The 256,823-nt window shown below is 44.9% G+C and overlaps 1 protein-coding gene and 1 pseudogene across 4 annotated transcripts; both read left to right on the top strand.

The window, feature by feature from the left end:
* Window positions 1-2,068: 2,068 nt before the first annotated feature.
* PCBP3 (poly(rC) binding protein 3) lies at window positions 2,069-225,148 on the top strand. Of its 3 annotated transcripts, none has more exons than XM_081087535.1 (16): window positions 2,069-2,296; window positions 56,764-56,801; window positions 154,643-154,769; window positions 188,998-189,152; window positions 191,551-191,574; window positions 192,515-192,547; window positions 195,313-195,429; window positions 196,078-196,209; window positions 196,963-197,091; window positions 200,698-200,772; window positions 204,549-204,590; window positions 215,477-215,555; window positions 216,222-216,281; window positions 219,405-219,457; window positions 223,248-223,417; window positions 224,390-225,148. In XM_081087535.1, exons 3-16 carry the CDS (start codon window positions 154,760-154,762, stop codon window positions 224,424-224,426), a joined length of 1,116 nt encoding a protein of 371 aa, XP_080943661.1. In that variant the 5' UTR covers window positions 2,069-2,296; window positions 56,764-56,801; window positions 154,643-154,759; the 3' UTR covers window positions 224,427-225,148. The 3 variants fall into 3 exon arrangements, with proteins under 3 accessions (XP_080943661.1, XP_080943660.1, XP_080943659.1); XM_081087533.1 differs by having other exon boundaries at window positions 2,071-2,296; window positions 200,698-200,841; XM_081087534.1 differs by lacking the exon at window positions 216,222-216,281 and having other exon boundaries at window positions 200,698-200,841.
* On the top strand, window positions 174,696-175,237 carry LOC308517311 (putative transmembrane reductase CYB561D1; annotated as a pseudogene). Its single transcript has one exon. The product of its transcript is annotated as a putative transmembrane reductase CYB561D1 (transcript).
* Window positions 225,149-256,823: the final 31,675 nt, after the last annotated feature.

Consider the following 256,823-nt stretch of genomic DNA (forward strand, 5'->3'; position numbering starts at 1 on the left):
GGAAATAATTGAAAGTTGTTAGGGTCCAACATGCTGTCCTGAAAACACTATCATTACTCTCCTAATGACTAACTGTGTCTTTCAGGAGGCGAGGAAGGCAGCTGAGAGGCCTCGGGCTCCCGGAGAGGATGGGGAAGTGGGCGGCTGGCAGCCTGTAATCTGGGCGGGGGCGGGGGGCGGCTGAGGGTGCTCTGCCCGTGCCCCCCCAACCCCCCGCCGTGCACTCTGGCCTTGGGAACAGGGTCTCCGGGTCCCTCTGGCCCCTTTGCCGGCAGAGTCCACTGAAACTGACAGCCACGAAACTGACAGCCACGAGGTCGGGACGCTGCAAATCCTTGCAACCTTGACCTCATGGTCCAAGTCCTGGGTGTGCTGCCATAATCCCTCCTTGTTTAATCCCAGTGTTTCTACTGTGGGCCAGCTAAGCAAGGCCTCTGCCTCCCTCTGCTGCGCCCCGCTCCTGCCCCCAGAGCACAGTTACTAGTAAACCCGCTCCCTGCTCTGAACATAACAGGTGCCACCCACACTGCGGGGGACACCCCTGCCCCCTGACCCTTCCGAGGAGGTCCTCATGGACTCTGCTGCTGCCGCCTTCCCAGGTGACCCCGTGCAGCCCCTTCTCGCCCTCCGGCCGGCGCCCTTCCTTTACTAAAGGTTGTCTTTGAACGACACAAGTGACACATGACGACGTGAGCACGCAGCTCTTCCCGACCTTCCTCATACCCACCGCCCTCTGGTGCGGACCCTCCGCCTCTCTGGGTGTCGCCCAGCCTTGCCTGCTTCTGGGTGCCAGGGGGGTCCCTTGTGTCCGGTAGTGAGGCTCTAGTGCCGGCTATTTCCAATGCTTCCACCAAAAACAGAGGTCATAATGGTGACCCCTGAGTGGGGTTGGCCTTCACCCCCCCGCAGAGCAGTAGGGTTCAGAGAGGAGAGGCCCGGGGAATGCCTGGTCTAGGGGACAAATGGTGCCAACGGGGTCCCGAGCTGGGACGCAGCCGTTCCCAGGCTCTTCCCCAGCTGTGCTCCGGTGGCCCGCTGACCCCTCTCCTTGCTCCGAGGAGGACTGAGCACCGTCCAGGACTCCGGGGTCCCCGCCCGGGTGGTCCCAGGGGTCCGAGGCCACCGCGATGCAGGGGATCGGGCTCGTGCAGTGGATGCTGCGCCGAGAGAAATAATCCTCGCGGAGAACAGGCCGCAATCCACAGACGGGGCACGAGGGTTCAGAGCCAACAGAACCGAGACACAACAGCAGAACCCAGCCCCGGAGTGTGGTGAACGGGTAACGGCACGAAGCCCCCGGACATGCTCTGTCCCGGACAGTCCAGCTTGGCAGCCGGCTTCGGTCTTCGTCCTTGGGCCACGTGCGAGCAGGCGTGCCGACCAGGCACCTGCGAACTTTCACGCGCAAGCCCACCTGCTCTGGCCCCGCGGGCAGACAGGCAGGCACACTGCGGGGCAAACGGAGTCCGCGGCGTGGGAGGAAGAGCGGGGCCCCTGCGCGGCGCCGGGGGAGGAGGAGGGTCCCTGCGGGGTCTCGGGGACCGGCCAGGAGGCCGGGAGGACTCTGCTTTCCGGACCGCCAAAGGCTCCCGGCCCACGGGAGAGGAGGGTCCAGGCCGCTGGCGGTGGGGATGCCCCGGCCACCTAGGCCACGCCCTAGCCAGGGCCCCGCCCCGGCCCCACCCCACCGAGGGGTTCCGCCCTTGCCCCGCCCCAGGCGCGGTCCGGGCTAGTAACTGGTCAGCGCAAGTTCCAGCTCCGCTCCCATGATAGCCCCGCCCCGGATCTGGACCCGCCCCCTTCCCGTGGGCCGCCCCCTGGACCAGTTTCGGCCAGTGACCGCCTCCTGTCCGCCCCAACTTTCTGTACCGCCCCCACCGCTATTGGTCCGGTTCAGCCCCCGCCCCCGCGACGCTGTAGGTTTCTTTCGGGGGAGCTTCACAAGCTCCAATTGGTCGCCCACTCGATGCTCCGTCGTTCGATTGGCCCGCGGCGCCCGCTTTCGCGGGACTCTGCTCTTGGGCTGGGGCGGGGCCAGCGGCGGCGCGCGGCGCGGGATTGGTTAGTCGCACAGAGGGGGCGGGCCCACGCCGCGCGCAGCACCGCGGCTGGAGCGCGAGGAACCGCTACCGCCGCCTCAGTCGCCTCAGTCGCCTCAGTGCCTCAATCTCTTCAGTCTCCTCAGACTTCTCAGACTCGGTCGCCTCAGGCTCCGCCGCACCGCCTGGATCACCCAGTCCCCAACCCCCGACCCGGGCCCGGCCCCCCGCCAGCCCGTCCGCGGGCACGCCCTCTGGTGAGTAAGTGGTCGCGGGCGGGGCCGGGGGCGGGGTCCACAGGTGGAGCTGGGGACCCGGCCGGGTGTTGGGGTCAGGGACAAGGGGTCAAACCCGGGTCGGGGTCTGGTCGGGGTCCGGGCCAGGCGGTGATTGGGAGGCCGTGGCCGGGGCGGCGACCTCCCGCGGCCGCCAACTTTGGGTGGGGGCGCACGTCTCGGGCCGACCAAGTCCCCGAGAGAGCGGAGGCCCCGCCCGGCCCGGCCAACTTGGGCGGCAGCTGCGGCGCCGGCGGGTGGGCCGGCGGGTGGATCGCGCCCCAGTAGTCCCTCTTCCCCGCGGCCCTCGGGGTTAGCGCCGCGCGGCCCACCTCTCTGAGGGGCCGGGGCTGCCCGGGGGCCGGGCGGGCGGTGGGTATTGGGACTTCGGGTGACGAGGTTCCGCCGGTCCCCTTGCCCCCTCGCCCCCAGAAGTTGTCGGCGAGACACCGCCCTCAGTAACGGCCGGATGGGCTCGCTTGTGGGTCAACAGCTGCCACGATTTTGTTCGTGAGGCTTAAGTTTCAAACGACCTAAACTTGCTCACATGTGACTGGAAAAGATTGGGGGGCAGCATCCCCCGCGCCCTGGGGGGCGGGACGAGGGAGCTGCCGCGGACGCGCGGGGACGGAGCGCCACGCGGGAGAGCCGGACCCGCGCGGTGCCCTCTGCGTCCCTCCCTCAGGCGCCGGCCGCCGCCCGCCCGGCAGCTGAGGTGTCTGCGTTGCTCCGGGGACCCCGGGTCAGAGCGAGGAGCAAGCAGGTTACCCGGAGGCAGTGCACGTTCCTCTTTTTTTCGGTCACTGTATTGTCTTCTCTTATTTGCGGGTACGTCAAAACGTGTTTCTTATTGTTCCCACAAGTGTTTTTTCCCTGGAAGTATTGTTCAGTGAAAGTTCATTTTTTTTTTTTTCTTTTTGCCTGGTGGCTTTTCTCAATGCTCTCTCCTGACTCTGAAGTATATTCCTCACAAAACACGTTTGAAAGTTAACAGAAAGTCCGATCTTAAATCTTGTGTGTAGGGTTTGGTTCTCTTCCTCCCGTCTCCCCTTCCAGGCAGCACGGGCTCCAGGGCCTGTTCGCCCTGCATGTCAGCGGACAGGACTCTCCGGGTTGATGAGGATTTATGGTGTGCGATTCACCAAGAGGAATACCAGGGCAAGTAGGCCTTGACCAGGTCTCTAGCTCGAGCCATTCTTTCTGGCACAGGCCCTCACACATCCTTCTGAAATTTAATTTGTTTTTAGGGGTGAGCTTTGCCCCTTTGCTGTTCTTTGAACTTGGCTTAGATGTGGGAACAAAAGGAGTGTGCAAGGCAGCTTTCCTATTGAAGATAGCTGATGGCCAGTCTCATGCACAGGAACAACTCATCTTTAAAATGTTTCAGAGAGGCCCATTTCGGTCCAAAGAGACGGAAGAACAGTGGCACTCTGCAGGGATTGTTGGCAAAATCCCTGCAGACCACATTGATCCTCACATTAGAGGAGCTGGAGAAGTTTTGGATGGTGTTTTCAGACGTGGACATCCGGGAAACCAAGGGGTCTTCAAATATAAATACAGTCACTGACCAACTGGTGTTGGGTTACTATTGTTTCCTCTTTGTATGTAGATGCTGCTGTTTATACACATGCAAGTTCGTTACTCGTATTTTAAAATTTGTATAACTTCATGTATTTTCTTAGTTAATACTCAATATTACAAAGTTGTGGAAAAGGTTTGATAGTAAAAGGAGTCTTTATAACTAAAAAGATTGGGTATCCTGTTTAGAATTCAGGGCTTTGTGACTAGTGTTGCCACAGGTGGTGCGATTACTGGTGATATTGGACCTCAGAATGTCACTTTTTCAGATGTCATTAATACTCAGGTTTAGAGAAAATATACAGCTTTATTGTTACTGTTTTTAAGTACTTATGAGAAAGTTTCAACACCTGTTCATTTTCTTAAATGTTTAAAAAGAAGCTATCTCTTTCTCTGCTGTTAGAGGGAGGAAGCTCTGAGCATGCTGCATTTATATTTGCAAAAGTCCCATGAGGTCCTTGTAACAATCTAGCCATTCAAGACTGGATGCAGTGTATCAGTTTCAGTAATTTCAGTTCCTTGACCTGTAGCCAATTTCTGGACTCATAGCCATGTGTCACAAAAATCTCAGGGCTCAACTGTAAAAATGATTACTGAATCAGATTTTGGTAGATAGAAGTTGTTCCCTTTGATGAAGAAGGTTGGTCCTTTGGGACATAACAAAGACTAATACCTGCTCATGTGTTAGAATCACCCCCAAACTTAAACATTAGAATTAATACTGTGTATTTGGGGTAAGGGGGAGGATGGGGGGCGGGGATTTGATATCTCTTAGCCCTGGTGACAAGGACTCTTACAGGCATAGTCGGATGTCACTGTCCATGGTGCTGAATATGTGCCATCTGTTTTTTTCATCTTCAACGTTTCCAGTGTGAGAGTGGTTTTTGGAGTATGTTTTAAAATGAATTTCAGAATTCACACTATTAAAGAAAAGTAGAACAGGGGAGTTTTATTGAACCTGAAAGGAAGCATGCATTTTAAAAACTCAAGCCATGTTATTGTCTCTTTTTTAAGTGGATAATTTCGCCAACTCAACAGTTACATTCCCTTGCTTAATCTCCTCCCCAGGTGGAAATTTTCTTGTTTACTATGGACATCAAGTAGCAAATCATTGAAATTAAATGAGACCCTGTTTGATTAACAACCACCCTCCTTAAAATGTACCTTTATTATAATATATACAGATATTTGTACATAGAGGAAATTTGTTCTTACCTAAACTGGATTGATTATTGCATACCTCACACTCACTGACATGGTGCTTCTCACCCTTCCTTGAGAGCGAAAGAGCCTTCTGAGTATGTGGTGGGGCCAGGCATCTCTGCTGTGTTGGAGCAACATCTACACTCTCTTCTATAATTTTGAGAAATCTTTGTAAATTATTTAGATAAATCCTTTGTTTCTCTTGAAATTGCTCCACGGGTTAGCAATAGAAAATAATGGATGTTATTTGTGGTACAGAGATTCTTCTACACAATAGTAATTAAATATCTCACTGTTTTAATGTACATTTCCTTGATTATTAGTGCATCTGAGAACTTCTTATCCATTTGGGTTTCCTCTTCTATATATTGTATTATATACTATTTGTCCATTTGTTGCCTGGGTTTTTTTTTTTTTTATAGCTTTTTAGAATTTCTTTATATCTTCTGGATTCTATTTGTGTCCTATTTTTATTTTTATCCTTTTAAAATGCTGCTTTGATGAACAGGTGCTTAATTTTAATGTCAAATTTATCAATTTTTCCTTATGGTTTGTGGTTATTAAGTCTTATTTAAAAATTATTTGTTACCACAAGGTCATAAGATGTCCTGTTCTTTTAAAATCTTTTTTGAATATTTGCTTTTAATATTCTACTCTGAACTTATTTTTTTGTGTGAGGTGTGACATAGAGGCATAATTTTAGAATTTTCCAGTACTTTTTATTTATTTATTTTTGTATATATTTTTTATTGTTGATAATATTACAGATGCCTCTCATTTACCCCCCCTCCTTTACTCCACTGCTCCCAGCCTCTATCCCTCCCTCCAGGTCTTCACCACCCCACAGTATTATTTATTGAGTACCATCCTTTCCCCAGTGACCTGCAATGCTATCTTTGAAAAATACCAGCTTTCATAAATGTGTGTATCTGTTTCTAATTTCTCCATGTAAATAATGATAATTTCATTTCTTCCTTCCTAGTCTTTAAATATTATTTTTTATTTTTTTAATCTTATTCCCTTTGTTTGGACCACTAGACAAAAGTTGTGATAAGGCTATCCTAATGTTGTTTTCAACTTTAAAGGGAGTGCTTTTAAAGCTTTAAATGTGGTTTGCTTTTTAAAATTTTTATAGATTCCTTATATTAGGTTAAGAATGGTCTCATCTACTAACAATTTGATTTAATGTTTTTTAAAAATCATTACTAGATTTTGAATTTTATCAAATAGTTTTCTGTACCTATTTAGATGATTTTATGTTATACTTTTCTTCTTTAAACTGTGACTGAGATGAAATCTTTTAATCTTTTAATTTCAAACCATCATTGATTTCTTGGGATGTATATTATCATGATGTACTGCAATTAATAATTATTATGCGATCCAATATGGTAATATTTCATATAGGATTTTGGTATATATATTCATTAGAAGCATTAACCAATAATAATTGTTTATTGCATTGCTCTTTTTTAGTTTGGTATCAAGGAGATACTTCATTATCTCTGTAATTGCTTCTGAGAAGGAGGGATTTTTGTTCCCTAGAAGTTTGGCAAATTGCTTCTTAAATGTCCTAGATCTGGGCCCCTTTAGAACATGGAGGTTCTTGTACCAGCAATTAATCACTTTATAAAGGCTGCTGGTTCATTCTGCTCACATTTTATTGGCCAGAAGGAGTCATTCTGGCCACACCTAGTTTCAAATGGGGCAGGGACTTGGAGTCTTCCATATCCTGGAAGTTTAGTGCAACTGGATACTGGTAAATATTAGTAATATTTACCACACTGTGGAGGCTAACTAATGTCAGTGTTGTAAAGTTAGCCAAAACTCACACAGTGTTCCTCACTAGGTCTTGTTTGTAGGTATTGCAAGTGTGTTGGTCATCCAGGGACCAATTAGAATGTGAAGTTAGATAGTGCATTGGTTTGTGTTCCTACTTATTCTCTTCAGAACCCATCTTGGGAATTCCTGCCTTTCTTCCTCTCCTCACAGAGGAGGAAAAATTTCCCTTTCTCATTCCTTCCCACTTATCTAAATCTTAACCATCCTTCAAGACTAGCACAGACCTGCTGAAATTCTCTGTTAACTGTGACCCATAGTGAATTCTCCCTTCAATTCTTAAAGTACTCTACTGCCTCAGCAATGTAGAGCGCAGGGTTCAGTGTGTTTAGGGGTGGTTGGTTGATCAGAAGAGTCTTCACATTCAAGTGCAAGCTTCCTCCCTTTGCTTGGGCTCTGTAGTGGGAGGTTACATATGGTGGAGAGGCTCTATGAAGATGGCCCCACCATGATCCTCACCTCTTAGTTTTCATGCCCTTGTGTAATCAGCTCCCATTGAAGTGGCACTTGTGACTTGCTTCCAACAGGATATAGCAAGAGTGATGACATGTCACTTTCATGATTATGTTACAGTAGGGGCCCAGTGCACGAATTTGTGCACCTTGAACTGTGGGCTGTGAGGCTGCTGTAGGTACAGGGGCGGGTCTTGGCCCATCCTCCATGCCTCCCCCCCAGCCCCTCCCGCTGTGGCCCCCGGTCCCCTGTCTACCAGCAGCCCTGCTCCCCACCACTGCCGCTCCCACGCACTGAGGGAGCTGACCCTGCTTGCACCTGCTGACGGCACAGAGCTATTAGGGCTGGCCCAAGCAGCAGGTGAGAGTGGCAGATGCTGCCCCAATCGCCCCTCTGGAGCAGGGGGAGGTGGAGAAGCCCTCAGGGGTGATCAGGGCTGGCAGCTGCCATTTGCACCCACTGATGGTGCTGAGTAATCAGGACCAGCTCTGGGCACTGGCAGCAGGTGTGAGCAGCGGCTCTGACACCAGCTGCAGGTGCGAGCGGGGCCAGCGCTGGCAGTGGGTGCAAGTGGTGACTCTGGCAGCGGGTGTGAGTGGGGCTGGCACTGGCAGCAGGTGTGTGAGTGTGAGTGCCAGGCAGGACCATGGCACGCAGGAGCAAAGAATTTTCAGTAACCACCAGAGGCTGGCCCCAATGACAGCAACTGGCGCCCTGCGTTGGTCTTGTGCCCTTGCTCACCTGCTCCACCATCCTGCCACGGCCAATGCACGCCATGTTCTACACACACCTCCTGGTGGTCAGTGTATGTCATAGTGACCGGTTGTTCAGTTGTTCTGGTTGTTCCGCCCTTCGGTCTATTTGCATGTTAGCCTTTTATTATATAGGATTATATACAATTCTTTCTTTTTTTTTTTTAAATATGTTTTATTGATTTTTTACAGAGAGGAAAGGAAGGGAGAGAGCTAGAGAGTTAGAAACATCGATGGGAGAGAAACATCGATCAGCCGCCTCCTGCACATCTCCCACTGGGGATGTGCCCGCAACCCAGGTACATGCCCTTGACCGGAATCGAACCTGGGACCCCTCAGTCCACAGGCCGACGCTCTATCCACTGAGCCAAACCGGTTTCAGCACAATTCTTTCTTGCTAGAAACTTATTTAGAGACTCTCTTTGCTGGCTTGAGTAAGTGGCCATGTTGGGGAAGCCCAAATGGCAAGAAACGCAGGTAGCCTCCAGGAGCGGAGGGCAGCCTGCAGGGACAGCCAGTAGGAAGCAGGGGTCCTCAGTCCTACAGCAAGGAAACATCTACCAGTGGATTGAGTGAGCTTAGAAGTGGATTCTCCTGCAGTTGAGCCTTCAGATGAGAACATGGCCCGGCCAACAGCTTGATTCAATCTTGTGAAACCCTAAACAAATGAATAGGTTAAGCCTGCTCAGGCTCCTGACCCACAGAAACTGGGATAATAAATGTGTATTGTCTTAAGTTACTAAGTTTGTGATAGTTTGTTATGCAGCTATAGAAAACCAATGTGTCAGATCTATACTGACCTCTCAGTTATCCTCAGTAGAAGTGGGTTTGGGTTAATAAAGGGTGTTTGACTGTATTTGAGGGAGTCTGTTTTTTATTATTTTTAAAAATACTTTTTATATTTATAAAATTAATACAAATGTTTTTGTAGAAAAATTGGAGCAAGTAGAAAGTATAAAGGACAAAATGGACATTGTCCATAATCTCCACAAAGATAGCCAATATTTTTTTCGACTTTTATGTATATATGGTATGCATTTCTCTAAAAGTGAAAAGTAATTCCATAATGTGTTTTATGAACAACTTTTTTACTTTGTATTATTAGTCACATTTCCTGTGTCATATTCTTTTAAAGTATGTTTTTGAATGAATGCATACTATTTCAATGGGTGTCCCAATTTATTGAACCACTTTCCTATAGCTGGACATTCATGATGCTTTAAAATATTTACCATCATAAATAATGCTTTGATAAATATTCTATACAAAAATCATTGTGTGTATCACCAATTATTTATGAAGGATAAAATTTTAAAGATAGAATTATTAGGTCAGAGCTTGTAAATGGTTTTAAACCTTTTGATACTTAACCATCCATCTTCCATTGTTTCTAAAAAAAATAATATAAAACTCAAATGTCTGTTTCTGTAACTCACCAGGTTGGGATAGGACAGACTATTGATTTTTGAGCATTTAGGTTTCTGTTTTCTTAACCCTGTTTGCAAAGTGCTTTTAAATTATTCATTAAAGTGCAGTATGGATTCTATTTATAGACATGTTTGTGTATGAGATTGCTCCCTTAATGTCTGGGCAAAAAGCCTATGAATTGCTATTATCACATCCCTATCTTTGTAAATCCTTTTCTACTCCTACTCACCCTTTCTTTGTTCTCAACCAGATAGACACACTGAGACACATAAAGTCCTGTAGCCTATGATTACTCAGATGAAATGGATATTTAGTGGCTAGCCCTTGTTCTTTTCTTCTTGCCATTCATTAAGTAGTTGACTTAGTAAATATTAGAGATCAACAGAATATTATTAATTCAAAAATATTTTTTTGATTCATAAAATGAGTGCTCATTTAGAAAATTTCTAAAGAGTATTATAAAAAAACAGAATAAAAATCTTTAATTCTACCACCCCTAGATGATTACTGTATAACATAACTTGTTCATTAGCTTATTCCTGTAATATATTGATTAGGTTCCAATGACTAATATTTTGTTTGGGATTTTTGCATCCAGACTGTGAGTGAAATTGGCCCATAATATTCTTTTCCTGTAGCTGTTCTCTCTCTAATTGGAGATGAATACTTAATTTGTTAATTTGCAGTTTTTCTCTTTGACTAATACGTATCTGCATTTAAGGTGATACATTTCCTTATAAATAATGCTTTAAGTGCATTATACAGAGTTTGATTGAGGTTGTTTCATTAGTTTACCAGATACTATACAGTACACTGAATTGTGTCCCCCTCAAAGTCTTATGTTGAAGTCCCAACCCCCAATGTGATTGTCCTTGGAGATGGGGCCATTAAGAGGTAATTAGGTTCAGATGAGATCATGAGTGTGAGGTCCTTATGATGGGGTTAGTGCAGGGGTGGGCAAACTTTTTGACTTGAGGGCCACAATGGGTTCTTAAACTGGACCAGAGGGCTGCAACAAAAGCATGGATGGAGTGTTTGTTTGAACTAATATAAATTCAAAGTAAACATCATTACATAAAAGGGTACGATCTTTTTTTTTTTTTTTTTAGTTTTATTCATTTCAAACAGGCCGGATCCGGCCCGTGAGCCATAGTTTGCCCACGGCTGCTGGGTTAGTGCCTTGTAAGAAGAGCCTGGATATTTCTCTCTCTCTCTCTCTCTCTCTCTCTCTCTCTCTCTCTCTCTCTCTCTCTTTCTCTTTCTCTTTCCCTTTCCCTCTCCCTCGCCCCCTTGCTCCCTCTCTCTCTCCTTCCCTCCCTCCCTTCCTCCTATGTGAGGATACAGCAAGAAGGCAGCCAGGAGGAGGCCCCTTACCAGAGTTTGACCATGCTGGCACCCTGATCTTGCACTGCCTAGCCTCCGAAACAGCAAGAAATAAATGTCTGTTGTTTAAGCGCCAGTGCTGTGGTTGTTACAATAGCCCATGTAGACTGCGACAATGTAATTTTTAATTTCCATTATGATTTTTTCTTTGATTTGTAGGTCATTTAGAAGAATATTTTTAAATTTCTAAACGTGTATTTTCTTATTTTATTCTTCAGCATGATTGCATTGCCCAGATTTCTTGCTCTTTATGATTTTAATCCTTTGAAACTTGCTGATGTGCCATATGCCCAGAATATGGATTGTAAGTTTTCTCAAATGTTCCTGTGTACTTGAAAAGAATTAGGTTCAATGTTCTATATCATCAGCTAACTTGATAAGCATATTACTCACATCTTCTTACTTCTATATTTTTGTCTGGTTATTATATATTACTAAGATAATTACACAGTTTCATTATGATTATGGATTTGTTTTATTACTCTCTGTAGTTTTGTCAATTTTTATTTATATAATTTGAGACCATGTTTTTAGGGGCATGCAAATTTAAAATTGTTTTATCTTCTTAATGAATTGAGACTTTAATTATTATTAGTGGTTTTCTTTATTTCTAGTAATAAATCTTTGCCTTTGTGGTATAATATGTCTGATGCTAATATAGCCATTCCAGAGTCCTTTAGGCTCATATTTGCATGATATCTTTGTTATTTTTTTATCATTTTACTTTTAACCTTATTATATTCTTATACTTTAGATATGTCTCTTGCAAAGATTATGCAATTTTATTTTTTTCGTCTAGTCTGATACCTTTTGTCTTCTAATTGGAACATTCAACTCATTTACATTGAATGTAAATACTCATCTATTTGAGTTTAAATCCACAATCTTATTAGATACAGGAGTGGGCAAAAGTAGGTTTACAGTTGTGAGTACATGGAAGTTTATTCTTGTATTACAACTGCAAATATATTTTTGCCCACCCCTGTATTTCTCTTGTCTTATATCTTGTATGTTTTTTTCCTTGTATTATTTTAAACTAGTATGATTTTTAAAAATAATTCTGCTTTTCCACTCTCTCCAGTAAATTGGAGATTATATCCTATTTTTCTTTTGTGTGTGTATATGGTTACCATGTAAATTAGAGAATGTGTTATTAACTTCTCTAGGTAACGCAGTTATACCTTCCTCTGAGCTATGCAGAAATCATAGTTTCTTAAAATACTTGAACTCCATTCACCCTCTTCAGATTTATATATGCTTGTTGTTGTGTACTTTAATTCTGTGTACCCTTTTTGTTTTTTAGTTTAAAACATCAGATGAAGGCTCAATGGGGTATACATTTGGGAAGATTCTCCAAATGTGGCTTGGAAAGTTCCTCTTGAGGAAAGTCAGTCCTCAGCTCCCTCCTACTTCTGGGGTAAAAGGTCCAGTAATCGATGCAGGCTGGGTTACTAGGATACCCAAGCAAAAACAGAACAGATCCTTGCAGCCTAGACTGGGGCCTGGCCTGGTTCCTGGGCTCACTCTCTGCTGTACCCTTTTTAAACTCAAGTAGCTGATATTAATATTAACAGTGTTATTATTTCACACTGGTGGCCCAGTGCACGAAATTAATGCACATTAAAAGGGGATTAATTAGAGGAAATATTTTAATATTGCTGTTTTCCCTTTCTCTATAATAGAAGTGTCAGAGATGAAAGAAAATAAGTAAAATGTATATGAAAATATTCCTCCTGTCAGAGTCTGGGGTGCACCACAGGACCCAGAGTCAAGTCCCTGCCCACCCGTGGTGCCTCAAAATTGTGCGAGACCCAGACCCAGCTGGCCTCACCTCCACTGGGCGAGATCCAGACCCGACCGGCTTCACCCTTGTCAAGCCCCGCTGGGCGGGGGGGCACAGCCTCAGGTCCCCTGGCCTGGCTCTAGGCAGGGGTTGCAGCCTCAGGTCTCCCGTCAAGCCCTGCCAGGGGTGGGGGAGGGCGTGCAGCCTCAGGTCCCCCAGCACACCCTCAGGTCCCTCGGCCCAGCGCCAGGGTGGGCGGAGTGGCCTGAGGTCCCCTGTCAAGACCCGCTGGGTGAGGGGCACGGTCTGAGATCCTCCGTCAAGCCCCGCTGGGTGGGGGTGTAGCCTCAGGTCCCCTGGTCCAGCGCCAGGTTGGGGGCACAGTCTCAGGTTCCCCATCAAGCCCTGCCAGGTGGGGGACGCAGCCTCAGGGCCCCCGCCAAGCCCCACTGGGCGAGGAGGTGCAGCCTTAGGTCCCCCAGCACACCCTCAGGTCCCTCGGCCTGGCGCCAGGGTGGGTGGCGTGGCCTGAGGTCCTCTGTCAAGCCCTGCTGGGTGGGGGGGCGCAGCCTGAGGTTCCCCCGTCAAGCCCCACTGGGCGGGGGGGTGCAGCCTCAGCTCCCCCGGCCCAGCACCAGGAGGGGGGGCGCAGCCTTAGGTCCCCCGTCAAGCCCCGCCGGGTGGGGGGGCGCGGCCTGAGGTCCCCTGTCAAGCCCCACTGGGTAGGGGGCACAGCCTCAGGTCCCTGCTGTTTGCTCGTTAAGGCTCATTACGGGAACTCAGCCTCTGCTGTGGGTGCAGCCATCTTGTGTTATGGAAACCCTGCCTCCGCTGTGGATGTCGCCATCTTTGTGATGATGTGATGGTCAATTTGCATATTCCCTCTTTATTTGATAAGATGCTGTCAGTGGTCATTTAGATTTATTCATATTTTTATTTGTTTTTTTTTATTTTCATTGTTCTCTCTGACATTTCTGACCTTCATTCTGGGGTCCTTTCCCTTCTGCCTGAATAACTTTCTTTAGGCATTCCTTTATTGCAAGTCAGCTGCTGATAGACATTTCCTATTTTCTTTTCTAAAAATATTTTGATTTTATTTTCATTCTTTTAAAATTTCTTTTAGTTCACTTAATTTACATGCCATATATTCACCCTTTAAAGTTTATGTTTCAGTGTTTTTTGGTATATTTACAAGGTTTTGAAACCATCACTACCTAAGTCTAGAATATTTTCATCACCTTAAAAATAACCTCATATCTGTGAACAGTAACTCCCTATTCTTTCCTTTCTCCAGTGCCTGGCAAGCATTAATCTTTGTATCTCTAGGAATCTGCCTAAAATGGACATTTCGTATGAATGGAATCATAAATATGTGGCCTTTTGTGTCCGGCTTCTTTCCTTAGTAGTATAATATTTTCAAGATTCATTGATGTTGTAGCATGTGTCAGCACTTCATTCCTTTTTATAGCTGAATGATATTCCAGTGTATGGGTACATCACATTTTCTTTATCCATTTATCAGTAGGAAGATATTTGGGCTGTTTCCACTTGTTTTTGGCTATCTATATAATAAAAGCCTAAGTGACCATTATGGCAGAACAACCAGAACGACCAGTCGCTATGATGTGCACTGACCACCAGGGGGCAGACACTCAATGCAGGAGCTTCCCCCTGGTGGTCAGTGCGCTCCCACAGGGGGAGAGCCGCTCAGCCAGAAGCCAGGCTCATGGCTGGTGAGCGCAGCTGCCACAGCGAAAGCCTCTCCCGACTCCGCATCAGCACTACTGAGTGGCAGCAGCAGGCTCAGCAAGCCAGGATGAGCGCAAGCAGCGTGGCACCAGGCCCCAATTCAGGCTCCTCCCTGGCCACCTGCCACTTCGCGCACTGCTACATCCTCAGGGAATGTGCAATTGCCCACTTAGGCCCAATCCTGGTGCCGTTCTCTGTAGAAGGCAGTCAATCTGAACAACTCGGTGACTCAGGGAAGCACAGGGAACTCAGGGTGAACCTCCCTCCATGCTTCACTCACCTACCCGATGGTGTTCACAGAACAGACCATGGTGGCCCAGCTCATGCATGTACAGTAGCTGCTGAAGCTCAAGCAGCAGGCTATGCAGCAGCAGAAAGCCATCCAGCCACAAGCCACCAGTCAGACATTCCCTGAGGAGTCCCAGACTGCGAGAGGGCGCAGGCCGGTATGAGGGACCTCCCTCCCCCCACCCCCCCAAACACATGAATTTCATGCACCAGGCCTCTAGTTATGAATAAAGTGCCATGAAAAGTCATGTACAAGTTTTTTTAAGCTTATGTGTTTTCAGTTCTTTGGGCATGTACTTAAGAATGGAATTGCTGGGCCATATAGTAATTCTATGCTTAACCTTTTGAATAACTGGCAAAATGTTGACCACAGAGGTTGCACCATTTCACATTCCCACCAGCAATATATGAGGGTTCCAATTTCTTTACATCTTCAGTTGGCATTTTTTTTTTTTTTTTAACTCTAGGCATGTTATGGGTGTGAAGGAGTATCTCATTTTGGTATTGATTAGCATTTCCGTAATGACTGATGCCCTTGAGCACATTTTTGTGTGTTTATTGGCCATTTGTATATTACTTTGGAGAAGTACCTATTTAGATCATTTGGCCATTTTTAAATTGTGCATTGTTTGTCTTTTTATTGTTGATTTGTAAGAATTCTTAATATTTTTTACTAATCCCTTGATAATTTGCTATTATTTGCAAATATTTTCTCTCCAACTGTGAGTTGTCTTTCCACTTTCTTGATAGTGTCTTATGAAGCACAAAGGTTTTAATCTTGATGATTCCAGTTTATTTATTTGTTCTTTTGTTGTTATGCTTAGGTGTCACATTTAAGATAACATTGCCTAATCTAGTGATGGTGAACCTATGACATGCGTGTCAGAGGTGACACGTGAACTCATTTTTTTGGTTGATTTTTCTTTGTTAAATGGCATTTAAATATATAAAATAAATATCAAAAATATAAGTCTTTGTTTTACTATGGTTTCAGATATCAAAAAATTTCTAGATGTGACACAGCACCAGAGTTAAGTTAGGGTTTTTCAAAATGCTGACACGCTGAGCTCAAAAGGTTCGCCATCACTGGCCTAATTTTAGGTCACAAAGATTCACATAAAATAAAACTGTGTTTTATTTTAAGGGTTTTATAGTTTTAGCTCTTACATTTAGTTATTTGATACATTGAGTTAAAAATTTTTTTGGTTAATACTTACCTGAGGATATTTTCCTATTGGTTTTTAGAGAGAGTAGAAGGGAGGGGAAGAGACAAAGAGAGAGAAACAATGATGTCAGAGAGATACATCAAGTGGTTGCCTCCCGCACTAGGGCTGGGGATCGAGCCTTGCAACCGAGGTACGTGCCCTTGACCAGAATTGAACCAGGGACCCTTCAGTGCGAGGGCCGATGCTCTATCCACCAAGTTAAACCGGCTAGGGTGAGTTAATTTTTATATATGGTGTAAAGGAGGAGTTTTACTTTATTATTCATGTGGCTATCCAGTTGTCTTAGCACTTTTGTTGAAAAGGCCATTTGTTCATTGAACGGTCTTAGCACCTGTGCTGAAAATCAGTTGACCATAAATATGGGATTATTTCTGGACTCTCAACTTTATTCTGTTGATCTCTATATCTGTCTTTATGACAGAACCATGCAGTCTTGATTAATGGAGCTTTGTGTTAAGTTTTAAAATTGGGAAGCCTGAGTCCTCTAATTTTGTTTTTATTTAAGGTTGTTTTGGCTGTTCCTGGTTACATGAATTTTCATATGATTTTTAGGATTAGCTTTGCCAATTTATGTAAGGGATTTTTTATAGGGATTGCACTGAATGTGTAGACCAATTTGGGAGTATTGCATTTTAACAGTATTAAGTCTTCAAATCCATGAGCATGGGATTCATTAGCTGTTCCTGAGAATTTTCTATGAACTGTATAAGATTATGTCATCTGCATATATTGGTAATTATACTTCTTCCTTTTTAATGTGGATACCTGTTATTTCTATCCCCCCCACCCGCCTTTTTAAATGCTCACCTGAGGATGTTTCTCATTGATTTTTTAGAGAGAGGAAGGGGGAGGGAAGGAGGGGGGGGGAGAAAGAGAGAGAGAGAGAGAGAGAGAGAGAGAGAGAGAGAGAGAGAGAGAGAGAAGCATCAATGTGAGAGAACCATCGATTGGCTACCCCCTGCGTGGCCCCAACCAGGGATCGAACCCACAACCTAGGTATGTGCTCTGACTGGGAATCAATCCACAACCCTTTGGTGTACAGGACAATGCTTCAATCAACTGAGACACCCAGCCAGGGCTGTTATTTCTGTTTCTTGTGTAATTGCTATTCTCATGACCTCTAGTATAATGTTCAATTGTCTGGCAAGGGTGGACATCCTTGTCTTGTTCCTGATCTTAGATGGATAAGTTTTCAGTCTTTCATCATTAAGTATGTTGTTAGCTATGGGTTTTTGTTAGGTTCAGGAAGTTCCCTTCAATTTTTTTTATTGAGCGTTTTTCTCTTATTAAAGGGTCTTTTTGTGGTCAGAATCTTTTTCTGCGTCTATTGAGATGGCAATATGGTTTTATCTTTTATTTTATTAACTAGAGTCCCTATGCACAAAATTCGTGCAAAGGGGTCTGCCTCATGGCCCCGCGGCCCCACCCCCCACCCACTGATCATTCCAGAAGGTCGTTCCAGAAGGACCAGTCTAATTAGCATATTAGCTCTTTATTATATAGGATGTCCTGCATTACTTTGACTGGTTTTTGTATGTTGAACTAACCTTGCATTTCTTGAATAAATCCCAGATGGTCATGTTGGATAATCCTTTTTATATATTGTTGGATTCAGTTTGTTAGTGTTTTGTTGAGGATTTTTACATCTGTATGCTTAAGACATATTAATTGGTCTATAGTTTTTTTTGTGTGTGATATCTTTGTCTGGTTTTGATATCAGGATAATACTGGCCTTAGAATGAATAGGGAAGTATACTTTTTTTTTCTTTTCAATTTTTTGGTAGAGTCTGTGAAGGATGGTGTTAATTCTTTAAATGTTTGGTAAAATTCACTAGTGAAGCCATCTAGTCTTGGACTTTTTCTTGTGGGAAGATTTTCACTTATTAACACAATATCTTTGTTTATTTTAGGTATATGCAATATTTTTACTTCTTGTTGGCTAAATTTTGAGTTAGTATTTTCCTAGGAATTAATCCTTTTCACCTAGTTATCTAATTTTTTGGCAAACAATTGTTCATAGTATTTATTTATAATCCTTTTTATTTTTGTAAGGGTGGTAGTTTTATTTCTGATTTTAGTAATTTAATTTAAGTCTCCTCTCTCTTTTTCTTGTTCAATCTAATAAAGATTTGTTACAAGAACCATCTTTTGGTTTCATTGTTTTTTATCTATTGTTTTCTATTCTGTTTCATTTACTTTTGCTCTAATATTTATTTCTTCCTTCTGCTTGCTTTGGGTTTAGTTTGCTCTTCTCTGATTTCTTAAGGTGGAAGGTTAGGTTATTAATTTGAGATATTTCTTCCTGTTTAATACTGGTGTTCACTGGTATAAGTTTTTCTAATTACTGCTTTTGCTGCCTCTCATAAGTTTTGGTATGTTATGTTTTCATTTTCAGTTGTCTAAAAGTATTTCCTAATTTTCCTTGTGATTTCTTGGCTGTTTAGAATTGTTTGATTTTCACAAACTTGTGAATTTCTTATGTTTCTGTATTGTCTTCAGTTTCTAACCCTTGCTGTCATAGAACATACCTTGTATGATTTCAGTTCTTTTAAATTTTGAGACTTGTTCTTCTGGCTTTACAGTCAGTCTCTCCTGGAGAATGTTCTATGTGTGATTTAAAATAATGCATTTTCTATTTTATAAATTGTTTTATAAGGTTGTTAAAGTCTTCTATTTTCTTTGCAATCTTTTGTCGTGTTATTTAATCCTGTACAGAAAATTGTATATTGAAATCTCCAGCTGTTATTGTTTAATTTGTCTAATTCCCCCTTCATTTTTGTTAATTTTTTGTTTCATGCATTTTGGGGTCCAGCTGTTAGATACATATGTATATAATTGTTACATATTGTCTTTAATAAAAAATTTTGTTTTTAAGGCCATTTTGTCCGATCTATGTACTAGTATAGCCAGTAGAGCTCTCTTTTGATTACTCTTTACATGGTATATATTTTTTCATCCTTTCACTTTCAGTCTATCTATGTCTTTGAATTTAAAAGTGTCTCTTGCATATTGCATATAATTGGATCATGTTTTTAAAAAAATCTAACACAATATCTGCCTTTAAATTGGGATGCTTAATCCATTTACATTTACTGCAATTCTAATAAGGTGGGATTTATTCCTGCCATTTTGCTATTTGGTTTCTTTGTCAATTTTAAAAAAATTTTTTCTATTCTTCATTACTGCCTTATTTTGTGTTAAATAGTTTCTAGTGTGCATTTTAAATTCCCTAGTCATTTATTTTATTATTTTTTTCTTATTTTCTCAGGTTTGCATGGGGCTTCTTACTATTAACAACTTATAACAATTTAGTTTGGATTCCTACCAATTTAATTTCAATAATATATAAAAACTTTGCTTCTGTACATCTTGATTTTCTCCCTGTCCCTTGTGCTCTTATTGTCTTACAAAGCACATCTTTATATGTTCTGTGCACATCAACTCAGATTTATAAATATTATCTCTTGCAGTTATCTTATTTTAGGTAGGATAAAATAGTTACAAACAAACATTACACTTATATTATCTTTCTAATTACTTCTATACTTACCTTTACTGGTGCTGTATTTATTCACCTGGATTCGAGGTACTAGCTATCATTCTTTCATTTTAGCCTATAGGCATCATTTTAGTATTTCCTGTGGGGCAAGTTTTCTTGTAACATAGTCTGTCAGTTTTTGTTATCTGAAAATGTCTTAATTTCTCCTTTGCTTTTTCCTCCTCTCCTTTGCTCTTGAAGGATAATTTTGCTGGATGTAGAAATCTTGATAGTCTTTTTCTTTTATAATTTTTATCTCTTCAAATATTTGTTGTATCCCTTTCTCTCCTTCTTCTGAGAGTTTCTTTATGCATGGTATGCATAATGGTATGCTTGATGGTGTCTCACGGGTCTATGAGGCTCTGTTCTTTTATTCTTTTATAAGGAAGACTTTATTCAAGGGGAGTATTATAATGGAGTTTTGTAGATGGGGGAGAGAGAGTAGGCTCAACTGATGCTCTGTTCATTTTTCTTCCTACTTTTTAATTTCTGTTCCTTAGACTGGAAAATTTCAGTTGACCTATCTTCAAGTTCACGAATTCTTTCTTGTCTGCTCAAATATGCTTTTTAATTCCCTTAATGGATCTGTCATTTCAGTTACTGAACTTTTTAGCTCCAGGATTTTTATTTGGGTTCTTTTTATAATTTCTATCTCTATGAATAGTCTCTATTTGGTGAGAAATAAAAGTCATATTTTCCTTTAATCCTTTTGACATGGTTTCCTTTAGTCCTTTGAACATATTTAATATAGATTATATATAGTCTTTGTCTTATAAGTCCACTAGAGGTCCATTGCAGGAGGATTCCTACAAGAATAGGGCTTCACTCCCATCTCCACAGCTCCTACCCCACCCTTCTCTGCTGATCCTACCCCGCCCATCTCTGCTACCTTGGCTCTGTTGCTTGGCTTCCTTCTACAGTGTCTTCAGTCTTCGCTCCCAGCCTGTATATGCAAATTAGCCGCCATATTTGTTGGCAGTTAATTTGCATATTACACTGATTAGCCAATGGAAGGCGTAGCGAAGGTACGGTCAATTACTACGTTTGTCTATTATTAGATAGGCCTAGAGGCCCAGTGCACAAAATTGGTGCACTGGGGGAAGGGCATTCTGGGAGCCCTCATAAGATGTCCCACTGCTGGCTTAGGGGAGCAGGCCTAAGCCAGCAATTGGACATCCCTCTTGCAGTCCAGGACCCTTTGCTCCTTACTGTCCACCTGATCACTGCTCCTTGCCGCTCGGCTCACTGCTCCTTAGTGCTTCCATAGAGGCGGGAAAGGCTCCTGCCACTGCGCTGCACTCGCCAGCCATGAGCCTGGATTCTGGCTGAGTGGCGCTACTGCTGTGGTGCCGGGAGCTGGTCCATCCTTGCTGTTTCAAGGGACCTGACATATATGGCATACTGTTCTTAATATGTTTGCTCACCTTCTTGGCACTATGTGTTTTAACCAAGGTCACCTCTCTGAGAAAGGTTGTTTCCCCAGGTAGGGATTTTCCCCTGAAGTTAGGGAGGGAATAAAACCCCTTAACTAAGTGCCAGGCCGGTAATTAATCACTTTAACTACAAACAATCATGCTTAAGCTACATAATCTTTACTCCCTGGAATGGAGATAAGAAACGCCCTAACCTTTGGAATAGAGATTGATAGGATTGGAATCAACTGGTATAAATACAGATGTAACAAGACAACAGGACACAGAACCTAGACACAGAACCTACACAGAACCTAGAGACAGAAGAACTTCGCTGGAGAGAACATGGCAAAAGATCCTGGACAGAAACTGGCCACAGAACCTAGAGACAGAACCTAGCGAGAGAACATGGCAAAAGATCCTGGACAGAAACTGGCCACAGAACCTAGACACAGAACCTAGCAAGAGAACCTGGCTGAAGAACCTAGAGACAGAACCTGGCTATAGAACCTGGATAGAACATGGCAAGAGAACCTGACTAGAACCTGGTGACTGAACCTGGCTGGAGAACCTGGACAGAACCTAGCGAGGAAACATGGCTACAGAACCTGGCTGGAGAACCTGGAGAACCTGGCTGGAGAACCTAGCAAGAGAACATGGACATAGAACCTGGCTGGAGATCCTAACCAGAACTTCGCTGGAGATCCTGGCTAGGCTGCTGATCAACTGAATGCTGTCTCTGTGACATTCCTTCTTCGCCGACTCCGTCTACACCTTTGGGAACCTCTGGACCTGCTGGGGTTGGACCCCAGCACTGTGGGAGCTCACTGACCACCAAGGGGGAGCTCCTGTGTTGAGCATCTGCCCCTCGGTGTCAGTGTGTATCATAGCGACTGGTCGTTCTGTTGTAAAGGTCGCTTAGGCTTTTATTATATAGATTATTAGAGCTTCCTCAGGGAAACTTTTTATTGCTTGCTTTTTTTCTGTGTATGGGTCATACTCTTATTTTTTGTGTCTCATAATAATTTGTTGAAAAAAATTTAAATAATATAGTGGTAACTCTGAAAATCCAATTCTTCTCTCCCCTTGAATTTTGTGTGCTGCTGCTTGTTGTAGTAGTTTTTGTTTGTTTAGTTACTTTCCTGAACTAACTCTTTAAAGTTTGCATTCTTTGTCATGTATTTCCACTGAAGTCTCTGATTGACTAGCTTAGTGGTCAGTTAATGATTGGACAGAGATTTCCTTAAATACCAGGAATCAATAAATCTAGTGTTTCCCAAGGGGGCTTTGTGTGTATATTGGGGCATACCTCAACATTTAATCAGGTAGTTTATAACTCTGCCTTTGTCTTCACTTCCTGCCTGTGCAGAGTCTCAAAGTCAGGCTAGTGTGGATGATTATAGCCATCTCGGGTCTTCCCTCGGCATTCATACATCCTTGGATATGTATACATCTCTGCATATACATACAGTCTTCTGGATTTCCAGGAATATATTGGAGCTTTTCAAATCCCCTGTAGACATCTCATTCCCCATCTTTTCCTTTTAAGCTTTTGGGTTAATGTATTACATTGTTGTCCACCCTCTCAGGTAGTTTAAAAATTAAACAATTGCTTCTGATTGTTTTGACATATACCTCTGAGGAAAATGCTTTTTGGCACTGGGCAAGCTCTGACTCAGGTCAAATAAAAACAGTCTTGAAAGTGGAACCCATTATCCATGTCAAAAAATGACAGTTTTCTGGGCATAGGCTTTGCAGGGGTTCCAATTCTATTCTGCCCCCTACTGTGGCTGCCATACTACTAGTTTTCACTATGATTGCAGGATTTGGTTTTTAAGACTACTATAGAGTTGAGGTGGCACTGGGGAGGAATATCAGTAGAGCAAGTTAAAACACCACAGGTTTGTTCTTCTTACGGAGCTGCAACCATTTTTATTTAACAAATGCTCCCTAGATTGCTGCAAGCCTTTGGTTAAATTCCCATATTTCTGAAAAAGTTGAGTCTGACAATTTTTGCTATATTTTTCATTGCTTTTATGGAAGGGGGAATTTTTGGAAGTTGTTTATTTGCTATTTTCACTGACATTACCCTCTTACCTTTATTTTTAAAGTATTTTTCCCACATATTGAATTTTATGTCGGCATTATTTTCTTTCAGCACACAGCAGATACCTTTCCACAGTGTCTGGCTTTTATTTTTCATGTTCAGAAGTCAGTAGTCAATGTATCTGCTGTTCCTTTGGAGATAATCTGTGTGTTTCCTATTGCTTTTAAAAGATGTTCTCATTGTCCTCAGGTTTCTGTAGTTTCACTAAGTTTCATTCATCTTTCCCTAAGGCAGTGGTTCTCAATCTTGGCTGCACATTAGAATCACCTGGGAATCTTTTTAAAATCCTGATCTCTGGGCCTCATCCTCCGGAAATTCTGTTTCTTTGTTACTAATGTTGTGGCCCCACACCATAACAAAGAAACAGAATTTCTGGTGGATGAGGCCCAGAAATCAGGATTTTAAAAAGATTCCCAGGTGATTCTAATGTGCAGCCAAGGTTGAGAACCACTGCTGTAAGGTATGTTGACTGATATCTAAGGTATGTTGTAAGGTACCTGTGAACTGATATCTTTCATAACCCTAGAAAATTTGCTGCCATTATCTTCATATATTGCTTCTACCTCATCTTCTCTCTTCTTTCAGGATGCTAATTAAATGTGTTAGATCTCTAACCATATATTCTCATACCCTCTTTTATATTTCCCAGATTTTGGTCTCTTCATAATTTAGTTTGAATATTTTCTTCTGACCTAGTTTCCAGTTTACCACTTCTCCCTTCAGTCCCATCTAATCTGCTTTGAAACCCGTCATGACATTTCTACTTTACAGTTCTAGATTTTTAAAAATTTAAAACTATGTTACTTTATTATATTTTTGTTAATCCTCACTTAAGGATAGTTTTTCACTGATTTTAGGTAGAGAGGAAGGGAGGGAGGGGAGGAGGGAGGGGAGAAACATTGATTTGAGAGAGTCACATCGATTGGTTGTCTCTTGCAAGTGCCCCAGAAATCGAACCAGCAACCCTTTGGTGCGCAGGGCGACACTAACCATTGAGCGAGCACCACTGGGCAGGGCAAAATTATGTTACTTTTTATAGCTTCTAATCTCTACTGGGGTGACACTGTCATTTATGTTTGACCATAGCAAGTATATTGTATTTTGTTTTTTTTAACTGCAATAAAATACATTTAATATCTTAACCATTTAAAAATGTACAGTGTAGTGGTATTATATACATTTATAATGTGCAACCATTACCACCATCATCTCCATAGCGCTCTCATCTTATAAAACTAAAACTCTGTGCTTATTAAACAGTAATTCCCCACCCCACCCCTTTTCTCTGGCCCCTGGAAACTTATTTTACTTTCTTTCTCAATGATTTTGACTACTCTAAGTACCTCACATAAATGAGTTGTACAGTATTTGTTCTTTTGTGGGCTAACCTATTTCACTTAGCATAGTGTTGCTAAGTTTCATCCATCTTGTAGCATATGTCAGAATTTCCTTCCATTTTATTTCTGAATAATATTCCACTGTATGGATATACCACAGTTTGTTTAGCCATTCACCCATCAGTGGACACTGGGTTGCTTCCATGTTTTAGTCATTGTGAATAATGCTGCTGTGAATATGGATGTACAAGTATAAATTCAAGACTGTTTTCAATTATTTTGGTATATCCAGAAGTGGAATTGCAGGATCATATGGTCATTTTATATGTAGATTTTTGAGGAACTGCCATACTCTTTTCCACAGATCATAGTTTTTTTGTTTTTTTTTTTTATTGTGGTAAAACATATATAACATAAAATTTACTATTTTAAGTGTACACTTTAAATGTACAGTTATTTGGTATAAAGTATATTCACATCATTGTGCAAAACGATCACCACCATTTATCTTCAGAGCTTTATCTTACAAAATTAAAACTATTTCCATTAAACAATTTCCTCTCCCACCCCCCAGGCACCCACCATTTTACTTTCTGTCTCTATGAATATGACTACTCTAGGAGCCTCTCATAAGTGGAATCATACAGTATTTGTTCTTTTGTGACTGGTTTGTGTCATTTAGCATAATGTTCTCAAGGTTCTTCCATGTTGTAGTGTGTGTCAGAATTTCTTTTTTATTTTAAAGGTTGAATAATATTCCATTGTAGTTTAGAACACATTTTGTCTATCCAATCATCTGTTCATGGACACCTGGGTTGCTTACACCTGTTGGCTATTGTGAATAATGCTGCTGTGAACATGAATGTATAAATACCTGTTTGAGTCTCTGCTTTCACTTTTTTGTATATATAATCAGAGGTGGAATTGCTGGATCATATGGTAATTATGTGTTTAACTTTTTTGAGGAACCACCATACCATTTTTCATTGCAGTGGCACCATTTTACATTTCCACCAATAATGTATACAGATTCTAATTTCTCCACAATCTTGCCAACATTTTTATTTCCTAATGGATATGAAGTGATCTTTTATATGGTTTTGATTAGCATTTCCTTTATTATTAGTAATGTTGAGCATTTTTTATGTGTTTATTGGCCATTGGTGTATCTTTAGAGAAATGTCTATTCAAGTCTTTTGCCCATTCTTAAAAAATGGAGATGTTTGTTTTTGTGTTATTACAAGTGGGTTTTTTTTTAATAGTCTATATTGCATAATTTTAACTTCTTATGTCTTTGTGGATCTGTTTTTGTTTTCTGTGACTTCTACTATTTCTTGCTCATGGAGTGTTATTTCTTTGTGTGTGCTAGACTTGATTTGCAGAATTATTTTGAGGAACAATTTGAGATTTAGGATGATTATCTCTGCCTTTCTATTCAGGATATCTGAAGGCATGGCTGTGGTTGGGAGAGAAACCCAGTAATCTAATCTGTGTGGACAGCTGCACCCTTCCTATAATCAAGGAGTCTTTGTGGGCTTTTGCTTCTCAGAATACTTTCAGTCATATATTATATTCCTGTGGTGTAGAAGGGGTGGCTTTTCCCAATAGGCGAACCCCTTGTTTCTGGACTGTCTCTAGATACTGTCCTGTCTCTCTGAATTTGGCCAGTTTTTGCCTATGCTCACCTCTTTTTGTGATGCCTAGTTAAGTAAAGTGGATAACAGTCACCCAGACTGCTAGCACCCCCTTTTCTCTCTCCCTGAGCTGAGCACGGGTATGAGAGTGGTCTGCCTTCAAGTGATCACTGGAAACACTTAGCAATGCATAAAATAGGGCTTCCGTATTATCAGCTGCCTGACAATGGTTTTATTATGGAATCACTTCTCTTCAAAGGATCCATTCTAACTTAATTCATATCTGTTGAAATGTGTATTTAATGATAGAGAATTTAAAAGAGGACAGTTTCTGATCTAAACTCTTTCTTTGGGAATTATTTGACCGCATTTCCTATTTCTCTACCACTTGGAAATGAAGCTGTAAATTTGTGGCAGTTTCCCAGGCAGATATTACAAGGGCATGTCATAGTATTTCATCTTTCTTGTTTGTAATTATATTCACATTAGAAAAGCAAGGTGTTTCTGATTTCTTATAAGAATAAAGACACCCATATTTTTTTGGAATAAGTTGGTATATAAACATGATAAATAAAATTGATGAAGAAAACCATTTTGAGGCCCTGGCCTTGTAGCTCAGTTGGTTTGAGCATTGTCCCGATACTCCAAGATTGGCAGTTACATTCCCAGTCAGGGCACATACAAGAATTAGCCAATGAATGTATAAGTAAGTGGAACAATAAATTGATGGTTTTCTCTCCCTCGCCTTCTCCCCCCCTTCCCTTCCTCTCTCTCCTTCTTTCTTAAAAAAAATAAAAATAAAAAAAGGTGAGGAAAAACTGTTTTGAATCCAAGTTGCTGTGATATAAAAGACTCACAGGGTACCCCGCTTTGCCCAGAGGTAGCCTGGGCCAGGGGATCATCCCTTGCTCTACGTTTCTGTTTCTGCTTTGAAGATAGGGGGTTATGAATACCTGGTATGTATTTCTCTTGGGGCCATTGTGGAAACGAAATGAGATGATAGACATGCAAACACATTCAATAGTAAAGTTCTCTGGTGAATAAGGCATTATTCTTTCATCCTAAAGTACTTTTGGGGATTAATAATTTATGAAGCACACTAAGTTCATCCTTTATACCAACTCTGAAAACTTAAGCTTCAGAGAGAGAAAAACACCAGTGAACATGCCCCTTGATTCTTACGGAGTTGGGTGCTTTTTCAGAGAGTTCTTAACTCTAGTCATAATTATCCTTAAGCAAATAAGAAACAGTCCAAGGTGGTGACACTTGATAGAGAGTGCAGTTTATAGTTACCTATATTTTGACACAGTTACTAATCATCTACAATACTTAGTTTCCCAGACTGGCAGTTTGAGTTTTGATGGAATTTTAAACATAGATTTTATAATAGAACCATGTTTCTTAACTAATGTCTTCCACAATCCCTTTTGAGTAAACTGTTGCTGAATTTTCTAGACCTGATTAGTTGCATCCTTAATTAAACAGCTAATAATGAAGTAGATTGTTCTACTTTCTGAGAAATTGCTCATCTTGAGATAGTCATACTTCTCTAGGTCCACTTAGGAAGTTGAAAGATTTGGTTTAATGGTCTTTTCAAATTCATGTATTATCCATGTGATTGGCATGGAGGCTGATATTGAGAAAAGATGTAATAACTGTGTTTATCTCAGGGCACTGGAATGACATTTGGACCACTGACCCTCACAGGGGTCTATGACCCTCACTTTGGCCACTTCTCTTTCCTACCTTCTGAAGCTGGGCTCCAGCCCCCACATGGCACCCCCACTTCTGGCACATTTGGATTCCTAGGGGCTCTTGCTTTTGGACAGACCGCACACGGAACTTGTCATTTCTGTTTCTCTTGCTCTAGGCACCACTGCATCTTCTGGGAATAGCTTCTGGGCCATGGGGAATATCCCCACTTCCTGGCATTCTGTGGCAAGGTCCCAAGAGAGAACGGTTGAGGCAGAGCCCTGTGCTTTACTGGACTTGCTGAGGATGTCCTGGCTTCAGGCTTCCCTTTCTTCAGGCCCAGTAGGAAGTGCCTAGGAACAGCGGGTGCGGGATCAGTTCAGTGAGTCTGCAATGTGGTGTGTTAGTCCCTCTGTCTCCTGTTGGGTGCTGAGGCTGAGGTTCTTAGCTGGGCCTGTCTGCCTGCTGTCAGATCTTGTTCAGGTGAGCATGCTCCTACATACAGGTCCAGGCCTTGCTGGTCCACCAGGGGAACCTACAGATAAGGCCCTAGCACTATCACTTACAGCACCAGTAGGCAAAGAACCAGATTGAAATGTTGAGCTGAAAGGGAATTACAAGTCTTTCCTGAAAAGAGAATTAAATTCCAACCTGAGAGAGGAATATCTGATGAATAGTCAAAGATCACTTGGTTATGAACCAATTATGGTCAGGGCTGAGACATGTTAGACAGGTTGCTTTGCCTGTGGAGGCAGACCTATGTCTCCCAACCCTCTTCTTGGCTCTCCCAAGCATACCCATGAAATCTGTGACCTGTAGGCCTTTAGGGTGCTCTGAAACCCTTTCAGGGGGTTGGTGAGGTCACAACTGTTTTCATAATGGTACTGAGACATTATTTTCCTTCTTACTGTGTTGATATTTGATCTGATGAAAAAATCGATGGAGGACAAAACCATGGGTGCCTGAGCACCGTCAAGGCTGGGCCCCAAACTCTACTTACAGTGATGGTGTCCTTCACTGCCAGCCCTTCGCATACAAAAAGCCAACATCATTTTAAGAATAACCTTGATGAGGCAATAAACATTATTAATTTTATTAAATCTTGACACTTGAGCGCCTGTCTTTTTTATATTCTAAAAGACAGAATAGGAAGTTTGCATAATGCATGTCTGCAGATGGAATTACAATTATTGTTTTGAGAAAAAGCACTTGTGTTTTTTGTGGGTTGGGATCTGAACTAGCTTCTCATGAAGTACTGTTCTTACTTTAAAGAATAACAGAGAAACCATAGTTAATGAGACTTGTGTTTTTGGCTGACACTTAACCTGTCATTTCAAAAGTGAAATAACTGCTTGTATTTTTTGTAACTGATAAAATTTGAGTTTTCAGTAAAAAATTAGAATTTTGGAAAAGTTGTATCTGCCATGGTGAGCTTGACAGCTTTTCAAACTTAAAGATGTTTCTTTTTTTTTTTTTTTTTTTTTTTTTTTTTAATATATTTTACCGATCTTTTACAGAGAGGAAGGGAGAGAGACAGAGAGTCAGAAACATCGATGAGAGAGAAACATCGACCAGCTGCCTCCTGCACATCCCCCACTGGGGATATGCCCGCAACCCAGGCACATGCCCCCGACCGGAATCGAACCCGGGACCTTTCAGTCCGCAGGCCGACGCTCTATCCACTGAGCCAAACCGGTCTCGGCATAAAGATGTTTCTGATAAACCCAGGTGATGATATTAACAAATGTGATTTTTTGACATTGTATATTGAAATGTGTTAGTACTAGTATTTGGGGAGATCTGCATAATTCAGTGAACAGTTATTTTCCACCAACTAATGCATGATGTTGAAACAGTTAAGCATGAGCAAAATATCTGTTTAGGGTGCAAGACTGATAGATAATGGGTTTAATGTGATACAGTCCTAGAAGTTTATTGATAGGGTTTCAGATCCCGTGTTGCAACTAACCTTTAAGAAATGACCACTTGTCAAGTATTGATGTATTAATCTTTCAAAGAGCAACATCCACAGTGATCTGATAAGCCTATTAAAATATTAAAATATGGGAGACAACCAAGATGGCGGCATAGGTAAACATCTGAATTTGCTGCCGCACACAACTACATTAAAACTACAACTAAAAGACAAAATGAATACCATCTAGAACCACAGGAAGGCTAGCTGAGTGGAAATTCTACAACTAAAAGGAAAGAGAAAAGCTCATTGAGTCTGACAGGAGGTGCAGAGGTGTGGAAGTGCGGAGGTACGGAGGCGCGTGCCAAAGGGGCTGGCAGCTGGGTATGCTGTTGTCTTTTTCAATCGGGAGGGAGAAACAAGCTCCTGACAGCTCTGAACTCCAGTTCCGGGTGAGAATTTGGGGACCCAGACTCATATGGAGAGAAACTGGACTGTCAGGCATCGGGCCGGAATGTGAGGGCAGCTTTTTCGCAGAGGTGCTTGCAGCGGTCATTGTTCCTGCATGGGGCCGCGGAACACAGACCCTGGTACCTCTCCGAGGCAGAGCAGACTGGCAGCCATTGTGGTTTGCTCTGCCCTGGTGATTCCCTGAGACCCTGCCCCACCCAATTTACAACCCCACCCAAGCTGTGCGTAGAGGCTTTTGCATATGAATGGCCTGGCCTTTCTCTACCTAAAAACCTGGGCAGGCTTAGTGAGCGCCAAAGCCCCACTGAAGCAAGTCCTGGCCCATAAGGGTGTCTCCAGCACAGAAGTTCTCCCATTGTAGACACAAATGGTCCTTATAGCCAATTGGCCTGGAGGTCAGTTCCACCCAGTGAAACCAACAGCAATCAAGGCTTAACTACAACAAGACTATGCACACAGCCCACAAAGGGATGCACCAAGAGTGTCCACCTCAGGTAATTAGGGAGACTGAGCCACTGGGCCCTATAGAACACCTAGCACACAAATCACTATCAACACAGGGAAGCTGCCAAAATGTAGAGACAAAGAAACAGGTCACAAATGAAAGAAATGGAGGAAAGCAAACTACTGGATATAGAGTTCAAAACCACGGTTATATGGTTACTCAAGAATCTTCTAGAAACCTATGAGAAATATGGTGAGACCCTCAAAGATGAAAAAAGACCAATTAGAAATAAAGCATACACTGACTGAAATAAAGAATAATATACAGAGATCCAACAGCAGACTAGAGGATCCCAAGAATCAAGTCAAAGATTTGAAATATGAAGAAGCAAAAAACATGCAACTGGAAAAGCAAAAGGAAAAAAAGAATACAAATATATGAAGATAGTGTAAGGAGCCTCTGGGACAACTTCAAGCGTACCAACATCCGAATTATAGGGGTTCCAGAAGAAGAGAGCAAGATATTGAAAACCTATTTGAAGAAATAATGACAGAAAACTTCCCCTACCTGGTGAAAGAAATAGACTTACAAGTCCAGGAAGCGCAGAGAACCCCAAACAAAAGGAATCCAAAGAGGACCACGGCAAGACACATTATAATTAAAATGCCAAGGGCAAAAAACAAAGAGAGAATATTAAAAGCAGCAAGAGAAAAACAGTCAGTTACCTACAAGGGAGTACCCATACAACTGTCAGCTGATTTCTCAACAGAAACTATGCAGGCCAGAAGAGAGTGGCAAGAAATATTCAAAGTGATGAATGCCAAGAACCTACAACCAAGATTACTCTACCCAGCAAAGCTATCATGTAGAATTGAAGGTCAGATTAAGAGCTTCACAGACAAGAAAAAGCTAAAGGAATTTATCACCACCAAACCAGGATTATATGAAATGCTGAAGGGTATTCTTTAAGAAGGGGAAGAAGAAAAGGTAAAGATAAAAATTATGAACAACAAAGTGACAACAAATACATATCTGTCAACAAGTGAATCTAAAAATCAAGTCAATAAAAAATTGACAAACAGAATAAACTGGTGAATAGAATAGAATTGGGCATAGAAAGGGAGTGGACTGAGAATTCTCAGGGAAGGGGGTGTGGGGGGTACAGGAAGATACTGGACAAAAATTGTGCACCTATGGATGAGGATGGGGGGGGTAAGGGCAGGGGGTGGGGTAGGAATCGGGTGGAGGGGAGCTATTGGGGGAAAAAGAAGAACAACTGTAATAATCTGAACAATAAAGATTTATTAAAAAAATATATATATATATATTAAAATATGCCTCCTGTTTCCAACCACACATCCATGTGAGGATGGATTTTCTTTACACACTTTAACCAGAACAACAGATCACAACAGATTGAATACAGAAGTATATATGAGAATCCAGCTGTCTTTTATTAACCCTGACATTAAAGAGTTCCAGAAATTCTCACTAACTTATTTTTGTTTTGGAAAATAGTTTTTATTAAACATTTTGTTTTTGATATTATGTCATGAATTTATTCATTGTGAATGATTTACTGAATAAATTTGAAATCTGTATTAATTTCAAGTACTGTAAATATCAATAGATAGAACCCATTTAAAAATAATTTGAGGAAATGAAAGGAGTCCTGAATTCAAAAAGTTTGAGAATTTCAGGTTTAATGTCATAGTATACTGGCAGGGTGAGGAGGGCTTAAGTGGAAACACAGATGGCTTTGGGGAAGAGCCTCAGAGAACTGCCGATATGATGAGCTATCACCAAACACTGAGTCAGAGAGAAGACTGAGTTATTTGTTTGTTTGTTTTTAGGTAAATGCTAATAGGAAAGTGGGTGGCACTGGTTCAACTGAAAGACTGACATTAGAAGGAAATTGAGTGATTTATTTCAACTTTAATATTGTAAATAATTTTAGAAATTGGTGTCATAATTTGATTTTTAATGCAAAAGCCCTACAGGCGATTCTGCTCTGTGATTAAGCCTGACTCCAGACTGTTATCTCACATTTATCAATACCAACATTATTAGTGTGATATAGACCTCTGTGCTAAGCATTAAAATGAAGATCAAAGGTACTGTAAATGGTTTTACTGATCCTAAGATGGTTTTTCTTTTTCCCCCCATTTTTTAAATGAGGGAGAGAAGGTTGGTAGGACAAGCTCTCAACTGAAAAGCTGCCTAAAAAGATACAGTGGACCCTTCATATCCACGGATTCTGCATCCATGGGTTCAACCAACCTTGGATTGAAAATGTTTTTAAAAATGTTACTTTATTGCTGATATGTACTGTGTAGATAGGTCTACGATGGTTGTGTCTATACTGAACATGTACAGATTTTTTCATGTCATTTCCTGAACAAAACAACTATTTACATGGCATTTACATTGTTTTAGATATTATAAATAATCAAGAGATGATTTCAAGTATATGGGAAGATATGAATAGATTATATGACAATACTCTACCATCCTATCTAATAAAAGAGTAATATGCAAATTAACCATCACTCCATCACAAAGATGGCGACGGCCATGGAGCTGGAGAGAGCAGGAGGCTTGGGTTGCTCCCAGCAATGGAGGAAGCCAAGCTTCCCGCCTGCCCTGGCTGGCGCTGGTCTCCGCTCAAGGCTACAAAGTTTTGATTATAGAAGATAAATAAATCCCAGATACCTGCTTCCAGCCGGCCCTGGCCTCCGCTCAAGGAGGCGCTGAAAAAAAAAGAGAAAAAGGAGAGGCTGGGAGCTTGGGTCACCATGGGGCATGGCCAGCCTGAAAACAGCCTTCAGCCCCTCACCCAGGCTGGCCACACCCCCATGGGGTGAGGGTCCCCACTGGGAGGGCTTGACCAGCCTGCAAACAGCCATCAGCCCCTCACCCAGGCTGGCCAGGCATCCCAGTGGGGACCCCCACCCTGAAAGGGGTGTGGCCAGCCTGAAAATGGCTCTCAGCCCCTCTCCCAGGCTGGCCAGGCACTGCAGTGGGAGCCCCCCCACCCCCACTCTGAAGGGGCCGTGGCCAGCCTGCAAACAGCCATCAGCCCCTTACCCAGGCTGGCCAGGCACCCCAGCAGGGACCCCCACCCTGAAGGGCCTGTGGCCAGCCTGCAAACAGCCATCAGCCGCTCACCCAGGCTGGCCAGGCACCCCAGCAGGACCCTCCTCCCTGAAGGGGGTGTGGCCAGTCTGAAAACAGCCCTCAGCCCCTTACCCAGGCTGGCCAGGCACCCCAGCGAGACCCCCGCACCCTGATCTGGGATACCCTTCAGGGCAAACCAGCCAGCCCCCACCCATGCACCAGGATTATAATAAAAGAGTAATATGGAAATTGACCCTAACAGCAGAACGACTGGGAATGACTGGTCACCATGACACACACTGACCACCAGGGGGCAGACGCTCAATGCAGGAGCTGCCCCCTGGTGGTCAGTGCGCTCCCACCGGGGGAGCTCTGCTTAGCCACAAGCTAGGCTGACGGCTGCCAGCACAGCAGTGATGGCGCGAGCCTCTCCCGCCTCCTCAGCAGTGCTAAGGATGTCCAACTGCAGCTTAGGCCTGCTCCCTGCTGGCAAGTGGACATCCCTCGAGAGCTCCTGGGCTGCCAGAGGGATGTCTGACTTGCCAGCTTAGGCCCAATCCCCCAGGGCCTCTAGTTTTATCTAAGGGACTAGAGCAGGGGTGGGCAAACTTTTTGACTCGAGGGCCACAATGGGTTCTTAAACTGGACCAGAGGGCCGGAACAAAAGCATGGATGGAGTGTTTGTGTGAACTAATATAAATTCAAAGTAAACATCATTACATAGAAGGGTACGGTCTTTTTTTTTTTTTTAGATTTATTCATTTCAAACGGGCCGGATCCGGCCCGTGGGCTGTAGTTTGCCTACGGCTGGACTAGATCATCTGTGGTATTTTGGTATTTTTGGTGGGTTTTGGAACCAATACCTCTTGCAGATACATAGGGATAATTGTATAAGACAGAGGAAACAGTAAAGTTGTCCCTCTGCACAGCAGCTGCAGAAGGGCTCTGTGCTGGAGTGAGGTGGTGACTGAGGAGGAGTGAGTGACCCTCAAGATCTGGGCCTGTTGGCTGCTGGCTCACTTGAGTTTACTGGGTGCCAGTGGGGAAACAAAGGTAGAGAAGCATACCTCTTAGATCAGGGATGCCATTGTCACTAGATGAGCTGCATTGCCCATTGGGGCACAGGCCCATATGTCTGCAGAGTGATGGTGCTGTGTGCTCATCCCAACTCTGCCTCGGTACCTCTCCCTGGGTGGGAATTCAGCTGATTCCTGTGCTCTTAATGGAAAGAACAGCAAAGCTGCTTCTACCAGGAATCTGGGAATTCTAATGAACTCTATTTCCTTTTCAGTTTCTAGATCATCATGAGAAGAAATTTTAAACTATAAGATTCAGTTTCTAATTTATTACCTAAAATGTGTTAAACATAATTGAATCTTTCTAAAAAGAAGGGAATTGACAGGGCCATAGAGCATCAGAGATCATGGAATATTACTAAGCCAAGGCTCCTGAGAAATCCTGAGGTTTAGATCTCTTGTCACAGAGTACAAGCACATGTAGGGTAAACACTATCACTGTCATGAGTGGGTCTTGCCCCCAGTTCCTTGGGGCTGGAAATGAAGGTCAGAAACCTGGCTTCTTGTCCCCAATATGATAAGCTGTGTGTGCTTTTGGACTTTTAATGCTTGTGTCTCTTTCTGGAAACTGGTGTTAGTGACCAACAGGAAGAAGGGTGTGTGGGTGAGATCTGTGCCAGAGTGGAGTGAAGGGAGGGCAGACTGAACTCGGGCTTACCTTCTAAGTGCCACCATCAACTCTTGCTGATTAAGTCACTCACAGGAGTTTTACCTCCCCTTCTCCCCCAAGTCCCTCACCCCCAGGTCTCCAGAATGAAAGAATAAGGAAAATGTGTGAAATAATGTGGGATTGTTAGCCTTTTCATCTGGGAGCCACTCCTGCCTGGGGATTTACTTTCTGATGCCCTCAGAGGTGTGGATTAGGTGATATATGCCCTCTAACATCTTTCATTTCCTTGGTGTATGAAGATTTTTCTCCATTTGTGGCCCATATTTGAGTTGCTACATCAAGCACAGGGCTGTGGCAGGTGACATTAATGAGTTAGCTGGTCTTTAAATAGCACAGTTCCTATAAACAGAATCACCTGTTTTATAGCCTGGTATTGAAGACGATTGCTCACAGAGGATTCTGAATGGCTGGTAGAACATTAGAAGGCAGTGAAATGCTCCTTACCTGCCCCCGCCCCCCCCCCCCGCCCCCCCGCCCCTCCTGTGTGACAAAACACACACACACCACATCAGAGCTGTTCCTTTGGGTTGGACTGGAATTATCCCTCACCGTGAGTTAAACTCAGGTTGCATCAGAATGAAGAATGTCCAAGCCAGAATCTTTTCCTTGATTTATCAGAAACTTAATCATTTGTTCTCTGAGTCAGCTTAATGGCGGGTAATGCTCACATCACATTCTTTTGGGGCTGGGCCAAGAAACAGCATGCTTGCCAGCATTTCAGCGATGAGCTCATCGGCCTTTTGGCTCCCACATTCCTGGCCAAGAGCTCTACTGGAATTAATACTATCACTGCAGCAGAGTAGAGCCATCACAAAGATTGCTCTTTATTTTCCTGTGTCATGTGCTGGCCCTTGCTTTCATCAAGTGAGCCCTAAACCCTTTCTTCAGAAAGCCTTCCCAGGATGAGGCTGTGAGATGTGATGCTAGGTATTCAACCCAACACATTGTTTATGGAAAAGCTCTGTCACGATGGATGCTGAGGATACACACAGGTGAGCAATGGCCCAACTCCAAGGAGCATGTAATCCAGTGGGGTAGGGGATAATGCAAGAACACAAGTCTCAATGCCATCAAGTATTAGCTATGTATGAGTCATCAGAGAAGAGCAAAGGAAGGACATGGAGCTTTGGAGAAGTAGGCACTTTGGGTGGTTGGAAGAAGGCCTTGGAGAAAATGGGCATTTCAGCGTGATCTTGGAAACTGTACAATGGAGCTGGCACATAGTAAGTGTTGTTTACTGAAAAATAATATCGACTACGTGTTTAGTTATGAAAAAGGATTTACTTGAGAAAACAGAAGTAGTGACCAGTGCATGTAGACATGACAAGTCAATTGCACACTTTGGCCTGTGTGCCAAGGTAGAGGAGTGTTTATAAAAGGGATAGGGAAATAAAGGGAGGAGGGGATATTAGAACCATCAGACTTTATTATAAACAAAGTTCTTCTTATAGGGTTCTTGCAGTTATGCAGAGTTCAAGAACTTCATAAACCCTAGCTCCTCCCATAGACCCTCTCAACTGATTGCTTAAAATTCTTGCCCAGCTGGTGGTTCAGTGGTTAATCGTTGACCCATGAACCAGGAGGTCATGGTTAGGTTCCTGGTCAGGGTACATACCCAGGTTTTGGGCTTGATCCCCATTCTGGCAGAGAGCACAGGGAGCACTGAGTGGATGGGGTGACTGGTATCAAACATGGAGGACCCTTCAAGGGAGACACTGGCAAATGTGGAGTGGCTCGTGGCTGAGTAAAGGGCAGGTAAAGCCCAACCAGAGTGGGAGGAGAAGACAGTAACAATTGTTCACTTGTTTTTCTGCAAAAAGAATTTGGGGCTAGGGTGGTGGTTGTTGGGGTAAGTGAGACCAACAGCAGGAATTTTAAAAATGCAAGACATACTAGCTTACATTCGCTGTGGTCAGCCAGGTTGCTGCAAACCAGAGGCTTCAGTCCCCCCTGCCCCCCTTGTCCCCATCTACCCACACCCCCTCTGACACAGGCGCCCAGAGGGGCTCCGGGGAGAGCTGTCTGCAGCACACGAGGTAATCGAATATGGGAAGAAGGTAGACATGGAGACATAAAACACTGTCTAAATGAAGGGCAATCGTATTTGAAGTAATTTGAAGATTGACAGGAAATTCATAAAGGGAATATGGAGTTCCATTTACAACAGCAGGAGATTGTCTTGTCCATAGCTCTCTGACCTCTGGAAGAACAGAAGTTGCTGCTGGCAGAGTTCCAAAACATGAAAATGCAAAATGGAGTTGAATAATCTCTCCTAAATCAATTTTGTGAGCAGATGCCCTACAGAGGGATGCGATATAATGCAAGGTATACGACACAGAGTGTTTCTGTCTGTTGAATACATCGTGACAGTTGATTTGGGAGATAACCAAGTACTGCTTTTCTTTGGTTTCTGAGAGCCTGGTTAGTGCTCTTTAGTCAGCTTCCCTGAAGACTTTCATCGGGAAGCATCCCTTTTGTTCTGACTTTGGGGAGCTGATTGCAGAGTTGGTTAGAGGGGTTGCTAGGGCCTGGTTGGAGGAGCACTGACCCAGCAGGAAAGCCTCTGCTGGCCCTCTTCATCAGCACCAGGGGGTTGCTGTCTGTGCAGCATGGTTCTAGATTTTTGCTTCCTGATTGTGAATCATCCTTGTATGTCCTGTGTTCTGACGTCCTTCCTAGGATCAGCCAAGTGCTGAGGTTAACTGTGGGGCTGAATGGGGACATAGCAGTTTGTACTTAGTCCTAGGAATGTCTTCAACTCGAGGCTCACCTCATCAATAGCCTCTGTGGGCATCTTGAACTTTCCATTGGCAGTACAGTTTGGCCCACACTACACGGCAAGACTCAGCCTGGGGGCACAACAGTAAGTGACTGCCAGGGTCTTTCACCAGCCAAGGTGTCTGTGGAGACTCATCCTCTGTCACTCGACTGGACTGTCCCCTTGTGTTCACAGAGACAGGAGCTTCTCCCTGCTCCTTAGGGAGCTTTGCACTTAGTGGTTGTGTTTTTTCTTGAGATTCTTAGGATGACTGAGCACATGTTGGTTTCACTTTTTCTGGGCATTTCAGGCTTTTTCTGGCTGTGAGGTAGGCAGAGAAAGTGCCTGTTAGAGTGGACCCATGATAGGAACACCTGCGCACCTATAGCTGTCACAAGCAAGGAGTCTGAACATTTTCTGTAAAGGTGCACATAGTAAATATTTTTGGTATGTGGGTCACATGTGATCTAAGTCTCATTTTTTCCCAACCTTTTAAAATCACAAAAACCATTCTTAGCTCATTGGCCATATGAAAATGGGCAGTGTGCCATTGTTCACTGTTTCCTGCCATATGCCCAGCAAGCAGAGATGAATGTTGGCCTGGCCAGAGGTTCCCCAATTCAGTCCACTTAGAGGTAGGAGAGGCACAGAGGATGCCCAGTGTTGGGACAGACCATTGCATTTTGTACATGTGCATTTATGTTGTGGGAGCACCAGTCTTGGAAAGAATCTTCCATTCAGCTTAGAGACTTCCACCATTCAGGACACCCAGTAGCCATGCAGTCATGTCATTACATTAGCAGTGCTGTGTTTTAGAAAACCCACCTCATTGCTACACATTGCCAGTGGTAATGAGTCCAGTAGACCCTTTCTCCTGGAGCCGTACTTCTCCACCCTGAATGCACAGGAGAGTCACCTGCAGGCTTTGTCAGAATAGCAGTGCTCAGATCCCCATACCAGTCAGGACTTGCAGCGTGAAGGCTTATTCTTTCTGTCATGTGCTGCCTAGATGCCTAGTAGTCAGAACCTAGCTCTCTGGCATGTGGTAGAGTTCATTATTGCTGCCTTTCCTTCCACCACTGCCCCCCCTCTCCTTCAACCCCCAGCCCACCCACCATGCAGTAAATGTTCTATAATGAGGACAGGTTTTAACTTAATCAGCGTGCTGGTTCAGTTAGCACAAATCCCAAATGGTATGGGAGGCCTTTTAGCAGCTCAGATTAAGAACCTCCAGCCAGTGGAGGGAGTGTGGACAGTAAGGATGAGCTCACTGGCTTTCAGAAGATGTCAGAAAATGCCAGTAAATTCTTCTTCTCTTTCTTCTTCAATTTGAGACTGTTCCAGTTCCCAGTGGCACTTACATCTAGGAATTGAGTGTTTATTTTAAAAATCACTATTTTTCTCTGCAAACTTTGATCAAATAGAGGAGAAAGTGCTTAGAGGGAGGTTGGTAAAAAGATGACAGGAAATCTCATGGTGATGAGGCTTGTCAGCACACTTATATTTTCTTTTTACAAGTTTTATTTCTAGGCACTTGAGCCAGTCTCTGTTTACTCTTCATGCTGGCTGAGTGTGTATACATGTTATTAATAGTAGCAGTGGGAAGAAAAGAATGCTTTCTAGTCTGAAATAGTCCCTAACAGAAACCTTGGAATTGAAAGACATTTGGTCTCTAGGGATGTAGGCCAGTGCCTCTCAAACTTTAATGTGCACAAGAATCCCTGGGATTTTTAAAACAGCAGGTGCGAGGCCTGGGAATCTGTATTCCTGATGAGCTTCCCATGGCCCCGTTTTGAGAGGCTCTTGGTCATTGCACATGATCCTACTTTCAGGAGGCATAATCAGATTGATTCCAGAGGCAGTTGGTAAATATAGGTTGCATTATTAGGAACATGAAATACAAATGTTGGAGGTGATAGTCCTGCTTCAGTGTGCTTCCTGACTGTGTTAGGTTCCTGGACAGGGAGTCAGAGAGTGGGGATGTTACTGGCATGTGGGGCAGGTTTCCAGTGTCAATAGACCGGTGCACTAACTCATCTGCTAGGCTGCAGTGCTGAGCACTCCCTTGTGCTGCTCTGTGACTGCTCATGTAGCTCTGGGAAGGTAGGAGGACACTGAGATTTAAAAGAATCTACAAGTTTGCCCAAATGACTTGTGTCAGGATTCATCTCAGGCTTCTCAGACTGCCAGGACTAGTCCTGCTTCCCTAGTGAATAACAGCCACAGGACTGAGAAAGGTTAGTCTGACTCATAAAAAGCTGTTTCCAGCAGGAGGATCTGGCAGTGCCCTCCCTCCTAGGTGTTGGGTGCTGTTTGAAAGGCTTAGATTTGGAAGGATTGGAGTGGTTCTGTTTGAAAGGAGCATACTCAGGATTAAGTCTTGCTATGGGGGAGTGGCATCATGGGTTTCCATGAGGGTGAGGGTGGGGTGAGCAAGTAGGGGCTCTGGCTATGGTAGGTGCTCTGGCAGAGAGGATGGGGCCACCTTGTGGAAGGAGGTGGAAGCAGGAGGCTGGGCACTGGGAGTCCCCATGCATGGACAGTTAGGTTAGATGACTTCGAAAACCCCAGTCTAATTCTTTTGGGAGAATTTTGAGATGCTGTGTATGCCGACTCCCAAAACCAATGAGGTATCCAGTTGTTGATCAAGAAGCTGGGGAGGAGTACACCACTGTTTTTGCCATTTGATGTTTTGGGAACCATAGAACTTTTGTAAACTGAATGGAGATCATCCTAATATTCAGGAAATAAAAGTGAAAGGAATCACTAGCAAAACATTCCTTTATCTAAGTAACCTTCAAGAAGGTAGACAAAAAACAAAACACCAGTGTCTCATTAAAGTTGGAAAAAAAAAAAGCCAGCAAGTGTAGCTTCTGGGAGGAGGACAATTTAATACGATAAAGGGTTAATCCTTTCAAAGGTTCGGAAATACTTTTAGGGAATTAATGTCCAGGATCTAATGGCATATTGATGACTATGATGCATGTGGTTCCGTAAAAGCTTTTAGACCCTGGCTCTGTTTCAAAGGCACAGATTCAAGATGACTCCTGATCTTTTTCCATGTAGGAAGAATCCTTTGTTCCCCTGGGAACATTTGCACTGTTCACAAAAATATCCACCTGACCAGTGAGCTCTGCTCATAACCCGGCAAGGCCCTGGCTGGCAGGCCACCTTGCTGTATCCGGGCTGTGTTTGCAGAGGCAAAGGGGCCTCTGGCATGACCCAACCTTGAGGGAGAAGCTGGTCGGCCTGGCACTCCAGAGTTCAAAGACTGGTTCCTTTGCTTGTTCTCTGAAATTTTTGGACAAAGCATTTAGCCTTTCTGGGCCCCAGTATCCACATCTGGAAAATTGAAATACTAGTCTCTGTCTTGCTGAGTTGGTGTGAGGAGAGTGGCATGCATACGAAGTGTTTTGTTTGTTGGAAGTGCTCAGCAAAGGGAGCTATTGTTAAGGAGTAACCAGGAAGTGTGAAGATATTTCATGGTGTCCAGAATTGATAGCCTGCCTTCTAGAATATTCAATGTCCCATGCTTAAGAATTAGAAATATCATTGAGGCAAAGCTGATACTTTGTTCTGCTTCTGTTACCAGTAAGCAGATCTTTTGATGGGAAATTCATGAGAATTTTTTCATGATTGATACTGAATTTTATCAAATGCCTTTTCTGCATTTATTGAGATGATCATATTTGTTTTTCTTTTTTTGGTCAGTTTATTATTGCATTTCAGGTACATTACAAGTTACACGGTGCCCAAATGATAAAATCTTGAGCAGTTCCTGTAATCTTGGATCTTCTTGCAAAAACCCTTTGCCTTAGACTTCTGCGATATAAATGCCCAAAGGTACATGCAGTCTTTCTGAATTTGTCAGTACTGTGAAAAAGTTGCTGTTTTCCCGCCATGAGCAGATTACTGAAAAGTTGGTGACTTTGGTCTTTTTCATTCCTTTTAATTGCCAGTTTTCTTAAAAAAAATAAGCTTTTTATTTTAGAACAGGTTTATATTTACAGGGTTATTATAAAGATAGCACAGAGGAAAAAAAAAAAAGATAGCACAGAGAATCTCTATACACCCCACACCAGTTTAACATTTTACATAGTATGGGGCATTTGTCATAATTGGTGCATAAATGTTGATACATTATTATTAACTAAAGTTCAACCTTTAGATTTCTTTAATATTTTCCTACTGTCCTTTTGGTGTCCCAGAATCCCATTCAGGACACCACATGACATTTAGTTGTCATGTCTTTTTAGGCTCTTTTTGGCTTTGATAGTTTGAGACAATGTTTTTGATGACGGTGACAGTTTTGAGGACAACTTACCAGGTATTTTGTAGAGTGTCCCTCCATTGAAATTTATCTGATGTTTTTCTCATGGTTAGACTGAATTGTAGGTTTTGGGAGGAAGACCACAGAGGTAAAGTGCCATTTTCATCACATAATCAAGAGTATATTTTATCAATATGACTGGTCATGGTGGGTGTTGGCTATGCTCCTAACAGGTGTGTTTGTCAGGTTTCTCCACTCCACATTATGCTTCCCTCACACACTGCCTCTGTGGAAGGAGGTCAGGTGCGTAGTGCACATTTAAGGAGTGTGGTAAGCTCCTCCCCCATACCCTGGGCTGAAGCTGCCACAGGGAGTGCTGGAACTATCTGCAGAGGATTTGTCTCTCTCTCCCATTTATTTTTTTCAGTCATTTGTTCATATAAGTATGGAACCATGGATATTATTTTGTACTTTGGTTCATAGTTCTATGCTAATTTATTTTGTTGCTTCAGTTATTCCAGATTGGGCCAATGGGAATTCTTTCAGTTGGCTCTTATGTCCCTTTGATATGCTTCTGTCATTGTATATGTGTGTATGCTTTACATTGTTTTTTAAGCATCTCTTTCCTTTTTGGTACTACAGGAGGCTCCAGGTTTATTCTCTGTAGATCCTTCCCTGTCCTAGAATCAGGAGCATGGTTCCTTTTATTGGAAAATGATATAAAAAACCAAGACCTGCGTGATGGTGTGAATATTACTCCTGGGATGTTGTTATTTCTAGGTGCTCTTAGCTGACAGAGCAGGGGATATACGTGTGTATATGTTAACTTGTGCATACACATCTATAAATGCTTCTATAGGTAGACATATACAAGCTAAACAGTTCATGCTGACATTTCCAGCTCTAATCCAACACCACATGGATTATCCCAGCCTCCTCCTTTTGCTTATGTGTAACTCCAACAGTGAGACACCTGGCTCCCACCATCTTCCATCCACTTACTTGTTCAATTCCAGTATCAATGCACAGCAGTGTCAGAGTTGTTAACACACACCTCTGGAAAACAACTTTGTCAATAGAGCACAGCGCTTAAGTTCAGTTCCTTTTGCTATTATTCTTACAGACTTCACTCATTTCCAAAGTGGCTCAGGTCAGCACCTTATCTTCTACCTCTCAGGGAGGTTGTTTTGTATATTTATAACAGTGTTGAATTCCACATTCCATCCTGGAATTCCCCTAACATCCTAAATAACCTTTTAAGAAGTTGGATACACTAAGGTTTACTTTTGTGCTATACAGTATATTGCTTTTGAGAAATGCTTACTATCTTGTAGTTTCCATTACAGTATGATACAGAGTAGTTTCACTGCCCTAAAAATCCCCTGGGCTCCACCCTTCAGCCCCTTCCCTGAACCCCAAGTATCCACTGACTTATTTGCTACCTACAGTTTTGTCTTTTCCAGAATGTCATACAGCTGGAGTCAGTCATACAATATGTAGCTTTTACAGATTGGCTTCTTTTACTTAGCAATATATATTTAAGATCCATCTATATTTTTCTTTTTTGGTATGTGTGGCTTGATAGCTGATTTCTTTTTATTGCTGAGTAATATTTCATTTTGCAAATGTACCACAGTTGTTTATCCATTCACATGTTGAATGATGTCTTGGTTGCTTCCAGTTTTTGGCAGCTATGAATAAAGTTGCTCTAAACATTTGTGTGTGGGGTTTTGTTTGGATATTAAGTTTTCAACTCATTTTGGCAAATACCATGGAGTACAATTGCTGGATTATGTGGTAAGACTGTGTTTAGTTTTGTAAGAAACTTCCAAAGTGGCTACGCCATTTTTTATTCTCACTAGAAATGAATGAGAGTGAGTTCCTCCTGCTCTGAGTCCTTGCCAGCATTGAGTATTGTCATTTAAAAAATTTCTAACAATTCTAATAGGTGTGTAATTGTATCTCATTTTAATTTTCAATTCCCTAACTTCTCAATTTTTTTTCATTTGCTGAGTTAGCTTTGAAAACTGACTCTCTTGTATCTCTTTCAAGTAAACTTTCCTTTTCAAATGATTTGCTCTGAGTCTTCCCTTGACAGTATAAGCACTGGTTTGTGGTCAGCATCTTATTAACTTGTGCTGTTTTCCAGATCTACATTTTAATACTAATTGTTATGACACTTTTTTTTTTTTTACGCACAAGGACATGGAGAGAGAGAGAGAGAGAGAGAGAGAGAGAGAGAGACATTGATGGAGAGAGGGAGAGAAAAATATTAATCGGTTGCCTTCTGTAGACTCCCTGACTGGGGATCGATCAAACCCTCAACCTTTTGGTGCATGGGAAGGTCAAGGGAAGGCAGGGATGCTCAGCCAAATGAGCCACTCTGGCCTAGTAATGACCCATTTTTAGTGCAAGTTGCTTTGATATAATTTACATGGAAATCTCCCAGCACCACATGGGTGTTTTGGGATAAATACATTAATTATCTAGACCAGGGGTGGGCAAACTTTTTGACTCGAGGGCCACAATGGGTTCTTAAACTGGACTGGAGGGCTGGAACAAAAGCATGGATGGAGTGTTTGTGTGAACTAATATAAATTCAAAGTAAACATCATTACATAAAAGGGTACGGTCTTTTTTTTTTTAGTTTTATTCATTTCAAACGGGCCAGATCTGGCCCACGGGCCGTAGTTTGTCCACGGCTGATCTAGACTTTAGGAGTTATTACAATCCTATCTAATAAAAGAGAAACATGGTAATTGGCATACAACTGCTACCCTTCCCATTGGCTAATCAGGGTGATATGCAAATTAACTGCCAGCCAAGATGGCGGCCGGCAGCCAGGCAGCTTAAATTGAACATGAGGCTTGCTTGCTTCAGTGATGGAGGACTGCAACGTTCCCCACCTGCCTTGCCGGCCTCTGAGCTTGCAGTTTAAAAAACATTGTAACAAATATAGGAGCTAAACAAAACCCCAGAAACCAGCTTTCAGCGAGCTGGGATCTCAGAGCTGGAGTTGATACAGAGTTTCGGTTATAGAACCTAAACAAACCAGATACCTGTTTTCAGCAGCTGAGGCCTCAGAGCTGGAACCAAGCCTCAGAGCTAAAGCTGGCCCAGAATAAAAAAAAAAGAAAAGAAAAAAAGCAGCAGTTGGAAGCTTCAGTCCCAGCCTGAAAACAGCCCTCAGCCCCTCACCCAGGCTGGCCAGGCACCCCAGTGGGGACCCCCACCCTGATGGGTGTGTGACCAGCTGCAAACAGCCATCATCCCCTCATCCAGGCTGGCCAGGCACCCCAGTGGGGACCCCCACCCTGATCCGGGACACCCTTCAGGGCAAACCAGCCAGCCCCCACCCATGCACCAGGCCTCTGTTCTATATAGTAAAAGGGTAATATGCCTCCCAGCACCAGGATCAGCGGAGCCGAGAGGCCTCCTGGCACCGGGATCAGCGTGACAGGGGGCAGCGCCCAAACCCCCTGATCACCCTGAGGCTCTGTGTGTGACAGGGGGCAGGGCCACAACCTCCCTATCCGCCCTGCTCTGTTCGTGACAGGGGAAGGCGCCCCAACCCCCTGATCGGCCCTGCTCTGTGCCTGATAGGGGGGAGCTCCCCAACTTCCTGATCACCCTGTGGCTGTGTGTGACAGGGTGCGGCGCCCCAACCCCCCCCCCCCCCACACACACACACACAGGCCCTGCTCTGTGTGTGACGGGGTAGAGCCATAACCTCCCCATTGGCCCTGCCCTGAGTGTGAGAGTGGCGGCGCCCCAACCCCCTGATTGGCCCTGCTCTGTGGGTGATAGAGGGTGGCGCCCCAACCCCTTGATCCGCCCTGCTCTGTGTGTGACAGGGGGCGGTGTGCCAACTCCCCTATCGGCCCTACTCTGTGAGTGACAGGGGGGAGCTCCCCAACCCCCTGATGGGCCCTGCTCTGTGCGTGACAGGGGGCAGCGCCCAACCCCCTGATTGGCCCTGCTCTGTGCGTGACAGGGGGTGGCACCACAACCTCCCCATCGACCCTGCCTTGAGTGTGACAGGGAGCGGTGCCCCAACCCCCCAATCGGCCCTACCCTGAGCATGACTGAGGGTGGCATCGCAACCTCCCGATCCGCCCTGCTCTGTGCATGACAGGGGGCGGCGCCCCAACTCCCCAATGGGCCCTGCTCTGAGCCTGACCAGGGGCTGCACCTAGGGATTGGGCCTGCCCTCTGCCACCCGGGAGCAGGCCTAAGCCAGCAGGTCGTTATCTCCCAAGGGGTCCCAGACTGCGAGAGACACAGGCCGGGCTGAGGTACCCCCCTTCCCCCCGAGTGCACAAATTTTTGTGCACCGGGCCTCTAGTAGTAATATAATTCCAGATTTCAACATGCCCTCACTGCTCTGAGATTGTCCTTGGCAACTTATTATCTTTCAGGTAAAGCCTGAGTAAGCAAGGCCCTCTCCTACATGTTCTAGGTCTTCTGGTGTTGACCTGCAAACACCAGCTCAATCTGCCACCTCTCCCACTTATGTAGTAACTAGCGGCCCGGTGCACAAAAATTTGTGCACTCGGGGGGAAAGGAGGGCCCCTCAGCCTGGCCTGTGCCCTCTCGCAGTCTGGGACCCCTGGGAAGATAATGCCCTGCTGGCTTAGGTCTGCTCCTGGGTGGCAGAGGGCAGGCCCAATCCCTAGGTGCAGCCCCTGGTCAGGCTCAGAGCAGGGCCCATTGGGGAGTTGGGGCACCGCCCCCTGTCATGCACAGAGCAGGGCGGATCGGGAGGTTGTGATGCCACCCCCAGTCACGCTCAGGGTAGGGCCGATTGGGGGGTTGGGGCACCGCCCCCTGTCACACTCAAGGCAGGGTTGATGGGGAGGTTGCGGTGCCACCCCCTGTCACGCACAGAGCAGGGCCAATCGGGGTTGGGGCGCTGCCCCCTGTCATGCACAGAGCAGGGGGGTCTGGGGATTTGGGCGCCGCCCTCTATCACCCACAGAGCAGGGCCGATCAGGGGGTTGGGATGTCACCACTCTCACACTCAGGGCAGGGCCAGTGGGGAGGTTATGGCTCTACCCTGTCACATACAGAGCAGGGCCCGTGGGGGCCGGGGGGGTTGGGGCACCGCACCCTGTCACACACAGAGCCGCAGGGCGATCAGGAAGTTGGGGAGCTCCCCCCTATCAGGCACAGAGCAGGGTTGATCAAGAGGTTGGGGTGCCTTCCCCTGTCACGCTGATCCCGGCGCCGGGAGGCCTCTCGGCTCCGCTGATCCCGGTGCTGGGAGGCATATTACCCTTTTACTATATAGAATAGAGGCCTGGTGCATGGGTGGGGGCTGGCTGGTTTGCCTTGAAGGGTGTCCTGGATCAGGGTGGGGGTCCCCACTGGGGTGCCTGGCCAGCCTGGATGAGGGGATGATGGCTGTTTGTAGCTGGTCACACACCCTTCAGGGTGGGGGTCCCCACTGGGGTGCCTGGCCAGCCTGGGTGAGGGGCTGAGGGCTGTTTGCAGCTGGTCACACACCCTTCAGGGTGGGGGTCCCCACTGGGGTGCCTGGCCAGTCTGGGTGAGGGGCTGAGGGCTGTTTTCAGGCTGGCGGGTGATGGAAGCTCCCAACCGCTCCTTTTTTTCTTTTTTTAATTCTGGGTCAGCTTTAGCTCTGAGGCTCCAGCTCTTAGGCCTCCGCTGCTGAAAGTAGGTAATCGAAACAATGTATAACTCCAGCTCTGACTCCAGCTCTGAGATCCCAGCTCGCTGAAAGCTGGTTTCTGGGGTTTTGTTTATCTTCTATATTTCTTACAATGTTTCTTAAACTGCAGGCTCAGAGGCCGGCAAGGTAGGCAGGGAATGTTGGAATCCTCCATCACTGAAGCAAGCAAGCCTCATGTTAGTTTCAAGCCGCCTGGCTGCCGGCCGCCATCTTGGCTGACAGTTAATTTGCATATCTCGCTGATTAGCCAATGGGAAGGGTAGCGGTCGTACACCAATTACCATGTTTCTCTTTTATTAGATTAGATTAGATGTGTTCCACCAGACTGGGCTGAGCCCCTGACCTGGTTCTTGCTTTCCATCCATTAGTACTGTCTCTCTGCATACTCTGCGTACCAATTTTGCCACAGGGTCTGGCACAAACTCACCTGGTCTGGCAATGCAGCTTTCCCTATCTACCCAGGAGGAAGCAGTGTCCCCTTTTGAATACTGCAGCTCACTATTTATTACCATATTGAGGCAGAGGAGTCTTTTGCTCTCTCCATGACATTACAGCTACTCAGCTGTCTCAGTGTGGGCTCCTTGAAGCTGTGTCCCACCCTGTTGACTCCCTGTTCCTAACCTGCTCTGGAGGGCTCAGCCTGCCTGACCAATGTAGGGAGCACAGTGCAGGCAAGACCCCTTAGATCGCTGTCATTCGAACCATCACATGAGGAGCCCCTTGCCCTCCAGGGTGAGTGTCTACATTATCTCAGTGTGTGGGCTTTTCCGGGAGATGCCAGTGAAAGTGACAATAAAGTGTATACCCGTGTGACTTCTGACCCACACTGATTTGATCTGAGTCAGCTGAACCCAGCAGTTCTCCTGTGGGCGCAGGTGAAAATGTACCCTTTTAGTCATATGCAGACTGCTTTCTTCAAGGTCTGGTTCTTTGTCTGCTTCAGTGACTCCTCCCAAAACCTCTCCCAAGGAGGAGCCAAACTGACGGCAATGGCTCTGTCTCTGATTTCTGTTTTCTTCCTTTGCATGTGGTGTCTCCTTGTTGGCTTGGGGCAGGGGGCCTATTGCCAGGACAGCTGGGGTGGGATATACACAGAACACTTGATCAAACTTGAATTGTGTTCCTACTTTGTCTCAGTTTTGGGGTTTTATGTTTTTGCCCTTAGCACTGTCTTTTCCACTAGAAGGTTGGTGGTCTCCATACACTATCTGAGTGTACCGTTGGCTCCTTATGTGATGGTGGGAATGACAGCAATCTCTTCAGTGTGGCTGATTGTGCCTCCCCTCTCTTATTTCTTCTGGGGTCTCACCCACTCTTTGTTTTGGTGACTTCAATCTTGGACCTTTCCCATCAATCTTAGACTAATTTGTCTTGTTGCCTATTTGACATCTCCATTTGCCATACTAACAAGCATACTCAGATATAACAGGTCCAAAACTGAACTTGTGAGCTTCCCACCACTGTTTCATTGGAACATTTGCTGCTATTTGGACTTTATTTTAGGGCTCAATATGTTAAATATATATAATAATCATTTAAAAATAATTTAAGCAGAGTTAGAAATTATTCTTTTAAATACATTAGCAGTAAAAGTATGCGGAAATACAATGATTACAAAATTTATTACTGCATGTAAATCTTAAAAAGATATATGCACTTAGTTTTGTGTTTTGTGTTTGTTTTTTATCCTCACCTGAGGATATTTTTTCCATTGATTTTTTTTTAGAGAGAGTGGAGGGGAGTAGGAGGTGGGGGTGGGGAGAGAGAGAGATAAAGAGAGAGAGAGAGAGAGAGAGAGAGAGAGAGAGAGACAGAGAGAGAGACAGAGAGACAGACATCAACTGGCTGCCTCCCACACGTACCTGGACCAGGGCCAGGGATGGTGCCTGAAACCGCGGTATGTGCCTTTGACTGGGAATCAAACCTGTGACCCTTTGGTCTGAGAGCTGACGCTCTAACCACTGAGAAAAACTGGCCAAGGCCATATGCCAGTTTTAATGAATTTCTCTAGTACCATTCTACTTGTAGGGTACAGTGATTTTACAGAAGTTTATCTCTGCACCTCCTGGGCACAACAGACCAGCCAGCAGGTGAGGCTTTGCACTTCCGAGCCATTAGTTGTTAGGCTGAGTGACTTGATTGCAGGTTCTAAGAAGATTTGGACCTTAAGTTCAGCTTGAGCTTCTGTTTTAGATTAAACTATAATAATGATTCTGTCTTATGCTGAGCTTCCCACAGCCTGGCTTGGGACCCAGTCAGCTGCCGCCCCAGTGCTGCCCCAGACATTTAAAGGCACCTGCTTTCCGGTCAGAACTCTGTATTGCAGGTCCTCTGCTTTCTCTTGCTTCAAGTCATAGAACAACTACTTGGCAAATAACTTTTTTCTTCTTGTGGAAAGCAGTGTTAGAGGCTAAAATCTTGACTTCAGGCTATTTGTGAGTGTGGTGGCCACTTTTAGTGAGAACTGGAGACAGACCTTTTATGGCCCTGAGTTCACAGGGAATTTCTTTTAATTCAATTAGATTGTTATTAGGTTCATTAAAAATTCTTATTCTAATATAAAAAAAACCACCTGAATTTGTTCTTTTCTACGATATATTTACTTATAGTTATTGAACCTTTTGCCAGAAATTAATTCTGTGCCCTCCCTTTTTATAATCCTCATATGTTTCATTAACTGTCATTTAGTTACTTTGCTGGTAAATGTTGAGTAGGCAGTTTACAAAAGGAACATAAGTACAGACAAATGTGAGAAGATGCCAAACTGAGTGTTAATGAATAATGTATTCCTGTCGTTCTTGAACCCATCTTGTTGGCATATTTTGAGAAGGTTTATAATAAGGGGTTTGGCAAGGAATCACAGAAATCTAACTCTCACATCGTCATTTTGTTACTGGAGAGAGATGAGTTTCTGGAGGGCTCTTAGTCCTGGTGTACCAGAAACTTTAGAAATATTCAGGCATTTTGGTTAAAAATTCTGTTCTTTAGAATTTATCTTCAGGAAATAATTAGATAACCACTAATTTTATGTACAGAAAATGTTCATTACATCATGAGTTCAAATCATTAATAATCGGAGGCAGCCCAAACGCCCAGTAGTAAAGGATTCAGTAAATTAGTTATTGTATTTTCACAGCACAATTGATTATTAGCTGGCTATTAGTGTTTACAGGGATGATTCATGAGGTGAAGAAATCTGCCAGGATATGAGGCCAAAGTACACATAAAAACAATCTATATGAAATAAAATATAGCTGTGTGTGTGTGTGTGTGTGTGTGTGTGTACATGGGTGTATGTAGTTGAGTATGTTTTTGTGTATTTTAAAGGTCTCAAGGAGGTACAACCAAAGGTCTATGGCATCTGCTTCTGCAAGCTGGTATCTGCTAGTATTTTTTTTATACATACTGTTGAGTTTCCTAAACTTTCTTAAATGAACATACATCACTTTTATATTCATAAGAGAAATAACATTTTCTTTTAATTAGAGAAGAATTATGTGAAAAGTAATCTGATCTTTGATATATAGAAGCATTTTTCTAACCATAAAAACAATGCAAGCAATTTTAAACAATGCAAGGTTAAGTTTGATTTCCAGAGAAAATTTCTTTGAATATCAATAAACATTAGTAAAAAGCTAAAGACAAGCTGTTATGGACATTTTCTACAAATATACAGATTTGTATATAGTATATTGTTTTGAAAGCACATGTGATCTATCTCATTTTGTTTTAAAAATATCTAAATTTTATAATGAGGAACTACTAGAAGAAAATATACTCTACTGCTGTCAGTGCTTCTGTCTGGACATTGGAGGTGCTTTTAAATATATTTCTTGCTCTTTCTGCACTTTCCAAACTTTAGACACCAAGAATTGCAGGACACACACTCACCATAAAGAACAGGGACTGAGCACTTCGCCTGCTGCCCCTGCCAGGGCCTGGCACTGGTTGACAACCTGCTCTTGGGGAGGTCCCAGGAAGGCATGTGCAGAGCTAATTCTGTATCACTGATTGAAAAAACTCTTATTCAGGGGGTTGTCTAAAAAGTCTAGTAGATATATTTTAGGCAGCTTCAATCCCCTGGTGAGAGGCCAAACAGATTTTCCTTGTCTGATTCTGCCAACGAGAGTGACCCACTCAGAAAACTAAGAATGTAAAAATAATAAGGTTTAACATTTTAATTTAATAAGTCCATGTGTGTGATTGATACAAAAATTATTTTATAAGCTATTGGAAGTTGATAGTGTATTAAGTTCAATATTATTCAAAAGGATTGAAACATGGGTGTGCATATCTGTATTCACACACGTGGAGTATGATATATTTTCAATAGTAAATGAAACAAACAATGCTCCGTCCTGGGTTGTGGCAGCTACTGTAAGCATAACCCCGAGCTTCTGCGCAAAGGAAAGTTGCACTAGGGAGTGTGGAAAGATGAAAAGCCTGCTGTCCCAGGGCAGAGAGCACAGGCACGCCACATAGGACAAAGCCAGGCCCAGGTCAGGCGAGGGGCTCTCAGCGACTGCATTCACTGGCCTTGTTGATCACATTACCACTACACATATTGGCCTTATCTAAGACAGTATTTTTTGAGGTGGAGGAGTAAAGAAGTTCAACTGCCTGGCTACCTCGTTTCTTTTCTGCTGAGACCATCACCAAGAGTATAATTACTTCAAAACAGTAATTGCATTGGTGGGGTCTGTGGTAGGAATGAAGTTGAATCAGCTTTGCCTATTCTCCCCCTGCAGAGGCTCTTTTAAACTCTAATTACCCCAGACTTCTGTTGGCACTGCAGAACTTTGAATCCACTCTGCTGCAGGAGGTGAGTTAATGAGACACTTGGTCTCCCAAATCTGGAGAAATTTGGAGTCAAGGCTGTCTTCCTCGTGAAGTCAGATCTTTGCTATGGCCTGTTTAGTTTTAGGTAAAAACAGTGATATTTGCTTTCCCTTATTGAGATCTGTCAAGAATCAGTTGGGCCATATTTGTATGTAAGTTTTTAATGGTACATGGGACTCGTTTGAATCAGGAATGGTAAGACCAGCAAACAAGGAAAGGACTGTCATGAAGAAAGAAGTTGAGCCTCACGGGTCCCTAAAAATAGAAGGCACGCGATGCCATGCACAACTGCACAGGGAAGCACCAGGGTTGGTTAGGAGGCAGATGAGGCTAGGTATGAGATTGATTGTGGTTTCCATGGGAAGGAAAGGGTGAGACAAGGTCAGCAGGCTAAGGATGGACTGATTTGGATCATCTAGCAGGTTCTGGAATAGAGGGGCTGTCCCTGATCATCTGGTACGTGGCCCTGAGTGAGTAGGGGGTGTGGTTGGCATAGTATGAGGACCCATAGCAGAGGCGTTGGGTGTGAGCTCTGATTGGTGGTTTGCATGTGAAAGGTACTCTGATGCATTGTTTATCCTATCTCTAGGAATAGGCTAACACTAGGAGGGCAGACTTCCAGGATCAGCAAGGCCCAAATGTCAAAGCATAACCATAACACAGAAAATGTAAAACATGGTTAACCAAGTGTGGACTATTTTTGGACTCTCCATTCTGTTCCTTTGACCAGTTTATTTATTTTTATGACTAGCTTTATCTTGAAATAAGACAGTATAAGTTCTTTTACTTTGTTCTCTATTTGAAAGTTGTTTTGGCTGTTTTATTCTCTTTATAATTCCATGTAGATTTTAGAATCAGCTTAGCCTGCTCTGATTTTGATGGATATTGCGTTGAATTGATAGATGAATTTGGTGTGGTTGGCATCTTGTGTAATGGAAGTGCTGAGAGGGGACATCCTGGCTTTGTTCCTGATCTTGGGGGGTAAGCACTCAGTCTCTCACCCTTATGTGAAAGTGCTCTTATATTCCAAGTTTGCTGAGAATTTTTTCATGATATTGAATTTTTCAAATGCCTTTTCTGAATCTATTGAGATGATCATATAGTTTTTCTTTTCTTTTTTTGTTTTTCTTTTTTAGTCAGTTTATATGGTCCATCTGCATAAAAATCAATTACATTGATTTGAAAACACACACACCATGAAACCAATTGCATCTCTAGTTGAAATCCACTTTGTCAGGCTTTTTTATATTGTAGAATTTCATATACTAAGATTTAATAATTTTAACATCTATATGAGGAATATTGATGTGTTAACTTGTGTCTTTTTGTGGTTTTGGTATCAGGTTAATGCTGCATCATAGAATGAGTTGGGAAGTGTTCTTTTATATTCAGTTTTCAGAATGAGTTAGTAAGGAATCAGTATTATTTTTTCCTTGAATATTTGGTAAAATTCACCATTGAAACCATGTGGTTGGCTCTTTTTTTGTGGGAAGGTTTTTTAGCTTGAATTCAATTTCTTGAATACATATAGATTTATCTAATTCTTCTTGAGTGAGTTTTTATAGCTTGATTCTTTTCATCTAAGTTATTAAATTTATTGGCATGCAATAGTTTCTAGTATTCCCTTGTTATATTATATTTTAACTAGAGGCCCAGTGGACGAAATTCGTGCACAGGGTGGGGGGGTCCTCAGCCCGACCTGCACCCTCTTCAATCTGGGAGCCCTGAGGGGATGTCCTACTGATGGCTTGGGCCCTCTCCCCATGGTTCTCTGCTCTCTGCGGGGCCTGCCTGCTCCACACCACGGCAGTGGGTAAGCAGGCCCTGCTGGGTGCTGCCTGTGGGCCGTGCTTGCCTGCTCGCGGTCGCTACGGTGACGGCCAAGCAGACCCTGCTGAGTGCTGCCTGTGGGCTGTGCTTGGCTGCTCCTGGGCCGCGCTTGGCTGATCCCGGGTCACCGCAGCGATGGCCAAGCAGGCCCTGCTGGCCCCAGACACTCCAGAGGCGGCAGAGCAGCGAGGCTTGATCTGCTAACACAGTGGGCGGATCCCGCCTCTCCACTTGGTCCCTGTGACCCCTGCCCGGGCCGACAGGCCCAAACATTCCAGCGGCGGGGCTGAAGGGACTAGGTGCTGCCGTGTTGTGGCTATGGGCGCCACCATCTTTGTGATGGAGTGGTGGTTAATTTGCATATTACTCATTTATTAGATAGGATACTTATTTGTTATTGAAGTAAAATTTACATAAGATGCAATTAATCATTTTAACATGTACAATTCAGTGTCATTCAGTGCATTCAATATTGTGTAACCACCACCCAGTTTCAGAATTTTTTAACTTGTCCATCACATCAAAGAATCCAGTATGTAGTCGCTTCCTATTTCTCCCTTTCCCCATCCCCTGGACACCACTAATCTACTTTTTATCTGTGTGGATTTATGTATTTTGAATGTTTCATATAAATGGAATCATATAGTATGGTGACCTTTTGTGTTTGGCTTCTTTCACTTATATCATGTTTTTAAGGTTTATCTGAGTTGTAGTGTGTATCAGTACTTTATTCATTTTTATGGCTGCAGAATGTTCCATTTTATGGATATATCACAATTTATTTATTCATTTATCCGTTGATGGACATTTGGGTTGTTTCCACATTTTGGCTATTGTGAATAGTGTTGCTGTGAACAAGTATCTGTTTGATTCACTGCCTTCATTTATTTTGGATATATACCTGGACATTGTTAGGCAGTTTCTAGTTTAGTACACCAGTTTTGTCTGGTGCTAATGTGGCCCTTCTGCTGAGGCGACATTCTTCCAAGAGCTCAGCCCTGTGGTCCCTGTGCCATAAGGTTCCCTGTTCTGGTTGTTGGGAGTGAACATATTTCTAGAACTGTGGAAGCTACAATGCCTGTTGCCCTGCTTTTTTTCTGTTGGCTCTTTCTGGTTGCAGGTAGCTTGCTCACTCACATGTGCTAATTGGTGTCCTGGTGAAGACTGAAGTGAACCACCTCCCCCCACCTCCCTCCAGGTCTCCCCACACTTCTCTGTGTGGCCCTCTCCTTTCTGGTACTCTGCCCTGCTCATTTTAGCCTCCATTGCCTCCCTGAATCACAACTTTGTTTCTTCCTCTCAGGACTTCCTTTGCTTTACCTGCCCCACCACCCCACCCCCTTTCCGCACTGTGGCCTGGAAACTCTCACCACACTTCAGACTGGGCAATCAGGATGCATCACTTTGTTCTTTCCCTCAGGGATCATTTTCCTATGATGCCTGTTGACCTGTGTCTGAACACCTGTCTCAGGTCTTTTATCTGTTTTTGTTGTTGTGGTTCTTTTTTCTCAAAATTTTGAAGTGGGATAGTCGATTCCTCTTCTTCTGTCATGGATAGAAGTGGATATCCTCCTTTGACAGTTTCTGACACCCCCATCCTCTTCAGTCCTCACTGGACTGAGGTCTTTGGGCTGCCTAAAGAAGGCTCTGGTGTTGTTGTTTACCTGCCATTGAAGTTTGCACAGGTAGGCCTCCTTCGTCTGGTTAGGGTTTAGGGAAATCTGGGTCTCAGAGCATTCATTTATCGGTATCTTTTAAGTTCCAGACTCAGCTTAGACTCTGCTTTTTATAGAATTCTTTCTCTGGAAAACTACCTTGACTTTCCAAATAACTGGTTTATGATTATGTTTTAAAAATAAATTACTTTGGTTTGATGAAGTTTTATGTCTAAGGTGACAGAGCATTCTTTGTATTATTTTCTACATGTGATTTACAATTATAATAATTTTTTAACCTGTTTACAGGGTTATCTACAAGAGAGACGGTCTTCACATGGTTCCATGTAAGTAGTGCTTCTTACAATGCCTTTATAGAGATTATGTCTTTAAATTGAGTGATTCTTTCTACGTCAGTTGATTTTTAAAATCTTGCTTGCATATAAAGCCATGTGACTTGCTGCCCTTCATTGTGGCCTGTTTTATGTCACATGAGGGACCTGTTACAGGTCAGGGTGCAACAGCAGAGCCAGTGATATGCACAATTTCCCTTCTAGCTTTTGCAGAACCAATGTTGAAAAGAAGCAGTTTTTTCTTTTTCTATTAACCTTTCTTCTCCAAAGTTAACCTGCTCAAACTGTCCAGCACTGGACCTCAGGGCGAGTTGTTAGTGTGCCCTGCCCAGACACATGCCTTTGCCCCATGTTCCAGCAGTGCCCATCAGCCAGGCAGTGATGAGTTTGTGCTGTGGCCATGATGGCATGTCTAGGTCTTGTGGATACCCTCTTTGTGGCTGTGACTCCAGTTTGCAAAACTACCTTGAAATTATTCCTTTTCAATTTATCCTTAAGAGGTCTGTTTTTCTAAAATTTATAATATTTTCTAAAAATTTTCAGCAGTCTTTTATGGAATACAAATGTAGTCATAAGAGCAGCTAATGTTTATGAAGTGCCTGATTTGTGTTAGCTATGCTGGTCTGAATACTTTGCTCAGTCTCCATAGGACCCCATAGAGGTAGGTACTGTTCCACCCACTTCCAAGGCTCGGGAAGGTGATGTCACTGTGGTAGTCGGTGGTGAGATTGGGATTTGAGCCGAGGGCTCTGACTTCACAAGCACGAGTCTTCTTCATGGGGGTAGGATGACTGGAAGCTGCTTGGATGATGTGAGGTGGGCTCTGAACTCAGTGTTTGCCCTTCCCATCAAGTGGCTTCGGTGGCAGCCCCAAGTGGCCACCATGGAGTGCTGAACTCAGCCATTCTGGTGGGAGGGTGATATAGACACAGCCCACTGACCTTCCAAGGACTGTTGCCTACAGCAGAGCAGTGACTTCATCAGCAGCCCCTTGGGAGATGGTGGCAAGGAGTTGGGGGCACGTGCACATAGGTATTTAGGGCTGGTGGGTAACTGAATACAGACCAACATTTGAAAAAGAGAGCTTTTACTTAACAAATTATTTGAACAAAGACCTTGTTTGTTCTTTCCTTTATTCAGCAAGTATTTATGGAATGCTTGTGATGTGCCAGGTACTCTTCTGGAATGCCTTAAGCTTATATCCTTGTGAGGGTCATGAAACATAAATCTTATAAGTAACAGTGTATCAGGTGGTAATGCTGCTGTGGAGTAAACGAAGAAGGGGAAGGGCCTTAGGAGTGCTGGATGCAGTTTTGAATGGTCAGTTAGTGCAAGACCTGAGAAGGGAGCGTCTGAGCAGAACCATGAAGGAGGTGCAGGAGTGAGTCCTTTGGGTGTTGGAGAGTGAAGGGCTCCAGGCCAAGGGGAGCTGGAGCAGAGGCTCTGGACGATGTGTCTGGCCAGTGTGGCTGGAGCCAAATGGAGTTGAGGAGCAGAGGCAAGAGATGAGGTCAGTGGGCAGTAAGGACACACACATCAAGGGCCTAGAGGTTCATCCTGAGGCTACTCTTGCTCTAAAAGGAATGGGGGCTGAGTGTGGGGGTAGGGAACCAGGGAGTCTTTTTTCAGACTAAAGCTGTTACATAGAGGACATCCAAATTCCTTCTGGCTTGGGACCAATGTTGTAATTGTGCAAATCTGAATCTAATTTTCACAGAAACCCCAAGGGAATTTGAGAGTGTGCTGTATTTGAGAGTGTGCTGGGCACAAAAACTGCATGGTATTTTGCGGAGACCATGTAGCCCTGCAGACTGGCCGAGGGCCTTGGCACAGCATCCATCCCCGCCCTGACCCTGGCCACACCTCTCCAGTGGATTTGCTTTTTTTATGAGTTCAGCACCTGAACTCAGGCATATAAACAACGTCCTATATGGGCTGGGCCTCTTTCTCCTTAGACTTTGGTGTTGTCCAAATTCCTTCACCTGAGTTCGGACTGGATGTAGCTCTGGAGGTGAATCAGCATGCCAGGGTGGACTAGGCTGGCTAAGTTACCCACCCTGTCTGTGGTGTACAGCATGGTAGCTTCCACATCAGAAGAGAGGCAGAGACAAACAATGTGTTTGAACCATCAAGACTGTGGTTCCGGAGGGTTGCAATGGGGACTCTGGGAATTCCCTGAGGCTTGGTTAAGTGAAGGCAGCCAGCTTTTTATAGGGCACCTGTGGCCTTTTCTGCAGGTTTGGAGGGGGCTATTAGGAGCACTTAGCTGGCTGGAACAGAAACGGCTCTGCTTCCCTTGGCAATCTTGGTTGAGCCCTGCAGTGTCTTCCGGTGGGATTTCTGGGAGTGGGATGAGCCAGTAAAGAGCTCATCTGCAGTGGGTGATGCCCAAGGGAACTGGTGGCTTTGGAAGAACTTGAGTTTCCATTTGCACATCTCTGAGAACTTTCCACACTTTCTTTGAGGTGAAGGGCATCTGAACATAGTGAAGCTGCAGACAGACTTCTGGCCTGTGCTTAGACAAAGCAAGGCCCCCCCAGCTGGCTGGTGGCAGAGCCCCTTCTGCGCCAACTCAGGACTGGGCCTTAGACTACATTTAGAGCAGGAAATTAAGAGATAATGATAATGAGAATTTGTTGAAAAATTTATTTACTTTGAAGTCTTTTAGTCTTTGTAGTACTGAATTGGTTTTTTGCTTTTCAGTTTTTTTCCTGCATTGTATTATGATAACAGCTTCTCTGTAGGATTGGAAATTTTTTGGAACATTTGAAAAAAAGAACTTAAAAAATCACCAAAATGAGTACAGACAGGAGATCTGTGCCGATGAGCTTGCTGACCGGGACTCCTCCCTCAGAGGACCCTTCCTGCTGTGTCCTTCTTGGTGACCCTGCTGCCCATAGCCTGCAGTTCACAGGGCCGCTCTGCGATCACTTTCTCACATGAACCCCTGACTCCTTCCTGTATTTGAGAGTGTGCTGGGCACAAAAACTGCATGGTATTTTGCGGAGACCGTGTAGCCCTGCAGACTGGCCGAGGGCCTTGGCACAGCATCCATCCCCGCCCTGACCCTGGCCACACCTCTCCAGTGGATTTGCTTTTATGAGACCATGGTTGTACATCTGATCTTCCTTTCTCAGATTTCAGTCTCAACTGGTACTGTGCCTCTTTCTTATCCGGAATGCTGCCAACCCACCTCTCTGCCCAGTGCTCCCTGTGCCCTAGTGCAGGCCGCCTCTCCTTTACTTAGGGACTTGCTGCTACCTAAGTTGTGCTACCTCTCTCCTGGGCTTCAGGTTCTTCTCACTGACAGATCACCTCTGTTAGCATCCAAAATGACTTGATTGCTCCCAACTTAAAATAAAAAATTTCCTTCCTTGCTTTTCAGCCAAAATAGGAGATTAATTTCGCAGTGACCTCTGTTTCTTTTAAAAACTCACTAAAAGGGCACAAGTTACCAAGAGATTAAGAGAGAAGGTGACAGAATTTGGCAATTTGGAAGGCAGATGGACAAGCAAAGGAACCTAGCAGATCTGAAAAATAGAAAGCTAAGAGGCATGTGTGTGTGTGTGTGTGTGTGTGTGTGTGTGTGTGTGTGTTTGGGACGGGGGGCGGCTGGGAGTTGAATGTACTGCATTGGAACAGTTGTTCCCCCCCATCCCCAAGTCTCAGGAATGACATTACCATATAACTCTGAAAATGGGGCCAGCAATAAAAATAGGGCTGAAATAGAAAATTGGTGTAAAGCCTGTTTAAGAAGCGGTCAGACTCTCAGCCCCACCTAGCCTGATGATCCCTTCCCTACCCTGGCTGAAGACTGCAGTTTCTTCCCCTGGGGGGTGGGCCAAAGTCTTTAGGCATAGTAGAGGGGACCGTTCTAAGCAGAAAGTGGAGCCAACCTCTGCTCTGTTGGCCCAAGAACATTGGAAACCTGAGATGGACTATTGGATGTGAGTGAGTGGAGCAGGCAGGGTGAGGACTGGGAGTAGGAAGATGGTGGCTGCAGGAGATCACAGGCTGTTCCCTGCTGTGTTTGAGTAATCCCTGGCTGAGAGTTTGAAGATAAATTGGCATGAGTACCAGGACACTCAGCAAGCCCTTATTAACTCCAGGACGCCCCTACATAGTACAAGAAGGGGGATGCAGCAGCAGGAGGAATAAGGTTCCAGAGCTCCCACGTGCATGTCTTGACAGTGTCCTGAGAGTGGGTACTGAAGACTGATGGTCAGACCTGAGCAGGTAGAGGTGCGTGGGTGACTCTAAGGGTTAATTCTCATGTTCATAGTAGGAGGTTAGTGGATGACACAGACTGTAAAGCCAAGACAAGTGAACTGAACCTGGGAATTAGAAATGTGAAGAGAAATACCAAAAGAAGAGAAAAGAACCAAGAGAGATGCCTGTCGGAAGGCACACTGTTTTCACCATAAGCTTTATGGAATTCTTTGACTTTAATTATGTACATTTATAATTTTGTTAAAAATAAAATTGAAAGGTTATATAGCAAATAACTATTTTACAAAATAATAGTTATGAAAGCAGGGTCTCTCTGTACCCTCCTCTCTGTGCTCCTGCCAGGGCCAAGCTGGACTGTGTGGCCATCTGGTCCTTCCCAGCAGGGCTTTGTCTGTACCACTGGGTTGGTTCACATGGCCTCTGCCTCCTGAATTTGATGAAAAAGTCTTTCTTCCAGGGCTTGAGCTCTGCAGCTTTAGACCCATAGAGCAACCCCTTCCCATAATGCCACACTCTCCTGGTCCCATGTTTGTTTGTGCCCCCGTACCCCCATGCTTGTGTGAGCTCTTTCCTGATGCTCAGTGAGGACCCTGCTGGTGGTTGGTGCTTGGGGGCCTACTGGACCCATGGCACAGCTGCAGATGTTTTGGTCTGTTTCACCGAAGACTTCACATTAGGGATTAAGGTTCATACATATCTGTGCCCTGCTTTTAACCAGAATGGAATACTGTAAAATGTTTCATGTCACCCAGTTCGAAAAATCTCATTTTTTATTTATTTATTTTTTTAAAATATATTTTATTGATTTTTTACAGAGGGGAAGGGAGAGAGATAGAGAGTTAGAAACATCGATGAGAGAGAAACATTGATCAGCTGCCTCCCGCACATCTCCTACTGGGGATATGCCTGCAACCCAGGTACATGCCCTTGACCGGAATCGAACCTGGGACCTTTCAGTCCGCAGGCTGATGCTCTATCCACTGAGCCAAACCGGTTTCGGCAAAATCTCATTTTTTAAAGGTTGCATAGTTTCCATTCTATGTATGGTAGGCACTTATTAAATAATTTCCTTTTTGTTTAATAAATTTGGGTTTTTCTCAGCTCTGTTACTAACAACAGTTAGTGGAGAGGCAAGCATCCTTGTGCGTAAATTGGCTTCCCTTCTTTGTGAGGTAGTGTACAGTATTTATCCATGTAGAATTTCTGGGTTAAAGGACATAGATAATTTAAGAGGTATAATGTGTAACTGCCAAATTGACCTCAAGGTGGCTAAATGAGAGCAACACACAGTAACTGTTACTGTGTGTCCAAGAACACAGGTGTACAACAGATCCAGCTATTCCACTATAGTTATTTAGTCTTTTCTTTATTTGTTTTTTTTAAAAATCTTTATTATTAAAAGTATTACAGATGTCCCCCATTCTTCCCGCCATTGCCCTCCTCTACCCAGTTCCAGTCCTGCCCCAGGCCTTTACCACCCTATTGTCTGTGTCCATAGGTAATGTATATATATGCATATAAGATCTTTGATTAATCTCTTCCCACCCTCCTCCCCCTTCCCTCTGAAATTTATTAATCTGTTCCATGTTTTCAGTTTATTTTGTTCATTAGAATTCTTGTTCGTTTATTTTGACTTTTAGATTCAATTGTTGATAGATATGTATATATTGCCATTTTATTGTTCATATTTTTTAATCTTTCTTTTTCTTCTTCTTCCTCTTTTTAAAGAATACCCTTGAACATTTCATGTAATACTGGTTTGGTGGTGATGAACTCCTTTGTCTTTTTCTTGTCTGTGAAGCTCTGTATCTGACCTTCAATTCTAAATGATAGCCTTTCTGGGTAGAGTGGTCTTGGTTGTAGGTCACTTCTATTCATTACTTTGAATATTCTTTGCCATTTCCTTCTGGCCTGCCAAGTTTCTGTTAAGAAATCAGCTGACAGTCATATGGGTGCTCCCTTGTAGGTAACTAACTGTTTTTCTCTTGCTGCTTTTAAGATTCTCTCTTTGTCTTTAATCCTTGGCATTTTAATTATTATGTATCTTGGTGTGGGCCTCTTTGGGTTCTTCTTGTTTGGGACTCTGCAATTTCTGGACTTGTAAGTCTATTTCTTTCACCAGGTAGGATAAATTTTCTGTCATTTATTTCTTCAAATAGGTTTTCAATATCTTCCTTTCTCTCTTCTCCTTCTGGCACCCCCAAATGTGAATGTTGGTATGCTTGAATTTGTCCCAGAGGCTCCTTACACTATCTTCATATTTTTGGATTCTTTTTTCTTTTTGCTCTTCTGATTGGGTGTTTTTTGCTTCCTCATATTCCAAATCATTGATTTGATTCTCAGAATCCTCTACTCTACTGTTCCCTATAAAATATTCTTTATTTCAGTTAGTGTGTGCTTAATTTCTGACTGGTCCTTTTTCATATCTTTGAAATTCTTACTAAGATCCTTGAAAGTCTCACTAGATTCCTTGAAGCTCTCATTAAGATCCTTGAGTAACCTTATAATCATTATTGTGAACTCTACGTCCAATGCTTGCTTTCATTTCTTTCATTTGTGACCTGTTTCTTTGTCACCACATTTTGGCTTCTTCCCTGTGTTGTTTATATGTATTAGTTAGAGTTGCTATGTCTCCTGGAATTGGTGGAGTGGCCTTATGTCTTAGGTGACCTGTGGGGCCCAGTGGCTTAGCCTCCCCAGTCACCTGAGCTAGGAACTCTAGGTGCTGTGTAGGCTGTGTGCACAGTCTTGTTATAGTTGAGCATTGATTGCTGCTGGTGTCACTGGGAGGAATTGACCTCCAGGCCAATTGGCTATGAGGACCAGCTTCAACTACAGTGGAAGAGCTGCTGTTCAGGAGCTACCCCCTATGGAGCATGACTTGTTTTAGTGGGGCTTTGGTACTCACTGAGTCTGCCCCTTGAGTGTGTTGTTTGTGGATGTGTAGAGTTGTAATCTGCCATAGTCTGAAGGTGTCCACCACATGCACTGGCTCTGGGGCCTCTCAGGAAGTGCAAAGTCAGCCACTGTCTGGGGCTACCTGGCAGGAGCTACAGAGAGATCTGCAGATGGCTTCTATTTGTATTGGGTTTGGAAGTGCCCAGCGAGGCCCAGCTGTGAAGCAAGGCAGGGTGGTGTTAGTGCCAGGTCTTGGGTCTTTTAATGATAAGTGTGGGGAACACTGATGCCAGCTGCTGCTTGTTTGAGCAGAGTCTGTAGCATGAGCCAGGACAGGCCATTCCTATGAAAAGCTACTGCGAACAGCTTGGGTGGGGCTGCAAATTGGATGGGGCAGAGTTTCAGAGAATCACCAGGGCTGAGCAAACAGTGTGGGCCATGCTGTTGGAAAGTCAGATATGGCTGCCAGTCAGCTCTGAGAAGGGGGAGGTCCTAGCACAGGAACAATGACCCCTGCGAGCACTCCTGTATGGGAGAAAGCCACCCCCGAGTTCCTGCCCTAATGCCAGACAGTCCAGTTCTTCTCCATATATCCCTGGTTCCCCCAATGCCACCACCTGGCACTGGAGCTCAGAAGAAGCAGGACTGTGTAAGTCCATGTGCTGGCCCTTTAAGAGGAGCTGTCTGGGTCTCCAGCAGTCTCCATGTCACTCAGCCACAATCCGTGCTAGTTTTTATAGCTCAAAGTTATAGAGATTTCTCTTCCCAACTCTGGAACCCTAGGCTGAGGGTCTTGTGGGGGCTGAGCAAACTGGTCAGGGCTTTAACCTGTTTTCTAACCAATGTATCTGGCTCTCAGTTTTCTTTCAAGACACTTTAAATACCATCTCATTGTGTGTTTGTTTTTTTACACATATATTTTTATTGATTTCAGAGAGGAAGGCGGGGGCGGAGGGAGAGAGATAAAAACATCTATGATGAAAGAGAATTATTGATCAGCTGCCTTCTGCACACCCCCTGTCAGGGATCATGCCCACAATCCGGGCATATACCCTGACGGGGAATCAGACCGTGACCTCCTGGTTCATAGGTCGATACTCAAACACTGAGCCACACTGGCCAGGCCCATTGGTTTTTACTAGGTGTATCAGTTAGTAATGCGGATTTTGTAATCAAAGAAAACACAATAATTTCAAGAGAAATATCGAACGTGCTATATTCAAAGTAATGTCCATTGCTAGTTACACATTTCCCCCATCTTTCAGGTAATTTGTGGCTACCATCCCAATAGAACTTTTCTTATTTTGGGGCAGACCATTCAGAGACCCAATTTCCCACTTCTTCATATGTTTTGAAGTACTGCTCAAAAAGTGTGTGTGCCATTGATTGGAACAAATGGTAATCTGAAGGAGCAAGGTCTGGTAAATACAGCGGGTGGGTTAATACTTCCCAGGCAAGATCTTTTAATGTGTCTTTAACTGGTTTTGGAGTGTGTGATGGTGCGTCATCATGAAGCAAAATTACTTTGCTGTGTCTTCTGGCACATTCTGGTCGTTTCATGATCAAAGCGTGGTTCAAATTGATTATTTGTTGTCAGCAGTGATCAGTATTAACGGTTTCACCTGGCTTTAGAAGCTCATAATACACCACTCTTTCCTGATCCCACCAAACGGAGAGCATTGTCTTCTTTCTGAAGCGATTGGCCTTGCAGTTGATGTTGATGGTTGACCTGGATCAACCCATGATTTTGTGCACTTGGGATTCTCAAAATAAATCCACTTTTCATCACCAGTCACAATTGGATGCAAAAAAGACTTTCTTTCATGCCATTGAAGCAACATTTTACTGATGCCTTTTTGGTTTTCCATTTGTCTTTTGTTCAGTTGATGTGGCACCCATTTTCCTTCCTTTAAAATCTTTCCCATTGCTTGTAAACGATCGGAAGTTGTTTGCTGAGCAACGTTTAATCTTTCTGCAAGTTGTTTTTGAGTTTGACATGCATCTTCATCCAATAATGCTTGTAATTTTTCGTCTTCAAACTTTTTCGGTTGACCTGGACGTTGACTTTCACACTGAAATCATCACTTTTAAAGCGTTTAAACTAGCGGTCACAAGTATCTTGAGATGGAGCATGTTCACCATAAGCTTCCCGAAGTATTCAGCAGCACTTTTCTTCAAAATAAAGTAATGAATTAAAACTTCCTGCAAATGCTCTTTTTTTGGCACACAAAATTTGACATTTTTAACTGGAAAAATATCTATGATGTTAACACCTTCACAAATTTGACATATGAAGTTTTGAAGCTTGTTGTCATATAACAAAATAGCATACATATCAAATCGCATATATATCAACATATGCGTAACTCCATCTATTGAAAAATATCCGCATTATTAACCGGTACACCTAGTATATGACCTGTTCTCATCAAATGTTTGTCATTTCCAGTCTTTGTTCTAAAATGTTCTAGTTGATTTTCCCATGTTGAAGAAGACTATATTTTTTTTGTTTACAATTTTAAAGCTTGACATTCAGAGAACGTGGCCTGTCTAGCTCAGTGAAGATGGGCACATTGAGCCTTTGGGGATGTGGTTGTCAAGTAGGAGTGGTGACCCGAACTTGGCCAGGGCTGATGATTGCTGGCTGGGGTCCTGCAGAGGCGGACACAGTGAGTCACTGGGGTAAGGAGGGAGCACACAGAAAGTGTGGTACACCCAAGAGCAATACGTAGAGAATGTTGCTGGAGAGATGGGAAGAGCACGTGCAATGAGAAGAGAGTCTGGAGTTTGGGAGCTGATTCACTTCTGTGTGGGATCCAAGGGAGATTTGTCTCAGGGCCTTTTGGATCCCCGCTATGAGCTGAGATGAGAGTGCGGGCTGAGAAACCTGGGAGATATATGTGCCGAGGTCATAGCTGAACCCATGGGGGCTACATTACGGAGAGATCATTGGCTGAAACAGAGCTCCCCAAACACAGCACCTTTAATAAGGAAAAGTTTGTTTCTTGGACATAACAGTCCTGGGGACTCCAGGAGGCCTCTGGCCCAGAGGCCATGACCACCCAAGATTCTGGGTGGCCTGCTCTTCTGTATGTGGTTCTACCACACTTAGTTGGCATGACCTCTGATATAACTGAATGTACATGCATCTCCTGTGTTCTCATCCTGTAGAAGCAGAAAGGGTGCATGGAGGGTAAACAGCAGCACTTCAAGGATGTGAAGTGCAAATTATGCCAACTTGAATCATGGTAAAAAGTGGACAATGCAAAACAAATGCAAAACTGACCACCCATGATATAATTAATTCAGGACCACTGCAAACCAACAGTATCATACAGGACCACAACAAACAAATGGTATCATCAGGATCACTGCAAACCAACAGGATTATACAGGACAACTGTATATAGTGGTATAACCTAGGACCACTGCAAACCAAAGTTGTTATACAAGCCAACTATATACCAGTGGTGTTATACAGGACCACTGCAAACCAATGGTGTTATACAGGACAATGCACACCAATGGAGTTATATAGGACAACTGCATACCAATGGTGTTATTCAGGACAGCTGTATACTAGTGATATACAGGACCACTGCAAACCAGTGGAGTTATACAGGACAGCTGCATGCTGAAGGTGTTGTACCAGACCACTGCATACCAATGCTGTTATACAGGACCATGTACACCAACGATTTAATACAGGACCATTGCTTACCAACGGTGTCACACAGGACCACTGTATACCAATGGTGTGATACAGGACCACTGCAAACCAACAGTATCATACAGGAGACTACTGCACATCAAAGGTGTCATACAGGACCATGCACACCAAGAATCCATACAGTACCACTGCTTATCATACAGGACCACTGAGTACCAACAGGACAACTGTATATCAGTGATGTGGCAGAGTGGTCCCTGGGTCTGTTGTCATGGAGGTGGGAGAATGTATTTGGGAGAATAGCTAGCTCTCTGCCACAAGGACTGATGAGGTAGCTTCATGTCATTGTATTTCAGAGTGAGGGAAGGGACTAGCAGGAGGAGTTGTTGTTTGACAGGTAGGTATATAGCCAACATGCTGTTAGGCCAGGATGTTGGCTTGATGTAGGAGTCTATAATCTTGGGGACAGTGTTGCTGGCCTCCTCTTGGATATCTGGCAGGAGTTCCAACATCCATGGTCACTGCCCACCTGCTTAACCCCCACACCAAGATACTATCTCATTGTCGAATTATGCGGCTCGGAATCAGGATGATGAGTGAAGGCATGGAGGTCCTAGTTCAGTGATGGCGAACCTTTTGAGCTCGGCGTGTCAGCATTTTGAAAATCCCTAACTTAACTCTGGTGCCGTGCCACATATAGACATTTTTTGATATTTGCAACCATAGTAAAACAAAGACTTATATTTTTGATATTTATCTACACTAATAAAAGAGAAACATGGTAATTGGCGTACAACCGCTACCCTTCCCATTGGCTAATCAGCGAGATATGCAAATTAACTGTCAGCCAAGATGGCGGCCGGCAGCCAGGCAGCTTGAAACTAACATGAGGCTTGCTTGCTTCAGTGACGGAGGACTCCAACGTTCCCCACCTGCCGCTGCAGGCCTCTGAGCCTGCAGTTTCAAACATTGTAACAAATACAGACACTAAACAAAACTCCAGAAACCAGCTTTTAGCTGGCTGGGATCTCAGAGCTGTAGTTGATACAGAGTTTCGAGAACCAAAACAAACCAGATACCTGCTTTCAGCAGCGGAGGCCTAAGAGCTGGAGCCTCAGAGCTAAAGCTGGCCCAGAATAAAAAAAAGAAAAAAGAAAAAAAGGAGCAGTTGGGAGCTTCAGTCCCAGCCTGAAAACAGCCCTCAGCCCCTCACCCAGACTGGCCAGGCACCCCAGTGGGGACCCCCACCCTGATCCAGGACACCCTTCAGGGCAAACCTGCCGGCCCCGCCCCGTGCACCAGGCCTCTATTCTATATAGTAAAAGGGTAATATGCCTCCCAGCACTGGGATCAGTGGAGCCACGAGGCCTCCCGGCACCAGGATCAGCATGACAGGGGGCAGTGCCCAAACCTCCTGATCGCCCTGTGACTCTGTGTGTGACAGGGGGTGGGGCCACAACCTCCCTATCCGCCCTGCTCTGTTCGTGACAGGGGAAGATGCCCCAACCCCCTGATTGGCCCTGCTCTGTGCGTGACAGGGGGCAGCGCCCCAACCCCCTGATTGGCCCTGCTCTGTGCGTGACAGGGGTGGCGCCACAACCTCCCCATCGACTCTGCCTTGAGTGTGACAAAGGGCGGTGCCCCAACCCCCCAATCGGCCCTACCCTGAGCGTGACTGAGGGTGGCATCGCAACCTCCCAATCCACCCCGCTCTGTGCATGACAGGCGCGGTGCCCCAACTCCCCAATGGGCCCTGCTCTGAGCCCAACCAGGGGCTGTACCTAGGGGTTGGGCCTGCCCTCTGCCACCCGGGAGCAGGCCTAAGCCAGCAGGTCGTCATCTCCCGAGGGGTCCCTGAACTGCGAGAGGGCATAGGCCAGGCTGAGGGACCCCCCCCCCCAGTACACAAATTTTTGTGCACCGGGCCTCTAGTTTTATATATTTAAATGCCATTTAACAAAGAAAAATCAACCAAAAAAATGAGTTCGTGTGTCACAGGTTCGCCATCACTGTCTAGTTCCAGGAGTGAGGGGACATTTTTACATTCTCTCCAGGAGTGATGGTGAAGTGCATATGACTGCAGAGGCCTCTAGCCTAGCTGACATCAGACCCCTCTGCGGTTTCACAGTCTCACTTTTTATTTTATACCCTATTTACAATGGGCATGGGTACTCCTCATGGGGCTGAGAGGGAATGGAGAGCCATGGCCAGGGTCTTTACCTTCTCCCTCTTCTTAGCTTTCCTTTCTTTTGAGGTTGGGTGGCATTTATCTGAGGCACTTGTCTTTTTTTTTTCTTTTTCCTTTCACAGGGTTGTGGGAGCATGCTGTTCTCCCAGAGGTTTAGGTCGTATTGCAGCCTGGCATGAAGGAGCTGGTTACTTTTCACGAGATGACTCATTCATTCCGCCCTATGCGGCTGTACTGCCAGGCTGTCTGGCAGCTCCGCGTGCAGAGACAGTGATGGATCTGAGAACTGTTGTCATAGGTCTGTGGTGGCCATGAATGGTGTACGGGGGTGGAGGACGAGTCCCCTCTAGGAGACATTCAGACAAGCAGGAGACAGCCTGTCTGTGCACGGCCTGTTCAACTCACATGTGGACTCTAACACAAGTGAGTCAGGTGTTTCCAAGTGTGGATGGCTGCGAATAGCCTGATATGTTCTACCTGGGGAATGTCATGCCCAGTCAAAAGGGCCAAGGATGCTCTATTTTTATGTTTAAGCAAACTCATTCTGCTTACTTTAGGCTTCCGTGTTTTTTTTTCTTCAGAATTCCAGTGGCACTTACAGATTACACCATTCGATTTAGTGCGCATTCCCCTGCTGCCATGGATCTTGTTACTTTATCAGAGAGGCCACATTATCTTTGGATATGAAGGGGAGCAGTGACACTGCAGTTACACTGAAGCAGAAGGAGGCTTTCAGCATGGGCCTTGACCTTTTCCAAGTACTCTGGCTACTTTGCTCTTTCAGGGCACAAGACTAACCCACAGCTTTGTTCCCCCTGTAATTGAGAAAATGTCCTGGATTTTACCCACCACCTCCTGCCTGCTTCACACGCTGGTTATTAGGCTGCCTCTCAGCTCCACTGAATGCATGGGCACTGTCTTTGCAGGGCCTGGGTCTCGGGCCAGAGCCAGCAGGACTGGTGGCAGCTGGAGTGCAGCTGTTACAGGGAGCACAACAGTGAGCTGTTCTCATTATACACTTGTATGAATTTGGCAGAGCATGAGCAGAAATCATGGGAAAAACTTTTTGGTTGGAGTTTACCTGGGCTGGTGGAGCCAGCCCGGAGAGCCAAAGAAGGCGTTCTGCTTCCAGCTCTGTCCTCATCACCCTGTAACCTTGGCTAGGTCGATGTTCTCATCTGCACTGCTTCCCCATCTGTGAGACTGTATCACCTTACCTGTCTTGCCTAGTCCCAGAGGGGGAACAATAACCTAGCCAAGAGGATGGCAGGTTCTTCAGGCATTTAAGTTTTTGCCAGAGGGTGAGGGGTTGGTATCTTCCAGGAATAGGTATGTGACCATGTGAAAAAATGGTTTCCACAGTCATTGGTGTGTTCCAAGCCCCAGTTCCTCACTCAGTCCCCACAATTCTCCAAGGTCTTTGATTATCCTGCTTCATCAATAAGGATACTGAAGTTAGCACCAGAGCAGAGACAAGCCCAGAGCTCCCATTCCAGAACTTTCCTTAACCCCCTTCATTTCATTAGTATTAAATTATAAGAAGTTCAGTCTTTAAGTTCTTGTGGCCAAATTACTTTCCAGGATATTGGAGCATTTTCCATTTTCATGAGCAGTTTGGGAGAGTACCTGTTTAAGTGTGCCCAGGGTAACACCATCCATTGTCACAAAGTTTTTTTTTTCTTTTTTTTTAGGTTGAAGGAGAAAAGTACAGTAAGATGAGGACTAAAGGTGTCATTGGCTTTGGTGTGACTGAAAAGAAAGCTCAGTTTAGTAGTATGGAAGGGACGATGTGGACTGACCAGGCTGGCATTGATGGTGGAGGTGCTGTTCATGTGTCTGATTCTGAAATTACAGGTCTAGAAGAGAGCTGTTTGTCTGGTTTTTCTTTTTTCTTTCTTTTTTAAAAAAAATATATTTTATTGATCTTTTTTACAGAGAGGAAGGGAGAGGGATAGAGAGCCAGAAACATCGATGAGAGAGAAACATCAACCAGCCGCCTCCCGCACACCTCCCACTGGGGATGTGCCCGCAACCAAGGCACATGCCCCCGACCGGAATCGAACCCGGGACCCCCCAGTCCGCAGGCCGACGCTCCATCCACTGAGCCAAACCGTTTTGGCTGTCTGGTTTTTAATAGGAGCTATTTGAATTAAGTTTGAAACCTGAAGAGGAGTTAGCAAAGAGACAAAGGTTGGAGATTAAGAGACAGAGTGTGGGAAGCTTCTTGGAAGTCACTCCCCAAGGAGTCAGTACAGATTTGGATGGGGAAACAACAGAGCTATTGTTTTTTTCTTTCTTTTTTTCCCTCAACAATTACTTTATTTTATTTATTTTATTTTTCCATCACCATTTATTCCCCCTACTCTCTTCCACCACCACAGAAACCACACTGTTGCCCATGTTCATGAGTTTTTTCTCTCCTTTTTCTTTTTTGCTCAATCTCTCAACCCCCTCCAACAAACCCTCCCCAAGAGCTGTCTACCTGCTCTCTATTTATGAGCCTATTTTTATTTTGCTTGTTAGTTCAGTTTGTTCAATTAATTCCACTTATGAGTGAAATCATATGGTATTGTCTTTCTCTGACTGGCTTATTTCACTCAGCATAATATTCTCCATGTCCATTCATGCTGTCCTATTGCAAAAGGTAAAACGTTTTTCTTTTTTACAGCCAAGTAGTATTCCATTGTGTAAATGTACCATAGCTGTTTTATCCACTCATCAACTGATGGACACTTGGGCTGCTTCCAAATCTTGGCTATTATAAATAACACTCCAGTGAACATAGGGGTGCATATATTCTTTTGAGTTAGTGTTTTGTATTTCTTCAAATAAATTCTCAGAATTGGAATTTCTGGGTCATAAGGCAGTTCCATTTTTAAAATTTTGAGGTAACTCCATACTGCTTTCCATAGTGACTTCACCAATCTGTATTACCACCAATAGTGCACAAAGGTTCCCTTTTCTCCACATCCTTGCCAACAATTGCTATTTGTTGATTTATTAATGATAACCATTCTGACAGGTGTGAGGTGATATTTAATTGTGGTTTTAATTTGTATTCCTAGTAGAGCTGCTGTTTGCTAAGAATAGGATCTCTTGTTTGTGATCGCTAAATTGACAGTGTTCTCTGCACAGCATTCCAGTGTTCTTGATGGGCTCAGCCATATCTTCCACAGCAATGGTTCCTCTCCAGGACTGAAGCCAGTCTAGACTCAGGTGTTACACTTAGCTGCCTTGGGCCTTTAGCCTCCTTCAACCTGGAACATATTCATAGCCTTTCTATCACTCTTATGACATTGAGATTGTGAAGAAGATGGTCCTTCTCTTTTCTTGGTTCCTCATGATTCCAGTTGTGTGTTCTTGGCTGGACTCTCCATGTGTGAGATGGGCCTTCTCAGAGCTTCACATCTGGACACAAAATGCCTGGCTGCCCTTTTGAGTACATTAAGCTGTTCACTTGGTCAACGACTTGCCCAGTCTCTCCCCAGGATACTGACTACTTTCCTTCTTGCACTAATAAGAAATCAGTAGGAAGGCTTTTAAGAACATGCAGATATCCTGATCTTCAGGAAAACTGGGAATCCACTATTTTTGGATAGACCAGTCTTTACTGTGATGGTTGCAAAGTGATATTTGTGTAACTCGAACACTCTCTATGCATACCTGTTAGTGCTTGACCATCTGCTGTGAACAGAAGCCCTCCCCTCTTCCCTTTCTGTTTATCTGTGTATTATCATTTTAGTTTCATAGCTTCCTGTTTTTAAATTCATCACTGTTCTACTTTATAATTCTCCACTGTCCTCAATGACTTTGGAGCACAAATTGTCCCAGATCAGCAAGAGCCCTCCAGGCTGATTCCTGGTCCTGGGTATGTTCCTGTGATTTCATTCCTCCTCCTTCCCTTCTTGCAGTAGCCTTGTCAGTCTGTTTAGGGTGCTATGACAAAGTATCACAAACGGGTGGCTTATCCACAACAGACATTTATTTCTCATAATTTTGGAGGCTGAGTCCAAGATCAGGGTGCTAGCATGGTTGGGTTCTGGTGAAGCTATCTTCAATTGCAACTAGACACTTTCTCACTGCACTCACGTGGTAGAAAGAGCCAGAGAGCTTTCTGGGGTCCCCTTTATAAAGGCACTAGTTCCATCATGGGGCCCCACCCTCATTACCTAATTACCTCCCAAAGGCCCTGCATCCTGATACCATCAAATTGGGGGTTAGGATTCAACATATAAATTTGGGGACATGCACATTTAGACCGTAACACCCTACATTCTTTCCTCCCTTCTGCCTTCCTTCCCTTTCTTCCTTTTCTTCCCTCTCCCTATTTATTTTTTAATTTTTATTTTTAACATGTCCTGTATCATGTTTCAGGCTCATCCAGTGCCTAACCTGCTTAGCCATGGAACCAGCATTTCTTTGAAGGGCTCTGCTTTCTCGTAGTATGGGAAATGTTATTAAGCAAATTTGGGTACTAGGTGTACTTATTGCTCCTAACCCCTGTCCGTGGACAGAGATGGAAAATACATGCATACACATGTATACACATGTACACAAACATATGTGTGCACATATATGCATTCAAATGTACAAATGCACATACATATATATGTATATGGGCATATGTAATAAATACAATATTTATTGTATTGACAATATTTACAATCCTTTCTCTTATCATTAGCCCACCCCTTGCAGGTGATGGTGGTGTTGTAAAGTAGTCTTTCACCAGCTTCTAAGAACCACTTCTGCACATCCCTGTTCTACTCCACATTCAGTGATATCAGGTTGGTAGTTTGAGTCACCCATGGTGGTTGGATTGGGCCTCTCCTTCCATCTCTAAGGGCCATTGGTTAAACTGTCACCAACAAGTCTCTCTCTCTCTTTGCTATTTTTTTTTGTGGTTTAGTCTTCTTGTATTACTTTTTTAGGGAAAAAAAAAAATATATATATATATATATATATATATATATATATATATGCATATACACACATATATATACATTCTATGTTTTTCTTCTTTCTTACACAAAATTTATATATGTTGTTATATATGTTTTATATGTTTTTTATATTTTTATTGTGGTAAAATATGTAACATAAAATTTGCTATTTTTACCATTTGTGAGTATCTTATTCAGTGGCATTAATTGCATTTCGGTGTCATGCAACCATCTGTATATACTCTTTGCACTTGGTGTTTTTTTGTCTGAAAGTCCCTTCACACCAATTCACAGAGAGCTTCTGGATCCTTTTTTTCCTGCTGTCTGGTGCTGCTCCATTGTGTGGATCTCCCATAGTTTATCTCATCACTCTCCCTGATGCTAGTATAGCTAAGTTTATGTTATTCTGCAATTATAAACTGTGATGAATAGTCATGTCACTGCTATTTTTTATTATCATATCTTCTAGAAGTGGGACAGCTGACTTTATTGGAAAGTGCATGTGTGTTGTTTTGCTAGTTGTTTCCAGATTCCCTTCCTTAGGGGTTATCCCCACTTGCCATCCCACTCCACCAGTATATTAGCCTGCTTTCCCACTACAGCCTGCCCTGAAGAGTGTGTTCTTAAGCCTATCAGTTTTTGCCAAAGTGACAGGAGAGCCATGGTAGCTCAGTATAGTTTTAATTTGCATTTCTATTCCTATGAGTGAAATGAAACACATTTTCAAAAGTTTAAAGACAGATTTGTTTAATTTTTTATGTCTTTTGCTTATTTTTCTATAGGATTTTTGGTCTGTTTTTGCCTCTCAATTTAAAAAAGTTTTTTTTTGTATATTAGGAATATTATTTCTTTTTGCTGCTGTTAGAAATAAGGCGAGCCCCTAAAATCAGGGGTCCTGGTAGCACACAAAGCATACTTGGGAGCAAGGCAGCAAAGCAAATATCTTTACTTCTGCAGAAGGGTACACACCAACACAGAGTCTAGCAGTACGTAAACTGAGAGAGAGGTCCACTCAGGTTTTTATTCCTGACACACACGATCTGTTCCTCACTCTTGATTGGAAGAGCTTAGGCTCACAATCTTGGGCTGTTGGCTAATTTAAAGGAAGAGGTCGACCTTTGCTGTTTCAAAATGGTGGCCTACAGGGGAACTGCAAGTCATGCAAGCAAAAATGGCAGTTGCCTAAACTCCCTTCTTTGACAGAAAAGATTACTTGTTTATTCTCATACTGCGATATATGTTGCAAATATTTTTTCATTTATTATTTTTCATAAATATTTTCTCAGGGTGTTTTGCCATGCCAAATATTTTTATTTGTTAGAAAGTCAAATTTATCTTTTCTTTTATCGAATCTAATTTTTTTAGACATGGTTAAATAGCCTTTTTTACATTCAGATTAAACTGCCCATGTTTTATTCTAGTACTTATATAGTTTAATTTTTATTAATTTATTTTGAAATAAAATTTTCAGTACATTGATATTTTATAGAACATTTATGTTCCTCTTTCATTAATTTCTGTTTTTATTTCCTTTCTTGCTTCTCACGGTTCATTTTGCTGTTGTTTTTCCAATTTATGTTGAATGTTTGCTCATTCATATTCAGCTTTCTTTTCATATAAGTAAGCATTTAAAATTAAACATTTCCTCCTAATGTAGTTTGTTGCAATGCACAAATTTAGATATCTAATACTTTATTACACTTTACTCATAAATGTTGTCTGTTTCCACTATGATTTTTTTGACTTATGAGTTTTTTAGCCACTTCAGTGCCAAATACATTGAGTTTAAAAAATATATACTATGTTAAAAATATACATATATATTTATATATACAATATTTTGAATCATTTTAATATTTTGGATCATTACGCTATGGGCAAAGTAGTCTCTGTGCATGGTGTTTTTTAAATAAATCTTTATTGTTCAGATTATTACAATTGTTTCTTTTTTTTCCCCCATAGCTCCCCTCCACCCAGTTCCCACCCCACCCACCTACCCCCCGCCCTTACCCCCCACCACTGTCCTCATCCATAGGTGTAAGATTTTTGTCCAATCTCTTCCCGCACCCACCCACACTTCCTTCCCCCGAGGATTGTCAGTCCACTCCCTTTCTATGTCCCTGATTCTATTCTATTCACCAGTTTATTCTGTTGATCAGATTTTTTATTGACTTGATTTTTAGGTTCACTTGTTGATAGATATGTATTTGTTGTCACTTTGTTCATAATTTTAATCTTTACCTTTTTCTTCTTCTTCCTCTTCTTAAAGAATACCCTTCAGCATTTCATATAATACTGGTTTGGTGGTGATGGATTCCTTTAGCTTTTTCTTGTCTGTAAAGCTCTTTATCTGACCTTCAATTCTACATGATAGCTTTGCTGGGTAGAGTAATCTTGGTTGTAGGTTCTTGCTATTCATCACTTTGAATATTTTTTGCCACTCCCTTCTGGCCTGTATAGTTTCTGTTGAGAAATCAGCTGACAGTCGTATGGGTACTCTCTTGTAGGTAACTGACTGTTTTTCTCTTGCTGCTTTTAATATTCTTTGTCTTTTGCCCTTGGCATTTTAATTATGATGTGTCTTGCTGTGGTCCTCTTTGGATTCCTTTTGTTTGGGGTTCTCTGCGCTTCCTGGACTTGTAAGTCTATTCCCATGTAGGGGAAGTTTTCTGTCATTATTTCTTCAAATAGGTTTTCAATATCTTGCTCTCTTTCTTCTTCTGGCACCCCCATAATTTGGATGTTGGTACATTTGAAGTTGTCTCAGAGGCTCCTTACACTATCTTCATATTTTTGGATTCTTTTTTCTTTTTGCTCTTCCAGTGGGTGTTTTTTTGCTTCCTCATATTTCAAATCTTTGACTTGATTCTTGGAATCCTCTAATCTACTGTTGAATTTCTGTATATTATTCTTTATTTCAGAAAGTGTATGCTTAATTTCTGACTGGTCCTTTTCCATATTTCTGGCATTCTCACTAAGATCCTTGAAGGTCTCACTAAGTTCCTCGTAGGTCTCACTAAGTTCCTCGGAGGTTTCTAGGAGATTCTTGAGTAACCTTATAATTGTGGTTTTGAACTCTATATCCAGTAGTTTGCTTTCCTCCATTTCTTTCATTTGTGACATGTTTCTTTGTCTCCGCATTTTGGCTGCTTCCCTGTGTTGATAGAGTGGCTTTGTGTGGTAGGTATCCTATAGGGCCCAGTGGCTCAGCCTCCCCAATCACATGAGGTGGACACTCTTGGTGCACCCCTTTGTGGACTGGGTGTACAGTCTTGTTGTAGTTAAGCCTTAATTACTGTTGGTATCACTGGGAAGAATTGACCTCCAGGCCAATTGACTGTGAGGACCCACTGTGTCTACAATGGAAGAACTGCTATGCTGCAGACACCCTTATGGGACAGGATTTGCTTCAGTGGGGCTTGGTGCTCACTGAGTCTGCTCCTTGAGTGTGTCACTTATGGATGTGAGGAGTTGAAACCTGGTATCATCTCACACTGACCACTGGGTACACTGGCTCTTGGATCTCCAAGGAGGTGCAAAGTCAGCCACTGCCTGAGGCCACCCAGCAAGAGCTACAGCGAGATCTGCAGATTTCTCCTCTTTGTTTGGGGTTTGGACGTTTTGGAGCTCTCTGACCCAGCTGTAGTTTGTTAGGTTAGGCTGCAAAAGAACAGGCCATTCATATGTGAAAGCCACTGCACACAGCTTGGGTGGGGTTGTAAACTGGGTGGGGCAGGGTCTCAGGGAATCACTAGGGCGGAGCAAACAGCAATGGCTGTCAGTCAGCCATCTCCATGTCTCTGTGTCCAGCGTCCTGAGCCCTGACGCAGTAACAATGATCACTGCGAGCACCTCTGCGAGAAAGCCACCCTTGCTTTCCAACCCAACGCCAGACAGTCCAGTTTCTCCCTGTAGGAGTCTGGGTCCCCAGAATCTCACTGGGAACTGGAGTTCAGAGCAGTTGGGAGCTTGTATCTCCCTTCTGATTGAAAAAAACAGTGCACCCAGTTGCCAGTCCATTACACATGTCTCTGTACCTCCGCTCTTCTGCACCTCCACACCTCCTATCCAGTCTCAGTGCGCTTTTTTCTTTCCTTCTAGTTGTAGAACTTCCACTCAGCCAGCTTTCCCGTGGTTCTAGATGATAGCCGTTTTGTCTTATAGTTATAGTTTTGATGTGGTTGCGAGAGGCAGCATGTACAGGTTTTTACCTTATGCTGCCATTTTGGTTCCTCCTCTGTGCGTGGTCTTTATGTGTGCCGAGGGTGGCTTGTGTGCGGTTAAGCACAGTAAATGTTCTGGTTTCAAAGCAGAGCATGTTCTGTTGGTGTGGAGTATAAACTCTGTTCAGTAGATAAAAACTGGTAATCCTATTTAAATCATGTCTGTCCTTAGAGATATTTTTCTCTAGCTGATGTATTGAACCTTGTGATAGTTGTGTCCAAATCTGCCTGAATAATTGGGGATTTATCTATTTTTTGTTCATATTTGTTGTATAAAAAATGTTGGGACTTTGTTTTAGGTGCATGCAAGGCTGGAATCTTTGTATATTGCTAATAAATTGAGCCCTTTTATCTGTATGTAATGTGGTCTATCTCTGATGCTTTTTTGACTTAAATTTTTCTGATGTATTTGCCCACTATCTATTTTTCTCCCTCTTTCTTTCAGTCTCTCTGTATCTATATGTTGTAGATGCATCTTTCAAGATGGTGTCTAAGAGCATTTTGTTGTATCCTCTCTTACAATCTTTGTCTTTTAAAGACTAGAGCAGTTAGTTTACTTTTTTATTTTATTTTATTGCTTAAAGTATTACAAAGGGTATTACATATGTGTCCATTTCCCGCCCCCCCCCCCCCGCCCTAGACAGTCCCCTAGCCTCCCTTATCCCCCAGTGTCTTATGTCCATTGGTTATGCTTATATGCATGCATACAAGTCCTTTGGTTGATCTCTTACCCCCCTACCTCTTGCCCCCCAACCCTCCCCGGCCTTCCCGCTGCAGTTTGACAATCTGTTTGAGGCAGCTCTGCCTCTGTATCTATTATTGTTCAAAAGTTTATAATGGTCTCTATTATCCATGAATGAGTGAAATCATGTGGTATTTTTCCTTCATTGACTGGCTTATTTCACTTAGCATAGTTTACTTTTATGTACTAGATTTGGACTTCTTCCTATAATCTTATTTTAGTCTTCTGTTTAGCTCAACTTCTTATGTTTAGGTTTTCTCTTCTCACTTTTTGATTGACAAATGATTTTTTCCTCACTCAGTTTTCTCCTTCACTATATAAATGTGGTTTCTCTTGGGTTCGTTTTTGTCTTATGTGTATACTTGGTTTATGTCTAAAGTGAATCAGTTTCTTTACCCACATCCCAAATGTTACTAGAATCCTACATTACTTTATCTCTGCTGTCTTTGTCTTCCATTGCTGTGGAGAAGCCATCTTTTGATCCAAATGGTGCTCACCTAAAAGACTTTGTACAACTCTGGTTACTTTTAAAATCTTCTCTGTCTTTTGCATTTTCCAGTTTCACCATCATATATCTAGATACAGATTTACTTACGTTTATCCTCTTGTGATTCTTATTTTTCCCAACATTTATTGAGGTATGATTATATAGTATAAAATGCACTGTTTTTAGAGATATAGTTTTATGAGTTTTGACGAACATATGCAGATATTAGCTAGCAACACAACCATGATATAGAACATTTTCACCACACCAAATTCCCTCTCTTCCTTCCCCTCAAGCCCCTGACAAACATGGTTCTGTAACTGGATTCTGCTCCTCAACCTATCATGGAAGTGGAGTCATAGCATGCAGCTCTGAGTCTGGTTTTCCACTTCCCTGTCATGCTTTGAGATGTGTCTTTATTGTTGTGATATTTAATGAATGAATCACATTTGTTTATTCACTTACCAATTAGTGGAAATTTAGAGATTTGCAATTTTAGAGGATTATGAATAAACCTGCTATAAGCTTTTCTCATTTTTCATAAATACCTAGAATTGAGCTTTTCTAGATCCTATGATATGTGTGTGTTTAACTTTGTAAGAAACTACCAAATGGTTTTCCAAAGTGATTCACCATCTGCACGCCCACAACTGATGTGTGAAAAATCTCTGTTGCTCTTGGAATTGTTAGTACGCAATGTCAATTTAAAATTGTATTCTTTCTAGTAGAGGTGCAGTGGTATCTCATAGTTTTCATTTGCATTTTCCTGATGACTAATGATACCGAATATTTTTTCTATGTCTATTTGCATCTGCATGCCTTCTTTGGTGAAGTGTCTGCGCATTAAACATTTTATATTGTTTGTTGGTTTTCTTGTTGTGAGGGTTATATATTATAGATACCAGTCATTTATCAGACATATGTTTTTCAAATGTTTTATCCCGGAGTGTGGTTTATTTCCTTAACACTGTCTTTCAAAAAAGCAGAAGTGTTTACTCTTGATAAAGTAAAATTTGTCAATTTTTTCTTTTATGGTTAGTGCTCTGTGTCCTGGCCAAGGATTCTACACTTTCCCCCAAGTCACAAAATTATTTTCTATGTTTTCTTCTAGAAATTGTACAGGTTTTACATTTTAGTCTCTGATTCATCCTCCCCCGACCCCCAATCCACTTTGAGCTAATTTTAAAAAATATGGAACAAGATATGGGGAAAGTTTATTTTGTTCCCTGTGGGTATAATTTATTTCAACATTGTTAAAAGACTGTTATTTTCTCCATTGATTATCTTTGCTCCTTCATCAGTTGACTATCTATAGGTGGATCTATTTCTGGACTCTATATTTTGTTTAATTATACTCAATATGCCTATCCTTTCACCAATATCTCAATATTTTGGTTACTATAGCTTTAGAGCCAGCCTCGAAATTAGGAGGATGAATCCTCAATATTGGTCTTCTTTTTCAAAATTGTTTTCCTATTCTGAGTCCTTTTCTTTTCCATGTAATTGATAGAATCAGTTTGCCAGTTTTTACAAAAGAGACAGCTGGGATTTTTATTGAAATTGATTGGATCTGGATAGACTAATTTGGGAATAATTGGCATCTCTTATTTTTATTGAGATAAAAATCACATATCATAACATTCACTATTTTAAAGTATAAAGTTGATGGGGTTTTTTTTAAGCATGGGCACTAGCCTGTGCAACCATCACCACTGTCTATTTCTAGAACATTCTCATCACCCTTAAAGGAAACACCAGACCCATTAGCAGTCACTCCCCACTCCCCCAGCCCCTGGCAACCGCTAATGTACTTTCTGTCTCTTTGCCTATTCTGGACATTTCATATAAATGGATTCATGTAATATTTCACCTTTTGTACCAGGCTTCTTTCACTTAGCATAATATTTTTTTCTTTTTCTTTTCTTTTGTTTTTAGCATAATATTTTCAAGGTCTATCTATATTGTAGCATTTATCAGTAGTACTTTATTCCATTTTGTGGCTAAATAATATTCCATTATATGGATATACCACATTTTCTTTATCTAGTCATCAATTGATGGACATTGGATTGTTTCCACTTTTGGGATATTATGAATATTCATGTATAAGTTTTTTACATGAATATATTTTAATCTATGTTGAGTTTATACCTAGATGGAGTTATGGGATCATATGGTAATTCTATTTCACTCTTTGAGGAAATGTCAAACTAATTTTCAAAGTGACTATAACATTTTATATTCCCACCAGCAATGGTTGAGTGTTTCAATTTCTTTGTATCACTTGCTATTTTCTGGGTTTGTTTGTTTGTTTTGGATATACCCATCCTAGTGGTAGGTGGAAAGTGGTATCTCATTGTGATATTGATTAGCATTTCTCTAATGAGTAATGGTGTTGAGCATCTTTCCATACGCTTATTGGCCATTTGTATATCTTCTTTAGAAAAATGTCTATTCAAATTATTTGCTCACTTTTAAAATGGGGTGTCTTTGGCTCAGTGGGTAGAGCGTCAGCCTGCAGACTGAAGGGTCCTGGGTTTGATTCTGGTCAAGGGCATATGCCCAGATTATGTGCTCGATCCCCAGTGTGGGGTGTGCGGGAGGCAGCCGATCAATGATTCTCATCATTGATGTTTCTATCTCTACCTCTTCCTCTCTGAAATCAATAAAAATATATAAAATTAAAATAAAATAAATAAAAATAAAATGGGATGTCTTTTTATTGTTGAATTATAAGGAATCTTTATAAATTCTGGACACTAGAACCTTAGATATATAATTGATGTAAACTTCCTTCCATTTTTTGGATTGTCTTTTCTCTTTCTTGGTAGCATGCCTTTGACACAGAAAAGTTTTTAATTTTATGAAGTGCAGTCTATTTTTTCGGTGGTTACTTGGGCTTAAGTTACTTGCCAAATCCAGCATTATGAAACTTTTGCCCTATGTTGACTTATAAGATATTTATAGTTTTAACTCTTACATTTAGGTCTTTTATTCATTTTGAGTCAATTTTTGTATATGGTGTGAATCAATGGTTTTTGCATGTGGATATCAAGTTGTTCCAGCACCACTTGTTGAAAGAACTATTTTTCCATCATTGAATGGTCTTAGCATCTGAATTGAAATTCATTTAGACCACAGATGAATAGATGTATTTCTGGACTCTCAATTCTAATCCAGTATTTATATGCATATCCTTATGCTGATAGCACATAGTCTTGAATCCTGTAGGTTTGTAGTAGGTTTTGAAATTTGCAAGTGTGAGTCCTTCAACTTGGTTCTTGCTTTTTAAGATTTTTTTGGCTATTCAGTTATTCTGTGGGTTTGGCTATTTGGTTATTTTGTGGGTTTTTCAAATTCCATATGAATTTTAGGATCAGTTTGCCCATTTATATTAAAAAAATGGCAGGTAGACATTTGACAGTGGATTGCCTTGAGTCTGTAGATAAATTTGGGGAATATTGCCCTGTTAAAAATATGAAGTCTTTCAATCCAGGAACATAGGATATCTTTATATTTAGTTAGATCTTCAATCATTTCTTTTATGATATTTTATTTTCAAAGTACAAGTCTTGCATTTTTGTTAAACTCATTTTTAAGTATTTTATTTTTCATGCTATTATAAATGTAATTGCTTTCTTAATGTCATTTTTAATTTTTGCTATTGTATATAAACATAACTGATTTTTGTATATTGATCTTGTATCTTTCAACCTTCCTGTTGTTTATTTTTTACAGATTTCAACCCATATGCTCTTTATTTCTTTTATTTTCTTTATTGCATTTATTTAGGATCTCCAGTATGATGCTGATTAGAGATGGTAGAATGGGCATGCTTCCCTAGTTTCTGGTTCTGGAGGGAAAGCATTCAGTTTCTCACCATTAAATACAATGATAGCTATGGGTTTTTCATTGATGCCTTTTATCAGGTTAAGCATTTCGCTGAGAATTTTTATTATGAAATCTTTCTGAATTTTGTCTAATTCTAAATTTATTGAAATAATGGTTTTTCGTTTTTAGTTTATAAAAATGGTAAATTACATTGGTTGATTTTCCACTGTTAAACTAACATTACTGGGTTAAATCCTTCTTAGTTATGATGTATTATATAAAAGGGATTTTGTTATGGATATTCATGAGGGATTTGGGTCTGTAGTTTTCTTCCCTTGAAATGGCTTATGTGGTTTTGCTGATAAGGTAATTTTGACCTCATAAAATGAATGGGGAAGTATTCCCTCCTTGTTCAGTTTCAGGAGGAGTTTGTATAGAATTGGTATTTGTCTCTCTTAATTGTTTATTAGAAATTTACATTAAAGCCAGTTAGTATGGAGTTTTCTTTGTTGAACAGTTTTAAACTGTGAACTCAATTTCTTTAATTGCTATAATACTCCTTACTTATTTGTGTAGATTCAAGTTTCTGCTTGATACCATAACCCTACTACTGGAGTAGCTTCCTTTAATATTTTATATAATTTATCTTGTCAGATATTACTTCTACATTTTCTTCTTCAAAACTCAATTGCATTGCCGAAACCGGTTTGGCTCAGTGGATAGAGCATCGGCCTGCGGACTGAAGGGTCCCAGGTTTGATTCCAGTCAAGGGCATGTACCTGGGTTGCGGGCACATCCCCAGTGGGAGGTGTGCAGGAGGCAGCTGATCGATGTTTCTCTCTCATCGATGTTTCTAGCTCTCTATCTCTCTCCCTTCCTCTCTGTAAAAAATCAATAAAATATATTTAAAAAAAAAAAAAACTCAATTGCATTATGTCGGACTTTCTTACTTTACACTTCTTGTCACTTAACTTCTTTCCCATATTCACCATCCTTCTAAGGTAGGGTTTTTTTGTTTGTTTGTTTTGTTTTTGGTAAATTACAGCAATTATTCACAGTGCAGCACAGAGAGACAAAGCAACATTAACAATGAAAGAGAGAATAAGAAACTTGGAGAGAGATTGAAAAGGCATAACGGAATTCACTGGTGTTTTGGAAGAAGAAGTGAAAGGACTCGGGTAGCAGTAATATTTGAAGAGATAATGGCTAACGGTTTTCCAGAATTGATAAAGGCACTATTGTAGTTTCAAAACCCGAACAAATACCAAGCAAGTGAAATGAAGAGAAATTTGTCTATGTTCAGACATATTATGATGAACCTTTGGAATACTAAAGACAAATAAAAGATCTTCACAGAAAGAAAAAACAATGTTCAATGTAGGAACATTAAGGCCATCAGATGTCTTTTAACTGCACCAATGGAAACAAGAAGATGGGTAGATCTTCCATGTGGTGGGACAAGAGAGATCACCCAGCATTCTATACTTCAGGAATAGGTCTTTCAGGAACATGGAAAAAATAAACACATTTCACACAAATAAAAATTTAGATAATTTGATAACTATAGGTCTTTATTAAAAGCATTTCTAAGGGATCTATTTCAGGAGAAAAGAAAGTTGTCGCATATGGAAGTACAGAGATTTAAGAAGAAATTAAAAGCAGAGAAAGTTTTATGCATGTGAGTTAGTCCAAACATACAATTAATGTTTAAAGCAATAAGGCAATGTCTTCCAGGATTTACAATAAACAGAACTAAAATAGGGGAGGGAGTAAAGTCACAGGGTTTTAAGGTCCTTGTGTTGCTTGGATGGGTAAAGATATCAGACTTTGATAAGTTAGGTTTTCATGTGATCATGTTTAGGGTAGAAATAAAAGAACATATAAAACAGTGGAGGGAAAAAATCTAAGAGTGCAAGAAAGGAGACTTACAAGAAACATAGAAATATAAGAAAATAGAAAATGCAATATAAAATGGTACATAAATCCAGATATATCAGAAAATTGTATAAATATTAATGGGTTTACATACATTAAAAAGTTCCATGGAAAGAATTTTCACTCAGAACTCCACTGCCTTGATGTTCAGTGTTGTCATGCTGAAGTTTTGGAGTTCTCTTTTTATCCTTGGATTTCATAAGTTTAATCAATATTGTTTATTGGGTTCTCTGTGTTTATTCCTTCTGGAACTTAAAGACCGCTTCTTGGTATCTTTCATACTTTCTCTCTCTCTCTTTTTTCCCCCACTCTGCATTCTAAGGAGTTCCTTGGCTTCATCTTCTGACTTTCCACTTTGCTCTTAAGCTGTGTCATTTACCTGTATATTCACATACTAGGTTTTTATTTTGATGGTATTTCCTCTTGAGGTGTCTACTTATTTCTCTCTCAAGTGTGGAATACCACACTCATTACCTTGAACATACACATTATCATTATTGTTGGATTTACAATTTCTCAGATAACCATTCATATTTTGAGTTTATTGTGTCTCTTTGATCACATCAGTTTTCTTCAAATATTGTTTCTTTTTTTCCCCTTTTTTTTATTGCTTAAAGTATTACAAAGAGTATTACATATGTCTCCTTTTTTCCCCCCCGCCCTTGACAATCCCCTGGCCTCCCCTACCCCCCAGTGTCTTATGTCCATTGGTTATGCTTATATGAATGCATATAAGTCCTTTGGTTGATCTCTTACCCACCCCCCTCCTGCCCTCCCACCCTCCCCGGCCTTCCTGCTGTAGTTTGACAGTCTGTTCGAGACAGCTCTGCCTCTGTATCTATTTTTGTTCATAAGTTTATAATGGTCTTTATTATCCAGAAATGAGTGAGATCATGTGGTATTTTTCCTTCATTGACTGGCTTATTTCACTTAACATAATGCTCTCCAGTTCCATCCATGCTGTTGCAAATGGTAAGAGTTCCTTCTTTTTTGCAGCAGCATAGTATTCCATCATGTAGATGTACCACAGCTTTCTAATCCATTCATCTACAGATGGGCACTTAGGCTGTTTCCAGATCTTAGCTATGGTGAATTGTGCTGCTATGAACATAGGGGTGCATATATCCTTTCTGATTGGTGTTTCTGGTTTCCTGGGATATATTCCTAGAAGTGGGATCACAGGGTCAAATGAGAGTTCCATTTGTAGTTTTTTGAGGAAACTCCATACTGTCTTCCATAGTGGCTGCACCAGTCTGCATTCCCACCAGCAGTGCACAAGTGTTCCTTTTTCTCCACATCCTCTCCAGCACTTGTCGTATGTTGATTTGTTGATGATAGCCATTCTGACAGGTGTGAGATGGTACCTCATTGTAGTTTTGATTTGCATCTCTCAGATGATTAGTGACTTTGAGCATGTTTTCATATGTCTCTTGGCTTTCTGAATGCCCTCTTTTGAAAGGTGTCTATCTAGGTCCTTTGCCCATTTTTTGATTGGATTGTTTAACTTCCTTTTGTTAAGTTGTATGAGTTCCCTATAAATTTTGGAGATTGGGCCCTTATCAGATATGTCATTGGCAAATATGTTTTCCCACACAGTGGGTTTTCTTGTTGTTTTGTTGATGGTTTCTTTTGCTGTGCAGAAGCTTTTTATTTTGATGTAGTCCCATTTGTTCATTTTCTCTTTAGTTTCAAGTGCCCTAGGAGCTGTATCAGTGAAGAAATTGCTTCGGCATATGTCTGAGATTTTGTTGCCTTTGGATTCTTCTAGAATTTTTATGGTTTCCTGTCATACATTTAAGTCCTTTATCCATTTTGAGTTTATTTTTGTGTATGGTGTAAGTTGGTGGTCTAGTTTCATTTTCTTGCATGTATCTGTCCAATTTTCCCAACACCATTTATTGAAGAGACTATCTTGACTCCATTGTATGTCTTGCCTCCTTTGTCAAATATTAATTGAGCGTATTGGTTGGGGCTGATTTCTGGGCTCTCTATTCTATTCCATTGATCTATAAGTCTGTTCTTGTGCCAGTACCAGGCAGTTTTGAGAACAGTGGCTTTGTAATATAGCTTGATATCTGGTATTGAGATCCCACCTACTTTGTTCTTTCTCAGGATCGCTGCAGCTATTCGGGGTCGTTTTTTATTCCAGATGAATTTCTGGAGAGTACGTTCTAGGTCTGTGAAATATGCCATTGGTATTTTAATGGGAAGTGCGTTGAATTTATAGATTGCTTTGGGCAGTATGGACATTTTAATGATGTTGATTCTACCAATCCAAGAACATGGTATGTTCTTCCATCTCTTTATGTCTTCCTCTATCTCTTTTTTCAGCATCCTGTAGTTTTCTGAGAAGAGGTCTTTTACCTCTTTAGTTAAGTTTATTCCTAGGTAGCTTAATTTTTTTGGTGCGATGGTAAATAGTATTGCTTTTTTAGTCTCCCTTTCTGCACATTCACTATTGGTGTATAGAAATGCCATAGATTTCTTGGCGTTAATTTTGTATCCTGCTACATTGCCGAATTCTTTTATTAAGTCTAATAGTTTATTGATGGAGTCTTTAGGGTTTTTTAAGTATAATATCATGTCATCTGCAAATAAGGACAGTTTTACTTCTTCTTTTCCAATTTGGATGCCTTTTATTTCTTCTTCTTATCTAATTGCAATGGCTAATACTTCCAGTACTATGTCGAACAGGAGTGGTGAGAGTGGGCATCCCTGTCTTGTTCCTGTTCTTAGGGCAAATGGTGTTAGTTTTTGTCCATTGAGTATGATGTTGGCTGTGGGTTTGTCATATATGGCTTTTATTATGTTGAGGTATGATCCTTCAATTCCCACCTTGCTGAGAGTTTTTATCAAAAATGGGTGTTGAATTTTGTCAAATGCTTTTTCTGCATCAATTAATATGACTATGTGGTTTTTTTCTTTCAATTTGTTTATGTGATGTATCACGTTTATTGATTTGCGGATATTGTACCATCCTTGCATCCCTGGGATAAATCCTACTTGGTCGTGGTGTATGATCTTTCTGATGTACTGCCGGATCCGATTTGCTAAGATTTCGTTGAGGATTTTGGCATCTATGTTCATGAGGGATATTGGCCTGTAATTCTCTTTCATTGTGTTGTCTTTACCTGGTTTTGGTATTAGGGTGATGCTGGCTTCATAGAATGAGCTTGGAAGTGTTCCTTCCTCTTGGATATTTTGTAGTAGTCTGAGGAGGATAGGTTTTAGTTCTTCCTTGAATGTTTGGTAAAAGTCCCCTGTGAAGCCATCTGGTCCTGGGCTTTTGTTTGCTGGAAGCTTTTTGATGACTGCTTCAATTTCTTCCATAGTTATTGGCCTATTGAGATTTTTAGATTCTTCCTGATTAAGTTTTGGAATGTTGTATTTTTCTAGGAATATGTCCATTTCCTCCAGGTTGTCTAGTTTGTTGGAGTAGAGTTGTCCATAGTATTTTTTAACAATCATTTCTATTTCTGTGGGATCTATTGTTATTTCGCCTCTATCATTTCTGATTTTGTTGATTTGGGTCCTTTCTCTTTGCTTCTTGGTGAGTCCGGCTAGAGGTTTGTCAATCTTGTTTATCCTTTCAAAGAACCAGCTCTTTGTTTCATTGATTTTCTGTATTGTTTTTTTGGTCTCTATGTCGTTTATTTCTGCTCTAATCTTTATTATCTCCTTCCTTCTGCTCACTCTGGGCTTTTCCTGTTGCTCTCTTTCTAATTCTTTGAGTTGTAGAGTTAGCTGATTTACTACCATTTTTTCTTGTTTGTTGAGATAGGCCTGTAGAGCTATAAACTTCCCTCTCAGGACTGCTTTCATTGCGTCCCAAAGGTTTTGGATTGTTGTGTTTTCATTGTCATAATTTTCCAGGATGTTTTTAATTTCTTCTTTGATCTCATTGGTAACCCAATCAATATTTAATACCATGCTTTCAGCTTCCAAGTGTTTGAGTATTTTGAGTTGTTTTTATTGTAGTTTATTTCTAATATTATGCCATCGTGGTCTGAGAAGATGCTTGGTATGATTTCAATCTTCTTGAATTTGGGGAGACTTTGTTTGTGACCCAATATGTGGTCTATTTTTGAAGATGTCCCATGAGCACTTGAGAAGAACGTATATCTTGTGGCTTTGGGGTGAAGTGTTCTGAAGATGTCAATTAAGTCCATCTGATCTAGTGAGTCATTTGGATTGCTGTTTCTTTGCTGAGTTTTTGTCTAGTGGATTTATCCAGTGATGTCAGTGGTGTATTAAAGTCCCCTACTATGATTGTATTGTTGTCGATCTCTCCCCTGATATCTTCCAGGAGTTTTCTTATGTAAGTGAGTGCTCCTGCATTGGATGCATATATGTTTATCAGGGTTATAGCCTCTTGTTGTATTGATCCCTTTAGTATTATGAAGTGGCCTTCCTTATCTCTTGTTATGGCCTTCACTTTGAGGTCTATTTTGTCTGATATAAGTATTGCTACCCCAGCTTTTTTTGGTTGCCTCCTGTAGGTGCCCCAACTGGGGACCAAACCCACAACCTGGGTATGTGCCCTGACCAGGATTCAAACCCACAACCTTTTGGTGTAGAGGGATGCGCCAACCAACTGAGCCACCCGGGCAGGGCATCCCAGCTTTTTTTCATTTCCATTTGCCTGAAAGATATTTTTCCATCTCTTCACTTTCAGTCTGTGTGAGTCCCTTCTAATGAGGTGGGTCTCTTGTAGACAGCAAATATATGGGTCATGTTTTTTTATCCATTCAGCCACTCGATATCTTTTGATTGGACCATTTAGTCCATTTATGTTTAAAGTTATTATTGAAAGGTACTTGTTTGTAGCCATTTCTATTTTTTTGTGTGGCTGTTTTCTTTCTGGGCTTTTTAGTTCTTCTTTTTACACCAGTCCCTTTAGCATTTCTTGCATTGCTGGCTTGGTGGTGATAAACTCCCTTAGCCTTTTTTTGTCTGTGAAGCTTCTTATTTTACCTTCAATTTTGAATGATAGCCTTGCTGGATAGAGTATTCTCGGATTCAGTCCTTTGCTTTGCATCACTTTGTAAATTTCTGTCCATTCTTTTCTGGCCTGATGTGTTTCTGCTGAGAAATCATTTGATAATCTGATGGGGGATTCTTTGTAGGTAACTCTCCGTTTCTCTCTTGCAGCCTTTAAGATTCTGTCTTTGTCTTGTACATTTGCCATCGTTATTATGACGTGTCTTGGTGTGGGTCTTTTGGGGTTCATCTTGCCTGGGACTCTCTGTACTTGTGTAACTTTTTTCTTCCCCATATCTGGGAAGTTTTCTGACATTATTTCTTTTTTTTTAATATATTTTTTATTGATTAAGATATTACATATGTGTACCCTCTACCCCTCTCCGCCCCCGCTCATGCCCTCACCCCCCCCCCCCCCGTTGTCCGCGTCCATTGGTTAGGCCTATATGCCTGCATATAAGTCCTTTGGTTGATCTTTCCCCCTTGCCCCCACCCTCCCCTACCTTCCCTCCAAGGCCCGACATTCCAATCAATGCCTCTCCGTCTCTAGATCAGTCCTTGTTCATCAGTTTATGTTGTTCATTATAGTCCACAAATGAGTGAGATTCTGTGGTATTTATCTGCTCTCCAGTTCCATCCATGCTGTGGCAAATGGTAAGAGTTCCTTTTTCTTCTTCCTCTTCTTAAAGAATACCTTTCAGCATTTCATATAATGCTTGTTTGGTGGTGATGAACTCCTTTAGCTTTTTCTTATCCGTGAAGCTCTTTATCTGACCTTCTATTCTGAATGATAGCTTTGCTGGATAAAGTAATCTTGGTTGCAGGTTCTTGTTATTCATCTCTTTGAATATTTCTTGCCACTCTCTTCTGGCCTGCATGGTTTCTGTTGAGAAATCAGCTGACAGTCGAATGGGTACTCCCTTGTAGGTAACTGACTGTCTTTCTCTTGCTGCTTTTAAGATTCTCTATCTTTTGCTCTTGGCATTTTAATGATGATGTGTCTTGGTGTGGTCTTTGGATTCCTTTTGTTTGGGGTTCTCTGCGCTTCCTGGACTTGTAAGTCCATTTCTTTCACCAGGTAGGGGAAGTTTTCTGTCATTATTTCTTCAAAAAGGTTTTCAATATCTTGCCCTCTCTCTCCTTCTGGTACCCCTATAATTCTGATGTTGGTACGCTTGAAGTTGTCCCAGAGGTTCCTTACACTATCTTCATATTTTTGGAATTTCTTTTCTTTTTTCTTTTTCGGTTGGGTATTTTTTGTTTCTTTGTATTTCAAATCTTTGACTTGATTCTTGGGATCCTCTTGTCTGCTGTTGAATCTCTGTAAATTATTCTTTATTTCAGTCAGTGTATGCTTAATTTCTAGTTGGTCCTTTTTCATGTCCTCCATGGTCTCACTATACTCATTGAGGGATTCATTAAATTTATCAGCGGTTTCCATAAAATTCTTGAAAAACCTTATAAACGTGGCCTTGAACTCTATATCCAGTCGTTTGCTTTCCTCCATTTCTGCCATTTGTGACCTGTTTCTTTGTCTCCGCATTTTGGCTGCTTCCCTGTGTTGATAGAGTGGCCCTGCGCGCCAGGTGTCCTGTAGGGCCCAGTGGCTCAGCCTCCCCAGTTACCTGGGGTGGACACTCTTGGTGCACTCTTGGTGCCTTGGTTGTTGTAGGATCACTGGGAGGAATTGACCTCCAGGCCAATTGGCTGTGAGAATCAGCTGTGTCTGAAGTGGGAGAACTTCTGTGCTGAAGACACCCTTCTGGGGCAAGACTTGCTTCAGTGGGGCTTTGGTGCTCACTGAGTCTGCTCCCTGAGTGTGTCCCTTATGGATCTGAGCAGTTGCAATCTGGATGGTCCCCCTCTGACCACTGGGTACAGTGGCTTCTGGATCTAAGGAGGTGCTAATTCAGCCTCTGCCTGAGGCCACACAGCAGGAGCCACGAAGAGGCTCAGCTGTGAAGCAATGCAAGCCGCTGCGAGGCCTTGGGCCTTCTCTTGGAAGTTCCGGGTCTGCCTGGCTCGGCTGCAGTTAGGTACATTCACATGCAAAAGCGCCTGCCGCAGCCTGGGTGGGGCGGGGTCTCAGGGAGTCAAAGGGCGGAGAAAGCAGCTATGGCTGATTCTCCTAAGGAGTCGCGCGTCTCAGTGACCCGATAATTGCTGCAAGCACCTCTGAGGGAAAGCCGCCCTCAAGTTCGCCCGCTGCCCGACAGACCAGCTTCTCCCCGTATGAGTCCTGGGTCCCCAGAGACTTCCCAGAACCAGAGTTCAGAGCAGTCGGGAGCTTGTGATTCAAAAAGACAGCCGCGTCCTCAGGTGCCACCCCCTTCCGCGCGCGCGCTAGCCGCCGCCGTACCTCTGCACTTCACCTCCGCAGCTCCTCTGGCTCTCAGCGTGCTTTTCTTTCCTTCTAGTTGTAGAATTTACACTCAGCCAGCCTTCCTGTTGTTCTGGATGATGTTTGCTCTGTCCTTTGCGGTATTTTTCAATTGTTGTGGGAGGCGACAATTTCCCGGTGTTTATCTATGCCGCCATCTTAGTTTCTCCCCTCCTGGCTACTGCTCCTGACATTATTTCTTCAAATAGATTTTCTAATCCTTGCTGCTCTTCTTGTCCTTCTTGCAGCCCTATTATGTGTATGTTACTTCGTTTCATGTTGTCCCGAAGCTCCCTTAGGCTCTCCTCCTGCTTTTTAATTTTTTTCTCCAGTTGCTATTCAGATTGAGGTTGTTTCTCTGCCTTATCTTCTAATTCACTAATTCGGTCCTCTGCTTCTTCTAGTCTGCTGTTGAAACTTTCCATGGTGTTTTTGATTGTAGCTATATCACTTTTCATTTCTTCCTGATTCTTGCATAGGTTGTTGATTTTCTCATCCATCCGGTGAATGAATTGTACAACCATTATTCTGAATTCTTTTTCTGTCATGTTGCATGCTTCAACTTCATTAATGTCCTTTCTTGGTGACTCCTCATTGTCTTTCCTCTGGGTGTTGTTTTGTCTCTTCATTCTGATTATCTCCCGATGGTTCAAACGTCGAGTTGCGTGGGCCTGGGCCATGTGCAGTGGGAGCCTCCCACCACCCTAGTGTCACTGAAGAGCTCTGACACTAAGATGTGTGGTTGTTATGGGTTGGTGGGAACCAGGCTCGCTCAGAGTCAGTGTTGTCAGCGCTCAATGTGGCCTCATACGCGCCCTTAGAATCAGGGACCCTGCCTGCACCGTGCTGAAACAGAGACCCTCCTGAAGCGTGTTGAAAACCAGAGCCCCCTTGCGTGCGCCAGGAGTCAGAGTTCCCCAGAATCCAGTATCAGAGTCTCTGTTGCTTCATGCGACCTTGCCTTGAGAATCAGGGTCCCTGTGTGCCCTTGCACCAGGAATTGGAGTCACTGGCTCTTAGTATGAATGCACAGGAAATCAGGATCTCAGGCGCAGGTGAAAAGAAAACACAGTCAAGTCACTGGTGCTTGGTGCTGCCTCCTGCCCAGAAAATCGGGGTCCCTGGGCCTGTGATACAGGGGACAAATTCCCGGTGTTCGTGCGATTGCTCCCAGCCCAGGGCTCCGAAGCTGGCAGTGTGCGTAGGCTCAGTTCCTGGAGTTCGCGCGTTTGCTCCCAGCCCAGGGCTCAGAAGCCTGCAGTGCTCGTAGGCTCAGTTCCTAGGGTTCGCGCGTTTGTTCCCTGCCCAGGGCTCAGAAGCCGGCCCTACGCGGGATCAGTTCCAAGGTGCTTGCGCACTTCCAGGCTAAAGTTCCTGGAGCGCTGAGGCCCCCGCAAGGGGTGGGTCTATCAGTTAGTTACTCTGGCGCTGCCCGCAAGCCTGCGGGAAGGGGGGATGGGCTCTGTTACTCACGGATCTGCCGTGGGGATTTCTGAACTTTTGGTGTCCGCAGATCTGTAGCTGTGGTCACAGGTCTCTGTCCCCAGTGGCTGCAGGGTCCTGGTATGCGTCTGAGATCAGACTGGGTGGTGCTGAGGCCAGGATCCTAGTCTCAAGCAGCTCTGTTTCCCAAGATGGCGTGGTTGCCGTGCCTGTGCTGGCCGCCTAGGAGTGTCCGTGCAGGGAGCGGGACTCCGCAGCCTAAGACTGCCTGGTTTAGCAGCCCCTTAGAAGACCTGCAGAATCTAACTGTCCCTAGCTCATACACACACACCACACGCATCCACACACTCCTCTATCACTTCCTTGAGCTCTCACACTCTCTCCCTCCCTACCTTCCTGCTGGTCGCCATTTTTTCTTAGTCCCAAATATTGTTTCTTTATTGGCAGAGGAGGTTTGCATTTTGAGAATGCCTGTGTCTGGTAACTGGTAGAAAGTGGAGGGGCATGTGGCCAGGCAAGAGTGTGCTGGATAGCTCCTCTTGTGGGGATGTGTGCCAGCTGTGCCTCCAGAGGTGCAGTGGCTGCCAAGGAGCTGTCCTGCCTCTCTCCCCTGTTAGCTTTCACTGGAGCAGACATGCAGCCCAGTAAGGAAGTTACTGCACATGGAGCACCCCCTGCTGTTGGTTTGGGCAGCAGCTCCCTGCTCAGCTCACAGGATCTGATTTCTCTCTAGTTGTTTCCCCACGAAACTCCCTGACTTCCTGACACAGGCTTGTACTGTAGTATTCTTTACAATTCTTTCTCCATGGATCCCACCCCATCGGCTCTTTCTATATTGTGTTTCATTGCTGGTTACCAAATCAACCCACAACGAGTGCCTTAAAACAACACCTATGTATTATCTCACAGTTTTTGTGGATCAGGAATTTAGCAGTGACTTATCTGGGTGGGGGTCCCTCATGAGGTAGCAGATGTTGGCCAGAGCTGTATCACCTGAAGGTTGACTGGGGCTGGAGGATCTGCTTCCAAGTTGGCTTCCTGTGTAGTTTTGGGCAGGAGACCTAGTTCCCTATCTTTAGACCTGCCCCCGGGGCTACTTTAGTGTCCTTATGGCATGGCAGCTCATTTCTCTTGAAGCTGGTGGTATAAGAGAGGGAGTAAGGAGGAATCGCATGTTTGTTATGTTCTAAGCCTGGATGTCGGCACACTGTATTCTTTTTTGTTATTAATCCTCACCTGAGGATATTTTTTCCATTGATTTTTAGAAAGAGTGGAAGGGAGGGGGAGAGATAGAGAAAGAGAAACATCGATGTAAGAGAGACAAATCAATTAGTTGCCTCCTGCACATGCCTGAACCAGCGCTGGGGATTGAGCCTGCAACTGAGGTATGTGCCCTTGACCGGAATTGAACCCAAGACCCTTCAGTCTGAGGGCTGATGTTCTATCCACTAAGCCACGCTGGTGAGGACAGCACACTATATTCTTTGCAAGTGTGTTACCAAGTACAGTCCATTCTTAGGGGCAGGGAGATGTATTCTCATCATAGAATTATAGGAAATAAGGAATACCATAGAATCTGTGGACATAATGAAAACTCACTCTCACTGAGGAATTCCTCCAGTGGTCTCCTGGTCTGATGTGAAAAAGTGGCCCTGGAGATCTGTCTCCATATCATCTTTGTAAATCAGACCAGTTGTAGACCTTCCAAGTGGTAGCATGAGACTGAGCTTTTCCATGTCTTAAAACTTTTGTGATTATTCTCATCATTTTTTCTTTTGTTAAGGGCTTTTGTCAAGGTAATTTAATTTAGAAAGCATTATGTATCTAACTTCTTTAATGCTTGCTTTCTTGCTTATTATTGTGTTTGACACACCTTGCTTAGAAGCTTAGCAAGTTTAGAATCACCAAATTAGGTCACTCTTGGGCAGACAGTGCTACAGCAGGTTCTAAATCTGCCCTTCCTCTAACCTGCTGCTTCACTGGCAAAACAATACAGGTAACAAGGGCATTTCTAGTATTGGGGGCATATTTTGCAGAGCTGAGGTTTTGGAGTTTGAGTCATTGAGTGAAATCACATTCCCCATTTCTGACTTAGATGACAGTTGGATGATAATTTATTTCACATTCATTGAGCTCTCGCTGTACCCTGGTCATGTACCAGGCCTTGTGTGGGCTCTGGACACAAGGTTTCCTGATACAGGCTCAGGGTTGATGGCACTTTATTATTAGCACTATAACAACTGTGATGCATGTGGGAAAGCCATGAGAGAGTGCTGTCTGGTCGTGGATTTGTTCCTGTTTTCCTTTCATTTTTGGTCTTCTCTCCTTCTTCCCCTAAACTCTCTCTGCTTAGAATATTTGAAAAACGAATGGGTAGCAGGTGGCAGAATTAACTGCAGGGAATCTGTTTGGTTGAATGCCTGTCAGAGAAGAGGAATAGAAGGAAGGAAGGGCATTCCCAGATGTGAAGGAGGTGACAGTGGTTGGGCTTCAGCCATCTTCAGCTTAGGTGCATTCATGGCACAGAAGCAGAGGGTTGTGGGAGGGGCAGGCCCGCTGCCCACTGCACAGGTTCTTGCATGGCAACCCCAGCAGTCCTGTCAGTCCCAGGCGGAATGTGATTTGTTTTACACATACTGCTGTGCAAGCATGGGACACATCTTTCAAACACAACTATCTTTTCTTATCCCCCCGTGGCTTCTTATAGGACACTCACTCTTTCCTCCCCTGTTTATCATGCTCTGGAAGCCTTAGTCACTGGCTCATTTTGATCTGGCTCCACCTTGCTCAGATTTGCTCACTGATAGTTAGGCTTGATTTTATTTGTATCAAACAACCAATTAGTTTAGCTTCTAACCATATAATGTGTGTAATACTATACATGGCTTTCATTATTGAAATAATGGCAAAAAATAGCTTTATTATTAGGAAAGTGAAAATCTAGCTTATAAGTCTCCTCAACCATTTTTTCTTATTGAAATAATTGTTTCTGAAATACAGAGTTTCACAAGTGCATTGGGCTATAGCAAAACCAGCTGGCTGTCTACTGGCTTCCTCTGGTGTGGAGTACTGTGGTGGTTCTGACCCTATTTCTGCTTGTTTCAATTCACCTCACTGCTTTATGAAGCCCCTGTAGAAACACAGCTGTGGGGGAGGTAGGTTGGCCACCAGGCAGCTTCTACTGGACACGGATGTAGACCTGGATGTGACCCAGCAGACAGGAGCCCTGAGAGAGTTTTCTGGGAGGGGGCAGCCAGATGTGATTAGTGCAGGTGGGGGACACATGGAGTCAGCCAACTCAAGGTGTTTTCATGCTTTTAATTTAAATAGTCACAGAACCTAAAAGTGAGGTTTAAAATGTTCCTTTCTGTGTGCTGCATTCTGGTGAGGGAAAGAATGGTGTCATCCTTCTCTTTGCTAAATGGTAATTACAAGTGTGGAAACAGATGTGAGCTTTCTGGGAGCCGAGAGGGCCATGCCTGAAATGCAACCATCTAGGAAGGGAGAAGTTGTGGCGAATTTGGCCCCTTTGACTGGAACAGGGTGTGGGGGTGCGGCAAGGGCTTGGAGCTGAAGGGGAAGGGTCGGTGGTAGAGGCCCAGAGTGGGCCAGTCAGAGCATCTGCTCACTGCTCTTGGTACAGCCTGGTTTGCCCAGAGTACCTCCTTCTCAAATATGGCATGTACCCGATAGAGGAGGAGCCAGTAGCAAAGCCCAGTCCAGGGAATTGCAGGGACATGCTCCCTGAAGAGGCCAATGACTGGGGCTAGTTTAGGGCCTTTCTCCTACTTTTACACCTGCCTTGCTACTTGAGAAGCCTTGGGGTCCCTTTTAGGGGAGACCTGCTCTGGAGGGCAGCAGCCTCTCTAGCTTGGGTTTGGGGAGAAGCCAGAGGTGCCCATACCCTCTCTAGGCATTTTCCCTGCTCCGGCTCACACTGAGTTCACTGTGGTCTGGGTAAGGCCTGCCTTGCTGTGAATGGGAACTGGTTTGAATGGGGTCCTGCACTGACCACATGTGACTGGAAGCAACTTGTGTAGTCTTTCCAAGCCAAGGGTCTCATCTGCCAGGGGACCGTGAGAAATAATTAGGCAGCACAGGTGTCTGGCTCAGAACCTGGCCCACAAGGTGCCTTCAGTGCAGCTCCTTCCACCGTGCCCAGGGCTACTGTCATCATAGGAACAGCTACCAAAAAGAATATGTGGGTCTCTCTTGAGCCTTGTCTGGCCAGACTTGGTTCAAGGAGAGCGACCCTGTATGTAGGGTGTTGGGGGGCAGGCGGGGCAGCTCTCCTGGTGCTCTTTTTACCCCAGCTCCATGCATGCCTTCTTGAAACATTTGGTGCTGTATGGGCCTGCCTATATGCCCTGGGGCTGTGAGACTGGCCCAGGTTTTGGCACTCTGTTCAGGTTGCTGGTTGAGATGAATGGTGAGAATATCCAAGACACTGCTGAGTGGGTGAGTGCAGTTGCTGTTAGTTCCTTTCTAGTTAGTGGTTAACCTTGGGCCAATCCCCTCAGTTTGAATCCTAGCTTACTCATGTGTTTCCTGGTGACCTTGACCCATGGGCATCCTGCCAGTGTCCAGAGTTATGTTACAGAAAGGGAGACATGATCACATCTCCTTTAGGAGTTAGTATGAGGGTCTTGAGAACAGCTACTTACACAGCCAGAACACCTCTTGCCATCTTGTAGGGTTCCTTTAAAAAAAAAAGGTAACAAAAACATTTTGTGTTAATATTTTATGTGCATTTAGTGAGCTGATGAGCATTGGAGATTTTAAAAAGTTTCCAAATGCCACTAGAAAGAACTGTGTGTACTTGACACAAATGTGTGTGGAGATCCTTGTGTGTTCCTTGCCTGCACATGCGAGCACACACATATGCTCTTCTAATAGGTGCCCCCAACCCTGATCCAGAATGGCCCTGGCCTTAGAGAGAATCTCTGGAAGCAGCCTGTACCTAATTGGCCTGGGGGAACCATCTTAATTATCTTTAAGGCAAAGTCTGATGCCAACTTATTTTGCTTGGGTCTGGGTTAGTGCACAACTGGCTCTACCCCTGGAGCAGACCTTACTATTCCATACAATGTCATGCAGTGATGGGTCTACCCTCATTTCTTTTTTTTCTTTTTTTAAAATATATTTTATTGATTTTTTACAGAAACGAAGGGAGAGGGATAGAGAGTTAGAAACATCGATGCGAGAGAAACATTGATCAGCTACCTCCTGCACACACCCTACTGGGGATGTGCCCGCAACCAAGGTACATGCCCTTGACCGGAGTTGAACCTGGACCCTTCAGTCTGCAGGCCGATGCTCCATCCACTCAGCCAAACTGGTTAGGGCGGTCTACCATCATTTCTAAGTTGTGGAACTAGAGGCAATGGTCCTTTGGGGATGGTGAGAGGTGGGCTTCATACTCTAAGTCAGTGATGGCGAACCTTTTGAGCTCGGCGTGTCAGCATTTTGAAAAACCCTAACTTAACTCTGGTGCCTTGTCACATATAGAAATTTTTTGATACTTGCAACCATAGTAAAACAAAGACTTATATTTTTGATATTTATTTTATATATTTAAATGCCATTTAACAAAGAAAAATCAACCAAAAAAATGAGTTCACGTGTCACTTCTGACACGCGGGTCATAGGTTTGCCATCACTGCTCTAAGTAGACAGAGCAGTGTAAGCCAATGCCCATGTGGGCTGGGTGACTTCACACTGTGGTGACTGCTCCAGAGTTACTGGGATGCTGTTGTGGGTAAAGGTGGTAGGGAAGCCAGGCTGGGGCTCATGAAACCCTTCTAGCATCAGTCCACATTCTCAGGCCAGGGTGGGCTTTGATTGGTATAAAGCAAGAATTGATATGACCAGATTTTTTGTTTTAGAAAAATTATGTCCCTAAAACGAAGAAGTTGGTAGACACAACAGCATAAAATATAAAGCTAGCACAAATAAATAGGGAGAAATACTCAGGTTAAACCTGAGTCAGCAACTGCACTAAAGAGTTGTGACTGCTGTCCTGCTAGCAGCTGGCGCTACGTAGCCTGTCAGACCCTGGAGACGTCAATGAGGTGCTGGGCTTCTGGACAGTTTCCTGATGTGGTTCTTTGATTGTTTGCTGTCCCAGGAGCTTCCACTTTTAGACTGGTCACCTAGGACTCCCTCCCTTCTGGCCCAGGCACAACTTCAGCCCTGCATTGTGGGGACTTCCATGGGGACCACTGACCTTCTCCAAAGTTACTGGGGATGATGTTTGTTCCTGTGGCTCATCATGGAACCAGTTTTCTCCTCCTCCTCAGAAACCATTTGCTGTGGAACGAATTATGTCCATAAATTCACACATGGAAGTCCTCCCTACATCCCCCCAATATGACTGAGTTTGGAGATAGGATCTTTAAAGAGATAAATAAGGTTAAATGAGATCCTAAGAGGGGGGCTGTAATCCAAAAGGACTGCAGCCTTATAAGAAGAGCAAGAGACACCACAGTGCTCTCTCCCCTCCATGTGAGGACTCTGTGAGAAGGCGGCCATTTGCAAGTCAGGAAGAGACCCCCTCACCAGGAACTGACCATGCCCACACTCTGATCTTGGTCTTCCAGTCTCCAGAATAGTGAGAAATAAATATCTGCCATTCAAGCCTCCCTGTCTGTGGCATTATGTATGGTGCCTGAGCTGCCCAAGACACCATGTTTTATGTACTCAGTGGCTACATTTTTAGGAGAGCAATCTGTGGTTGACCTGTCTGAGGGCAGGCCCCAGCAGATATAAACAGATGTCATGGTCACTTGTTGGTCATTGAAAAGGCAGGACAATTATGTGGTTGCCCGGGCTCTCTTCAACCTGAGAGTCTGCTCGCTCCTTTGGGCCTCATGGCTATTAACTTGTGGGTTATTGACGGCTGGCTCTTTGGTATTCTTTTCAGCAAATGAGAATACCAACACACAATTAACAAGAACAAGAAGACTATTACTACTATGTGTCAATGGAAAAAATGATATGTATATGTACATCAAAATGTGTACAAACATACACACACATTCATTATCATCTGTCATCTAGATACACACACACATACACACACACACATAATGCTCACTTTTGTTCCTAACAGCAACTCTGAGGTAGCCACTTTTTTATAGTTTTTTTAATTGAACTGTAATTCACATTACATAAAATTAACCATTTAAAAATGTACAGTTCAGTGGCATTGAGTACTATCACAATGTTGTACCATCACCACATCTATCTAGTTCTGAAACATCATCATAATTCCAAAATAAAACCTCATACCTATTAAACCTCATACCACCCTTGCTCCCCCAGCCCTGGCCACACCAATCTACATTCTGCCTCTGAATTTGCCTGTTTTCCATGTGGCACACAAACAGAATTATACAGTATGTGGCCTTGGGTGTCTGGCTTATTTCACTTAACATGTTTTTGGGGCTTTTCCATATTGTAGCATGTAAAAATTTCATTTTTATGGTTGAATAATATTCCATTGTATGGAGACACCACAATTTGTTTATTCATTCATTAATAGACATAAGGATTTCCCCCCACTTTCTGGCATTGTGGATAATGCTTCCGTGAATATTCTTGTACAAGTCTTATTTGAACATCTGTTTTCACTTATTTTGGGCATATCTCTAGTAGTGGAACAGTTGGGTTACATGGTAATTATATGTTTAACTTATTGATAATCCACCAGACTCTTTGTATAGCAGCTGCACCATTTTACCTTCCCAAGATGGCACTCTTCTATTCCCAGTTTTAATAAATGAAGGTTCTGATATGTGGGGAGGTAGAGGGACATGCACAAGATACGTGAGACAGCCCTCTGGTAACAGAAGCAGGTCTGTGTTGGCCCCATCCTTGGGTGTCTGCCACCAGGCTCTTTGCTCCCTGGCATGCATGCTGGTCCCTGGCTGGGTACCCCCTAACTGGAGCAATGAGATGGGCAATGATGGGCTCAGAGAGGAAGGGTGTTCATGCTGGGCCTTTTCCAGAATAGGAGAGGGAAGAGTCCTCTGAGAGATGAACAATTTGAAGGAGGACTCAGAGTCTTAGGGAGTTTAATGAGTTCTGGGGATTTTGTTAGATTGTTTGATAAGGTGCTTGTAGTTTTCAGTCCCTGCTCCTACCCAGGTTGGCCAAAGCCACTGCCAGTGCCCTTGCTTGGCAGGATGTGTCAACTTCTGTCTTCAAACTGCTCTCTGACACTCACCCTGGTTGAATTGTCTTCTAACTTCTTTAAGGGGAGACCCCTGGGATATGGGGCCACCCTCTGTGTGTTGACCCTGGTAGAGGCCGAGCCCTTTTAAGAGCTGTTGCTGTCTTTCCCCTCAGAGCCATCCTCATGCTCCCCAGCAACAACCCTTCAACAAGATGAAGATTTCTGCCATTGGAGATGCTCACTTTTAGATATGGTGTTACTTGGCTTTGCTTTTACTGACAGTAAATTGCTGAAGGCATTTCAATTACACAGTGAAAATCATTAGCAGAATTCTTGTTACTTAGCATCAGACTGTGGGACTTAATCATGGTTTCTTCTGTGTGGTAAAGCGAATATATCTGAAGGGAGACTTATTCAGATTTCCCAGTATATCATTATCACATTCTTGTGTTATAGTTTCCTGGTAATTCTACTGGATTTAGTATATCAGCATGACTTTTCTTTACAAATTGTGGAGATTTAAATTTATTTAGCAAAGGAAACATTGAAGACCACTCAAAACACTCTTGTTTAATGTGTTCATTGCATGAGAAACGGATAGTTCTACCTCCTGGAAACTTTCATTCCATTGCCCAGAGGACAGAAGCAGGTGGAAGTCACTGATGTGAACCCAGCCACCCATCACTCCCTGCTCCATCGTTTCCTCCTCTCCACCACTGCTGCCCTCTGACCCAGGTGTGAGAAACATGTACCACTACACCAGTGGTTCTCAACCTTCCTAATGCCGCGACCCTTTAATACAGTGCCTCATGTTGTAGTGACACCCAACCATAAAATTATTTTCGTTGCTACTTCATAACTATAATTTTGCTACTGTTATGAATCGTAATGTAAATATCTGATATTCAGGATGTATTTTCATTGTTAAAAATTGAACATAATTAAAGCATAGTGATTAATCACAAAAACAACATGTAATTATATATGTGTTTTCCGATGGTCTTAGGCGACCCCTGTGAAAGGGTCGTTCGACTCCAAAAGGGATCGTGACCCACAGGTTGAGAACCGCTGCACTACACTGTCCTGTTTGAGTACAAATTTGCAAAAGGCAGCAGCAGCAGTAGGCTGTTCTAGAAAACAGGCCTCTGCTTGCCTCTCAAGTTCAGGGGACTTGTCACCAGTAGCAGCATTCCAGGTTTTGGATGACATCACCACAGGCCCAAGGGTGCCTGGACTGACTTGTGCAGTCTCCCGCCTTCCTTCTTTCATCCTCACTAGTTCCTTGAGTTCACTCACTGGCTGTGGCCCGGCTGAGTTTCAGGGAACATGAGGTGCTGGGACTACCAGTGCCTCTGGGGCCTTTTACCAGTGTTCTCCTGCATCTCTTCTGTGGTTTGAATCCAGTGAAAGTGTTTCCACCATTGAGAGAGTACTGTAAGAAAGACCTGCTCCTCAGGAGATGGGAGGGAGATGGCCCTCCCAACCTTGTGCTGGAGTCCAGGTGACAGTATGCTCTCTGTTAGAAGATGTGGGTGTGCCTGCAGGCTCAAACTGCCCTCAAAGGGCCTGTTGAGAGCACAACTCCCTGTGTGAACTGAGGGCTGGCATGGATCTCCAGGGAGTACCTCACTCCCATCCTTGCAGCTGCCTCCCAAGGCATCTATGCATTCCCATCAATAGAGAGGGAAATGGCATTGGGCTAATTTCAGTAACTTCTCTAAAATGCTAGAAAATACTAGTGCCCAATTGGAATGCAGGTTGGCCTGGCTCTGCGTCACCCCTGATCACAAGTTCTTTAGGTCCCAAAGTCCTACATTTCTTTTATAGTTTGTCTAGACTTTACTTTGTCTAAAGCTGTTTTAAATTCTAACATAACTTTGTTTTGTGATATTATTTCCCTTTCTTTAAGATGGCCAGTTTAGTTTTTTAATCTCTTGTTTTCTTTCTCCTCTGAAAGGACATGGCAGGCTGCTGACTGAAACCACTCATGTTTCTTTTTGTATATATTTCTGAACATATGTTCTTCTATCTCCTGCTGTGTTTTTGTGTCTTCTTTATGTGGCAGGATGTTTTCATGACTTCTGTGTTTCTTTGTTTGCTCCTCCCTGAAAGAGAAGCCGATTGGTCCTACCTGGGCCCTGAAGTGTGTAGACATACACTGCAAGGCCTCATTTCTCTTAGGGCCTTAGACTTTGAGCTGGGTGACAGACAACTCACTTGGTCCAGGCCTCATGCCACTTTAGAAACCAGCAGCCCAGGCAGGGTATTGAGAAGAGGCTGCATAACCTCTGGTTCTTACATGGCACCCCATTTGGCTGGGACCAGTGTCCCCCACCTCTCCCTCCAGGGCCTTTTTGGAAGGTCTTCGAAGGGACTTCAAGGCTCCCAGTCATCCATGCTGTCACATTGGAGCTTGCAGTAAGGCTTCCACATTTGTGGCCATAACTGGTTTGTTTTTCTGATTTCTTTGCAGGACTCATTGGCAGTTTGGGAGATGGAGAGGGAAATGCATGTGCTTGGGCCATCAGCCTTTTTTCTACCAGCCCTCCCGTCCTACCTCACAGTGCTTGCTCTTTCCCCCTCCCTCAGCCAGGAGTCTACATCACTGTCCTCAACAGAATTGCACCTTCCTTACTACACTGCTGTTCTTGTTGTCTTGAATCAGGCTTTGGATTTTGTAACATTAAGCTTTTCCTGTGGTCATGTCCAATAGTATGTCTTGAGGTCAGGACGATGGGCTACCTAAAATTCCACACAGGGTCCCATAGGTGTGACATGTTGAGTGAATTCATTGAAATTTGGTGAGTATTCAATAAACACTTAGAGGTTTTGGTTGATTGCAAACTTAATTAACAGTGTAGTGTGATGGTTGGCTAAAAAGTAAATTTCAGTTTTGAGCACATTCTGAGCAGCATATTGTCCTGAATAAGGGGTGGGGGGCAATGACACTGGAAGAGTGTGCCCATAATAACAGCAATTATTAGTGTATCATCTACCCACCTTAGCCGGGCTAAGAGCAGAGCAATAAGAATTGGGAAGGCCCAGCACACCAGGTCCTGTGAAACGTTATTGTCCAGTTTACAAGCTCTTAGGTGGCTCTGCAGAGTGTGTGGATGGGTAGGTGGGTGGGGAAGGGGAGGCAGGACCAAGAGCAGGGAAGACAGCAGGGCTGTATGCAGTATAACTGGAACCCATGGTAGAATTAAGGGATCTAGAGTGAATTATAATCTATAAAATGAAACATATATACATATTATTGAAAAATATAGGATCTAAAATGAATAATTCACTGGACAGAAGACTGAACACAACAGAAAGCAGGCTGAGTGAGTGGGCAGCAGTTCGATGCAGTGTATCTGTACTGAAGCACAAGAGAAAAGAATAGAGAATACAAAATAGAAAGTGAGCGGCTTGTGGACAGTCAAAAGGTCTACTGTAATGGAATGAGTTTCTGGGAGTGGGGAGGCACATTCAAAAATATTTGAATAGATAAAGGCCATAGATCTTTCCAAAGCATTGAAAGATACCCATGCTGTCTTTCCATGCTAGATTTTATCCATGCTAGATTAATGAAACAGACTACACTTACATGCATAAGTCAAAAAGCAAGGAAACAAACAAGAAATACACTTCTCACATCTAGGCACATCATTATTGACACTAGAGACAAAGGCATTCTGAAAAGCAACCAGATTTCAAGGTGGCTGAGCCACAGTCTGCATCTGGCACGTGTCTCATGGCCATGCCTTTTTGAGTGGAGTCCCTGCTCCCCTGCTCATTTGTTTTGCTAGCTCATCTGTTCTGGTTTTTTGGTGTGTTTTTTTCATAGTTTGTACTTAGACCAGCAAAATACAGACATAGTGATTACTCAGGCAACCACTTTTCTCCACAATTGCTTTTCAAAACTATGCCAAATTTTAGAGCACCATCTTCCCCCTCTTCCATACAATAACCTTTTTACTCCCCAAAAATTAAATAAATTATATGGAGTGATATTATAGCCTTATGGTTATAAAAAGAGATATATACCAATTTCTTGATATAACCTTTCCCACCAAAAGAATATAGAACGAATGTCATTTATACAGTGTTTGGATTAACACCAAACAGGTTCATGTGTGCATCTTGTGAAAGATACCACAAGGGTTGCAGCTCCCACCACACTTTGTTCTGTTGTGAATATGTTTCCGTGTGCCATCATCTTGTCATAATGATGTCATGCTGTGCTGCAACTCAGTAAATGCACTTAGTACAAAATAACCAGGAACCTTAAAAAGGCATATAAATTGGTGAAGAAAATAGTGCAGAAATAAAAATAAGAATGTGCCTTTCAAATAATGACTCTCTTGCACCATTCTCCCTTAGCCAGACCTCTGATAAGTCCCATCTTCCTCTTCTGAGGTGTACTGTCCCACTTTCCTTATATCGCATTTTGTGCAAATGCAAATTGTGCTTATTTGCTTTTAAATTATTTATTACTTTACAAGTTTGCCTTTACTGTGTTTTTTTAAAATAAAGTAGTTTAATTTCATATTCACCAGACAAGTTACCAGATATAATGGGGGGGGGCTGCTGCTGCTGCTTTTCATATTCTTTTTTTAAAATATATTTTTATTGATTTCAGAGAGGAAGGGAGAGGGACACAGAGATAGAAACATCATTGATGAGAGAGAATCATTGATTTGCTGTCTCCTGCACGCCCCACACTGGGGATCGAGCCCACAACCCAGGCATGTGCTCTGACCGGTAATCGAACTGTGACCTCCTGGTTCATAGGTCAATGCTCAACCACTGAATCACGCTGGCTGCTTTCACTGTGTAATTGGTATATATTCTACCTGTGAAAATTGTTTGATTATCTTTGGTTGGGATTGAACACATCATAATTTTCCATTACAATCAGTGGATACATTGTTCTCCTGTAGAGTAGAAGGTTTTCCAGAACAAAATAACAGCCAAAGTGATGGGAAGGTATTTAAGAGTTCCCATTACTCTTTGTCCTTGCCAGCACTTGGCAAGGAATTGCCAGACTGTTATATTTTAGGCAGTCTAGTGGGTGTGTGTTTACATCTATTTTTGTTTTAAATTTGCATATCTTTGATTACTAATGAGACTTGAGTACCTTTTCATGTGCTTATTGGCCATTTGGATCTCTTTTATGAAGTGCCTTTTTTCAGTTTTACCCATTTTTCTATTTATGTCTACCGGCCCCAGATGTTTTCACAGTGATTTTCATGCTAGATAAAAGTGTAGCAAAGTATACAAAATCTTTAGGGAAGAAAAAATTTTCTCAATAATATATTTTCAGACATGTGAGGACTTAGGGAAAAGTGTTGCTCACACGCCCTTGCTGAAAGACCTCCTTGAAGATGGGACCACATTCTATTCAAGGCCATGGAGTAAGGGGGTAAAAGGTGACAGAAAGCCTGGTGGAGACCCCATGTGCATGATGTACAGGGAGTATGGATGTCCATGTCAAAGACCTCACAAGAAACAGCAGTGGCATACATGGCAGTGATGGAAGAGGATGGCGAGGGGTGAGAGACAGAGGGGACCAAGGGCACAATCCATTTGCTTCATGCTGCTTCAGACCAATTGACCAATGCAGAAGGCATTTAAGAACATCACATAGAGATTATCAGTGAAAGAACCAAAAATAGCTAATAAGGACTCACACTGGGCAGTCAGAAGGGAGTAATGTGGTAATTCATGCGCCATTCGTGGTGAGTCATCAGTTATTCTGCTTTGTGGACAAAGGCCATGAGCAGGCTTTTCACACATACAAGGTCCAGATGTTCAGCGAACATAAACAAGAGCTTAAATTCTTGAACAGGTAAACTGATGAGGTAACATTTCACCTCTCAATTTGTTAGAGATCAGAATGTGAACAGTCATGTAGGCAGTGAGTGGCTAGAGAAATAGCACTCTTGAATTTGACAGGGTATAATTTGCAGAGACCTACATGGAGAAGATTTTGGTTAACTTCTCTGAAATTAAAAATGTGCAGTATTTTACTTCTTATGCTGAGGTACCTCTAAATGTGCTTATTCAAGAAAATACCAAGATTTATGAAGGTACTGTGCCAGGTGTAGAGTAGGCATGTGTGCGTTTTTACCCCCACCCCCACACAGAAAGAACATCCTGGGTGGACCCACAGAGATGATAACAGTATCTGTGAGCTCAGCAAAGTAGGAGTCTGACTTTGCTTTGTTTATTTATAGTTTTACTCTATATTTAAATACCTATCGTTTTGAAGAGTTATGAAAACCACCTAACATTAGGAAGAATTTTTATTGTTAATATTGTTAAAAGAATTTATGTGTATTGCCAAGCTTATCCAGACTCATGGCTTGCTACTGTTATTTAATCACTGAGAAATTCACCCACCACTTTGGGAGCATGCAGAGCAGAGAATGTTCTGGCATATTACTGCTCCTACATAGAAGGGACACAGAATAACAGTCATTAAAATGCTGTAAATAGCAACGTGTCCTGAATTTACCCTCACCCTCGGAAGGAATTATCTGTCCTGCTCCTTGCACAGGAGCACGCCCCAGAGGCCAGAGTGCACCAATGGAGCGATGGAGCAGGATCTTCCTTCCTTACAACCCTGACAACTATGTTCCCTCTCTGAGCATTATGCCTCCTCTGTAAAAGTGGTGATAATTATACCTGCTTCCTAATCTGGCAAATATTAGGTGTAAGAGAATAATAATGAAAGTGCTTATAAATAATAAAGTGCCAAGAATTGTTAGTTTCTCCCTCTTTTAGGGATTTGGCATGTCTTTTATAATCCAGTGCCTACCTCTGGAATATAATTCTTTAGGTATGAGTAAGATATTGACTATATCGTGAGATTTCATCTGAGTTTTTTTGGAAGTGTGTTCTTGCCACCCAAATTCATCAGGAAGCCTTCTGAGACACAGGCCACTCCCCAGGAGGGTTGGGGTTGGTGGCACTGGGTTACTGCACATGGAATCTCAGGGAAGACCTCCCAAGTGGGTGACAGGCAGGGCCTCCTCCTTAGTCACTTTGCTGCATTGAAGTAGACAGTGGTACTTGGCTGGGGTCCACAGCACTCTGGCACCTCTGAATTCTTCCAAATGTGTTGCCAGATTTTTAAAAATGCATTTCTGCTATAACCGAGGATGCATCCTGTTCCAAGTGTGTTGTAAGTCAGAAGCCACACTGAGCAGTTGAAACTCTGAGGTGCAGCTCAGATATACTGGCTACAAGGAAAGGATAAAGGTCTTTTGAGTAGATCAGAGCAGAGGCAGAGGGGGTACCTTGGGATACAATGGGAGCACCCACATAGGTGTGGACAGGAGCACACAATCGGGCACACACCAGGGAGCAGCACCGTGACCTATGGAACTGTGTCTGACAACTGCTGATGGCCACAAATCAAATTTCAAGTATACCAGGTGTTCTGTGAACTCCCAAAATGTGAGAATGATAAGTAATTGGGGCCGAGTGGGATTTTGAGGTGTACCATAACATTGGCCTTGCTGAGTTCATCAGGTAACATGACACTTTTCCCTTGCTTTTTGGTAGATGGACAGTGTCCTCACCCTCGGGGGAAGCAGGTGGGCTGGCAGGACAGGCGTCCACAGGCCGGGAGAAGGAGACACTCCCAGGTACTCTCATCTACCCCGCTGGTGACCTGCCTGCCTGGCCCCATCCTATTGCAGACAATGACTCACCTGTGACCCTTGCTTCTCCTGGTCTGCTTTGTCCACCTGTGCCCTGCCTGCACCCAACCTCAGTGCCTGTTGGTTGACCCACCTCAGCCCAGATCTTGACCCTCCCTTCTCCCACCCTTACTGAGGGCCTGGTCCTTACTTCTGGTTGCTCCTTTAGCTTGACCACTTCTTTTGAAGTTCTTAACCCTGAATTGCACCCTGGCTCCCATTAACCTCCTGACAGGGTGAATGTCACCTGCTGGTATTCATGCCTTTTGGATGCAGACCTGCTTCTCAGCTGTTCATTTCCTTTAACAGGGTCATTGGTAGTGAAATCAGAAAGAACGTCCTGTTCCTTCAGTGATGCAACCTGGAGTGTGTGGTGATGTTACTCTTCATTTGTACAGAATGTTAATTCTTTCACTGGCCACAGGTCATTCTCTTCAGGTTAGAAACATAGTGAAGGTAATGAGACACTTCAGAATCAGAATTGATTTTAGGAGTAATTCTAATGAAGCTGGGAAAATTGAATTGTGACCTCACATTCAACAGGTTCCCTCAGCAGACAAATCAAGAATGCTTTGTTCCAGGTCCTGGTTCTAGGCTGGGTCAGGTTCATCAGCAAACACACCGACAGGCCCTGCCCCCAGAGACTGTCTTCAAAGGTAGACTAAACACCTGAGAAAGAAGGTGATAAGGTCCATTGATAAAGGAAAAGCGTGAGCAGGAGTAAGGGAGTGTGTGTGGGTATGTGTATGTGTCTGCATGTATGTGTGCACATGCATGCTTGCGATTGGGGGTTGTTGTTGATCAACAGGACTTTCAGGGTTGGCCTCGCTGAGAAGGTGACATTTAAGTAAAGGTGAGGGCATAACTAATGGAGGGAGAATAGCATTCCAGGCAGAGGAATAGCCAATGTGAGGCCTCAGTGTGAGGATGGTTAGAAAACAGCCAGGGGCCAGTGTAGTGGGTTGGTGAGCAAGGGGGAGAGGTGCGCATGGGTCGTTGTGGCCTGTGAGAGCTCAAATTCTACCACACCTGTAGAGCCAGCCCATAATTCCCAAGATGAAAAAGGCCTTTCCCACCTCTGAATTACCATAGCAAACTAGCCAAGTTGCTTCTCTGATACCTCTACTTGTGAAAGGGGTAATCCAGCAAAATGTGCTAGAGCTCAACAGGGTCCAGCTTAATGGCAATGCATGACAGCAGACAGCCCTACAGCAGGCCAGATACTGTGTCAAGCACTTTATACATGCTAACTCTTCAAATGACCAGTTGCTGTTATTACCTAAAATGATATCCAGATAGGTGAAGCAACTTGCTTTGAGTAATGGCTACCTACAAGGCTAGTGGTGCAGAGTCAGGAAGCACAGACAGTCAGGCCACAGGGTCAGGGGCAGTGGTCACACAGCCTCTACACAAAGCCTTGTGGGGCTCAGCCCGTCACTCTCCCATCTGCCTCTTATCTCTCTGCTCAGAGCAGGGGCTGTTTTCCAATCTCTTCCCTATGTTTTAAAGGAGCACAAGATGGCCCCTAATTCCCATCCCCAGATACCCTTGGCTGACTGACTACTCATTAAGTCTTATGTTCATCTTCAGTCAATCCAGGCATCTGGCAATAAGCAACCTACAAGCACTTGCTCTTGTAGTGGTTGTTCGGAAACAAATCTAAACACTCTCTCTGAAAGTTGAGGACAGGATGTAGATTAACAATTGAAAAAAAGAGAGGGGATGGGGAGAGAAATAAAAACCAGGTTGCCTTGGTTCAATCTACTTTAACAGAAACCCCACAGAGGAGAGCATGCATGAATCAGCAGCAATGATAGTCAAACAAGGATGGCTATTTTCTATTGATATAAAGATCATGCTTCCACAGACAAGCAAGCATTAAAATATTCATGGACAGATGGATTAGAAATAAACAGGAAAATGAACATAGCATTGCTAGCATAACATCCCATTGTGTTTCTAACAATGTAACATGATTGTCAAAGTGTGCAAGTGTGCTGTCCCGAGTTCAACTAGTGTCACCTCATATGTCCTTTTTTCTTCTGTGATGTATGACAGTTTGAATGATTGTTCCCCACCTCACTCCCCCTCTGCCAATGAAACTACACGCAGCACAACCATGGCTCCAGGTGGTGGAGTGACCCTCCAGCACCTCCGACCCTAAGAGGTCATGTGACTTGTTTGGAATGGTGGGACCTTAATAAACAGAAGAGGCAGGACACAGGCCCTAAGAGTTCCTTCCCAGGCAGCTTGCCCTTTGTGCTCCTGTGACCCTCCAGGAGAGAAGTATGCTGCTGCCCCTTCAGCCCAGAATGAATGCAGAGCAGACCTGAATTGAGGGACAAGTCTGGGTGCTGTGTGGCTAGCAGAGCAGGCAAGTTCAAATAGCATGCCATTTCACCAAGAAATTCTCCAGTCTGCATTTAATCTAGGAATATTTCTCATAGCCACTATGCAGAAATCAAGAAAATTTCTTTAATGTCACCTAACAGTCTATATTCAAATTTCCAATAGTCTCTAAGATGTCTTTTTATAATTGCTCTATTCAATAATAATCTAAATCAGGTTGACAGAATGACTTATGATATATTTTATTCTGTAGCTGTCTCTTCTCTTTTTATAAGCTTTTTATTTACTGAACATACAAGCAATTTTAGAATCTTCTAAATTCTACATCTGGCTGAGAGCCTGTTCATGATATCTTAACGTGTCCTCTGACCTTGAATTTCTGTAAACTAGCAGTTAGGTTCAGTTCCTCCTTCGTGCTGGGCTGTGACCTTCCCATGGGGTCAAAGCACAAGGCAGAACAGAACCTGGGTCGGCCCCTCTCTTGATGTTGTGGTTGGCAGCAGGTCTAGTGGTCTCTCTGAAACAATAATCTTCTATAAGTAGAAACTTTACCTTGTCCATGGTCTGAAATATAGTCTCCATAGCAAAAGACAAATGCGTGCTGGATTCTTTCATTTTCGCTTACTGATGATTAAAACACTGAGTCGGTTTCACCTAACAACCTCCAGAGAAGAATGATGTTTCTGTTCTTGTGATTCAGATTCATTATGACTCATGGATTATTATGTATTTGCTGTAATTCAGTCCACTGCAGCCCCTATTTTTTTTGATGTTCACAATGTTATATATCTCTGGCACCCAGAGCCCTTCAAGGTGGCCCATGTGTAATTTTGAAATTACCTCATTAGTCTTGTGAGTTTCCTCCCTTTTAGTGCAAACCAGATGCTTCAGGCCCAACTTGTATATTTACTTGTTTGTATAACAAACCACTCCTCCAAGAAACCTACCCTTTTAGGGTCTAGAGACCAGTGGTTCTCAACCTTCCTAATGCCACGACCCTTTAATACAGTTCCTCATGTTGTGGTGACCCCCAATTTCATTGTTACAAATTGAACATAATTAAAGCATAGTGATTAATCACAAAAACAATATGTAATTATATATGTGTTTTCCGATGGTCTTAGGCGACCCCTGTGAAAGGGTCGTTCGACCCCCAAAGGAGTCGCGACCCACAGGTTGAGAACCGCTGGTCTTGACTCTGAATGATAGAGGTGTTCATAGCTCCTAGAACTATTCCCACAAAAAATGTACTAGAATACATTTTTTTAAAAAGTAAAAGTAAAACCTGTAGTTCATCCAGACAATGGAACACTGTTCAGTGATAAAAACAAATGAGCCATTGCCCAGCTGGTGTGGTTCAGTGGTTGTGTTAACCCATGAACCAAGAGGTCACGGGTTTGATTCCCAGTCAGGGCACATGCCCAGGTTGCAGGCTGATCCCCAGTAGGGATCATGCAGGAGGCATCAGATTGATGTTTCTCTCTATCCATCTCCTTTCCTCTCTCTCTAAAAAAAATTTAATAAAAACATTTAAAAAAAGAAATGAGCCATCAAGCTATGAAAAGTCACCAAGGAAAATGATGTTCATAATGTTAAATGACAGAAACCAATCTGAAAAGGCTGCATACTGTAGTATTCTACTATCAGAAAATTACATAATTTAGAACAGCGGTTCTCAACCTGTGGGTCTCGACTCCTCTGGCGGTCGAATGACCCTTTCACAGGGGTCACCTAAGACCATCCTGCATATCAGATATTTACATTACGATTCATAACAGTAGCAACATTACAGTTATGAAGTAGCAATGAAAATAATTTTATGGTTGGGTCACAACCATAAACATGAGGAACTGTATTTAAATGGCCAGAAGGTTGAGAACCACTGATTTAGAAAGACTGAAATCACACAAGGTATATCTGTGGCCACCATAGAATTAAATAAAAAACAACTAATAAAAAGATATTATGAACTTAGCAAATATCTGAAAATTAAGCAACACATTCTAAATAACTTACACAAAGGTCAAGGAAATAAATTGTAAGAGAAATTGGAACTTTTGATAATAAAATGATTTTTAAACAACAGATCAGCATCTGTGGGATACAGCTAAAGCTGAGTTGAGAAAAATGTAGAGTTGTATTAGAAAAGTCTAAAATTAATGATATAAGCTCCTATCTTAAGAAACTAGAGGAAGTAGAGCAAATTTAGTCCCAAGTAAAGAAGGCAGATGTGGCAGGCACAGTGATGCCCGTGTCCTAGTCCCTGGGACCTCTGAATATGTGTCCTCACCTGGGAAAGGGACTTCACAGTTGTGATTAAGGTCACAGACCTCAGGACAGGAGATTATCCCAGATTATTCAGTAGACCCAGTACAATCACAGGCATACCTTAGAGTGGAGAACCTCTCTGAGCTGGGTTAGAGAAAAAAGGGATGATGAATGGAGAGTCAGAGAGACATGCGGCCTTGCTAAGGTGGGAGGCAGAGGAAGGGGTCACGAGCCAGGGAATATGGGAAACCTCTAGACACTGGAAAAGACAAGGAAGCGATTATCCTGCTGTATTCCACTTGGTACAACGGCAACCTTCTGAGACATCTTCTAGAAACCCCGGATCCAGACTGAACCTTGAGGAAGGGAAGAGCTCAGGGAGTAGGGTCCAGCCAGCTTAGTGACTCGCACTCTATCAGGCCAGGGAAAGGGGACTCGGGAGAGGGGCAGCTCAATCCTGGCTGAGCAGGGCCCACAGGGAGTTCCTGGTCACTTCTCAACCCACAACCACAGTGATGGTGCACATCTCAGTTCTTTATCCCCCGTGAGATCCAATGAGCAGTCTAAACTCTGACCCTCAAGCCCAAGGCCACACAGGGCCACGATGTGCTCCAGGTAAGGGGGGAGGTTTGAAGATAAAGCTCCTTCCATGAGATGGGTCATCAGATTTACAATTTGAAAAATAGTTTTATTTCTCACTCTGCACTATTTCAAACCTTAGAGACACTAAAAGCAATGAGAAACCAGTGTACCTGATATTAAGGATTAATAAATGATAACACTGTTTTATTTGCTTCAGCTTATTTTTAAATGAATAAAACACAAAACACTAAAGACCAAGGGCCCGGCAGCCTCTTCTCTGCTCCTGTGCCCCCCAGGCCCTGCCACCAGAAGTGGGCATTGCCTCCTGTACAATCATGGTGGGTGAGCTCTCAACAACATGCCCTGTCATACCATGTGTTCAGAAAGCCAGCAGCAGTGGTATAATACTGCACATGTCCCACTGCTGTTTACATTCAAGACTTATCAGCACAGATGCATGTGGCTCTAACTCTTCATTCCACAGGAGGTATATTTATACACACTAGCCCTCACCAAAGACCCCCAGGGGGTTGAAACCATGGGTAGCACCAAACCCTGCATATGCAAAGTTTTCTCCTATACACACACCTATGATAAAGGTTAATTTATAAATTAGGCACAATAAGAGATTAACAATAGTAACTAATAATAAAATAGAATAATAACAATATACTGTAATAAAAGTTATACGAATGTGTTCTCTCTCTCTCAATTTTTATATTTCTCAGTCTGTACCTATTTATTTATTTATTTATTTTTTTCATTAAATCTTTATTGTTCAGATTATTACATTTGTTCCTCTTTTTTCCCCTCCATAACTCTCCTCCTTCCAGTTCTCACCCCACCCTCCGCCCTCACTCCCCACCCACTGTCCTCATCCATAGGTGCATGATTTTTGTCCAGTCCCTTCCCGCATCTCCCACACCCCTTTCCCCACCAAGAATAGTCAGTCCATTCCCTTTCTATGTCCCTGATTCTATTATAATCAACAGTTCATTCTGTTCATCAGATTATTTATTCACTTGATTCTTAGATTCACTTGTTGATAGATGCATATTTGTTGTTCATAATTTGTATCTTTACCTTTTTCTTCTTCTTCCTCTTCTTAAAGGATACCTTTCAGCATTTCATATAATACTGGTTTGGTGGTGATGAACTCCTTTAGCTTTTCCTTATCTGTGAAGCTCTTTATCTGACCTTCAATTCTGAATGATAGCCTTGCTGGATAAAGTAATCTTGGTTGTAGGTTCTTGGCATTCATCACTTTGAATATTTCTTGCCACTCCCTTCTGGCCTGCAAAGTTTCTGTTGAGAAATCAGCTGACAGTCGTATGGGTACTCCCTTGTAGGTAACTGACTGTCTTTCTCTTGCTGCTTTTAAGATTCTCTCTTTGTCTTTTGCTCTTGGCATTTTAATTATGATGTGTCTTGCTGTGGTCCTCTTTGGATTCCTTTTGTTTGGGGTTCTCTGCGCTTCCTGGACTTGGAATTCTATTTCTTTCATCAGGTAGGGGAAGTTTTCTGTCATTATTTCTTCAAATAGGTTTTCAATATCTTGCTCTCTCTCATCTTCTGGCACCCCTATAATTCTGATGTTGGTACGCTTGAAGGTGTCCCAGAGGCTCCTTACACTATCTTTGTATTTTTGGATTCTTTTTTCATTTTGCTTTTCCGGTCGGGTGTTTTTTGCTTCTTCGCATTTCAAATCTTTGACTTGATTCTTGCGCTCCTCTGGTCTGCTGTTGGGAGTCTGTATAGTATTCTTTATTTCAGTAAGTGTATGCTTAATTTCTAGTTGGTTCTTTATCATAACATCGAGGGTCTCATTAGATTTCTTGTAGATCTCATTAAGTTTATCGGCGGCTTCTAGACAGTTCTTGAGAGACCTTCAAAGTGTGGTTCTGAACTCTATATCTTCCATTGACAATTTTGTCCTGTTTCTTTGTCTCCGCATTTTTTATGCTTTCTTGGTGCACCCCCTAGTGGTCTTTGTGCGCAGTCTTGTTGTAGTTAAGCCTTGATTGTTGTAGTTAATACTGGGGGGATTTGACCTCCAGGCCAACTGGCTGTGAGAGTCAGCTGTGTCTGCAGTGGGAAAACTTCTGTCCTCTGGAGAGGTGCTAATCTAGCCTTTGCCTGAGGCTATCCAGCAAATGGCTCTGTGCAGGGCTTGGGCGGGGTGGGTCGCACAGGATCAACAGGGCAGGTGGAGGGAGCAGTTATGGCTGCTCTCAGTCCCGTCCCCAGAGGCTCTGCCTCTCAGAGTCCCAGCAACCACTGCAAACCTCGGAGAGAAAGCTGCCCTCGCGTTCTGACCGATGCCAGACAGTCCCGCTTCTCCCGTTTGAGTCTGGGTCCCTAGAGACTTGCCCAGAACTGGAGCTCAGGGCTTGAGCCTCCCTCCCAATTGAAAACGACAACCGCGCCCTCAGCCACCAGCCCGCTCCGGGTGCACCTCCGCACTTTTGTATTTTCCGCACTGCACCTTCTCTGAGTCTCGGTATGCTGTTCTCTTTCCTTCTAGTTGAAGAATTTCCCCTCAGCCAGCTTTCCTGTGGTTTTGGGTGATGTCCATTCCGTCTTTTAGTTGTATTTTTGAAGTGGTTGTGTGAGGCAGCATTCTCCAGTGTTTACCTATGCCGCCATCTTGGTTCTCCTGTACCTATTTCTGAGTCTGTGTGACCATCCCTTACTTTCAGTATATGGCTTGGTGTCACCTGTTTCAAGGGATCCTTTGCTGAAGTCCTCGTAGAGACTTAATGCTTTTTGGAACAACACATTGCCATCAACTGGAATACATTCTTGGTTCATGTCTTCTATCCACAAATTAATGCCTTCTTTATCTTAACTAAGCATTTATCACACACTGTGGCCGTAATTTCTGTAGTTTGAGGTGCGACAGTAAAACTATCACAGATATCTTTCTCCTTCCTCACAATTTCATGGGTAGAAGAGTCATATCATAAATCTCAGCAACCTCAGCATACAATCGTTTTTCTTTCCTTATGAAATTGAGAGCATTTACCTTTTCACTTAAGGGAAGCACTTTATAGTGTCTCTTCGGCATCTCGGAGTTGCCAGCATCACTGCTCTTATGCTTTGGGGCCGTTATTAAGTAAAATAAGGATGACTTGAACACAAACACTGTTATACAGTTGTGATATAGTCAGTTTGATAACCCAGACTGCTAATGGACAGAGAGTATATACAGCGTGGAGATGCAGGACAAAGGGGTGATTCACATCCAAGATAGGATGGAGTGGATGATGTAAGATTTCAACATGCTGCTCAGAACGGCATGAGATTTAAAACATGAATTATTTATTTCTAGGATTTTCCATTGAATATGTTTGGACTATAGTTGACTGTGGTAACCACAGGTAACTGAAACAGTGGAAAGTGAAACCATGGATTGGTGGGGAGTGGGGGGGGGGGCTGCTGTATCTAGTCTCATATAAACTTGGCATTTCTGAATATTTGCACAGGAACTTATTCAGATGTGTCTCCTTGTACACATGTGCCTGGTATTTCTCGTGTATATTATGAGGAGTGGGAATGCTGGGTCCTGGGGATATGGTAGTCCTCCATTTCCCTGGACACTGCCAGTCTGCTCTCCCAGGTGGAATCCACTGTCTGGCTACCCCCACCCCCACCCCCCCACCCCCGTCCACCCCAACCCAGCAGCATCTGAGGGCCCTCCAGCATGCTAGTCAGCCTTCCGTAACCCCAACCTATGTTTGCCAGTGAAATTATGAAGTGGCCCCTGCATGTCCTATTTCTCATTCTTGGAGCTGAGGGAGGCTGGGCCCCTCAGTGGACACTGCCCAGGCATTTCCTCCTCCATGGCTCTGGTGCATTCTCTGCCTCATTTTCTTTCTAAGAACCATTTTTCCTTTGTCTTCCTGATCTGTAGCTTTCTTTGCATAGTCTGCATGCAGGCTGAGCCCCCAAGTGCATCAGTAGGTGCTCGGAGGACACTGAGGACCCTGGGCTATGCTGGGACATGGTGAGGGGAGGGGAGGCAAGGAAACAGGGCCGGAGGGCTGGTGGAGCAGGAGGACAGGAGCAGGTTCCAGGGTCAGGCTCCTGCTGGTACTCGAGAAGACACTGTGGGAGGACTGGTGGGAGAGAGGTTACCACATCCACATCCCTGCCAGCAGAAGGTCCAGGAGAACAAGCGGAATAACTGAGCTTTCAGACACTGCACCATTTAATGGTGGACAAGAAAAAAAATGTGCATGGAGTCAGAAAAGGAGCATTCCCAAGGGCAGAGAGAGCTGGGCTGATGTGGCAATAGCCACAGAAAGAGTTTTTTCAGAAAGGAACACAAGAATAGTCAATAATTCATTGACTTTAAAAATTGGCAGGACATGCATAAGTTGTGTCCATAGCCTCAAGGCAGGGAGGAGATGAAAGGCTGGCCAAATGTGGACAAGACAGGCTGCAGCTCAAAGTTTTTTCCAAAAATGCAGGCCGGGCAGTTAGTTAAAGATAACTATGACTATAGATCAGCGGTTCTCAACCTGTGGGTTGTGACCCCTTTGGGGGTCAAACAACCCTTTCACGGGGGTCGCCTAAGACCATCGGAAAACACATATATAGTTACATATTGTTTTTGTGATTAATCACTATGCTTTAATTATGTTCAATTTGTAACAATGAAATTGGGGGTCACCACAACATGAGGAACTGTATTAAAGGGTCGCGGCATTAGGAAGGTTGAGAACCACTGCTATAGATACTTAAAAAGGGTGGCATTGAAGTTATTTGTGATAATGTGATTCTCTACATAATACATCCTGACTTATGAGACTCAACAGGATATAGTTTACTTATGGCAGATTATAAACTAAAGATGAAAAATAAACATATTTACTATCCTATCTAATAAAAGACAAAAAGGGTAATTAACCGTACCTCCACTACACTTCTCATTGGCTAATCAGGGTAATATGCAAATTAACTGCCAACAAAGATGACAGCCGGCAGCCACCCAGCTGAAGCGAGCAGGAGGTTTGCTTGCTCCAGTGATGGAGGAAGCCAAGGTTTCCCGCCTGCTGCGGCCCGGCTCTGAGCTCCGGAAGCAACAATGTTTCAATTATAAAAGCTAAACAAACCCCAGATACCTGCTTTCAGCCAGCCGGGGCCTCAGAGCTGGGAGCGCCAGTGACTGAACAGCAGGCTGTGTAGGGAGACCAGGCTGGCAGAGGAGGGCAGTGAGGGGTGATCAGGCCAGCGGGGGGTGGGGGGAGGTGGTGGTTAGTGAGATATGACCATATAAAATGATCAGGAATAACTTGAAGACCTTCTGTTATAAGGTCTATAACAGAAAACTACAAAACTTCACTAGATGGAACATGGGCAGACAGCCCTGGAATGTCTCTGAATTGGAAGACCCTTCCTGCCAACATCTATCTATATATGTACAATACATATACAATGCAATAAATATACAATGTTTCAATTATAGAAGGTAAATAAATCCCAGAATCAAAAAAAAAAAGAAAAAAAGGAGAGGTTGGGAGCTTCAGTCACCTGCCAGCCAGAAAACGGCCCTCAGCCCCTCACCCAGACTGGCCAGGCACCCCAGTGGGGACCCCCACCCTGAAGGGGGTGTGACCAGCTGCAAACAGCCATCAGCCCCTCACCCAGGCTGGCCAGGCACCCAAGCGGGACCCCCACCCTGATCTGGGACACCCTTCAAGGCAACCAGCCAGCCCCCACCCGTGCACCAGGCCTCTATCCTATATAATAAAAGGGTAATATGCAAACTGACCCTAACAGCAGAAAGACTGGGAATGACTGGTCACTATGACACACACTGACCACCAGGAGGCAGACGCTCAATGCAGGAGCTGCCCTCTGGTGGTCAGTGCGCTCTCACATGGGGGAGCTCTGCTCAGCCACAAGCCAGGCTGATGGTGGTGGTGGGAGCCTCTCCTGCCTCCTCAGCAGTGCTAAGGATGTCTGACTCCCCGCTAGCAAGTGGACATCCCCCGAGGGCTGCCGGGCTGCCAGAGGGATGTCTGATTGCCATCTTAGGCCCAATCCCCCGGGGAGCAGGTCTAAGCCAGCAAGTTGTCATCCCCCGAGGGGTCCCATACTGAGAGAGGGCACAGGCTGGGCTGAGGGGACACCCCCCCCCGAGTGCACAAATTTTTGTGCACTGGGCCTCTAGTATATATTAATTAAGATAGAAATAAAAAATATAAAATGATCAGGAATAACTTGAATAAAGATTGGTAACGTCTATACCAGAAAACTACAAAACTTCACTAGATGGAACATGGGCAGACAGCCCTGGAATGTCTCTGAATTGGAAGACCCTTCCTCCCAACATCTATATATATAAAGAGCCACGGGCCATCTCAGCCGAACATACAACTGAACAGGCTTCATGGGGCGACCAGGCCTGTAGGGGGGGCAGTGAGGGACAACCAAATGACTGAATAGCAGGCTGTGTGGGGCAACCAGGCTGGCAGGGCGGTTAGTGAGGGACAACCAAACAACTGAACAAGCAGGCTGCGTGGGGCAAGCAAGCTGGCAGAGGGGTTAGTGAGGGTTGACCAAACGATTGAATAACAAGCTGCGTGGGGCAACCAGGCCGGCAGGGGGGTTAGTGAGGGATGACCAAACGACTGAACAGCAGGCTGCATGGGGTGACCAGACAGCAGGGGGGTTAATGAGGGACGACCAAGCGACTGAACAGCAGGCTGTGTAGGGCAACCAGGCCGGCAGAGGAGGGCAGTGAGGGGTGACCAGGCCAGCGGGGGTGGGTGTCCAGTTGGAGGCAACCAGGCTGGCAGGGGGGCCATGAGGAGCGACCAAGCTGGCAGTGGGGGCAGAGGGGCAACCAGGCCAGCAGAGGGGGGCAGTGAGGGGCAACCAGGCCAGCAGGGGGTGGGCAGTTGGAGGCAACCAGGTCGGCAGGGGGGTGCAGTTAAGGGCGACCAGGCCGGCAGAGGGGGGCAGTGAGGGGTGGCCAGGCTGGCAGGGGGGCAGTTGGGGGCACCCAGGCCAGTGGGGGGGGGCAGTTGGAGGCAACCAGGCCTGTAGGGGGGGCAGTAAGGGGTGACCAGGCTGACGGGGGGCAGTTAGGTACGACCAGGCCAGCAGAGGGGGGATATTAGGGGTGACCAGGCTGGCAGGGGAGGCAGTAAGGGGCAACCATGCTGGGGGGGGGGGGCAGTTAAGGGCGACCAGGCTGACGGGGGACGGGCAGTTGAGGGCAGCAAGGTTGTCAGGGGGCAGTTGGGGTCGAACAGGCTGGCAGGCAGAGGCAGTTAGGGGTGATCAGGCTGGCAGGGGGGCCAGTAGGGGTGGTCAGGCAGGCAGGCAGGTGAGCAGTTAGGAGCCAGCAGTCCTGGATTGTGAGAGGGATGTCCGACTGCTGGTTTAGGCCCAATCCTCAGGATCCTGGATTGGAGAGGGTGCAGGCTGGGCTGAGGGGAACTTCCCCTCCCCACCACCCCTGCACGAATTTTGTGCACCGGACCTCTAGTAAATGGATAATTTTAATGGGAGGCCAACCAAAATCCAACTAGGTTTTTAGAGGGACTCTGATGCTCATTTGAAAGTACAGAGGAGTGAAAGAGTTTGGGGAGGGGGGATAATATGGGTCATAACATGACATTTTTATAGAAACAGAAAAATAGCCTTGAGATGGAATGTATCCAAACACTCTAAAAGGGCAAGCACAAACAGTTATTGTGATAAAGGTGGCACTTCTCATCAGTAGGGAAATTTTGATTAATTATAAAATATCTCTGAGACGACCGGCTAGTTCAGTGGTTCTCAACCTTGGCTGCACATTAGAATCACCTGGGAATCTTTTTAAAATCCTGACTTCTGGGCCTCATCCTCCGGAAATTCTGTTTCTTTGTTATGGGCTGAGGCCACAACATTAGTAACAAACAAACAGAATTTCCGGAGGATGAGGCCCAGAAATCAGGATTTTAAAAAGATTCCCAGGTGATTCTTATATGCAGCCAAGGTTGAGAACCATTGCTCTAGAGGAAAGGCTCACATGTGCAGGAGTCAGCGGGCTGGTTCCCACCTGGAGCTGGGGCCTCTTCCTGGTTGCTCAGGTTGAAGTGAGGCTGGGTGCAGCTCCCCACGGCTGTAGAACTGATGTCAATTTCCTCAAAGTTGGTCAGCTCCCAGAGGCTGCCTGCATTCCCTGCAGCGTAACCCTCATCTGGAATGTTGTGCTTCCAATCTCAGGCTTCCTCTATCACTGACTTCTCACCCAGACTTAAAGAGCTCATGTGACTGGATCCGGCACCATATCACCTGTCTTCTGATTCAATCAGCTGACTAGTAGTCTTAACTACATCTACAAAATCCCTTTGCCAGGCCACACAACATAATTGGGGGACCATGTTCCATGTCCCACTCTCTCTCATGGGGAAATCAAGCAAAGGTTGCACACCAGGTGAAAATCTTAGGGACCATCCTACATTTATACCCACCATACCTCAAAGGCTGGCTTTCTGTCAGGTGGTCCAGGAGGGAGGACTGGAGGTAGGAGGGCAGACAGGTTCCTTCTGGGAGGGAGCCTTTAGCAGAGGCAGCTCCTTTTCCAAAACTCAGCCCCTTCAGCATCTCCACCAGCACTAGAGCTGGAACAGCTTCCCAAGGTGAGAGGACACTCCCTGAGGCATGGTGACTCCCAGTGAGGCATTGTGACTCCCAGCTGGTGGCTCTAGCCCTGGGGGGCTGCTCTGCAGAGACCACTGGGCTAATCTCCATGACTCAGCAGCTCTCAGCCTCAGCTCCTCATTCTAAATAGGGACGAGAATACACCTACCTTTCAGCTTTTCTAAAAGTACTCTGTAATTTGCAAAGTGCTATACAGATGGAGAATTTTAAGCCTTATTTTTCCAGGATGATTCTAAGAATAAGAACAGGAGATAAAAGAAAGGAGCAAAGTAAGGAATGCATTTTCTGTATTATTTCTGAAGATGTCCAGGTCCACACAATGCCAAGATATGACTATTTGCTGGTGGGCTGGGAAGAAAGGAAGACCTATGCCACATGCTCTGAGGAGGACACATCTCCTGACCCCTCCCATATGCAGGGCCAAGAGCCTACATCTGGCTCAGGTCATCCCCACAGAAATGCCCTCACTCACTGGAGTGGGAGATAAGGGGGGAGGTAGGCAGCATTATCTTCAAGTTCTCCAGCTCAGCTTTAGCCCCTTTTGTATGTCCTTCTCCAAGTGCTGCCCCAAGAGGCTCCAAGCACCCAATCCCGAAGGCTCTGCATGGCTGGGAAGCAGCAAGATGAGTGAGGGCATCAGGGCTCTCCACTCACAATGGAAATTGGCTGGAGAGTCTGACCTTGGCTTCCTCTCAAGGTCCAGCTCTGGGCAGGAAGGTGAGGTAGGGTGGAGAGGGGCTTCTGGGACCCCAGCAGCAGACCCAGTTATACACAAAGAGCTCCCAGGGGTCCTTAGGGCGCCCCCCTGCCACAGGCACAGGCCCATGATGAAATAGCCCTGGGTACATCCAGCCTGCCACAACCAGAGATGGAGGACAACTCACTTCATCCTTTCCTCTGCAGATACCTGGATACCAGGTGCGTCAGCCCAAGAGATTTGGGAGTGAAACTCTAAGTCAGGCACACTGAGCTCCTGGTTGTATGGCCACCAGAATCTTGGCCTCATCTGGGTCATCAAACCTCTTGGAAAAGGGCTATGGTAACCGGCACCTTGCTCCCTGCACTCCTAGGATGAAACCAACCAGGCTTTTCAGGCAGAACCCACAGGAGTCCTGGGAGCAGTGTCACTCTACTTCCACCCCAGTAAAGGAGCAACAAAAATGACTATTGTTCTTGGCCAAACTGTTCTAAGGGGTAAATGATATAATAAAACCATTAACAATGAATACATTTTAAAAATCATAAGCAAAATTAAAAGTAAGATTATGGCTAGCACATAAGCAAAAAATACTGAACCCACTTGCAAGGTCACCACACCCAGAAGAAAGGGAGGCTCTATTGGCTCAGAGACTGCTAGCTTTCCTTTAGCTGCAAGAAGTGACCAGAGGAACTATTTGCACAGAAACACAGGCTCATAGGCAGGACCAGCTTACAAAGGAAAGAAAAATACAATTCAGAGTCAGCCTCCATTTTGAAGGGGCTTTGCAACGGATTTTCAATTACTATCTCCTTGAAACTAAAACATCAGAACGGAAGTTCTCACAACAAAATAAAGATTTTTTTATTTCAAGTTATAACTCTGTCCAATAGAAATTAAAGGTTTTAATCTTTTTTGAAAACAAGAAAAATAGTTACAAAGAATTCATAGGAATTCAAACGAAATATATGAGTATCAATTAAAAATGGGGAAAAACTTAGCCTATCCTGGATATGTGAAGAGGGCACACCCATTGTCCCTGTGGTTGGCAGCCCTGGCACCTCCAGACCTTCCCCCACAATATTCTCATGCCTCCACCTGCCCCCCAGAAGCCCTAGCCTGGGTTCCTCGGAGTTCTATGCTCCCACCTTCCTGCAGGCCTCTACTTCCTCTGAAGCCAGAGGGACATTCCAAGAGCACAAACTGGTCTGCCTGCTTCCAGTATCCAGGAGAAAGTATAAGTCCCCCAGCCAGGTGGCCCTGCCCCTTAAACCTCCCCACATCATTCATACTCCATGTCCCCTTCCCTCACCCTACTGACCCTACCCTCAAAGGTCTGGGCCATAATAGCCCTGAGCTCTCACAGCCCAGGAGGCACTACAGGCTCATAAATGTGATTATTTTTCATGACTGTTAAGCCAGGAAGAGACAAGGAAGGGAGGTTAAGCCATCAGAGCTGTTTTATGTTTTGAAAGATTATCCTGACTATAGATGACAGGACCTTGGCTCTGATGAGGCTTTGCCACCAGCTGGAATGCCTCAGGCCCTAGTCCATCTGCAGGACTGGACAGAAAGGGCCCCTTGGTGGAGTCCTGTAAGGAGGAACGGAGCAGTGAGAGCTAAGCAGCATGTGTACCCCTACCAGGAGGCACCCCAAGACAAGGAGCTTCCTCCAGCCACCCAGCTGAGAGGTCACGGCTGGCTTATGAAGAGGCCCTTGAGGAATAGGAGGGAAGCTTACAGAGGGATGGTCAGCACCACAGGGCAACTAACTAGTCAGCTCAGTAATGTCATTAAGAGACATTGGAGGGACATATACTATGAGAATTACAAAGTTGATTTGTTTTTATATTATAATTTATTTAAATTTTGGTAGATCACAGACAATAATCATATGGATTTGAATCTTTACATGCTGTTTTGCTGTTTCCCTGCTATATTATCTGACTGGCATAAGTCAAACATTTGCTAATGTGATGATCAGCAGATGCAGTGAGGGGCCCTGATTAGCAAACACTGTTTAGAATTCCTTCCAAAGAAAAAGGTAGTCCAAAGCAGAAGCTGTGCAAGAAGCACACAGCCGTGAGATAAAAGGTATGATTTTCAAGTCGGACAAGTAAATAAAATGGAGTGAGCAGCGCAGTGCCAAATGTGAGTCATTCCCTGTGAAATCTCCTGGAGAAGAGCAGATACATTGAGGAGGTATTGTGTTGTTTGTGTGTGTTCCTGACTGGGCTGATTCCCTTTCCCATGGTCATCTCTTTTCACATTGAGAGGTCACTGCAGTCAGCAGGTGGGCTGGCCTGGGACACCAGCTGTCCTCAGAGATGGCAGCCTGCTTTGGGGGGGGCGGGGGAGGGGGAGAGGAGCTGGTAAGGTCAGGCCAGGAGCTGGGGCAGCACAAGGACTCACACACACTGGACGTCACAAATATATCAGTCCATACAACTCTCCTCCACAGTTAAGTGCAGGATGAGACTTCTGAAGGCAGGTATCACAAAAAGACAGAGGATGACGACCATGCCATGGCAGAGCCGGAGAGCATTCCAGGGCATGGCAACAAGAATGGACCAAGTCTGGGGTTTTGAGTTCAGATGTCCTATTTCCCGGAAGGACACCAGGGTAGGGAGTAGAGGGGTACCAGAGCCTGGATAGGTGAGGACATGGGGGGAATAAAGGCTCTGTGTTCCCTCTCCTCACCCTGCTGACCCTACCCTCAGGCAGAAGACAAGATTCCCTCCTGAGCACTGACCTCGGAGCAAGGCTGTATGGGAGGACACAGCTATGTGAATGGCAGTGCAGGTGCTGAGCCTAAAGACACAGTGCAGATGACCAGTTGATGATCATGATGGGCAGCAGAGAGCCAGGGTGAGAGGCAGCCCAGGCTGGCTATGTGGCTGGAGTAGAGGCCTGGTGATGAGGGGGGCTTCAAGGTCAAGTTCAAGTCCACATCTTGATGTGCCTATGCCAGTGAGGTCAGACCTGAGGCCTGTCTTGGGAACACCAGTGCCACCAATATTCCTGGTGCATCACCCACTTCATGCTTGGCCAGCTGAAGTCACAGCTTGCTTGGTTTTGTTGGGTTTCTCCCTTTGCCACAGCCTCTATCTATAAAAAGAGACATTGTCTCAACTTCACAGAGACTTGGTCTGAGGTCACTGCCGGGACATGGTCCATCAGGCTTGAAGCCCACAGACCAGCTCCTGTGCCCTGTTTTTCATGGCCGTGAGGCACAGCTCCCAGGGATGTCTGGCTTTGCTTGGGGTGTAGGCAGAAAGCTCTATGTGAGAAGCAACTATGTGTCCTGCACCAAGCCAACTTCAAGGCTTTGCTGAGCCCATCTCTCTTTGCCATTGGCCCTCCAACCTCCCCACTGCTTCTGACTGCATGTGAACCATGAGTCCACAGAGAACCGTGACACCAGGGCCAGTTTAGACTTCACTCTGAAGAAAAGTAGCCACAGAGACAGTATGAGGTGCTGCAACAGGAAAGACTGCCCCGAGATGCCAACCTGGGCAGTGAGCTCCGTGCCAACTGCCCTTCTGGGCCTTCTGCACTCAAAACCCAATGTCACTTCAAAATCTTCTCATCAGATTTTTAAAATTATATTCCAATGTATTTATTTGTTTTAATTAAAATTCCAGTTTGAGGAAAATAATGAGGAACAAAAACAAAAAGCCTGGTTCTAGCAACCCTGGCTCACCTTCAAGTCCCCACTCAGAACATCCAAGTGTCACCATGTCCTCCCAAAGTCTCCCAGGATGTCTGTCCAGAGGAGATGGGCCATCACACTTTCCACTGAGGAATTCATTGTACTTATTTATTTGGACAACTTTTTATTGTGACATATCTTGAAAAAAATTGTATGAGTATTACAAAGAATGTCTATGTATATATACTTAATTGTTCCTCCAGCTGTTCACATTTAGGCTCACTTATTTGTCATGTATTCATTCATTCATTCATTCACTCACTCACTCATTCATTCATTCATTGGTTCTCCCTGTTGATCTGCAGCTTCTAAGAGTGATTAGCAGACAGCATGCTCCTTGACTCCAGATACTTTAGTGTGTATTTCCTAAAAACAAAGACATCCAGATTTATTTTTAAAGTATAATTATCAAAACCAGAACATAGCACATTGATGCAATACTATTACCTAATTCCCTGGCCATCCAGTCACAGTGCCCCATCACCAGACACACTCTAACTTCATTTGAGCCCATCATAAACATAACAGAAGAGGGCATTCTAGACTAGAACCATGATATTAGAAATGCTATTATCAACTATGCCTTCCAAGAAGTTCAGGAAAATGAATTTTCATGTGAGGTCAAACTTCATGCAAGGTTTTTTTTTAAAGACAAAAGAAAATTAGAAACAAAATAACACCCCTACTGACAATAAACATACACCATAAAAACATGAGTACAAAAAGAGAAAAACCATCATCTAATGCCTTTAAATTGATTAAAAGACATTAAGATAATAAAGAGATAAAAAAGGACATAAATGAGAATTAGAAAACCTCAAGAATGAGTTCATAGAACTCAGGAAAGAATCTGGAGCAAAAGAAAAATATTTCAAACATCAAGATGAAATTAAAAGACACAAGCTGAAATAGGCACAGCAGAGGAAAATATAAAACTTTTAAAAATAAAGAAAACAAAGCAATGAGAATTCATGAGACATGGAGAAGACAGAAAGAACAGACACAGAGAGAGGACTAAGTAGGAGGCCGGGCGACCTCCAAACCACAGCTCAACCAATTCTTAAATTAAAAACGTATTTAAGACTAAATGTTTGCCCAGCAGGTGTTGCTCAGTTGTTGAGCATCAACTTATGAACCAGGAAGTTATGGTTCAATTCCCGGTCAGGGCACATGCCCAGGTTTCGGACTTGATCCCCAGTGTGGGGTGTGCAGGAGGAAGCCGATTACTGATTCTCTCTTCATCATTGATGTTTCTGTATCTCTCCCTTTCTCTGTGAAATAAATTAAACACGATTAAAAAAAAAAGACTAAATACTTTGTTGTATTCCATCTGCTAACACTGTATTTATAGCTTACATATATGTCTTTGGAAGGTAGAGTTACCTATAGATCATTTTAGGATTACTTGCACTATTTTTGTATCCAAATACTGCTGATCTCATAAACTGATTGGGGAGCTTTGGGTCTTCTCTGTACTCTGAAACAATTTACACACCTTAAAAAGTTTCATTTCCTTTAGGATTGAGTCTGGTGAGTGCAGATCTCTGAACACAGGTTCAGTCACTCCCACAGTGATGGATTATTCAGACTTTCTACATCAGGGGTCCTCAAACTACGGCCCGTGGGCCACATGCAAATACAAATATTGTATTTGTTCCCGTTTTGTTTTTTTACTTCAAAATAAGGTATGTGCAGTGTGCATAGGAATTTGTTCATAGTTTTTTTTTTTTAAACTATAGTCCAGCCCTCCAACGGTCTGAGGGACAGTGAACTGGCCCCTTGTTTAAAAAGTTTGAGGACCAGAAGCCCCAGTTGCCTAATGGATAAGGCATTGGCCTCCTAAAAAGGTTGAGGACCCCTGCAGACTTTCTACATCATATTGAAATAATTTGGTTTGCATTTTTCTAGAAAATTAATTCATTTCATCTAGATGTTACAGTTCATTTGTATAGAGTTGTAAATAGCAATTGCTGAAAGTTTTTTAAAAATTATTTATTGTTTAAAGTATTACATATAGTATTACATATGTCTCCTTTTTCCCCCATTGCCCTCTCCCCGGCCACCCCCACCCTCCAGCACATGCACTCACCCCCCTACTGTCTGTATTCCTTGGTTATGCGTATATGCATGCATACAAGTCCTTTGGTTGATATTTTACCCACTCCCACTCCCGCCTTCCCTCTGAAGTTTGATGGTCTGTTTGATGCTTCTCTGTCTCTGTATCCATTTTTGTTCATCAGTTTATGTTGTTCATTATATTCCATAAATGAGTGAGATCATGTGATATTTATCTTTCTTTGACTGGCTTATTTTGCTTAGCATAATGCTCTCCAGGTCCATCCATGTTATTGTAACTGGTTAGAGTTCTTTCTTTTTTACAGCACTGTAGTATTCCATTGTGTAGATGTACCACAGTTTTTTAATCTCCTCATCTGCTGATGGGCATTTAGGCTGTTTCCAAATCTTAGCTATTGTAAATTATGCTGCTATGAACATAGGGGTACATATGTCCTTTCTGATTGGTATTTCTGATTTCTTGGAATATAGTCCTAGAAGTGGGATCATGGGGTCAAATGGGAGTTCCATTTTTAGTTTTTTGAGGAAACTCCATATTGTTTTCCTCAGTGGCTGCACCAGTCTGCATTCTCACCAGCAGTGCATGAGGGTTCCTATTTCTCCTCATCCTCGCATTTGTCGTTTGTCAATTTGTTGATGATAGCCATTCTGACAGGTGTGAAATGGTATCTCTTTGTCATTTTAATTTGCATCTCTTGGATGATTAGTGACTTTGAGCATGTTTTCATATGTCTCTTGGCCTTCTGTATATCCACCTTTGAAAAGTATTTAAGTCCTTTGCCCATTTTGTAATTGGATTGTTTATCTTCTTTTTGTTAAGATGTATGAGTTCCCTACACTTTTTGGAGATTAGACCCTTCTCGGATATAACATTGGCAAATATGTTCTCCCATATAAGAAGCTCCCATAAGCTCCCATAGTGGGCTTTCTTGTTGTTTTGTTGATGGTTTCTTTTGCTTTGCAGAAACTTTTTATTTTGATGTAGTCCCATTTGTTTATTTTCTCCTTAATTTCCATTGCCCTAAGAATTGTATTGGGCAATTGCTACAACATATGTCTGATATTTTGCTGCCTGTGGATTCTTCTAAGATTTTTATGGTTACCAATATTACATTTAACTCCTTTATCCATTTTGAGTTTATTTTTGTGTATGGTGTAAGTTGGTGGTCTAGTTTCATTTTTTTGCACGTATCTGTCCAATTTTCCCAACACCATTTATTGAAGAGACTGTCTTGACTTCATTGTATGCTCCTGCCTTCCTTTGTCAAATATTAATTGAGCCGAAACCAGTTTGGCTCAGTGGATAGAGCGTCGGCCTGCAGACTGAAAGGTCTCAGGTTCGATTCTGGTCAAGGGCATGTACCTTGGTTGCGGGCACATCCCCAGTGGGGGCTGTGCAGGAGGCAGCTGATCGATGTTTCTCTCTCATCGATGTTTTTAACTCTCTATCTCTCTCCCTTCCTCTCTGTAAAAAATCAATAAAATATATTTAAAAAAGAAAAAAATATTAATTGAGCATAATGGCTTGGGTCGATTTCTGGGTTCTCTGTTCTGTTCCATTGGTCTATATGTCTATTCTTGTGCCAATATCAGGCATTTTGAGAACAGTGGCTTTGTAATATAGCTTGATATCTGGTATTGTGATCCCTCCAACTTTGTTCTTCTTTCTCAGGATTGCTGCGGCTATTTGGGTGCCGGGGTCCAGCCCCGGTGGTCCATGGGTTCCCAAAGGTGTGGACGGAGTTGGCGAAGAATGTTTTACATGGCGACAGCGTTCAGAACTCTCTAGCTCTCTTTAGTCTCCGTGGATCTTCCTGTGCCAGGCTGAGGCCTCAGAGAAAGATCCCAAGGCAAACTGAGCCTTTATTTTATAGTCAGAGGTAAACAAGGCAGTAGTTACCATAGTTACACTGTTCTTGTGAGTTTCACTTGTTTTTGTTCTTGTTGTACTTCCCTCAGCCCGTTAGCTTCCCAGGTAAGATCTAGGGAGTGTCATAAGGTCAAGCCTAAATATGCTAAGAGGACTGTGCCCTCTAAGCTGGGACTTGTTTGTGACTTTGCCAACAGGTCAGTCTGAGGTTTAACCCTATAGCAACTCCCCACATTTGAGGTCTTTTTTTTTATTCCATATGAATTTTTGGAGAGTTTGTTCTAGGTCTGTGAAATATGCCATTGGTATTTTAATGGGGATTGCATTAAATCTATAGATTGCTTTAGGTAGTATGGACATTTTAATGATATTGATTCTACCAATCCATGAACATGGTATATTCTTCCAGTTGTTTATGTCTTCCTCTATCTCTTTTTTCAACGTCCTGTAGTTTTCCGAGTACAGGTCTTTTACTCCTAGTTAAGTTTATTCTTAGGTATCTTAATTTTTTTGGTGTAATGGTAAATGGGATTGGTTTTTCTTTTGTTTGTTTCTCTTTCTGTGAGTTCATTATTGGTGTATAAAAAGCCATAGATTTCTGGGTGTTAATTTTGTATCCTGCTACATTGCCAAATTCATTTATTAAATCTAACAGTATTTTGATGGAGACTTTAGGGTTTTCTATGTACAATGTCATGTCATCTGCAAATAATGACAGGTTTACTTCTTCTTTTCTAATTTGGATGCCTTTTATTTCTTCTTATCTGGTCACTATGGCTAGCACTTCCAGTACTGTGTCGAACAGGAGTGGTGAGAGTGGGCATCCCTGTCTTGTTCCTGTTCTTAGGGGAAATGGTTTTGGTTTTTGCCCATTGAGTATGATGTTGGCTCTAGGTTTGTCAAATAAGGCTTTTATTATGTTGAGGTATGATCCTTCTATTCCCACTTTGCTGAGAGTTTTTATGAAGAAAGGGTGTTGGATTTTGTCAAATGCTTTTTTCTGCATCAATTGATATGATTATGTGATTTTTATCTCTCAGTTTGTTTATCTGATGTATCACGTTTCTTGATTTGCGGATATTGTGCCATCCTTGAATCCCCAGAATAAATCCCACTTGGTCATGGTGTATGATCTTTCTAATGTAATGCTGGATCCGATTTGCTAGGATTTTGTTGAGGATTTTAGTATCTAAGTTCATCAGAGATATTGGCCTATAATTCTTTTTCTTTTTAGTGTCTTTATCTGGTTTTGGGATTAAGGTAATGCTGGCTTCATAGAAAGAGCTTGGAAGTGTTCCTTCCACTTGAATTTTTTGGAATAGTCTGAGGAAGATAGATTTTTGTTTTTCTTTGAATGTTTGGTAAAACTCCCCCTGTATAGCCATCTGGTCCAGGATGTTTGTTTGCCGGAAGTTTTTGATTACTGCTTCAATTTCTTCCATAGTTATTGGCCTATTCAGATTTTTTTTTATTCTTCCTGATTGAGTTTTTGAAGGTCCTATTTTTCTAGGAATATATCCATTTCTTCTAGGTTGACCAGTTTTTTCGAATAGAGTTGCTCATAGTATTATTTTTACAATCCTTTGTATTTCTGTGGGGTCTGTTATTTCGCCTCTTTCATTTCTGATTTTGTTTATTTGGGTCCTCTCTCTTTGCTTCTTGGTGAGCCTAGCTAGAGGTTCATCCATCATGTTTATCCTTTCTTTTTTTAAAAAATAAATCTTTATTGTTCAGATTATTATAGCTGTTCCTCTTTCTGCCCCCCCCCCCATAGCTCCCCTCCACCTGGTTCCCACCCCAACCCATGCCCTTACCCCCCGCCACTGTCCTCATCCATAGGTTTAAGATTTTTGTCCAATCTCTTCCCACACCCCTCACACCCCCTTCCCCTTGAGAATTGTCAGTCCACTCCCTTTCTATGTCCCTGCTTCTATTATATTCACCAGTTTATTCTGACTTAATTTTTAGATTCACTTGTTGATAGATATTTGTTGTCATTTTGTTGTTCATAGTTTTTATCTTTACCTTTTTCTTTTTCTTCCTCTTCTTAAAGAATATCCTTCAGCATTTCATATAATCCTGGTTTGGTGGTGATGAACTCCTTTAGCTTTTTCTTGTCTGTGAAGCTCTTTATCTGACCTTCAATTCTACCTGATAGCTTTGCTGGGTAGAGTAATCTTGGTTGTAGGTTCTTGCTATTCATCACTTTGAATATTTCTTGCCACTCCCTTCTGGCCTGCATAGTTTCTGTTGAGAAATCAGCTGACAGTCGTATGGGTACTCCCTTGTAGGTAACTAACTGTTTTTCTCTTGCTGCTTTTAAGATTCTCTCTTTGTCTTTAGCTCTTGGCATTTTAATTATGATGTGTCTTGGTGTGGTCCTCTTTGGATTCCTCTTATTTGGGGTTCTCTTTGCTTCCGGGACTTGTAAGTCTATTTCTTTCATCAGGTAGGGGAAGTTTTCTGTTATTATTTCTTCTAATAGGCTTTCAGTATCTTGCTCTCTCTCTTCTTCTGCCACCCCCATAATTCGGATGTTGGTATGCTTGAAGTTGTCCCAGAGCCTCCTTACACTATCTTCATATTTTTGGATTTTTTTTTTTTTCTTTTCAGGATGAGTGATTTTTGCTTTCTCGTCTTTCAAATCTTTGACTTGATTCTTGGGATCCTCTAGTCTGCTGTTGGATCTCTGTATATTATTCTTTATTTCAGTCAGTGTATACTTAATTTCTGACTGGTCCTTTTCCATTTTTTTTGGCATTCTCATTAAGATCTTCGAAGGTCTCACTAAGTTCCTCGGAGGTTTGTAGAATATTCTTGAGTAACCTTATAACTGTGGTTTTGAACTCTATGTCCAGTAGTTTGCTTTCTTCCATTTCTTTCATTTGTGACATGTTTCTTTGTCTCCGCATTTTGGCTGACTGTGAGGACCCGCTGTGTCTATAGTGGAAGAACTGCTGTGCTGGAGATACCCTTATGGGGTAGGACTTGCTTCAGTGGGGCTTTGGTGCTCACTGAGTCTGCCTCTTGAGTGTGTCCCTTATGGATGTGAGGAGTTGAAATCTGGTATCTGACCACTGGGTACCCTGGCTCCTGGATCTCCAAGTCAACCACTGTGTGAGTCCACCCAGCAGGAGCTACAGCGATATCCGCAGATTTCTTCTCTTTGTTTGGGGTTTGGAAGTTTTGGAGCTCTCTGACCCAGCTGCAGTTTGTTAGGTTAGGCTGCAAAAGGGCAGGCGGTTCCTTTGCCCTGCTGCACACAGCTTGGGTGGGGACGTAACTTGAGTGGGGCGGGGTCTCAGAGAATCACCAAGGCGGAGCAAACAGTGATGGCTGTCGTCAGCCTCTCCACGACTCCATGAGTCTCCGCAACTCCGCGTGTCTCCGTGTCTCAGTGTCTCAGTGTCTCCACGTCCCCGAGTCCCCGAGTCCCGCGCCCCCCACAGTAACAATGACCCCTGAGAGCAGCTCTGCAAGAAAGCCACCCTCGCTTTCCAACCCGCTGCAAGACAGTCCAGTTTCTCCCCACAGGAGTCTGGGTCCCCAGAGTCTCACCCTAAATGAGTTCAGTGCTTTCGGAAGCTTGTATCCCCTTCCAATTAAAAAAAAACTGCACACCCAGTTGCAGCCCGTCTCGCGCGCACCTCTGTACCTCTGCTCCTGGCGCCTCTGCACCTCCTACTCAGTCTCAATGCACTTTTTTCTTTCCTTCTAGTTGTAGAACTCCCACTCGGCCAGCTTTCCCGTGGTTCTGGATGATAGCTGTTTTGTCTTTTAGTTGTAGTTTTAATGTGGTTGTGGGGGGCAGCACGTACAGGTTTATACCTTATGCTGCCATCTTGGTTCTCTGTCATGTTTATCCTTTCAAAGAACCAGCTCTTGGTTTCATTAATATTTTGTAATTTTTTTTTTGGTCTCTATGTCATTTATTTCTTCTGAACTTTATTTCCTTCCTTCAGCTCACTCTGTGCTTTTCTTGTTGCTCTCTTTCTAATTCTTTAAGTTGTAGAGTTAGATGATTTATTACCAGTATTTTTCTGTTTTGTTTTTTTGTAGTAGGCCTGTAATGCTATGAACTCCCTCTCAGGACTCCTTTCACTGTGTCCCATAGATTTTGGATTGTTGTGTTTTCATTGTCATTTGTTTCCAGGATGTTTTTTATTTCTCCTTTGATCTCTTTGGTAATCCAATCATTGTTTAATAACATGCTATTTAGCCTCCAAGTGTTTGAATCTTGTGATTGTTTTTATTGTAGTTTATTTCTAACATTATGCCATTGTGATCTGAGAAGATGCTTGATATGATTTGAAGAGACTTTGCCTGTGTCCCAATATGTGTGGTCTATCTTTGAAAATGTCCCACGTGCAGTTGAGAAGAATATATATTCTGCATCTTTGGGGTGAAATGTTCTGAAGATGTTGATTAACCCATTGTATTCCATAAGTGTCTGTAGATGCAAGCAGTGGACTTTCCCCACATGCCATGCACATCTATAAAAAAAATGTTTTCTCTAAGTGCAGCCCTGACTAACTTTAAAATCATTTTTTTGTGAGAATTTGCAGCTGAAAATATTCAAGGATACCTGAATTGTGAGTAATATATTTATTTTTATAAATTAATAAGTGCAAATTGATTTTTAAAATTAAATTTAAAATATTGTGGCGTGTGGGGATGGTTTCCATTTTGAACGTGTGGCAGTTAACTGGTTAGGTCCATCTGATCTAGTGAGTCGTTTAGGATTGCTGTTTCTTTGCTATTTTTTTTGTCTAGAGGATATATTCAATGATGTCAATGGGGTATTAAAGTCCCCTACTATGATTGTATTGCTGTCGATCTCTCCCTTGATATCTTCCAGAAGTTTTTTTATGTATTTGGGTGCTCCTGCATTGGGTGCATATATGTTTACAGAGTTATATCCTCTTGTTGTATCAAACCCTTTAATATTATGAAGTGGCCTTCCTTATATCTTGTTATGGCCTTCACTTTGAGGTCTATTTTGTCAGATAAAAATATTGCTACCCCAGCTTTTTTTTCATTTCCATTTGCCTGAAAAATATTTTTCTATCCCTTCACTTTCAGTCTGAGTCCCTTGTTCTGAGGTGGGTCTCTTGTAGACAGCATATATATGGGTCATGTTTTCTTATCCATTCATCCACTCTATGTGTTTTGATTGGCGCATTTAGTCCATTTATGTTTAAGGTTATTATTGATAGGTACTTGTTTATAGCTATTTTTTATTCTTTATGCCTGTGTTCCTTCCTTTTCTATTTCTTCTTTTTACAACAGTCCCTTTAGCATTTCTTGCATTGCTGGCTTGGTAGTGATAAACTTCCTTAACCTTTTTTTGTCTGAAAAGCTCCTGATTTCCCCTTCAATTTTGAATGATAGCCTTGCTAGGTAGAGTATTCTTGGATTTGGTCCCTTGCTTTGCATCACTTTGTATACTTTATTTCATTCCCTTCTGGCCTGATGTGTTTCTGTTGAGAAATCATTTGATAATTTAATGGGAGATCCTTTGTAGGTAACTCTCTGTCTCCTTCTTGGAGCCTTTAAGATTTAAGATTTTCTCTTTGTCATTAATGTTTGCCATTGTACTTATGACGTGTCTTGGTGTGGTCTTTTTGGGTTCATATTGTTTGGCACTCTCTGTGCTTGTATGACTTTTTCTTCCCCATATCAGGGCAGTTTTCTGTCATTATTTCTTCAAATAGGTTTTCTAATCCTTGCTGCACTTCTTGTCCTTCTGGCACCCCTATTATACATATGTTACTTTGTTTCATGTTGTCCCAAAGCTCCCTTAGGCTCTCCTCCTGCTTTCTAATTTTTTTCTACAACTGCTGTTCAGATTTGGCATATTATGCCCTATCTTCTAACTCTGTCCTATCTTCTAACTCACTAATTTGGTCCTCTACTTCTTCTAGTCTATTGTTGAAACCTTCCATTGTGTTTTTTATTGTAGCTATATCATTCTTGATTTCCTCCTGATTCTTACATAAGTTGTTGCTTTACTCACCCATCTGGTTTATAAACTGTATGACCATTACTCTGAATTCTTTTTCTGACATATTTCATGCATTCATTTTATTTAGTTCCTTTTCTTGACGATGCCTCCTTTTCTTTCCTTTGGGTGTTGTTCTTTATCTCCTCATTTTTGCTATCACCAAAGGGTCCAGGCGCTGAGTTGCGTGGGGCCTGTGACTGAAGCAGAGGGCTTGGTGGGAGGGTCACATACCGCAAGAGTCACTGGAGAGCCCAGGCTGCAGGACACAGGGCCTATGTCCACGGTGGCGGGTTGGTGGGAACGTCGCATGCCCCATGAGTCACAGGAGAGCCCAGGCGCTGGGATACATGGGGCCTGTGCTGTGGCATTGGGTAGGTGAGAGTGTCGTGTACTCCAGGATTCACAGGTGCCTGTGGCCAGGGAGGCTGGAGTCCTGGTGTCCATGGGTCTGCAGGTGCGGTAGCAGGTCTTTGGCCCGAGTGGCTGTAGGATTCGGGTGGTTTCTGAGGCCAGTCTGGATGGCGGTGAAGCTGGGCTCCTAGTCACAGCAGCTCTGCCCTTCAAGATTGCATGGTTTCTGTGCCAGTGCTGGCTGCCTGGGAGTGCTTGCAGCAGTAGTGGGGGCTTCCCATTTAAGAGAGCTCAATCTGCCAACTCCCAAAAGTCCTGCAGGATCTAACTGTCCCTCACTCACACACATACACACCACATATGTCCACACACTCCCGTTTCACTCTCTCACTCACTCATACTCTCTCCCTCACTGCCATCCTACTGGCTGCTATCTTGACTCCTGGCTATCTGAAAGTTTTAACAGCAACCATATCTGTAGTTATAACTACTTTCTGGTTACCCAAGTTTTATGTTTTGCCTTTTCCCCTTTGTTGACAGTATGGTTCTCTTCCAGAATTTATTGCACCAACAAGTTTTCAGGTTCGACTGTATTTATCTCTACTTTGTCTTAAATTATTTTGTAATTCTTTCTCTAACATTTAGAGTCACCAGGTAGTTCATTTATTTTAAATGTTTCTGATTTTCTGACATTTTCTCCTAAGAACTGTTTTGGCAACATCTTCATGTTTTGATATGCAGTGTTATCTCATTTTCATTACTTTTTAAATAGGTTATGTTTTATGTAAAAGCACTCCAAAATTTCCATGTATATAATGGAGTCTGGGTTATTTTTGGATATGACTTTGTGGTTAATTTCCACTTATATTGTATTTAATGACTTCTGCTATTGAAAAATAAAATTTCTTTAAAATCAAATACATGGTAAATATATATATATTTTAAAACCCTTTTTAAAATAACCATGGTGAATGGTCCTGGTGTGCTTGACAAAAAGGAAGGAGGGGGGAGGGACAGGGAAGGAAGAAAGGCAAAAGGAAATAATATTCTGTGTTTGGAACAGAGTTTGTTAAGAATGCTATTCAAATCATAACTGTGTTTTTTTGTCTTCTCGAATTTTTTTAAATTAAAGTTTCCCATTATGGTACTGGATTTGTCTACTTTTTGTTCTACAAGTTCTTCATAAGTTTTATAGCTATGTAATTATGTACATAAAAGATCATGAATATCATGTCTTCTTTGAGATTATTATTTTCAAAATGAAGTATCTTTGTCCCATTTAGTACTTTTCATCTTTTTCTTAAAAATAATGTTTGTCCTGCTTTCCAGTGATTAGCATTTACTTAGTACATTTCCCATGAATACATTTTGTTTCTGTGTCATTTTTAAGATAATCTGAGTTTTGTCTCTTAAAAGAGAAAATTAGCCCTGGCTGGTTTGGCTCAGTGGATAGAGCATCGGCCTGCGGACTCAAGGGTCCCAGGTTCAGTTCTGGTCAAGGGCATGTATGTACCTTGGTTGTGGGCACATCCCCAGTTGGGGGTGTACAGGAGGTAGCTGATCGATGATTCTCTCTCATCCATGTTTCTAACTCTCTATCCTTCTCCCTTCCTCTCTTTAAAAAAAATCAATAAAATATATTTTACTAAAAAGAGAAAATTAACACACATTTGCACTAATGCCTACATGATGTCTTGCCTTATATATTTTCTGATTTCTGTTTTCCCCTTTTCTACACTACCTTTGGTGACTTAATCAGGTTTTCTTTGTTTCAGAGTTTTTTCTTTACAGGATTGAAATTGTACCATCTGTGCCTCTGAGTGGGAGCTCCTTATAAGTCATTACTGTGTTTAAATGCACAGTTACATAACATAGACTGTAAGAGTAGTATTTACACATCCTTAGGGAAAGACCAGAATTTTAGGGAACTTTCACTTTTCTCCTTCTCGTCCTGTCTAATAAAGGGGGAATATGCTAATTGACTGTCACACCTCACAAGATGGTGGTGCCCACAGCCAATAAAGAAGGAATATACTAATCGACTGCCAAACCCTCACAAGATGGCAGTGCCCAGTCCCCTCAGCCCCTCCTCATCCAGCCTCAGTCCCCCAGTCCCCCTCAGTCCCACCAGGGGTGGCAGGCGCCACGCACTTCATCCAGCCGGAGTCCCCCAGTCCCCTCAGCTCGGCAGGGGAAGGCAGTTGGGGGAAATTGGGCTGGCAGAGGAGGGCAGTTAGAGGCGATCGGGCCGGCAGGGGAGGGCAATTGGAGACAATCATGCTGGCAGGGGAGCAGTTAGGCGTCAATCAGTCTGGCAGGGGAACAGTTAGGGGGCTATCAGGCTACAGGCAGAGTGGTTAGGGGCAATTAGGCAGGCAGGCAGGCGAGTGGTTAGGAGCCAGCAATCCGGATTGTGAGAGGGATGTCCAAATGCCAGTTTACAGGATCAGGCCTAAACCAGCAGTTGGACATCCCCCAAGGGGTCCCAGATTGGAGAGGGTGTAGGCTGGGCTGAGGAACAACCCCCCCTCGCCCCTCCCCCCGGCCCCCATGCATGAATTTTGTGCCCTGGGCCTCTAGTCCCTATATAAATAAATATATGTAAGATTTTTCAACTATTATTTTAATTTGTACCACAACATGCATCAATAATTATTTAGAGCTAGCTACATGTCATACTGGATTCTTTTCCCCACCATTATTGGTGGGATCAAACATCACTCTTTTTAATAGATGGTTGCCCTTTTTTCATTTTGTTAAGAGTCTTAAGAGTAAGGCTAGTGAACTCTGAGTCCTTGACTTTCTGGAAAAAGTTTTCCTTTGCTCTTCAATTTGAATCAAGTCTGGCTGTGTCTAAAATTTCAGGTTTGGAGTCATTTTTCTCAGAATACTTTGAAGATGTTGATCCAATTAATTCTAGAATAAAAATTTATCATTGAGAAATTTGATGCTAATTGCTAGCTAGACCTTTGTTCCTCCTGATGACTACTTGGGGGTTTTCTTGTATTTGGTAGTATCTTGAAATTGTGTCCTAATATGTCTGGGTAGTTGTGGTGTCTCACTTCCCCTGCTCAATACTTAGTCCTCTGACACATTCTGCACTCCGAGAAGGGTCCTTCCAGTAGCTTTTCATTATTCTCCCTCAGTCTTCTATGTTCTCTTTTTTTCAGACTCCTATGCAACAGAAAATGGAGCTTCTCAAACTTGCTTTGGCCTCACCCTTTTCTCTTACACTCTTCACTCTCAGTCCTTGATCTTCATTCTATAAGAGTTCTGGGTCCTCTAGGTCTGCATTCTGTAGTAGCTCTAGGTCCTCCCATTCTGCATTCTGGAATAATCTTTGGTTCATTTGTCTAATCACTAATTCCTTCTTCATTTTGTCTGTGTTGTGATTCAAGTCATCCTGAGTATTCCATTTTAACTAACTTTTATTTCTAAAATTGGTGGTGGTTTCTTTTGAAGGAGCAATGTTTTATTTATGAATAGTCTTCTATTTGTCATTAACTCTTCCCTTGAGTATCTTCTTTTGTTGCATTTGGTAATTCTTTCTCCTGTGGCTAGTTCTTCTGAAACCTATAACATCTCTTGGCTATGCCCACAGCTCTGCTTTTGAGAGGTTTGATTTGCCTGTCAAGGATATGAGTTCCATTCACTGTAGTCTGCCTCTGGTGTTGGAGGAGAAGAGGTGGGGATCTTTGGACTGCATCTGCCAAGATTTTGTTTTCTAGAGTAACTCCTCTCTGGAGTTGGTTGCTGTTGAGACACAATGCCTGCTGCCCTGGCTCAAAGCACACACCAGCAGTGGGAGTCAGAACATATGGCAGGCGGTAGGAGGGCCCCCAATCAATCCTCTCAGAGTCCTTGTGTCCAGTAACCCTGAGCTGAGTGTCCGAATTCTCATTCCTAGCACACTAGATGTTTCTACATGTCTTCTGGGATGTTTTGATTCCATAAACACTATCTGTTTCTACATTAATAATTAATAAAAACATCTGACCCTCTACCTGCAATCATCACTGTTTCCACAAATGTCATGAGTTGCTTTTATTGCTGCTGTCTTAGAGTGTCTGCCTTTTGGGGGATTCTGGTACAGGTGACAGCAGATGAATACTCTTAGGTAACCATCCTGTTTAATATATAGAAGACTGGTTTGTGTATTGACTTTTACTGTCTTTTTAAAAAAGAAAACCCTGCTTAGGTTTTCTTTTAATAGGCAGTTGATAAACTAACCAAAGTCTAAAACCACCCTTCCTACAGTTCTGGTTGATAAAATTAATCTCAATAACCACATCCTGGAGCCCCATGCATGGCTTTACCTGCTTCCCAGCCTGATCCTGAGAGGTGCAAGGTGTGAGGTGGGGAAACTTGAGGACAACCTGCCTGAGATGCTAGTGAAGAGAGGAAAGAAGAAGCAGGGACTCACATCTAAGTGACTGGCTCTTGGCCCGAGAATGGGCACCGCCCCTGAGCTGGTGACTAGTGAGAGGTAGGACTTGGAGCAGATGAGGCCACAACCAAATCACTAGTCACTTTGTATTTATTTAAGACTTACTCTGTAATTTCCCTGTTGTCTCTAATTGCCTTGTGTCACCTCATAATACTTGCCATGTAGTTAAATGGTTGGCAGTTACTATGGAAACCAAGTACTGTTCTCTATTTCTAGTTTGCTGAGAATTTTTGTCATGAATGGGTATTGAATTTTGTCAAATGCTTCCTATACATCAATGATATAATAATATAATTTTTCTTCTTTAGTCTGTTAATATGATGGATTACATTGATTGATTTATTAAATATTGAACCAGCCTTGCATCCCTGGTAATGTTCTCGAGGAACATTAGTCTGCAGTTTTCTTTTTATGTTCTCTCTTTGGATTTGTTGTTAGGGTAATAGTGACATATTGAAAGAGTTGGATGGAATTCCCTTGTTTTCTTTTGTTTGAAAAAGATTGTATAGAATTGGTGCTAATGTCTTTAAACATCTCATAGAATTCCCCAGTAAAGTTGGCTTGGCCTGAGGATCTCCTTTTCAGGAGATTTTAAAACCAAGTTTATTTTCTCTAATAGTTTAGAGTTATCCAACTAATCTATTTCATAATGGGTGAGTTATGGTAGTTTGTAATTTTCAAGAAATTGGTGTATTTCATCTGAGTTGTCAAATTTATGTGTGTAAAGTTGTTTGTAGTATTCCCTTAGTGTCCTTTTCATGTCCGTGGACTGCAGTGATAGCCCTTGTAGCATTTTTAATATTGGTAGTTTGTGTCTGCTGTTCTCTTTGTCAGTCTAGCTAGAGGTTTGTCAATTTTATTGAACCTTTCAAAGAACCAGCTTTTTGTTTCATTTATTTTCTCTACTTTCTGTTTGCAATTTCATTGATTTTTACTTTTGTTGTTACTGTTTCCATCTTTCTGTTTGATTTGTGGTTAGTTGGTTCCTTTTCTAGTTTCTTAAAGTGAGATTTTTAGCTTACAGATTTGAGGCCACTTCTAATTTAGACACTTAATCCTAAAATTTCCTTCACAGTACCAGTTTAGCTGAATTCCATAAATTTTGATATGTTGTTTTTTCATTTTCATTCAGTCCAGTATACATCTTAAATTTTACTTAGCTTCCCTCTGTGGCCCATGGATTGTTTAGATGTGTGTTGTTAAATTTCCAAATGCTTAGAGACAGACCTGTTATCTTTCTGTTATTGATTTCTGACTTGATTTAATTGTAATTAGAAAACACACTCTGTGGTGTTTTAATTTATTTAAATTTGTTGAGATTAATTTTATGGCTCAGGATGTAGTCTGCCTCGGAGAATGCTTCATGGGTGCTTAGGAAGAATGTGTTCTGCTGTTGTCAAATAGAGTGTTTAACACCTCATTTTGGTGGGTGGTGTTAAGTTCTACATTGTTGGTGATTATCTGTCTAGTTGTTCTGCCAGTCATTGAGAGCGGGGTATTGAAGTCTCCAAATGTAATTTTGGATTTGTCTATTATTCTTTTAGTTTTATCAGATTTTACTTACTGAATTTCGTGGCTTTGTTGCTTGGCACATACAGATTTAGGATTGCTTGCTTTTTGATAGAGAGACTTTTTTGAATCATGTAATGTCTTGATTGTGGAGTGAATTAAAGTGTATTTTCTTCTGACAGGACTTGAGTAAGAACAAGTTTCTATTTGAATTCACATCGCTAATGTAACCCACGGCACCATGAAGCAGTGAGCAGATGCACGCCAGCTGTGCGAACTGAGTTTAGGAGGGCTGTGTACCTTCAGTTACTGCAGCCTGAAAAATTAACTTTAAAGTGAAGATGGAGACAAATAAGAGGTCTTGCAAGTGTGTGATTGGATTTGAGAAGTTGTGAGTAGGTGGCTGTCATGGCCAGGGAGGGAGCTAAGGCTTGCACCAGCAAAGTCACCATGCTCATGGCAATGGTGTAACATGAATGGCTCACACCTGGCAGGGGGCCTCACAGACAGTCTCCTGGTGGGTCAAGTGGCAGGAGCTTAACCTCCAAGAGCTCTGTGAGCCTGACAAGCTTAAGATGAGAGCCCATACTTGGAGGGGAAGATGCCCAAGGGGAGTTTGTCATCGGCCGTGTGTTGGGTATCTGGTGGTCCAGTGGGGTCTGTGGAAGTGTACCATGCAGACTTGCTTTTGTACCTCTCTAGACCTGGGTCCTGTAACATCTTCTTCTCCTGTGGTCCAATCCTGGCATTCCAGTGCACTGAAGTGGTGAGCATTTGACCTGTAAAATAGATAAACAAGGCCCCTGCCATGTGTCCTTCTTGTTTGTTCACCAAGATCCCGTGACTAAGTGTCAGAGGGCACTCCCAACCCTGTGGATGACCCCAGGTAGCAGCTAGGCACAGTGTGTTTTGTTGGCATCTCTGGGGAAACCATTTTCACAAAAGCATTGTAATAGCAGTTTACTTGAATGTTATTAATGGGAGTAAGAAAGACTGACAATAAGCATTTTCCATAGTAATTAAAGTATGTTTTCTTTCCAGATTGAATTTATGTAGCGTGTTGTATTTTAACATGATATGGTGAGCATGTGCTTAACCATTACCTCATTGGGTCCTCACTGCAGACCATTGATGGGAAGAGGCTGAGTGGAAATGCACCCATTTTCCAGACAAGACAGTACTGCTCCTGGGTCTCAGTTGGTGAAGATGCTGGGACTCTGACCCTGATCTGAGGTGTCAAGTCCTCGCTTCTTCCTCCTATTCCAGTGCTTTACAGAACATTCTGGGATGTGCAGGGACATCTGCAGGTGTGGTGGAGCCGTGAGGTGGCCTCTGGGTCCCATTTGGGCTTCTCTCAGGGCCGCACATGCAAACTGATGCATGTATTGAACATTTGCAGAAATCTGCTTTTAGAAAAAAGGTTCTGTGGCTCAGAATTTGAAAACATGGTGCCACCTTGAAGAAATGTTTCTTTGCACACACTTTCAGGTGTGCCTGGAAGTCATGGAGGACATTTCCATGCAGTGCTATGCCTTCTGGGGCAGGCAGTGTGAGAAGTGCTCAGGGGACTAATAGCTGTGAGGAGGAATGAAGGTGAGTGCCGCCATGTGGTGATAAGGCTGACAACCAAAGGGTGGCAGCGAGTGGGAGCAGATGTGCCATAAGTGTGCTTCCTTCGCTGGGAAGCGTGGTGTGTAATGTGCAGACCAGGAATAGTGTGAGGACCATGCATGCTGTGAGGATGGGAAGCTCTGGAGGGCGGGGGGAACAGCCTGGATTCAAGTATTCCCCAGCAGCTATGTTGGAGCCCAGCAGAGGAGAGCTGTCCTTGAAGTTGGCAGCTGGGAAATGGGACCAGTGTATATGGACAAAGAATGGAAAGTCCTGAATAAAGAAGGTAGATAGAAGGGAAAGGCTGCGGTCTGCAGGCCCCTGGGTGAGAGACCTAACCTCATTGGGGGACACATTCTGTGTGTCTTCAAGTGCTCCTTTGAAGGACTGCCATTAGACCATAGAGCTTTGCTGCCACCTAGTGGCCAGAGTCTTGCATCCTCACAGTTCTGGCTTTGTTGTGATAGACAGGTGCAATATTCAGATTGAAAGTACTGCCCCTTTTGAGTTTGGGGGGTTCCGTTGACCAATGTCCTTTGAGTCTCTTTGGAGAAGACCCCGCTCAGGATGGGGCAACACAGTTGTGCACAGGATGCTGAGGGAAAACCATGTGAGGACAGCCAGCCAACAGGCTGGGGTCAGTGTCCGTCTCTACCATGTGTCCCCTCACCGCCATGTGTCTGGAGTGTGCTCTGAGAGGGAACAAAAAGTCCCCCACGTATCCTTTTCCATCCACTTCTTTCCTGACAAAGATTCCTCATGTCCAGAGCTGGCAGGTCATCCCTTACAGGTGAATTTGGTGTATTTGAAGTTGTTAGAAGCAGAACCCGCCCTCAGAAAACATGTGGACCCTGGTGGGTCCTGGCTGTGTTACCTCCACTTCTCTTTTCCATCCACATTGCCCTGGGGACTGGTCCTAGATCTGCTTGGGGCCAAACACTCAGTTTCATCTAGGCGCAACAACTCTGGTTCCATCTCCAAACCTCACCCTGAGCTCCAGCCTGAGTGCCCAGATCCTGCTCATGCTCAGGAAAAGGACCAGCCTCTCACTTCCCTTGTCCAGGATTGACCTCCCACTTCCTCATGCTAGCCTTCCGCCTGTACTTCTCCGTCATCATCCACAGCTGTGTCATGCCCTCAGCGTTTCCACCTAGAAGCGTTCTCTTGTGGTCTTGCCTCTGTGGAGCAACCCCAGCACAACAGGCAACTCTCTTGGCTTTGGTTTCTCTGTAGGTTTGATTGGACTGCCATGACACGCACATGCCACACATATCTGAAAGCACATACATATGCACACACATGCATTCACACATGTAGAGCAGAGCAGGTCAACATGGGTGTCTGTGGTCCAGGATTCTTGGTTATGTCTGCCTGTGTCACTAGCAATGCTGGTTGTCAGGAATAAGAGGACTGTGATAACTCTTATTTACCAATGGCACACTTTTGAGTTTCCTCCTGCCTGAAAAATTGTGGAACCTGTCTTCTCCACAGCGTGAGCTCCCTGCTTGGTGTCCCATGTTTATTTTCAGGGCCGACTTCCTAGGACTGCACCTGTGTGGGCAAGCCTGTCTTCACCCATGCCTGGTCAGCGGCTATGCTTAGACACATGTGACAAGAAGGCTCCCAGCCTTTGTCATAAGACCTGAGATTTAGAAGGTTTTCTAGAATAAATGCTTCTCAATTTAACGTGCCTTTGAGCTCACAAGCAAAAGTTAGAATTTTTCAAAACCTAATATCTGCCACTGTCCACAGCTCCTGAATATTTTAAGATTTTTCTGATAAGCTTGGTGATGGTATAACAAATGTGATTTTTAATATTGTATAGTAAAATGTGTGATGTGGAGATCGGCATAAGTCAGTGAACCAGTATTTTCCAATGACCAATATAAGATTGTTATAAAAACTATGCCTTGGTAAAGGCATATTCAGAGTTTCAGTGGACCAATGGCTTTTAAAATGTAATAGTTTAGCAAGTTCATTGGTGTGGGTTTTCCTGTGATTTCAGAGTACACTTTGCAAATAGCCTTTAAGAAATTACCACTGTGGAGTTCTGGTATTGTGGCAAAGAAGAATGTCCCTAATTATCTGAAAAGGTCATGGAATTCTCTCTCCCTTTTCCAGCAGCATGTTCATTTGAGACCAATTGTTTTCACATACTTCAACCCAAACACACATATCATAACAGATTAAATGCAGAAGCAGATATGGGAACCTGCTGTCTTCTATTAGGACAGACTTTAAGAGATTTACAAAAATAGAAAACAGTGCCACACTTCTCACTAATTTTTGGAAAACATTGCTCATAAAATGCTACTTTTGTTAACTTGTATTAGGTTTATTATTGTTATTTTAAAATTATTACATAAAATATATAAAGTTCCTCAATTTTCATCTAATAAGGTAAATAGTGATGGGTAGAATCGACACAAACAAAAGCACATTGGTGTCCTCAGTGATTTTTAAGAGAGTAAAGGGGTCTTGAGATCAAAAGTTTTGAGAGTGGTTGCCCTCCTGGCTGTGGGGAAGCTATACCGTCCATCCTCCAGGCCTCCCATCAAGTTCTAGTGAGACTCAGCAGGAAGAATAAGGAGAAACGTATCTCCTTCATCTGGTCCAGAAACAGGAGCCCTTGTCTTCCTTTAAATTCCTGATGTCATCTGTACCTTCTGGATTATTTTTTCTGATCAATGTCATCAGCAGGTTGTGTATTTTTAGACCTTTATTGAAGAAATAAATTTTATATTTGTTCATTTTTCTCAATTGCCTCTTGTTTCTTTTCTGATCTATTCTTTATTAATACCTCCTTTTTACTTTCTGTGGATACTTTCTGTTATTTTTCTAACTTCTTAAAATGGTCTTTTTACTTACTAATATTTGCCTTTCTTTCTCTATTCTATATATGTTTTAAAGCGGTAACTTTTCCTGTGAGCTCTATATTAGCTGTTTGCCTGAGATTTGGGCATGTAGTAATTTTATTATTGTTGTGGTTTCATTATTTTCTGACTTCATTATGATGTTGTCTCATTCATTTCTTATTGAGAATCATGGAAAAGATGTTCTGTCTAGGGGGATTACAAAGTTATCTTTTGCTAATGATTTCTAATTTAATTGCCAAGTGGGTAGAAAGCCTTGTCTGTTGATTTCCTATCTTCAACATTTGTTGAAGCATGCACAGTGAATCAGAACATGGCCCTTTTTTTTGTTGTTCTCTGACAGCTGGGGGAGAAGGAGTAACCTCTAAATGGCAGGTGTGGCATTGTACCCACACACACTGTCATGTTTGCATGTTTTCATGTATTCTGCTTCTTCATTACTTTGTCACTATAATGTGTGAACTGTAACAGAATGGCATGTTGGCATCTCCCGCTGGATAGGCCGTTTGCTGGATTGGCTTGGGTGTCGCTCATTCGACTGATTTCCCAGCCATGGGCCCTCACAGCCACTGCATACTTCCTCGCTGCACTTACAGTGATATCTCTTTACTGGATTATTGCTTAATTTCCTAAATTCGCTCCTGACTTCTTCTCCTGCCCCTCTTTACTTTCAGCCTGTTTTCCACACCAGCAGCCAGGTTGCTCATGTTAAAATATCATGATTTATCATGCCTCCTTTTTTCTCAAAACCCTCTCTGATCCTGGTTTTCTGCAGATTCCACCTGCTCTCATTCTTAAAATGGCCTAAAATACCTCACCCAACATGGCCCCTTTCTCCACACCATTCTCAGCTGCCCTCCCCTCATCACCCCCTCCTGGCAAGATGAAGGCATAGGAGAAGGCCAGTGGGAGCACGTAGGACAGCACTGGGCCTTGTGATTGTCTGATGTTTCAAATTCCTGGTGGAGCCCACACCCTGTATCAGAGCACGAATAACCATGTGAGCTGTACATGCCCTGTGCTGTGTGCACACATGTGAGTGTGTGTTTGCCAGTATGTGTGGAGTTTGCAGCTTAATGGGCTGCTTTTGTCTGGACTGTGTCCAGGAGGGGATGTGATGCCCTTGGGGACTAGTCCTTTGAAGCTGATTTGTTGTGGCGGCTTGTTCAGCAAGACATTAAAAACCATGGCTTCTGCTGTTCCTAAGTGGGTCGTGCAGCGAGGGAAGGCCATAGAGGTGAGGAAAGGAGTTGTGTCCCTCATTCAATCTGTCTCCCTTCCTAATACCAATTGTGTTTTGTGTGTGTGTGTGTGTGTGTGTGTGTGTGTGTGTGTGTGTGTGTATTTAACAGTTAATGGCTAGCAGGAGGTCACAGAGCAGATCCACCCTCCCAATTCTTTGCTAAAATATGTTTTTATTGATTTGAGAGAGAGAGAGAGGGAGGGAGAGGGAGAGAGAGAAACAGAAATGATGAGAGAGAGAAACATTGATAAATCCGCTGCCACCTGCAAGCCCCCTACTGAGAGGATCAAGCCTGCAACCTGGGCATGTGCCCTGACCAGGAATTGAACTAGCAACCTCTTAGTGCATGGGATGACGCTCAACCAACTGAGTCACACTGGCCAGGGCCCAATTGTGTTTTGAAAAGTAAACAGCAGAGCCTCTGAAATTTCATCATTATTTATATCTAACTCCACAGGGTGCTGGGTGGCCCTGGCTCCCTGACACGTGTTGGTGATGTTGGAAGAAGGGTGTCATTGCATGAATGTGTCTGTCACATCACTGTCCAGATTTCTTGTCTTGGGGTGTTCCTTACTGATTTAGTGACGTAGGGCTATTTATATTTAGTAAACTAGTTTCCTTTAGATCAGGGCTGGGGAACCTTTTCTCTGCCAGGGGCCATTTGAATATTTATAACCTCATTCTCAGGCCATACAAAATTATCAGCTTAAAAATTAGCCTGCTATATATAATCAGACATTTAATTAACTCACTCCTAATGATTGGGCAGGGCCAGACCAAATGATTTCACGGGCCTTATACCACCCATAGGCCAGATGTTCTCCACCCTTGCTTTAGATGTTTCTAAAACAATGTTAATTGTCCTTTGGTTAAAGTACATTAATTTCTAGCCCTAGCCAGTTTGTCTCAGTGGATGGAGCGTCGGCCTGCAGACTGGGATGTCCTGGGTTCGATTCCAGTCAAGGGCATGTACCTTGGTTGCGGGCATATCCCCGGTGGGGGGCGTGCAGGAGGCCGCTGATCGATGTTTCTGTCTCATCGATGTTTCTAACTCTCTGTCTCTCTCCTTTCCTTTCTGTAAAAAATCAATAAAATATATTTTTTAAAGTACATTAATTTCTGGTTTGATTGCATTGGTATCAGAGATTTCTATGTATACTATTTCTGTTGTGTGTAACTTATTGAGGGAATAATCCTTGTCTGCTAGCATTTTGAGAGCCTCTTGAGAGAAGGGGGCAAGAGATCTCATTGTTGGTCTGTTTTCTTTCACATAGCACCCTGGTTTTAATCTCAGCATTTCCCTGTCTTAAGAATTGCTAGTTGTCATACCCTGAATGGGCCACCCTCTTCAGAGGGAAATCTCCAGTTGTCCTTGGGAAAAGAAGAGTACTCACCTAGTGATTAGGCTTTCTGGGGGCCTGAAACTTCCTTCCAGAAAATGTAAATTATGATTTCTGTTCTTATTCCCTAACCTCCACATCTTACCTTGGGTGTGCCAAGTGCTAGCCTTCTAGAATCCATGATGTAAACCAGGGTTTCCTAGTGACTTCTTCCTTATAGGCTTAGGTTCATCGCTCTTTGCTTGGTCATATTAGTCACAACTTATTCATCCACTGTCCAGATTCCAGGGTTGTGTTGACAGAGCTTGCTGGTTGTTTTCAATTCTCCTGACTTTTTAGTGCTTGTTAGTTTGTGCCTTTTTATCTTGTATCGTTTTAGTGCTGTTTCTATAAGGTGGAAATAAACACATGCTAATTTTGCCATTTTAATGAGAGGTTTCTTCTATTGCTTTTAAAAAAACTTATAAGTATTTATTACCTTTAGGTTTTTTTTTTAGTTGAATATTTTCCACATACCATACAATTCACACTTTTAAAGTGTACATGTTAGTAGTTTCTAGAATATTTACAAAGTTGGGCACCTATCACCACTACCTACTTACAGAACATGTTCATCACCCAGAAAGAAACTTCATACTCACTATTAGTTACTCTCATTCCCCTCTTTCCTCAGCCTTGGGAACCACTAGTCCACTTTCTGTCTCTGGATCACCCGCTCTGCACATTTCATGTAAATGGGATGAGACAATTTTTCTGTCTGGCTTCTTTCCCTCAGCATAATGTTTTCAAGGTTCATCCATGTTGATCTGTCAGTCCTTCATTTCTTTTTTAGTTGCTAAATATTTTATTGTATGAATATGCCACATTTTGTTTATTCATTCATTAATTGGTGGACATTTGGGTTTTTCCACTTTTTTGCTATTATGAATAATGTTGCTTGTGAACATTCATGTACATGTTTTTGTGTGCACATATCTTCAGTTCTCATGGTTATACACTTAAGAGTAGAATTGCTAGGTCATATGGTAACTCTGTTTATTTTTTGTGATCCTGCCAGACTGTTTTCTAAAGCGACTATACCATATTATATTTGTACCTGCAAATGTATGAGAATTCCAGTTTCTCTGTATCCTTGCTGACACTTGTTATTTTTCTCCTTTTAAAAATTCCTCTTAAATTTTGAATTAATTTTTGTATATGGTATAAGGTAAGGGTCCAAGTTCATTCTTTTGCATGTGAATACCCAGTTTTCCCAACACCATATGTTTCAAAGACTGCTCTTTCCCCATTGAATTGTCTTAGCCTCATGTTAAAAATTCTTCCATTGTTTTCTGGTGAATTCTCACTTATTGACCTTAGGCCTAACTAAACAAGCAAGGCCTCTCTGATCCTCGATCAGTAATATTTTGAGCATTTGACTGCACTGTGACTGTCTTCCCAAGTGAGATGGTGTGTGCCCATATGAAAGGGAGGTTTTACTTAATGTTATCTTATATGGAATTTCTTTGCATGTGGTGTTTTCATTTATTACATTTTGAACCTCAACATATTATATGGATAAGAAATTTTAGCTTGAGACATATACAGACATTGCTGTTATTTATTGCCTAAAGTGGTTACCTGTTTGACTCAGAGAAAGGCAAAGAAGTTTAACGTAAGTTTCTAATTATTTTTGGTGCTATGATCTCACAATTCCAAATGTTGTGACACTGTTATAAACAAGCCTTTGACGATGCCTAGAACAATAATTTGTAGTGGTCATAAATATACACATATGGAATAGATTGAAAAATACAGCAAAGACTATAATGTTATGAAAATAGATACTTGTGACTGAGGTTTAAATTTCGAGTTCGAGCTACAAACATGATTCAAAATGTAAAAGTCAAGAAACTTAGATAGACCAAGGTGAAAATGATGCACTCTGGAAAAACATCAGATGGAGGAGAGAGTGTCTCTATTTGGACAAAATTGAATACTGAAATGGGAGCGTTATAATTAAATTATTATACTAGCCATGAAAATGGAATATCAGCTATGTATTTAAATTCATATATAATTTCATAAATGTTATTTTAAAATCCATATAAATACATATAAATATATTAAATATTATAATAGAAAGTTAATTGTTTTAATTACATTCTCAAAAGTTTTCAGTTTACAAAAAATTTCTTTGGACTTCTCATTTATAAAATGGAAGCCTCCTCATGTTTTGAGCTGCCTCATTTGGGTTTTAATAGGGCAGTGTTCCTGGGTAAGTCCTCCCTGGCACTGCGTTTCCATACCCTGCGCCTGCCTTGTACCTGAATGCTTAAGACATGTTTGCTACTCAGTTGAATGCAAAAAAAAAGCTATCCTGTTGACCCTAGTGGATAGGATCATAAATTTCTAAGTTCATATGCCCTGTGTTTTTCTGTTTTAGGTAGGTGGGACAAAAGCCAGGCCTTCCATAAATCACCAGTTCCAGTTATGATGCTCTAAGTTACCACAAGTCTGAACATTTGTGTCTATGGATCTGCTCTGACTCTTAGAGCCGCTTATGGGGGAAGGTGAGTTGCTGTAAAGTATCTTTTGTTTGCTTATGTGTTTGTTTACCAAGAATGTATGTAACAAAGCCAGACTCATCTTTGAAAAGGAAGTTTGTTCCATGTGGTCCAATCTGCATTTCAGTCTCTTTAGTTCATGACAGGGTGTCAACTGGGCAATAGTGCCAGGGAGAGAGACAGACCACGAAAGGGAATGTTTAACAAAGAAAAGCAGTCTAGCCCTGGCCGATATTGCTCTGTGGTTAAAGCATAGGCCTGTACACTGAAGGATTGTGGGCTCAATCCCTGGTCAACTGCACATTCCTGATTGCAGTTTCAGTCCCTGGCCTATTCAGAGCACGTGTGGGAGGCAACCAATTGATGTGTCTCTTTAACTTCTCTCTCTCTTTCTCTCTGTCTTTCTCTCTCTCCCTCCATCTGTTTCTCCCTCTCCTCCTCCCTCTCTCCCTACCACTCACTCTAAAAATCAATGGGAAAAATATCCTCAGGTGAGGATTAACAACACAAAAAAGAAGACAGAAAAAAAGAAAGGCAGTGGATGCAATGATAATGTGGGAACCTCTTGCCTTGTTGGCTCTTGAGAGGTCACGTGTTGCGTTGACTTGGTGTTTGAAGAAATTGGTCTGCGTTTGCAGGGGCAGGTCGATGCTGAGGCAGAAATATTTCTCCATGGTTCTTTCCTTTGAGTTTTTGAGAAGCATGGGAATCCTTAGAACTAATTTCCCCTTGGTGTTCCCTGTTTTCACTCTGTAGATCTTCATCCTACTATTTTGTAAAGAATGCTGGGTGGGGAATCTGAAGAGCTGGGTCTGTTATCAGCTTCTTAACTGGTTCCCTGTGAGTGAGCAGGAGAGTATACAGATGGAAGAACATGTGTGCATGGGTGTAAGAATGTGTATGCATGTGTGTAGGAGCTTGTGTGCCAGTGTGCACAAGAGTGTATACACTTCTATAGAGCACATGTATAGAAGCATGGTTGCAGGAGTTTATGTGCATGTGTATTCAGGTGTAGGAATGTGTACGCATGTGTGCAGGAGCATGTGTTCTGTGTGCTGCTTGCTCCAACTCCCTGAGGTCCACATTCTCTCCGATGGACCTCAAGATTCTGAGCCTGCAGGACTGACTTTCTCTGGCCTTAGTTTCTACCTGTAAATCAAGCAAGGCCTCAGAGGTTTTTTCTGCAGCTCACATGCCTCAGTACTCTCCAGCCCAGTTCTAGATTATTCCCCATGAGTTTTACATTATGAGGCACTGCCAAAGCCTTAAGAATACTCAAGGATGCTTTATTCACCTACGGCCATAATAGCAGTGGCCATGGGGAGTCTGCTTCAAGCTGTTTCTTGTATTAATCCAGATTCCCAACACAAACATTCCGTAAGTTCTGAGTTAATGTATCTCCCAGGTGCTTGTCTGAGAAGCATGTGCATCTTAAGAAGTCACAAGACTCAATAAGGATCCCCTTGTAAACTCTCTGAAGGTTTGCCATTCCTCTAAGCACCAGCTTCCTCACCCACCCTGCCCAGATTTTGTCTGTCTGGTTTTAGTGTGTTTTTTTGAATTGCAGCTCAGCATTTTTAATCTCGTGGTGCTTGACCCAATTCTGTAAGCCTGTGTCCTGTGCTGTTTTGATCTTTGCTTTGTTCCTCTTTCCATGGAGGAAGGTTAAAAGCATTTCAGCTTCCAGGTGTCTGTGTCAGCTGCACGTCAGTGACTGGTCACAGCAGACTACAAGTCTGCTCTGGGTTTGAAGAGGAGCCAGAGGAAATGGTTCCTTTCACATGACTGGGATGTCCCAGGCTGTGGTCAAGAGCGAGGATGGTTATGTAAACCAGAGTTGGGCTGACCAGAGTTCTGAGGGCACATGTGGAGGATAGGCTTGGAGCACCCTCAGGCCAGGATGCCACCATTCCCCATTTTTTCTCAACCTCTGGGCCATGCCTCCTCATCTCCTTTGTGGTCCCTTTACCCTCAGCTTCTTCTTCAGCTGGTGACCTTGGTCCTTCATATCTCTTTTGCACACTGCTTCCTTTCCTCTCACCTCTTCAAGGGTTTGGCTCCTGCCTTACTCCCCCTCTCTGCTTCCACCGCATATGAACATGTGGGCATGCCCTTTGATGGCACGCCCACTTGCAATAACCACCCATTTCTGTCCCTTTGACAACTGGCCTTGCTGTCACCACTTGTTCATCTTGAACCAGACCTGCCTTGTCAAGATCCACAGATCTCCCCCTGCCAAATCCAAAAGTCGGTGTCCAGTCCTCCCTCACTGTCTCTCAGTAACACTGGATGCTGTCAGATACCCGGTCGGCAAGAGTGTGGGCCCTTGATGCCCTGGGCATTATGACCCTAAGCAAGGCATGAGTGACTGTGCTACTGTTTCTGGAGGAATAAGAGCAGATCCTCTGTGGAGAGCTACTGGGAGGAGTGAGCTAACAGTGCCAGACGAACTACAAGGCTGTCTTAATGTTCACTATTAGCATTTTCCTCCTCTGCTTGTACGCTTAATGTTGATGTCCCCAGGACTTGGCTCAGTTGGGCACCAATGACAGAGCCTGCCCCAGGGTGAGAGGTCGGGCACAAAGAATGCGACTGACTGAGCCATTTTGTCTCTGTGTGCCAGAGCTTCAAGCACATGTATCCTTTAACCCAGAAATTGTAATTATAAACATGTATTCCAAGGAAATAAGAGAAGGACATGAAGAGGTACACCCAAAGATTATTATTAAAACATTGCTTAATGTGACAATTCAAAACCTGGATACATAAACATAGCAGATTGGTTATGTTCTTATGCATTAAAATGCATAAAATAGAATGGCATAGGAATTTGATCACTATTATTTAGATTTAAACATATTGACATAGGAAAATATTTTGTGTATAATGGTAAGTGAGAAAAACAGAACAATCATGGGTGGTTTGGTCCTATTTTTGTTAAAAATACAGTAGCACACACCTACTGGAAATAAAGTCTGAATAGGTAGACTTTACAAATATGTCACTATCACTGATGGTCTTTCTGAGTATTTATAGGCTATTTTTGCATAATGTATTTTTCTATTGTTTTCTGTAATGAGCATCCAGTACTTGTGTTATTCATTTATTTATTTATTTTTAAAGTTTTATCAAACTTATTGGGGTGACATTGGTTAATAAATATATATAGGTTTCAGGTGTACACTTCTATAATACATCATATGTATATTATATTGAATACCTGTGTTAAGTTTTTTTCCCTAAGGAACAGAAAGTCTGACCGTGGTCAGTGATACCTACATACGCCATCCCCTTCTCTCTGTGTGCCTTTGCTGGTGTGAGAAAACCACCACTTAGTTTGTAGGTGCACACAGTGGCCAGCTCAGTGCCCCTTGGCCAAATGCACACCTGTCCTCACAGCCAGCAAGTACACTCTGCATCCATGTTTTTACCACTACCTGATATGTGTTTTGTCATTTATTTGTGCCTGATTTTGTGTAAGGTGATAAGATATAGGTAATAACTCAGTAAAAGGTGGAGATAGAGGGCAACTTTCTCCTGCTTGGTGCGGAAGTACCTGTCCTGATTCGTGGACTAGTGTGCATTCTCTATGTTCTCTTCTGAGGTCCCAGTCCACCTTTCCATCCTACACTGCCCAAATCAGAGCCTTCACTTCTGGGTGGCTCTGAAGGACACACACGGCTCATCAATTACTGAGCTTCTGTGTGCGGCTTGCTTTTAGGACTGGACCTGGAAGCTCTAGATCACAATGAACAAAAAATGGTAGAGGCTAAAATTCACTGTTGGTGCTTTTTCAGGCCCCTCACCCTGGTGACTCTGCAGTCCCAGGACCATGCCCGCTATTCGTAGGTAGAACCCTCTTCATATGAGGCCCGTTCAGGGCAGACAGCTGACAGCGGCAGTGACAGCTGAAGTCTTAGAGCTGCATTTTGATTAATATTGGTCCGTGAAGTCCCCCCACCCACCCCTTCCTTTCCAAGGGCTTAGCTACAGCACTGGATGTCCTGCAGGCATTTGTGCGGTGGCTGCTGTTTGGGTGAAGGAGTCATTGAAATGACAGCATCCGTGCCAGGCGCACCCCTCCAACAGAAGGAGGGGAGTTGGGCAAAAAGTAGGTCACATGTGCCTGGTCCCATGTCACGAGGTTTCCAACCTGAGGCCAATGGGATTTGTAGCCTCTTTTGGTTTAGAACAAAACACCACTCTAATTTTCTCTTTCTCTAAACGGGGAGAGTGACCATCTGTCTGATAGCCACATCCACCCAGCCCTGCCTGACCTCATAGCTGCTGTGTTTGGAGGTAAGGGGTTGCTAGAGGCTGGCCAAGGCTCACTCCACACAAAGCCCACGGTGTCCAGGGCGAGAAGTGGGGTGGGTGCAGGTCATCAGGAAGTGTCGGGAGGTCCTGCTGCAGCAACACAGCACTTTGCTTAGGGAAGGGAAAATGGACAGGGTGCCATACATATAGGTAGTTCTAGAAGTTCAGATGATGGTATTCACATTGAGTCCTTTATTTCAATAATCTGGTTCCTTTTTAAGGATCAGGGTCAACTATTAGCACTCTAATGATAAAGTGTTATTATGTAGAAAAATGAATAGGTAATTTTACTGATGTTTGCTGCCAGTGATACTGGGGTAGATGTGGGAATATGATTCTCATGCTCAGAAACATCGGCCACCCCTGTGGATTGGGGCTCTGCGCTCTCAGTGTAGTGAGCGCCTTTGTTTGGGAATGTCAACCTTTCAAGGAAACAGTTGAGCTGTTGGCTTCCAGTAGTATGAACACACAGTGAGATCTGCATATCAGAATAAGGATAATACTTGTATATTACTACTGGATGGACAACATGCACTTGGAGTTTAATACTTATCTTGAGAAATAATATACTTCTTTTGTCTCTGGGAAGGCCAGCAAATGTGATTGCTTTGTGATAAAGCAGATGCGGAACGTATAATAGTTTAAAAGTGTTTGTAAAACCTGAATTTTTTAGCTTATAAATAACAAAATTTTGGGGTTTTTTTCCTGTCCTATAAATGAACTAAGGTATTCTATTAGTTCAGGATCCTTAAACATATTTTGGTAAATAATGAATAGAAAAAAATGTCTGCAATATCTGAACTGATCACTGGTGCCGTACTGAAACATGTTATATCTCCTCTTTGAATTTGCTGGGAAAAATACTTCCAGAAATGGTTTGCCAGAATCAAAGTCATATGGTACTCAATTTATTTTTTATTGGGAAAAATGTTTTTTACCTTTCATAGATAAAATATTTAATATTTTATTTGTATTTTAACTAACTCTCCAGGAAACATGGGTCTACGGCCAAGTTCAGAAAACTAAATGTACTTCAGATTATGTATTCCTCTACATTTTAGATGAAAAAAAGAGCAATTGCACCCTCGGTAAGAAAAGAGGCTTTTCTCTTCTTGAAAGTAATGCCTTTGTGCAAATACTCTTCATTTAGGATGATGCCCATTTCCTTCCAACTGCAGCCTTTGAAGCAATCTCATGTAATGTTTCTAAGGGCTCTTTCTTGCCCATTTTCCAATCTTGAGGAAAGGGAAGTCTTTCTTCTATTTTATTAAGATAAGGCAGAAAATTTCAATGTTTTTCATATTTATGATTATAAAATTTTCATGCCTGGGGAAGGTTCCTCGTATTTTAATGCAGTTTTTACCAGTCTCCATTTCCTGCCGCACCTTTCATGTGTCCCCATTGTCTAAGATAATGTGACCATTCAGTCATCTTATGTGATAGGAAGACTGACACACTCTGGTGTGACAAACATGTATGCTTTTATGTTAATAAAATTACAAAGTTATACCCCCAATTGCCTTCGGGGGGAAATGAGAACTGCTCTCTGGGGCCTGGCGAGTATTTTGGGATGTTGATTTTCCTTTCTTACGGCAGAATAGACAATTGTTTTTCCAGAAGTAACATAAATACAACAATGCAGAAGCAACTGGCTATGACCCCTTTCCATTTCTCATAAAGCATGAGGAGTGGGCGCATTGGTCCTCACAGCTGGTCTCTGTCCCCACCTGTCTCCAGCGGGCATGTCCTTTTCTTTCACACTCACCTGGGAGGGGAAAACATAGAGCTGGTCTCTTAAAGCATGCTCATTGCTTTTGATCTTGACTTATTTGGGAACTGAAAGGGCATTGTGGAGTTGGGCCTGGCTGGTGCCCTCTGACCTTCAGCACTTTGCATGTTGGTGGTCTCATATAAGACCCCCAGCTCTGCATGAGAGGCAGAAACCCACCCACCATAAAGCAGATTATCACCATGTGAAGAAGCCTCGGGAAGGTTTGGTGTCTTGAGCACCTGAGAACTGGAGCTCTTGAAGACACATCTTTATTCTGGCCAAGGTAGGAGCCTTTCAGAGATCAGGGACTAAGGACCAGCAGGCTGGCATGGTCACCTGGGGCTGTCCTATGGCACAGCTGATGTGCCCTCCGGAAGAGCACTGGGCTTCCTTCTTTCTGAATGTCGGCTGCATTATTTTATGTATAGTGCAAGGCAGTGGTTTTCTGAGGGTCCTGGACAACCACCATCACCTGAGAACTTCTGGAGAGGCGATTCTCAGCTATTCCCTTCCCCAGACAGCCTGAGTCAGTAACTCTGGCATGGAGTATGGTCCACTTACCAAATCTTCTGGGTGCTGCTGATGTCCATATAAGTGTGAGAGCCATTAGGTCAACCACACAGGAGTGAAAGTGTAGGCTATGGTCACGTGGCACTCCTGGTGTACCGGGCATGTGACCTGTGGCTGCGGTGAGGCAGAGAGTGTCCTAGCTGAGCGACCGTGTTCTTGAGTAATGATCCTTTTGGTCAGATATGAGCCAGGGTAAGTGTGACATGGTCTCATGGGTTTTTCATTGCGTGTGACCTGGTGTACAGGTTCGTCCTAGGGTGCTGAGATCTGGCAGGGCCTGGTTCATCTGTGTCTGTGCCACACAGCAAGACCCCATTGCTAAGCAGTGTCCATCTGCCCCATTGCTAAGCAGGAGTCTCACAGAAAACCAGAAGAGATGAGGTTGTGGAGAGACTGTGGTTCTGCTTACTGGGGCTCAGGCAGGAGCCCATGCCTCATGGCACCCTCACCTGGGAAGAGGGTGGCCACAGGCTGTCTGCTGGGTAGCAAGGGGACTACAGGAGCCACTGTCATATCTGGACATCACTAGAGGCATGGCTGCGAGCAAGGGTCGTGCTCTAGAGCGACAGGGCAGCCAGCTTAGAAGCCAGCTGCTCACACCCTCTGCCAAGCTCTGGGCTCTGTCTCCTGAGCTTGCAACCCCCATATTAAGGTGTATGTGTGTGTGTGTGGGGGGGGGGGGTGCTGCCATTATTAAAAACAATACAACAGAATCTAAAAGAGAAAAGAAAAAACCTGTGTAAAAACAGCCTACCAGGTGAAAAATGGAGCCATCAGACAGGAGTCCTGGATGAGTGGGAAAATGTTCCTGTAGGGAGGTGGGCTTTGTTTTGTTCTGTTGTGTTTTGCTTTCATAAATTTAGTGTGTATTTAAGAGATTTTTTTTAAAAAAAATTTATTGATTTCAGAGAGGAAAGGGAGAGCAAGATAGAAACATCAATGATGAGAGAGAATCGTTGATTAGCTGCCTCCTGCATGCCCCCTACTGAGGGTCGAGCCCCACAACCCAGGCATGTGCCTGACCGGAATTGAACCTGTGACCTCCTGGTTCATAGGTCAATGCTCAACCTCTGAGTTACAGCGGCTGGGCTGGGCTGGTGTGTATTTAAATCAGTAGGAATGGACAAATTATTCAGTGAGTGGTGTGGAGTCAGTTAGATCATCTATTAAAAACCAACACCCAATTTAGAACCTTCCTTCTCACCAAACACCAGTGTATGTGAGACAAAGTGATGAGCTCAAGGATTCACAGAAAATGTGTGTTGAGGTTTTTTGTTTTTGTTTTTTTAAGGAACTATTAAATTTATTTTGGGATGAAATATTTACAAGTGATAGGAACACAGAAATTGAGACTTCTCAAAGTATGCATTTGTACAACATTTTGATTTTTTTAAAACATGTAAAAGTATCACTGATTTAAAATTGTAAGTATATTTTTATTTAATTTATTTTTTTATTAATCCTCACCCAAGGATATTTTTTCCATTGATTTTTTAATTTTTATTTTTTTACATGCAATAAACATTAATATTTTAAGAAAAAACGGATTTTAAATATAATATTACCAAAACTGTGCTAACATAGTATAATATCACACAAGTTGCAGGAAATATTAAAAATCTGAAAATAACAGGATTACTTCTATTATATTCTAAAATATTTTTTCCTCTGGCTCTCTTTTTGTTCATCAGTTTATGTTGTTCATTATATTCCACAAATGAGTGAGATCTTGTGATATTTATCTTTCTCTGACTGGTTTATTTCATGTGGCAAATTTTTAAAACAGTTTTTTTTTAGGGAAGGGCACCAGCAAAGCACACATCCTGAATACAGCATCCTGGGTGTCATGCTCACACCTCTGCTCTGGATGGTACCGTTTGAGACTAGAGCAGCTGTGGGCAAACTACAGCCCGTTTGAAATGAATAAAACTAAAAAAAGAAAAGACCGTACCCTTTTATGTAATGATGTTTACTTTGAATTTATATTAGTTCACACAAACACTCCATCCATGCTTTTGTTCTGGCCCTCCGGTCCAGTTTAAGAACCCATTGTGGCCCTCGAGTCAAAAAGTTTGTCCACCCTTGGCCTAGAGCAAGGAGACCCGGCAGCCAGACAATAGTGACTCAGGGCACAGGCCTTCCACATAACTTAGAAATCTGCCTCACCACACATGTGTGTCCACAATGCTTATACGGGAGAAAAGGGACCCTCTGTCCTCCCTTTAGTACGTGTGGGCAACATGTCCCATAGAGACTTGTGAGGATGCCCCATCCTGCAGCCCCAGCAGGGCCACGTCCCCACACAGACCTTGCTCCTCAGCCACTATCAATTGACAGGATAAGGGTCATCCCTGTGGCCCCACTTCTGCATGGAGCCCTAGTCAGCAGGGCAGTCAGTAGTACTAGAGATACTGACTCTGCTGCACAGCACAGGTGGATCTCAGGAATGTTGTTTTGGGTGGAAGAAGTCAGGCAAGAAAGTGGAGACTGCATGCAGTGAATTGACAGCAGAAGGAACTGTGGTGACAGCAGCAAGCAGCGCTGCATGCAGCTGGATGAACTGCAGGACAGGCCACAGGCACTTCTCTCTGGGTCTAGAATGTTGTGTCATGAACTGATCACATGGTAAGTGCCCATGTGAAAATCAACCTGCATACCTAAGATTTGTGCATATTTATGCATGTAAATTAGACCTGCATTTTAAAATCTGGTCACAGAACACACATACTGTGATATTTATGCAAAACAAGAAGGTGTTGTCTGGAAATGGTAAGAAAAGGTTCCAGTGACAGTGACTGGAGTGGATAAGAATTCATAGTGGCTCTGTCCCTCCATTTTCCAGAGCCTCTGGGGTCTTGTCTCCCCAGCTGCAAGGGGGCTGCTCACTCACCAGAGCAGTTCTGCCACATTTGTTTTGCCTTTTTATTTTGTGCTTTTTACTGGTTTTAGAAAGGATTCTGCTGCCGTTACAATCAAATCTTTTAAAAGCCACTGGTTTCAATGACCGAGAAATGCATATTTTTTACTTTCTAAGCTTGAAATTTTCAAAGAACCCTGGAGTGGTATCTGGGAATGGACAGCAGGTAACATCCTGGATTCCAGAGTTCCCTGCCTTACACTAGGCTGAGGCGCACAGGGAGGAAGCATGGCAGGAACACTGGCCTGTCACCTGGCTGCATCTATAGCACCTGTCTTGGTCTATATTCCGCCTGTCTCCAGTACAGCCATCTGGCCTGAGTTCCAGAAGCACAGAGAGCCCATCCCATGGCTGGGCTTTCCTGAGCATCACCACAATCTCCATCCCCATCCTTATCGCCCCCATGCAGTCCCAGTTTGCAAAGACCCTGGCCATGGTGCTGAGGAACCAGGGAGGCAAGTTGGGACACAATGGCTAAGCCGGGGAGGAAACCCAGGGTGGCGTGTCAGGAGCTTGGACTGGTGGCGGGGTGCTGGGGATGGCTGTGGGCAGGTCAGTGGAAACCTGTCTTCTGACAAATTGCAGGTACTCCTGCTGCAAAGCGTTTTTGGTTTTTTTTGCAGTAAGAGCATATCCGAGAATATGGACCCCTGTCTGGTTGTCCTGTTGGCTTCCCCAGTGCAGCATCTCTGCATGGGTTTATAACTCTGCCTTTGTGTCTTGGCCATTGGCAATACTGAGCTCAGCTGTCCACACACTGTATCGTCCTCCAACACACACAAATAAAAACAACGAAACCCATTACAAGTAAATGAAATGTGTTGGCTGCTAGACAGTTTTCGGATTAAGGGAATATCAGCAGACTAAAGTCAGGGGATTAAATCTCAGTAGGAATACCAGACACCCCTGCCCCCAACACAGAAGCCATAGTCAGTGCAGTCACTACTGTGAGAAAGTGGTGACTTTGCTGCCCCCCCCCAATCTCTGCTGAGGCTGCCCCCACCCCTAGAAGCCACCAGGACCCCTCAGGTTCCCAGGGGTCATCTTCAGTTCTCCCTTCCCCCAGGGAGAGTCTAGCAGAGGGAGGGGACAGCCAGGAATCTCAGACTGTGCTCAGGGCCCCCTCCTATGGGACCTTCAGTTGGCTTCCCACAGGGTGGGCTTCCCAAAGAGTGGGCCCTCACTACGAGTTCTAACCCCTTAGCTCAGTGCAGGGCACAGGGGAATGGGCCCACCACTGCTCCCTCCAAGTCCCCTGGCTGCTGCTCCTCCTGCTCTCAGCTTCCCTCTCAGGACAGTGTCAGTGCCCCATCCTCAGTGGGCAGTGCAGCTCACACCCAGCAGGGAACATAGGGTAGAGGCTTTAGAGGGGGGTGTTTTCCCAACCAGAACACAGGTTTGAGTATGTGTGTGTGTTTCTGGAAACTAACTCTAAGCCGCTGCCTCCTGTGTCTGAATGCTGGATCTTTGTAGCCCAACTCCATCTGCAGGCAGGGCCCAGCACACATGCTCTCACCTGTTTACCAAAGTCACTTTCAAACCAGGAGTTCCAGGCTCAATTTCCAACTCATGGTCTTCTTAGTTTTTAAATCTGATTTTTTTGTAGTCTTTAGCCATATTTTAAACTTTGTTATTATTATTATTATTATTATTATTATTATTATTGGTCCTTATAGTTTCTTACCTAAGTTGTCTTGCTTCTCCCCCAACCCTGAATTTATTTTTAATTTTTAGTTCTCTGACGCTATCTCTACCTTCTTAACCTTTTTAAAATCTTGTCTATTTTTAACTATTGAATCACTTATTTTTCTTGTATCACTCTCATTTTTATTCCCTTTAGAGTTTTATTCACATTTTTTGTCTTTATTTCTATTCTCCTCCCTTCCCCCTTCAATTTTCCTTTTCTTCATTTGGGAAGATTCCTAATGGTTTAGCTGCTTTGGCACATTTTTAAAAATATATTGTATTTTTAGCTGATGCCATTTGTCAGTATTGTAATGATATTATTATTATTAAAATATTATAATACCACCCTAGGTGTTTTTCTCAGTGGTTAGAGTGTCGGCCCGCGGACTGAAAGGTTGCAGGTTCGATTCTGGTCAAGGGCATGTACCTCAGTTGCAGGCTCGATCCCTGGCCTGGTTGAAGTAGGGGGCAACCAATCGATCTGTCTCTCTCACATTGACGTTTCTCTGTCTCTACTCCTCCCTTCCACTCTCTCTAAGGATCAATGGAGAAGATATCCTCAGGTGAGGATTAACAACAACTAAATACACACACACACACACACACACACACATCAAAACATTTAAAGAAATGACCTGCTAAATTCATGAACCCATGTTAGGTTACTTCTCCAACATCGCTAAGAGTATCTGTGATTCTGTTTGTGACTCTGCATGAATCTTGTAAGAACATGAGCTCACACATCCAGGAGACCCAGCAGCAGGCAGACAGAAGCTTGGGCTAGTGAAATGGAGCAAATGCTATGGTCCCCTCCTGCCCCACCCAACCCCACAAAGACATAAGTGACCTACAGACTTGATGCCTGTGCCTCGGGCAGTTACACAGGGACTGACCTGGGCTGGGAACAGTGTGGTCTGGCTGGAAGCTCCTGAGCTCTGCGGTCACAGGCTCGGCTGCTAGGTACCAGGCCCTTCTGCTGCACATGGTGATAGGGTGAGAAGTGAGGCCAGGGCCTGGGCCAGGCTGCCTAGGGCTGCTGGTGTGTCCCCACCCCACAGCCCATTGCCTGCCCACAGCCCACCCTCTCAGTGACCATGGGCAAGCCACTCACTGCCTCAGTTGGCTGTTCTGTTAGTGGTGTTACCACATCTCTATGCCCACTGCCCTTACTCTGGAGGCTGAAATGACCCTGTGTCCTTTTAGGAAAGAGAAGCTGGCCCTCTCAATAAGGAGAACCCCCGTGACACCTGAGGTACACTGGCCACTCCTGGGAGGACAGGTGCCACTGACCAGGCCAGGCCTCTACCTCCTGTACTCAAAGCCCTTTCAGGTGAGAAGCCCCTCCACTGCAGAGGTGAGCCTGCCTCACCCCTCCCTCTGGGCCAGTGCTGAAGATGTGCATGGAGTCCCTGACCCTGACCAGATATAGTGATGGGGCGCTGCTACCCTGATCATCCCTGTGGCCTAGATGGTGACCCCCATGGACTTCCTTGTGACCCCTCCTTGGGTATGAACTCTGGCTCACTCCACTGCTCAGAGCCCTATTTCTGGTTAAGAAAGGACGGTTCCAGGCAACTGCTGGCCACAGGCCCCAGCAGTGCTACAAGTGGGGCTTGCTCAAGGTGCCCCAGGGGGAGGGGTTGAGGTGTCTTTTGGGGGCACCACATTAATCAGTGGACAAATCAGTGCCAGAGGGTAATGAAGAGCATTGTTCCTACAGGAGCACAGCTGTGTGAGCACCTGGTAACATGTTCCTAACAGGAATCAGTGCTTGGATCCTACATGGATGTGGGGGGAGTGGACTCAGTTTCAAGGTCGACCTCTGTACAGGATCCACGTGAACCAGAGCAGCCCTGCCCTAGCCTTTGTAACTGTCTGGGCCTTATTTTCCTTAAAAATTTCATGTACTCAACTAATCTTAGCCTCCCTTGCTCTTTGTGCTATAGTGCACCCTTTCTTTTGATATATTTACCTAAAATTCTTCCTTATTTCCACATTTCTCTTGGTATAAATTACTATCTGTGTCCCTTTGTTGTAATAAAAGTTCTATGCCTCATCCCCTCTCCAGTTAAAACAAACAAACAAACAAACAAAAAACGGTCACAAGGACACAGACTCAAAATCAGTGTTTTGCTTTTTGGGGAGATAATGATCTTTACCTTAAGACATTTTCCCCCCTATTTTATTTTATTATTGGTGGCTGTGGAGTTTTATTAAGTGCCTTTCCAGCTGCTGTTGAGAAGCAGCACATGGGTGTTCAGTGCAGGGATATGGAGCCTGTCTCTGGACTGAGTCCTGGTCCCCCACTTCTCAGCTGTGACCCCTGGCCCTGTGTGTGGGGTGAAGTGGGGACATGCCTTCCTTGCAGAGCTGCAGCAAGGAGTGTACCTGGCAGACAGTAAGCATAGTGTCAGCATTAAGTGTTGTTTATTGTTATTTGTATGGTTGTTGAACTTCTCCTTTAATTTATTAATGACATGGACAGAATTCTTGATATTAAGCACTCATGCATTTCAAGAATAAACCTCCTTTCGGTCTTGTGTATTATCATTCTTTATACATGCTGATTCTGGTAGTGTTTGATCAGAATATTAGTTAGAAATTTCTGCTCAGAAGCTGGAAGTGCTGGGTCATAGTACAGGCCTGTGGCCAACTCAGGCATGGGGCCACTGTGAATGTTTGCTGAGCCTCCAGCACAGGCTGTGCTCCCAGGGCTTTGGGTAGGGGTCTGTGTCATGTTGTATTGAGTGTCAGTTGTCCTGGTGTCCAGCCTGTGACTGTAACCTGCATTTCCTTCATCACTGATGAGATTCGCTGCCTTCTGGTGTATTTATAAGTCTTTTGGGATGTGTGTGGTCAAGGCCTTGCCCACTTCTCTACAGGCAGTCAGTATTTTCTGGATAGCATCCCTGAGTGATTAAGTGAAGTACAAATATCTTCGCCCATTCTGTGGGTCCCTTTTCTCTCTCCTACTGGTGTCTGTTGATAAACAGACCTTAATTGTAATGTGGTCCATTATCAGTCTCTTTGAAAGCATTGAGCTTGTTATGTCTAAGTGATCTGTCCTTGTCCACACTTCATATAGCTAGTATTCTATGTTGTCTCCTCATGTTGAGCCACAGTCCACTTGGAATTTATTTGGGAGTGGAATCAATAGGGCAGGGTTTCATTCTGTACCTGCTGACCCTGCCAACCAATGCTACTGATTGGAAAGACTGTCTTCTGCCTCCTCGTGCTGTGAGTGCCTGTCTCTGACTTCCTGTTGTGGTCCATCAATTAGTTGTCTGTTCCTGTGCCCCTGTCACACGGACTGAACTGCCTTCGCTTTCTGGTAAATAGGTCTCACTTGGTTCTTTCTCTCAGGAATGTCTTGGCTACATTTGGCCTCATGAATTTTTCACATGCATTTTAAAACCAGCTTGTCTGTTGGAGTCAATCTGCAGATCAATTTAGGGAGATTTAATATCTGAAATTATTGAGTGTTCAAGTCCATGAACATGATGCCTTCCTTTAATTCTCAATTGTTCTTTAATTTCTCCTAATAATGTTTTATTGATTTCTACATAGAGGTTTTACACATCTTTTCTTAGAATTATCTGACTGATTTTTTTTTTTAGGTTCTTGTAAATTAAAATAAAAGATAATGTTTTCTGACTTTGCTGGTAGAGATGTATAATGCTAGTCACCCTATTAAACTCATCCCTTCTTATATTTATAGATTTTTCTGGGTCTTATGTACCCAGTCCTGGCATCTATACCTGTCTGTGCTGGCCTGTCTCTGTGTCATGGGGGCGCTCACCTGGAGAGGGCCTGCAGAGGTCCTGGAATTCAGGAAGCGCAGACCCACAGTGGAGTTGTGAGTCCCCACACGGGAGCTTATAGGAGGCAGGTTTGGGGCATCTGTCCCTGGGCAGCTCTCTTCTCTGCTGTGCTGCATTTCTGACCCATGGTGACATCTGTGTGGATACCCAGACAGACACCTTCGTCATCAGGTCAGGTCCCGGCCTGGTACTGCCATGGGCTCATTCAGCACTGTTCTGTCCCTGCTGTTGTTCTCACCGTCAGTGTCCATCCGGCTGCATTGGGCCCAGTCATAGGACATCAGAAAGCTCATTAACTGGAGCCTGCACAGTGCCAAGTCGTGCAGGCCCCGCATGTCTGCCATTCTCTCTGACTCTCTTACTGGCACTCACTCATGCCTAGCTTCTCCCTGTGGTCTCAGATGTCTGCCAGCAATGGTCTGGGCAATGTCTTTTTTCTAGGGCAATGGCAGGAGGGAGGGGTGTGCAGTGCAGTGTAAGCATGGAGACCATTCCCCAGCCTTTCCCCCTCAGTTTCTTAACCCTGACGCCATAAGCAGCTTTCCTTTCCTTCCTTCCAGAAGGGGGACTTTTGAACCTCCAACCTATCTGGAACACATGTGTGAAGGCTGAAGCAGTGTTGGTGGATTTTCAAATTTTGGAATTGCCAGCTGTCCCAGGCTGCAGTCTGAATTTTCTACCAGACTGAGAGCCACTTGAGAGTGAAGGCTGTGCTCCTTTGTCTTGTGCCTGGTGCCAGACTCCTAGGAATAACTGAGTGTTCAGTTGAACGTCCCTGCCGTGGCTGGCCTCCCACTCTGACCAGAGGGTCTGTAGGAAGATAGAGTGTGTGCAGACAGACTAAATGCCTGCTGTGTGCAGGTGCTAGGCACACAAGCTCATCACTGCAGGAGCAGGCAGACATGGCAGAGGTAGGATCAAGACTTAGGGCTCAAGGAGGCCTGACCTATCTCCACAGCAGACCTGTTATTCACCTTAGAGACACTCTAAGGTGGGTCACAGCCTAGACCCTGGGCACTTTCTCAGAGCTAGGACTGGAGGAAGCCCTCGCTTTGCTGGAAAGAGAAAAGCTCCACACTGCTGCCAACATGAGGCCGGCATGCCAGAGCCCTTGAGCAGGGAGGAAAGAGGACAGGCCACTGGCTCCCCAACCCCATCACGTTTGTCTGTATGAACTCGAATGACAAGCCAGCAGGCTGTGCAGAATGCTCACTGAAGTCAGGTTGTGTAAACCCTGACCATCTTTCCAATGCTATGACTGGCAAGAGCATTACAGGACAGAACTCCCCTCCCCTCCATGGCCCCAAGGACACAATCTGCATTGTGAGTCTCTCTAGGAGCAGAAAGCAGCTAATAAGTTCTGTCGGTTTCTGCTGTACTGGCTTATGCAGCCTGATGGGGCACTGAACTATTAAACATAATAAATCAAGTGTGTGCTTGTCCCCTGAGGTTCTGATCACAGCCATCTCTTCCCGACAGCTGAGGCCTGGGTACAGCCTTGGACAAAGCCGGCTTGCACTCACTGCAGCCATGCGGTCCTTGGGTGGTGGTTTGCTGGCAGGACTTCTGCTTCCTTCTCTGGACAAGAAATCTCATGTTGGAGAGAATTCTTGGTCTAGGAATTATAACTGGAAGCTTAACCAAGTAACCCTTCAAGATTTTGCATGCTTGCATTGGCTCCACCCTCCTAGCCAATGATCTTTGTTTCACAGGCTAAACTGACAGGGAGGCACCTTCCCTATAATATCACCCTGACTTCGCTGCACATGCACCTTTTCCCCAGTAATTTGCAGGGAATGGATCTGAAGTTCCCCAGGGGTGTGTGAAGTTGTAGCTTCCTGATGAAACTGCCCAGATGACCATGCTTATAATGTCTGACCTCCCCTTTGCTCTTTTCCTATTATTAATATTAAGAACTAGCTAATTGCCAAACTGGTTTGGCTCAGTGGATGGAGCGTTGGCCTGCAGACTGGAAGGTCCCAGGTTCGATTCCGGTCAAGGGCATGTACCTTGGTTGCGGGCACATCACCAGTAGGAGATGTGCAGGAGGCAGCTGGTCAATGGTTCTCTCTCATCGATGTTTCTAACTCTCTATCCCTCTCCTTCCTCTCTGTAAAAAAATCAATAAAATATATATTTAAAAAAAATAAGAATTAGCCCAAACCGGTTTGACTCAGTGGATAGAGCGTCAGCTTGCGGACTGAAAGGTCCCAGGTTCGATTCCGGTCAAGGGCATGTACCTAGGTTGCAGGCACATCCCCAGTAGATGTGCAGGAGGCAGCTGATCGATGTTTCTCTCTCATCGATGTTTCTATCTCTCTATCTCTCTCCCTTCCTCTCTGTAAAAAAATCAATAAAATATATTTAAAAAAAAATAAGAGCTAGCTAATTATGATAACATATAGATGAAATATAACAGAGCCCAGGATTCATCCACATAAGTATGGACAATTGATTTTTGACAGAGGTAATAAAGCAATTTAATGCATAAAGGAAAGTCTTTTCAAGAAATGATGTTGAAACAATGGGTATATATACAAAAAATAAAACAAAAATACTCACTAACAACCTTGACTTAAACTTCAGACCTTATACAAAAATTAATTCAAAATGGATTCAATATCTAAATGTAAAATTAAAACATAAACTATTCAGAAGAAAATATAAGAGAAAGAGTTAGGAACATCTATAAGAAATAAGAGTTTTAAACAAAAGCCACTAAAGATAAAATTGAGAAATTACACTTGCTCACAAAAAAATTTAATCAGTGTAAGACTCTGTTAAGATATGAAAAGACAAACCAGAGACTCAGAAAAAGTCTTTGTAAATCATACATCCAACAAGGGCTATACCCCCCATATGTAGAGAACTCTTTAAACTCCACAGCAAGAAAACAAACAGTCCAGTTAGAAAATGGACAAAAGTCTGGGCCACACACTTCTCCAAACGGGACAAGTGGATAGGAAATAGCACATGAATAGATGTTTGGCATCCTTCGCTGTTAGGAGAAAGCAAACTAAACCACAGCCAGATTTCACTACCATCCTGTATAATAAAAGCCTAATATGCTAAGTGTCCGGTCTGGTCGGCTGTTCAACCAATCAAAGCGTAATATGCTAATGATATGTTAAGGCTGCTCAACCACTCCCTATGACATGCACTGACCACCAGAGGGCAGACAGTCAACCAGTTGCTATGATGTGCACTGACCACCAAGGGGTAGATGCTCCAATCGGTAGGTTAGCTTGCTGCTGGGGTCCAGCCAATTGGGACTGAGCGAGACGGGCCGGACACACCCTGGAGTCTTCCCACAGTCCCTTCCCAGCTGGCCAACCTCCTGCATCCCTCCCCAGCCCCAATCATGCACCAGTGGGGTCCCTTGGCCTGGCCTGCGCCCTCTCACAACCCGGGACCCCTTGGCAGATGTCAGAGAGCTGGTTTCGACCCAATCCCACAGGCCAGGATGAGGGACCCCATTGGTGCACGAATTTGTGCACCGGGCCTCTAGTGCTATATAATAAAAGGCTAATGTGCAAATCGACCGAAGGGCAGAATGACACACACTGACCACCAGGGGCCATACTCTCCACGCAGGAGCTGCGCTCTGGTGGTCATTGCGCTCCCACAGGGGGAGCGCCACTTAGCCAGAAGCCGGGCTCACAGCTGGCGAGTGCAGTGGCGGTAGCGGGAGCCTCTCCCACCTCCACAGCAGCTGGACAGTCCCTGAGGGCTCCCAGACTGTGAGAGGGTGCACAAATTTTGTGCACTGGGCCTCTAGTCTGTTAACATGGCTATAGTGGAAACCCTGATAGTCCCAAGTGCTGACGCAGATGCAGAGTTCAGAGCTGTGAGTCTCTCTGCCCTGGTGGGAATGGAAAATGCTGCAGCTGATCGGGCACACAGTTTGGCATTTTTCTATATACATGTAACATACAGTGATCACAGTTCTGGGTATCACAGAAAAATGAAAACTTAGGTTTATACAAAGATATGTGTACTGTTGTTCTTAGCTGCTTTATTTGTAATAAACAAAAACTGGAATTGACACAGGTGCCCTTCCTGGCAACTGGACACACAATTTGTGGTGCAACCATTTGATGGTATGCTACTGGGCAACTAGTCTCTGTTATGTCCAACTACTTGGCAGCTCGAGAGAACATTATTATGTGGAATGAAAAAGGCCATTTTCAAACAATTACATTTGTTTGATTCAATTTATGTAAAGTTCTTGAAATGACAAAGAATAGTGATGCAGAATAGATCAGTGGTTGCCTGGGGTTCGAGTTGGGGCAAATGAGTAACTATAAAGGGATAGTATACAGGAGTCTTTTCCTGGTGATACTGCTTGTGCAGGTGGTTAGACAGATCTATACATGAGATACAATTTCACAGACCCATATATGACAAACAAACCAACAAAGGGGTGTGTAAAAACTGGGGCAGTTTATTAATAGAGTCTTACCCATGTCTGGCACTGGTTTTGATAATGTCCTACAGTTATGTCAAGTGGAAGTTGGTGAGGGTACAAAGGAACTCTGTATGATTTTTGCAACTACTCATGGATCTAAAATTTTTTCAGAATTGTGCAGTTGATAATTATTAAATCTGAAAATATAAAAAATGAATTGTATCAACAGACCAATTAAAATCTGAGAGATTATCAGAGTGGATAAAAAAATAAGATCAATCTCTGTGCAGTCAACAAGACACCAATGTGAAATACAATGCTATTGGTGGGTTAAAAGTTAAAGGACAGCGGCACCTAGTGATCACAAACAGGAAAGACACGCTCAGGCGGCCAGGAGTGTGTGCTGGCCCTGTACAGCCATGCAGACCCTGGAGGTCTTTTCTCCTGGCACCCTGTATTCATGGCCTTGGTGTTCTGCGTCTGCATGGTGAGACCAACCTCCTCTTCTCGCCTGAGCACTCCCTGTTCTTCTTCTGCTCCCAAAAGGCCCGGATTAGACTGCACTGGGTGGGGCAGACTCTAGCCCTCCTCTGTGCAGCCCTGGGCCTGGGCTTCATCATTGTCAGCAGGACCCACAGGGAGCTGCCCCACCTGGCATCCTGGCATCCTGGCATGGCTGGGTGGAGGCTCTGATGCTGCTGGCCACAGGGGGCCAAGCACTGTGTGGGCTCTGCCTGCTCTTTTCCGGGGTAGCCAGGGTCTCAAGGGTGGCTCACCTCAAGCTCTTATCATCTGATGTGTGGACTGGTGGTCTATCTTATGGCTACCGTGACAGTGTTCCTGGGCATGTACTTGGTGTGGTTCCAGGCCCAGATCAAAGGCGCGGTCTGGTACCTGTGCCTGACGCTGCCCCTCTATCCAGCCCTGGTGATCATGCACCAGATCTCCAGCTCCTACTTGCCAAGGAAGAAAATGGAAATGTGACTCCCTCCGAACTCTGACTCTAGCTGGAACCCTTGCCTTGGACTTCAGTGGTTTCTTTGGTGACTTTCAAGGGCTCCACTTCTGAAGTAGTAGAGTTTTTATACTTTTAGCTGGGCTGGGGGCTGCACAAACCCACTGCTCCTGCTCATGGGTGACTCAGTGGACTGAAATGGGGAAATGAACTGGGTGCAAGTAAAAGGTGATGGGGAGCTGGATCCTGAAGCCTCCACTCTGAATGGGAGACAGAAGGGTTGGGTACTGGTGGTGATGGTGGTGCAGTCATTTCTTGGTTGCATGCTTGATGGAGGGTTGGGTTCCTGCAATTATGAATAGCAGCTGTGGTTCTTTGAGTCTCTTTTGAGAAAGTAGTATGGTGTAGTGGACAGAGCCCATGGGTCTTTTCTATGGGTTATGGTCCTCATAAGCTCTATTATGTGACCTTATGCAAGTTGCATGTCTCAGGAGCTCGGTTTCTTTATCTATGTGATGAGCTTTTCTAAATGATCTCTATCATCCAGTGTCTGTGAGGTTGACTTCACAGAACACCCTCCAGCTCTGATCTGGAGCTGGACCACTTAGAAGACTCAGGATGTAATTCTTACATCCATTATCACCTTACCACTCGGGAGGGACAGATCTGCCCTGATGGCATGTCTGGGATCTATGCTGATTTGGCCCCAGACCAGGGCACAAGGGCTCAGGCACTGTGTAGGGAAGGGGCCCAGGTGAGGATCTCCTGAACTGCAAATGCAGCAAAGGCACTAAAGTCACTTTAAAGCTATGGGAGAGCCCTGGTTGGTGTGGCTCCGTGGATAGAGCGTCTGCCTATGGACTGAAGGGCCCCAGGTCAATTCCAGTCAAGGGCACATACCTCATTTGTAGGCTCGATCCCCAGCCCTGGTCAGGGCACGTGCAGGAGGCAACCAGTCAATGCGTCTCTCTCACATCGATGTTTCTCTCTCTGTGTCTCTCCCCCTCCCTTCCACTCTCTCTAAAAATCAATGGAAAAATATCCTTGGGTGAGGATTTCCAAAAATAAAAATAAATTTTAAAAAAGTTAAAGGACAGAAAAATATGTGATGTGAACACTAGTCAAAAGAAACCTGAAGTGGCTACTTGAATGTCAGATGACTGTCAGAATTCAGGACAAGGAATATGACCATGGATAAGGAAGGACATTATATGAATATAAAGTGATCAGTTTCACCAAGAAGAGATGTGAGTCCCAAATGCACATGTATACCAAAGAACAGAGCCTCAAAATACATGAAATAAAAACTGATAGAATGTAAAGAAGAAAAAGACAAATCGACATTTATAGTTGGAGATTTCAACTCTGCTCTCTCGGTAATTGATGGACTAAGAAGACTGAAAGTCAACATAGATAAGTACTAAACAGCACAGCCCACCAGCTAGAATTTACAGGGCACCCACCAACAACAGAAGGGCACACATGGTTTTTGTGTGCACACAGGATATTCGCTGAGGTAGGCCACAGTCTATGCAAAAGAATAAAAGCCTACTAGGTTTAAAATGATTGAAATAATAAAAATTATATTTCTTGTTCAGTGTGGAATTAAACTTGAAATCAACAACCCAAGATAATTAGAAAATTTCCAAATACCTGACCATTAAAACACCTCTAAATAATGTGCTGGTCAAAGAGAAAGTATCAAAGAAAATTAGTAAATATTTTGAACTCATATACATAAACTTGTAAGATACAAGTAAATCAATGCCGTTAGTGAAATTTATAACATGAAATACTAACATGAGAAAAGGTTTCCAAATAATCTAAGCTTCCACTGTAAGAATCTAAACGAAAAAAGCAGAGGAAGGAAATAATAAAATAAAAACATAAACCAGTGAAACTGAAACAGAACTATAAGCCTTTCAAACTGAACAAATTCAAATACAGACAGACAAACACAGTCCTGTATTTCGAGAATTTAGAGGGTGTGGCAATCCTTTGTTTTGTTTTCTGAGGCGGGATTCATTCTTTTTCTTGATATTTTTCTGTACCCTTTTATTGGCCTTACAAGACCTGTGCTTTATATGTGTTTCTTCCGCCCTCTGCTGGGAATTGGTGGGTTTGCAAATCAGACTGAGCCTGGGATCAAGGGTCTAGCATGTTTGTGGGTACAGCTTCCATTTTCCCCTGGAAGGCCCAGGGCTCTCCAGCTCTGCCTGGTCAGCTGGGCCATCTGCTGCTTCCAGCTGAGTGTGTCCCTCCCACCCCAGCACACAGAAGCCCCCAGCAAACCCTCAGTGACCAAGTGAATAAATAAGATGAGAGGACAAGGAGAGATGCGAATGTAATCTTGGCTGTTTCATGAGTATCTGAGTTTAAAAATCACTAAGTTCTGATTTATATTGGCTTGTGAGGCAGTGGAAATGGAGCTAGGCTCCGTGCTTATTATATGTATTCACCCAGTCTTTAAATATGTACTGAATTTGCTCCTGCCCTCCTGTGGGCCCAGGATGGTACTAGGAACTGGGGGTTAAGTGTTGAATGAAGAAGATAAATGTGTCCTCTGCCCACAGTGCAGCAGGGCCAGGGCTGTGGGGGAGGATGGAGCCCAGGAGAGATGGGGCGCTAGCAGGTAGTGGCCTCACAGGGAGTGCTCTCAGCAGAAGGCCCCAGACAGCAGGCAGGCAGGCAGGAGAACTCAGCCCGTCACAGGAAGGGAGACAAGTGGGCTAGGTGGGTTCAGGAGATTGGGGGGATGGCACCTATAAGCCAGGGGGCAGCACTCTGGAGAGGAAGGAGCCTGGATTGAGTTACATAGGCAATTGGAAGATATCCATGGGTGTCAGCAAAGGAAGGATGGCCTGATTTGAGGTCCTAGAACAGTGATGGCGAACCTTTTGAGCTCGGCATGTCAGCATTTTGAAAAACCCTAACTTAACTCTGGTGCCGTGTCACAGAAATTTTTTGATATTTGCAACCATAGTAAAACAAAGACTTATATTTTTGATATTTATTTTATATATTTAAATGCCATTTAACAAAGAAAAATCAACCAAAAAAATGAGTTCGCGTGTCACCTCTGACACGCGTGTCATAGGTTCGCCATCACTGTCCCAGAAGGTCACTGGTAATGTAGGCAAGATGTGTCTCCTTCACATGTTCTAGAGCAAGAGCTGATGGCCACAGAGTGTGACTGAAGGGAAGCCATGTTCTCTGAGCACTGCAACCAGGACAATCGGGCACCAGGCATGAGCTCCTCCGCCTGCCTTGGAGGGAATGGGTGCAGAGTCTCAGCACCTCTCTGGAGCATGCAGTGCAAGGGCTGGCCTCAGCTCAGTGCTTCCAGGAAGGGCTGGGAATTCTTTTTGTTAGTGATGTTTGGTGGCACCTTCACATTGCCACCACAAACTGGGGCAAGGCAACACAGGCTGGTGCAGTCCTCAGAGTCATGGGTACACTCTGTGATCACAAACATTCCATCTACATCCATGGCCCCTGACGGCTGATGGCACATGATATCCTCTTACCAGGCCAGCCCTGTACAAAGGCTGTACACATCTCCAAGTGCTGCTGGGCCCCAAAATAACCTGCATCTCCCTGGGATAGACTGAGCCCAGGTTGTTAGTAGAGGTTCTCAAGGGACACATCTACCACAGCCCCCACATACCCAATACCAACACACACTGAAGTAGGTGCCAGGGAAACACCCATGTGCAAGAGTGTATGTGTGCATGTGTGAGTGAGTGGCTGAGTAGGTACTTGTGAGTGCATATATGAGTGGTTGAATGTGTACATTTGCAGATGGATGAGTGTGAGTGAGTGCAAGTATGAGTTGGTGAATGAGTGTATGCATATGTAAGTGGATGAGTGTGTGCTTGTTTGAGTGTGCGAGTGAGGGGGTGGGTTTGAGTAAGTGCATGTACGAGTGGCTGAGTGTGTGGGTGTTAGTGGGTGCTTGTTTGAGTGTGCATGTGTTAGCGGGGGAGGTCTGAGTGACTACATGTATGAGTGAGTGTGTACGTGTGCAAGTGGGTGAGTGTGTGTGTGCAGGTTGGGGGTATGTGGGTGAGTTCATGTGCGAGTAGGTGAGTGGGTGAGTGGATGTGAGTTGGATGTGGGTTGCATGTGCGAGTGGGTGAGTGAGTGGTTGCGTTGGGTGAGGGAATTAGTGTGTGTGTGAGTGGGTATGTGTGTGAGTGCATGTGTGCGTGGGTGCATGTGTGAGTGGGTTCATGTGTGTGGGGGTATGTGCATATGAGTGAGTAGGTGAGCATGTGCAAGTAGGTGGGTGAGTGTGAGTGAGTGGATGAGCATATGTGAGCGGGTGGGTGGTGGTGAGAGTATGCGAGTGGATGAGCATGTGTAAATGGGTGCATGGGTGGCAAGTGGGTGAAGGAAGGAGATAGGCCCTCTGACTTAGTGTAGAAGCCAGGTCAAAATGCTGCCCCTCAAAAGGAGCTAATGATTTTTGCTCTCTGATCTTAATTTTTTTATAACTTTCATGTCATCATACAGTCTCAAGATGGTTATTTTGTTTGAATTATCAGAGAAATAATTGGCCCCTTAATCTGTCGTGAGTTGAAAGTTGCTTGGTTCCATCTCAGGTCATGGCAGCTGCTTTTTTTTTTTTTTTAATACATTTTAGTGATTTTTACAGTGAGGAACGGAAAGGGATAGAGAGTTAGAAACATTGATGAGAGAGAAACATCAATCAGCTGCCTCCTGCACACCTCCAACTAGGGATGTGCTCACAACCAAGGTATATGCCCTTGACCGGAATCGAACCTGGGACCTTTCAGTCCACAGGCCGACACTCTATCCAGTGAGCCAAACTGGCCAGGGCAGCTGCTTTTTAATATAAATTTTATACTTGAGGTGACTCGATTAATATACAGTTGTAATGCTTCTCAGCTTCTCTCAGTGGTAACGTCTAGAATACAATAGTGGGGATATCAGAACCAGGACATTGACACCAATACAGACAAGACAGAATATTCCATCCCCATTGAGCCCCCATGCTGCCCTTCCATAGCCACAAGCATTTTGTTCTGTCCATACCTCTTCCTCAGCCCCTGGCAACCACTAATCTGTTCTCCATTTCTATAATTTTCTTATTCGAAGAAAGTTATATAAATGGAATTATACAGTGTGTAACCTTTGGGGATTGACTTTTTCTCTTGGCCTAATTCTCTGGAGATTTATCCCAGTTGTTGAGTGCATAAATAATTTGTTCCATTTTATGGCTGAGTGGTGTTCCACTGTGAAAAACACTCCCCCTCCAATGCTCTGGGCCATATGGTCACAAGTCTCCCATCCCTCCACGTCCTAACCCATAACCTCCCACAGTCTGCAACCCCCCTCTGCCAGCTCACTGCCCCTTCCCAATTTATTTCTCAAGAAGAAAAACATATACTTACCTGGCAGGGGAGATACCATGATCACGAAGGTGGTTTCCCCAGGGCGAGGCTTACCCATTGCACTCCGGGTATGCTGACCCCTGCGATTTCCCCAAATGTGGGAAACTCGACTGCATAATTTGTGGTAGTGGGGGACTGCGTTCGCGCTCTCCCCTGGAAAAAAAAAAGAAAAAAAAAGAAAAAAAGAAAAAAGAAAAACATGCCCTGAGTACCAGGTCACTTGGTTGTGTGGTTATTGGTTCCTGTTTGGCAGACTACTGGAATTCCTAACAGATAGAGTAGGAATATTCTGGAGTCGGAATTAGGACCAGTGGTTCCCCAGTGTAACTTCACTCAAGAGGAATCGGGATAACTTCAGAATGCTGCTGCCAGGCCACCTGGGTCTCCTGGATCAGGCCCTGATGGGCAGCACACCCCATCCAGGTGACTCCAATGCCTAGGTCTCCCTACTGTATCACTGCAGGATGGCGAAGTGAGCACTGGAGTACAAGGTGTGCACTGGGTCACCAGGTGGGCACTGCACAACCAGATGAGACCTGGGCCACCAGGGGAGCACTAGGGTACAAGGTGGAGCAAGGCCTCCTTTCTCAGACTGGAATTTCCCAGCTGTGCTGTCATCCTAGAATAGGACACCTGCTTGACTGCTGCCCTGGAAGCAGTTCTGGAAAGTAGGGGTGACAGTCCTTCTCAGAGCTTCCCCCAAGAGCCCTCACAGTCCCCACATGCTGCTGCCTGAGGACTCATCCTGTGACTAACTCCCAAAGGGTTTCACATGGGTGAGGAGGGAGGTCCTCCCATGTTAGCCCTGCTCTGTGGACCTACCTCCTGTTCTTCTGGCTCCTGTATCTCCTGTCACTGTTACCATAATTATTTCTTTTTTTTTCTTTTTTCTCTTTGTTCCCATAATGATTTCTTAACAGGCCCATCCTGTTTATCTTTGTAGGACAGCACAGTACCTGTAGCTAAGTAATTGCCAAGGAAATACTCATTGAATTAACAAAGTTATTAATTACCAGTTACCTATGAGGCAAATTTCAGTCTGCTTCTTGCATTTATGTGTTCCTGGAGGAAAAAGCTGGGGTGAGAACAGCCAGTTTAGTCTCAGGACCTGGTCTTTGATGCCCATCTCCTATGCCTCATCTGACCTGGCTGTGCCACACTGGGGTGGGCTGTGTTACATGGGGCTGGCTGTGCCACATCAGGGCAGGCTCTGTGGCTCCACTGAGCTTCCCAGGAGGGCCATCAGGAAGCATTCTCCAGTGTCCTTCCCCTTACAAGTGCCTCCTCGGCAGCAGAATTTTCCTGTGCAGTGGCTGGGTGTTTGGCATCACATGCACTCTCCCACCGCTTCCTAAATGCAGTTTTAGCTATGTCACAGAACCACCCATTGAAGCTGACTTCTTAAGTCCATCAAGAGTTTTAAGTGAAATTTAAATGAATATGTTTTACACATGTGGAAATAATCTATACATGTGTTGGTTATAAGGTTTGTACGTCACATAGGTAGAACATAAGTGTGTGAGCATAACAATGCAGGCGAGAGCAGAAGTGGAAGCAGACTGCTGTGAGGTTCTTGTACTCCATGTAAAGTGACCAAGACCACTGGACACTGTCCTGTAATAAGTTAGACCCTAAAGCAATGACTGTGATAACAAAACAGAGGGTTGTAACTAATAAGTAGATAAAGGAGGTAAAGTGGCGTCATAAAATGGGTGCATTTAATCCAAAAGATGACAGAGGGGAATGAAAAACAATAGAAATGAGGAACAAAGAGCAGATAGTAAAAATAGAAAACAAATGATCAGTTTAAACTCAGCCATATTAGCAACCACTGCAAATAGTCAGAGATTGTCAATAAGATAAAAAGAAAAGCATGTCTAAGTGCACTAATATGCTGCCTACAAAAACTCACTTAAATACACAAAGTTAAAAATAAAAGAGGGAAGAAGATCGACCATGCTAACACTAACCAAAAGAAGACTGGTGCAGCTATGTTAATAACACATAACATAGTAAACTTCCAGCCAAGGATCTTACCAGAGATAAAAATGATCTTTCATGATAAAGGACTTAGTACACTGACAGAACATGATAATGCCAAACATTATGATGCTAAGGATGGAGCTTAAAAAATATAGGGAACGAATAGGAGAAACAGACAGATCCACAATTATCACAGAGATTTCAACACCACTCTCTCAACATTTGATAGAAGAAGCAGACAGAAAATTGTAAGATAATGGCAAACTTGGACAGTATTACCATCCAGCCGCTCTAATTGATATTTTAGAACTTTCCACACTTAACACAAGAACACACATTGACTAAGATGAACCACACTCTGATCCATAAGCAAGTCTCCATAAATTTAAACTATCTCAAGGATTACAAAATATGTTCTCTAACCATAATAGAATTAAATTAGAGATCAAGAAAAGAAAGATATCCCGAAATCTCCAAATATTTGAAAACTCATTAACACTTCCTAATATTTCATGAATCAAAAAAGGAATCAAGAGGGAAATACGAAAGTATTTTGAAATGAGTGAATAAAAAGCACAAATGTAAAATTTGTGGGATACAGCTGAAGCCATATGTAGAGAGAAATTTATAAAACTAAACACCTTTATTAGGCAAGAAGTAAGGTTTTAAATTGATGCCATCAGCTTCTTCCTTAAGAAATTGGAAAAAATATGAATATGTTAAACTCTGTATCATGTGTCAGGATTTGCTAATGAATGGAATGGGGGCAGAGAAGGGAAGTACTGTGGTTGTGGGGGTTCAGGTCTGAGCAGTTGGGTGGCAGGAGTGCTAAAACAGAGGAGACAGACATCTGAGGAGCCTGGGGTGGGTCAGGAGTTATGGTCCCACGTGTTGAATATGGCTATCTCTTAGAGATGGTGGTGGTGTGGGAGTTGGGTACGAGTGTGTTCAGGGCTGAGGCACATCCATAGATGGTATTAGTGGAGAGCACAAAGTGGTGTTTACTGAATGGGCTTCCTCTGACAGGCAAGTGCAAATGGGCAAGAAGGGGAAGGCTCCTCCCAGCCCTTATAGGGGGACCAGGCCTGCTTCTCCTCCTCCCATTAAATGAATTTAAAATATATTAAATCTCCAGCAATAAAGAGAAAAGGAGGGGTCCTCATTGGTGAGAGAAATCTGCCGATTTGTAGAATACCCTTCTGACTTTTTGGGGTGACTGTGACCACAGGAGTCCAACTGCTGCTTCCCCTTGATTCCCCAACTTGCGCCTGTGTGTTCCCAGGCAGCAGCGACCTCTGAGGTGGGAGCAATCCCCAGACACTCTCAGGGGTGCCTGGAATGAGCAGATGTTCAAGGGCTTGGCAGGACAGCCAGGATAACTCCATGCCTACCAAGAGGCCCATGAGCCTGGGAAGCCACCTGCCCCATGCTACTTGCTGGCTGGCTCTGTTTGCCAACTGGCACAAGGTGGGTTCTTCGGGGTCAAGGTTACTGAGTCCCAGGTGACCCTAACGACCACCCTGGACTGCTTTTTGTTCCCACCAATCTGCAGAGAGCACTGTGACACGCCCTCTTGACATGTGATGAAGGCACTGGCCTCTGCAGCAGCTCGCTGGCCTGTGTCTGATGGCAGTTGACAGCCTACAGCACTCCTGGCACTCACTGACCCACTTTCTCCACCATGGGCTGGAAACATTTACATAACAGATGACAGGGCAGGGGGGGGCGGGGGGAGGGCCTGTCCCCCTGACACAGGAGGAGGTGTTTCTAATTAAAAAGGAGGCGGGCGCCCCTGCCTAGCACCACGAGATTCAGTTTAGGGGTGCTGGGAACTCAGCCTTACGCATACTGGAATCCAAAGGGCTTGCTGCAGGGCACCTCTGTAGGAAGGAGTGCTTTTATCAGATGCCACACCAGTCCCTGCAGCTAGTGCCTCCTCTCCTCCCAAGGGTCACATGCACTGCGCTGTTCACCAGAACTCTCTGGGTGACAGAAAGGGTCTCTATCTGTGTTCCTCCATTCGCAGCTAGTAGCTACAGGAGACTGTTTACTTAACACTTAAATGTGGCAGTGAATCTTTATGTTAAATATAAATAGCCGCATATGGCTAGTGGCTACTGTACTAGATAGAGGACATTCATATGGAATGATGATTTTTAAAATTCTCTTGCTATGTATTATACGTTCATGTTAAAATCCTTGCTATTTAAATGCTCTGACTATGAATAATTAGAACTAATAGTTGGAGTGTGTTGAAGTTGCCTGTAAATATATTTTTAAATGTGAGTGCTTATTAATGCAGAAATAGAATTAGAAACTGTCGTTTTGCCCATGCCTGTAACTGCCCTTTGCAGGAGTCCCCTACATATCACATAGGTAATGGTATGTACTTTGATTCTGTGCTTTATTTTTGTCTTTTCCTTTTAGCATATTTTTAGCAGAAATATTTTACAAGAAAAAAAAATTTTTTGCCTCATGAATGCCTCTAAGTTTAAAGGAAAAGCTTGCTTTTCTAACCTGTAGTCTCTCCTGTGTGTGGACAAAGCCTCTCATCTTTATAAGTTACATCACAGGGCCAATGTCCAGACAGCCTGCAGGTGCATGGGGACACATGCAGGTTTCACAGGACTGTTGTTCCTGAAGGACTTAGGCAGCCATGCAGGCAATGTAACATAGTCATTAGTGAAGGCACTAAATGTGGGGTAATGTGTGAGGAGCTCTCGCAGAACCAGCCCTTGGTTCCTCTCAGGGCTTCCAAAGCCTCATCCTTCATTGTCCTGGCACACTCTCAGGTATGCACCTGGGCAGGTGGCAGCTCCTGAGGGCCTATCGTGCTCTCCTGCAGAATCGGCCCAGGGTCCCTCCTGGCCCTTAGTGGAACCACTGGGCCCTGGCCTGCACCACGGTTCACCCAGAATCTTCCCCCAGCTAGTCCTTCCTTCCCTTTCTGTCCAACAAAGACACTCTGCTGTCAATTCCCTAAGGCCCCCACCCCGTCATCCCCCACCTGCCCACGCTCCCCAAGACCATTAGGGTCCCTTGCTCCTATGGGGGCCACTCGTGCCGTGTTTCCTCTTCTTTCTGCAGGACCCCCATGACCCTGTGATGTTTTTGTACCCACATGCCCCCTAACCTGCGCATCCTGAAATATCCCTATATATACCACCCACACCCTGTCATGTTCTTGCATATCCAGGCAGGTGACTCTTCAGCCTTCCCCCACCCCAGTTTTGTGCACTGCACAGACAGGGGCCCAGAGAATGCCTGCTTAAACTCCCAGAAAGGCTACACCACCACCACTCACTTATGAACCCTGCCCTCAGAGTGAAGTAGCACCACCCAGCCCTGGAGTTAGGGTCTGGTGTGCCCCGGCCATGCCCCAGTATCTGGGTCTTGCATACCTGGTTTCCTAGACCAGGGGTGCGCAACCCCTGGCACGCGTACCAAACATGGCACGCCAGTAACTTTTGCTGGCACGCGAAACCCTCTCTTATAATCTTCCATTTACAATTTTTTTCTTAATATCAACTTTCTTATTTTTCAGATAAATTCAGTGTAGGTGCATCTTAGATAAATAAATAATTTTTACATAACAAGTTATCTTAAAGACCATACACATGGATTGACGAGAGAGGGGAAGAGCAATTTCTATGCCTCTGCCTTAACTCTCCCTGCCTTCCTAGATCCGACCAGTGTTTTGGTTTCATCCACATACGCTTGTGAATCTTTGTTCTCAGTGATGAATTTTGTTAAGTCTCGTAATAGGAGTAGCCTGATGGATGAAAGTAGTAGCTCGTGCATATCTCTGAAGGTCACGAAATATAAACCTGATGTAAAATCTGTCATCAGTGATGCAGCAGCAAAAGTCTCACTGATAATATCAAACGGAGTCATAAAGTTTTCTGTCGGACTATCAGTATACATGTATACATTAAAAAATAAACGTATTTTTCATCATCATATACTGTTTTTGTTGCTCGAATGAATTTTATTATTTCTTCAAGGTTCTTCACATACGTACACCTTAAGAGATATCAAGTAGGCGTAACATGTTCTCAAAAAATTAGGGTTGGCACGCAGAAGAATTTTGAGTCAGAGATTTTGCTGGTTTTGGCATGCACTCACAATAAGGTTGCCCACCCCTGTCCTAGACCAAGCATGTCAAACTTGTGGCCCACAATGAATATTTTTGCGGCCCAGCCAATATAACAGTATGTAAGAAACATTTTAATAAAACTTTTGTAACTTAATTTTTACAATATCCTGTTATACATAATTATTAATAACGAACTACAACGTTCACTAGTGACTGATTTCTATAATCATGTTGCATTCGTTTCCCTTACGTGCCTTATGCACTGGCACACCATTTCTCTCCACTAATACTAGCAGTGAATATTTTAACAGCCAATTGCCACGTCATTAGTCTTGTACTGACTTGTTTGGTATGCGCAACAGGAAATAATTTCACTTTCAGAGAACAAGAAAAATAGGTTTATTTGTGTTATGCTTATTAATTTGTGCAGTTATTCAGTGTCTGGTAAGTTAATGTTCAAGAAATAATTTTTATTAAAATGTTCCATTATTTTATGTTAATGATGACTCATTTATTTCAGTCCTTTGTATTCAGCATGTCTCTATCAAAATAAACCTACGTTTCTATGAAAATTGAAGCTTTTGTTTTTTTGCGACACACATAAACTTAAACCTTTTGGCCCATGTTAGCCTTTGAGTTTGACATGCTGGTCCTAGACCTCTCCCTGTCTGATCTGAGAGTCCTCTTCCCACTGTTCACTCCAGCCCTCACCTGACCTTGTTTTAAATCCTTGCTGGTGCCTGTCTCATGAGGCTGCTCCTGTGAGGGTGAGGGTGACCTGTCCTCAGAATCCAGCCCAGACGAGGACACGATCCGGGAGAAGGGGCTGAAGCCAGGAGCCCCATGCAGCTGGGTGTGAGACTCAGGTCACTGCTTAGTCATTGTCCTCCATCAATCACCCATTCAGGCCAAGCCCCAAGGGCCTGAGCACCAGCACACAGTCCTGGGGGCACATTGTACTCTAGGCCCACTGCCTGAAATCACTCCTTGCCTGTAATTTATGAAGTAGAGCCTTCACTTTGCCTCGTGGGCTAAGCGCTGAGCCAGTCATCTGCAGAAAGTATACAGCAAACAGACCAATGATATGGGGGATTAAAGCATTTTCTGAAAACTTATAAAGGGGGACACTCAACTATTTGGAAATTTAGTTGATATAGATGTTAACGTAAAAAAAACATTGAAACCTGTAAAGAATTTTTGTGAGTTTATTTGAGCCAAACTGTCGACATATGCTGGGAAGCAGAACCTCAATGAATTGAGATAGTGCTCCGGAGAATGGCAGGGTTACATCCGTATTTATACATGAAATTCATTGGTGACAGATTTAAGGAGGTGGGATTAAGCGAAGCGGGGGGGGGGGGGGGGGGGGGGGGGGACCTCTGTGATAGGGTAAAAAGTAAAATGATGGACACTTACTTAGGTGGGTGCAGGATCAATCAACATGATAATGAAGGAATTTGTAGTATCTGCCCTGGCGCCCAGAACATTTGGTTATGCCCCAGGGGTTCCAGAAAAAGGGAAGTTACAAGTTACCCAGACACTTCAAAGGAATGTTATCTTAGAGGCAAAAAGGCAAATGGGCTCAGTAAGGATCAAAGTTGATCTTGTCAGTGAAGATACCGGCCTAGGACATAACTGCCCACCATAACTGCTTTTAGTTAAAGTTTAATTTCAGACCATCCTTTGTGGTTATTTTAGGTCTCTGAGTCTGCTAGGCTGCCATGCAGGCCTTCCCTGAGCTTGTCAGGTCAGCGTGTGGCCCCTTTCGTCCACATAGACTAAATCCACTTTATAAGTGAGAATTACCAAGGAATCTCAGCTCTAGATGCCAAGGACACACCATTACCTGAACTTTCCTGACTTTTTAAGGGTGAAGGGAGTCGCACTGGGAGGCTGGGGATCCTGGCACCGATGTGAAGGAAATGGGCAAAACTAACCTCACAGCAGAGGAGGCACTCACTGGATGCACATGCGGGCCTCAGGGCTTACTGGGTGACCCTGCTTCCCCTCTAGCACCTAAGAGAGCTGTTCCTTTGTTACAGAGGGAAACTGAGGCCAGAGGGCTTGAGGACCTGCACTTGTCATGCAGTTACTGAGCAGTGGGGCTGGATCTGTTCCTGGAGGGCTTTCCTTAGGCCCATCCCCTCTACTTCCCTGTACCCCATGCTACAGCCTTTCCCTGAGCCTCTGCCTCTCACCAGCAGCCTCCTGCCCCTCCAGAGGCTGGGACATCCTCCAGTGCATTGGCGGTTGATGTTCTCAGTTATCAGCAGCTTTGCCTTCTTCTTTCCAGGTGACGCCATCTGGGCCCCATCTATCCTTCCTCTCGGCACCCTTGGCACCTTAAGCCACCACCCCCAGACGCATTTTGGGAGAAAGATGGAGTCCAAAGTCTCAGAAGGTGGCCTGAACGTGACCCTGACAATCCGCCTGTTGATGCATGGAAAGGTACAAAAGTACACGCCCTGCCCTGCCTTTGTCACTCTCCTCAGAAGGAAGGCAACAGACCAGCTGGGAGGAAGGGAGGTCTTGCCCAGAGCTGGGGCCTTTGCTTTGTATTATTCTTTTAAAAATTCTAAGCAATCTCAGACTTACAGAGCAGGAGCAGTCCAGCCTAAAGTCCGCTTCTCCTGGAACCATATGAAACTAATAAGTTGCCCAGGTGACGTCCTATCCCCAAGTACCTTAGTGAGTATTTCCTACATGCACGGGCATTCTCCTCCATCACCACCTGCACCATCAAGTCAGGACAGTGATGCTGATCTGTTCTGGCCACCTGACCACAGACTCCATTCACCATCCTAACCATCCCAGCACTGCTCTTTCTAACAGGGCACTCCGAGGTGCCCTCCCACTCCATGTCCTTGTGGTGTCTCCAGCCTCTTTTAACCTGAAAGACTTGCCCTGGTCTTCCTTGACCTTTTACCTTTGAATGTTTCTGTCCAGTTCTTTTGTAGAATATCCCTCACATTGGCTTTTTCTGATGTCAGGAAAGTTACCAAAGCTTTCCTATCAGGTGGCCTAGATTTCAGGGTGTGTCCCATTCCAATCACCTAGTTAGAGAGATACCTGCCAGGTGTCTCTGCTTTTCCCCCACTAATAGGTAGATGCTTTGTAGATACCTTATTTGTCAGCAGGCTTTCAGTGCATCCACTTATTCATGTCTACATGGGCTCAGGGTTTATTGTTTTATTCTATTCCCTGTTCTGTCACTATTTATTTTGATACTCACATTGTCCATGACTTGGCCAATGGGGGTCCCTCCAGACTGGCTCTTACATCCCTTTGATGTGGCCTATCATTTTTATGCCTGGCTTCTGGCTCAAAATGCTGCTTATGTTTCATCTGGTGCTTTCCCTGCCACAGTCCTGGAATCAGCCATTTCTCCAAAGAAGCCTGACTTCTTTGAGGGGAGGACTGTGTTTGAGGTTCAGATCAGGGCTCGTGGTGTGATCATCACCCTTGGTCTGTCATTGGTCCCAGACAGGGCTGGAAAACATACATGTGTGCCTATATATGAGTGTGTGTATGTACATGTGTGAATATTGTATTATCATATGCACATGCATACATATCTGCATATTTATTTACATATTGATCTCTCTAGATTTTGGGCCCCAGTATTTCATACCCCCAATTCCAGTCCAATGGCACAGGATCCATCCAAGCTCCCCCGCTGTCCTATGTTTGTGCCTTGAGAAGCCTGACTCTCAGGGGGCTGGCAGAGGCTCTGGCCTCCTGCCTGTGGCTCTGCCCACCCAAGATTTCCAGGAGGGAAGGTGCTCACACAGAAAGAGCGTCCCTTTCTGTGATGGAGAAATGACCACCAGCCTTTCCTTCCCTTGACTGGGGTGGCATTTGGTCAAGGCTGTGGAAGCTGGGTGTGGACCATGGCAAGTAGTCTGTGGGGTCAGTTATATGGCCCCACCTCCAGCTGCAGCCACCACAACAAGCACCAAACCCTGCCCATGGGAGTGAGATCCCTGACCACCACCAGAGGGGTCACTACTTTGTACCCAGTTGCCTTTTGCTGCTTCATTCCCCACTGCATACCCCCTCCCCATGGCCTGGCGAAATGTTGTGATTGCTGAGGACAATGAGTTTTATTTTGAAAGATGTTGTTCTCTATGGCTAGAAGCGAACTGACCCTGCCTTCATGAGATGCACAGTAGCACCATGTGGGTCTGTTCCAGGCAGAGAGGTACTGGGATGAGCAGGCCTGGCCGGGACCATGTGTCCAAACGGTCACGGGCTCCAGGCTTTAGCACCGTGGTGGCGAGTTTAAGGGTGTCTTTGAATGTTCTACCTTTTTAAAAAGTCAAGTAGCAAAGGGAGTGCTTATTTTTCTTTATATCACAAAATCAAGGGAGATTTTTAAAAATATTTTATTGATTTTTTTTTTACAGAGAGGAAGGGAGAAGGATAGAGAATTAGAAACATCGATGAGAGAGAAACATCAATCAGCTGCTTCCTGCACACCACCTACTGGGGATGTGCCAGCAACCCGCAGGCTGACGCTCTATCCACTGAGCCAAACCGGTTAGGGCTCAAGGGAGATTTTATTTTTCATCCATTTCTTGCAGGGTTTCCTTGCTGCCTTACGTGCATAGGTGTGCCTTCCAACTTGTTTAGCTGGAAAGCAGCTAGCCATTCTCCTCTGCTCGGCTGTCTGTCAGTCAGAAGCACCAGTGTTGGTCAGATGGGCACAGAGGGACCCTCTGGACATAGGGCCTGCAAGCCTTTTTATGACCACCTATATGTCCCTTCCTCACGCATAACAGTGTCTGCCACAGAGTCCTTTCTCCTTCTGCTATATGACGTCAGCTTTTTGTGATTTTTCCTACAGGAAGTTGGAAGCATCATCGGGAAGGTAATTATTAAGTAAACTCTCTGCCTCTGTTGGGGTTTCTGTGCTTGGGGTGGGGGTAGAGTGTGGGGAGGGGGTTGTCCACGGGGCAGCAGCTTCTCCATGCAGTGAGGATCCCAGGAGAATCCCAAGGCTCTCACTCTCAAGCTGAACCACTATGAAGCTGGTCTGAGAGCAGCCCCACCTCTTGCCACCCTGATAGCCAGACCTTCCTCCCGGGTGTGAGAGCTCAGTAAGAATTCCTTTACTTCCATTCATTACAGTGGTCACCTGCCTCTGTGAGTGGTAGTGAGTCTCTTTCATTTCCATTCCAAAACCGAAGAAACATTCCTTGGGAAAAGTCAGAACCCATTTGGAGCCTGTGCCTGTAGGAGAGATCAGGGTTGAGGCACTGCCCTCCTGTTGGTCCCATTTGGACCACCTCAGGACCCCTGGTTTCCTAAGTGGTCCCTGTGCAGTGGGGGCACCTCCAATGCTCAAAGTCTAGCTCTTTACATATGTACCTCAGGGGGTCTCCCCATTCCTGCACCCATGCACCTGGTCCTGCTTTGCCTGTGATGAAGATGGGGATGGCTGTGACCTGGGTGTATCCCATTTCCACTCCATGGAGCAGGTGCCCTGGCCAAGTGTGGTGCCCAGTCAGGTCCCTGGGTCTCAACCCATCTGCCCACAGAGCCTCGTGCCCCTGCGTGAGCAGCTGCATTTCCTCCTCTGTGGGCTCATGAGCCAGATGTGCTGAGGGCTCAGTGAATCACATGTGTGTCAGGCTCTGGATGGAACCTGTAGGGAGCCCTGCTTTCTGAGGACCTGCTTCCCTCTTGCCCCGGGGCATACTGGGGTGCAGGAGCTCCTGACATTTCATGCTGCTGCACCAAACTCAGGGGTTTGCCTGTAGTGGGCCCCTGAGTGACCTTTCTTCCTGTTGTCTAAATCTTTCTTCCAGAAAGGAGAAACTGTGAAAAAGATGCGTGAAGAGGTAAGTTTGCGTGCATTAGCTGCATCCTGTCTCCAATAGGCCGGAGGGCCACAGCAGATACTGCACTAGATGAGGGGCGCACAACAGCTCGGAGGCCCCTGCCCTCAACACCCATACCCCCGAGGTTTCGGCAGGAGCTGTCATGGGCACAGTGCATCCTTACTGGTCACTTGAGTCCTTTCTCTAATTAAAATCTCACTGTAGAGGGCAGTACTGGAGAGAATTTTACTGTTTAGTGCTGAGCTTTCCCCTTCAGGGACCAACTGGGTATGTTTTCATCAGTTATTGAAGAAGCTAACCCATTACTGGCCCCACGGCTTTTTCTTTTTCTTGTTGCTAATTCTTTTTTTTTTTTAATTAAATCTTTATTGTTCAGATTATTACAGTTGTTCCTCTTTTTCCCCCCATAGCTCCCCTCCACCCAGTTCCCACCCCACCCTAAACCCCCCCCCGCCCCCCCCCCCCGCACTGTCCTCATCCATAGGTGCACGATTATTGTCCAGTCTCTTCCCGCATCCCCCACACCCCTTTGCCCCCCAAGAATAGTCAGTCCACTCCCTTTCTATGCCCCTGATTCTATTATAATAACCAGTTCATTCTGTTCATCAGATTATTTATTCACTTGATTTTTAGATTCACTTGTTGATAGATATGTATTTGTTGTTCATAATTTGTATCTTTACCTTTTTTTTCTTCCTCCTCTTCTTAAAGGATACCTTTCAGCATTTCATATAATACTGGTTTGGTGGTGATGAACCCCTTTAGCTTTTCCTTATCTGTGAAGCTCTTTATCTGACCTTCAATTCTGAATGATAGCTTTGCTGGATAAAGTAATCTTGGTTGTAGGTTCTTGGTATTCATCACTTTGAATATTTCTTGCCACTCCCTTTCTGGCCTGCAAAGTTTCTGTTGAGAAATCAGCTGACAGTCGGATGGGTACTCCCTTGTAGGTAACTGACTGTCTTTCTCTTGCTGCTTTTAAGATTCTCTCTTTGTCTTTTGCTCTTGGCATTTTAATTATGATGTGTCTTGGTATGGTCCTCTTTGGATTCCTTTTGTTTGGGGTTCTCTGCGCTTCCTGGACTTGTAAGTCTATTTCTTTCACCAGGTAGGGGAAGTTTTCTGTCATTATTTCTTCAAATAGGTTTTCAATATCTTGCTCTCTCTCTTCTTCTGGCACCCCTATAATTTGGATGTTGGTACACTTGAAGCTGTCTCAGAGGCTCCTTACACTATCTTCGTATTTTTGGATTCTTTTTTCATTTTGCTTTTCCGGTTGGGTGTTTTTTGGTTCTTCATCTTTCAAATCTTTGACTTGATTCTTGTGATCCTCTAGTCTGCTGTTGGAACTCTGCATAATATCCGTTATTTCAGTCAGTGTATGCTTAATTTCTAGTTGGTCCTTTTTCATAACCTCGAGGGTCTCACTAGATTTCTTGAGGGTCTCACTACATTTATCGGCAGTTTCTAGAAAGTTCTTGAAAAACCTTATAAACGTGGTTTTGAACTCTATATCCAGTCGTTTGCTTTCCTCCATTTCTGTCATTTGTGACCTGTTTCTTTGTCTCCGCATTTTTTATGTTTCCTTATGTTGGTAGAGTGGCTTTGTGTGCTAGGTGTCCTATAGGGCCCAGTGGCTCAGCCTCCCCAATTACCTGACGTGGACACGCTTGGTGCACCTCTTTGTGAGCTTTGTGCACAGTCTTGTTGTAGTTAAGCCTTGATTGTTGTAGGTATCACTGGGAGGAATTGACCTCCAGGCTAATTGGCTGTGAGAATCAGCTGGTCTACGGTGGGAGAACTTCTGTGCTGAAGACACCCTTCTGGGGCAAGACTTGCTTCAGTGGGGCTTTGGTGCTCACTGAGTCTGCCCCCTGAGTGTGTCCCTTATGGATCTGAGGAGTTATAATCTGGATGGTCCCACTCTGGCCACTGGGTACACTGGCTCTTAGATCTAAGGAGGTGCTAATTTAGCCTCTTCCTGAGGCTACCCAGCAGGGGCTAATAAGAGATCTGCAGATTCCCCTTCCTTGTTTAGGGTTTGGAGGTGCCCAGATGAGGCCCAGCTGTGAAGCAATGCAAGCTGCTGTGGGGCCTTGGGCCTTCTCTTGGAAGTTCTGGGTCTGTCTGGCCCAGCTGCAATTTGTTAGGTAATTTTCAGGTTGCAAAGGGCCAGGGCATTTATATGCAAAAGCCTCTGCCTCAGCTTGGGTGGGTCAGGGTCTCAGGGAATCAACAGGGCGGATCAAGCAGTTATGGCTGATCCTCAGCCCTGCCCTAAGGGGCCCCGAGTCTCAGTGTCCCAGTAATTGCTGCAAGCACCTCTGAGAGAAAGCCGCCCTCAAGTTCTGAGTTCTGCCTGCTGCCAGACAGTCCAGTTTCTCCCCGTATGAGTCCTGGGTCCCCAGAGACTTCCCGGAACTGGAGTACAGAGCAGTCGGGGGCTTGTGACTCCCTCCCGATTCAAAAAGACAGCCTCGTTCTCAGTTGCCAGCCCTTGCCACGTGCGCCTCCGTACCTCTGCACTTTACTTCCACAGCTCCTCTGAGTCTCAGTGTGCTTTTCTCTTTCCTTCTAGTTGTAGAATTTCCACTCAGCCAGCCTTCGTGTGGTTCTGGATGATGTCCATTTTGTCTTTTAGTTGTATTTTTGAATTTGTTGTGGGAGGCAGCAATTTCCAGTGTTTACCTATGCCACCATCTTGGTTTTCTATCTGGCCCCACGGCTTTAATGTAGTTTCTGGGGTTTGCTCAACTCCCTTCTAGAGTGGTGCCCGTATCAACATCTCAGAGGGAAACTGTCCAGAAAGAATCGTGACCATCACGGGCCCAACTGATGCCATCTTCAAGGCCTTCGCTATGATCGCCTATAAGTTTGAGGAGGTAAGATGCACCCACTCAAGATAGGCAGTGGACCGGGCTGGACCCAGGTGGTTCTTGGGCACCTGTGTCAGTAAGTCACAACTTAAAGTTTGTATGTATTTTTATTTTGAAATTGCCTAAAATTATTTAAAGACACATTTCATGTGTTTTATTCAGAGGGTGATCAAGCTGGAGAATACATTTGGAAAAATGTGTCACCCCATCTGTCCAAACCTCCAGGCTCTACCAGGCCCTAAGGGCAAATATCAGGCCCTGAGTCTAGGTGCCCTCCAATCTGTGCCCTACCCTGTCCACAGCAGCATGGTGGCCGCTCTGACACATGTCTCTGTGGTCCCCTCTGTCCATCCCACCACCCTCTCCTTGGCCTTCAAGCCTCTGTAACCAGCCAGCCTGGCTGCTGTGCCCTCTTTCTGCACATTTAGCCATTTTCCAGGGTGTGGGCTCCTCCATCTAGAAGCGCATGCATCTCTACCCTGGTCCTCTTCCCCCTGGACTGGGAGCTTCTCAGGAAAGGGCCCTCACCACTGGTCTCTGCAGCCTGTGTCCCCTACCTCCTGGCTTGTCAAGGGCTCCAAGCATAGCCTTGCTTCCACACTCTCGGTGTTCACACACAGGCTGTTAGCCAACAGTCACACCTTCCATCCCCAGGACATCATCAACTCCATGAGCAACAGTCCTGCCACCAGCAAGCCCCCGGTGACGCTGAGGTTGGTGGTCCCCGCCAGCCAGTGCGGCTCCCTGATTGGCAAAGGCGGTTCCAAGATCAAGGAGATCAGGGAGGTAACAGGACCCTTCCCAGCCCGGTGGGTGCTGAGCCACTGGGTGGGTAAGGAGGTATGTGCAGAGGTGCCAGGTACTGTGAGGGAGGGGCATATGCCCCGATTGAGAATAGGCAGGGGACTCCTGGGACAGAACAGATTATAGCACCCCACCCCAGTCATGTGGCTCTGGGGCACAGAGGCCCTACACAAGGGGCTTGTGGTCTCTGCCCCAGTTTCCTGGAAAAACAGCTGGGATGGAGTTGGCAGGAGCTGCAGACTCTATGGTCACATGTTCATTCATTTCAAGGAAAGCCTAATCCCTCCCAGAAGGAGGGCAGCCATCCAATCTGCATTCTTTCAAGAACAAGAGATCACAAATTTATTTAGGCCCATCTAGAATCCATCTTTCTCTGTGACCTAAAACTCCACAGAGGAGAAAGAATTCCACACATTTGAAAAAATATGACTCTCTTTCATCTCCTGCAAATGCCTGTCTGCCTGTTAAAATGCCTCCTAGGCAGTGATGCTTGCCATGCACAAGCTCTGTGCTGGACAGCAGTGGGCTGAGATAGCTGAGACCAGCCCACAGGGGCTCCCCAAAGAAACATGCAGAGGGCCTGCATGGAGGGGGCGACATGGGGGTAATGTAGGGGTGGCTTTCCAATGCAGTGTGCCTTAGACACACCCTCAAGAGAATCCAGGAAGCACTACTTTGGCACTCACTACCTCCTCCTCCCTCTGCCATGCTCCTTCCAACATCTGGTCTCTCTAGTCCACAGGTGCCCAGGTCCAGGTGGCTGGGGACATGCTGCCCAACTCCACAGAGCGGGCAGTGACCATCTCAGGGACTCCTGACGCCATCATCCAGTGTGTCAAGCAGATCTGTGTGGTCATGCTGGAGGTACAGTTTCTGTATCCGTGCTCATGGCCGGCCTTCCTTCAGTCCAAGCTGGCTGTGGCTACTTAGTGTCGGTGGTGGCAAAGGCTTTGGTGCCTCAGGGGCTCTGAGGATTCACGAGGTTAGGGTTGTATGGGGTCCAGGTATCAGAAACGTGCCCCAGGTCCCTGATCTAGGCCCAAGGTCACATGAGTAGAAGCCGTGCTGGGCGCTGTGAGAGGGGCAGTGCTGGTGCCTGCCCCCTGTAGGGTGGGTCTGTCATCTTCATTGGGAAAGCAGGGGAGAGGACACATGGGGAGGCATGTGCCCCTCACTTTATTTCTGGAACTGGGTAAAAAGTTATTAGTCCGTCATGTGAGGGTGCTTTAATAAAGGTTTGGGCCTTAAAGACAGTGCAAGTCTGCAATGGAACAGGTCTGCTCTGGATACAAGTTTGCACCGGAGAGGGATCTGGGTCTGCGCTGGAGATGGGACTGTGCTGGAGATGAGCACTGGAGGTGGAAAGGCTGCTTGCTGTGGACAAAACTCCTCCCGCTGAGCTAGCTGAAGTTATCTGAGCCCCCACAAATGGCAGGACTTAGAAAAAGCACATAAAAATGCCCAAATTGTAAAGACAGAATAGTATACAAAGGGATTAAAAGCCAAAAGAGAAGCAAAGACGGTACAACCTCTTTGAAATTTTGGGGGAAAACCCTGAAATTTAAATTTCAACCAATACCCAAAATGCAAGAGTCATTGAAGCAATCAGTAGTTCTCTTTCTTTAAGCTAAAATGAAGTCATCCTGCCTCAAATGAAAGGTTCCAACAGGTGTGCCGGTGGCCAGGCTGCCAGGCCCCTCCACTGCCCCTGCTCATGGTCCCTGGGCCTGAGGATCTGCTGGAGAGTGACCACCTCCGCAATCTCCCATGGGAAATAAAGCCTCGCTGGCCGCTGTGGGCTTATCTCTCTTTTGTACTTGGCTTGGTGTTAAAACCCATGTCCAACTCTTTAAAAAAATTTGTAGTTTTTATTTTCTTAAAGTATGATATTTTGTGACGTCAAAAATTATTTTCTAAATGTTGTTCTGAAGTTTCCCCAACCATTGGTCATAGTGACAGTTGGTGCTGACCATGTTCCCTTTAGTGTCCGGCTGCTGGGACCCCAGAGGGCCACATGGACAGTGGCAACTGGCCTGGGGACCTGAGTGCTGACAGATGGCCATCTGTGAAGCAGCAGTGGGCACCTCAGGATGGCAGAGTGATATGAACAGTTCCAATATTGACACAGTCACCCACATACCTAATCAAGGGTCAGAACAGAACTTGTGGTCTCCTCAGAACTCCTCCCAAGTGGCATTGCTTGTGCCACATTCATGGTCAGACAGCCCCTGGAAGTAGGCTTGACCCTCATTGACTTTGGGGTGCTGGCACCCCCAAGACCATGGCTGGAACTGCCCTGTCTCCTTCCTGATGGCTGGAGGCTTATGTGGACGGTGAATGGTGAAGTGCACGTGGCAACATGAATGATAAACATTGGGTGGAGGTAATGCCTTGTTCTTGTCGGTGTCATGACGCTCTCGGAGGTTGGGAGCAGCCCTCCTACCTGGAGAAGAAGATTCATTGCTCCTGGTAACAGTTGGGTTTATTTCTAACTGAAGAGTTACTGTACAAATAGAGCAGAAGACCAGAGGATTTCCAGGCATGGCTACAGGGTGGGCCTCCCACCTTTGAAAGTACTACTGAGACCCTGGGTGCAGGCAAGTTGGGTGGGACCCTGTGGAGAACAACCCACAGCTGCACTTTTCCCAAGGGGGAGCAGGACAGGCGGCTGTAATCAACCTCTTCTCCATCAGAGGAAGTCGGGAATCAGGAATCCTAATTCAGAATCGGCAAGATAGCCTGGAAGAGCTCGCAGTATCAGGATTGCAGATGCTACCATTGATGGGGTCAGAGGGCACCATGCAGCAGGGATGATGGGCCAAGCAATGGCATGAGTAGCACGATGCCCAGCTCAGGAATGGGAGCAGCAGCCAGACTGAGTCATCTGCTTGAAGCAGTGAGAACAGTCCCTCATTCACTCTCGGTTTAGTCATGATTCTTCCACAGTGAGCCCTGAGTCCAGTCTGAGACCACAATGAGCCTCAGTTTGCACAGAGACATTTTGGGAGGCTCAATCATAACTACCAAAATACTAAACCCCAAATACCAGCTGGGGTCAGCTCACAGTTCTTCTCAACACGCCTTCCACTTTATGGCAAGGTTGTACAGCACTACCAGGGTCACACAACTGGACCAAAGTTGAACAGCACAGCCAAGGTCACACAGCATCGTCAGGGGGACACAATCTGTTCAAGGTCTCATGATGTGGCCTGGGCTGCAGAGTTGAAGCTGCTACCCACACTGCTGTCCCACATGGCTGTGTGTTTTGGGTGGAGGCACTCTGATATCACACCCGACTGGCCAGGTTGTGGGCTGGGCCTGTATGGGCCATGGCCTCCAGAACTCCAAGCAGGGACTTGCTTCCCTGCCCCACTCCTTCTGCCTCTGGCTGGTGGTGCCACTGAGTCAGGAACTCTCGACTTGGTCACCAGGCCTGGCCTATGGCCTCTGCAACCATGGAAGACTATCCACCAGAGGGACAAGGAGGACTTGATTGCCTCTGACCAAGGTGTTAGGTTGACTTTATCAGAATCTGGCAGAATATCATTCACCAGAAGATAAGAATCCTATATTTTTGGACACAGAATAATCAAAGGAAATTATAGCAAACTTCATCATGACTATGGAATATTTCCTTTGGACTCGGTGCTTTAAAAAAAAAATGGCTTTCACTCTGTAAAATACATGATTGTCTAACCACTATATTGTACACCTGAAACTAATACAGAATAATATTGAACACGAACTATAATTGAAAAGGAAAAAAGTATGGGGGAAAAAGTATGGCAGCAGGGGAGGTCACTTACAAAGAACTAAAAAGAAAAATTGCTTTTTAAAAAAAGAGTGAAATTGGATGTTTCTAATTTTGCTATGATGTCAGCTGGACATCACCACAGGCCAAGCAAAGCTTTGGGGCACTGGGCCTGAAGGGCCCATGGTGGAGCTATGCACAGCCCAGCTTATTTGGGAGGATCCAAGGGAAAAGGAGAGTTTTTCTCTCAGGACAACCCCAGGCTAACACACAGGTGGAGCAACAGCGTCTAGGCCTGGAGGCAGCTGTCTGTCATCTGAACATTGTGGGGGGTGGGGGTGGGGGGGTCGCGCGAGCAAGGACAGGGTCATGTCTTTCCTTCTTAGCCTGTTCTCAGACCCACACTCCTCACTGTCCTGCTGGGGTGATAGGTGCCCATGTGGGGTGATTGGCACCATGTGGGGCAATTAGGGCAATGGTTAAGAAGAGGAGGGAGGTGACCTCCTGGAGGAAACTGGGGTGGTGAGGGTAAGATTTCAAGCAGGTGCCCTCCCACTCTGGGGCATCCCCCTACCCCTCTGGCACTGCAAGCCTGGGGCACTGGGACAGGTTAGGGTACAGTGGTGGGCGGGCTCAGGAAGGAGGTCTCCCCACCCTCATGACTGCCACGCTGTGAGACTGTCTAACGATCTCTCTTCCTCTCCTGTCCCTTTTCCTAGTCCCCACCGAAAGGTGCCACCATTCCCTACCGCCCAAAGCCCGCCTCCACCCCTGTCATTTTTGCAGGTGGTCAGGTAAGAGCCGACCCGCTCGCGGCCTCCACTGCCAACCTCAGCCTTTTACTGCAGCCCCCGCCGCTGCCCGTTAGTGCACTCAGGTTTTCTCCCTTCTCACGTGCACGTCTCCTGCCCCCTGTGCGCTGGATGCAGAGCTCTCCCGGCCCACTGCCAGGCACCCGCAGTGGGCAGTGGGGTGGATGTGGGCTGCCATGTGAGAAAGACTGAGCTGTGCAGTGTCCAGCAGACAGAAAAGGCCAAGGAGGATGCCCTATGGAGTCTGGGCCCCAGAAACATCTCCCTGACTGGGCACAGTCTCACACAGTTCTGCCTGGGCTGCGCCTGCTCAAATCTAGCTCTCAGGTGTTTTTAAGAAGTGCAGATAGGAGGGCCAGGAGCATTACAGGTGACTTTAATGACTCCTGGTTGAGACATGTAGAACTGTAAGAGCTAGGGTCCTATTTTCCCCTGAAACACACATTCCCAATTTTCCACAGATGAGTTCCTAGGAGCACATGAGGGAAGAGTCATGCCTCTGAGGAAGGAAAAGCTGCCCAGTCAGATGAGAGCCTTGCTGATCACAGGAGGCCGTGAACGTCCGCTTCACACACCTGTTGTTTTGGCCGGAGCCACTGCCCTCTTTGCTGTGCTACCAAGAAGGGCTTAGAAGGCCAGGGGCCACGGAGAAATTTTATGCAAGACCAGCAGTTAACTTAGTAGGGCCTAGAGAGAACTGAAGAGATGGAGCTGTGCCCAGAGATGTCTGAGAGGGGCTTTGTCCCACTCACCTCAGGGTTGCTTGGCTCCAGTAGATGGATGGACTTTGAAAATGCCCAGCCAGTGGTGCCTGGAGGAGCTCTGCGTCCAGTTGGCAGTGATGTGTGTCTTTGTTCAAGGGAGGGTTAAGACAGACTTACCACAGGGGATCTAGGTCAGGAGAGCATGGCCATGATGTTCTACATTATCATTAAAGAAGAAAGGAAAGAGGCAAATAACAGCTTTCTCCATGTTTCTCTTTACCATGTGAAGGAATCTTATCTGATCTTCAGCATTGACTCATGTTAGGTGAAGAACAGGGCATGTGTTTCTACATTTTTACTAGCATCTGAGTGACGCAGCGGCTCCCACTTGTTTCCCAGCATCCCCATCCAGATACCGTCGCCCCCACGGATGTCCGTATTTGTGGCATCTCTTGTCCGCCGCCTGACTCACATTGTCTCCCAGTGTCCATGGCCTTTGCCAGGGGAACCTTCACACTCATCCATCCTCCTACTACAGCCCCAGGTTGGAAAGGGAGGCCCTGAGGCAGAGACCTAAGGACCCAAGGCAATGCCCCTCTCCTCACCAACCTTAGGTTGGTGATGGGGAGTCACAGTGGACCTTGTTCAAGTCTGTTTTCTTTCCCCCCACAGTTGTGGTAAGTTAGCAGGTTAGTTACCTGTGTGGTCTTGATGCTAAAGTAGGAACAAACCCATGATCACCCCTCGGTGAAGTGTGGGACTTTATTTAAAAGGGATGCACATTAATATTAACACAAACAGGGGCCCAGGAAGACCTGGCTGGGGTGGGCTGTGGTCAGCACCTTGCCACCCATCTCATCTTCTCACCTGTAAAACAGTGGCAGCAGGCCCACCTTTCAGTCACCGCCATCATCAGCACCTGTCCCGAGGCTACCGCCAGGTTGTCCATCTTAACCCGGCACCTGTGCCCTTGGGACAGTCTGGTCCAGCCAGTGTCCAGTCCTGGTCATCTGTTGCGGGGGGGGGGGGGGCAAAGTCACATGAGAGTCACCACTGTACTGCAGGTAATTAGGCAGAGGAGCCACAGTACAGACTCAGAAATGAAGGTGTAAATGAGACCTAACGCAACAAGGGGTCCCTCCAAATCCAGACCCTACGCTGCTCACATAACGCACACTGCAAACCTGGACTTTAGAGACATGTGGCCTGAGACTCACCCTGACTTATCTGTGTGAAGATACTCCTCCCTGCAGGTGGCCTGCCTGTGGTCATGACATGCCCCTAGAGGTCTTGGGGGTGGAGGCGGTCACAGCTTGTCCGGTAGGTGCTCCGCTACAGAGAAGTAGTTCCCACTTCTCCAGCTTGTGACAGATGACACAGGTTTCATCTCGACCAAACATTTGATCTGTCTGTCTACCTCTACCTCTCTCCAGAGAGAATAGTCAGCTGCACAAACAGTTTAAGCAGAACTGAAGACCACAGCCACCCTAGTAAGGGAAGACGAGTCAGAAACTTAAGATGTCCGGGCAAAGACCTGCCCTGTCGGACGCATGTGCAGTTCCGCTCAGACATGCAGGGATTCGGTACAGCAAGTCAGGCCTGTCACCCTGCCTGCTCTGTGGGGGCAGTGTGTCCCAGGTCAGTGTATGTTTGGTGACACACTGGACCATGGCCTGGTGGTACCTCCAAAAACCCTGAAAGTGAGGTGTGGATACAATTCCTGTGGACTCATAACACAAGCACAGGCAGCACCCACTACCCTTTCCCCAGGACACTTGCTCTATCTGATAAGATTCCTTTACTTCCGGTGAAGTGCCAGACGAGGGCCTCTCCTCCCGTGGTCCCTGTCCAATGGCTGGCTGGTCTTTAATTCACAGCCGTGCTGTTTATGATGAAAACTCAGCAGATGCAAAAAACAAAAACAAAAACCACACACACCAAACAAACAAACAAAAAAAACACCATTTGGCAGAACCTTGGGAACCACCCTCAGCTTGGAGTCCATGGAAGTGACTCTTGGACGGGCTTGAGGTTTCCCTCTCAGATTCACAGAGACCCATGTGAGTGGGCGTCAGGTGTGCGTGTAGGACATGACCTGGGGGCCCACATGGCCGGGTGCTAGAACCCATGTCCCTCCACACCTGAGCCACCCCATGCCTGTAGGCGCGAGTGTGGCTGGCCTGGGGCTGGTGTGCACACTCCATGTCACTGAGGCTTGGTCTTTGGTCTTTACCCTCTCTTGACTGTGTGATTTGTTTTTTGACCGTGAGTGTCTGGAAGCGTCTTAGTTGATAGACTGTCGTGGCAGGTGGGGTGGGTGGGATCTCTGTGTGTCAGGGGGGTTGTGTAGGGAACAGGTGGGAGAGGCTTCAGGGCCTCACACTCGCCGTGGCTGGTCCAGTCACTGTCTTGAAGGCTAGTGAAACTGTGAAACCAAACGAGGCCTTGGGACCCATCCTGGTCCCCCTGGGAGCTGTGCCATGAGTGTGCTACCCGCCAAGTCAGAATAGCCACCCTGTCCTCAGAGGTTAAAAGATAAACTGGTTAATCTCTAATGATTTGGGTGCATTTCTTACTTAATCTGGCTTTTGCAAAATTAGTTTTGAGTCACCTCTTAAAGGTTTCTCTTTTTTTGTTTGGTTTTCTTGGCATAAATATTTCCTAAAAATGTGTACTCGTGATTGATTAAATATTCAAAAGGTTAATTATTAGTAAACTATAACAGGGGTCAGATCATTCTTAGTGTTTTCCTTTCAGGAAACTGGGGGTGTGGGGGTCAGAAACACTGAGGGGTGTGATTTCCTTCTCTCCCCACTGACTTGACTTCCTGCAGGCCTCTAGGAAGTGGGGTGCAACTCCCTGGCTTATGAGTGTGATTGTAGCTACAGCCAGCAAGGGGCGCTGTCGAGGCTTGACTCCAGATCACTTCCCTTTGTCCTACAGGATTGGGGCAGGTGCCTTGGGGCCAGTTCACATGAAAGTCCCCCCCAGGAGAAAGCCTGTTCTGCAGGGGAGGGTCGCTACTTCCCAAGCTGACAGTGTTTCTCTCTCTAGGCCTACACGATCCAGGGACAGTACGCCATCCCGCACCCAGATGTGAGTTTTCACTTTGTTTGCCTTCCCTTCTCTTCTTGTTACCATTTACTACCTGCATGTTGCTGTGAACTGCTACAATATTAATATTAAGCAATAATATTAATAGCGTTCTCTCAGTGTTCCTGACCTCTGTCGTATCCAAATGACCTTGAATAACCTTTAATGTCTTAGCACTAATTCTACTCATGTGGAGGACTTGGCCTGATGTCAAATTGTTTTCATTGTTGCTGCAGTCAGTGGGGGCTTTCGTCCACACACAAGGCGGGCGGTGACTGCAGGACTGCCTTGAACCTGGCGTCCGCCCCACCCCCTATGGGCAGGAGTAGCAGTGTCTTACAAGCATCTAAGAAGTGAGATGACGTGTTGTCAAACAAGTCTGAGATGTGTCAAAAAGGGTATTTGAACACCCAGTGAGGCTGCACTCTCCCATTTCGAAGCCCTCGTTGAAACAGAGTCCACACGTGTATGAAGGCCAATGATGACAGGCTTCAGTTTCATTCTAGAGTTAGTAACATCAGTGCTGGAGAACAGTGACAATCCTAATTCACTTCAGGAAGGAGCATCCTAAACTCCTGTGGCCTGGAGGCCAAGGGGGATACATGCAACTCTCAGGGCCAAGATATGGAGCAGCAATGGAGAGCAGAAGGGCTTTCTTCCTTGGGTTTAGCTATAGCAGATAAAGAGGAAGACACTAGCTGTGCCAGGAAAAATAGAGGAGGGGGGGGGCGGGGTGTGGCGCGGGGGAGGAAACAAGAAAGAGAGAAGAGGCTAAGGTCAGCAGTTGGTTTTGCAGCTTTTGGCAGGTGGAGCAAACCTGCAGCCTATTTTGAGGAGCCTTTTTCTTCTCTATACCGTCTTGCACATTTGCTGAACTTCAAATCCTCTGACTCTGTTCCTGACAGGGAGGGTCGCCAGGCAGGCGAGCCTGCATGGGCTTTCTGCAAACTCTTACACTTTGAATTGTGCAGGTGAGGGAGGGTCATCTGAATAAGATGCAAAGGCAGGGCAGGAGAGGGTTTTTAAGTAACAGTAAGCATTGGAAATAGAGATCAATTCACCATCACTGAAGTAAATTTTCTATTGAGTAGAAAAGAAAGACTGATGGTTTTTCTCTTTTAAAAAAAACACCTTATTAATCAGCACACATTGGAATTAAATGATAGGGGGTACGGTGAAGGGAAGTCCCTCCCCCCTCATGACACCCCCATGGCCATTTTTAAAGGTTCCTGGTTTTAACCCTGCGGTGAGGACGGTGTAACTCTAAATCAGTGGTGGGCACATTTGCCTGTTCCTACTGGGAAGCCATCTTCCTCCTGCCCAGATGTGCTCTTAGGGCCCCACTTGTTAAGTAGAAGCTGGGCGGGGGGGCACAGCTCTCCATTGTTGGGAGGTTCGTGGGGCTCACTCCAGCCCCCACTCCTGCCTGCTTGAGACCACTGCTGCAGCTGTCCATGGCCACCTCAACCTCCCCCTTGAGGACATGTGCTGATATCTGGCCCTGCCAGTGATATCCCCACCTACTGCATTCTCTGTTATGTGGGATGCTCTTCATCTTTCTATGAATTTATTTTAATCAGATCTCAATGGTGGGTCGAGGGTGAAGGTGTGAACCTTCTCAGTCTTCTCCAAAGAACCATGAGCAGCTTTAAAAAAAATTGTTGTCTCATACTCCGAGGCATTGCCTGTGAAAATCAGAGCAGGGATCTGTGAGACCCCAGCAGCTGATTGGAGCCGCCCTTAGCCCAGGAACCTTTCTGATGCTGGTGATGCCAGTCCTGCATTGTCTTTGCCCACAGCCCACGGGACTAAAGGAGGCAGATTTTAGCACCTAGGGGAGGGCTGGCCGGGATCCTTTGTGCAGGAGTGCCAGGCAGGGAGAAGGGTTGTGTGTGGGCCCAGGTGGGGTCAGTGGCACTGCTATGGGCAGGTTCCACAGCCTCTAATACAGCGGTTCTCAACCTGTAGGTCGCAACCCCTTTGGCGGTCGAACGACCCTTTCACAGGGGTCGCCTAAGACCATCCTGCATATCAGGTATTTACATTACGATTCATAAAAGTAGCAACATTACAGTTATGAAGTAGCAATGACAATAATTTTATAGTTGGGTCACAACATGAGGAACTGTATTTAATGGGCCAGAAGGTTGAGAACCACTCCTCTAATGGAATGCTCCCAGTGGAGGGGTCGGGATATCAGAATGGAACCAAGAAGCCTAGTTTCTAGGATGGCACATCCTTCATTTAACCCGGGACAAGGCAGCCTTGTGCCCTTAGAAATTCGAATGTGTGCAGCAGCAGGCATGAAGACCTGGCTCTTTGACCTTTTTACAGCTGGAAAACTCAACAGTGGTCTGGCCTTTAGAGAAAGGCACCAAGTCGATGCTCAGACCCACAAGCCCGCTGTGGTCTCACAACTGCTGCCTCCTGGCTCAGGCTCTGAGCCGACAGAGAAGGGTTTCTGGTCTGAAATGTCCACTTGTGAGCATAGGCGCCTGTGTGAGGGTGAGGGATTTTGATTGATTTGGTTGATTGATTTTTATATCAATCACTTGTTTTGCTGTTCCCATGTGATTTTCTGATTTTCTCAGCTTCTCTTAAAAGTGGGGAGTTTGACAGGTGTTTTTTTTTCCCAGATTAGTTTAAACTGTGTTTGGTTGAAATGTGGAATAGGTGGCTACTTATTGTGAAATGGCTTTCTGTGCGGAACATTCTGCTCTCTGAACCAGCAGTGGGATGGGGAGCAGCTATTGGGAGCAGACTAGGAGCTTTCATAAATGCTTTTCTTGCAGGCACAGAATGTTGAAGACTTGGACAATCACTTATAATCCATCCAAAACAAAAATAAAATTACTGTGATGGCTAGGAAGGCATTTTTAATCTGAGCTTAGTATTCAGTAGTAATCTTAAAAGCTTCATTTTTTAGAACCCAAATACAATAATTACAGGAAATACTAACTTATTTTATAATATAACTGAATGCACATTTAAATATTTCAACCACAGTGGCTGACACATACACTGTGGTCATCTTTTAGCATCTGAGTATCTACCTGAATCGGACACAAACCTAGAGAAAATATGTTTCTTAGATCTGAATATTTCTTTATATAGAACTAAATTATACGTATTTTTTCTGTGCCCAATTTTAAAGAAGGCTTTCTTATTTACCCTTAAGAGTCATCAACACCTCTCACCTATCCTGCCACCAGTTTCTTTCCAGGTTCTCTCCTCCTTTCACCAGAATCCTTCTGGAAACTTATTGCTCTTATATATTCTGGAGAGGCACAGAGACTGCTGGGTGTCTGGAGGACTACAGCTGCTGACCACTGGAGTGTTAGGACAGCTGCCCACTAGTCCCAGAAGCTGCCCACTCCCTTCCACATGACCTGCCTTTGGTGTCAGGCAACGAGGACCCCAGACATGGGAGCAGATGCAAAGAGCTTGGAAGCCTGGACTGACAGTGCAGTGACTGCCCCATTCTGTCTCTCGTCTGATATTTTAGCACTTTAATATGATTATACCAGAAATTGTTTTCTTCTGAAAGAAATGAGTCAACTTCAAGCATACCCTCATGTACAATCTTTATTTCTAGTTTTCACAGTTTCCACATCACTCCCAGACTTAATATACCCTCATTTAAAGATGGTGCTGAATGCAAGCAACAACAAAACCAACATGTTAGTGCCAAAGCACTGGCCACCTCTGCTTTCTTACCTGAGCTTTCTTACTAACAGTGTGAAGTCAGGACTTCAAGCTGGTTTGAGTGGTCACTTGCCCAGAGCTGAAGAGCCAGTGAATGGAGGAGCAGGCTCACTCCTCACACCGCTTGGTTTCAGCAGAGGATCTTAAGTAACTGGGGGTAATAAGGGCACCAATATCTGCCAGGAAGCTTGTCCTTTAGGGAGTGAATGTGTGGAAACCATAGCAACATGTGAGTTATAATAGAAGTAAAGAAAAAAGTGGAAGGATGCATGGTTCCATCTTCCCAGGGACTACGAGGCTGCACAGTTCACTGTGGACACATGAAGAGCAAATGTGGATTTCCTTCCCCCACTTTCTCAGTGTCTCTAGAGCCCTGTGGGAAGGTGGTGCTGAGGCTGCTCCTCAGATTTCATAGTGAAGAAAGAATGGTCAGTACTGCTGCACTCCATGGCCTCCAGCTGATGGCCATCCATCAGTCTCTTCTTTCCAGGTTGAATAGCTCCAAGTGGTGGAGAGGTGCCCATGGCCCACCTGAGGTCAGTTCAGGGCTACTGCAGTCATTCTCATAAAATAGGAAGTCCTGGTTAAGTCAACATTGTTGGCTTGAGCTAAATCTTCCTTTCTCTTCCCCCCTTCCTTGGGGTTAAATCACACCTCTCCTACTGAGCCACTCAGTAGCAGGACTCTGGGCCGGCCTTTCCTCCCAGCCTGCTCCTTCTCAGAATCAAGACTCCTGGGTTACCTGTTTGCACATAAAAAGTCTGAAAACACCAATAACAAAGACTGAGAGGGAAGAACATATATTTCAGTTGGAGCCCCAGGAAGAGATAACAGAATGGAGGGAGGGAGGTTCTAAGAGATAAGCAGTAAAAAAAAAAAAAAAAAAAAAAAAATCAGAGTTAATAAAAGGAACCAACCCTTGCATTCAGGAATTCCAACAAATTCCAAACAAGGTAAACACAACAAAAAATCCATCTTAGACAAATCAAAGCAAAACCACACCGCATCAAAGACCAAAAGTAAAGCGTCAAAGTGGTCAGAGACAAAAAGAATATTACAAAGAACAAGAGTGAGAGAATGAGTTGACTTCTCACTGACAACAGTGGGAACCAGAAGGCGGTGGCTTAATAAAAGCAAGTTACTGCCTACCTAAATTCTGCCTCAAGAGCGTCTTCCAAGGACCTAAATATAGACATTTTCAGACAAACAGCTGTGACCAACAGTCTTTTCATGGATGCTTTCCAGAGAAGGGAAATGATAGAGAAGGAAGGCTAGAAAAACAAGGATGAGTGTGAGCAAAGACAATTACCATTTCTTTCATTAACAGCATACACCATAAAGAAAATACTGATTTTGACTACACTGAAATTTAAACATTGGGTAAATGAAAACACACTTTGTACAATCAGTATCAATGCTGTCTAATTTGTGGGATTAACAACAGAACAAAATTGACAGCATACATAAGACTAGGATGGATTGAGGGGAATTAAAACATGTTATAAATCACTCTATCATCAAGAAGCGGGTAAAGATTTTGATGTTAGGCTTTAAATATGCATGTTAATAACAGCTTCAAAATGACCACGAAAAGAAAAGAGTTCAATTATATAAACTCCATAAAGGAACAAAACTAGGTGAAGGGAAAATTTATTAATCATTACAGAAAAAGAAAAAGGATGAAAAAATAAAGAAGACAACCCTAGAAAATCAGGACAATTAGAAGTGCAACAAAAAAAAGATGGCAGAAGTTAGTCTATATTTATGGGTAATTGTGATCAAAGTAAAAGAGGTTTTTCAGTAAAATAAAAGTTGAATTTTTTTCAAGAGACACACCTAAAGAATAACCACTTTGGATAAATTGAAAGAATAGAAAAAGCTATTCTAGGAAAACACCAAAAGAAACCCAGTTTAAAAATATTAATATCAGTGTGGAGAGGGGTGAAAAAACAAGTCTTTAAAGCAATTCATTATTTAGTCATTACATATTGATAAAAGGTTCAGTTCACTAGAAGTTATAGCAATTTAAATTTATATGCACCTAAAACATAGCTTTAACATATATAAAGAAAAAAATGACAAACTATAAAGAGAATTTGCCAGTCATTGTAGTGGAATCTTAGCATACCTGTCCCCACAGGCTGCCCCACAGTGGCCTTGACCAGCACCACTCCATAAAGGTCAAATAGTCAAGAATAAAGAAGATATTAACAGTACAATAAGTAATACTGATATAATATTGATATAATTGATCTATATTGAACACTGCACCCAATATAGCTGTAGAATTCATGAAAACATTTACAAAATTTGATCACATTCTAGACCAGCCGTGGGCAAACTACGGCCCGCAGGCCGGATCCGGCCCGTTTGAAATGAATAAAACTAAAAAAAAAAAAAAAAAAAAAAAGACTGTACCCTTTTATGTAATGATGTTTACTTTGAATTTATATTAGTTCACACAAACACTCCATCCATGCTTTTGTTCCGGCCCTCCGGTCTAGTTTAAGAACCCATTGTGGCCCTCGAGTCAAAAAGTTTGCCCACCCCTGTTCTAGACCATAAAGAAGGCTCACCATCTCTCAAAAAATGGAATCATATAGATCACAAAGCACTTAAGTTGAAATCAATAATTAAAAGATGACTTTAGAAAAACTTGTCTTTATGGAAAGTTAAATAAGACCAAAAGACTAAAATAAATGGAGACATACCATGTTCATACTAAGTATCTTAATTATGTTGAGGTACAAAAATGCAGTACAATTGCAATCAAAATTCTGACTGGTTGTTTTAAATATTTATATGAAAGCACAAAGGCCAAGAATCACCAGTATATTCATGAAGAGGATGCATGATAGAAAGGTTTGTCCTAGTGATAGGAAGACCTACAATAGTGTGGTCCTAACTGAGACAGTGGGGTTTGGATGCAAGGAGAGACCATAGGCAAGTGGATCCGACCAGAGAGTCCGGATCTGACCCATGTGGGTGAGGGAGCTTGGTCTGTGACAGATGCCAGGATGGATTTTTACAACATAAACTAAAAACCACTCCTTATGTATGAAGTACTTCAACATAAGAGACAAACATAGCACTTTTAGAAAAAAATATAGTAGAATACCTTTCTGTATACAGGTCAGGGAAGGATTTCTTAAAACATAAACATGCTATAAAGAAAATATTAATTAATTTAACTACACTAAATTTAAAAAATTATGTTTCTCTAAACACCATAAGGAGAGTGGAGAAGAGATCTTTTTAGCAGATATAACTAAAATAGGATTAGTATTTGAAATACATACAGAGTTCTTGTAAATCACCAAAATCAACCCAATAGAAAAATGGGCAAAAGACACAAGCAAGCATTTTACAGAAAGGAGACGTGAATACATATCCAGCTGCCAAGGTGGTGTATTTCCTGCTAAGAGAGGTAGTTGTACGGTGTGTTTTGTGATAAGTCATTGAGTTGTTTATTTATGGATACTTACATTTTAGTAATTGTATTTAGTATTTGTCTTCTGACACAGCATTTAGGGGAAACATCAAGCCACAGAGAAAGATCTGTAATATGATAGTTCCACTGTTCCCTCCCTTCCTCTCCCCTCATTCTCCCCTCCTCCTCCCCTCTTCATGATTTATAGGCACTGGTGGGAACTGGAAGTCTGATTTTTTTTTTATGACAGAAATATCTCTCAAAGTGGGAATTCCCTTTAGCACTTTGTCCTGCCCCCTCCTTTAAAAAAATGTAGAAATTAAGTCCCAAAGAGATGAAATGCTTGACTAAGGGCAGAGCCTAGAGGAGAGATTCCAGCTGACATCTGTCCATCAGCCCCTCACCAGAGTGTTTATCTAGGCTCCATGGTACTGGTTCAGCACTTTCTCAAGATGTCACTTTACACTCGTGGGTGAGTGGGGACGGGGATTTGTTTGCTGGTGTGGCCCTTGCTTCATAACAAGCAGCAAGTACATTATAGGGGGAATTGCTGAACTCGGCATGTCAGAGTCCTGGATGCAAGTGGAGCTGTGCCTGTAACACACACGGTGGCTCTGGAGCAGAGCCTGCTTGATGTGCCTCCAACTGCCAGGGAGGCGATGGAGAGACCTGGGGGCCCCCAAGAAGCCTGTGGACAGTGAGTGGGAAAACGCCTGGTAGTTTCCATGACTCTTTGCCCCAATTAACCTGGACAGCACTTCACAGCCTGCCATTTACATGTGTGGGTTCCCCCACCTTACAAATGGGAAGGGTGGCCCATGGACACCAGCTGGGCCTGTCTCCACAGAGCTGTCAGAGTTGTGGCCAACTCAGGCAGGTTCTCCTGCCTCCAGAGCCCCATTCTTCCCACTGACAGACCAGTGCACAGCTATGCACTCTTGGGGATGCAGGGACATAGGAGAGGGCCTGTCCTCATAGGAGCATGCCAGCCTGGCCATCAGGCACATGAGCAGGTGACAGGGGTAAAGTAGGAGAACAGGAGCAGAGAGCAGTCTGTCAGGGCTTTTTAGGCTCCTTGCTGGCCTCCTCCTCCCCTCCCACAAGGGAAGGACTGGAGCCCTCAAGGCCGCCGCTGTCCCTGTGCACTGTGTCTGCATGGAAATCCCAGTCCTGGTCAGAGCCTGCATGCCCGGTCCTTGACGACTGCCTGCCCTGAGCCAGACTGAGCTGGCCTTCGCTCTCCAACTTCACATTTGTTATCTCCAGAAATGGGGTTTTCTTAGCACCCTGGGAACTTGTAGTTACCTCCTTGTGAGGAAACCTTAGGCCTAGTGTGAACTCTCTTGTGTGGGTGGATTCAGAGCACAGCCCCCGCCAAATGTCCCTGTGACTCCGTGTGATTTGTTGTACACAGGACACAGCTGCACTGCCCCAGGTCCATCAAGTGGGAGTGGGGTTTGCGGGATCACGCCGGTGCAGTTAGGTCCCCAGGAGGCTGAGAGAGGCCGAGAGTGGCCTTGTGCACTCCTTAGCCCTCACACCCCAGGACGCCTTTGGGTGCTTTCTGCCTTCCTACAAGGTACTTTCTTGTCCCTGGAAAAAGGAGCCTTTGCTAGGCTGCCCAGCTGTGCAGCAGGCTCTCAGGCCCCTTTCCTGAGGGTCCCTTGGCCTCTCAGCATCTTGCCTGAGGCACAGGGGGTGCAGCCAAGTCTCATCGCTTGTCCTGTGATAGTGTCCCGCAGGCATGCTCTCCTGCACCTTTCTCCGGGGCTTTGATGCCTATCCATTCAGTCACTCTGTGCCTAGTGAGGTCAGATCATGGGAAAAGTAGCAGGTAACCATCCGACCCAGCCCCTGCTTGGCCTTGACCAGCGCCACTCCATTGATGGTGAACTCTTAGAACTGAACCTGACCCCAGGTCACCAGGTCCCCTAATCATCTCTCCTCAGGACCAATAACTGTGCTTGGGGTGGCCTCATGGGGTCTGGAATGTGGCCAGTTGTCCCTGAGCAGGTCCATCCAAGTGCTGCAGGTCAGGGAGCACCCTAGAAGACAGGGAGACACCTGAGAGGGGTACAAGGCTGCTTTCCAAATGCACTTAGGATGTCCAGGAGGGAGGGAGGAAATTGGACAGCTCCATAATGGTAATGCTGCAGGAGCAGCCTAGGAACACGGACCACCTGCACCCCAATGGCTCACACTGCCAAGGTTCGCCCTCAGAGGTGTGACCAGGAGGCCACATGCTAGTTGTGGCCCGGCTTCAGGCCGTAGCTGAGGACCACGTGCCTCCTCCCACCAGGACACTGACCTTTGGAAGCAGTAGGTGGCCAGGTTGACAGCCCAGCCCACCCTGTCCCCACAGAATGCCCCATAGGGCTCAAGGACAAGGATGGGACAGGAGGCTCTGGGGTAGACACTGGGGACAGCGGTGATTCTCCATGCACTGGGAAGGGGCACTTGGCATTTATCTTAGTGCTAGCTAAACTGTTAGGAGAGCATACCCGGCTCTAGGAGGCCAGCAGAAAACCCACTCATCCATGGCCCCAAGGTCTGATCTGTGTAGGTGCTGGGATGTCAGAAACCCAAGTGCACAGTCACTGCCTTCCTGAGACATTTTTGTGGAGCTGCAGGAGTCCATATCCTACAAGATGGGACAAATGTGGGCACCAGGTCAGATCTTCATGTCACCTGGGAACACCAGCTCTGCTCCCTGAGGGCCCCCACCTACTGGCCTCTGAGAGACTTTCAGAGGCTTCTGTTTTTGCCTTGTGATGAGGCCAGGGTCAGCTCTGGAAGCTGCACTTGGAGCATTCGGGCTGATCTTCCTGCTGGGAAAAGGCTGGGGGTTGAGGACATTTCCCAGAATGTGTTGGCCCACCCTCCAAGGCAGCTGCAGGCCTGGGCTCTATGTCCCAGTCAGGCTTGAGAGTGTCCAACCCCAACATCTCCAAAGTGGGGGAGGATGCCGCCACCACCTTTGGCTCCCAGGTGTGGCCAAGTCTCATCACGTTTACCTTTATCTTTTTTTATGTTAACTTTTCATTTAAAAAATGAGGCTCAGATAAAAACTAAAGAAACTGCATTTCAAAGCCCCTCCCCCCAAATTCTAGTGGCTGAGAGTGGGAGACAGGTAGCCGCCTGCTCAGACACAGTGGGTACAAGGTGCAGGGAGGCCTCTGGGTACTCTCACCCACACGTCCACAGAACCTTCCAGCACTACATCCTATAATCTTAGAGTTAGGAGGTGGAGTATGAGGCAGGGTTGGCTATAGGCATGAATCATGGCTAGCCTACTGCAGGGCTGGGGCAGGGCAGGTTTGCAGAAGGGAGTGTCACATGGGTTCCCTACAGATGCATGTGAGCTCTGAGTGACAGCATGACTGCAAAGCTTTAAGAGGCCCAGCTGGTCCTGTTTGGTGGCTCTCAGACCTTCCCTGTGAAACCCAGGGGCCCAGTAGCCTCCGCATAGGTCTGGGGTCGCTCTTCCATCCAGGCCCATGTGATTGGAATAGTCTGGCTGGTTCAGGCCAGAGTTGCCAGGGAGCCAAGGAAAGGAAAGGATTCAATGCGCCTGCCTACAACAGTCCATTGGTTTTCCCAGGCCAAGTCCTTGAGTTCTGCTGCGTCTGCCATGTGTCCGCATGGCCTCTCTTTATATCTATTTGTAGAGTTCTGTTATTGCCTTTTTTAATTTGGTGTGACTTGTACTCGATGACAATAACCTTCTTAGCTCTCATGTCCCTCCTACCCCCAGCAGTTGACCAAGCTCCACCAGTTGGCCATGCAGCAAACCCCCTTTCCTCCCCTCGGACAGACCAACCCCGCTTTCCCCGGTACGTACCCAGCTGCCCTTTCTGACCGCCTCTTTTCTCACCTGGGCACTTTCTCTTTCTGAACTGTCTTTATTCAGGGCAGCAACAGAGCAGGTACAGTTCTAGTTGTGAATGCCAAGGATGTTAACACGTTGCAGTGTGCACGTTGCTGAGGGCCAGGCAGGAGACCTGTGTGTCCCCCAAGGTGGGTTAGTCACCTCACAGCTGGCCGTTTTGTGAAGGGCCATCTGCCCCCTCCAGGCCTATTCTGCACTGCCCACAGGCATTGCGGGGGGCTCTTTCTGCTGATGCACCCATCCAGCCAGCCCTGGAGCCTGTTCTCTCCAGGGAGCGGGGGCTCAAACAAGCATATAGGGATGCTCTTCTGCAGGCCAGTGCACGTCCCAGGACTGGCACCCATCCAGGGCAGCACTGCTCTGCCCCTGGGATAAGCCAGTCCCCAGCCCAGGGCACAGTGGTCCTCAGCTCCCCTCTGGGCACAGGGGCAGGGATGGGTTCCTTCCGATGACACACAGAGCATTGGCTTGGCAGCTGTGGCTGGTGAGAGCCCACCAAACATGCTGGTCTGCCACGCACCAGTCAGATTTTGAGCTTTCCTAGTTGAAGTGACCTTGCTTATCTCCTTGAGGGCAAAACATTAAAATCTGTTTCTTCTTTGCTCTCCAGGAGAAAAGCTGCCTTTACACTCCTCCGAAGAAGCTCAAAATCTGATGGGCCCGTCGTCAGGTAAAACAAAGCGCTCTAGTGGCCAGTGGAGGCCTGGGCACGACCCGGGGAGGAGGGGGGAGCCAGCGCCTCAGCAAAAGGAGGCCCGTGCCATGGAATCAGAGCCCATACCAGAGTCACACCCGCAGTTCCCAGCCTTTTCTGGGTCACTGCTGGGAGTGTTGTGGTGGGTCATGGGCTCCAGCGGTGCTCAGAGCATCGCTGCCTGTCATCCAAAGTCCCTGAACATGGCAGAGTCACCATCTCTGTTGTCATTTCTCCTCCTAGTGGGGACCTGCAGTGCAGACTTTACCGTGATATGTGCCTTCCCCAAAGGTATTTCCTAGGAGGCAGGAGCACACTCTCATGGATAAGAGCACTCTGGGCACCCCTTCTGATTCTAATTAAAACTGTGCTGGGACACTGCAGGGCAAGGCAGAGATTATACATCCCATTACCCAGTGCAAGGAGCAGTGCGGCCAGTGGAAGACTGTGGCCTGGCATAGGGGGTTTCCTATGATGAGGGGGCGCTGCCCGCTCCCCCATCCCCTTGAAGTCCTGGGTCAGAGCAGAAGAGCGAGAGTCTAGCTCTAAAGGGAAGACTGAGGGGAAGAGCATTTCCAGCAGAGTTGGCTGCCACCCCAGTGGTGTGTTCTGGCCCCAGGGTGCAGCTGAGGCTGGAAGAATCCCCAAAACTTTCCCACAGTCTGCATCTGGGCCCAGCTGTGCCCATTGGGGCTCACGGGTGTCTTGGGGCTGAGACACTGGCCCTGATGCCCTATGCACTGGCAATGGGTTCCATCTCAGTGTAGCCTTTGTTCCATTTCGGTGTAGCCTTTATTTAAGTTAATGAGTAATTTAATGAGTGAAAATTAAAGCATTTATAGAATATTTTGATTATGGAAGTGAATATCAGCCCTTACAAAGTTAATATCTGGGTGATACATGTGTGTCTATACAGCCCTTAGCAGTTTATAACGTGATTTCCTATAATTACCCAGTGAAGGGCTCTTGGAGATGACCTGGAAACCCCTAGGGCCTGGCTTGCCCAGGACACTCAGCCCCCACCTTCCCCCACAGCCCCTCCCCATGGCCTTCAGGCCTCAGGGATGGGGTTACTCACTCCTATCTGTGACAAGGCCCTCTCCAAGGCCCCAGGTGACCTGAAGTTCAGGTACTGTCATGCACATAAGTACTTGCACACATGCACTCACATGCGTGTCCCCCATCACAGCAGGTTAAGCAAGGTGGTTGTGAGAGGCATTGGCTTGTTTGACAGGACCCTAAGTGGCTGATGTCAGCATTCTTTCCAAAGCAGGCTCGTGCTATGTTGGGGAAGCATTGTTCCTGTCCCAGAGTGGGGATGCTACTTCAGGAGGGGGACACTCATGCCTGGGCACAGAGCCCTGACACAGGAATACAAGTTTTAAATGATGTGTTCTCACATTATTAGTTGAATTTTACTTTCCTTTTGTAAACAAATCTGATACCTTCCTCCCCTCGATCAAAATATACCAAGTTAAACAAATATGACTCGTGCCTTTATGTCCATCCCAAGCCAGGCTGTTAGCAGTTCCTGTGTAAGACTCAGGACTAACGAAATCTCTTAAATGCATTTTAAATGCCACGATGTATGGAATGTGTATAGATGGTTAAACAACCAAATAATCATAGTGAAAATACCCTTATTAAAAGAAGACAAACAACAGAAACTCTAGGTTTAGCTGCAAAAGAAAAATAACAGACAATGCAGGATGAATTGGTTCATGCAGCACCTGCCACCTGCGTGCCCGTGCTCAGCGGGCCCCCAGGACAGTCCCACCCTCACAGGGTCACTCATGGCAGCGAAACAGATGGCCAAAGTGCATCTGATTTTGGGGACACAAGTGCCGTAGGGGAAGAAGCAGGAAGAGGGGTGTGGGCTGTGAGAAAGTGGGAGGTGAAAGTGGGCACAGGCCAGCCCCAGGTCCAGGGTTGGAGGGCATGGAGCGCGTCCTGGGGGCACAGGGAAGATGCTGGAACCCTTGGTGGGTTTGGAGTCTTGAAAGCATCTGACCTTCGTTTTGTTGGGACCTCTCTGGGCCATATGGAGATTAGACTGAAAGGCATGAGCAGAGGAAGTGACCAATGTGGGATGGGAAGAGGGCTCAGGTTCCAGAATATTCTCAAGGTACATGAGTCTGGTCTGTGTAGTTAGCTGTGGGTGGAGAGAAGCAGGGGAGCCAGGGGGCTTTAGGGTCTAGGCTGAGCTACAGGACCTGATATGCCAGGACCATGTGGGGAGAATAACAGGGTCTCAGCTGTGGACTTTAGGTTTGAAATGCCTCCTCAGAAGGAGATGGAAGGACTGGTTACAGGGAGCCAGTCTGCCTTGGGCCTTTGTCCCCACGGTTCCCCTACCACAGTCCCCCCATGTGTTTTGTTGTCAAACAAGAGTAGATCTTGTCCTGAACTCTGAAGAGCTGTCTTGATTTGGCAGGTCCTAAGCTGAAATTTGTCAAGATAAAGATTGAGGCTTGGTGACAAATTAGGCCTGTATCTTCATCTCCAACATAGACACCCATGCAGTCTTCCAGTGGCCCAGCAGTCTATTTTAGAATCAGTGATACACAGGCTGGAAGAACTGCCCACTGGGCCTTGAAGCAGGCTGTGTAGCGGCCTTTGGGGAGTTTAGGGTCAGAGGGCAATGAGAGACAGCTGACACCAGTGGGGCTATTCAGTCAGGGAAAGGGAGGAGCAGAGTGGACAGAGAACCTATGGAAGATAGGGACCAGGTTGCAGGGTTTTCTCCCTGGTACCCTGTGCAGCTCCCAAGACATGGCCACACCCCAAGAGCTGCTTAGCATGGAGTTTCCTGCATGTCTGTGAAGGACTTCGAGAGTTGTCCCTCCACATGATGTGCCCAAAATGAAAAAGTGAAACATCATTCTGCTGGATTTTGTTTTCCTTGTTTTGAGAGAAGCTGGGACTCAGGAATTGCATTGCAGTTGAGCAAAGAGCTCACAGAGCCCTTGACCTCCAGCTGCACTAACCTTACCCCTTGGGCCAGCCCCTGGCCCTGCCTGGGCCTAGCATGGACTGGACACTGGGGTGTGATGTGAGCAGCCTTCTGCCAGCCTAACCGTGTACCCTTGGTGTGCCCAGGTCTGGATGCCAGCCCCCCGGCCAGCACTCATGAGCTCACCATTCCCAATGATGTGAGTATGCCCGAGCCCCCTTGACCTCACCTTATAACTTGCCCGTCCCTTCTCATGTTAAGCAGTTTAATGTCCATAAAAGCCCCTGAGGTACTAGATAAGAAAAGAACAAATAGGGCGCTTCGGAGTTTACTTAGAATTTAGATGCCAGAGCTGGCAGGGAAGCTGAGGCCCCGCTGACCCCATGTAAAGGCACTGCCCTGCTTCAGGGTTGGCCCTTGAAGAATGGTGGCCCAAGGATGCTCTGGAGTGGCCCTGCCCCATGCTCCCTGGGACTCTGGAGGGTTTGGGATTCTCTGTGAGTCTGCAGGGTATGGGGATGTCACAGGTTTGTCTGGATTCCTGGATCTGGCATCCACCTGCCTGGACTCTGAGGAGATGGCCTTTCAAGCTCCCGTCACACTCAGTCCTCCCACATCATCCTCTGAATCCTTGAATCATATAAGAATGTTGACTTGGATCCCCAGCCTAGGATACTAGGGCGGATATGGGGCATGTATCCTGGAGGAGCAGCTGCCCTGAGCAACACGGAGAGGCTGCTATGTGGGGGACTTGGACTTTCTTGCCCTAGGACCACGGCCCTCAGTAACCTTCACTGCTTTGCCCCTCCCACCAGCCTGGCAGGAAATCCTGTCTCTTCCCTTCAGTAGATGACCCACAGGAAAGAGATGGGCAGGTGGACGGGAGGGCCCTCCAGAAGAGACCGCTCTCGTCAGGGACCCTGTGCAGCTGCAGGCCAAACTCCTGCACAGAGTGATCGGGCTCTGTGTTCTCATGCAGAGCCAGTTTCTGCTTTCAAGGACTCCAGACATGTCCTCCCACTGTGGCTGGTCCTCGAGCAGCAACTCTGGGCAGGCTGCCAAGTCTTTTCACCCACACGATACGTGCAAGTCGCCACTCTGCTGTGGGCTCCCCCCTTTGTAGCCTTTCCTTAAACCACCTTTTCACCAACACCAGATATCCTGATCTGATTTGAGCCTTTATTTTTAAAACTGAAATGAACCTAACAGGCAAGGAGATACACTTGTTTGGAAAGCTGACGTGCCTGTTTCCTGGGTTCCCTCCCAGTGCATGGCTGCCATCCTCCTGCTGGGGAAGCTCCTTAGAAGGAGGGTGCCTTCTGGGCCCTGTGTGCCCTGCAGAACCCACTCCTTGACCCTTCCTGGCAAAGGATCTCATGCAGGGGATGTGTGGCCCCATGGCCTCCTGCCACCTGGAGAGAAAAGAGCAAGTAGAATGTATATCTGTTGGGACACTTGCCTATCATCTTGTCAATCTCCGTCTCTTGGTCAAAATTAGATCAGACAAAGGAAAATTGTACCGACACCTACATGTCACCATGACTTACCTGCAAAAAGGAACTCTGGACAGTGCAATAAATGTGATGACCTAAATGATGCACAGGGTCCACAACATGGCCAGCCTACCCTTGTGGCCGTGGGGCCCCAGGCTGGTCAGGGCCAAGAGCCCTGCAAGGAGCTGCCCCCAGTAGCTGGCAGCCTTGGACTCCATCTCTGATGATCACCGCTTTGCCCTCACTGCCTGTTGCACAGCTTGCCTTGCTCTTGTCACTGTGCCTGTGGGGACCCCATGCTTGGGCCCCTTCTGCTGAGACAGGGAACCTAAGGGCTCACACAGGCAGCTGCAAGAACTGTGCAAGGGTAGATGTGCTCCCGTGGTTCCCGTGGGGTTTGACTTGGAAATCTGGTTAGGAGGGGGCTGCATTATTTGAGAGTACCTCTGTAATCTTTCTTTAAATGTCCAATGGAGGCATGAAGACTTAGACGAGAGCCGGTCTCTGGACTGAATGTCCAGGGGGCCTGGAGAGCCAGAGAGGCCGTGTGAAGGGCAGTCCAGGGCAGAGCAGATGTGGGCCTTGCGCTCCTGTCCAGATTAGCGCTCTTGTCACATCCCCCTGTAGCTACTTAAAGGAGCCTTATGCTCAGCCGGCGTCAGTGTTGGGGGCTGCGCTGACAGCTGTGGTTTCTCATTGGCACTCAGACTGCATGGTTTTATCTGGAAGAGAGATAGTCCATGTCAGGGATGGGGAGCAGCTCAGGGGGTGTGAAGTCTCAGGGAGGGGAGATGCCCTGAGGGCAGGGAAGAAGAGAGGTGTGGGTGTGGATGTTTCCAGTAAGAAAAACGGGAAGACAAACGTTTAAGAGAATGTAGGGAGGGCACACAGAGGAAATCTACCTCAGATGGCTTTTGCTGGAGCAGAAACAGGCAAGCCGGGCAGGTCTGGGCAGGGCCACTCACACTGAAGTGCAAAGGAAGTGGACTTCCACACATTCCGTTTCTATTGGCTGAGGAAGGTGTGAGGACAGCGGGAGGACATACCAAGTCAGGGCGGGAAGCTCAGGCGGGCCCTCCCGAGTGCCGTGCCGGCATCGGCATATTCGGGGAACTCAGCTGGCCCCACATTCTTCCTCCAGTGCTGCTGCCCCCGCACCTGCCCCGGAGGGCTTGCCAGTCAGCTGCCTTGACTGGCCCTGGTCAGAAAGGAGCCCTCAAGATTTCTCTGCCAGCGGGAGGGTGCCAGGGAAGAGTGAGTCAAGGATTTCAGGCTGGTATCTGTGGAAGTCACTCTCCCTGACCTCAGGGCCATGCACAAAGGAGTAAGGGGTGCAGCTGGTGAGATGTGGGCAGAGCCTGGGCGGTAGGTGGGCCCAGGAGTGTGTGGGCAGAGCCTGGAGAGATGTGAGTGGAGTTGGGAGAACTTCGGCAGGAGGTGGAGGAAGCTGAACAGCTTGGGGAAGTTTGTCTGGACAGTTGGAGAGACTGTGTTAAGGTCTAGTGAGGCAGCTGGTCTAACCTAGGAGAGGAACAGAGATGGCCTTGCAGATGAGCAGAACTGAGACGCTGGAAGTCACGTCAGGGACAAGAGCTAGTTGAGGTGCACCTGTGTCCCCAGTGAGCTGTTGTCATCTCGCAGGTTCAGAGTCACTTCACTCATTTGGAAATGGATTTCCTCCAGCCCTGCACCTGCTGCTGCTGACACAAGAACAGGAAGTGCTGACACCACTGTCCAGGCTGCTACATGAGAGGTGGATAGGAAACCAACTGCCTAGGCCCCACTTGTCTGGTCTCTTCTTTCTCTGCTCATGCTCAGAGCTCTCATCGACGGCCCCTATGTGAATGAAGGGACTCAGTTCTGTCCATGGACTTGAACTGCCATGCCCAGCAGGGACCTCAGGCTGCAATCTGGCCCCACGTGTGGCTGTCCTGTGTCCTGAGGAGGCCCTGGCTCTTGTCCCTCTGGCTGTTTCATTCCCAAGTACTGTCTACTCCTTCAGAGGCCACTGCATCCATCCTTATACAGAGATTACCGGATGGAAAGGAAAGGGAACACTTGACATGTCCTCAGAATTTCACCCAAGTTTATCAAAAGAGGTTTCAGGCAGCAGCGAGCTTTACTCCGGCTTCAAACAAACATCCCACTACCCTGAGAACCCAGCCCAGAAGGTACCAGCATGGCTTTAGCCTTGGTGCTGGCACTGGACCTCTGGGCTCCCAAAGGACATTGGGCAAGTGGCAACCACGTGACTCTCTGTTCTCCTGATTTGTCAGGATGGCTCACAAATAGGGCACCAAGCAGAGCCCTGGTGCCCACAGCTCCCATCCCTCCCACAGGAAGACAGTGCCTCTTCCTCCTGGAAGCAAGGAGCTTGTGGTGTGGGGTGGAGATCAAGGCTGGGCCATCCTCACAAGCTTCCCCCAGGGCTCTGCACACTCTGCTCAGGGCTGCCATGGGCTCTTCTCTAAGAAATTCCTCCGTCCTTTTTTCTAGCTAATAGGCTGTATAATTGGACGCCAAGGGACCAAAATCAATGAAATTCGACAGATGTCTGGAGCTCAGATCAAAATCGCCAATGCCACAGAAGGGTCATCAGAGCGCCAGATCACCATCACAGGGACCCCAGCCAACATCAGCCTTGCCCAGTACCTCATCAATGCCAGGTGAGTGCTGCTCAGTGGCTAGGACACTCAGAGACTGGCTAGTCCTGGGTATGGAATGTGCCTCCTTCGGGGCTTCTCTTCCCTGCCTGGGCCTAGGCATGGAAGATGCTGGAGTCTCCACTTACACACGAGGCCTTTCTCACTTGGCCTTTCACCCTGAAGGATCTTCAGTGAGGGGCTAGGTGGTTAGAGGCGAGAGTATTTTCAGGAAGGCAGTGACTATGCCATCCAGGGCCTGAGGTCGGCCACACACCCAGGTTATTTGAAATTTAGCATAAAGGGTGTGTAGTTTCAGAGAAATGTTACTATTAAATCATTCTGCTCTCACATGTCATGTGATTGTAAAGACCTCCTAACCCAGACACTTGCAGAGAAATGCATGAGGGAACTCTGAGAGGGTTCAAGGTTACACGCGGTAGGAGGTGAGATCCTGCGACCTGGCCAGGGCACATGGTGAGGAGGCCCAGAGCAGTGACAACTCTCCTGGCCACGCCTGGGCCACTCACCTGGCCTCCCTACCTAGGGCACATTGGAGAACACAGTGTGACCACACCCAGGGAGATGGGACCTCTCCACCTTGGTCCAGACCCTCTTCCCTACTCCACAATGTTGAAAGGGCTGAAGGGATGTGCAGAGGGACAGGGAGGCAGCCCCTGTGGGCAGTGTGACTCCAGTGCCCCTCACTGAGTGGTTGCTGTGGAAATGGTTGTGGTGGCCTAAGATTGTCCAGGTGGTTCTCATCATGCCCCTGACGTGATGACAAGCACAGGGGCCCCTGGTGGGTCCTTCTCCCTCTGCTGGGCTTTGGTCTCCAGCTCAAGGCCACTGAGCAGCGACCTGAGACTGTCTGTCCCAACTCGGAGGGAGATAGATGCCAAGGCTGTGAAGATGCCACAGGGCAATACATTTCCTGTCTGACCTCATTTTGTGAGAATGCTGTAACCTGTCTCCCTGTGCCTCTCTCTCTTCTAGGCTGACGTCTGAGGTCACTGGGATGGGCGCACTCTAATCCTGCCCAGCATCTTCCACACCATGAACCCTGGCGTCCACCTGGCTCGCACGCTCTGTACAGACAGCCCACCCTGTGTCACAAATACAAATAGAGGTTTTCTTTACTAACAAAATGGTCTATAGCGGTACACATGCCAACAAAGCAAGTCTATATCTATAGCTGTCTGTGAGCTCCAGGCCTGTCCCTGACTCTGTGCATTCAGTAACTTCTGCTCCAGTCTTCTCACTCATCCGCATGCAGCGCTTATTATGTTCAGTGTTCAGTGCTTGGGGGCATTCCCATCTGTGACATTTTAGAAATATTGCTCCTTAGTGTCAGTGTAACTGTTTTAAGAGTTGATTTAACATTTTGACAGCATTTCTTATTAGCTGTCCTCTCCTCATTCATCTAGACCTGTGGCTGCCCCTCTCTCACCTGGCCCCACCTGCTGACTTTGTTTCCCCTCATACCCTTGCTTGTCTTGGTCCACATGTCCATGCAGGTCTTGTGCAGGTCTCATGCTGTACCCTTTCCCTTGTCCTGAGGGAAGGAAAAGCAGGTGCCGGAACCTGACCTGAGAAGTGGGATGAAGGAGGTGCTAGGCTCTGAGTTCACAGAGATGTTATGTGTGGGGAGGCCACACATGGGCCTTGGGCAGCTTCCAGGGTGGCTGGAGGATTCAGACTGGCCAGGAAGCACCTCTGCACCATGTCGGAGTTCAATAAATGTCGTGGGCTGCCCCCACTGGCTCTGGCTCCTGTCTGTGCCCCTCACTCAGACCCCTCCACCCCTTGTGCACACGCGCCTGGTCACACACTCATCAGACCTGGCTCTGCGGCCACCTGCTGTCTAGAGAAGCTAATTCATTCTCACACAAATTAATACTTTGTCCCCTCTCTCCCAACCCTTTCTTAAATGTTTGGCTTGCACAGGTCTTTCTAGTTTTACTTTTGCAAAACTACTTAAAATGACAATAATGAAAACTCCATTCTTGCCCTGGCTACAAAGTACAGTTTATAACTTGTGGAAACAGCCTCTCCCACTGCCTCCGTGGGCGTGGGAAGTCAGGCCACATATGTGACCCCAGCCACCTCCCAGCATGTGCATCTCACTTTTTCACAAAACTGTCTGCTTGCTCACTTGTGCTCACCTCAATGAGCCCATGGCCCCTTTGAGACGCTAAAGCCCTGGTTGGGACACAGGTCCCAGTAGAGGGAGACTCATGGGCAGGCAAAGACATCTCTCCCAGAATCCATCAAGCGTGCAGTGGCTGGGATGGTCTATCCCCACCCCTGACTCTCAGCAGGAACTCCTTTTCTGTCTGCCCAAACTCCCACCAGACCTCAGGTGCTCACCTGTATGCCTAGGCCAGTGGTCGGCAAACTGCAGCTCGCGAGCCACATGCAGCTCTTTGGCCCCTTGAGTGTGGCTCTTCCACAAAATACCATGTGCGGGCGCGCATGTACAGTGTGATTGAAACTGTGGCCCATGCACAGAAGTCGGTATTTTGTGGAAGAGCCACACTCAAGGGGCCAAAGAGCCGCATGTGCTTCGCGAGCTTCAGTTTGCCGACCACTGGCCTAGGCCACTGGGACACACTCCCATCACCACCTAGGAGTCGCCTGGTTGAGGTTGGGAGCACAGCATAGCAGCGCCTGGTCATTGCACACTGGACGGTTTAAGGCCATGTGGTTCACTCACCCACAGGACATATTGGCCACGTACCAGCCACCACTTGGGGCCTGAGAGGCGGCAGGGATGTGGTGGACACAGGTCTTCCTCTGAGCATCCTCATCAGCATGAGGGCAGCAGGTGGCCAGTAGACAAGGTAAGTGTCTTAGAAAGCAATAGAAGCCTGTGATGAGAAAGACCCAATGATGAGGACGGCGTCAGAAGTGCAAGGTTAAATGTGTGGCAAGGTGGGCCCAAGAAGCTTCAGCCCAGGTGGGCCTGGACTGAGAATAGCAGGTGGAGGGGCGGCTGGAGCCAGGATTGGGCACCTGAGCTCTGGTGCAGGTAACACGATGACAGGGGGCACAGGCTCTGGAGGCTGCAGGCACTGCTGAAAGATGGGGCCAGGACTGGGAGAGTGGGTTCTGGGGGAATTTTGAAGGAAGGATCAACAGGATTCCTGACATAAGATGTGGGCTGTGAAAGAAAGGGCCTTGGTGAGCAGAAGGCTCTCAATCTAAGCTCTGGAGGGGCTCGGGAAGGTGGGGGAAGGTCTGGGACAGGTTGGGGTTGAGATATGCCAGTCCACCATGGAGATAGGAGCTCTGAGGTTGGCAGCAGGAGCAATTTGGGGAGGGCTGAGGGGGCTCCACGCAGTAAACCCAGTAGGAGTCAGAACAGGGGGCTGTTCCCAGATGGGATGACCCTGTGCCAGGCAGGCCACCTGCCTCACATGATGCCCAGCACCCTGAGGAGCTGGGCCCCCAGACCACAGTGAGGAGGTGTTGTCAGAGCAGGTTCATCCTTGAGAGTCTACAAATAAAACGGCTATGAATATTCATGTACCAGATTGTGTGGACATAGTATTCCATTTCTTGTGGGCAGATATGTAGGAGTGAAATAGCTGGGTCATTTGATAGGAGTATGTTTAACTTTTTAAGAAACTTCTCACCTGTTTCCTACAGTGGTTGTACCATCCTCCTTTCCCCTCACATGTGGGAGTGCCCATTCTCTCATGCCCTCAGCAACATCTGCTAGCTCAGTCTCTAATTCTAGCCATCTCAGTAGGTATGAAATGGCATCTCCTTGTTTTAATTTGCATTTCCTGTGACTAATGATGTTGGCCATTTTCTCATGTGCTTATTTGCCATCTATATATTCTTTGTTGAAGTGTTTGTTCAAATCTTTTGCCAATTTTAAAATTTGGTTTCCTTATTGAGTGTTCTTTATATATTCTGGATATGAGTCCTAAGGTACCTGTTTTGCAAATATTTTATTCCAGTCTGTAGCTTGTCTTTTCATTCTCTTAATGATGTCTTTTGAAGAACAGAAGTTTTTAATTATGATGAAGTCCCAATTATCAATTTGTTCTTTTATGGGTTGTGCTTTTAGTGTCATATTTTAAAAATCTTTGACTAACCCAAGATCACAAAGATTTTCTCATATGTTTTCTTCTAGAAGTTTTGTCATTTTATTCCCCTTCTGAATTGCCTTTGCACCTTTATAAAAAAATCATTTCTCCATATATGTGTGGGTTTATTTCAGAACTCTCTTTTTCTGTGCTGTTGATCTGTTTGTCTGTCTTTATGCCAATACCACACTGTCTTAATCACTGTAGCTGTGTAAGTCTTGAAATCAGGCAACATTGTTTTTTTCAAAATTGTTTCGACTATTACTCTAGGTCTTTTTTGTATTTCCATCTAAATTTTAGAATCAGCTGGTACTTTCCCACAATAAAAGCCTGCTGGAGTTTGGGTTGAGAGGGTGTGGACCTATCGATGAATTCAATTATAATTGACAGCTTTAATGATACAAAGTCATTTGACACATGAATAGGTATATCTCTCCATTTATTTATATCTTAATTTCTTTCAGCAATGTTTGTAGTTTTCAGTGTACAGACTTACAAATATTGTGTCAGACTTATCCCGAAGTATTTCATATTTTCTATACTGTTCAAAATTTTTAACTTTAGTTTACAATTGTTCATTGTCAGTATATAGAAATACAATTGATTTGTGTATATTAATCTTGTGTCTTACAACTTGTGCAACTCACTATAATTGTGGATTTTCCTATTTTTGTTAGGTGTATAAATGTATAGTGTTGTTATGTCCTTTACTGACTCCTTGATTATTATGAAGTAGCCTCCTTTGCCTCTACTAGTATTCTTTTCTCTGATATCCACTTTGATATTAACATGGCCACTGTAGATTTCCTTATATTAGTGTGAACATGGTATGTTTTTTTCACCCTTTTAATTTTAACCTAGTTGGTTTTTATATTTAAAATTGTCTTTTTAATCCAATCTGATAATTTCTTTCCATTGGAATATTTAGACCATTTACATTCAGTGTGATTGTTGATATATGTAAATTTAAATCTACTACATAGCTGTTTGTCCCATGTATTCTTTGTTACCTTTTTCTTCATTTTCTGACTTTTATTTCTGGACTCTCCTAGCATTTTTATGATTCCATTAGATCCTTTGTTGGTTTATTAGCTATAATTCTTTTTTTTTTTTTTTGATTTAGGGTTTGTAAACTTCTCACAATCTACCTTCAAGTGATATACCACTTCACACATATATCTATAAGAACCTTAAAATAGTCTACTTTCCCCTCTCCTCTCCTAGCTTTTTATACTATTATCTTTTTTACTTATACATATGTCATAAACTCCACATTACATTGTTTTTATTTTTGTGTAAAAATTCATCTCATATTTTTAAAAGATTTACATACAAAATAATCTTATATATTTACCCATATAGTTACCATTTTTAGTGCTTTTCACTTCTTTATGTAAATCTAGATTTCTACCTAGTATTCTTTTCCTTCTGCCTGAAGAAAATCTTGGTCATTTCTTATAGTGCTTCTCTGCTGGTGAGGAATTCTTTCAGGAATATATGTGTGATATATTCTACTTAACTTTTGCTCTTGAAAGAATTTTTGCTGGGTTTAGAATTCTATTGTGACAGGTTTGGTTGGGTTTTGTTTTGTTTGTTTGTTTGTTCAACACTTTAAAGGTGTTGCTCCACTGTAAGTCTGCAGTTAACTCATCTTTGTTTTTCTGTGTAGAATGTGTCTTTTTTACTCGCTGCTTTTTAAAAAATTCTTTATTGTTGAAAGTATCACTTGTGGAATATAATGACCAACATAAACTGATGAACAAAAATATATCCAGAGACATAGAATCATCTAGCAGACCATTTACTCACTGCTTTTAAGATCTTTCTCTTTATTGCAGGTTTTGTCGTTCAATTATGGTGTGCCTTAGTAATAATTTCTCATGTGTCTCGTGCTTGTGATTTCTTGAACTACTGGGACCTACATGGGTTGATAGTTTTCATCAAGTTGAGGATTTTTTCAGTGATTATTTCTTAAAACATGTTTTCTGCCCCTAACCCCATGCCTTTCTATGCTTTATGGTCTCCAATTATACATATATCAGACCATTTAAAGTTGTCTCACACCTCACTGCTGTTCTTTTTTATTTTTGAATTTTTTTCTTTATTGATTAAGGTATTAAAAATGTGTCCTTGTTCCCCCATTGTCTCCCCACCCCCCAGTCCTGCCCTCACCCTCACCCCCTGTTGTCTGCATCCATCGCTTATGCTTATATGCATGCATACAAGCCCTTTGGTTGATCTCTCCCCCTTACCCTCACCCTCCCCTACCTTACCCCTGAGGTTTGAGCATCTGATCGATGTTTCTCTGTCTCTAGATCTGTTTTTGTTCATCGGTTTATGTTGTTCATTATAATCCACAAATGAGTGAGATCATGTGATATTTATCTTTTTCTGATTGACTTATTTCACTTAGCATAATGCTCTCCAGCTCCATCCATGCTGTTGCAAATGGTAGGAGTTCCTTCCTTTTTACAGCAACATAGTATTCTATTGTATAGTTGTGCCAAAGTTTTTTAATCCACTCATCTGCTGATGGGCACTTAGGCTGAGTCCAAATCTTAGCTATTATAAATTGTGCTGCTATGAACATAGGGGTGCATATATCCTTTCTGATTGCTGTTTCTAGTTTCTTGGGATATATTCCTAAAAGTGGGATCACTGGGTCAAATGGAAGTTCCATTTTTAGTTTTGTGAGGAAACTCCATACTGTTCTCCACAGTGGCTGCACCAGTCTGCATTTCCACCAGCAGTGCACAAGGGTTCCTTTTTCTCTGCATCCTCTCCAACACTTGTCGTTTGTTGATTTGTTGATAGCCATTCTGACAGGTGTGAAATGGTACCGCACTGTCATTTTGATTTGCATGTCTCGGATGATTAGTGACTTTGATGTTTTCATATGTCTCTTGGCCTTCCTTATGTCTTCTTTCGAAAAGTATCTATTTAGCTCTGTTGCCCATTTTTTGATTGGGTTGTTTGTCTTCCTTTTGTTAAGTTGTATGTTCCCTGTATATGTTGGAGATTAAACCCTTATCAGAGATATCATTAGCAAATATGTTCTCCCATGCAGTAGGTTTTCTTGTTGTTTTGTTGATGGTTTATTTTATTTTATTTTTTAATTCTTTTCTCTCTGAGAGTTTTAAAAATACCAGTTGATATTTTTATTGAAATTTATTAAATTTACTAACTTAGGAAGCATTGACAGCTTTATATGTTGAGTCTACATTTCCAAGAACATGGCCTATCTTTCACTTGTTTTTTGTGCTTTTTTTTCTTCATAGAGATTGCACATATTTCTTGTTAATTGTATTCCGAGACATTTTTTTGGTTTTGTTTTTGTTGTAATGGGGTCTTTTATTTCTTTATATCTTTTACCTGATTACTGCTTATCCTGTATATCAATTTCATATCCTGCCATCTTGCTTGATTTATCATTTGTAGTTATTTTTCAAGTGATTCTCATGGATTTTCCCAGTATAGACTGTATCATCTATGGCTCTGGGGGCAGGCTGCCAAGATTCCATCACAGCTTTGCCACATACTGGCTGTGTGAAGCCATTTTGGCCTCTATGCTTTAGTTTCCTCTTCTGTAAAATGTGATATCACAATACCTCCCAGGTAGGATTTGGGTGAGGACCAAGTAAATTAACACATAAAGCACTTAAGATAATGACTGACACAAGCATATATTGTGTTCAGTAGTGTTCAATGAAACACATAGTTTTAATGGTTAGCAAGTAGTGTGGGTTTTACCTGCTGCGTTTCAATTTGTATATCTCTAATTTGCTTCTCTTTCCTGATTTCATTAACTAGAACCTCCAGTACAACAGCACATTCTAGTGGTGGACATGGGTGGTCTTCACCTTAGCAGGAATGCTTCTGCTGTTTCCCCCAAACATGATGCTGGCCTGTGGACTGAGACAGGAGTGTTGTTGTTGTTTGTAGTTTTAAAGTATCTGTTTGTTCTTATTTTATTGGGAGTCTTACTGTAATCAGTAATAGCTCTTATATCTTGGCAAATGCTTTTTGTTCATCTATAAATATGATCTGATTAATATATTAAATTCTATTAATAGATTTTCTAATAATGAACAATCTTTTTGATAACTTAGTTATTATGTGTTCTTTTCTTTTTGATGTACTGCCTGTCTTTGTTCTCCAATATTTTATTTGGGATTTTTGGACTGATATTCGTAAGTAAAGTGGCTCTGTGCTTTCCTTTTATATTTAGCCTTTGTTAGCTCCAGTGATAGAAGGCTCCCAGCTCCCAGGGCAGCCCTGCCATCATGAGTCTTCCTTACAATTTAGGAATTTCTCTGGCTTCTATTTTTTTACTATAATTAAGAGATGGTGTCCATCTATTGATAAACATGCCTCCAATAGTCGTGTGTGTGTGTGTGTGTGTGTGTGTGTGTGTGTGTGAGAGAGAGAGAGAGAGAGAGAGAGAGAGAGAGAGAGAGAGAGAGAGAAATTTTAAGGTGGTCATTAAAAGAAAGGTTTTCTTCTCGATAATTGTAATTTGAAAAAAAAGGAAATCTTACAAATTGAACACTTGAAAATAGGAGTTTATACAGGTTTTGAAATCACTGGTAAAATTTAAATAAACAATAAAGTCATTGGTCTTTCCATGCCATTTAAAATTCAGAAAAAATTATCCTAAATTTGTAAGAGCCAATGAAGTTGAATACAAATTGCAGTCTGGTCAGCTGCTTGTCAATATGGTGACCAAAACCAACAGCTCCGACTGTGCTTCCTTCCCCATGGGCCCCCAGGTTTCCTGCCATGCCTCTCCTCGTGGGTGTTGTGTCTCAGGCTACCCCCCATACTTCTCCACCCAGGAAGGTGGAAGAGCAGGTGTCCAGATCACAGCTGCAGCTGAAGAAGCTTCCTGCTCAGCGCCTTGCAGTACAGTACAAAGGACAGAAGCAAGACTGAGCAAAATGCATTCTTGGTTTAGTTTATAGAACTTTGCAAACAGATGCGGAGCCTATTAACAAGAAACACATCCATCCAGCTTGGAAGGAGCAATTGGAAAATACTGTTGCATTCTCTTGGCTTCGGAATTGAGAATTTAATTTCAGTCCCAGATGTTAAGATCTGTCTAGAGTTATTTTCCCTACAGCATTTCAAAATTATACCTTATTATAAATAAAATATATGGAAAATTTTAAAAATTATATAATGTTTGCCAGGGTTCTGCCTTTGTCTCTGAATATCAGTCTCTCTCCCTTGCCCTCTCCTCTCCTCTCCTCTCCTCTCCTCCCCTCCTCTCCCTTTCCCTTCCCTCCCCTCCCCTCTCCTCCCCTCCCCTCCCCTCCCCTTCCTTGTCCTCTCCTCTCCTCTCCTCTCCTCTCCTCTCCTCTCCCCCTGTTGTTTGAAAGGAATCTGCAGACATCTTGACATTGCTCCCCTGATGGGTCAGAGTGGGTCTCCTTTTCTGAGGATAAGAGAACTTTCTTACAGGAACATGGAATCATCACAGCTAAGAAATGTATCATCTCAAATAGTTCCTAGTTTATGTTCAACTTCCCCTGGTTATCCCAAGGACACCATGTGTAGCTGTATTTTTCTGAAATGGGGTCAACCGAGGTTCATACATTGCATTATTTTTATGTCTATTTACTCTCCTTTAAAACAGCTTTCCCAATTTTTCCTCCCAGGATGTGGACTTTTACATTTTTATTTAGCTTATGTACTCTGAAATTCAATCTTCATGATGTTCAGTTCTGTGAGTTTGGACAAAGCCACCACCCCTCAGATTCAAGTCAGTTCCATTGGCCCCACAAAATATCCTCATGCCTCCCCCTCTAGTCCAACCTTCCTCCTAATCTTAGTCCACAAGTCTGTTCTCCGTCTCCATAGTTTCATCTTTGCCAAAAAGTCATGTAGATGGAATCATACAACATGTAACTATAGGCACAGAAACATTTTCTCTCTTCCCTTCTAGGTTCTTTGGCTGGTCTAATAGTTAAATTGACATAGACAGGTTAACAGAACAACGTTTAATTTTATATGTAGGAGAGCCCCATAAAAATATGAGACCAAAGACAGGCAGCTGAGGTCTATAACCATCCATAGGTTAGGAGAAGAGGGTATCTGTGGCTACAGAGGGGAGGAGGGTAAGTCACAGGATGAAAAGAGCAGATGTTTGGTAATCAGATGTCTGCCTTGCCGTGCAGGTGAGTCTTTCACATGAGAAAGTTAGCTCTCCTCCTGGTGCAGGCCCCTTTTCAATACTTCTAGGGAGTTAAGGGGGGGGGGGGGGGGAGTTTTTTCTGGACTTGGCTGGGTCTTGATTGCCTTCTGCTCACAACAGCCCACACACAACGTGGCACATCCTGGCTGCTCCCCGCCTTGACCTTTGAGGCTGGTTTCTTTTTCTCCTGATACTTTTGAGATTCATCCAAGTTATTGTGCCTCTCAGTCAACCGCTCTTCTTCTGGGGCATATTCATAGCACAGTTGGTTCAGCATTCACCCATGAAGGACATTTGGGTTGCTTCTAGCTTTAGGCTGTATAATAAAGTTGCTGTGAACATCATATACAGGTTTTCTGTGTACATAAGTTTTCATTTCTTTAGAAGAAATGCTCAGGAGTGCAATGTTTGAGCTGTGGTAAGTATAGTATAATTTTATCTCCCATCCAAGTACTAACCAGGCCCGACCCTGCTTAGCTTCCGAGATCAGACGAGATTGGGCGCGTTCAGGGTGGTATGGCCATAGACAATGTGTAATTTTAAAGGAAATTGGCAGACCGATCTAAAGAGCACTGAGCTATTTCACATTCCCACGGCTGTGAACAGAGCTCCAGCCCGCAGTGTGCTCACTTGCCGGTTTTGTATTTATTCTGATGGATACATATGGTATCTTACTGCAATTTTAATTTTATTTCCCCAATTACTAATGATGACATCTTTTCCTGTGCTTATTTGTTTTTTGTTGTTTTTTTCCCTTGATCATTTTAAACTACCTTTTCTTCCTTTATTTGTTTTAATTAAATCTTTATTGTTCAGATTATTACAGGGGTTCCTCTTTTTTTCCCCCCAAGCTCCCCTCCACCCAGTTCCCATCCCAACCTCTGCCCTTACCCCTTCCACTGTCCTCATCCATAGGTATACGATTTTTGTCCAGTCTCTTCCTGCACCCTCCACACCCCTTTCCCCCCAAGAATTGTCAGTCCACTCCCTTTCCATTCCCCTGGTTCTATTATATTCACCAGTTTACTCTGTTCATCAGATTTTTTATTCACTTGATTTTTAGATTCACTTGTTGATAGATATGTATTTGTTGTTCATAATTTTTATCTTTACCTTTTTCTTCTTCCTCTTCTTAAAGAATACCTTTCAGCATTTCATATAATGCTGGTTTAGTGGTGATGAACTCCTTTAGCTTTTCCTTATCTTTGAAGCTCTTTATCTGACTTTCAATTCTGAATGATAGCTTTGCTGGATAAGGTAATCTTGGTTGTAGGTTCTTGCTATTCATCACTTTGAATATTTCTTGCCACTCTCTTCTGGCCTGCATAGTTTCTGTTGAGAAATCAGCTGACAGTCGTATGGGTACTCCCTTGTAGGTAACTTGTTTTTCTCTTGCTGCTTTTAAGATTCTCTCTCTGTCTTTTGCTCTTGGCATTATAATTATGATGTGTCTTGGTGTGGTCCTCTTTGGATTCCTTTTGTTTGGGGTTCTCTGCACTTCCTGGACTATTTCTTTCACCACGTAGGGGAAGATTTCTGTCATTATTTCTTCAAATAGGTTTTCAATATCTTGCTCTCTCTCTTCTTCTGGCACCCCTATAATTCGGATGTTGGTACACTTGAAGCTATCCCAGAGGCTCCTTACACTATCTTCATATTTTTGGATTCTTTCTTCTTTTTTCTTTTTCAGTTGGGTATTTTTTGTTTCTTCGTATTTCAAATCTTTGACTTGATTCTTGGGATCCTCTTGTCTGCTCTTGGATCTCTGTATATTATTCATTATTTCAGTCAGTGTATGCTTAATTTCTAGTTGGTCTTTTTTCATATCCTCCAGGGTCTCACTAAATTTATCAGTGGTTTCCAGAAAATTCTTGAAAAACCTTATAAACGTGGTTTTGAACTCTATATCCAGTCGTTTGCTTTCCTCCATTTCTGTCATTTGTGACCTCTTTCTTTGTCTCCGCATTTTTTATGCTTCCCTGTGTTGGTAGAGTGGCTTTGTGTGCTAGCTGTCCTATAGGGCCCAGTGGCTCAGCCTCCCCAGTTACCTGAGGTGGACACTCTTGGTGCACCCCTTTGTGGGCTTTGTGCACAGTCTTGTAGTTAAGCCTTGATTGTTGTAGGTATCACTGGGAGGAATTGACCTCCAGGCCAATTGGCTGTGAGAATCAGCTGTGTCTGCAGTGGGAGAACTTCTGTGCTGGAGACACCCTTCTGGGGCAAGACTTGCTTCAGTAGGGCTTTGGTGCTCACTGAGTCTGCTCCCTGAGTGTGTCCCTTATGGATCTGAGGAGTTGTAATCTGGATGGTCCCACTCTGACCACTGGGTACACTGGCTCTTGGATCTAAGGAGGTGCTAATCTAGCCTCTTCCTGAGGCTACCCAGCAGGAGCTACGAAGAGATCTGCAAATTCCCCTTCCTTTTGGGGGGTTTGGAGGTGCCCAGATGAGGCCCAGCTGTGAAGCAATGCAAGCTGCTGTGGTGCCTTGGGCCTTCTTTTGGAAGTTCTGGGTTTGTCTGGCCCAGCTGCAATTTGTTAGGTAATTTTCAGATTGCAAAGGGCCAGGGCATTTATATGCAAAAGCTTCTGCCGCAGCCTGGGTGGGGTGGGGTCTCGGAATCAACATGGTGGAGCAAGCAGCTATGGCTGATCCTCAGCCCTGCCCAAAGGGGTCCCGCGTCTCAGTGTCCCGGTAATTGCTGCAAGCACCTCTGAGGGAAAGCCACCCTCAAGTTCCGAATTCTGCCTGCTGCCAGACAGTCCAGTTTCTCCCCGTATGAGTCCTGGGTCCCCAGAGACTTCCCGGAACCGGAGTTCAGAGCAATCGGGAGCTTGTGACTCCCTCCTGATTCAAAAACACAGCCGCGTCCTCAGGTGCCAGCCCCTTTCTGTGCGCGCGCTCGAGCCTCCCACCTCTGCAATTTACTTCCGCAGCTCCTCTGGGTCTCAGTGTGCTTTTCTCTTTCCTTCTAGTTGTAGAATTTCCACTCAGCCAGCCTTCCTATAGTTCTGGATGATGTCCGTTTTGTCTTTTTGTTGTATTTTTGAAGTTGTTGTGGGAGGCAGCAATTTCCGGTATTTACCTATGCCGCCATCTTGGTTTCTCCCCTTATTTGTTATATATATCTTCTTCGGTGAAGTGCGTATTAGAATATTTTGCCCATTTTTTTATTGGGTTGTTTGTTTTCTAATTGCTGAGTTTTAAGAGTTCTTTCTATATTCTGAATATAAGCCCTTTGTTAGAAATGTGATTTGCACGTCTTTTTCTGACCATTTACTTTTGAATTCTAAAATATCCATCAGGTTCTCTGTATAATTTTTTTTCTCTGCTGAGAATTTCCACCTTTCCACTCATTTCCAGTGTTCACTTGTACCTGATGGAAGATAGTCTTCACTGTTGGGTTAACCAGCATCCGGGTTGACTGGGGTTTTACCTGCTCATTGTCTCTACAGGGTTGCTCATATTTCCCTGATTCTCTAATTGTTGAGTCGTTTGGACTGTGTGTGGACATTGGATTATGTTTGAGACTCTGAGCCTGTAAAAGCCTCTGGAGAATGTTGCATCTGCTGCTGTTCTAGCAGACAGTCGACCAGGTTAGGTTCAGACGTACTATGTGTAGTCGTCCCAACTCAGTTCAGTTTTCACAGCCTGTGCTCTGCTGTTTGAGTCTTCCCAGCAAATGTGCAATTCGGGAGTCTGTCCAGAACTTCAGTTCATAGGTTTATTCATTAGTTCTATTATTTTTCTGCTTCAGTCACTCATGATTAATTTATTAATTCCTTCTGATTTTCTTCTCTTTTAAAATTTGTTTTCTTATCACATTAAAAACCAATGTTGGTGATATCCATTTGTTTTCTCCTTTAGTAATGTAGCTGTCTTAGGATGTGCATTTTCTGCTGTTTTAAAACATCCCATGACTGCAGTGCCCACTCTCAGGGGCTTTCTTTCTTTTTAGAACCAGTGACTGTTGGAAAGTTTGTGGGGGGATGCCTTTCCTGGTCACATTCTTTCTCCTATTTCATTACTAGTGCTTTTGAAAAGTTTTGCACTGCAACTACAGAATGTGGTCTCTAAATGTACCAAGGTTTTCTTTGTCTCCTTAAACACTTAAACAGAAAACATCTTCTTTCTTTCCAGGTGAGTAATTCTCTATTAGATAACAGGGCTGTGCCTTTACAGGCTGGGCTCAGGTGTGAACACAGCAGGTGGGACCTGGGCTCAGGTGTGTGCAAGGCAGGTGGGACCTGGGCTCTGATGTGAACACAGCAGGTGGGACCTTAGCTCAGGTGTACACTCAGCAGCTAGGACCTGGACTCAGGTGTGAGCACAGCAGGTGGGACCTGTACCCAGGTGTGTGCACAGCAGGAATAGTCCAGGGTGTGTTCAGAACACACTTATTCACAGCAGAGGACATGCAGTGCTGATTTGTGGAGTCAGGGATTTTTATGTGAAAACTCATGTTGGCACCTAATTGACTGTTTTTACCAGCAGGCTGGGCCACCTCTGGGTGACATCTGTACCAAAGAATTTCACATGCCACCTCTAGACTGGGTCCTGAAGTATGCTGGGCCCAGCTAGCAGCTCACCGGAGAGTGTGGAGATGGCCCCACCCATGCACAGGCAAGGCCTGGGCCCCATGCCACTCAGGTCTCACAGGAGCAGGGGAGATGAGTGGGTGGGAAGGGGCAGTGCCCCGTGTGTGGCTGGAGGGCAGTGTCCCTCTGGGGTTATCATGAGGGAGTTTGGGTGTTGTCCAGGAGAAGGTCCTGAGCTTCAGCCAGCCCCCTACCCAGCGGGGCCTCTGGAGAACACTGAATTCTGGCCTAAGTTTCAGTCCGGAAATGACCGCCCAGCCAGCGCTGCCGGCAAAGGGCTGGAGGAGGAGGAGACCCAATAAAAGGAAAATCTGTCCTCCCTTCCCAAATAGCAATGGGTGGGTGTGGCTGGCACCAAGGCTGGGGGAAGCCCAGCCCGGGTGGGCAAGGCAGCTGGGATGTAGCCCCCACCGCTGTCTGGGCGGACAAGGATCTGATCCAAGCAGTCGGGGCAGCGTGCCCAGGCCTGGCGAGCGACCCAGCTGCTCCCAGTGAGGCCTAGTTTAGGGGGTTCTGATGGAGGCAAGGCCCTGTGGTGGGTCAGGTCAAGGCTGTGGTCTTGCCACCTCCAGGAACAGCCACAGTGGTCAGCCACACCACCCATGCACCCCATCTCCTGGCTGCTGTCTCCACACACTTGGGAAGCCACTCAGACACACCCAAGGGCCCTTATAGCCCTGCATGGGCAGCCCTTCCCTACCTCCCTGGCCTTGTCTGATCTTGATCATATGCAGGGGCTTCCTCTCCTCAGGTGACAGACAGGATTTGGGTGACATCTACACTTACAGCATCAGGAAGGGGCATAGGAGCCAGGCTGGCCAGCTGCCTTCAGTTCTAACCCCTGCATCCCACCCTTTCAGGTACAATGCGTGCTGACCCCCTCATACACACACCTGTGAGCACACACATGTGCACATACACACTCAGGCCTGAGAAGCCTCAGGGATCATCATCTAACTCACTTTACAGAAGGGCAGGCCACACTCCACATGGCAGCAGAACCTCAACCCCAGACAAATGGGCTTCAAAATCAAGAGGGCAGGGACCTCAGAGAGCAACTTGGTGACTCAGAAACAGCATCTGCAGCTCTGGTCCTGGGTGTGAGCCAGCCGTTGCCTGATTGGGTGGCAGCCTCTCAGGGTCCCATCAGTGTTCTGTCCCCAAGCCTTCCATACAGCACCCACTCTGTCTGCAGCATTCCAGACTCTTCTGTCCACACAGTCCCCTGGCTCGGGGCTTCTGGCCACATTTCCAGACCCTCTACCTCCTGACCTCAGGAGGAAGCAGAGCCCCATGGAGGGCACCTCAGGAGCTGCACCAGGCATGTGAAGCAGGCACCCTTGAGCCCTGACTCTGTCCTGTCCAGCCCCAATCACTGGTGTCCACCATGTCTGAGGTCAGCAAAAGGATAGGAGAAGGGGGGAAACCAAGATGGCAGCATAGGTAAACACCAGAAATTGCTGCCTCGCACAACTACTTCAAAAATATAACTAAAAGACAAAACAGACATCATCCAGAACCACAGGAAGGCTGGCTGAGTGGAAATTCTACAACTAGAAGGAAAGAGAAAAGCACACTGAGACTCAGAGGAGGTGCAGTGTGGAAGTAAAGTGCAGAGGTACGGAGGTGCACGTGGAAAGGGCTGGCAACTGAGGATACGGCTGTCTTTTTGAATCGGGAGGGAGTCTTAAGCTCCTGGCTGCTGTGAACTCCAGTTCCGGGTGAGTCTCTGGGGACCCAGAATCATACGGGGAGAAACTGGACTGTCTGGCAGCAGTCGGAACTCGAGGGCAGCTTTCTCTCAGAGGTGCTTGCAGCTATTACTGTGGGACACTGAGACGTGGGGCCTCTTAGGGTAAGACTGAGGAGCAGCCATAGCTGTTTGCTCCACCCTGTTGATCCCCTGAGACCCCAACCCACCCAAGCTGCTAGCAGAGGCTTTTGCATATGAAAGGCCTGGCCCTTTGCAATCTGAAAATTACCTAACAAATTGCAGCTGGGTCAGACAAACCCAGAACTTCCAAAAGAAGGCCCAAGGCACCACAGCAGCTTGCATTGCTTCACAGCTGGGCCTCATCTGTGCACCTCCAAATCCCAAACAAAGAAGAGGAATCTGCGGATCTCTCCATAGCTCCTGCTGGGTAGCCTCAGGAAGGGGCTAAATTAGCACCTCCTTAGAGATCCAAGAGCCAGTGTACCCAGTGGTCAGAGTGGGACCATCCAGATTACAACTCCTCAGATCCATAAGGGACACACTCAGGGGGCAGACTCAGTGAGCACCAAAGCCCTACTGAAGCAAGTCTTGCCCCAGAAGGGTGTCTCCAGCACAGAAGTTCTCCCACTGCAGACACAGCTGATTCTCACAGCCAATTGGCCTGGAGGTCAATTCCTCCCAGTGATCCTACAACAATCAAGGCATAACTACAAGACTGTGCACAACGCCCACAAAGGGGATCACCAAGTGTGTCCACCTCAGGTAATTGGGGAGGCTGAGCCACTAGGCCCTATAGGACACCTAGCACAGAAAGCCACTCTATCCACACAGGGAAGCATATAAAATGTGGAGACAAAGAAAGAGGTCACAAATGACAGAAATGGAGGAAAGCAAACTACTGGATATAGAGTTCAAAACCACACTTATAAGGTTTTTCAAGAATTTTCTAGAAACCGCCGATAAATTTAGTAAGACCCTCAATAAGTCTAGTGAGACTTAGTCTAAGTCTAGTGAGACTGCTGATAAATTTAGTGAGACCCTCAAGAAATCTAGTGAGACCCTTGAGAATATGAAAAAGGACCAACTAGAAATTAAGCATACACTGACTGAAATAAAGAATATTACACAGACTCCCAACAGCAGACCAGAGGATCACAAGAATCAAGTCAAAGATTTGAAACACAAAGAAGCAAAAAACACCCAACCAGAAACACAAAAAGAAAAAAGAATCCAAAAATATGGAGATAGTGTAAGGAGCCTCTGGGACAGCTTCAAGCGTACCAACATCCAAATTATAGGGGTGCCAGAAGAATAGAGAGAGCAAGATATTGAAAACCTATTTGAAGAAATAATGACAGAAAACTTCTCCTACCTGGTGAAAGAAATAGACTTACAAGTTCAGGAAGCGCAGAGAACCCCAAACAAAAGGAATCCAAAGAGGACCACACCAAGACACATCATAATTAAAATGCCAAGAGCAAAAGACAAAGAGAGAATCTTAAAAGCAGCAAGAGAAAAACAGTCAGTTACCTACAAGGGAGTACCCATACGACTGTCAGCTGATTTCTCAACAGAAACCATGCAGGCCAGAAGAGAGTGGCAAGAAATATTCAAAGTGATGAATAGCAAGAACCTACAACCAAGATTACTTTATCCAGCAAAGCTATCATTCAGAATAGAAGGTCAGATAAAGAACTTCACAGATAAGGAAAAGCTAAAGGGGTTCATCACCACCAAACCAGTATTATATGAAATGCTGAAAGGTATCCTTTAAGAAGAGGAAGAAGAAGAAAAAGGTAAAGATACAAATTATGAACAACAAATACACATCTATCAACATGTAAATCTAAAAATCAAGTGAATAAATAATCTGATGAACAGAATAAACTGGTGAATATAATAGAATCACGGGCATAGAAAGGGAGTGGGCTGACTATTCTCGGGGGGAAAGGGGTGTGGAGGGTGCAGGAAGAGACTGGACAAAAATCATATACCTATGGATGAGGACATGGGGGGCGGGCGGTAAGGGCAGAGGTTGGGATGGGAACTGGGTGGAGGGGAGCTATGGGGGGAAAAAAGAGGAACAACTGTAATAATCTGAACAATAAAGATTTAATTTAAAAAAAAAAAAAGGATAGAAGGAGGCCTGAGCTGCATGGAGAATCAACCACAGGAGTCGGACATCACTCTGAGCCCACCAGGATGAGAATGGAGATTCAAAGGCCAAGCTTCGAGGGGACTGATCACTCTATCTAGATCTAGATTCCTACCACAGCCCCCTGGGAACAGACAGGAATCCTGGTCCATTCAAGAGCGTGTGGCCACCCAGAACATACAGAACCCAGGAAATGACCAGAATGTCCCCAGAAGATGTGTGCCGAGCACCAGGAGGCAGGAGGCCACCAACAAGGAGGATGGGGACTCCAGAACCATGATCCTGGTGACCAGGTGGGGACGAGGAGCCCCCTGTGTGGGAGGAAGCTGGGTAGTGGGTGTGGTTTCTCTGCTCTTTCCCTGAGGGGCACAGCACTTACTGATGAGGTGGAGACATTCTCTATTTTAGGGTGCAGTTCAAATCAGACCTCTCCCCCTGAGGAACTATGCTCTTCAACTGGGGGCAGAGCCAACTACACACACACACACACACACACACACACACACACACACACACACATGAACACACAGGAAAAAAAGAACACAATTGGTCAGGACCAAGCAGAGAGTTTGGGGCTCCTGCGAGGATTCAGCCTGTGTCTGCTTTCCAGGCCCATCACTGGCGCCCTGCAGGAGTCTGGCTGTAGCGTCATAACTTTTACATAAATCCTGCTCATGTGTTTCTGGTTAATTCACCAAACTCACAACAAAAATTCACAAGTCATTTAATCCCAGGGTCATATATATTCACAAGCTCTGTTTCTATTTATTCCTTAAGAATTACCCCAAATGGGATCCAGCCAATGTGTAAACTTGGGTCTAAGTTTGTCTGAAAATTTGGCAACAACCCAGCTGCCCCCTTTCAGCTGCACTAGCTCACAATGGGATTTTGTGAGCTGACGGAGGAAGGGAGGCACCCACATTCCCAATTTCCCTGAGCATGTTTCTGATCTTCAAATAAACAAGGTCTGAAATGCATGTAGCGAGGACCAGGAGACACAATACGGCTGATATAAATAACCCAAGTGAAAGGGTGAATTGAAGATGGATCAGGGCAGGCAGGCGTGGCTGCTGGACCCAGTTCAGATTCCGCCTGAGTCCATCCCTCCCTCCACTGCACTGACCTTGTCCAAACACTACAGCTTCCTCCAGATGGGGCTGGTTTCTTCTTCCTGGTGGCTCCCAGCCAGCCAGACCCTATTAATTGAGGACATGATAGGGAGTTGCCTTTGTTCTCCTGGAGGGAGAGAATGAGGACTCGTGGTGACCGTCAGGCACGTCCATCAAACCAGAGGAATCACTTCACTCCTATGGTCCCAGCCTGGGGCAGGAGGCTGAATTGTTGGTGTCTAAGCAGAGCCCCAGAAAGGTAGGGAAGCCTCTTTCTTGCAGGGGGCCTTGTGTCCCAGCACAAACCACACAGCTAAAAATGCACCACAACTAATCCCCCAAGCTATAAAGATGTATCAACCTGACTTCGGGTCCACCAGGTGGGAAAGAAAGGCATCTGAGAGACCCATCTTCTGACACAAAGAGATCTCAGGAACTTGGAGGACAAAAATTATAAAGAGCCCTGGCTAGTGTGGCTCAGTTGGTTGAGTGTTGTCCTATGTACCGAAAGGTTGCTGGTTTGAATCCTGGTCAGGGCACATGCCCAGTTTGCAGGCTCGATCTCTGGTCAGGATGCATGAAGGAGACAACCAATCAATGTTTCTCTCACATCAATGTTTCTCTCTCCATTTTCCTCTCTCTAAAAATCAATAAAAACATTTTAAAAATTATGAGGAAATGCTATCAGTCCCCAAATAAGTGGAACTGGAAAGGGAAAGCTTGTCAGGTGTGGGAATCTATGTCAACAAGAAGCAGGAGCAGTCACATGGAGTTACATGCAGGGGAGGTGGGGACGGGGCTGACTGCTTCAGCACCATGTGTCCTAACATAAGTGAGATTTTATTATCTAAGCAATATATGATCATTTGGAAGATCAGAAAATAGAGATAAGCCAAAAGGAAAGAAATAAGCTAAATATTATCCCTCACTCAGAGATAACCCATTCTTTGTTGTTGTTTTCCTTTTAAAAGTACATATATGAACTGGGGGAGAGAGAACTCCTGAAATGGCAATGTGAGGAGCTCATCAAAACTTCTCCCCCAAAGCAATATCCAATATGTTAGTCAAATTAACAAAAGCAATCATTTAAAGTCTTTGGGGATTTAAACAAAGGGCCCAACTGACAAATTTAGAGGCATTTATGCCATAAAATTTATGGAAACTTAGTAGGAGCCATGAAAGGCAATGGCATTTGAGCTATGAACACAATCACCCTGCTCTGGGTTTTGTAGAAGCCATTCTGGATGGCTCAGCAGGAAAGTGGCAAAGCCCATCTCCCAGGATCCTAGGGTGGAAGAACCAGCATGGCAGCCAGTGGACATTGGCACATCCCATTTCTGCAGTATGTGCTATGGGAGAACTATACTGTGTGGGCAGTTGAAGCCAGGTTGGTGGGGTGCCCATCTCTCTCACCCCCATAACTAGAAAACTGGTGAAGGGTGAGTGCCCTCCTCCTCAGTTTCCACTCACGCCAAAGGACAGAGATTTTGTGGAGGGAGGCAGTCATTGCAAGCTGCAAACATCCCCCCAACTCAGCTTCTTGTTCTTGTGTTTGCTTAGTGATGTGGTTGGACTAATTCAGTGACTAAAATGCCCAATTTCCAACAACAAAAAAAAAATTGAGACATGCACAGAAAGAAAAACATGAATAATCAGGCAACAGAAACTGTCGTTGAGGGAGCCCAGATATTGAATTCAGCAGACAACGATTTGAACTATTACATTTTCAAAGAACAGAATGAAACCATGCTTAAAGAAGTAAAGGAAAACATAATGACACTAACTCATCAGATAGTGAATATAAATAGAAATGATAAAAAAGAACCAAGTGGAAACTCTGGAGTTGAAAAGTATAATACATAACTAAGAATAAAAAACTCACTAGAGGCATTCAAAAGTAGATTTAAGCTGACAGAAGAACAAAATGAGTGAACCTGAAATAGATCAATAGAGATTATTTAACCTGAAGAATTGAAAGAAAAAAAGAATGAAGAATGAACAGAGCCTCGGGAAAATGTGGGACACCATTAAATCCATTAAACAATGTGCATAATGGGAGTACCAGAGGCGAGAGAGAAAGGAGTAGAAAAAATTCAAAGAAACAATGGCTGAAAATTTCCCAAATTTGATGAAAAACAATAATCTACATATCCAAGAAGCTTAACAAATTCCTAATAGTATAAACACAAACATATCCACACCCAGGTGCATCAAAGTGGAAATATTGAAATGCAAATATAATGAGAAAATTTTGAATGCAGTAAGAGGAAAATGACTCACCACATTCAAGAGAACCTCAATAATATTAACAGCTGACTTCTCATCAGAAACAGGGCCAGCCCTTCCACCATGTGAGGCTGCAATGAGAGTTCTGCTACCCAGAAGAAGGCCTTCACTGAATTCTACTGGCACTCTGCTCTTGGACTTCCAGTCTCCAGAAATGTGAGAAATAAACACCTATTGTTTATTAGGAAAGAAAGAAAGAAAGAAAGAAAGAAAGAAAGAAAGAAAGAAAGAGAGAGAGAGAGAGAGAGAGAGAGAGAGAGAGAGAGAGAGAGAGAGAGAGAGAGAAAGAAAGAAAGAAAGGAAGGAAGGAAGGAAGGAAGGAAGGAAGGAAGGAAGGAAGAAAGAAAGAAAGAAAGAAAGAAAGAAAGAAAGAAAGAAAGAAAGGAAGGAAGGAAGGAAGGAAGGAAGGAAGGAAGGAAGGAAGAAAGAAAGAAAAGCAGGAGGCAGTTGTATAACATGTTCAAAGTACTGAACGTAAAAATCTATCAACCGCCCTACCCGGTTTGACTCCGTGGATAGAGCGTCGGCCTGCGATCTGAAAGGTCCCAGGTTCGATTCTGGTCAGGGCCATGTACCTTGGTTGCAGGCACATCCCCAGTTGGGGGTGTGCAGAAGCCAGCTGATTGATGTTTCTCTCTCATCAATGTTTCTAACTCTCTATCCCTCTCCCTTCCTCTCTGTAAAAAATAAAATAAAATATTTTTTAAAAAATCTATCAACCAAGAATCTTATGTCCAGATTCAACTAAATAGCTATCAAAATCCCAGTTGACTTTTTTTAATTTAAGAAATTGATAAACAGCTCCTAAAATTTATATGAAAAACAACCTTCAAAACGAACAAATTTGGAAGACTCCACACATACTGATTTTAAAACTTACTACAGAGTTACGGTAATTAAGACATGTGGCAGTGACATCAGGGTAGACACACAGATAATGCAGTAGAATTAACAGTCCAGAAATAATCAGTTACATTTATGATCCATTGACCTAAGTAAAGCTGCTGAGATGACAAATTGGGTGAAAGGATAGTCTTTTCCACCAATGGTGTTGGTCAACTAGATATTCCCATGCAAGAATGAATTTGACCCCTGCCTCACACCAACCACAAAAACTAACTCTAGATAGTAGACATGAATGTGAGAGCTAAAGACTCTAAAACCCTTAGCAGAAAATATAGGAGTAAATTTGTGTGTCCTTGGATTAGGTCAGTGATGGCGAACCTTTTGAGCTCGGCATGTCAGCATTTTGAAAAACCCTCAACAAGTCTGGTGAGACTGCCAATAAGTGTAGTGAGACCCTCAAGAAATCTAGTGAGACCCTCGAGGTTGTGATAAAGGACCAACTAGAAATTAAGCATACACTGACTGAAATAAAGAATATTATACAGACTCCCAACAGCAGACCAGAGGATCCCAAGAATCAAGTCAAAGATTTGAAATACGAAGAAGCAAAAAACACCCAACCGGAAAAGCAAAATGAAAAAAGAATCCAAAAATACGAAGGTAGTGTAAGGAGCCTCTGAGACAGCTTCAAGCGTACCAACATCCAAATTATAGGGGTGCCAGAAGAAGAGAGAGAGCAAGATATTGAAAACCTATTTGAAGAAATAATGACAGAAAACTTCTCCTACCTGGTGAAAGAAATAGACTTACAAGTCCAGGAAGCACAGAGAACCCCAAACAAAAGGAATCCAAAGAGGACCACACCAAGACACATCATAATTAAAATGCCAAGAGCAAAAGACAAAGAGAGAATCTTAAAAGCAGCAAGAGAAAGACAGTCAGTTACCTACAAGGGAGTACCCATATGACTGTCAGCTGATTTCTCAACAGAAACCATGCAGGCCAGAAGAGAGTGGCAAGAAATATTCAAAGTGATGAATAGCAAGAACCTACAACCAAGATTACTTTATCCAGCAAAGCTATCATTCAGAATTGAAGGTCAGATAAAGAACTTCACAGATAAGGAAAAGCTAAAGGGGTTCATCACCACCAAACCAGTATTATATGAAATGCTGAAAGGTATCCTTTAAGAAGAGGAAGAAGAAGAAAAAGGTAAAGATACAAATTATGAACAACAAATACACATCTATCAACATGTAAATCTAAAAATCAAGTGAATAAATAATCTAATGAACAGAATAAACTGGTGATTATAATAGAATCAGGGGCATAGAAAGGGAGTGGACTGACTATTCTTGGTGGGGAGAAGGGGTGTGGGGGATGTGGGAAGAGACTGGACAAAAATCGTACACCTATGGATGAGAACAGTGGGGGGCGGGGTTAGGGCAGAGAGTGGGAGGGAAACCGGGTGGAGGGGATATATGGGGGGAAAAAACAGGAACAACTGTAATAATCTGAACAATAAGTATTTAATTTTAAAAAAAGAAATAGAATTTCAAAAAAAGGGGGGGCAAATGACTTGAATACACATTTAGCCAATGAAGATAAACCAATGGCCAATAAGCACAGGAAGCACAATCAACATCATAAATGCAAATCAAGACCACAATGAGACCACTTCAAATCACGAAGATGGCTAGAATTAAAAAAGATAGACAATAAGTGTGGTGAAGGCATGGAGAAATGAGATTCTTGTATGCTGCTGGTGGGGATGTAAAATGGTACAGTCACTGGGAAAGGTAGATCACAGTTCCTCAAGAGATTAAGTGTGGCATTTCCACACAACCCAGCAATTCCACTCCTAGGTCTATCCAAGTGAAATGAAAACGTGTCCACACAAACATGTGAGCAGAAATGTTCATTCAACATTATTTATCACTAGAGGCCCGGTACACAAAATTCATGAATGGAGTGGGGGCGGGGGGCGGGATGCATCCTCTCCAATCCGCGACCCCTTGGGGGATGTTCAACTGCCAGATTGGGCTTAAACTGGCAGTCGGACATCCCTCTTGCAATCCAGGAACGCTGGCTCCTAACCACTCACCTGCCTGCCTGCCTGATCGCCCCTAACCACCTCTGTCTGCCAGCCTGATCACCCCCTAACTGCTCCCCTGTCTGTCTGATCACCCCTAACCACCTCTGCCTCGGCCTCAGCCACCACAGCTTTGTCTGGAACGACATCCAAAAAGACGTCCAGAAGGTTGTTTGGCTGTCTGGTCTAATTAGCATATTATGCTTTTATTAGTATAGATTGCCACAAGGTGGGAACAGCCCAGGTGTGTGCCTCAGGGAGGGTGTGTAGCTGTGCCAGTCTGCTCCCATCAGCTGGGTCTGAGGAGTCCTTAGGATTAGGTGGCTTTTTACTATTTCTTCTCTGGTAGGTGTAAAATACCTATTGTAATTTTAATTTGCATTTCCCCAATTCCCAGTATGGTTGATCTCTTCTCCTACGTTTGAACATCAACCTCATTTCCTCTTAGTGAAAGGCCTGTTCATGGATCTTGCCATTTTCCTGTTGGGTTGTCTTTCTCATCGTGTTTTAGGAGCACTTTCTATATGTTGGGTGCTAATTATTTGTTAGCTGAGTGGCAATTACAGCCCCAGTTTTCAGCTTGCTCTAGGAAAATCTTCAGTGACTTTGATAATTATACCAAAATCAAGTTTATCCATCTCTTCTTTATGGCTTATGAACTTGTTTGATAAATTCCTACACAAAGCAGCAGGAATGCAGGTGCAGGGTCTTAAGGCTAGGGGTGGGCAGCAAGGCGGTTACAGGCCACCCATGGCCTGGAGGGCCAGGGTCACCACAGAGGACTGGGATTGGAGGATCCCTCTTGTCTTTCTGGCCCCAATTCCTGCCAACCAGGTAACTTATTCTTTCCAGAGATGTTAAAAGCCTCTTAAAAATAAAGCATGGTGGGAAATTGGGGTTGTGCATGTAGGATATCAACAGTTTCTGGCTGAGCTGACTTTCGGGATCTGGGAAACTGTGATTTGCACACATGTTTAATGGAGGAAGTGTCCTGTCCATCCAACTGGCCCAGAGAGCAAGCCCAATGCGCTCACTGCCTCCCGCGGATCCGCAGCTGCACTGAGAGCCAGGGCCTCCTGACCTGGGCGCAGGCCAGCGAAGCGGGTGTGTCTTGTCCTCTCTTGGCTCCGGCAGTTAATGTCCACCAACTACTTCCTTTGTGATTCTCCGTTACGCTGTTTCGTGCCAACATCCACTGAAGAGGCGGAACAGCAATTCCTCTGGTGGGAGCCTATCATGAGAAAACAATCACTAATGGACTCAAATATTTATGTGCAAAGATAGTGATGGATTATTTTCATAGCAGTGAAAAAAACAGGACTCAGAAAATGCTGACATAGTGGGACAGCCCGCTGTCGCTGGAAACCGCCTTCTCCAATAATAGAGGAAAACACCAGTGGTGTGTTCTTTGGGAAACACAAGCTTCAAAGGAGGTGGTACAAGGTGATTTCACTTTTGTCTAAAACGTGTGCACACTTTAAGGACTTAATCGTAGCCTTAATCGTAGCTCTTCCAGAGCCTGTGATTCAGGTCAGAACCTGAATTTGACTGGTCGCCATCGCTTGGCTTTTCTGTCCACCCACCTACTTTCTATGTAAATCGAGGTCAGAAACATAAACTTCAACACGTTCCATCTGGATGGGGAAATTACAGACGTTATGTTCCTCTCCCATCTGCCAAATTTTGTGCAATAACTATATATTATTCTCTGCCACCAGGAAAGACCCCAGTGAATGTTATTCTAAAAGCGGCAAACAGGCCCAGACAAGGAGCCACTTTTAGGACCCGCAGCCACCTGCCCACACCCGATCCAAAGTGCCGTCCCCTCCTCACATGTGTGACATAGGGAAGCAGTTTGGGTTCAGAGGATGTGGGACACATGGTGTCGGGGAGTTTCAGGTGGGAGATGGGTGTTTCTGGCTTCAGCTTGCTGAGTGGAAGGCCTGTGAGTGGAGAGGCAGGGCCCAGCTCACTGCCGCCTTCGGACGTTTGATGGGAGTGTCCCCCTTCCACCCGCTGGAGTCCCTGCGGCTGCACAGAGAATGAGGGGTCTCTGGATGGAGTTGGGAAGGGGATGAGGCAGACAGCCCTGTTGGCTGCAGTCTTCGGTAGTTCTAGATGTCAGACTGTGTTAGTGTTTCACATACTTGGGAACATGAACAACTAAAATAAAAAAGGAAGGGGGAGCCAAATGGAATAGCCACCTAATTGTATTTCAAATTAATATAAACACGCTGACAATGAGGGAAAGTGAGAACTGACCTAAGAATTTTTTGAACAGAGTATTTTGACTCTGTATTCTCAGGCTAAAGACCAAAAAATAAAAAAAAAAGTAAACGAATATTAAACTCTAGTTAGTAGGTTTGCTTTTCCCATAGGAAGGGAATAGCAACTCAGAAGCTACTTCATGTGTGTTTTAGTATTGACCAAGTAGATACATATATTGTGTCTAAGGGGAGCCAGGTTCCCACGTCAGAGATGAGATACCATTATGGAAATGAAGAGGTCAGAATAACACTGTGATGGGTGGCTGATAGGTGTGTATGTAAGCAGGCAGGTAGGTAGATCACTGATAATAGATAGAGATGATAGATAGGTGATAGATAACTAGAAAGATGGTAGATACATAGATGAGGATAGATGATAGATATTGATAGATGGGCACAGAGGCCTGGATGAACACAGAGAATTCCCAGAAACACCCATCACCCTACCCCTGCTCTGAGTCTGGTCCTGGGGCTGTAGGGGGCTCACCTCTAACATCCTCCACCACCACCCCCCACAGCCTCTGGGCTCAGAGCACTGGGCAAGGCTCCGGGCACCTGTGGTCCAGGGACACTTGGCCTGGCCCGCTCAGGACCAGGGCAGAAGCTCCTGGGGCAGCTGGCTGGAGGCTGGGAACAGGGCCTCCAGGCTGACCAGAGCTGGAGGATGACCTCTGCGTCCTGGGCTGGGCCTGCTGGTGGCTGGCCCTGGGTAAGGTGGGGTGGGGTGGGGTGGGGTAGGATCAAAAGATCCAATCCTGAGGCCTGAGTGGGACTTTGGGGCAAGGCCTGACCCAGCCTCACTGCATTTCTGGCAGAACTGGGGTTGTCAGGGGTCACACAACCCCAGTGGAAGCCAACCCCGCCTCTATCTCCTGGGCACCTGCAGATCCGGGCGTGAGGTGGTCCCAGTGCTGCCCCTCCCTAGGCTGACTGGTCAGTGCGAGTGCCCCGGCTGGCAGCAGAGGGCGCCCGGCCCTCCTGTCTTTTCTCCTCCAGGATGTCCAGGGCAGGTTTGGTGGCTGTGAGGCTGAGCCCTCCGGGTGGAGAAGTGGAGAAGTACAGGCGATGGCATCCCCAGCCCCTCGCACCCTCTGCACAGTCTCTGCTCATCTGCCCTGTGCCCCTGGAGCTGCACCAGCCCCTGCCTGCTGCCCAGGTGATTGACAGCAGGGGACCCTGGAGGCCTCGAGGCAGGGTGCCACCCCTCTTCCATGGGACAGCAGCTCTGGGGTTTGCCTGGACGTCAAGGTCTCGCAGGCCCAGGCGTATTCCTGTTCCTGAGAACTCCGGAAGTCGGCCCAGGGCCATAGCTCTTCCCGAACAGAACAGACGTGGGCTCATGTGGGGAAGCAGGAACCACAGAGGGAGGAGGGGCTCAGCTCTGATGTCCACGCCCTCCTCTGCCTCATGGGAGCCGGCCTGGACCCCGGGCAGCCACCCCCTCCCTTCCACCAGGGTCCACCCCCTGAGCACGCATTGGGATTTCTCTGGGAGCTGGCCACACAGTCAGTAGGTGACAAAGCTGGGACGGGCCCAGTGTGACCGCCCTGCTTCACTGGGTGCCAGGCCGCAGGAAGGCCAGACAAGACGCAGAGATGCAGTGGCTTCCCTGAGCGGTGGAGTGTCGGAGTGGCCCCAGGATGCTGTCAGGGAAGGAAGGGGGTGGGGCTTGCTGGGATGGAGCCCAGCGAGGAGGAGCAGCACTTCTCTCCAGTCTGAGGGGCCCTGGCCCCTCTCCCTCTTCCCTGTGAATGGAGCCTCAGAACTGCTAAGTGACTCAGGGGGGACAGGCCCTGGATCCAAACCCCCAGAGGACCAGCATGAGGTTAACACAAGTGATCCCAGGACCCGGCCCCAGGCCCTCAGCCCCAGTGCCCCTCCCTGGAGGAAGCAGAGGGGAGGGGAGGGGACCCTGAGGTCTTCTGCTGAGGAGGGCAGCCTGTGGGGCTAGGGTCCTGGCCCCCATGGTATCACCTACTGGATAAAAGTGAGAGCCCCCCCTGAAGGCTCTAAGGGGGGCGGGACCCTCACCTTCAGGCGCCTCCCTGTACTGCATGGGGGGTGGGGAGCACACAGGGCCAGCTGTGCCAATCGCACCCCCACTGTCTGCAGGACCCAGGGGGCCCTCAGCAGCACAGGAAGTGACGCTTGTTCCCAGGAATGCTCGGCTGCCTGTGGGACCCTGCTGGGTGGCTCTGGGCCGCAGAAGGCAGGCCCGGTGGCTGGCGCTGCCTGGGAAGCCCCCTTCCTCCCCCCGCCCGTTCCCCACCCCCCTCCCCCCCCCCCCCAGCTCCCCATCTCTGTGGAAGTCGGTCGGCAAGGCTCTGAGGAGAGCAGCCAAACTTCCCCCGCAGGCTCAGCCGGCCGTTAGGAAAGATCAGTGCCAGATGCTCTGCTTTTTCCATAGAACCAGAGGCCGTCGTGAGGTAACTGGAAAAAGATTAACCCGTCCAGGCCCATGGCGGAGTCACCGTGGCCGGGGCATGTGGGGCAGGTCCCCTGCCCGGTGGCCCCAGGGAGGAGTCATGTGCCAGCCAGGGTGCTGCGAGGGCCTGGGTTCTCCTGGGGACCGGCCTGCAGCTCACAAGCCACTACCCACCCCCCCACATGATGGCCTCAGGGTGGGCTTCTCTGGAGGGTCCCTCTCTCCCTCTGCATCAGGCCTGAGGCCGGTGCTGCAGCCTACTGGGCACTGTAGGGTGCCCGGCGAGCTCTGTCACCCTCCACCAGTCCAACTGGGCCCACCCCTCCCCCCGCCCACTCAGGGCAGAAATACCTGCTCATCAAAGAGGTGGGTGGACACCCTCCCTGACACATGACGCTGCCCAGGACGCTGGGAACTTTGTGCAACGACAGCTGTGGAGGGTTGGGGTCTGTGTGATGAGCGGGGGTCTCTCAGGTCTCTCCGACACCCCCCCACACACACACACACACACACACGGCACCCAATGCTTCCGTGAAACAGCCACCCAACATGGGCGTCAGGCCCGGAGATGAGCGGGGGTCTCTCCCTGTCATCAGCCCCACTCTCCCCTCAGGTCCTCGGGGAAAGGCCTGTCCCACAAGCCTCTGGACACCCAGCCCATGTCCTCCTTCTGCCCCAGGGCCTTGATTCTTCTCACTTGAAATGGGACCACCCTGTCCTAGGTGCCGGGGCCCCCAGCACTGGCCCCTCGTGGTGGAACTGGCCAGAGAGGAGCTACCCAGACACACCCACATGCCAGGACCGTTCTGTGTGACCTGAGAGGACACGGTGGCCCGAGGGCCCAGGTTCCCCCTGCAGTTAGACCAGCAGTGGCAGTCTACCACCAGCACACTCGAGTTGGCCACCTGCATGGTGTCAGTCTGTCCCAGATCTCTCATCTGGACAACACCCCTCTCCCCTCCTCCCCACTCCCCCTTCCCTCTCTCCTTTATAATGTTTCTTTCAGATGACGATGCTCAAAACCACAACCTCTATGTCTGATTCTGACCAGAAAATACAATTCTCAACGCCCAGCAATAGAACGAGGATAGAGTCAGACGATGCACGTGGCCCTGGGAAGGGGGCCAGAGGGACTCATTGAGTTTCTCAAGTGCAGCTGACGATGGCTGCCCTGGCCAGTGTCCCGGGAGGGAGGGCAGGGGAGGGTGCGAGGACTGAGCTTCCAGTGCCGTTTACACTCCAGGAATGCAGGCAATCATCGCAGAAAAACAAGCAGTGGGCCAGCAACGCGGTGCCACGGTCACAGTCCACGTCTCCTCCTGGGCCAGTCCCACCTGCCCCATAACCAGAGGCGGGTGTCCAGAGATGTCCCAGACACCCAGGGGCGGGGCTCTGCACAGGGGACCCTGCCGTCTCAGGGGACGATCCTGAACGAGTGCTGCCCTGCGGCCTCCCCGCCCCGCCCCTGCTCCTCCCTGCAGCCCTGATCTACTGAACAATCCCCTGTTGAGTCTGTGGGGTGTTACTGCACTTTTTCAGTAAAAAACAAACAAACATGCAATTTGGTGTGACTTTTGCAAATAAGTGTGGAGGCTGCGTTCCAGTGAAGAGCTTGGTCTCACCCACACCCTACGCGTGAGAGGCCCGTCTCCGTCGGGGCCGGCAGCAGGCTGGCCGCCAGGCACCTCCCTCCGAGCAGCAGCCTCCGCATCTCCTCTGGCGCTGGCACACTGGGCACCGCTGCGAGCCGCCTCCCCATCCTGCCTCTCTGGTGTTGGGTTTGGCTGCCTGAGCCCCCTCCTGAGGGACCTGCCTGCAGGCCTGGTGATTCAGATGCCCCTTGGGCCCGGCCCTTCCTCCTGGGCAGCCAGCCTGGCCGTAGCCCGTCCGCCCAGGGTCCTTTCCACGCCTCTCAGCCCTGCCCCACCGACCCACCGACCGCAGCCGCGGACGTGACCACTGGCGGCTCCTGTCCAGTTGACTCATTGTGCCGTCGCTAACATAGGCTGGGGAACGGACCGCCCTGTCCTGGGTGCTCAGGCCAAAATGCCGGCCCCTCATGGTGGAGCTGGCCTGGGGAGGGGCTACCCGGACACAAGAACAGACAGAGGCTGTCCAAGCCAAGGGCAGGGATGGCACCCAGGACAGAGCCTGCCTTTCGGGGTCTGTGCCCGGGGGGTTGTTGGGGGCGGAGAGGGGGAGGACCAGGCTGGCATCTGCCAGCTCCCAGGTCTGCAATGACATTGCCATGGAAACCACATGTGTAACCTGTGGGAAATATCGTTTTTCTTGATGAATCATGTTCTAAGTTGGGAGGAAAATTCACTTGATAGTTGAGGCATTAAAGAGAAATAAAAAAGAGTTTCATTCAACAGAAGCTGAGAGGGTTTGTCCCCCCAGGTCCCGACATTGCCCCAGCTGTGTTTGTCTTCCTTTTCTAGAAAATTCTGTCAGGTGGAGTCTGAGGTTTTGGAGCCCAAGGAGGACGACTCGCCTGTGTCCAAGCTGCCCTGGGCAGGGCAGAGAGGTGGGCTCAGCTCAGGGAGGGTCAGCCAGGGCCAGCGGTCCGGGTCTGTCTCCACAGCCGCTCATCTGCCGTGTGGCTACGAGGACGATAACCTCCCTCAGTCTCCCCGTCTGACTGAGCATGGGGCGGACATGGCCCAGGGGTCCGGCACACCCAGGTCCCCACTGGGGCCGAGGAGCCAGCAGGAGGCTGCACCACCCTCTCGTGCCGGGAGGTTTCCTTGGAGCAAAAGTAAAAGGGTGGAGGGAGGGCGGAGGGGGGAGGACGAGGATTTTTTTAAAGGAGGAAGGCCCTGCCCTCGGCTGGGGTCTGCGTGTCACAGGGGGCGCTGTTGCTCCACGGAGGGAGGACTGAGCCGGGAGGGAGGGAGGGAAGGAGGGAGGGAGGGAAGACAAGGCAGGGCGGGGAAGGCAAGGCGGGGAAGGAGGGGGGAAGGAGGGGCAGGGGCTCCAGGCTGGCCCAGCAGGCCCCCACCCCCACCCCACCCCCAGGGAGCAGGCCTGGCAGCACCAGAGTCTCCTTTGTGACTTTCCTGGGGACACAGGAGGTTTCCGTCAGGATGTCTTTCCTTCCTGCGCCCACCTACCCTGACAGCAGAGCTGTGGGTCCTTCCCCCACCCCACCCTCAGCCCCACTGACTTTTCCAGGCACCAAGAGTGGCAGGGACATGGGAACGACGGGGAGAAAGCAGGGGCCTGTCCCAGGGGCTCGGTGAGGCTCCTGTCAGGGGGACTGACTCCAGGGTCCCAGTCTAGCCCAGGGGATGAGCAGGGGACTGGCCGGGGCTCCAGGGTGCAGATCACCTCCTGGGCACCATCGGACACACACACCACACAGAGGCTCTGTGCCGTGTGCCCCTGGGTGCCTCCGACACCGCCCCCCCCCACACACACACACACACGGCACCCAATGCTTCCATGAAACAGCCACCCAACATGGGCGTCAGGCCCGGAGATGAGCGGGGTCTCTCCCTGTCACCAACCCCTCTCTTTCCTCAGGTCCTCGGGGACAGGCCTGTCCCACAAGCCTCTGGACACCCAGCCCATGTCCTCCTTCTGCCCCCAGGGCCTTGATTCCTCTCACTTGAAATGAGACCGCCCTGTCCTAGGTGCTGGGGCCCC

This window comes from Myotis nattereri, assembly GCF_964212035.1.
Source record: "Myotis nattereri genome assembly, chromosome: 3".
Lineage (NCBI taxonomy): Eukaryota > Metazoa > Chordata > Mammalia > Chiroptera > Vespertilionidae > Myotis > Myotis nattereri.

Coding starts and splice junctions, on each gene's coding strand:
- PCBP3 (XM_081087533.1), top strand. Junction 191,575..192,514: donor TTGGAAGCATCATCGGGAAG/GTAATTATTAAG, acceptor TCTTTCTTCCAG/AAAGGAGAAACTGTGAAAAA. Junction 223,418..224,389: donor CAGTACCTCATCAATGCCAG/GTGAGTGCTGCT, acceptor TCTCTCTTCTAG/GCTGACGTCTGAGGTCACTG.